Source organism: Anomaloglossus baeobatrachus, chromosome 3 (genome assembly GCF_048569485.1).
Source record: "Anomaloglossus baeobatrachus isolate aAnoBae1 chromosome 3, aAnoBae1.hap1, whole genome shotgun sequence".
In the NCBI taxonomy this organism is placed as follows: domain Eukaryota; kingdom Metazoa; phylum Chordata; class Amphibia; order Anura; family Aromobatidae; genus Anomaloglossus; species Anomaloglossus baeobatrachus.
Genome location: NC_134355.1, coordinates 558,538,294 through 558,809,440, shown reverse-complemented (window position 1 = coordinate 558,809,440; position 271,147 = coordinate 558,538,294). Strand labels below are relative to the sequence as shown.

The 271,147-nt window shown below is 47.5% G+C and overlaps 2 protein-coding genes across 3 annotated transcripts in view; both read left to right on the top strand.

Moving 5' to 3' along the window:
• The first annotated feature begins 34,436 nt into the window (after nt 1–34,436).
• DGKD (diacylglycerol kinase delta) lies at nt 34,437–214,732 on the top strand. 2 transcript variants are annotated; one of them, XM_075340844.1, is made up of 30 exons: nt 34,437–34,692; nt 59,601–59,711; nt 100,801–100,881; nt 112,436–112,540; nt 118,208–118,340; nt 130,522–130,628; nt 131,828–131,953; nt 133,197–133,299; nt 133,389–133,551; nt 133,889–133,997; nt 137,826–137,965; nt 138,074–138,158; nt 138,369–138,463; nt 141,087–141,186; nt 142,428–142,683; nt 142,896–143,042; nt 158,180–158,278; nt 158,365–158,461; nt 166,871–166,981; nt 167,076–167,172; nt 192,265–192,372; nt 192,456–192,569; nt 192,875–193,009; nt 193,637–193,803; nt 196,353–196,458; nt 197,591–197,683; nt 198,921–199,037; nt 206,651–206,765; nt 211,262–211,392; nt 213,513–214,732. In XM_075340844.1, the coding sequence occupies exons 1-30, from the start codon at nt 34,567–34,569 to the stop codon at nt 213,597–213,599; spliced, it is 3,564 nt and encodes a 1,187-aa protein (XP_075196959.1). In that variant the 5' UTR covers nt 34,437–34,566; the 3' UTR covers nt 213,600–214,732. The 2 variants fall into 2 exon arrangements, with proteins under 2 accessions (XP_075196959.1, XP_075196960.1); XM_075340845.1 differs by lacking the exon at nt 211,262–211,392.
• Nucleotides 214,733–236,309: 21,577 nt separating this feature from the next.
• The window catches only part of PROC (protein C, inactivator of coagulation factors Va and VIIIa), a 115,417-nt gene continuing 80,579 nt past the window's right edge, over nt 236,310–271,147 (top strand). The window contains exon 1 of the mRNA XM_075338638.1: nt 236,310–236,380. Coding sequence (XP_075194753.1) covers nt 236,374–236,380 — 7 coding nt within the window. The 5' untranslated portion in view covers nt 236,310–236,373. The remainder of the gene's footprint in view (nt 236,381–271,147) is intronic.

Genomic DNA, 271,147 nt, shown 5'->3' with positions numbered 1-271,147 from the left:
TACTGCCTCCGGAGGCCACACAAAGTACTACACTTAAAAGTGTAAGGCCCCTCCCCTTCTGGCTATACACCCCCCCGTGGGATCACGGGCTCCTCAGTTTTATGCTTTGTGCGAAGGAGGCCAGACATCCACGCATAGCTCCACTGTTTAGTCAGCAGCAGCTGCTGACTATGTCGGATGGAAGAAAAGAGGGCCCATACGAGGGCCCCCAGCATGCTCCCTTCTCACCCCACTTTCTGTCGGCGGTGTTTGTTAAGGTTGAGGTACCCATTGCGGGTACGGAGGCTGGAGCCCACATGCTGATTACTTCCCCATCCCCATTAGGGCTCTGGGTGAAGTGGGACTTTACCGGTCTCCGGGCACTGAGGCCGTGCTCCATCCACAGCCCCTGGAGGATCTGCTGGATACGGAGCGGAGTTTCCTCAGGGACAGGACCCTGCTCCATCAAGGTACTCCGTGTCCCCGTGCTTATCGCACGCACACTGCAGCATTGCTGGGTGTGTTAGTGCGCCGGGGTAAACAGCGCTGCTGCGCTTGTGCCGTTACTCACTACAGCTCTGCTGAGTGAGGTGACTTAGTACGATCGGCCGATCCGGTCGCGGGGGTCAGTTTTTACTGCGTCGCGGCTGGGATTTGTGGTGCGCCGGGGACTTCCGCGCTGGCCGTGCATATATGACGGCCGCGCTAGATTACTACAGTCCCCGGCTTTTGCGGCCTAGTTCGTATCGTTCCCGCCCCCAGACCTGCCAGTCAGGAGGAGGGCGGGACGCTGTACAGACCAGCAGCGCTAAGAGCTGGAGTCTGTTTTTACATACTCCAGCCCTCACACTAGGCACAGTGGGACGCAGTTTCCCGCACTTTTGTTTGTGACGCCCACGGTCCGCCCCTCTTCACAGGACGCCGGCAGCCATTCCTGCCTGCACGCTGAGCTGCAGAGGGGAGACGGGGAGACTCAGACAAGGGATTCTACGACCTCACACCCGCTTTCAGCGGGCGGTAAGCAGCCCTCAAGGGCTCTCCCCCACTTGTGCCATAGTGTACTTTGTATTTGTGCTGGCAATACTTTGCACTGTACAGTCGCTGGTGATTTTCTGCTATATACCCTCCTTAGATTTCTCAAGGAGACAACAGCATGTCGTCCGCAAAAAGCAAAAGTGCCAAGGCACAGACTTTATATGCTGCTTGTACCGCATGTGGGGCTACTCTACCGGCAGGTTCCACTGACCCCCATTGTGTGCAGTGCTCGGCCCCTGTGGCAATTGCTCAGCCGGTGCCGCTGCTAGAGGTGACCCAGGGAGAACCACCTGTGAATGCTGTCCAGGTGACAGGGACGGAGTTTGCAGCTTTAGACTATGTCTAAAATTCTTGAAACATTGCAGTCTAGACCAGTAACTCAGACCATGGGCACTGTTGATTCATTGCCACCTTGTCCCCCTCAGCTGGACCACTTCCTAGCTCCGGGGGTGTCACATGCACCCCAGGGTGACGGCTCTGACTCGGACGACAGTCCCAGACAACCTAAGCGGGCTCGCTATGAGCGACCCTCAACCTCATCACACTGGTCAGGGTCCCAGCGGGACGACTCTCTGTGTGATGAGGCGGATGTAACTGATCAGGAGTCTGATGCTGGGGCCGCTCTCAATCTAGATACCCCGGATGGTGACGCCATAGTGAATGATCTTATAGCGTCCATCAATAAGATGTTAGATATTTCTCCACCAGCTCCTCCTGCGGAGGAGGCAGCTTCACAGCAGGAGAAATTCCATTTCAGGTATCCCAAGCGTAAATTAAGCACTTTTCTGGACCACTCTGACTTTAGAGACGCAATCCAGAAACACCACGCTTATCCAGATAAGCGTTTTTCCAAACGGCTTAAAGATACACGCTATCCTTTTCCCCCTGGCGTGGTCAAGGGCTGGACACAGTGTCCCAAGGTGGACCCTCCAATCTCCAGGCTTGCAGCCAGATCTCTAGTTGCAGTGGAAGATGGGGCGGCACTTAAAGATGCCATTGACAGACAGATGGAGCTCTGGTTAAAATCCATCTATGAAGCGATTGGAGCGTCGTTGGCGCCAGCATTCGCAGCCGTATGGGCACTCCAGGCTATTTCAGCTGGGCTTACACAGGTCGACACGGTCACACGTACATCTGCTCCGCAGGTGGCACCCTTGACCTCTCAAATGTCTGCATTCGCGTCTTACGCGATTAATGCTGTCCTAGACTCTACGAGCCGTACGGCGGTGGCGTCAGCCAACTCTGTGGTTTTACGCAGAGCCCTGTGGTTGAGAGAATGGAAGGCAGATTCTTCTTCCAAGAAGTGCTTAACCAGTTTGCCTTTTTCTCGTGACCGATTGTTTGGTGAGCGTTTGGATGAAATCATTAAACACTCCAAGGGTAAGGATTCATCCTTACCTCAGCCCAGACAAAACAAACCCCAACAGAGGAGGGGACAGTCTGGTTTTCGGTCCTTTCGAGGCTCAGGCAGGTCCCAATTCTACTCGTCCAAAAGGACTCAAAAGGTTCAGAGGGGCTCAGATTCTTGGCGGACTCAATCACGCCCAAAAAAGCCAGCCGGAAGAACCGTTACCAAGACGGCTTCCTCATGACTCTCAGCCTCCTCTCTCCGCATCCTTGGTCGGTGGCAGGCTCTCCCGCTTTGGCGACATTTGGCTGTCACAGGTCAAAGACCGTTGGGTGAGAGACATTCTGTCTCACGGGTACAGGATAGAGTTCAGCTCTCGTCCTCCAACTCGCTTCTTCAGAACTTCTCCACCGCCCGACCGAGCCGATGCTCTGCTACAAGCGGTGTCCGCTCTAAAGGCGGAAGGAGTGGTGACTTCTGTTCCTCTTCAGGAACAAGGTCACGGTTTTTACTCCAATTTGTTTGTGGTGCCAAAGAAAGACGGGTCGTTCCGTCCCGTCCTGGATCTAAAGCTGCTCAACAAACACGTAAAAACCAGGAGGTTCCGGATGGAATCTCTCCGCTCCGTTATCGCCTCAATGTCTCAAGGAGATTTCCTAGCATCAATAGACATCAAGGATGCTTATCTCCACGTGCCAATGGCGCCAGAGCATCAGCGTTTTCTACGCTTCGTTATAGGAAGCGAACACCTGCAGTTCGTAGCTCTACCTTTCGGGCTGGCGACAGCCCCTCGGGTCTTCACCAAGGTCATGGCAGCAGTAGTAGCAGTCCTGCACTCGCAAGGTCACTCCGTGATCCCGTATTTGGACGATCTACTTATCAAGGCACCCTCTCAAGAGGCATGCCAACACAGCCTGAACGTGGCACTGAAGACTCTCCAGAGTTTCGGGTGGATTATCAACTTTTCAAAGTCAAATCTAACCCCGACCCAATCACTAACATATCTTGGCATGGAGTTTCATACTCTCTCAGCGATAGTGAAACTTCCACTGGACAAACAGTGCTCGCTTCAGATAGGGGTGCAATCTCTCCTTCAGGGCCAGTCGCACCCCTTGAGACGCCTCATGCACTTCCTAGGGAAGATGGTAGCAGCAATGGAAGCAGTTCCTTTTGCGCAGTTTCATCTGCGTCCACTACAATGGGACATTCTCCGCCAATGGGACGGGAAGTCGACGTCCCTCGACAGGGAGGTCTCCCTCTCTCAGGCAGCCAAGGAATCTCTCCGGTGGTGGCTTCTTCCCACCTCATTGTCAAAAGGAAAGTCGTTCCTACCCCCATCCTGGGCGGTGGTCACGACAGATGCGAGTCTATCAGGGTGGGGAGCAGTGTTTCTCCACCACAGGGCTCAAGGTACGTGGACTCGGAAAGAGTCCACCCTTCAGATCAATGTTCTGGAGATCAGAGCAGTCTATCTTGCCCTACAAGCCTTCCAACAGTGGCTGGAAGGCAAGCAGATCCGAATTCAGTCGGACAACTCCACAGCGGTGGCATACATCAACCACCAAGGGGGAACACGCAGTCGGCAAGCCTTCCAGGAAGTCCGGCGGATTCTGACGTGGGTGGAAGACACGGCATCCACCATATCCGCAGTTCACATCCCAGGCGTAGAAAACTGGGAAGCAGACTTTCTCAGTCGCCAGGGCATGGACGCAGGGGAATGGTCTCTTCACCCGGACGTGTTTAAGGAGATCTGTCGCCGCTGGGGGATGCCGGACGTCGACCTGATGGCGTCACGGCACAACAACAAGGTCCCGGTTTTCATGGCACGGTCTCACGATCACCGAGCTCTGGCGGCAGACGCCTTAGTTCAAGATTGGTCGCAGTTCCGGCTACCGTATGTGTTCCCACCTCTGGCATTGTTGCCCAGAGTGCTCCGAAAAATCAGGTCCGACTGCCGCCGCGCCATTCTCGTCGCTCCAGACTGGCCAAGGAGGTCGTGGTACCCGGATCTGTGGCACCTCACGGTAGGCCATCCGTGGGCACTACCAGACCGTCCAGACTTGCTGTCTCAAGGGCCGTTTTTCCATCTGAATTCTGCGGCCCTGAACCTGACTGTGTGGCCATTGAGTCCTGGATCCTAGCGGCCTCAGGTTTATCTCATGAAGTGGTTGCCACCATGAGACAGGCTAGGAAGCCATCCTCCGCCAAGATCTACCACAGGACGTGGAGGATATTCCTATCTTGGTGCTCTGCTCAGGGAGTTTCTCCCTGGCCTTTTGCATTGCCTACTTTTCTTTCCTTCCTGCAGTCTGGGTTGGAAAAAGGTTTGTCGCTTGGCTCCCTTAAGGGTCAAGTCTCCGCGCTATCCGTATTTTTTCAGAAACGCCTGGCGCGACTTCCTCAGGTACGCACGTTCCTGCAAGGGGTTTGTCATATCGTCCCCCCTTACAAGCGGCCGTTGGAGCCCTGGGACCTGAACAAGGTTTTAATTGCTCTCCAGAAGCCGCCTTTCGAGCCTATGAAGGAGGTTTCCCTTTCTCGTCTTTCACAGAAAGTGGCCTTTCTAGTGGCGGTCACGTCTCTTCGGAGAGTGTCCGAGCTGGCGGCGTTATCATGCAGATCTCCATTCCTGGTGTTTCACCAGGACAAGGTAGTTCTGCGTCCAATTCCTGAATTTCTTCCCAAGGTGGTATCTTCCTTTCATCTCAATCAAGATATCACTTTACCGTCTTTGTGTCCGCATCCAGTTCACCAATTTGAAAAAGGTTTGCATTTATTGGATCTGGTGAGAGCACTCAGGATCTACATTTCCCGCACGGCGCCTCTGCGCCGCTCGGATGCACTCTTTGTCCTTGTCGCTGGTCAGCGTAAAGGGTCGCAAGCTTCCAAATCCACCCTTGCGCGTTGGATCAAGGAACCAATTCTTCACACCTACCGTTCTGCTGGGCTTCCGATTCCATCAGGACTGAAGGCCCATTCTACCAGAGCCGTGGGTGCGTCCTGGGCATTACGGCACCAGGCTACGGCTCAGCAGGTGTGCCAGGCGGCTACCTGGTCGAGTCTGCACACTTTTACCAAGCATTATCAGGTGCATACCTACGCTTCGGCGGATGCCGGCCTAGGTAGACAAGTCCTTCAGGCGGCGGTGGCTCACCTGTAGGAAAGGGCTGTTTGACGGCCCTATCACGAGGTATTCTTTTACCCACCCAGGGACTGCTTTTGGACGTCCCAATTGTCTGGGTCTCCCAATTAGGAGCGACAAAGAAGAAGGGAATTTTGTTTACTTACCGTAAATTCCTTTTCTTCTAGCTCCAATTGGGAGACCCAGCACCCGCCCTGTTTTTCTTAGGAAGTTTGTTTTTTTTTTTTTTCGGGTGCACATGTTGTTCATGTTGAACAGTTCAGTTCTCCGAGGTTGTTTCTCGGGTTGAATTTGTATTTAAAACAGTTATTGGCTTTCCTCCTTCTTGCTTTTGCACTAAAACTGAGGAGCCCGTGATCCCACGGGGGGGTGTATAGCCAGAAGGGGAGGGGCCTTACACTTTTAAGTGTAGTACTTTGTGTGGCCTCCGGAGGCAGTAGCTATACACCCAATTGTCTGGGTCTCCCAATTGGAGCTAGAAGAAAAGGAATTTACGGTAAGTAAACAAAATTCCCTTCTTTCCATACGATGAATGCTGTAAAAACAGATCTTTAAAAAAACAGGAGTGGAATTGTATTTTTACTTTTTTAATTTTTTTTTTTTTTACTGTGAATTGAATATCCTGAAAAAAAATCAGCAAAACTGATGAATTCTAATTTTCTAAATATTTAATTTTCATTCCCTAATGGTACTTTTCTAAAAAGCTGGTAATAAAGGTAATAAAAGAATTCTATTTGGAACTGTAAGGCTGAGTTAATACTAGAGATGAGCGAACCGGTCCCGGTTCGGCTCGAGGCGGTTCGCCGAACGGGGGGTCTGGCTCGAGTTCGGCTCGTCGAACGTTCGACGAACCGAACTCGAGCCCATAGGAAACAATGGCAGGCAATCACAAACACAGTAAAACACCTAGAAAACACCCTCAAAGGTGTCCAAAAGGTGACAAACAACTCACAACACAACACAAACACATGGGAAAGTGACAAGGACATGTACTCATGCGAAAACAAAACAGCTGGACAAGGAAAAAGAGGAGGACACACAGATATAGGCATGGCACGCCCTTCTAAAGTCATGTAAAACACCGCAAGGTGACTCCAAGCGGAGTCTCCCTTTTTTCCAAAAATTGGGCCCCACACACCCACCCCTTCAGTGGCAGCAGTTGTGCCCCAGTTGTACACTTCACAGCTAGATTTGCATCAAGCACATTCAAAAATACGCCATTCTTATCCGTCCCCAGGATGACACCGGGGTAGGTAGCAAAGTCTTTCCTGATCCCAGCTCTGTTCATCTTGGCTTCTTTTAAAAACACAGCAAGCAAGGGTTACTCCAAGCGGAGTCTCCCTTTTTTCCAAAAATTGGGCCCCACACACACCCACCCCTTCAGTGGCAGCAGTTGTGCCCCAGTTGTACACTTCACAGCTAGATTTGCATCAAGCACATTCAAAAATACGCTATTCTTAACCGTCCCCAGGATGACACCGGGGTAGGTAGCAAAGTCTTTCCTGATCCCAGCTCTGTTCATCTTGGCTTCTTTTAAAAACACAGCAAGCAAGGGTTACTCCAAGCGGAGTCTCCCTTTTTTCCAAAAATTGGGCCACACAGACACCCACCCCATCAGTGGCAGCACTTGGGCCCTAGTTGCAAACAGGATGTTTTGATTTGCATCAAGCACATTCAAAAATACGCTATTCTTAGCCGTCCACAGGATGACACCGGGGTAGGTAGCAAAGTCTTTCCTGATCCCAGCTCTGTTCATCTTGGCTTCTTTTAAAAACACAGCAAGCAAGGGTTACTCCAAGCGGAGTCTCCCTTTTTTCCAAAAATTGGGCCACACAGACACCCACCCCATCAGTGGCAGCACTTGGGCCCTAGTTGCAAACAGGATGTTTTGATTTGCATCAAGCACATTCAAAAATACGCTATTCTTAGCCGTCCCCAGGATGACACTGGGGTAGGTAGCAAAGTCTTTGCTGACCCATGACTTGTTCATCTTGGCTTCTTTTAAAAACAATGTAAGCAAGGGTTACTCCAAGCGGAGTCTCCCCTTTTTTCCAAAAATTGGGCCCCACACACACCCACCCATTCAGTGGCAGCAGTTGTGCCCCAGTTGTACACTTCACAGCTAGATTTGCATCAAGCACATTCAAAAATACGCCATTCTTATCCGTCCCCAGGATGACACCGGGGTAGGTAGCAAAGTCTTTCCTGATCCCAGCTCTGTTCATCTTGGCTTCTTTTAAAAACACAGCAAGCAAGGGTTACTCCAAGCGGAGTCTCCCTTTTTTCCAAAAATTGGGCCACACAGACACCCACCACATCAGTGGCAGCACTTGGGCCCTAGTTGCAAACAGGATGTTTTGATTTGCATCAAGCACATTCAAAAATACGCTATTCTTAGCCGTCCCCAGGATGACACCGGGGTAGGTAGCAAAGTCTTTGCTGACCCATGACTTGTTCATCTTGGCTTCTTTTAAAAACAATGTAAGCAAGGGTTACTCCAAGCGGAGTCTCCCTTTTTTCCAAAAATTGGGCCACACAGACACCCACCCCATCAGTGGCAGCACTTGGGCCCTAGTTGCAAACAGGATGTTTTGATTTGCATCAAGCACATTCAAAAATACGCTATTCTTAGCCGTCCCCAGGATGACACCGGGGTAGGTAGCAAAGTCTTTCCTGATCCCAGCTCTGTTCATCTTGGCTTCTTTTAAAAACACAGCAAGCAAGGGTTACTCCAAGCGGAGTCTCCCTTTTTTCCAAAAATTGGGCCACACAGACACCCACCCCATCAGTGGCAGCACTTGGGCCCTAGTTGCAAACAGGATGTTTTGATTTGCATCAAGCACATTCAAAAATACGCTATTCTTAGCCGTCCCCAGGATGACACCGGGGTAGGTAGCAAAGTCTTTCCTGATCCCAGCTCTGTTCATCTTGGCTTCTTTTAAAAACACAGCAAGCAAGGGTTACTCCAAGCGGAGTCTCCCTTTTTTCCAAAAATTGGGCCACACAGACACCCACCCCATCAGTGGCAGCACTTGGGCCCTAGTTGCAAACAGGATGTTTTGATTTGCATCAAGCACATTCAAAAATACGCTATTCTTAGCCGTCCCCAGGATGACACCGGGGTAGGTAGCAAAGTCTTTCCTGATCCCAGCTCTGTTCATCTTGGCTTCTTTTAAAAACACAGCAAGCAAGGGTTACTCCAAGCGGAGTCTCCCTTTTTTCCAAAAATTGGGCCACACAGACACCCACCCCATCAGTGGCAGCACTTGGGCCCTAGTTGCAAACAGGATGTTTTGATTTGCATCAAGCACATTCAAAAATACGCTATTCTTAGCCGTCCACAGGATGACACCGGGGTAGGTAGCAAAGTCTTTCCTGATCCCAGCTCTGTTCATCTTGGCTTCTTTTAAAAACACAGCAAGCAAGGGTTACTCCAAGCGGAGTCTCCCTTTTTTCCAAAAATTGGGCCACACAGACACCCACCCCATCAGTGGCAGCACTTGGGCCCTAGTTGCAAACAGGATGTTTTGATTTGCATCAAGCACATTCAAAAATACGCTATTCTTAGCCGTCCCCAGGATGACACCGGGGTAGGTAGCAAAGTCTTTCCTGATCCCAGCTCTGTTCATCTTGGCTTCTTTTAAAAACACAGCAAGCAAGGGTTACTCCAAGCGGAGTCTCCCTTTTTTCCAAAAATTGGGCCACACAGACACCCACCCCATCAGTGGCAGCACTTGGGCCCTAGTTGCAAACAGGATGTTTTGATTTGCATCAAGCACATTCAAAAATACGCTATTCTTAGCCGTCCCCAGGATGACACCGGGGTAGGTAGCAAAGTCTTTCCTGATCCCAGCTCTGTTCATCTTGGCTTCTTTTAAAAACACAGCAAGCAAGGGTTACTCCAAGCGGAGTCTCCCTTTTTTCCAAAAATTGGGCCACACAGACACCCACCCCATCAGTGGCAGCACTTGGGCCCTAGTTGCAAACAGGATGTTTTGATTTGCATCAAGCACATTCAAAAATACGCTATTCTTAGCCGTCCCCAGGATGACACTGGGGTAGGTAGCAAAGTCTTTGCTGACCCATGACTTGTTCATCTTGGCTTCTTTTAAAAACAATGTAAGCAAGGGTTACTCCAAGCGGAGTCTCCCCTTTTTTCCAAAAATTGGGCCCCACACACACCCACCCATTCAGTGGCAGCAGTTGTGCCCCAGTTGTACACTTCACAGCTAGATTTGCATCAAGCACATTCAAAAATACGCCATTCTTATCCGTCCCCAGGATGACACCGGGGTAGGTAGCAAAGTCTTTCCTGATCCCAGCTCTGTTCATCTTGGCTTCTTTTAAAAACACAGCAAGCAAGGGTTACTCCAAGCGGAGTCTCCCTTTTTTCCAAAAATTGGGCCACACAGACACCCACCACATCAGTGGCAGCACTTGGGCCCTAGTTGCAAACAGGATGTTTTGATTTGCATCAAGCACATTCAAAAATACGCTATTCTTAGCCGTCCCCAGGATGACACCGGGGTAGGTAGCAAAGTCTTTGCTGACCCATGACTTGTTCATCTTGGCTTCTTTTAAAAACAATGTAAGCAAGGGTTACTCCAAGCGGAGTCTCCCTTTTTTCCAAAAATTGGGCCACACAGACACCCACCCCATCAGTGGCAGCACTTGGGCCCTAGTTGCAAACAGGATGTTTTGATTTGCATCAAGCACATTCAAAAATACGCTATTCTTAGCCGTCCCCAGGATGACACCGGGGTAGGTAGCAAAGTCTTTCCTGATCCCAGCTCTGTTCATCTTGGCTTCTTTTAAAAACACAGCAAGCAAGGGTTACTCCAAGCGGAGTCTCCCTTTTTTCCAAAAATTGGGCCACACAGACACCCACCCCATCAGTGGCAGCACTTGGGCCCTAGTTGCAAACAGGATGTTTTGATTTGCATCAAGCACATTCCAAATCCACAAGCATTTACTCTCCCCAGGATGACACAGGGGTAGTAAATTCCTTCTGGATCCATGACTTGTTCATTTTGATGAACGTCAGTCTGTCCACATTGTCACTGGACAGACGCGTGCGCTTATCTGTCAGCACACACCCAGCAGCACTGAATACACGTTCAGAGACAACGCTGGCAGCTGGACACGACAAAATCTCCAAGGCGTAAGTTGCGAGCTCTGGCCATTTTTGTAGGTTTGAAGCCCAAAAGGAGCAAGGCTCCAGTTGCACAGTCATGGCATCGATGTTCATTTGGAGATACTCCTGTATCATCCTCTCCAGCCGTTGACTATGTGTCAGACTTGTTGTCTCTGGTGGCCTTGCAAAAGAGGGTCTAAAAAAATTATGAAAAGATTCCATAAAATTGCTGTTACCGGCACCAGAAAAGGTCCTACTGGTACGGGTAGACTGTTGAAGATGACGAGACCGTCCCATGTTTGTCAAGTTACAACTGGGAGATTCACTCCCTGCACCTGCACGGTTGTTTGGTGGAAAAGCCGAGCTAAGATCTAGTAACAGCTTCTGCTGATACTCCTGCATACGTGCGTCCCTTTCTATGGCTGGAATTATGTCACAAAATTTGGACTTGTACCGGGGATCTAATAGTGTGGCAATCCAGTAGTCATCATCACTTCTAATTTTGACAATACGACTGTCATGTTGGAGGTAGTGCAACAAAAAGGCACTCATGTGTCTTGCGCAGCCATGCGGACCAAGTCCATGCTGTGTTTGTGGCATAGAGGTGCTACCCGTTCTTTCTTCCTCTGACATCTGACCCCAACCTCTTTCAACTGAAATTTGACCAAGGTCTCCCTCATCCGCTGAGTCTTCCATGTCCATGGACAGTTCGTCCTCCATTTCTTCATGTTCTCCTGCACCTTGCTCAACATTTCGCCTGCTACTATGCGCCCTTGTCGATCCCTGTCCCCCATGGTCCCATGCCTGCTGCGTTGGTGATGATGAACGTCTGGACCTTCGTGATGTTGTTGTCCCTTGCGCATATGAATCCTCCTGTAGTTCCTCCCCTTCATGTTGTCCCACCCCCTGACTCCGAATAGTGTTTAGCGTGTGCTCCAGCATGTAAATGACTGGAATCGTCATGCTGATAATGGCATTGTCAGAGCTAAACATATTCGTCGCCATGTCGAAACTGTGCAGAAGGGTGCATAGGTCCTTGATCTGAGACCACTCCATCAGGGTGATCTGCCCCACCTCTGCATCTCGTTGGCCCAGGCTATACGTCATGACGTATTGCACCAGGGCTCTGCGGTGCTGCCACAGTCGCTGTAACATGTGGAGAGTTGAATTCCAGCGTGTCGCCACATCGCATTTCAGGCGATGAACCGGCAGGCCGAAAGACTTCTGGAGCGATGCAAGTCGCTCTGCTGCGGCGCTTGAACGGCGGAAGTGAGCTGACAGTTTTCGTGCCCTGTTCAGAAGGCCATCTAGGCCGGGATAGTGTGTTAAAAATTGCTGCACGACAAGGTTCAACACGTGAGCCATACAAGGTACGTGTGTCACCTTGCCCAGGCGAAGTGCCGCACCCAGGTTTGCAGCATTGTCGCACACGGCCTTACCAGGCTGCAGTTTGAGTGGAGACAACCATTTATTAAACTCGGACCGCAAAGCTGACCACAACTCCTCAGCTGTGTGACTCTTATTACCAAGACATGTCAAGCTAAAGACCGCCTGATGCCGTTGCGCTCTGCTGCCAGCATAGTAATGAGGGGTGCGTGATTCCTTCTGCGCAGTGAGAACGCTGGTGGCCTGACCAGGCAGGCTTGGGGCGGAGGTGGAGGACCCAGATGAGGTGGAGGATGCAGAAGCAGTGGCGGAACTTGGACAGACAGAGGATTGACACACAAGTCGTGGGGACGGCAAGACTTGTGCAGCAGACCCTTCACCATCTATCACCATAGTTACCCAGTGCCCAGTCAGCGACATGTAACGTCCCTGTCCATGCTTACTGGTCCAAGTATCGGTGGTGAAATGCACCCGTTCACACACAGAGTTTCTCAAGGAAGCGGTGATGTTGTGTGCGACATGCTGGTGTAGCGCGGGCACACCTTTCTTAGAGAAGTAGTGGCGACTAGGCATCTGGTACTGGGGCACAGCGACAGACATAAGGTCTCTAAAATCCTGTGTGTCCACTAGGCGGAAAGGCAGCATTTCGGTAGCCAACAGCTTACAGAGGGATAGAGTCAACCTCTTAGCTTTGTCATGGGTCGGAGGAAGTGGCCTTTTATTTGACCACATCTGAGGGACAGAGATCTGGCTGCTGTGTGTAGACGGTGTTGAGTAGGGTGTCCCTGGAAAAATGCAGGTTTGTGAGGAAAGTGCAGGCGGAGACATGATGTTGCCTTCATCCAACGTTGGTGCTATCGATGTCTGAGAGAGCTGTACACACTCACTTGTTTCCCCTTCCAAACCAACTGACGACCTTACAAGCAAACTGCCTGTTGCGGTTACAGTGGTGGAAGTTTTGCGTGGAAAAACAGGTGTGGCAGCTGTCCCCACAGTCCTAGAAGATGAAGAGCGCGCGGATGCAGTGGAAGGGGCGGGCGGTGGATGGTTCGCTCCGCTAGGCCGCATTGCAGCACGGTGAGCTTCCCACCGGGACTTATGATATTTATTCATGTGACGATTCATGGAAGAAGTTGTCAAACTGCTGAGCTTTTGACCTCTACTAAGAGAATCATGACAAATGTTACATATCACATGAGTTGGGCGATCTTTTTCGATGTGAAAAAAGGACCAGGCTAGGCAAGGCTTAGAGGCCATGCGACCTGTTGATCCACCCCGAATAATGCTCATAGGCAGAGTGGTGGCTGAGGATGCAGTTGTAGACGTGCTACCAGTGCTCCGACTCTGTCCAGGAAGGCGCAAGGTAACTTCGTCGTCGGTTGCATCCTCCTCCACCGCCTCTGTTGACCTCCTCGAGTGCCTGACTGGGGGTTGACAGTAGGTGGGATCTAGAACGTCATCATCAATTGTTGTGTTTGCACTCCCCTCCCCCTCAGACCGAGCCTCTTCTTGCCCTGACGGAATATTTAAGTTGTCATCCCAATCGGGTATCTGCGTCTCATCTTCATCAGTATGTTCCTCATTGTCTATAACCACAGGTGTTACAGTTTGTGACAAAGGGTCAACATTATGCTCAGAAACTTGGTCCTCACGGCCTGAATCTGAGTCACAAAGGTTCTGGGCATCACTGCAGACCATTTCCTGTTCTGTACTCACTGTAGCTTGGGAGCAGACCTCTGATTCCCAGGCTATAGTGTGACTGAACAGCTCTGCAGACTCAGCCATCTCAGTTCCACCATACTGTGCAGGGCTGATGGAGACTTCAGAGCTGGGAGAAATCAAGTGTGATTGGGATGACAACTCAGAGGACTGGTGTTTTTTGGATGCGGTACTTGAAGTGGCTGAGAGGGCACTTGTTGGACCACTTGAGATCCATTCAAGCATTTTCCTTTTTTGCCCATCATCTACCTTTCTTCCTGTTGTTCGTGTCCGTAAAAAAGGGAGCACATCGGATTGTCCACGGTAAGTAGTAGACATCTTACTTTTGCTGGTAGATGGTCTATCTTCAGCAGATGATAATGGAGCTTTGCCACCTTCCCCACGGACAAAACCTTTTTTGCCTTTTCCACCACGCCTCTTCCCCTTTCCACCAGCATCTGTCATTTTGCCACTCATGTTGATTGCGACAAGATTGTGGACTGAAAATGTGGTAGTAAAAATTGAGAGGTGGTGAAGATTGCAGTGGTGGTCTAGCTTTATTAACAGCAGAATAATAAAGAATAAATATCCCTGACAATGCAACTTAGTTATAATTAGTTGGAGTGTGCAACGCAGGCAGACGCGCTCTGCAAATGTCTTTGCACTAGTGGGACTATAGCAAAGTCCAATAGCCACGTATAGGATGCCACTAGGTACACTGAGTGTTTGCTAGTATAATGGCTTGGTTAGAATGAGTTGTAGTGTGCAACGCAGGCAGACGCGCTCTGCAAATGTCTTTGCACTAGTGGGACTATAGCAAAGTCCAATAGCCACGTATAGGATGCCACTAGGTACACTGATTGTTTGCTAGTATAATGGCTTGGTTAGAATGAGTTGTAGTGTGCAACGCAGGCAGACGCGCTCTGCAAATGTCTTTGCACTAGTGGGACTATAGCAAAGTCCAATAGCCACGTATAGGATGCCACTAGGTACACTGAGTGTTTGCTAGTATAATGGCTTGGTTAGAATGAGTTGTAGTGTGCAACGCAGGCAGACGCGCTCTGCAAATGTCTTTGCACTAGTGGGACTATAGCAAAGTCCAATAGCCACGTATAGGATGCCACTAGGTACACTGAGTGTTTGCTAGTATAATGGCTTGGTTAGAATGAGTTGTAGTGTGCAACGCAGGCAGACGCGCTCTGCAAATGTCTTTGCACTAGTGGGACTATAGCAAAGTCCAATAGCCACGTATAGGATGCCACTAGGTACACTGAGTGTTTGCTAGTATAATGGCTTGGTTAGAATGAGTTGTAGTGTGCAATGCAGGCAGACGCGCTCTGCAAATGTCTTTGCACTAGTGGGACTATAGCAAAGTCCAATAGCCACGTATAGGATGCCACTAGGTACACTGAGTGTTTGCTAGTATAATGGCTTAGTTATCAGTTGGAGTGTGCAGAGGACAAGAGGGTACAGTGGCAGGATTGTGGTGCTCTGGGTAGAGGAATGGAAGACTGCCTTTCTATTCCCTCCTAATGGTGAAATGCAGGTAGGAAATCCCTGACCTGGGCTACACAGACGCTGTTGCTGTTTGCAGGACCTGTCACCTATGGCTCTCTGACCCTGCCGGTTGGAGCCCTTAAAAGGACTGCTATAAAGTGCTCTCCCTAAGCTGTCTAACGCTGTGTATGCAGCGCATACAGCTGTATCGGCTATAGGACTCAGGAAGACGGAGCTGCGACAGTGATGTCTGACACCAAAGACGCAGAAGGCAGATAATGGCGTCCGTGAAGAAAATGTCCGGTTTTATAATGCAGGGACATGTGACATGCAGATCCTATCACACATGCCGTTGCTTCTCTGGCTCAAAGTCCACTTAGCTGTGTGTGTGTCTGGGATTGGCTGACATGCTGGCCCGCCCCACAAGACGCGCGCGCTTAGGGAAGGAAGACAAGAAAAAAAAAAAAAAAAAATGGCGATCGCCATTATAGAAACAGCAGTGATCTGAAGGCGCTGTTCACGCACACTATACACTGAAATGTGATAATAGTTTGATTCACAGAGTGACTTACACTATTACAGCAGAAACCAAGCTATGATTTAGCTGTTTTTTGGCTGCTAGAACCGTTCTCGAACGTTTCTAGAACTACCGAGCTTTTGCAAAAAGCTCGAGTTCTAGTTCGATCTAGAACATGCCCCAAAATCACTCGAGCCGCGAACTGGAGAACCACGAACCACGAACCGCGCTCAACTCTAGTTAATACATCTGTGGCAATTGGAGGACTTTGGTTAGTGCTGGGAATGGGGGTGATTGAGAGTAGAGCACCTCCTAGATCCACCCGTCCTGATATGGATCTGCTGACAAATGGCTGATTGCTGTGACAACCTAAACTTTCTGCCTTTTTTGAAGGAAGCTGTGGATGGCTGCACAATGAATGGAATCCATACAGTTAAAGTCAGTGTTTTAATTCAGCAGATAATAGACTGGATATCTGAAATTTCCATATGTCCGGTTAAGGCATGGGATAATGGCTGTCATATAGCAGTACGTGAGAGTAAAGTTGGCAGCGTGGTTCACAAGTTGCTTACGATAACTTACACTGTTCACACTTCTTTTCATGTAATGCAGAAATATGATGAGGTTGCGGAGTGCACACTCGGGCAGCTTTGCATCAGGTATGGCTCTTTATTTTACTCACTTATATAGCGCTATTAATTCCACAGCCCTATTCCCTATCTGTATGTCTTTGGAGCGTGGGAGAAAACCGGAGAACCTGGAGGAAACCCACACAAACACAGGGAGAAACTTGGTTGGATTGGAACCCAGGGAGATTGCAGTGCAAACCACTGAGGATGACCATTCCTGTGTTTTCTGTATGCTTCATGTAGACCTCTTTTTGTTACCAGGTTTTTGCTAGATCATCCTCTGTGACGCGCTCCCGCTGTGTCATCTTGGACATTCACGAGTTTAATCCAACAGTATGCTGGGCGAGGCGCAAACCTTTTAATAAATGTGTCTGTGTTCGTGTCGAAAACTAAGATCTGTCTGCTATGAGCAGATAATATAATTTATATAAATTATGCCAATTTGTATTATAAATATTAGTAAATCTGAGACCTCTTTCCTTCTGCTAAACCTCACTTATTTTCTTGATAAAAATTTGCAAACTATAGTACAGATATGGCAGGAGGTGATCTCTGTACATTTAACTAAACCCCTAAACTAATGACTAATTTAAAAAGTAACTTATTTCTTCATTAATAGGAGTATAAGTGGATACATACAAGTGCTTCCCAATAAATTAGAATATCATCTAAAAGTTAATTTATTTCAGTAATAAAATACAAAAAGGGAAACATATATTATATAGAGTCATTACACACAGAGGGATCTATTTCAAGTGTTTATTTCCGTTAATGTTGACGATTATGGCTTACAGCCAATGAAAACCCAAAAGTCATTATCTCAGAAAATTAGACTATTATATAAGACCAACTGATGATTATTATATAAGACCAAAAAAATTATTTTAAACTCAGATCATATACTCGTAGAATAAAAACCTGCATTGTCTCTAACTGAAAATCTCAATTGCGACATTTAGGTAATATCTTACACGCTGTTTAGAATAGATCTGAATAGAAGTCTTCTGTCTCTGTATGTATCAACTGATTAACGGATTGTATAAGGAGTATGCATAGGGATAATCACTGAATTAGCCATTAAAAGTATTCATTTTGCCTCCCCACCATGTTTCACCACACTGGTGTCATCAGGGCAATTCAGGTCACCGTACTTATTGTTTTTATTCTATTTGATCTATGTTATCTTATACAACTATCAACCCCTTCCCGGCCTGGGACGTATATGTACGTCCTAGGTCGCCTCGAAGTTTAGCTCATATCAGAGAAAAATTAATAATATTATGTAACAATAACAAAATAATTAGTAGTAAAAATTAAGATACTACAAAATACTAGCAGAGTAATATTTAGTGTTATAATATTGTAGTATTTGTATTGTATTTTTGCAGTGTATTTTTAGTGTTATACCAAGTACCGTATTTTTCGGTCTATAAGACACACTTTTTTTTTCCCCCCAAATGTTGGGAGGATGTGGGGGGTGCGTCTTATAGTCTGAATGTAGGGTTGCGGGGAATGAGTGTGCTGCGGTGGAGTGGGTCATTGGCGGCACGAGTAGACTGTAGCAGCGCCTGCCGTGACCACGTGGGCCCGCTCATTTCATATGCACGCCCATCCTCCCGCCCATAATCTCTCAGAGCTGAAGCCGGTGCTGATAGTTGGATGGGATGATGGGCGGGAGGTGCGCGCATAGTAAAGAGGCGGCCCACGTGATCACCCCTAGCAACTACAGCCTGGAGTGATCATGTGCGGTTGTATTCACTGCTCCCCAGGCATCATCATCATCAGCGCGGGGGGCAGTGAATAAGTTCGGTATACTCAGTTTCCCTTCAGCACCGCGATGTCCTCCTGTCTGCTGGCCAGCTGATCTGTGTAGAGAGCAGTGAGCACAGCGATGATGTCATCCCTGTGCGCACCACTAGTCTCCACACGCATCAGCGGCCGGCAGACAGGAGGACATCGCGATGCTGCAGGGGAATGGCTCCACACAGGTCAGCGGCGCTGCTGCTGACACAGAGAGGAAGATCGATGCTGCAGGGAGTGAGGAGAGGGGAGTATAAACGTTTACTCTAGGATGCAGGCCATATAACAGGATGGGGTATATAGCAGGATGAGGGCATATACCAGGATGGGGCTATATTATGAGCAGGATGGGTATATATGAGCAGAATGGAGGTATGTTGCAGGATGGGGGTATGTAGCAGGATGGGGGCTATACCAGGATGGGAGTATTTATCAGGATGAGGGACATATATACAAGGATGGGGATCATATACAAGGCAGGAGGATCATTACCAGGATGGGGTACCTTAGTAGAGAATTTGGGGACATTACCCCCATAAAAGTGCCAGCAGCAGATCCTTGCCCCATAAGTGTGTCATGACCACATTTTCTTTGTCGCTCCATTGGGAGACCCAGACAATTGGGTGTATAGCTTCTGCCTCTGGAGGCCACACAAAGTATTACACTTTAAAAAGTGTAACCCCTCCCCTCTGCCTATACACCCTCCCGTGGACCACGGGCTCCTCAGTTTTATGCTTTGTGTGGAAGGAGGCACACATCCACTCATGCATTCTCATACTTAGTTATGTCGGATGGAAGAAAAGAGGACCCCGATGGGGCCCCCGGCATGTTCCCTTCTCACCCCACTATGTCGGCGGTGTTGTTAAGGTTGAGGTACCCATTGCGGGTACGGAGGCTGGAGCCACATGCCGTCTCCTTCACCATCCCTTATGCGGCTCTGGGAGAAGTGGGATCCTGAGCGGTCATCCATTTGCTGGGACCGTGCTCCATCCGCAGCCCCTGGTGGAAACTGTCGGACCGGAGCCTCTTCAACCCCAGGGACCGGGCCCTGCAACTTAAAGGTACTCTGTGTCCCCATGGGGGGACTGTACAGGGAGCGCACCTTCTTCCCGGAAGCCGCGGTAGTTGTAAAACTAAGGAGCCCGGCGGACTTCCGCGCTGACCGTGTCAAATTTAGTCCCCGGCTTCGCCGCGGCCTAGTCGCAAAAATCCCGCCCCCGGGCCTGCTTGTCAGGGGTAAGGGCGGGATTAACGACATGACGTCGGATGTGAGGGCTGGAGCATCCTGCATGTCTCCCTCCCCCCTCATTGACCACTGTGGGGACCCCAGATTCCCGCTCTTTGCTGGCGCCGCCCTCGGCCCCACTCCTCCCCTGAGAGCTCCGGCGGCCATTTTTTGGCATTCTGCCGGTGGATGCTTCTCAGTGACACAGCTCTGCAGCTCCGGGGGATCCACGACAGGGAATCTGGAGGACACACTCCGCTCGTTAGCGGTCGGTAAGCCACACCGGTCACCCGCTGCTGGTCCCCCTAGGGTGCCGGAATAGATACATATATATATATATATATATATATATATATATATATATATATATATATATATAATAGATATATATATCTGTTCGGTCAGGCTGTATACCCTTTTCCCATATACCCTCAGTGGTCACTCTCCTAGGAGACAACAGCATGTCGTCCACAAGGAGCAAAGCTACTAAGGCACAGGTTTTTTTTCGCGGCCTGTACCTCTTGTGGGGCTATGTTGCCTGCGGGTTCCACCTACCCTCACTGTGAGCAATGCTCGACTCCTGCCACGCTTGCTCAGCCGGAGCCTCGGGCACTTGTGGGCCCCTCGGCTCATGTAGATCCCCCTGCTCCCCCTGAGCAGGCTGCAGGGACAGAGTCACCGGTGTTGGCCTCTTTCGCTGAGAAACTCTCTGTCACTTTCTCAATCCATTGCACAGTCTATGGACAAATGGTCATCTAAGCTCCTTGAGGCATTGCAGTCCAGACCGGACCCTTCACAGGCCCCGGCCCCGGTTAGCTTGTCTCCTCCAGGCCCCTCTCGGTCCGCGCCGCAGCGCGCTCCCATGTTAGCCCCTATGTCTCAGGCGGAGGACTCCTGCCCGGACCGCAGTTCCAGACCGGCTAAGCGGCCTCGCTGGGACTCTTCCCCGGCCTCCTCACGCTGCTCGGGATCCCAGCTTGAGGACTCTCAGGAAGACGAGGCGGACGTGGGAGCTCAGGGTTCTGACCCTGACTTCGCCCTTAACCTTGATACACCTGAGGGGGGCGCCTTAGTAAATGATCTTATCTCGTCCATCAACCAGGTGTTGGATCTCTCACCCCCGCCTCCTCCTGTAGAAGAGTCTGCTTCTCAGCAGGAGAAACACCAATTCCGGTTCCCCAAACGTACGCGCAATACGTTTTTTGATCACTCTAACTTCAGGGATGCTGTCCAGAAGCCCAGAGCGGTCCCGGACAAGCGCTTTGCTAAAAGGCACACTGACACGCGTTATCCCTTTCCATCTGAAGTCGTTAAGGGCTGGGCACACTCTCCCAAGGTGGATCCTCCAGTCTCCAGATTGGCTGCTAGGTCCGTTGTGTCTGTTGCCGATGGCTCATCCCTGAAGGATGCCACTGACAGACAGATAGAGCTCTTGGTGAAGTCCATCTATGAGGCCATGGGCGCGTCTTTCGCCCCAGCCTTTGCGGCTGTGTGGGCTCTCCAAGCAATCTCGGCTTGTCTGGCTGAGATTAATGCTGTCACACGGAATTCTGCTCCGCATGTTTCTTCTTTGACCTCTCAGGCATCAGCCTTTTCGTCCTACGCCATGAACGCCGTCCTGGACTCCACTAGCCGTACGGCTGTAGCATCTGCTAACTACGTGGCAGTCCGCAGGGCCATGTGGCTACGCGAATGGAAAGCAGACTCTGCTTCCAAAAGGTTCTTAACTGGTTTGCCTTTTTCTGGCGACCGTTTATTTGGCGAACGATTGGATGAGATTAAGGAATCCAAGGGAAAGGACTCCTCCTTACCCCAGTCCAAACCTAAGAGACCTCAGCAGAGAAAAATCCAATCGAGGTTTCGGTCCTTTCGTCCCTCCTCCAAGCCCCAATCCTCTTCGTCCAACAGGCCGGAGAAAGGCCAGAGGAACTCCTATGCGTGGCGGTCCAAGTCACGCCCCCAAAAGGCCGCAGGAGGCACTGCCTCCAAGACGGCCTCCTCATGACTCTCGGCCTCCCCTAGCCACATCCTCGGTCGGTGGCAGGCTCTCCCGCTTTGGCGACGCCTGGTGGCCACATGTTCAAGACCGATGGGTGAGAGACATTCTGTCTCATGGTTACAGGATAGAGTTCAGCTCTCGTCCCCCGACTCGTTTCTTCAGAACCTCTCCGCCCCCAGCACAGGCCGACGCACTTTTTCAGGCAGTGGACGCTCTGAAGATGGAAGGAGTTGTGATTCCCGTTCCCCTTCAGGAACGTGGTCGCGGATTTTACTCCAACTTGTTCGTGGTGCCAAAAAAGGACGGGTCATTCCGTCCCGTTCTGGACCTCAAGTTACTCAACAGACATGTGAGAACCAGACTGTTTCGGATGGAATCTCTCCGCTCGGTCATCGCCTCGATGTCACAAGGAGACTTCCTAGCATCGATCGACATCAAGGATGCTTTCTCCATGTGCCGATCGCACCCGAACATCAACGTTTCCTGCGTTTCGCCATCGGAGATGAACACCTCCAGTTCGTGGCATTGCCTTTTGGCCTGGCGACAGCCCCACAGGTTTTCACCAAAGTCATGGCATCCGTCGTGGCGGTCCTGCACTCTCAGGGCCACTCAGTGATCCCCTACTTAGACGATCTCCTAGTCAGGGCCCCTTCTCGGGTGGCGTGTCAACAAAGCCTTACCGTCGCTCTGGCGACTCTCCAGCAGTTCGGGTGGATCATCAATTTCCCGAAATCCAAGTTGACACCGACCCAATCACTGACTTACCTCGGGATGGAGTTTCATACCCAGCCAGCGTTAGTCAAGCTACCGCGGGACAAACAGCTTTCTCTGCAGGCGGGGGTGCAATCACTTCTTTGGAGACAGTCACACCCCTTAAGGCGCCTCATGCACTTCCTGGGGAAGATGGTTGCAGCTATGGAGGCAGTGCCGTTCGCGCAATTCCATCTACGGCCACTCCAATGGGACATTCTTCGCAAATGGGACAAGAGTGCGGCTTCCCTCGACAAGAACATCTCTCTTTCCCTTGCAACCAAAACATCACTTCAGTGGTGGCTCCTACCCACATCTCTGTCTCGGGGAAAATCCTTCCTACCCCCAACCTGGGCCGTGGTCACCACGGACGCGAGCCTGTCAGGTTGGGGAGCGGTTTTTCTCCACCATAGGGCTCAAGGAACCTGGACTCCAATAGAATCGTCCCTTCAGATCAATATCCTGGAGATAAGGGCAGTATATCTAGCCCTATTGACTTTCCATCGGTGGCTGGAGGGCAGGCAGATCCGAATACAGTCGGACAACGCCACTGCCGTCGCCTACATCAACCACCAAGGCGGCACTCGCAGTCGTCAAGCCTTCCAGGAAGTCCGGCGGATTCTGCAGTGGGTGGAAGCCACAGGCTCCACCATCTCCGCAGTTCACATCCCGGGCGTAGAAAACTGGGAAGCAGATTTTCTCAGTCGTCAGGGCATGGACGCGGGGGAATGGTCTCTGCACCCAGAAGTGTTTCGAGAGATCTGTCGCCGCTGGGGAACGCCGGAAGTCGATCTCATGGCGTCACGGCACAACAACAAGGTCCCGGCCTTCATGGCACGGTCTCAGGATCACAGAGCTCTGGCAGCGGACGCTTTAGTCCAGGATTGGTCGCAGTTTTGACTGCCTTATGTGTTTCCCCCTCTGGCGATGCTGCCCAGAGTACTACGCAAGATCAGGTCCGACTGCCGTCGCGCCATTCTCGTCGCTCCAGACTGGCCGAGGCGGTCGTGGTATCCGGATCTGTGGCATCTCACGGTAGGTCAACCGTGGGCACATCCAGACCGCCCAGACTTGCTGTCACAAGGCCCGTTTTTCCATCTGAATTCTGTGGCCCTCAACCTGACTGTGTGGCCATTGAGTCCTGGCTCCTAGCGTCTTCAGGGTTATCTCAGGATGTCATTGCTACCATGAGACAAGCCAGGAAGCCAACGTCCGCCAAGATCTATTACAGGTCTTGGCAAATCTTCCTATCCTGGTGCGCTGATAACGGTTTTCCTCCATGGCCGTTTGCCTTACCCACTTTTCTTTCATTCCTACAATCTGGAATGGACAAGGGTTTGTCCCTCGGCTCTCTCAAGGGCCAAGTATCGGCGCTCTCCGTGTTTTTTTTCAAAAGCGTCTAGCCAGGCTTCCGCAGGTCCGCACGTTCCTGCAGGGGGTCTGCCACATGGTCCCACCTTACAAACGTCCGTTGGAACCCTGGGATCTTAACAGGGTCCTGACGGCTCTTCAAAAACCACCTTTTGAGCCGCTGCGGGATGTCTCTCTCTCACGTCTTTCGCAGAAGGTGGCCTTCCTGGTGGCAGTCACATCACTTCGGAGAGTGTCTGAGCTTGCAGCGTTGTCATGCAAAGCCCCCTTCCTGGTTTTTCACCAGGATAAGGTGGTTCTGCGTCCTGTCCTGGAATTTCTCCCTAAGGTGGTATCCCCTTTTCATCTAAATCAGGATATCTCCTTGCCTTCCTTTTGCCCTAATCCAATTCACCAGTGTGAAAAGGATTTCCACTCTTTGGATCTAGTGAGAGCACTCCGGTTCTACGTGTCTCGCACGGCGCCCCTGCGCCGTTCAGATGCGCTCTTTGTCCTTGTCGCTGGCCAGCGTAAGGGCTCTCAGGCCTCCAAGTCAACCTTGGCTCGGTGGATCAAGGAACCGATTCTCGAGGCCTACCGTTCTTCCGGGCTTCCGCTCCCTTCAGGGCTGAAAGCCCATTCTACCAGAGCCTTAGGTGCGTCCTGGGCATTGCGGCACCGGGCGACGGCTCAGCAGGTGTGTCAGGCAGCTACATGGTCTAGTCTGCACACTTTCACGAAACACTATCAAGTGCATACCTATGCTTCGGCAGACGCCAGTCTAGGTAGGCGAGTCCTTCAGGCGGCGGTTGCCCACCTGTAAGAGGGGGCCGTTTTCGGCTCTTTTTGTTGAGGTATTCTTTTACCCACCCAGGGACTGCTCTTGGACGTCCCAATTGTCTGGGTCTTCCAATGGAGCGACAAAGAAAAAGGGAATTTTGTTTACTTACCGTAAATTCCTTTTCTTCTAGCTCCTATTGGGAGACCCAGCACCCGCCCCTGTGCCCTTTGGGCTGGTTGTTCTTTTGTGTACACATGTTGTTCATGTTGAATTGTTCTTTTGGTTCATGGTCTTCAGTTCTCCGAACATCCTTCGGATTGAATTTACCCTAGACCAATTTATAAGTTTTCTCCTTCCTGCTTTTGCACCAAAACTGAGGAGCCCGTGGTCCACGGGAGGGTGTATAGGCAGTGGGGAGGGGTTACACTTTTTAAAGTGTAATACTTTGTGTGGCCTCCAGAGGCAGAAGCTATACACCCAATTGTCTGGGTCTCCCAATAGGAGCTAGAAGAAAAGGAATTTACGGTAAGTAAACAAAATTCCCTTTTTTTGCTTAACATTTTATTTTCCTATTTTCCTCATCTAAAACCAGGGTGCGTCTTATAGACCGGTGCGTCTTATAGTCCGAAAAATACGGTAATCGTTTTGATCCAGGGTTATAGCAGAAGGAATAAGACAAGTGAGACTTTATCTTGTTCTGGATCAAAAGTTTGTGTTGGGGATCTCCTCTTCAATAATATTAATAGCAATAATTTGTTTGTCATAATTGTAATCATAGTTTAATATTAATAGTAATTTGATAGTGGCTTAGATTCGGAGTTCTCAAACTGATCGTCTTTTTCTGGGATCAAGAAGGATTTTTTCCTATACTGCATATTGGCTGAATATGTCCGAGGATCTTACAATCTTTTGGATTGACAGTTTTAGGGCTAGAGACATTTCAATAGGAAAGAGTATTTCTATAACAACAATAATAGTATAATGTTCATATGTTTTAAGTTAGAGTAGGGTCCCATCTGAAGAGGTCGCCTTGTCGTTGGCAGATTGACTCACACAGTTTTTATCAAAACATGCGCTGAGAACCCGATGTATATGTGTGTGATAGAGATCGATAGATCTATATACACACATGCTACACACTAATATACATATAAGTATATTTGTGTGTAGCACAGGGGTATACAACTTGTGAGCTGGGGGGCACATGCTGCCAACACTTCTATTCTGTGTGGCCTCTAGCCATTTGTAAACGGACCTGCTTGTCTGTCTAATGGCTGCTCAGATATTTCCATGTCGGAGAAAAGAATAGTTTAGGGAGTAAACTTCCTCCTTGTGTCAAATGCCAAGCTGGAGTAAAAAGACATAAAGCCAAGGGAATTCTCCCTAGTGGCATTGCGTGTTGAAGCAAAAAATGTGCAAGTACTAATGGTCTACTCTGGTCACATGGAAAGAATGGAGTCCCTTTGCCCCTATTTACCTCTCCAGGAGGGAGTAACCAGAGTTCAACCAAATAGGGTGATAATTATAGTATTATCTCAGCAATATACAGTGCCTTGCAAAAGTATTCGGCCCCCTTGCATTTTTCAACCTTTTCCCACATTTCAGGCTTCAAACATAAAGATAAAAATGTTAATGTTATGGTGAAGAATCAACAACAAGTGGGACACCATGGTGAAGGTGAACAAATGTATTGCTTATTTTAAACTTTTTTAAAAAAAATGAATAACTGAACATTGTGGCGTGCAATATTATTCGGCTCCTTTACTTTCAGTGCAGTAAACTCACTCCAGAAGTTCATTGAGGATCTCTGAATGATCCAATGTTGTCCTAAATGACTGATGATGATAAATATAATCCACCTGTGTGTAATCAAGTCTCCGTATAAATGCACCTGCTCTGTGATAGTCTGTGTTCTGTTTAAAGCACAGATAGCATCATGAAGACCAAGGAACACAACAGGCAGGTCCATGATACTGTTCTGGAGAAGTTTAAAGCCGGATTTGGTTACAAAAAGATTTCCACAACTGTAAACATCCCAAGGAGCACTGTATAAGCGATGATATTGAAATGGAAGAAGTATTATACCACTGCAAATCTACCAAGACCCGGCCGTCCCTCAAAACTTTTAACCTCAAACGAGAAGACTGATCAGAGATGCAGTCAAGAGGCCCATGATCAAATCCAATTTGACACTGACAAGAGCAACGCGGTATTCCCTGATTTGGTGGATGACAGAGGCCAATCTTAACACAGGCAAACAGTGGAATATTCATCCTACCAATGTCGTGACAATAGACATTGGGGGTGGGGGGCTCATTTGGGGGACAATATACCACAGGGTCTCTGGTCTCGCCAGGAAATAGACACTTCCTCCAACTTCAAGAAACATCTGGCAGTCAAACAGGCACTGGTGGCCTTCTTTCTCCCCTCCAGCAGACTTATGTTCAAGTCCTTTCCGACAATCGGACAATAGTCTCATATATAAACCACCAAGGGGGAACACTGTCTTCTTCTCTCATGACAAAGGCTGCTAGGGTGTTGGATCTTGCCGAGCAACACCTTCTGCCTCTCTCGCCCTTCATATCCGAGGGGTGGACGACAGAGCGGATTTTCTCAGCCACCACACTCTCCATCAAGGGGAATGGAAATTGAACCCAGAAGTGTTTCTCCAGATTGTTCACTCATGGGGCTGTCCGGTGATTGATTTGTTTGCCACCAAGGAGAACAAACAAGTGGAGCAATTCGGTTCTCTAAACAAAGCAGACACCCAGACAGTTCTGGATGCCCTTCGAATTCCCTGGACTTTCAGCCTGGCATACGCCTTTCCCCCAATGATTCTGCTCCTGGCGGTTATCAGGAAGATCAGAGCAGAACGGGCAAGAGTCATTTTAATAGCACCCTCTTGGCCCAGATGCCCTTGGTTCTCCCTTCTCACAGGCATGTCAATTACAGACCCCCTGGGTTCTCCTGTCTAGACTGGATCTGCTGTTCCAAGGGCCTTTCCATCATCCATCCGTCAAGGGCCTGAACTTGACGGCGTGGAATTTGAAAGGGAGTTGTTAGCCGCAAATGGGTTTTCACATCAATTAATTAATACCCTTCTTCACAGTAGGAAACCTGTGACGACTAAACAGTATAGTCGAGTCTGGAACAATTTTCTTGAATTTGCACCTAATTCCTCTCCAGGGGTAGTTCCTATATCGTCTATTCTGGAGTTTCTCCAGTCTGGTCGAGACATGGATCTTTTACTAAACACACTCAAAGTCCATATATCAGCCCTAGGGGCCCTCTACAATTCTAATATAGCTGGTAATTGCTGGATCATACGCTTCTTTTAAAGCGTGTGAATGCAGCCAACCGATTCATATTGCCAATCCTCCCCCTTGGGATCTCAATTTAGTGTTAGACGCCCTGACAGACGCTCCGTTTCAACCTTTTGTAGTCCGCTTCAGATAAACTGATTTAATTAAAAACCTGCCTGCTGGTAGCCTTAACCTCTGCTCATCGCATTAGCGATATCCAGGCACTCTCCCCTGACCCTCCGAATATGCAAATCTTTCCTGACAAAATTATTCTTAAAACAGACCCTGCTTCCTTGCCTAAAGTAGCCTCCCATTTTCATAGGAGTCAGGAGATTATTTTACCTTTTTTTGTTAATCCAGTCACACCTAAGGAATGTAGATACCATACCTTAGATGTACAAGAAGTCTTGCTTGAGTACATTGCTAGAACGACCTCCGGGAGACGCCATAGGTCTTTGTTTGTATTTTTTCAAGGAGCTAGAAAGGGACCTCAGGTATCCAAAAGCACACTAGCGAGATGGGTGAGGGAGGCAATTTCTCTGGCATATACAGCTAAAGAAGAGCCACTGCCACATAGCGTACGGGCTCATTCTACTCGAGCTATGGCATCATCCTGGGCAGAGAAGGCGGATGTCTCCATCACTCACATATGTAAGGCTGCTACTTGGTCCTTGCCTTCCACCTTCTATAATCACTATAGATTGGACCTATCCTCTGCTTCAGACCTTCCCTTCGGGAGATCAGTACTGCAAGCGGTGGTTTCTCCCTAGGTGGCAGTGTCTCTGAAAGTTTCTGTGGGTGCTGTTGTGGCGATAGGGAAAGACTATTACCGGTAATGGAATTTTCCAGAGTGCGCGACAGCACCCCCACACCCCTACCCTTACAAAAACTTCTCACTCATTTGGTGGATATGGTATTTCTTCTGGTTCTTTTGTTTCTTTGTGTCATACTAATCCATTGCGGTTCCTCTCAAATGCTCTGAAATCCAACTGATGAGGGAGAGGGACTGCCCTTTTTATCTATAGGTTTCCTGTCCTGAAGGGACGGATCCCTCTCTCAGTGGCTGCTGTCGTGGACTCCGGAAAACTCATTACCGGTAAGTAATTTTAGTCTTTTTTTTTTTTCCAGTTAGAGTCTATTATATTTAATACTTAAGTATTACAATATTTAATACAAGTGATCGGTTCAAGTCACCTATGGTAGGTGAAAAAATAAAATAAAAAAAATATAAAGATTTTAATCTACACCCTCTTTTACCTATCTAAAAAATAAGATATTTAAAATAACAAAACTGAAAGATGAGCATGTTCAGTATTGCTAGGACTACAAAACTCTGATGTATCAAAATATAGGATAATTTAACCCATACGGTAAACACTATAAAATTTTAAAAAATTAAAAAATAAAAAACCGACTTATGTGCCCCAAAAGTGTACAAATAAAAATAGTAGCTTGAGATTGAAGTCATGGAAAATGATGAAACAAATTCTTATTTCTTATTGTAGATCTGAATTTTTTCAAGCCACTGAAATAATATAATAAAAAAATCTATACAAACTTGACATTGCAGTAATCATATTGACCTGGAGAATTATCTGTCAGATTATTACCATGTAGTGAACAAAAAAAATAGCAGAATTGTGCTTAAAAAACCCACAAACCATATATATCATATATAATCATCTATGTATGTGTTCACTAAAGTTCAAAAGTTTGGGGTCACCCAGACAATTTTGTCTTTTCTATGAAAAAACATACTTTTATTTATCACATGAGTTGTGTAATGAATAGAAAATATAGTCCAGACATTGACGAGGTTAGAAATAATGATTTTTACTTGAAAGAATAATTTTATCCTTCAAATTTTGCTTTTGTCACAGAATGCTCCTATGCAGCAATTCCAGCTTTGCAGACCTTTGGCATTGGCATTCTAGCTGTTAATTTGCTGCGGTTATTTGAAGATATTTCACCCCATGCTTCCAGAAGCCCCTCCCACAAGTTGGCTTGGCTTGATGGGCACTTTTTGCGTACCATACGGTCAAGCTGGTCCCACAACAGCTCAAAAGGGTTGAGATCTGGTGACTGGGCTGGCCACTCCATTACAGATAGAATACCAGCTGCCAGCTTCTTCCCTAAATAGTTCATGCTTAATTTGGAGGTGTGCTTTGGGTCATTGTCCAGTTGTAGGATGAAACTGGCTCCAATCAAGCGCTGTCCACAGGATATGGCATGGCGTTGCAAAATGGAGTGATAGCCTTCCTTATTCAAATTCCCATTTACCTTGTACAAATCTCCCACTTTACCAGCACCAAAGCAACCCCAGACCATCACATTACCTCCACCATGCTTGACAGATGGCGTCAGGCACTCTTCCAGGATCTTTTCAGTTGTTCTGGGTCTCACAAATGTTCTTCTGTGTGATCCAAAAACCTCAAACTTCGATTCGCCTGTCCATAACACTTTTTTCCAATCTTCCTCTGTCCAATGTCTGTGTTCTTATGCCCATATTAATCTTTTCCTTTTATTAGCCAGTCTCAGATTTGGCTTTTTCTTTGCACTCTTCCCTGAAGGCCAGCTGGGGTCGCCTCTTCACTGTAGACGTTGACACTGGCGTTTTGCGGGTACTATTTTTAATGAAGCTGCCAGTTGAAGAGCTGTGAGGCGTCGATTTCTCAAACTAGAGACTCTAATGTACTTATCTTTTTGCTCAGTTGTGCAGCGGGGCCTCCCACTTCTCTTTCTACTCTGGTTAGAGCCTGTTTGTGCTCTCCTCCGAAGGGAGTAGTACACACCATTGTAGGAAATCTTCAGTTTCTTGGCAATTTCTCGCATGGAATATCCTTCATTTCTAAGAACAAGAATAGACTGTTGAGTTTCAAATGAAAATTCTCTTTTTCTGGCCATTTTGAGAGTTTCATGGAACCCACAAATTTAATACTCCAGATTCTCAACTAGCTCAAGTGAAGGTCAGTTTTATAGCTTCTCTAACCAGCAAAACTGTTTTCAGCTGTGCTTACATAAATGCACAAGGGTTTTCAAGGGATTTCTAACCATTAGCCTTCTAACACAGTTAGCAAACACAATGTACCATTAGAACACTGGAGTGGTGATTGTTGGAAATGGGCCTCTATACATCTATGTAGATATTGTATTCAAAACCAGATGTTTGCAGCTAGAATAGTCATTTACCACATTAAGGCTGTGTGTCTTTGCGTAATTTCATGCGTTTACGCTGCGTATTGCACTACAGTGTAAGTGCATGCGTCCTGCATCCCCAGTACAATCTTTGAAGATTGCATAATCCATCCGCATGTTGCGTTTGAGAGTGCAGCGATTTTGATCCAAATCGCTGCGCTCAAAAAAGCAACATGTCACTTATTTTGTGCGCTTTGGATGCTGCTCCCACTCTGTCTAAGGGAGAGACAGCATCCAGAGCAGGGGTCTCAAACTCGGCTGGGTGTATGGGCCGCACAGAGGAAACAAAATAATTTGGGGGGCTGCATTCTTTGCAGGACAAAGTGACATTTTTTATTGGTACCATATATAATATATATATTTTATTTTTTTTTTACACACCTTGGGATCACTGATTTTGAACATTTTCACTTGTTCATTATAGCAAACGTGCACATTCTTTGTTTAAATATAAACATAAACTTTTTTTTTTTTTTTTACATTTTATTCCTTTCTTGTAACTAATAGTCTTACAATTAGCACTATATAGAAATTTTGACCAACATCTTTTAGTAATGTTCCCCATATTGTTCTAACGTGCCCATCCTTGTCCCCTTGTAGTATTGTGCCCCATCCTAGTCCCCATCCCACAGTAATGTGCTCATCCTTGTCCCCATCCTAAAGTAATGTTCCCCATCCTTGTCCCCATTTTGTAGTAATGTGTTCATCCTTGTCCCCATCCTATAGTAATGTCCCCAATCTATGGTAATGTGTCCATCCTTGTCCCCCATCTTATAGTAATGTTCCCCATCCTTGTCCCCTTGTAGCAATGTCCCCATCCTATAGTACTGTCCCCATCCTTTAGTAATGTCCCTATCCTTTAGTAATGTGCCAACCTTGTCCCCACCCTATAGTAATGTCCCCAGCATTATCCCTATTCTATAGTAATGTTTCCCATCCTTGTCCCTTTGTAGTAATGTCCCTATCCTACAGTAATGTGCCCACCTTGTACCCATCATGTAGTAATGTCCCCATCCTATAGTATTGTGCCCATCCTTGTCCCCATCCTATAGTATTGTGCCCATCCTTGTCCCCATCCTATAGTATTGTGCCCATCCTTGTCCCCATCCTATAGTATTGTGCCCATCCTTGTCCCCATCCTATAGTATTGTGCCCATCCTTGTCCCCATCCTATAGTATTGTGCCCATCCTTGTCCCCATCCTATAGTATTGTGCTCATCCTTGTCCCCATCCTATAGTAATGTCCCCAGCCTTGTCCCCATTCTATAGTAATGTCCCCAGCCTTGTCCCCATTCTATAGTAATGTCCCCAGCCTTGTCCCCATTCTATAGTCATGTGCCCATCCTAGTCCCTATCCTATAGTAATGTGCCCATCCTAGGCCCTATCCTACAGTAATGTCCCCATACTATAGTAATAATGTCCCCATCCAATAGTATTGTGCCCATCCTTGAAATGTCCCCATCCTGTAGTAATGTCCCCAGCCTGTAGTAATGGGTCAGTATCTCCCCTCAGCTTCCACAGACGCCGGAGTGAAGCTGAGGGGAGTGGTCTATGGCCCAGATCCACAGTGATTGGAGAGATCGGTAACAAGGCCGGTCTCTCCAATCAGAGCTGGGGGCGGGTGAAACACAGGTCACCCAGCTCCAGCCAATGATCAGGGCTACAGCTGCCCTGATCTTGGCTGGATTTCAATGTTTCAGCGATTTTCAATGGCTGAAACATTAGTGGCTGTGATTAGCTGACGAACGCTGCTCAGCCAATCACAGCTTCCGTAAGTCCGGGGAGAAGACACCACCCCTCCTGAGGTCCCCTCCTCCCCGAATCTAAGGTATTTGCAGCGATCGCAGCTGCGATTTCGCCATGACGTACTGGGTACGTCATGGGTCCTTAAGTACCAGGGAGCCATAACGTACCCAGTACGTCATAGGTCGCTAAGGGGTTAACGTCACACACAAACCATTCTCCCCTGTCCCGCGCTCCCTCCGCTGCCTCATCTCTGCTTCGTGCGGCCCCCAGGCCCGTGCCCCTGGTCACTATCGCGGCAGGTGCAGTGTCACTGTCAGTGATTTATGTGAGATGATTGTGTTGCCGGCGCGAGAGCGCAGAGTCTGCAAAACATTCATCTGACATAAAGCGCAGACAGTCGCTGCGGCCCCTGCACCTGCCGCGATAGTGAACAGGGGCACGAGCCCGGGGGCCGCACGAACTAACCTGAGGGGCCGCATGCGGCCCGCGGGCCTGAGACTCCTGATCTAGAGCGCATGAAATCGGCATTTATTCTGCAGACACACTGCATCCATTACGCAGTGTTTTTCTGCAGCGATTTGAAGCGCATATGCACTGCCAAATCGCTGCAGAATATTTGTCACGGCAGTACGCAACGTGCGCACATAGCCTAACAATGTGGAGTGTATTTCTGTTTTAATTTAATGTTGGCTTCATTGAAAAAAAGTGCTTTTCTTTCAAAAATAAGGAAATATCTAAGTGAAACCTTCGAACTGTAGAGTGTGTGTGTGTGTGTGTGTGTGTGTGTGTGTGTATATATTATATATATAATATATATATATATATGTGTGTGTGTATACATATATATGTGTGCATACATATATATGTGTGTGTGTGTGTATACATATATATGTGTACATATGTGTGTGTGTACATATATATGTGTGTGTATATATATATATAGATATATAGATATATATATATATATATATATATATATATATATATATATATATATATATATATATATATATATATATATAGATATATATATAATGTGTGTGTATACACATATATATGTGTGTGTGTGCGTATATATAATATATATATATATATATATATATATATATATATATATATATATATACGCACACACACACATATATATGTGTATACACACACATTATATATATCTATATATATATATATTTATTATTATTATTATTATTATTATTATTATTATTATTATTATTTATATATATATATATATATATATATATATATATATATATATATATCTATATCCACACACGTATTTTTTTTTTTTTTTAGCACAATAACAATAGCGGAACTAATTAAATATTTCTTTATTTCTGCTATTGTTATTTTCTGCGTCTTGCAGTAATCCTAATCCGGTAAGATTATATATATTTTTACCATTTCTCTGCACTTGGAAGATTTCTCCATTTTTCAACAACACTGTAATTATTTGGTAAAACAGCTTGTTCCGCAATCTAAAGAAAAAATAATGTTCTGTCTCTTGGGAGAAAAATAAGTAAGACTTAGCAGAAATGAAAATATGCTGAGTTAGTAAGGGGTTAACAGACTTCTTTACTTGTCCATTCTGTGGTGCTGCAGCTTTGTACATTAGGGGCCGCCTGGTCAGTTTCCCCAGGGGCTGAGTGCTGCTCTGAAGCATTTACCTTCCATAAATGCCCCAGTGCTAAGGCATAAGCGACTTCTGTATTGCTGCCCTCCACGCATGCGCATAGGCACAGCTTCCAGTACTTTCACTATACATTTGCTGCGGGTCACCTGTATATTACAGACATACACAGCGCTCGCTTCAATAAACTTTATTTATAAAGTACAGAGATGCGGCTGGACAGGGAAGATACCCACAGCCGCCCAGGGCATCATGGGAGCGTTGATTCTTTCTTTCCTGCTGACACTGAGTGACCGGCAGGTGGCGCTGGTGCGGAGCTGCAGCTGCCGCCAGATGTCGCTGCTTCCCATCGTGATCCCGGTCCCCTGGAGCTGGCCCTGTGTCCATGTCCCCGGCATTTGGTAGTGATGGCGGCCTCCCTGGCTGCGACGGCTGCCGATGTCCCTGCAGAGGATTCCTCGGATAGCGAACCGGAGCCCGAGCCACAGAAACTGCGCCGGAAAGTGTCTACATCGGGCCAGATCAGGAGGAAGGTGAGAGGCGGCGGCTGGGACAGACAGCAGTGACTGGCTGCAGACATCAGGGGACACGGGCAGCACAGAGGCCATGGAGAGCTGCGGGCGGGGAGGCCACTGCTGCCCAGCCGGGCTAGGACTACAACTCCCAGCATGCTCTGACAGATGCACGCAGCCTGGCATCCTGGGAGTTGTAGTGGCACAGGTGGCAGTCAGATCCTGCCAGTGACAGCTGTGTGCCCTCTGTGGCCATAGACAACTGATCTTCAGAATTAACCATTTCTAGACCTGGTCCTTGGACAGCAATCATTAATGTGGTCTATTTGATAGCGCTGTCGTCTGCTGTGGCTGCGTGTTCAGGAGATCTGCGACCGATGACAGCCACATGTAGCGTATTCCGCAGCACTGTTCATCCTGAGCCTCCTAGTTCACTGTTAGGCTGAGCTCATGATACCCACGATATGTCGTTTGTCTTTACACGTCAGCAGTGAATAAGGTTTACGAGACCAAATATTCCTATGTGAGAATCACAATGGATCCATACACCTGGGATCCTGTAATGACCCATCCGAGTCTGTGCTGTTTGGTCACCAGGTCGGTAGCACTGTTTTCCATTCCTGGGCTCCCATTCATTTCAATGCAGAGTGTCCATAGCAGGTTGTGCTCACATGGGACATTCACTCTTTTTATATTTTTATTTTTTTTATGAAATAAATGAATGGAAAATATGTGACCATTGCTGCATGTGTGCGCTCAGAGAGCGAGGACGGGACGCGTCAGAAGGGTCACTCTGGCGTGGTGTTCCCCGTCATCTGTGGGCATATTATAGGCGGCAGCACATACGCTGCACGTTTTTCTGCACCGTCCACTATAGAGATGTGCGATTTACACGTGGCCGCATCTATGACATCCACACACCTAGGCACTCACAAAGAATCAGAGTCCTCCAGCTCCAGAACCATAGTCCAATGTAAAAAGAGCATGGCACCACAAATGGGGAGGGGGAAAGGCTTTTTTTTTTATTTTAGCAATCCAAAATAATACATATGTTACCTGCGACCTTATAACACAGACCTTCATCAGACGTACGGATCTGGGGCCGCCTCGATCCCATCCCTGGACTGTGGCTACACCGTGACCTGCCACCAGCACATCTCAGACAAGACGCCACAAATACACTCACACGACTTATCTACTGGCCGTCATGCAACTATTTTATAGCTCTTATTTTGCTCTAAAAAAATACCCAAAACATCCAAATCGCAGACAAATTGTTGGATGCGGCTTTTGCATTGAAACTCCATGAGCACTCAGTGACAATCGGTGGCGGAAAATTGAACATATTAGATGAGGGCGAGACATTGAGACCGCAGGGCTGCAATGCTACATCGCATCCAATGGCGTCTTACGGTGTCACATTGTGACCTGCGACCTATCGAGACCAATAGGTAAATGCATCCAGATTTGTTGGATTTTCTGCCTCTAATGGGACTGAGCTGCCATAGACTTCAGTTAAAGTTGGATTATTTTTTTTTTTTACTGATTGCGACACTTTGCAGGTCACGATGCATCTCCTTTTACTTTTATTATGCTGCTATGTAGAAGTGGCACAGAGTAATGTTTGGTTTCACAACTTGTGATGAGCGAGCACTACCATGCTTTGGTCTTGTAACGAGCAGTTAATGCTCAGATGGGCACTTTGTTACGAGACCCGAGCATGGTAGTGCCCATCTGAGCATTAACTGTTCATTACGAGACCCGAGCATGGTAGTGCCCATCTGTGAATTTACGAGACCCGAGCATGGTAGTGCCCATCTGTGTATTTACGAGACCTGAGCATGGTAGTGCCCATCTGTGAATTTACGAGACCCGAGCATGGTAGTGCCCATCTGTGTATTTACGAGACCCGAGCATGGTAGTGCCCATCTGAGCATTAACTGTTCGTTACGAGACCCGAGCATGGAACAGTTAATGCTCAGATGGGCACTACCATGCTCGGGTCTCGTAAATAAACAGATGAGCACTACCATGCTCGGGTCTCGTAAATACACAGATGGGCACTACCATGCTCGGGTCTCGTAAATTCACAGATGGGCACTACCATGCTCGGGTCTCGTAATGAACAGTTAATGCTCAGATGGGCACTACCATGCTCGGGTCTTGTAAATGCACAGATGAGCACTACCATGCTCGGGTCTCATAAAGGCTCCAATGGGCACTACCATGCTCGGGTCTCGTTAAGAGCAGTCGGATGTTCAGATGGGGGCGACTCAAGTGCCTGAGTATAATGGAAGTCGATGGGAAACTTGAGCATTTTTCCAAGAAATCTGCCAGAAAAATGCTCACGTTCCCCATTAACTTCCATTATACTCAGTACACGAGTTGCACCTATCCGAACATCCGACTGCTCTTAACGAGACCTGAGCATGGTAGTGCCCATCTGAGCATTAACTACTCTTTATGAGATCTGAGCATGGCAGTGCTCCCTCATCACTACTCAAAGTTTCTGTGCGGCCTTAGCCCAGGATGTGACCACTGATTGTTAAAACAGGCGGGTAGACTGGCTCAATTCAAGCTAAACCTGCCCCTTATTTTTCATGGCTGATGCATTAATAGCCTAAGCCTAGGACAACATGGTGACTAAGAGATCATGCAGATAATGCTTTCCAGTAGTTTGCATTGTAGCCTGTCATTCCACATGTTCTGGGATTTTTTGTGGCTGGTCACAACCACGTGCGGTTAACCTACCATAAAAAAATAAATCTTTATTTTTATATAGCGCTAACATATTCCGCAGCGCTTTACATTCATCAGGGACACTGTCCCCATTGGGGCTCACAGTCTAAATTCCCTATCAGTATGTCTGGAGTGTGGGAGGAAACCGGAGTACCCGGAGGAAACCCACGCAAACACAGGGAGAACATACAAAGTCTTTGCTGCCTCTCTGTGATTTGGCAGTTTTTGTTTTTTTGTACAGTAAAATCATATCTCTAAAATAATTGCAGAACTGCGGTTTGCAGACAAATGACTAAAAACGTTTTTGGTCCCTCGATTTGTCTGGGAGCTGTCACTTGACTGATGTCACACTGTGTCGGTGTCAGGGTCACTCAGTGCGGCACTGTACAGAATGCTTAGGCTGCTTTCACACCTCCGTTTTTTCCTGTGCGGCACAATCCAGCGCTTTGCAGAAAAACCGCAACCGGTTTTTTTGCCGCCGGTTGCAGGTTTTTTTGCATAGACTTTAATAATTAGTGCCGGATTGTGCCGCATGGTCTTGCACTCGGTCCGGTTTTTGCCGCATGCGGCAGATTTAGCCCATGCGGCGGCCGGATGGAACGCTGCCTGGTTCGTTTTTTTATCCGGCAAAAAAAAACCGCATCCGGCCGATGCGGCGCGATTTGCAATGCATGCCTAGGGACGCCTCATGCGGTTTTTTCCACTGCGCATGCTCGGTAGCGTGCCGCAAGCGGCAAAAACCGGACGGGCCGCATATCAAAAAACGTATGCAAAGGATACGGTTTTGTCGCCGCATCAGTTGCATAGGTTTTAGAGCCGGCTCTGCTAAAACCGGAGGCGTGAAAGCAGCCTTAGATGCAGTGTGCACTGCAATTCTAGCCTTTTAAGGGATTATTCATCTAGAAAAATATCCTCCGATAATCTGTATAATTTACTTATTCACTGGAATTATGTGTTACACAGGCTCATTTGCCTATTTTTAATAGGCTTGGCTAGAAATGATCCAGTCAACCAGCCGCGTTCATACACATCAGTCCTGGTCCAACCCAAGCTTGGAAGTGGAACTGTCAGGTCCATAGGCTGGAGCTGAAATCTTGAGGTCAGGGCACTTTTCTTAATTCGGGTATATTAGTAAGATGCTTGTATTTTATATCAACCAAATGTGAAGATATTAATTTTAGCTGGCCAACCCCGTGGCGATGAGCACCACATGGGTACTTTGCCCGGGTTTATTGATTGGGCTCAGGAGCTGAGCTTGCCTAATTCCTGGCAGATGATGGCTGTGTAATTCATCCATCATCTGCCTCTTAACAGCCTCAGAGGGAGCTGCGCTTTGCCACTGTCCGTCACTGACAGCAGCACTTACAGTGCGCGGACATGAGGATGGCGCCGTTCTAAGCATCCATCCCCACTCCGCACTATACAATCGCGAGGCACCTATAGGTTGCTATAGGAGCCGGGGGTCTGTTAGAGATTTTTGGGCCAGCCATGATGGTGCTCCTATAAAGACCAGCCTGTGGCTGGCATTCATAGGAAAGTGTGATTTTTCACTTACAGTATATAGTGTAGGCTACTGGATAATCCCAGGTCCAAGTTCCCTAAAGGAACTAAACAATAAAGTAAAAGAAAGTTTTAAAAAATATTTTTTTTCCTAAAACCCTAAATTAAAATTTGCCTCATTTCCACCATTTAAAAGTAGATATTGAAAAAAAAAAAAAGGAAATATGCTTGCTATCACTGCTTGTATAAAAGTCTGATCTATCCAAATATTAAATTAATTAAACCCGATCAGTAAACATCATAAAGAAGGAAAATCTAAACGCCAGAATTACTTTATTTTTTTATCGCCGTAAAAAAAATGAGCCAATCAAAACCTCCTATCTAGCTAAAAATAGGATCAATAAAACGGTCAGCTCAGAGAGCAAATAGCAAACCCTCACACCGCTCCATCGAGCAAACAATAAAAATATGACAGCCGGGCTTGGATCATGGGAACACAAGCAAAAAAAAAAAGTTTCACTTTATAAATCTCTATTTTGCTACTTAAATCTCCACTTCAGCATTTTATTTCATTTCAGCGCTGGAGTGCTGCTTTAAATCTAAGTCAATACAAGTCTATGAGAGCCTCGCTCTGGCTTTCATAGAGATGCATTGAGCACTTGTTACTTTAAATTCTGATGCCAATCAAAAGTTATAGGCACAAGATGGCGACACGGGACTGGAGTGGCTGCAAAAAATGATGAAGCCACTGGTGAGTAAGTATGACAGGGAGGTTACAATTAAAGTGCCACGCCAGCACTGAAAAAAAAAAACCCAAAACAATGTTGAAGTGGTGCTGTAAATAATAAAAAAAAACATGTTTGGCATCTCATTAATCGTATTGACCTGAAGAATCTTGATACCAGGCAATTTGTACCAAACCAGGAAAGTCTTAAAAAGAGATCCCCCCCTCCCCCCCTAAAAAAAAAAATCAGAATTGTGTTTTTTGCTTTTTTTCTGGTACACTCTAGGGTGAAATGAATGGTGTAATATAAAACTACAGCTCATCCAGCAAAAAACAAGCTCCTATTTGGCTATGTTGATGAAGAAAAAAAAAAACAAAATGCAAAGTTCCTTAGTCCTTATGGGGTTAAAGAGGACCTTGGGGAAAAGAAAAAAAAAGATATCAGGTGCGCATATGCAGTATGACTCACTGCTGCTGTGACCTGTATAACAGTACATGATGTAGCTTATGTACAGGTCGCAGCAGCTGCTCGGCAGTTAAGAAGGCGGTGTGGACTGCAGTCTGAGCAGCCTCTTCTTACCTCAGCACCTCTGGTATGTCCAGTATTAGATTAGATAGGCAGGGTGGACAGCAGTCTGAGCAGCTTCTTCTTACCTCTTGAATCTCTTGTAGTAGATCAGATGGACAACAGTGTGAGCAGCCTCTTCTTACCTCCTCACCTCTGGTATCTCCAGTATTAGATTAGATAGACAGGGTGAACACCAGTGTCAGCAGCCTTTTCTTACCTTCTCACCCCTGGCATCTCAAGTATTAGATCAGATAAACCTGGCCTACACATAAAAAAAACCAAAACTATCAGTAAGGATAAGCCTCATGTCACTAATTTCCACTTCTGCACACAAAAAACAATGGATTAGCCACACAATAAATAAGCACTATTGAATGGGGTCCTGTGAATCTTCAGTCCTGTAATTCACATCTGCAACACAATTTCAGTTTTGGCCACTGCTGTGGGTCCAGATTTGGCTTGTGTGAAAACTCCCTTTTATACTACAGGCATAGCACAGCCGGATGAAGGCTCACCCTGCAAAATTAGCTCTTGCATGATCGCAGACGGTCACGGCCGAAAGTGTTGGCACCCTTGAAATTGTTCCAGGAAAAGATGTATTTCTCCCAGAGAATGATTGCAATTAGACATGTTTTGTTATACACGTTTATTTCCTTTGTATGTATTGGAGCAACAAAAAAAAACAAGCAACAAAAAAAAACAAACAAAAAACTGTAAAGAAAGTCAAATTGGACATAATCTCACGTAAAACTTCAAAATTGGGCTGAACAAAATTGATGACCCCTTCAGCTTAATATTTGGTTGCTCACCCTTTGGAATAAATAACTGCAATCAATCGCATCCTATAGCCATGAACAAGCTTCTTTCACCTCTCACCTGGAATTTTGGACTCTTTTGCAAACTTCTCCAGGTCTCATATGTGCAGGCGTCTTCTCCTAACAGCAATTTTAAGATCTCTCCACAGGTGTTCAATGGGATTTAGATGTGGACTCATTGCTGGACACTTCAGAACTCTCCAGCACTTTGTTTCCATCCATTTCTGGGGTCTTCTTGAAGTATGTAAGGCCGGTTTCACATATCCGGCATTTCGCCGTATCCGGCACGCATGCCGTACAGTACATTCATTTACAGTGGAAGCGCGACACCATGCGGACAAATGCGGTTGGGCATGAAGCTCACAACTGCATGGTGTCTCGCTTCCACTGTAAATGAATGTACTGTACTGCATGCGTGCCGGATCCGGCGAAATGCCGGATGTTTTGAAACCGGCCTAATAAAAGAGAAAATCCAGCTCCACAAGCAGGTTCTTCTTTAATTGAGTAATTTAAAAAACAGAACAATAGATGATTAGTAAAAAAATGTTACAGTACAGCCCACATCTACGGGGGTAAACTCCAGTTTCATCTAATTTTTCCCCTCTTTATTAGTTGTTTATCCAGGCTTTGGCAGAGCCAATACCTGAGCTCCGAATAGCAGGGGTTTACAAGAGTGGAGAGCTGAAGTTCGCAATATTGCTTCTTGAACTATGTTTGGGGTCATTGTCCTGCTGGAAGGCCCATGATGTAGAACACAAACCCAGATTTTTGACACTGGGCACTACATTGTGACTGAAAATCCTATGGTAATCTTCAGATTTCATTAAATAGTCAAGACCCCCAATGCCAGCGGCAGCTAAACAACCCCAAAACATCTTTGAACCTCCTCCATATTTAACTGTAGGTACTGTTATTTTCTTTGTAGGCCTCATTCCGTTTTCGGTAAACAGTAGAATGATGTGCTTTACTAAAAGCTTTCTCTTGGTCTCATTTGTCCACAAGACGCATTCCCAGAAGGATTTTTACTTACTCATGTATATTTTGTCAAACTGCAGTATAACTTTTTTTATGTCTCTGTGTCAGCAGTGGGGTGCTCCTGGGTCAACTGCCTTAGCATTTTATTTCATAAAAATGTTGATGGATAGTTTGCGCTGACTTTCTATGAAACTTGATTGGGGCTGCTTTTCCACTTTCCAGACTATCCTGCATTGCAATCTCTCATCAATTATTCTCTGCCGTTCACGTCCAGGGAGATTAGTTACAGTGTCATGGATTGTAATTTTTTTTTTATTATGTTGCACACCGTGGACAAAGGAACGTCAACATCGCTGGAGATTGTCGATATTTTTTCAACAATGTTGGCTCTCAAGTTCTCAGACAGTTCTCTTCTCTTTCTGTGCTCCATGCACACAGGCACACAATGAGTCAACTTCTCCCCTTTTTATCTGGTTTCAGGTGGGATTTTTATATTGCCCACACCTGTTACTTGCCACAGGTAACTTTGAACGAGCATCACATGCTTGGAACAAAACTGTTTACCCACAATTTTATTAATATTGTCTGTTCCATTTTTAGGGTTTTGTATGAATTTATGTCCAATTTTCCTTTTTTTTTTTTTTTTTTTGTGGTGTTCCCATGCACACAAAGGAAATAAACGTGTATAACAAAACGTGTGATTGTAATAATTTTCTGGAATAAATACTTAATTTTCTGGAACAATTTCAAAGGGGCCAGCACTTCCGACCATGACTGTATAATGTATTAGATCATATTATTATTGATTACACCTTTTAATGATTGCAGCAAATAATGGACTGTTCTGCGCTCACAATACCCATTGTCACTGACTTGTTCTAATTATTGGTCACCTTCCACGTCTTATACTTATTAGGTAATTTTGTAGATTAGGTGTTTGTACGGTGACACTCCTCATCAGTCACTCCAGATCGAAATGCAGGATTAATTAATTTACTGCACAGATGGACGAGCGCAGTCTGTATTCTGTGCTATTCATATACTATACTTCTGAATAAGACGGGGTTATGCTACTTATATAATGTCAGGGAAATGCAACATTCCCAAATATATAGGATAATATTCCCCCTACTGTAAATAATATAATATAATATTTATTCATTTATATAGTGCTGTTAATTCAACAGCGCTTTACATACAATGGTAACTCTGTCCCCATTGGGGCTCACAATCTAGGTTCCCTATCAGTATGTTTTTGGAGTGTGGGAGGAAACCGGAGATCCCGGAGGAAAACCACGCAAACACGGGGAGAACATACAAACGCCTTTCAGATAGTGTCCTTGGTGGGACTTGAACCCAGGACCCCAGCGCTGCAAGGCTGCAGTGCTAACCACTGAGCCACCGTGCCGTATATACTTATATATAAGTATATTACAAGTCACAGGCTCCGTGGTCATATAACGACACGAGGGGTTGGTTATCAGCAGAAGCAAGCCTATGTGTAGCCATGCCAGCCATCATTTGCTGATCACATATTTTACGGGTGCCTAACAATGATTGTTGGTTGCAGCATCCCTCCTATATAAGTGTATATGTGAAGTACCGGCCGATGATTTCCCCATGTGAGCAGTGCTGATTAGCGCTCTTTACCTGCCCCAGTAAAAGGACTGTTGGAGTTTGTACACACAGGACATATCATGCAGATTTCGGTGCAAAAATGCGGACAATTTTCTCCCGATTTCACCATGTGCAATGAGTAGCCACAGCATGAATTGATGTGCTGCAGGTCGATTCACAGCATGTGGGTAAGATTTTGGTAAAAATAAACGAATAACTCTGCTACTGAAATAAAGTGCATATGTATTGCCTGCAGAATCTGGAGAGATTCACTGCCTTCTTACACTTACTGATACAGATTAAGGCCTCCTTCACACATCCGTGTCTCTCGTACGTCTGACGTCCATTTTCACACCGGAGACACGGACACACGTAAACCCATTAAAATCAATGTGTCTACGCCCACGACCGTGTTTTCACAAGGACAGTGTAGCTGTGTGGAGCACATGCGTGTCCATGTTTTCCATATGGTGACATGTCCAGCAGCACGGTTGTCACACGGACCACACACTGATGTGATCTGTGTGACATCAATGTGACACATACCAGAGAAAACACAGGTCACATAAAAATAAGAATTTTTATACTTGCCTGTCTCCGGTGCTGCTGTCTCTACCTCTGCTGTTGATTCCGAGCCCGCTCATTATGCTCTTGAATATTTACTACACGGATCACAGACCCAGAAGTAACAGCACCGCCGGAGCCAGGTAAGTATACCAGCTCATGCTGTCCGGGTGCTATCCGGATATCACACAGATAGCACAGGGACAGCAAACTGTTATGATTCAGGGACCAAGGAGGATCAAAAAAATGTAACCAGAGTGGCTGGAACCTTAACGGACTGCAGACCTAATCCTGACACAACTAGAAGTAGCCATGGGACGAGCCTACGATGACCTAGTCGTATCGACACAGCCGGAGAACTAAATATTCTTACAGATAAAAATATAAGAAAAGCTAATCTGCCTAGGAGCAATCCCCAAAGATATAGAGAGCCCCCCACATGTAAAGACTACGGTGATATAGGAAAACACAATACAAAGCTAGAAAACAGATTCAGCAAAGATGAGGCCCAAACTATCTTTATAGGAAAGGATAGGAAGGAGCACTGTCTGTAGCCGTAAAAACACTAAAAATATCTCAGCACGCCTGATATGGAAAAACCCTGAGCCCTCACAGACTCTCCCCCACTATATCAGTACTCTGATGTTACTGGGATCCAAAAACACTAATATAGATGAGGGACTGAATTTAATACCAAGCATGACAAAACACAATGCATTGCAGAATCATGGAGCTAAGTATACAGACACTCTCAGCTGGGAATGATCCAATTCCACCAGGAACTCCACACAGGCAAAATAGGAATCAAGCATTAGTATCAAAGCAGAAAAACAACAAGAAAGTGGAAACAATAAGCAGAGGTACAAAGACCAACTTATCTGAGAGGAGGTCTGGTAGAGAGCAGGGCTGGTTTCAGAATGTCCTTAACACACAGGATATCTATTGAGCACCGGCAACTAACAGGAGACAACTACTCGGTTATATAGCCCAATCTGAAAGACCTGATTGCCAGTCCTCCACAGGTGTGCGGCTCTCATTTCACAAGTCAACTGCACCGCCAGCACTGACCACAAGAGGGAGCCCCAAACTGGAAAATGTATTCACAACAGCAAACATAACATGCACGCGCACACACCTTCACCACGGACCGTGCAAAACATGAACGTTTTGCACGGATGTGTGAAGGAGGCCTTAGGCTAAGCTCACATGTCCTGTAATCATTCATTAGAACAAATCCAGCAGCAATACATTGGGAAAAAAAAAAGTTGTGCAGACACAACTTTTTTTTTTATCCATTTTTAACTGATTTCAGCAGGATCTCTTTTTTTAACATTGGAGTCTATGGAAAACAAAACAGATCCATTACCTGATTGCTATTTAGCCATCCAATTTTCTTCATTTGTAAAGGATCCATTGTTTTATTACTGGATTAGTTTCAAATGGAAGCTAAATAGCTATCGGTTCCGTTGATGATCCGTTTTCCATAGGCTTCGTTCTTATGATTGCTGGACATGTGAACTCAGCCTAATATGGATCAGATGTGCACTATGTGCCGGGTGTAACACCTAAGGAATTAATTTATGCTAAAGTCTTTTTTTCATAGACTTTTATGGCTTGTCATTAAAGGGAATCTGTCTGCAGGTTTTTGCTAACTAATCTGATAGCAGCTTGCTGTAGGGGAAGACACCTTGATTCTAGCTTTGTGTTTCTTATCAGCTGCTTTGGGTAGTTTTGATAAAATCCTCATTTTATCAGCAGGAGATTATCACTAGAGGACATGTAAACCTGTTATTACAGTCCAACCATATTCATGAGCTCTGTATAACCCCGCCCCCCACTGATCGGCATTTTTCTGTGTACACTGGGCAAAAAGCTGAAGGGGTTATACAGAGCTCAGCATTCAGAGAACTGCTAGATCTGCAGCAGAGAAAGGAGGGATCATATAAAAACTGCAACCTAGTAAGTGACACATCGCTGGAATCAGGATCTGTCTCTACATTATGCTGCTCTCAGATGAGGTAGCAAAAACCCGGTGACAGATTCCCTTTAAGAAATTGGCCATCATCATTCTGAAAATTATGGCAAACCCAGTCCATGTTCTTGCTAGAGAAATGCCTGACGTGCCCCCTGAACTGTATATATGCACAAGCATTTCTGCCCTCTGAATGATCTTACAGGACTGTAGTGCTGACTGTCCTGAACCTCGCAGAGAACAGTCTGGCTTTCTCAACAAGTCTTAGGGGCACTTCGCACACTACAACATCGCAGGTGCGATGTGGGTGGGGTCAAATCGAAAGTGACACACATCCGGCATCGCTCTCGACATCGTAGTGTGTAAAGCATTTTTGATACGATTAACGAGCACAAAAGCGTCGTAATCGTATCATTGGTGTAGCGTCGGTCATTTCCCGATGTTACGATGTTGTTCCTCGCTCCTGCGGCAGCATACATTGCTGTGTGTGAAGCCGCAGGAGCGAGGAACATCTACCTGCGTCCCGGTCGGCTATGCGGAAGGAAGGAGGTGGGCGGGATGTTTACGTCCCGCTCAGCTCCACCCCTCCGCTTCTATTGGCCATCTGCCGTGTGACGTCGCTATGACGCCGCACGACCCGCCCCATTAGGAAGGAGGCGGTTCGCCAGCCAGAGCGACGTCACAGGGCAGGTGAGTGCATGTGAAGCTGCCGTAGCGATAATGTTCGCTACGGCAGCTATCACCAGGATATCGCATGTGCGACGGGGGCGGGGACTATCGCGCTCGGCATCGCAGCATCTGCTTGCAATGTCGTAGTGTGCAAAGTGCCCCTTAGGGCCTAGTGCTACATAACGACGTGTTGTGCGACACTGAAATCACACCAATATATTTCCATAATAGATGTAGTGATCTCGCGACCTGCGCCATACTGCCACACACCGTCCCAAAGGTTTCCCGTTTTGTTGATGTCTACCCGCTGGTTACAAGTCATTCACGACACTGTTGCCTTACATTCCAGTATGGGTGACTGCAGTGCCACTTCCCTGCGGTGAGCTTGTGCCGCCAATGAGAGACATGTCCCATTTAGATCTGTTTTTTTTTTTAATGTAGATCAATAGTAAATAAAAAAAAAAACAACCTGTGACTAGCCCAATAGCTTATAATGTGTCAGTGATGGTTTCAATGGCAGTAATGCCATTCCAAAAGTCCTATGTTAAGTGTTTGCATGTTATAGCATTTCAGAGTGCAGCTGTATATATTTATTTACCTGATTCATTACGAGACATGTACTTCTTAATGACTCTGAGTGTTTGACTCCAGCTCACCAACACATCAAGGCCAGCATGAAAACCACCAGTCTTGTCGAATCGGGGGCCATGTTCTTTTTTTCGGTAGGAACTGAGCTGCAGTACCTTAGAATGCCCACTACAGAGTGAACGGAGCTGTAGCGGTCTGGCTCCCCAGATCAAACAGTCGCAGGATGCAATAATAGCTGATCGGCAGAGGCGCTGATCTCCCCCAGGTCATCAAGATTTTAGTCTTTGACCTCCACTTTTATCATACTTAAGGGAAATTATGCTAATTGTGCTTATGTTGACCAGACAGATCTCACCGTGAGGACAGAATATCTTAAAGCACACTCCAGTGTTTGTTTGTTTTTTTTATTTCCTCGCTAGACTTGTACATTTAATCTGGGTCCCCTGTATTATACTCACTTTCTGGCGTCTTCGGCTTCTATCAGCTGAGCTCCAGTTGGTCTTTTGCAGTTTGTGACCTGCCGGCAGCTCCAGTGTTTCATGGAGCGCACTGGAGGTCACAACTCAATAAAAGTCTATGAGAGCCTCATAGAGATGCATTGGGAGCTTGTGACGTAACTTCTGACATCTACCAGTAAGAAGTTACAGTCACAAGATGGCGCCGTCGCAAGATAGCGCCGTGGGACCGGCGAGCCAGTAAAAGGTGAAGACGCCGGAGGGTATGTCGAAGAATGGGGGCAGGAGACTTAGATAAAAAGCACAATTGCAGCAGGGATAAAAAAAAATTGCTAGAGTGCTGCTTTAAAACACCCTTTGTCCCATCCATAAATAATCCACAAGCAGTGATATCAGAAAGCAAATCACTAAACTCCCCCCACAAAGCAGAAAACAAAAAACAGACAAACATATAAAATAGACTTCAAAAAAGGTGAAAATAGAATAATGAATTGGGGGCAAAAAAGCACAAAAACAGGCACAAAGGCAGTAATGAATCAGGCCATAGTCTTCAATTATATACTTATTCACATTGTTTAGGGCTATAGTCAATGTGGGTTTTTTTTTGTTTTTTTTTAATTTCCAAAATTTTCTAAAAATGTGGCTAATTCCAAGTGTTTTCTGAAAATTGCAGTAAAAAAATATATTGGAGAACACGTCGTGTAAACACAACCTTAGCACTTAATCCATCTCTTGATGAAAAGGAAAGCCCCGATGGCACCAGTAAAGTACTTTTGGCCGCTCCTACAACAGAGACATGGATTTCAATCACACATATTTCATACCACTATGTGAAAACTGTGTTTTGGTTTGTTTTTATTAAAGTCAATGGTGAACAATGCTGCAAATCCACTTTAACCCTTTAGTGACGGAGCTAATTTTCACCTTAATGACCAGACCAAATTTTGCAATTCTGACCAGTGTCACTTCATGAGGTTATAACTCTGGAACGCTTCAACGGATCCCGGTGATTCTGAGATTGTTTTTTCGTCACATATTGGACTTCATGTTAGTACCAAATTTAGGACAATATTTTTTGTGTTTATTTATGAAAAAAATTGAATATTGGCAAAAATTTTGAAAATTTAGCAATTTTCAACTTTTGAATTTTTATACCGTTAAACCAGAGATTTCTGTGACACAAAATAGTTAATAAATAACATTTCCCACATGTCTACTTTACATCAGCACAATTTTGGAAACAAAATTTTTTTTTGTTAGGAAGTTAGAGGGGTTCAAAGTTTATCAGCAATTTCTCATTTTTACATCAAAATTTACAAAACCAGTTTTTTAGGGACCACATCACATTTGAAGTGACTTCAATAGGCCTAGATGACAGAAAATACCCAAAAGTGACACCATTCTAAAAACTGCACCCCCCAAAGTACTCAAAACCACATTCAAGAAGTTTATTAACCCTTCAGGTGCTTCACATGAACAAAAGCAATGTGGAATGAAAAAAAGCAAAAATTAAATTTTACCTAAAAATGTTGCTCTAACCCAAATTTATTCACTTTTAGAAGAAATAACACAACAAAATGGACCTCAAAACTTGTTCCCCACTTTCTTATGAGCGCGCCGATACCCCACATGTGGTCAGAAACCTCTGTTTGGACAAATGGGAGGGCTCGGAACAGAAGGAGCAATATTTGAATTTTGGAAAGCAAATTTGGCTGAAATAGATTGCGGGCACCATGTTGCATTTACAGGTCCGCTAAGGTACCTAAACAGAAGAAATCCCTCACAAGTGACACCATTTTGGAAACTAGACCCCTCAAGGCTTCTATCTAGGGGTATAGTGAGCATTTTAGATCCACAGGTACTTCACAGATTTTGTTAACGTTACGTTGTCATATTGAAAATTTTAATAATTTTCTCAAAAATGTTGCTTTAGCATCAATTTTCTCACTTTTTCAAGAGGTAATTCCAAAAATTTGACCTCAAGGTTTGTTAACCACTTTTTTATGAGCGCGGTGATACCTCACATGTGGTCTGAAACCTTTGTTTGGACAAATGGGAGGGCTTGGAACGAAAGGAGCAATATTTGAATTTTAGAAAGGAAATTTGGCTGAAAAAGATTGCGGGCACCATGTCGCATTTGGAGGTCCCCTAAGGTACCTAAACAGCAGAAACCCCGCACAAGTGGCCCCATTTTGGAAACTAGGCCCCTCAAGGAATTTATCTAGATGTTTGGCGAGTACCCTGAACCCTCAGGTGCTTCACAGAATTTTATAACGTTGAGCCATGAAAAAAAAAAAATAAAATTTTACCACAAAATTGTTATTTCAACCAGGTAGCTTTTTTTTTTACAAGAGTAAAAGGAAAAAATTCAGCATAACATTTATTGTGCAATTTCTCCTGAGTTTGGCGATACCTTATATGTGGTGGAAATCAACTGTTTGGGCGCATGGCAGGGCTCGGAAGGGAAGGAGTGCCATTTGACTGCAAAATTGGCTGGAATCAATAGCGGACGCCAGGTTGCATTTGGAGAGCCCCTAAGGTGCCTAAACAGTGGCGGTCCCCCACAAGTGACTTCATTCTGGAAACAAGACACCTCAAGGCTTTTATCAAGGTGTATAGTGAGCAGTTTGAATCCACGAGTACTTCACAGAATTTGATAAGCTTAGGTTGCCATATTGAAAATTTTCATTTTTTTCACAAAACTGTTGCTTTAGCATCAAATTTCTCACTTTTTCAAGAGACAACAACAAACCGTGGACCCCACAGGTTGTTATCCTATGTCTTATGAGCACAGGGATACCCCACATGTGGCCAAAAACCTCTGTTTGGATAAATGGGAGGGCTTGGAATGGAGGGAGCACCATTTGAATTCTGGAAAAGTTGAAATAAATTGCGCGCACCATGTCACATTAGCAGGGCCCCTTGGGTACCTATACATCAGAAAACCCCCACAAGTGACCCCATTTTGGAAACTGGATTTTATTCAGGAGTATAGTAAGCATTTTGAATCCACAGGTACTTCACAAAAATGTTGCTGTAGCAACAAATGTCTCACTGTTAGGCTCTGTGGCCATGATCCAGCGACACGGCATCTAGTACACAGTGTCAGCCTCCTGCAGAGATGTGAGTGTTGTCCACGGGAGAACGCAGCTGCCCAAGCCCACGATTTGGGTTCAGGCCGCTGTGGAGCTCTATGCTACCTGCAGAGAACACTCATCTCCGCAGCATAAATTGACATGCTGAGGCTCGGGAAGCTGCGCCACAGGTCGGTTTATGCTGCGGAGAAAAGAAGCACATTGGGCATGGGATTTCTAAAAATCCTTCCACTGTGCTTCTACTGCACAACGCAGCATTATGGACACAGGGAAAACACTCTGCGCCCAAAACGCTGCAAACCCTGATTGTGGGCACACAGCGTAAAATGCTACAATGGATGAATGGATAGATGTCAAACAAATATAACGTCCCATTCCCCTGCATATTCTAAGCTGGCGCCCTTTAGTGCCTTTCATGTGGCACTAAAGGGTGCCTAGCCTTGTATTTAGCCCCCCAAAAAATTAATAATTAAAATAAACGACGTGGGGTCCCCCCTATTTTTGATAGCCAGCTAGGGTAAAGCAGACAGCTGTAGCCTGCAAACCACAGCTGACAGCTTCACCTTGGCTGGTGATCAATTTGGAGGGCTCCCCAGGCGTTTTTTAAAAAAAAACAAAAACGTGGGGTCCCCCCCAAATTAGATCACCAGCCAAGGTGAAGCGGACAGCTGGGGTCTGGTATTCTCAGGGTGGGAAGAGCCATGGTTATTGGACTCTTCCCAGCCTAAAAATAGCAGGCCGCAGCCGCCCCAGAAGTGGCGCATCCATTAGATGCGCCAATCCTGGCGCTTCGCCCCAGCTCATCCCGCGCCCTGGTGCGGTGGCAGACGGGGTAATATATGGGGTTGATACCAGCTGTAATGTCACCTGGCATCAAGCCCTGGGGTTAGTGATGTCACGGCATCTGAACAGATACCCGACATCACTAACCCAGTCAGTAATAGAAAAAAAAAAGACAAAAAAAAAATTTATTTGAAAAAACACTCCCCGAAACATTCCTCTTTTACCAATTTATTGAAAATAAAGAAATTCCGGTCGCTGTAATCCATTTTGGAGGTCCCACGCCGACTCTGGATCTTCTAGAATATGGGGGGCACGTTCAGGGAACGTATCCCCCATTTTCTGGAAGAGCAAGCTCTCCATGAGCAGTGTGGGTGCAGTAATCTGAGAATACTGCACTCACACTGCCCCGGTCCAACCTAGGGCAGAGTGACCTGCAGTAACCTCATTCCAGAATATGAGGGGCACGCTCACAGAACGTACCCCCCATTTTCTGGAACAGCAGCCTCTCCATGTGAGGAGTGTGGCTGCAGATCACTGCACTCACCCTCCCCCGGTCCACAGTGGAGCCTGTGCATCAGCGACGTCAGCAGGATCCCTGCTTGCAGGGATCCAGCTGACAGCCGCTGTCTGCGCATGCGCCGCCAGCATTGAAGAAGGAGGCGGCGATCGCGGGCCCGGAGCGGCAGACAGGTAACGTATAACCGGGGGCTTGGGGGGGGGGGGGTGACGGGGGGTGACCTAGTGGGACCTGGGGACACCTTTCTGCCGCATGTGACATGTCACATGCGGCAGAAAGAGCAGAATGAAGGCGGCCGCGCGCTGTGCGCCGCCATCTTCCACGCTCCGGAGGGGGGAGGGGGGTGGTGGCTCTGGAGAACCGGAGGGGGCTCCGGTGACCAGAGGGCTCCGGTGGACCGGAGGAGGGGTCAGGGGGAGGACATTTCCCTCCGATCTGAAATGTTTGATCATTTCAGATCGGAGGGAAATGACTGCAGAGCCGGCGCCGGCGGCAGTTTTCTGTGCGCTTCGGCGCCATTTTGGATGTCCGGTGGGGGTAGGGGTGGGGGTGGGGGGACTCTCCGGTACCGGGGGCTTTGGGGGCTCTAGGGGGTTAGATTTCTTTCTCATCTGACATGTTTGATCATGTCAGATGAAAAAGAAATCAGTTTTACCGGCCATTTCTTTTTTTTTCATGTGTTCGTCGGTATACAGTGTATACCGCCGATCACATGATCGGGGTCCAAAAAAAACACCCCGATTCATAATCTGGGGGGTCTCAGCTACCCCCGGTAGCTGAAACCCCCGAGATTTTCGGTCGCTGGGGGGCGCTACAGGGTTTTTTCGGGCCGCCGCTTTAAAGCGGCGGAACAGAATAAGTACCCTGTTTTGCCGCCGCTTTAAGTCGTACGGCCGTCGTTATGAGGTTAAAACTGTGATGGGTAAATGGTTCTCCTCCAGATTATGTAATGGGGACTTATCATTCACTGTTAGGCTATGTGCCCACGGGACTCTGTACCTGCGGATGTTGCCGCAGAAAACTGTGATTTATCTGGATTTTCTAGATATATCCGCAGGTTTTAGCAAGTACAGACTCCCCATGTTATCCTATGGGACATGGGGAGTGCTGTGTCCATGCTGCGGTATATGTGCGGCTGCGGAATATGCTGCGGATGTCCCGCAGCCGCACATAACTGCATGTCCAATATTCATGCGGCATAACCAGCAGAATTCCCGCCTCTCCACTATGGAGATACAGGCCGAGACTTCCGCAGGTAAGCTGTACGAATGTCCACAGGTTTACCGCAGATATTTCCCTGGAATCCCGCAGCAATGGATAGCTTCGGATTCCAGGGATCTGCTTCGGGAAACCTGCCGACGTACCTGCGGATATATTTACTGGTACATAGTCCCGTGGGCACATAGCCTTATAGCAGATCTGGTATCGGGTTCTTCAGTGGTCAAATCAATAAATTATTTAGTAAATGTGAACCTTCACTAATGTGACTTCTAAATTTTACAATATGAATAAAGTTCACATCCAAGAATTTTGTCCTGGATTTTTCAATGCATGATTAAAAGTTTATTAATCTGGTTTAATTATAATTAAATAATTATTGGGCAGAACGGAGGCTTAGTGGTTAGTACTGATACTGTGCTGCGCTGGGGTCCTGGGTAGTGATGGGCGAACCCAAACTGCGAAGTTGAATACAGACTTCTCATGGAAGACGTCTAAGGCTCTGTGCCCACGTTGCGTATTTGCATGCAGTTACGGTGCGTATTGTACTGCAGCGTAACTGCATTCGTCCTGGGTCCCCTACACAATCTATGGAGATTGTGCATAATCCAGGCGCACGTTGCGTTTTAGTACACAGCGATTTGCACGCTGCCAAATCGCTGCGTTCTAAAAAGCAACATGTCACTTCTTTCGTGCGCTCTGCATGCCGTCTCCATTCTGTCTATAGGGAGAGGCAGCAGCCGTAGCACACGAATTCTACAGTCACCAAAGTTTCAGAACGGAGCTTTTCAGCTGCGCTCTGAAGCAGACATGCAGTGACTTTACGCTGCGGTGCAGCGCGCACACACGTGGGCACATAGCCTTATTGTTCAGGTTCGACAACTGAATAAAAAAAGGAAGCAAAATGGGGATTAAAGTAGGACAGTTAGGCTTGTGCCCACTATCGGCGTTCACAGCGATTTGGACGCAATGAATTTTTGCTGCGTTGTACAGTACAAGCACAGTGGATGGGATCTCTAGAAATATTCTGCCCTCTGTGCTTGTTTTTCCCGCAGCGTAAACTGAACTGCAGTGCAGCTTCCCAAGCCGCAGCATGTCAATTTATTGCTGTGGAGCCACAAGTGTTCTCCGCAGGGAGAACAGAGAGAGAAGCTGCAGTGGAGAACACTCACGGCCTCGCAGGAGAGGACATGTGTCCAGGATGCACCATGTCTGGATCATGGGCACGTAGTCTTATTCTTACCAAGTTTCTGTGCTGCTGTCACACTGTTGCGGGTCTGCTCATTAACTTCATGAATATTCACTGCTTCCCCCACCCACCCTCTATGACAGCATCTGTGATTGGTGAATATGATGACGCTGTAAGAAAGTATAATACATTTAGTTAATCTGAAAATATTTTTTTTGGATTTCTAATTTAGAAGCCAGGGAAAGTGGAAAAACTCCTGGAGGGGCTGTAATTGTGTTATAGCTGATCACCCAGTTTTCCTTCTGTGTGCTGTATCTGGCTATGTGCACATGTTCAGTATTTGCAGCATAAAAATCTTCAGCAAATCTGCTGCAAATACTGATTTGTTTGCAGGAAAAAAAACATGGCTTCAAATGTGTTTTTGATGCATTTTTCCCCATTCATTAGTATGTATAAAATCTGCACCAAATCTGCAAGGAGAAAATAAGCAATGTGTGCATGACATGTCAGGATTCTCATTCACTTTGCTGCCATCTGGAAACCATTCAGGTTTTGTGACAAATCTGCACTGAAAAAATGCGACAAAAGCGTGCAAAATGCAGTGTGTGCACACAGCCTTATGAAGACATCATAGCAGCTGATCTCCACCCACTAGATCAGAGAGAATTGAATATTAGAGAATGTCTGCAGATGGGAAAAATGGTGAAAAATACAGAATAAAACCAAATAATTGCCAAAAAAAAAATATTCTTATTACACACAGAGGATTGCTTATTCAGAAAATACAACCTGAAACAAACAACCCTGGAAATGAGTGTATAATTCACATAGAATATATCACTCACTGCAGGATCTTGGAGCAATGTTGTCTTTCTGTAGACAGAGCAGAGGGGGGAGGCTCCTGCTGCAGGAAGGTGCATTACAGCCACATGGAGGACAGTGAGCAGGAGGAGGGGGACACAACCGATGATTGGAGACAAACGTTTTTCATTGTATTGCGAGACTAAGGGTGCGCTCACACGAGCGTGAAAATTGGACAAGTGTAATGCGAGAAAATCTCACAGTGCACTCTGACCACTGTTAGTCAATGAGGGAGAGCAGTTGGTCAGCTTTTCTCGCATACAGATTCTGGATGCGAGAAAATCTGCAACATGCTGCGATTTTCTCCTAGAGCTGTGTCACTCGCACCCATTCAAGTGAATGGGTGTGAGAGATACATCAGACTGCGATATACGCACAGGCTGACAATGGAGGAGATGGGGGTTTTAACCCCTCCCTCTCCTCCGCAGCGCACGTCCTCCGCTTCACAGCTGTGACCTGATCGCAGGATCGGGTCACAGTCGCATGACACTCGGCTCACGCTCGCAGCAGAGCCTGAGCGGGGGGTCATTAGCATCTCGCATCCGATGCCATACGCTCGTCTGAGTCCAGCCTAAATAAGATAAAAGCAAAGGAGTCAATGGAGGAGGATGGCTTGGGTATATTCTTGTGCAGTTCCTGTTCCTTTTTTTGGTGGTTTTGTCCTCCGTCTGTACCAGTTGGGTCTGGGTGTGTGCAGTGTTTAGCGTGATGGACTGGAGTAACCCCAGTAAGTATGTAAAAGGCCATTGTGCTCCATACATTGGGGCTGGAGTGTGTAATGCAGAACTCGTGTGCGAACTCTAAGATTTGTCTAAATAGAGGAAGGAACATGCGAGGAGGACACAGGCCGGCGTCAATGTCATTAGTTTATAATATATCATGGGAAATGTACTGCGGGATGTGCATTGCTTCATGTCATATCAAGATGGAATACAGAGGCGTTCGGGGGCAGGGAGGAACGACGGGGAATATAGGGGAGAGGAAGGAATAGGCGAACACTAAGACAAGAGCAGCTCTGTGACAGGCGCTGCTCGGATCAGCCAGGTGGATGGGGACGCTCAGCATGGCGCGGGGATTGGCAGTGACAGATCGTGAGTGGGTGTTATCAGGAACAGCCGAGAATGAATCCTTACAGGAAAAGCTCTGAAGAAAGTGTTGTCAGGAGCAGGCAGTGAGTGGGTGTTGTCAGGCAGAGGAGGCTTGCTGTTGGGGCATTTAGGACATGATTGTTTGCTGTCATTGTCATCGCATGGACCATGTTTGTTGTCATCGCCGGACAGATGACAGCGTTTATTACTGGGGACATCCGGGCAAAGCTTCTGCCTTGGACCGCCAACTATTATCCGTCTGTGCTAGATGGCACATATGAGTATCGTACAAAATAAGTCTCCTTCATGTTTTATGCCTTAAAATGTCAGATTTATTTATTTTACTTAAATAGCGCCATTAATTCCACATCTATCACAAACCTCATCACTGTCCCCATTGGGGCTCACAGTCTAATCTACCTATCAGTATCTTATCTATCTATCTTTCTATCTATCTATCCATGTATCTATCCATGTATCTATCTATTTATCTATTCACACACACTGTACATACCAGCTTGTCTCCTCTTCAGCTTTAGACTCCTGCAATTAAGAGACCTTTGGTCACATGACATAACGTCACAAAATTCCTGAAGCAGTCTTATCATCTGGATTTAAACACTGGGGCCCCTATGGGGGCCCTGTAAATTGACCCAGTTTGACCTCACTTCCCCCTAAGGCCAATCTTGCATACAAGCCTGTCTCCTGTTCAGTTCTTTTAGACTCCTGCAATTAAGAGACATTTGATTACATCATGTCACATGACTATGAAGTTATCAAAGGTCCTTAAAGAAAGCCTGTCACCAGTTTTTTCAGAATTGAACCAAAAGTATCACGTTCTGCTGCTCCTGGGCTGCATTCTATGAAAGTGAACCTTGTTCCTGACTCCCCTTGCAGACCCTAGAAATCTAATATATAAAGCTGAGAGTGTGTGTGTGTGTGTGTGTGTGTGTGTGTGTGTGTGTGTGTGTGTGTCTGCTAAAGGAATCCGCACAGTCACATTTACAATCCCGAAATTTTGCACAGACACCCCATGTGACTCAGAGAACGTCATAGGCTATGTTTGGATGGGAAAATTTAAATCCACACTTTACAGTTACTCTCCAAAAAGCTACCTCCATTAAAGTCAATGGAGCTGCGAGCTATTAGGTTATTAATCGGAGCTGTAATTGGTTGCTATAAGAACTAAATAAATTGTTAGTATAAGAAGCCAATGTGTGAGGTAATAAGATGTTGGTGGGGAGACGTATAGAGAGAGACAGTCAAAGAGACAGAGGCAGACCGGGAAAGAGAGAGACAGACAGGGAAAGAGACAGGCAGATAGGGAAACACACAGACAGAGACAGACAGGGAAAGGAACAGAGGCAGACTGGGGACAGAGGCAGACTGGGGACAGAGGCAGAGGCAGACTGGGGGCAGAGGCAGACTGGGGGCAGAGGCAGACTGGGGGCAGAGGCAGACTGGGGGCAGAGGCAGACTGGGGGCAGAGGCAGACTGGGGGCAGAGGCAGACTGGGGGCAGAGGCAGACTGGGGACAGAGGCAGACTGGGGACAGAGGCAGACTGGGGACAGAGGCAAGTAAAGGGACTGACATACGGAGAGAGAGATACACAGATAGAGACACAGAGATAGAGACAGACACAGAGATAGAGATACAGATAGACTGATACAGAGACAGACACACACACAGAGACTGGGAGAGAGACGGCAACGCCCGGGTACTACAGCTAGTACCTTTTATATATCTGCCGCCATGTATGTAAATTAACCGTTCTGGTCGGATAGGCGTCCTTTTCTCAGTCGGTTGGGCGTCCTTTTTTTCGGCTACTGTCCCTACTTCTGCCATTGTTTGCTGTCCTCCTTTCATGATTGATGTGGGTGACGCCTCCCTCATCATCCAAGTTGCTCTGCAAAATTTCGCGCCTGTACAGAGTTATTCCCAGCTGACGCAGGCGCAGTTCTCTCTGCCCCATTTCGGGCAGAGGCGAAAACATATGTGCACTTGTGCAAGCCGGTGAGGTCTTTCCGCAGGCGCGAGATTTTGGTCGGCGATGTGGATGATGTCACTTACGTCATCCTCATACCTGAAATAATTCTCGTGCATGCGCAAAGACCTCATCGGCTTGCGCAAGCGCACCTATGTTTTTGGCTCTGCCCAAAATGAGGCAGAGAGAACTGCGCCTGCGTCAGCCGGGAATAACTCTGTACAGGCGCGAGATTTTTCAGAGCAACTTGGATGATGAGAGAGGCGTCACCCACGTCAATCATGAAAGGAGGACAGCGAACAATGGCAGAAGGAGGGACAGAAGCCAAAGAAAAGGACGCCCATCCGACTAGAATGGTTAATTTACATACATGGCAGCAGATTTTATAACGTTATTTCTGGGGTCTGCAAAGGGAGTCGGGGAACAATAGAATGCAGCCCAGGAGCTGCAGAAGGTGATACTTTTGGTTCAATTCTGAAACACTGGTGACAGGTTCCCTTTAAACGATCTGAACCTCGGACTACAATTGCTGGGGGAGTGGGGGCCCTGAGAAAATGTGCAGTATGACTCCGCCCCCTAACACTGACTGACTGTGACTAGGGCTTATTTTCTGTAAAATCATGCTAGTGCTTATTTTTGGGGTAAATCTTATTTTCGAGGAAACACCGGTGTCAAGCTAAAAATGCACCATAATTCTGGTGTAATTTGCACTAAAAAAATGGTCTTTCATGATTTAAAATTGGGTGTGTTGTGCCAGAAATGAGCGTGACATGTGCTATTATTGCATTAGCCTAAAATGTGTACAAATATTTGCACAACTTTCTGACACAAAATAATCTAGCTAATTGGCTGTGTAAAGTTCGGTTAGTCAGTCTTAAAATATGCCAGATTAATTAAACCGGACGAGTCATCGCATTTTAAGACTGTCTAACCTCAGTTTACACTAAGAATTCGACAGCAGTAATAAATCTGCCTCTTGGTTCTTACCTTGTCTCATTGTCTTTTAGGCTATTGTGAAAGAAGGTCACCTACAAAAGCAGACAAGTTCCTTCCAGCGATGGAGAAGGCGCTACTTCAAGTTGCGAGGCCGAACGCTCTACTATGCCAAGACCGCAAAGGTGACGAGGGTGTAGGAAGAAAGGCTGGGATACACTGCCGACATATCTACTGTTGTGACATAAAGGCCATTACAACCTAAAACGACTTAATTTCAGCTTTACTCAATAAGTTACAGATAGGATCAAAGTGATTCCACCTCGATTGGCAATTAGATTTTATAGCAAAATTTACCAACTTTCTGTGTTTGCAATAAACCAATGAAAAAGAACCGTTTTGTATAGCTCAACACAAGTAATATTACAAGTGATGTCTACAGAAAATGGCACTATAACTGATTCCTGCAGTCTAGGAATTATTCACCCTTTCATGACCAACCTTTTTGGCTGTTATAACCTGCTTCAAACATGATGTATAGCCAAACACTAGCTTCTGACAGTGCACCAAAAAAACCTTAGCTCACTCCTCGTGGACAGTGACCTTGTATAAGGGGACCATTTTCAAGCTCAATACGCCACAATGATGTAATTTTTGTACAAAAAAAAGAAACAAAACAACAATTTTGCATGATTTCCGCCATTTTTATTATATGTTTTAGATAACGTATTTTTCGGACTATAAGACGCACTTTTTTTCCTCCAAATTTGGGAGGAAAGTGTGGGGTGCGTCTTATGGTCTGAAGCTGCGGGGTAGGGAGCTGTGGGGAGTCAGCGCTGTGGAGTGGGATCACAGGAGGCAGGGAGGGTCGCTGCTGCAAGATGCCGGCTGCTGGAGAAACCACGTGTGCCCGCTGCTTAAAGTCAGTGAATATTCATTAGCTGCTCCCCGCCCACCTCTCTCTGCAGTCAGCGGGGGTGAGGAGCAGCTAATGAATACTTGTTTAATGTAAACAGCGGACACACATGGGAGCTCCAGACGCCGGCTTCCTGCAGCGGCTGGGGAGACTGTTGGGGAGACTGTGTCCGCTGTTTAGGAGGCAGGAGCAGGGTGCTGCTGCACTCATGTCTCGCCCGGAGGATGTGCAGATCACTGCAGTGTCCGGGCCAGAGCACGGCATACCTTCACAGCACAGCCGCAGTCTCTGTGCTGAGGGCTCAATTACTTTCACTTTGCTCCTGCTGCCTCTGCTCAGTTTCCCGTAGCTGACAAGGACCTACAGTGATGTAATGCAGAGGGGTGGCCAGAGCAGCACAGTGCCCTGCCTCTTCATTACATCACTGCAGGTCCTCTTCAGATATGGCAGACTTTGTAATGCCGGGATCAAACTGAAGCATGGTGATCAGCACATCAGTAAAAGTAAGGCAATAAATAATATAGTATAAGCATTACTGTACACCTGGATGAGGTTGGATTATATATATATATATATATAGATAGATAGATAGAGATAGATAGATATAGAGATAGATAGATATAGAGATAGATAGATATAGAGATAGATATAGATAGATAGATATATATATAGATAGATAGATATAGAGATAGATATAGATAGATAGATATAGAGATAGATATAGATAGATAGATATAGATAGATAGATAGATATAAGATATATATATATATATATATATATATATAATATGTATCTCTATCACACACACACTATATAACTATATACACACACAAACACACACAACCACACACGCACAGTATATAACTATATATATATATATATATAGATATAGATATAGATATATATAGATATATATACATACACACACACTATATACACACAACCACACACACACAGTATATAACTCTATATATATATATATATATATATATATACAGTTAGGTCCAGAAATATTTGGACAGTGACACAAGTTTTGTTATTTTAGCTGTTTACAAAAACATGTTCAGAACTACAATTATATATATAATATGGGCTGAAAGTGCACACTCCCAGCTGCAATATGAGAGTTTTCACATCCAAATCGGAGAAAGGGTTTAGGAATCCTAGCTCTGTAATGCATAGCCTCCTCTTTTTAAAGGGACCAAAAATAATTGGACAAGGGACTCTAAGGGCTGCAATTAACTCTGAAGGCGTTTCCCTTATTAACCTGTAATCAATGAAGTAGTTAAAAGGTCTGGGGTTGATTACAGGTGTGTGGTTTTGCATTTGGAAGCTGTTGCTGTGACCAGACAACATGCGGTCTAAGGAACTCTCAATTGAGGTGAAGCAGAACATCCTGAGGCTGAAAAAAAAGAAAAAATCCATCAGAGAGATAGCAGACATGCTTGGAGTAGCAAAATCAACAGTTGGGTACATTCTGAGAAAAAAGGAATTGACTGGTGAGCTTGGGAACTTAAAAAGGCCTGGGCGTCCACAAATGACAACAGTGGTGGATGATCGCCGCATACTTTATTTGGTGAAGAAGAACCCGTTCACAACATCAACTGAAGTCCAGAACACTCTCAGTGAAGTAGGTGTATCTGTCTCTAAGTCAACAGTAAAGAGAAGACTCCATGAAAGTAAATACAAAGGGTTCACATCTAGATGCAAACCATTCATCAATTCCAAAAATAGACAGGCCAGAGTTAAATTTGCTGAAAAACACCTCATGAAGCCAGCTCAGTTCTGGAAAAGTATTCTATGGACAGATGAGACAAAGATCAACCTGTACCAAAATGATGGGAAGAAAAAAGTTTGGAGAAGAAAGGGAACGGCACATGAACCAAGGCACACCACATCCTCTGTAAAACATGGTGGAGGCAACGTGATGGCATGGGCATGCATGGCTTTCAATGGCACTGGGTCACTTGTGTTTATTGATGACATAACAGCAGACAAGAGTAGCCGGATGAATTCTGAAGTGTACCGGGATATACTTTCAGCCCAGATTCAGCCACACACACACTATAACTATACACACACACACACACACACACATCAGATTGGAGGATCACACATATAATGATGGGGAACATACATATTCCACAATAGGGGCCATATATACCTGGAAGGTACCCAGAATGGGGGATATGAGGACAGAATTTGGGGATATTATTACCTCAGTAACACTGTCAGCAGTAAAATAACAGTGTGTCATGACCACATTCTTTTACTTTAATTTTATTTTTTTTTCTATTTTTTCCTCCTCTAAAACAAGGGTGCGTCTTATAGTCCGGTGCGTCTTATAGTCCGAAAAATACGGTACTTTGTCTCTGATATTTCATTATGAGTGGAGCATGGACAAGTCATGGCTAAGCCCAAAATTTCATGACAAGCTGTGCCACTTTTTAGGCTTAACTTACAACAGAAATCTACTGGAGTCTCTGACTGCAGGGCATGCCTGCCAGACGGCCACGGCACTTGTAAAATGCGCCTAATTCATTAACCCCTTCAGCCCCCAGCCTGTTTTCACCTTAAAGACCCGGCCATTTTTTGCAATTTTGACCAGTGTCACTTTGACAGGTTATAACTCTGGAACACTTCAACGGATCCTGGCGATTCTGAGATTGTTTTTTCGTGACATATTGTGCTTCATGTCAGTAGTAAATTTAGGCCGATATGTTTTGCGTTAATTTGTGAAAATTTCGGAAATTTGGCGAAAATTTTGAAAATTTCGCAATTTTCAAAATTTGAAATTTTATGCCCATAAATCTGAGAGATAGGTCACACAAAATAGTTACTAAATAACATTTCCCACTTGTCTGCTTTACACCAGCGCAATTTTTGAAAAAAAAAAAAATTCCGTTAGGAAGTTAGAAGGGTTCAAAGTTCATCAGCAATTTCTCATTTTTCCAACAAAATTTACATAAAAAAAATTTTTAGGTACCACATCACATTTGGAGTGATTTGAGAAACCTAGGCGACAGAAAATACCCAAAAGTGACCCCATTCTAAAATCTGCACCCCTCACTCTGCTCAAAACCACATCCAAGAAGTTTATTAACCCTTTAGGAGCTTCACAGCAACCAAAGCAATGTAGACGAAAAAATGAAAATTTTACTTTTTTAACACAAAAATGTTACTTTAGCCATAAAAATTAGTATTTTCACAAGGGTATCAGGAAAAATGCATCATAAAATGTATTGTGCATTTTCTCCTGAGTACGCAGATACCTCATATGTGGTGGAAATCAAATGTTTGGGCACACGGCAGGACTCGGAAGGCAAGGAGCACCATTTGAATTTTTGAACGCAAAATTAGCTGCACTCATTAGCGGACGCCATGTCGGGTTTGAAGACTCCCTGAGGTGCCTAAACAATGTAGCTCCCCCACAAGTGACCCCATTTTGGAAACTAGACCCCTCAAATATTTTTTCTAGATGTTTGATGTGCACTTTGAACCCCTGGGGGCTTCACAGAAGTTTATAACGTTGAGCCGTGAAAAGAAAAAAAATTTTTTTTACCACAAAACTGTTGCTTCAACCAGGTAGCTTTTTTTATCACAACGGTATCAGGAAAAAATGCACCATAAAATGTATTGTGCATTTTCTCCTGAGTACGCAGATACGCCATATGTGGTGGAAATCAAATGTTTGGGCACACGGCAGGACTCGGAAGGCAAGGAGCGCCATTTGAATTTTTGAGTGCAAAATTAGCTGCACTCATTAGCGGACGCCATGTCGGGTTTGAAGACTCCCTGAGGTGCCTAAACAATGGACCTCCCCCACAAGTGACCCCATTTTGGAAACTAGACCCCTCAAATATTTTTTCTAGATGTTTGATGTGCACTTTGATCCCCTGGGGGCTTCACAGAAGTTTATAACGTTGAGCCGTGAAAAGAAAAAAAATTTTTTTTACCACAAAACTGTTGCTTCAACCAGGTAGCTTTTTTTATCACAACGGTATCAGGAAAAAATGCACCATAAAATGTATTGTGCATTTTCTCCTGAGTACGCAGATACCCCATATGTGGTGGAAATCAAATGTTTGGGCACACAGCAGGACTCGGCAGGCAAGGAGCGCCATTTCACAGCAAAATTGGTTGGAATTATTAGCGGACGCCATGTTGCATTTGGAGACCCCCCTGAAGTGCCTAAACAATGGAGCTCCCCCACATGTGATCCCATTTTGGAAACTAGACCCCTCATGGAATTTATCTAGCTATTTAGTGAGCACTTTGAACCCCTGGAGGCTTCACAAACGTTTGTAATGTTCAGCCGTGAAAATATTTTATTATTTTTTTTACCACAAAATTGTTTTTTCAAACAGGTAGCTTTTTTTTCACAAGGGTATCAGGAAAAAATGCACCATAAAATGTATTGTGCAATTTCTCCTGAGTACACAGGTACCTCATATGTGGTGGAAATCAATTGTTTGGGCATACGGCGGGGCTCAGAAGAGAAGGAGCGCCATTTCACAGTAAAATTGGTTGGAATTATTAGCAGACGCCATGTTGCATTTGGAGACCCCCTGAGGTGCCTAAACAATGGAGCTCCCCCACATGTGATCCCATTTTGGAAACTAGACCCCCCCCCCCCCATACAAAAAAATTAGTTTGGCGAAATAAAAAATACAGACATCAGTAAAAAAAAAAAAAAAAAATATGAGCGCCTGCCACTAAGACCAGTGCCAAACGTGAGAGCAATGCACGAGTCTCGCATCGCATCATCCACTCCAGTCTGGAAGCAAGCAACTGCGCTGGATAATGCGATGCGAGAGGGCGGGGCGGCAGATGAGAAAGGGCGCAGCGGATGGAAGATGGGAAAGTGCGCAGCGGATGGAGGAGCGGCAGAGGATGGGAAAGGGCGCAGCGGATGGAAGATGGAAAATGGCGCAGCGGATGGAGGAGCGGCAGAGGATGGGAAAGGGCGCAACGGATGGATGATGGGAAATGGCGCAGCGGGTGGAGGAGCGGCAGAGGATGGGGGGGGGGGAGGTGAGATGGGGATACCTACCTTACAGGATGGATCTAGGCAGCAGGATCACAGCAGACAGAAGAGGCAGCAGATGAAGGAGGCAACAGATTGAGGAGGGTGAGAGGGGGCAGTAGATGAAGAGGATGGGAGAGAGCAGGCAGCAGATCGGGGAGGGGGGCAGAGTCTGATGGGAGAGAGAGATGGCTCATGGAGGAGGGGGGGCCCCAGAACATGGAGGGGGGAGGGGGGAGGGTGGCTTGCAGCACATGTGGGGGGGGGAGGGTGGCTTGCAGCACATGTGGGGGGGGGAGGGTGGCTTGCAGCACATGTGGGGGGAGGGTGGCTTGCAGCACTGCAAGCCACCCTCCCCCCCCACATGTGCTGCAAGCCACCCTCCCCCCCCCACATGTGCTGCAAGCCACCCTCCCCCCCACATGTGGAGCACTGCAAGCCACCCTCCCCCCCACATGTGGAGCACTGCAAGCCATCCTCCCCCCACATGTGGAGCACTGCAAGCCATCCTCCCCCCACATGTGGAGCACTGCAAGCCACCCTCCCCCCACATGTGGAGCACTGCAAGCCACCCTCCCCCCACATGTGCTGCAAGCCACCCTCCCCCCCCACATGTGCTGCAAGCCACCCTCCCCCCCACATGTGGAGCACTGCAAGCCACCCTCCCCCCACATGTGGAGCACTGCAAGCCACCCTCCCCCCCACATGTGGAGCACTGCAAGCCACCCTCCCCCCACATGTGGAGCACTGCAAGCCACCCTCCCCCCACATGTGGAGCACTGCAAGCCACCCTCCCCCACACATGTGGAGCACTGCAAGCCACCCTCCCCCCACATGTGGATCGGAGCGGCGGCCGGGACAGCGGTGGATCGGAGCGGCGGCCGGGACAGCGGTGGATCGGAGCGGCGGCCGGGACAGCGGTGGATCGGAGCGGCGGCCGGGACAGCGGTGGATCGGAGCGGCGGCCGGGACAGCGGTGGATCGGAGCGGCGGCCGGGACAGCGGTGGATCGGAGCGGCGGCAGGGACAGCGGTGGATCGGAGCGGCGGCAGGGACAGCGGTGGATCGGAGCGGCGGCAGGGACAGCGGTGGATCGGAGCGGCGGCCGGGACAGCGGTGGATCGGAGCGGCGGCGGGGACAGCGGTGGATCGGAGCGGCGGCGGGGACAGCGGTGGATCGGAGCGGCGGCCGGGACAGCGGTGGATCGGAGCGGCGGCCGGGACAGCGGTGGATCGGAGCGGCGGCCGGGACAGCGGTGGATCGGAGCGGCGGCCGGGACAGCGGTGGATCGGAGCGGCGGCCGGGACAGCGGTGGATCGGAGCGGCGGCCGGGACAGCGGTGGATCGGAGCGGCGGCGGGGACAGCGGTGGATCGGAGCGGCGGCGGGGACAGCGGTGGATCGGAGCGGCGGCCGGGACAGCGGTGGATCGGAGCGGCGGCCGGGACAGCGGTGGATCGGAGCGGCGGCCGGGACAGCGGTGGATCGGAGCGGCGGCCGGGACAGCGGTGGATCGGAGCGGCGGCGGGGACAGCGGTAAATCGAGCGTGGCGGCGGGGCGATCGGAGACAGGGGCGGGCGAGCGGCTGGGACAGGGGCGGGCGAGCGGCTGGGACAGGGGCGGGCGGGCGAGCGGCTGGGACAGGGGCGGGCGAGCGGCTGGGACAGGGGCGGGCGAGCGGCTGGGACAGGGGCGGGCGGGCGGGCGAGCGGCTGGGACAGGGGCGGGCGAGCGGGGGCAGCAACTTACCGATGGGCACCCGCAGAGCTTCGGCTTCCAGGGACGGTCACAGGCCGCAGATCCACATTGATTGGAGAGAGCGGTCACAAGACCGGTCTCTCCAATCAGAGCTGGGGGCGGGTGAAGCATCGATCACCCAGCTCCAGCCAATGGCCAGTGCTACAGCAGCACTGATCAGGGCTGGATTTCAATGTTCCAGCCATTTTCAATGGCTGGAACATTACAGTGGCTGTAATTGGCTGAGCGGCGTTCGTCAGCCAATCACAGCCTCTGTAGGTTCGGGGAGGAGGCACCACCCCTCCTGACGTCAGGCAGAGGTCCCCTCCTTCCCGAATCCACCGTTTAAGTAAATAAATTTCACTCCCCGGGGCTCCGGGACCGCGATTTCGCCAGGACGTACTGAGTACGTCATGGGTCCTTTAGCACCATGTCACCATGACGTACTCAGTACGTCCAAGGTCGTTAAGGGGTTAAAGGGGTTGTCTACTACTCAGTCCCTTCTCAATTAGTATGTTTTCCCTAAGTAAAATAGTAACACTTATAATCACCTCGGGATCCCCGCCATTAATCTGTTTCAACACTGGTTTTCACAATGTTATGTCACACAATCCCTGCGGTGGTCAATCAGCGACTACTTAACTTTCCCCTCATTCAAATGTAATTAAATCCATAGGAAGTGAGAGCTGCGACTTCTCTCTTGCTTCCTCCAGATGTCTGATTTGTCTAAAGGAGGGGAGAATGAATTGGATGCAGGGATCTCGTGACATAAAAATGTCACCTAAGCCTCAGGAGAGTCAGTGCCGGACACCAGTTGAACGGCTCTGGCACAGGAAGTGAATATAGGTGTTATTATTTTACTTGGCGTGGAAACATTCCAAGTAGTGGACAACTCCTTTAAATGGCGTGTCTCTTATTGCGTTACGCACATCTTACTCCAATGGTCCCATTCGTTAAGACCAAGGCCAGGACAAGATATTTTAGTGCCCTAGGCAGATGAGGCAGATGGTGCCCCCCATGAACCTTCAGCCCCCATATAAAGTAAAAGTCATGAGTCCGAGACCTCTCCTCCTTTGACCACTTCCACTAGAATTGTTACCTTTCTTCAGCGCTCTATTGGGAGACCCAGACGATTGGGTGTATAGCACTGCCTCCGGAGGCCACACAAAGCAATTACACTAAAAAGTGTAAGGCCCCTCCCCTTCTGGCTATACACCCCCAGTGGGATCACTGGCTCACCAGTTTTCTGCTTTGTGCGAAGGAGGTCAGACATCCACGCATAGCTCCACTGTTTGTAGTCAGCAGTAGCTGCTGGCTATATCGGATGGAAGAAAAGAGGGCCCATATGGGGCCCCCAGCATGCTCCCTTCTCACCCGTGGTGGTGCTTGTAAGGTTGAGGTACCTATTGCTGGTACGGAGGCTGGAGCCCACATGCTGTTTTCCTTCCACATCCCCTGGAGGGCTCTGTGGAAGTGGGATCTTACCGGCCTCCAAGCCCTGAGGCCGGGCTCCATCCACAGACCCAGAGAACCTGCTGGATTTGGAGCGGGAGTGCCGTTCAGGGACAAGGCCCTGCAACTTTCAGGTACTCTGTGTCCCCGGCAGGCACGGACACTCTCAAGGCTTGCTGAGCGTTATAGTGCGCCGGGGACAGTAGCGCTGTGCGCTGGGGTTAGGTCACTGCAGCTTTGCTGAGTGACGTTACATGTTGGGAACTACTGCGCCGACCGCTACTGGAGCGGCGGCGCAGCTGCGACTTGTGGTGCGCCGGGGACTTTGCGCCGACCGCGCTTTTACGGCGGCGGCGCTTCTAACTTTAGCCCCCGGCTTCTGCGGCCTAGCGCCGCTTCGTTCCCGCCCCTACCCTGTCAATCAGGGTAGGGGAGAGACGCTGCTCAATTGGCAGCGCCGAGGGCTGGAGCTTATTTACATGCTCCAGCCCTCTCACTAGGCACAGTGGGAAGCAGGCTTCCCGCTCTTCGTCTGTATACGCCCAGGGCCCGCCCCCCCTCTCCACAAGGACGCCGGCAGCCATTACACATGCGGTCTGGCTGGGGAGAGGCAGCAGGCTCTGGGAGACCCAGACTAAAGGGAATTCGGCGACCACACACCCGCTCCTAAGCGGGCGGTAAGCTGCACTTTAGTGCTGGCCCCACTAGTGCCTCAGTGTTATATTAGTGTACTTTTTTCTTAGTACCATATATATATATATAGTTGCACTGTAAGGTCGCTTCTTGGCTGGACACCCTGTACTGCTCTGAGGAGGCAGCAACATGTCATCCGCAAAACGCAAGGGTGCCAAGGCACAGGCTGTGTACACTGTTTGTACTGCATGTGGGGGCTGATCTACCGGCAGGCTCCAAAGACTCACATTGTATGCAATGTTCAGTCCCAGTGGCACTTCGTCAGCCAGAGCCTAATGTGGTGGTAGCCCAGGCAGAGACGCCTGTGAACCCTGCCCCGGTGACGGGGACAGACTTTGCAGTTTTTGCTGATAAAATGTCTGTGACTATGTCAAAAATCCTGGAGACCTTGCAGTCCAGGCCAGTTACTCAGACCATGGACACTGCTGTGTCTCTGCTCTCCGGTCCCCCTCAGTTGGAACTAATCCGTACTTCAAGGGGGTCTCAAGCATCACAGGCTGAAGTCTCTGACTCAGATGACAGTCCCAGGCAGCCTAAGCGAGCTCGCTGGGAAAGACCCTCAACGTCATCACACTGCTCAGGGTCTCAGCGAGAAGAGTCTCTCTGTGATGAGACTGAGGACGGTGATCAGGATTCTAATCCTGAGGCTCCGTTCAATCTGGATGCCCCTGATGGTGACGCCATGGTTAATGACCTTATATCGGCAATTAATAGACTGTTGGATATTTCTCCCCCAGCCCCTTCTGCAGAGGAGGCAGCGGCACAGCAGGAGAAGTTCCATTTCCTGTATCCCAAGCGTAAATTAAGTGCTTTTTTGGACCACTCTGACTTCAGAGAATCGATCCAGAAACACGACGCTCATCCAGACAAGCGTTTCTCTAAACGTTCTAAGGATACCCGTTATCCTTTTCCCTCTGAGGTGGCCAAACGCTGGACCCAGTGTCCAAAGGTGGATCCCCCAATTTCCAAGCTTGCGGCTAGATCCATAGTCGCAGTAGAGGATGGCGCTTCACTTAAGGATGCCAACGACAGACAGATGGACCTTTGGTTGAAATCTGTCTATGAAGCTATCGGCGCGTCGTTTGCTCCAGCATTCGCGGCCGTGTGGGCACTCCAAGCTATTTCAGCTGGTCTAGCACAGGTGGATGCTATCATACATCCAGCGGTGCCGCAGGTGGCGTCCCTAACTTCGCAAATGTCTGCGTTTGCGACCTATGCTATCAATGCTGTCCTAGAATCTACGAGCCGTACCGCTATGGCGTCCGCCAATTCTGTGGTTTTGCGCAGAGCCTTGTGGTTAAAGGACTGGAAAGCAGATGCTGGTTCCAAAAAATGCTTAACCAGCTTGCCATTATCTAGAGACAGACTGTTTGGTGAGCCATTGGCTGAAATCATAAAACAGTCCAAGGGTAAGGACTCTTCCTTACCACAGCCCAGAGCAAGTAAACCTCAACAGAAAAGGTGGCAGTCGAGGTTTCGGTCCTTTCGAGGCTCGGGCAAGGCCCAATTCTCCTCGTCCAAAAGGACTCAGAAAGAACAAGGGAGCTCAGATTCCTGGCGGGCTCACTCACGCCCCAGGAAAGCAAATGGAGGAACCGCTTCCAAAGCGGCTACCTCATGACTTTCGGCCTCCTCCCTCCGCATCCTCGGTCGGTGGCAGGCTCTCCCGCTTTTGCGACATTTGGCTGTCACAGGTCAAGGACCGGTGGGTAACAGACATTTTGTCTCGCGGGTACAGAATCGAGTTCAGTTCTCGACCTCCACTTCGGTTCTTCAGAACCTCCCCACACCCCAACCGAGCAGATGCCCTGCTGCAGGCGGTGGACTCTCTAAGAGCAGAAGGAGTCGTGATCCCTGTCCCCCCTCAGGAACGGGGGCGAGGATTTTACTCCAATCTCTTTGTGGTTCCAAAAAAGGACGGCTCCTTCCGTCCTGTTCTGGACCTAAAGCTGCTCAACAAGCATGTGAACGCCAGGCGGTTCCGGATGGAATCCCTCCGCTCAGTCATTGCCTCAATGTCTCAAGGAGATTTCATAGCATCAATAGACATCAAAGATGCTTATCTCCACGTGCCTATTGCTACAGAGCACCAACGCTTTCTACGCTTCGTGATAGGAGACGACCATCTTCAGTTCGTAGCTCTGCCATTTGGTCTGGCGACAGCCCCTCGGGTGTTCACCAAGATCATGGCGGCAGTGGTAGCAGTCTTGCACTCTCACGGACACTCTGTGATCCCTTACTGGGACGATCTACTGGTCAAGGCACCCTCTCAAGAGGCATGCCAACTCAGCCTGAATGTTGCACTGGAGACTCTCCAGGCGTTCGGGTGGATCATCAACTTCCCAAAGTCAAATCTGTCACCGACCCAATCACTAACGTATCTTGGCATGGAGTTTCATACTCTCTCAGCGATAGTGAAGCTTCCGCTGGCCAAGCAGCGGTCTCTACAGACTGGGGTGCAGGCTCTCCTTCAAAGTCAGTCGCACTCCTTAAGACGCCTCATGCACTTCCTCGGGAAGATGGTGGCGGCAATAGAGGCGGTTCCGTTTGCGCAGTTTCATCTGCGTCCACTTCAATGGGACATTCTCCGCCAATGGGACGGGAAGTCAACATCCCTGGACAGGAAAGTCTCCCTTTCCCAGACGGCCAAAGACTCCCTGCAGTGGTGGCTTCTTCCCACCTCATTATCACAGGGAAGATCATTCCTGCCCCCATCCTGGGCAGTGGTCACGACAGACGCGAGTCTGTCAGGGTGGGGAGCAGTGTTTCTCCACCACAGGGCTCAGGGTACGTGGACTCAGCAGGAGTCCACCCTTCAGATCAATGTTTTGGAAATCAGAGCAGTGTATCTTGCCCTACTAGCCTTCCAGCAGTGGCTGGAAGGAAGGCAGATCCGAATTCAGTCGGACAACTCCACAGCGGTGGCATACATCAACCACCAAGGGGGGACACGCAGTCGGCAAGCCTTCCAGGAAGTCCGGCGGATTCTGATGTGGGTGGAAGCCACAGCCTCCACCATATCCGCAGTTCACATCCCCGGCGTAGAAAACTGGGAAGCAGACTTCCTCAGTCGCCAGGGCATGGACGCAGGGGAATGGTCCCTTCACCCAGACGTGTTTCAGGAAATCTGTCGCCGCTGGGGGGTGCCGGACGTCGACCTAATGGCGTCACGGCACAACAACAAGGTCCCAACCTTCATGGCACGGTCTCGCGATCAAAGAGCACTGGCGGCAGACGCCCTAGTGCAAGATTGGTCGCAGTTCCGGCTCCCTTATGTGTTTCCACCTCTGGCACTCTTGCCCAGAGTGCTACGCAAGATCAGATCCGATTGCAGCCGCGTCATACTTGTCGCCCCAGACTGGCCGAGGAGGGCGTGGTATCCGGATCTGTGGCAGCTCACGGTCGGCCAACCGTGGGCACTCCCAGACCGACCAGACTTACTGTCCCAAGGGCCGTTTTTCCATCGGAATTCTGCGGCCCTGAACCTGACTGTGTGGCCATTGAGTCCTGGATCCTAGCGTCTTCAGGATTGTCCCAAGGGGTCGTTGCCACCATGAGACAGGCTAGGAAGCCCACGTCCGCTAAGATCTACCACAGAACGTGGAGGATATTCTTATCCTGGTCCTCTGCTCAGGGAGTGTCTCCCTGGCCATTTGCATTGCCTACCTTTCTTTCTTTCCTGCAATCTGGGTTAGAAAAAGGTTTGTCGCTCAGCTCCCTTAAAGGTCAGGTCTCGGCGCTATCCGTCTTTTTTCAGAGGCGTTTGGCACGCCTTCCTAAGGTGCGCACGTTCCTACAGGGGGTTTGCCATATCGTACCCCCGTACAAGCGGCCGTTAGATCCATGGGATCTGAACAGGGTACTAGTTGCCCTCCAGAAGCCGCCCTTCGAGCCTCTGAGGGAGGTTTCACTTTCTAGACGATCACAGAAAGTGGCTTTTCTGGTAGCGATCACATCTCTTCGGAGAGTGTCTGAGCTGGCAGCACTATCATCCAAGGCTCCCTTCCTGGTCTTCCACCAGGACAAGGTTGTGCTGCGCCCCATTCAGGAGTTTCTCCCGAAGGTGGTATCCTCTTTTCATCTTAATCAGGATATCTCTTTGCCTTCGTTTTGTCCTCATGCAGTTCATCGGTATGAGAAAGATTTACATTTGTTAGATCTGGTGAGAGCACTCAGAATCTACATCTCCCGCACGGCGCCCTTGCGCCGTTCGGATGCACTTTTTGTCCTTGTCGCTGGTCAGCGCAAAGGGTCGCAGGCTTCTAAGGCCACCCTGGCTCGATGGATCAAAGAACCAATTCTTGAAGCCTACCGTTCTGCTGGGCTTCCGGTTCCATCAGGGCTGAAGGCCCATTCTACCAGAGCCGTGGGTGCATCCTGGGCATTACGACACCAGGCTACGGCTCAACAGGTGTGCCAGGCAGCTACCTGGTCGACTTTGCACACTTTCACCAAACATTATCAGGTGCATACCTATGCTTCGGCGGACGCCAGCCTAGGTAGCAGAGTCCTGCAGGCGGCAGTTACCTCCCCATAGGGGAGGGCTGTCTTGCAGCTCTAACATGAGGTATTTCTTTACCCACCCAGGGACAGCTTTTGGACGTCCCAATCGTCTGGGTCTCCCAATAGAGCGCTGAAGAAGAAGGGAATTTTGTTACTTACCGTAAATTCCTTTTCTTCTAGCTCTTATTGGGAGACCCAGCACCCGCCCTGTTGTCCTTCGGGATTTTTGGTTTGTTTGCGGGTACACATGTTGTTCATGTTGAACGGTTTTCAGTTCTCCGAGGTTACTCGGAGAGGATTTGTTTAAACCAGTTATTGGCTTTCCTCCTTCTTGCTTTTGCACTAAAACTGGTGAGCCAGTGATCCCACTGGGGGTGTATAGCCAGAAGGGGAGGGGCCTTACACTTTTTAGTGTAATTGCTTTGTGTGGCCTCCGGAGGCAGTGCTATACACCCAATCGTCTGGGTCTCCCAATAAGAGCTAGAAGAAAAGGAATTTACGGTAAGTAACAAAATTCCCTTCGTTTCTCCAGAAAATATAAGTAAAAGTAAAAAAAAAAGTGGTTTACTTTAGGAGTGAGGCTCAACAGGGAGTGTGTTTTCATATAGAGCAAAGGGTCAGCTCACCTGTCTAGTGCACGGTTGAAAGGCTCCAATAAATCCAGGAAAAGTAGAAAAGGTATGACCAGCAATTATGATGTCATCCAAAATTAAACATCTATTTATTTGAATCCAGTTAAAAAGTTTCTGAAGTATCCAACCAAGTGGTACAAAGCATAAAATATAAAATGTACGACAATGCATTTCTGACCTGGGGTGGTCTTTAGTCACTGTGTTGCAAATAAATGGATTTTAATTTTGGATGACATATGTGCTGGTCGTACCTCTTCTACTTTTAGAATTATTCATTGCTTGAAGACCATTTACACAATACCAGGGAAAAATTGCGATATTCATCCCTGACATCCTATATTTTAAATGTCAAACCCAAGGACAGTCGTGGAAACTAATATGACTTTACTATAATCAGGCCATTTAGTTTCAATTAAGGTGTGCAGCATTTGGTGGCTACCCCAATGAAAGCTAAACAGACCCCATTATAAAGGGATAATTATCATGAGTTTTATATTTGTCATGCAACAAATACACTTTGCAACAACATTGATGGTGGTTCTGGTGCAATTTTCCTGTATGGCTAGTGGTTCTTAGATGTATCCATGTACTGATGGTGGTTGTGGTCTCGTATTACTCTACTGATGATGGTTGTGGGGAAATATTCATGTAGTGATGGTTGTTCTGATGCTTTAGTCATGTACTATTGATTGCTCTTGTGATTCATTGATGTTGTGATGATATTTCTGGTGCTGTATTCATCACCAGAGCCATCATGGCTACATGAATATGAAACCAAAATCATCATCCGTACATGAATAAATTACCAGAGACATCTACAGTACATAAAAATGTTATCATCAGTAAATTAATAGGTCACTAGAACCCCCATCTGTACATAAATGCATCACCAGAACCACTATGAGTACATTAATGTATCAACAGAACCTCCATCAGTACATGAAAACATCACAAAAACCACTGTCAATAAATAAATACAACACCAGTACTATCATCAGTGTATGAATACATCACCAGAACCACCATTAGAACATGAGTACTGCACCAGAATCACTATCAGTACATGAATACGTCGCCGAGCTTAGTACAGCAATCAAATGTAATGTTTAGTCTGGCCTATATACATTTGTATCTCATGAAACTACAACTCCCAGTATGTCCTTAACAATAGTAAGGAGATGCTGGGAGTTATTAGTCATTGTGACTGTAGACCATACAGGAACCATAGTGCTGATGAGACCTACCGTATTTTTCGGACTATAAGAGGCACTTTTCTTTATCGTTCCTATGGGAGACCCAGACAATGGGTGTATAGCTTCTGCCTCCGGAGGACACACAAAGTACTACACTCAAACATGTAGCTCCTCCCTCTGAGCCTATACACCCCCTGGAGAACCAGATCTAGCCAGTTTATCGCTTTGTGTTCAGGAGGCATACATCCACACATGCATTCTCATCTGATTTTTCATTTTTGGAAAGCGTTTGAAGAAAAGCGGGTCCAAGTCTGGACCCCCGGCATGTCCCTTCTCACCCCACTGTGTCGGAGGTGCTGTTAAGGTTGATTCCAAGGCTGGAGCCTTACATGCCGTGCTCCTTCACCATCCCTCCTGGGCTCTGGCTTGAAGTGGGAGCCAGCACGGTTCTCCATGCTTAGCAGGAGACCGGTCTCCATCCGCAGCCCTTCAGGATCCTGCTGGACCGGAGCACTCATCCCCAGGGACTTGGAACCCTGCGTCTCAGGAAGCTAAGTACCTGAGACGTTTTTAATTGGGGGTCCCTGTACTTTATTGTTGTGGGAGAGTATGCTGAGTGATTTTTATGACATTTCCGGTGGGTTCTCTGGCTGTCGCCTGAGAACTGCGCCGAGGGTGCCTGCGCGCCGGCCGCACTGCTCAAATTTAGGCTCCGGCTTCGCCGGAGGCCTACTTTTGGTTTCACTGCCCTCGCATGTCATTCATGCAGAGGGACAGCGCGGCTCCGCCCAGCGGCCGTTCTGCATAGGGGAGAGACACTCCTCACTGAGTACATGTCTCCTACCCTGTAAGTCTCTATGGTCCTCCAGATCCCGCTCCCAGAGTAAGCCCCGCCCCCTCTCTTCGCTCCGGCGGCCATTTTCTCAGCGTTTTTCCCTGCGATCAGCACTGGTCTGCAGCATCCCTGCTGAGGTGCTTGGAGGTCCGGGCTTCGGGATCTGGAGGGCACACAACTCCGCTCCAGCGGTCTGGTAAGCCACAACCTCTGGTTGTGGACCTCTGTTTATACTCCCTGGTGGTCATTCTGGCAGAGCCCCCACTCCAGCAGCATGTCTCACACGAGGAGCAAGGCTCCAAAGCTGTATTCAGTATGCACTGCATGTAAGCTCCTACTGCATGAACCGAGCACCTATCCACATTGTGATGCCTGCTCTAACCTGACGATGCCTCAGCCTGGAATCGCACCCCCAGTGGTCTCTCCGGCTGCTCCGACTCCTGTGGCTGAACCCCCAGCTTGGGTAGAATCCTTATCTAGGTCTATCTCCCAATTTTTTGCCGACTCCATGGGACAGCTGTCCAGGACTTTGCTGAACATGCATCAGCCCCCTTCACAGGGTGCCTCTGCTGCTAGGGCTCTCTCAGGAACGGAGCTCACAGAGGATTCATCATCTGGTCCCAGACCCCGTCCTCCTAAGAAGAGACGCAGGGCTCATTCTCCTTCCTCGTCCCGCAGCTCTGTTTCAGAAGCTGACTCGCAGGATGAGGAGGATGCCTTTACAGGGGGCTCGGAGGCTAACTCCATGTGCCCCATTGATCTGTCCGAAAGTGACTAAGATGTTAGTGATTTGATTGCGTCCATTAATTCTGTACTGGATCTCAATCCGCCAATATCAGAGGAACAACCCTCTCTGGCAGAAAAGCACCAGTTTACCTCGCCTAAGAGAGCAAAGAGTGTGTTCTTTAACCACTCCAGTTTTCAGGCCGCTGTGACCAAGCCCAGGGCCTGTCCTGACAAACGCTTCCCAAAGCGTGGTTCTGATGAGTTTTCCCTTTCCACCTGAGGTGGTCAAGGAGTGGGCTCATTCACCAAAGGTAGACCCCCCGGTGTCTAGACTCTCAGCCCGGACCGTTGTATCAGTGGCTGATGGCACCTCGCTTAAGGATTCCACTGACCGTCAGGTTGACCTTCTGGCCAAATCTGTATTTGAGGCGGCAGGGGCCTCGTTCTCCCCGACTTTTGCAGCAGTGTGGGCTCTCAAAGCCATCTCTGCTTCCTTGGAGGAGATGCATTCCCTCGCCAGGGAATCTGTGCCCGAAAATGGTTACCTTAACTTCCCAACCTTCAGCTTTTTAATCCTATGCCATGTCTGCCATGCTGGAGGCTTCTCACCGCACTGCGGTGGCTTCGGCTAGTTCCCTCGCTATCCGCAGGATCTTGTGGCTTCGAGAGTGGAAGGCGGATGCTTCTTCAAAGAAGTACCTTGCTGGACTCCCTTTTGCTGGGTCCCGGCTGTTCGGTGAACAGCTGGATGAAATTATTAAGGAAGCTACTGGTGGGAAGAGTACTTCCATGCCACAAACCAAAACCAGGAAACCTGTCCAGGGTAGGAATCAGTCGAGGTTTTGTTCCTTACGTTCCTCCAACTGGTCGTCCTCTAAGCCCTCGGCCTCGTCCACTAACTCAGCCAAGGACCAAAAGTCCAACTGGCGCACAAAAGCGCGTCCACAGAAGACCGCAGGAGCTGCTGCTACTAAGGCAGCCTCCTCTTGACTATCTGTCCGCGCCAGCAACGTCCTTAGTCGGTGGCAGGCTCTCCCACTTTGGCGACGCGTGGTTTCAACACGTCTCCGATCAGTGGGTGCGGGATATCATCTCCCACGGCTACAGGATAGAATTCTCTTCCAGCCCGCCAAACAGATTTTTTCTGTCAACTCCCCCCTGCTCCAAGGCCGCCGCCTTCTCTCAGGCCGTGGCATCCTTGCAGGCCAACGGAGTAATTGTACCGGTTCCCGCCCGGGAACGGTTCAGAGGTTTCTACTCAAATCTCTTCCTAGTCCCCAAAAAGGACGGTTCCTTCCGGCCCATCTTGGATCTCAAGCTTCTCAAAAAGCATGTTCAGGTGCGGCATTTTCGCATGGAGTCCCTGCGGTCAGTCATTGCCTCAATGACCCAAGGGGATTTCCTGGCATCCATCGACATCAGAGATGCCTATCTGCATGTGCCAATTGCAGTTTCACACCAGCGTTGGCTACGTTTTGCAATCGGAGAGGAACATTTCCAATTCGTGGCTCTTCCCTTCGGGTTAGCCACGGCCCCTCAGGTATTCACCAAGGTCATGGCAGCAGTGGTTGCGGTTCTGCACCTCCAGGGGTTGGCCTGGACGACCTTCTAGTCAAGGCTTCATCCAGCGCAGACTGTCAGCGGAGTGTCTCGCTCACTCTTGCCACTCTAGCCCAATTCGGGTGGCTTGTCAATCTACCCAAATACACTCTGACTCCGACCCAGAGGCTCACGTACCTAGGGATGCAGTTCGAGACTCTGCCGGCACTTGTGAAGTTGCCCTTAATCAAACAGCAGTCCCTCCAATTGGCGGTGCGCTCTCTGCTGAGGCCCCGCCGTTATTCCATCAGGCACCTGATGCAGGTGCTGGGTCAGATGGTGGCGTCAATGGAGGCTGTTCCCTTTGCCCAGTTCCATCTGCGTCCACTGCAGCTGGACATTCTCCGCTGTTGGGACAAGCGGCCTTCCTCCTTGCACAGGTTAGTGGCTCTGTTGCCACAGACCAGGAGCTCTCTTCAGTGGTGGCTTCGGCCCCTCTCTCTGTTTCAGGGACGCTCCTTCCTGGCCCCGTCCTGGGTGATCCTCACCACGGATGCCAGTCTATCCGGCTGGGGAGCGGTATATCTCCACCACCGAGCACAGGGCACTTGGACTCCATCCAAGTCAGTCCTCTCGATCAATGTGCTGGAAACCAGAGCCGTGCTTCTGGCTCTCCTAGCTTTTCACCACCTATTGGCGGGCAAGCATATCCGAGTCCAGTCAGACAACGCGACAGCGGTTGCCTACATCAATCACCAAGGCGGGACACGCAGCCGCCTGGCAATGTTGGAGGTACAACGCATCCTTCAATGGGCGGAGGACTCCAAGTACACCATATCCGCAGTCCACATCCCAGGCGTGGAAAACTGGGAGGCAGATTATCTCAGCCGTCAAACCGTGGACAGTGGCGAGTGGTCCCTGCATGCGGCAGTGTTTCAGTCAATCTGCCGCAAGTGGGGCACTCCGGACGTGGACCTAATGGCATCCCGTCACAACAACAAGGTTCCGGTTTACGTGGCTCGCTCCCACGATCCTCAGGCATTCGCCGCGGACGCTCTGGTTCAAGACTGGTCCCAGTTTCGTCTGTCCTACGTGTTTCCCCCTCTAGCTCTCTTGCCCAGAGTTCTGCGCAAGATCAGAATGGAGGGCCGTCGAGTCATCCTCATTGCTCCGGACTGGCCCAGGCGAGCTTGGTACCCAGACCTGCTCCATCTGTCCGTAGAGGTGCCGTGGCATCTTCCGGACCGTCCAGACCTTCTCTCACAAGGTCCGTTTTTCCGCCAGAATTCTGCGGCTCTCAGATTGACGGCGTGGCTCTTGAGTCCTGGATCTTGACGGCTTCTGGTATCCCCCCCTGAAGTCATCTCCACTATGACTCGGGCCCGTAAGTCTTCCTCTGCCAAGATCTATCACAGGACTTGGAAAATTTTCCTGTCCTGGTGCCGCTCTTCCGGCCATCCTCCTTGGCCTTTTTCCTTGCCGACCCTTCTGTCCTTTCTACAGTCCGGTCTGCAGCTGGGACTGTCCCTCAACTCTCTCAAGGGACAGGTCTCTGCTCTGTCAGTACTGTTCCAGCGGCGTATCGCCCGGCTGGCTCAGGTCCGCGTCTTCATGCAAGGCGCCTCTCACATTATTCCGCCTTACCGGCGGCCCTTGGATCCCTGGGATCTCAATTTGGTTCTCACGGATTTGCAGAAACCCCCCTTTGAGCCTCTTAGGGAGGTTTCTTTGTTTCGTCTTTCACAGAAAGTAGTCTTTCTAGTGGCCATTACTTCCCTCAGGAGAGTCTCTGATTTGGCTGCGCTCTCTTCGGAGTCACCTTTTTTGGTTTTTCATCAAGACAAGGTGGTTCTCCGTCCGACTCCGGACTTTCTTCCTAAGGTGGTCTCTCCTTTCCACCTTAACCAGGACATTACCCTACCTTCCTTTTGTCCGGCTCCTGTTCATCGCTTTGAAAAAGCGTTGCATACTCTGGATCTGGTGCGTGCTCTCCGGATCTGTGTCTCGCACCGCTGTTCTTAGGCGGTGCACCTCTCTTTTTGTGCTAACCACAGGTCGGCGTAAGGGCCTCTCTGCTTCTAAGCCGACCTTAGCCCGTTGGATTAGGTCGACCATTTCGGATGCCTACCAGAGTACTCAGGTGCCTCCCCCGCCGGGGATCAAAGCACACTCGACCAGAGCTGTCGGTGCCTCTTGGGCTTTCAGGCACCAGGCTACGGCTCAGCAAGTCTGTCAGGCTGCCACTTGGACTAGCGTGCATACCTTTTCAAAGCACTACCAAGTGCATGCTCATGCGTCGGCAGATGCGAGCTTGGGCAGACGCATCCTTCAGGCGGCTGTCGCCCATTTGTGAAGTTAGGCTCCGCCTACTTCTTAGTTTTTCTGTTTTTTCCCACCCATGGACTGTTTTGAGACGTCCCATTGTCTGGGTCTCCCATAGGAACGATAAAGAAAAAGAGAATTTTGTTTACTTACCGTAAATTCTTTTTCTTATAGTTCCGTAATGGGAGACCAAGCACCATCCCTGTTGCCTGTTGGCAATTTTCTTGTTCCGCGTGTTATCACCGGCTGTTGTCGTGGACAGAGTCTCCGGTTGTTCCGGTTCTTGCTCTGTTTTTACTTGTGGGTGGCTATTCTCCTTCAGCTTTTGCACTAAACTGGCTAGATCTGGTTCTCCAGGGGGTGTATATGCTCAGAGGGAGCAGCTACACTTTTTAGTGTAGTACTTTGTGTGTCCTCCGGAGGCAGAAGCTATACACCCATTGTCTGGGTCTCCCATTACGGAACTATAAGAAAAAGAATTTACGGTAAGTAAACAAAATTCTCTTTTTTTCCACCAAATGTTGGGGGAAAGTGAGGGTGCGTCTTATAGTTCGAATGTATGCTAAAGGGAATGAGGGTGGTGCGGGTCATCGGTGGCATGAGCAGCGCCTACCGTGACCACGTCGTCCCGCTCATTATCCTCTTTTTATTTGCACTGCATCCTCCCTCCCATCACTTCTCAGCGCTGAAGCCGGCGCTGACAGGTGGGAGGGATGATGGGCGGGGGATGCGCACATAATTAACAGCCGTCCCACGTGATCATCTCTGGCAACTACAGCCTGGCGTGATCATGTGTGACTATATTCACTGCCACCCGCGAATCATCATCAGCGCGGGGAGCAGAGAATAAGTATACTCACCGGCCACCGATCCCTGCAGCATCGTGATGTCCTCCTGTCTGCTGGCCGTTTATGTTTGTGGCAAGCGGTGCACACAGCGATGACATCATTTCTGTGCACACGGCTCCACACAGGTCAGTGGCACTGCTGCTGGCACAGACAGGAAGACGAGCGATGCTGTGTGGAGTGAGGAAAGGTGAGTATAAACGTTTATTTTTTTTTTGTGTGCCACAGGATGCGGGCCATATACCAGGATGGGGGTATATCGCAGGATGGGGGCACATATCAGGATGTGGGCATATACCTGGATGGGGGCATATATGCTACTTGGATGTGGGCACATAGCAGGATGGTTGACATATATACAAGGATGGGGATCATATACAAGGCAGGAGGATCATTACCAGGATAGGGTACCTTAGTAGAGAATTTGGGGACATTAACCCCATAACCGTGTCAGCAGCAGATCCTCGCCCCATAACAGTGTGCCATGACAACATTTTTTGCTTAAAATTTTTTTTTCCTATTTTCCTCTTCTAAAACCAGGGTGCGTCTTATAGTCCGAAAAATACGGTAGTTAGTATCAACAAGTGAACATTTACCTCCAGGTACCTTATAGATGACATTTTCTCTGATTGAGTAGTTTCTTTCTTTTCGTCGCCATCTTACCTAGATGACACGATGACTTTTCATATTTACTGCTCTTCTCTACTGACTTCTCTCTTTTGCGGTCTTCTATAACACATCCTGACACAGTGCCCTTAAAAATAAGAGTGTTATTAAAATGCACATGGCATAAAAATATCTGTCCATATAATGGCCTAAAGAAGCCTTCCATGGTGTATGGCCTCCACACTGTCTGCCCTTATGAGCTACATCCCCCACAGTGTCTGCCTTAAAGAGGTATAACCTCCCCACTGACTGCCATTATCAGCTATAACCGCCACACCATCTGCTGCTATTAACCACGGCATGTATCATAGCTATCTGCTCTCCACTGGTTTCCCTTACATTCTCCATAGCTCCACACTGTCCATCCACCATGCTAACCGTTTTTCATACTGTGCCCCCATTTCATGCTGCCCCCCTCCATATTCTTACTGTGCCTTCTTTCACACTATATCCTTATCCCGCCCACTACGATGTCCTCTAAACTATAACCCCTCCTCACACTGCCCCCCACACAGTATGATGGTTACCACAGCCATCTATACAGTATTTTATGCACAACAACCCCCAATATACACTGTGAATGTCCATCACAGCCTGCCGTGCAGTATGATGTCCACCACAGTCCCCCATTATAAGGTATAATGTCCCCCACAGCACCTCACGCAGTATAATATCTACCACAGCCCCCTAATATACAGTATGATATCCCACACAGCCCTCTATACAGTATAGTCACCACAGACCCCAATATAAGGTCTCACAGACCCCTATTCAGCAATGATATTTATTTCTCTGAAATGCACCCTCCTCAGATAGGCAGAAGGTAGCACCCTAGGCAAGTACATACCCTGCCTACCCCTCGTCTCGGTCCTGGTTAAGACCGGCGTGGACATTGTCCAACAACTGGTGTGGCCTCAGTGAAAAGAGGCATGTATTGACAGAAATTGGCGTAACCTCATGCCACATCATACTCCAAAAATGTGCCACAGTGCCGGAAGATTCTGGAATCCCCTTCACAATTGCCTGACCTGAACCCACTATAATCCCAGATTATTAGGGGTATTTCTCACATAGCGAGATCGCTGCTGAGTCACGGTTTTTGTGACGTACTAGTGACCTCATTAGCGATCTCGCTATGTGTGACACTGAGCAGCAATCTGGCCCCTGCTGTGAAATCGCTGCTCGTTACACACAGTGCTGGTTCATTTTTTGCTCGTTGCTCTCCCGCTGTGAAGCACACATTGCTGTGTGTGTGACAGCGAGAGAGCAACAATCTGAATGTGCATGGAGCAGGGAGCCGGTTTCTGGCAGCCTGCGGTAAGCTGTAACCAAGGTAAATATCGGGTAACCAAGCGAAGCCTTTTGCTTGGTTACCCGATATTTACCTTGATTACTAGCGTCCTCCGTTCTCAGGCTGCCAGTGTCGGCTCCCTGCACACGTAGCCAGAGTACAGATCTGGTAAATAAGCAAAGCGGTTTGCTTATTAACTCGATGTGTACTCTGGCTAGGAGTACAGGGAGCCAGCGCTAAGCGGTGTGCGCTGGTAACCAAGGTAAATATCGGGTAACCAAGCGATGTGCTTTGCTTGGTTACCCAATATTTACCTTAATTACCAAGCGCAGCATCGCTTCCACGCGTCGCTGGTGGCTGGAGGCTGGTCGCTGGTGAGATCTGCCTGTTTGACAGCTCACCAGTGACCATGTAGCGACGCACCAGCGATCCTGACCAGGTCAGATCGCTGGTGGGATCGCTGGAGCGTCGCTAAAGTGTGACGGTACCCTTAGTGAACAGGAGGCCATTGCCCATGAGGACTGGGCTTATACTCCTCGGGACTCAGGTCATAACGGCCAAAGGGGCCGTATAAGTGCTAAAGACAAGTGTTAAGAATAGGACTCCTAAATCTGCGTCTCCACTACTCAATAAGGCTGTGTGCACACAGTGCATTTTTATCACTTTTTTTATGCGTTTTTTACAAACCATCCTTATGGTAGCAAAGTCACTGAGAATCCTGAAGTGTAACTGTGGTACCCTCGTGTGGTGCACGCTAGAGTCTGATGGTGGTAATAGTTGTTGTTGTTAATCTTTAATCATAAAACAACCATGCTTTGGTAATGAACAGTCTCTTTACTGGTGATAACAATATAGATAACTATGTACAGATGATAGCCGGTCAGTGTTTTCCACACGTAATACAGGCAGACCCCTGAGGGGAAACTTTTCATATTAGATCAGGTCACTGTCTCCCTGGTGACTCTCACTCAGTTTTCCTTATTTTGGGCTGAGCTGTGCTTCACCTCTAAGGTAACTTTTCTTCTAGCGATGCGTTAGAAATCCTCTCAAAATGGCCGTCTCTTTCCTCTCAACTGCCATCTCCCAACTGACTCTAGACTTCACTGCGTAGCCGGAGTTAGGTCCTCCCACTCACATGTGATTCATACAGCTGCAATCATTGGCTGACTGCACATGGGAAGTTTAACCCTCTGAGTGCTGCCTGTCAGCAGGTTTTGACAGTATATGCTACAGTATAGAATATACAGTGGAATCTTGGATTAAGAGTAACTTGGCTTGAGAGCGTTTAGCAAGACAAGCAAAGCTTTCTAAAAATTTGTAACTTGGTTTAAGAGCAATGATTTGCAATAAGAGCAAATACTCACCGTGCACACTTCTGATTCCGTCCTTTCACCGCATTCTGACCCACTATAGAGGTAAATTTCTGTACATATGTACTGTATACTGTATACCATTGTACAGTATATACTATATTGCATATCTATCAATTTGCATTTGTGGATGCAGTATTGCACTTTCTTATTGATAACCATTTGTTGTACTGTACCTCCAACACACCAACAATTCTATTGTAAGGCTAGGTTCACACTTCCGTTGTTTTGCATCAGTCACAATCCGTCGCCTTGAGGAATTACGGTATCCTGCAAAATATTTTGCAGGAATCCAGTTTTTCCCCATAGACTTCTATTAGTAACAGATTGCGACTGATGATGCTGCGTTGCATCCGCTGTGTCATTTTTTAACTGACCGCCGGGCGGAAGCAACGCAGCCTGTAACGTTTTTTGAGCAGCGCAATCCGTAGGATTTCTCTGTGCATGCTCTCTCTGGCTCCCTGCACATGTAACCAGGATACACATCGGGTAACCAAGCAATGCACTTTGGTTAGTTACCCGATATTTACAGTGGTTACCTGTGCAGGGAGCCAGCGCTAAGCGGTGTACGCTGGTATCCAAGATAAATATCGGGTAACCAAGCAAAAAGTGCTTTGCTTTTAGTTACCCGATATTTACCCTGGATACATGTGCAAGGAGGCCGACACTTCCCCACTCAGCTCCGCCCCCTCCCGCACTCCGCATGTGTACACACACACACACTCACTTCTCCCCAGCCCTGCAGTCCCCGTGGCACTGACGTCCTCAACACCACGGCCCCGCTCAGCTCCGCCCCCCGCACACAACGGAGTCTGACAATGATTTCTGTTCTTTGTCATCCGTTTTACAACGCATCAGTCACATGCGTCAAGCAACGCATGTGACTGATGCAAAACAACTGAAATGTGAACCTAGCCTAAGCTAAAGTGCAGTTTAATTTGTTTTATTTGCTTTTACTGTACAGTATTTTGTATTAGTGTACAGTAATAATTTTATATGAATACAGTACATTATATTGTATTACTGTAATAAGTTTGTATAAATACAGTAAATACAGTAAATATTTTTGGGTTGTGGAACGAATTGTCTGCGTTTCAATTATTTCCTATGGGAAAATTTGCTTTGATATAAGAGTAACTTGGTTTAAGAGCACACTCCCGGAACCAATTATGCTCGTAATCAAAGGTTCCACTGTACATAGAAACTACAGCATTTGTGTGAAATACTCTCCAATTCTTGTATCCCATGGAGATGGCCACTTTGTGGGATACCACATAACGCACACGTTGAGTATTTTCTCCTTGCAGATTTGGTGCAGAAACTAATTCGCAGCATGTCAATTATTTTAGTATGTTTGCCTGCGTTTTTCACCCATGGAATGAAATGGAAAAATACGGCAAAAACCAAGAAAGAATGCGTGTTTTTGCTCTGCAGTTTTCCTAACAGATACAGAAATGGTGCAGAAATTTTTGCAACCAAATACTCAACGTGCGCACACACCATAAAAGTGTCATTTTGCGGTGAATTTGGAGAAACCGCTTGTTATATTAGTTGAGCTTTATAAATTGCTCACGTTTCTTTGGTTTATGGCAAACATCAGAAATGTAGGATATTTTACTAATATTCACATTGAAAAGAGCAGATGAATAATGTAATTTGCAAGGGTACATACTTACTGCTAAAGTAGCAACTGGAAGAAAATAGGGATAAGTTTCTGCTTTGAGATCATGGTTGCATTTGTCTTGTAGTTTATAATTATTATTATTTATTATTATAGCGCCATTTATTCCATGGCGCTTTACATGTGAAAGAGGGGATACGTACAACAATTATTAACAGTACAAAACAGACAGGTACAGGAGGAGAGAGGACCCTGCCCGCGAGGGCTCACAGTCTACAGGGAATGGGTGATGGTACAATAGGTGAGGACAGAGCTGGTTGCGCAGTGGTCTACTGGACTGAGGGCTATTGTAGGTTGTAGGCTTGTTGGAAGAGGTGGGTCTTGAGGTTCCTCTTGAAGCTTTCCACGGTAGGGGAGAGTCTGATGTGCTGAGGTAGAGCGTTCCAGAGTATGGGGATGCACGGGAGAAATCTTGTACGCGATTGTGGGAAGATGAGATAAGAGAGGAGCAGAGAAGGAGATCTTGTGAGGATCTGAGGTTGCGTGCAGGTAGGTACCGGGAGACTAGGTCACAGATGTAGGGAGGAGACAAGTTGTGCATGGCTTTGTATGTCATGGTTAATGTTTTGAACTGGAGTCGTTGGGTGATGGGAAGCCAGTGAAGGGATTGGCAGAGTGGCGAGGCTGGGGAGTAGCGAGGGGAGAGGTGGAGTTTATAACTTTTAACCCATTCCTGCTTGCACTGTAATAGCAGGGTCAGGAGATAGAGAAAGGTGGGACCCAGCACCGATTCCAAGGGTAAAAACCAGAAACTTTATTTATCTTCTTAAAAATTCATCATAGTGCAGAAAGTTCCATGGGGTACGTCATTAGGTTGACGCGTTTCGGACAAAAAAACAGGTAAAAACAGTCCTTAATCATAAGCGTTGTAATAGCAGGCCATGGTTCACAGGTCAGTCCTGTAAAACTCCAATACAAATAATCTGCGGTCAATAATAACTGCAGCACCTAAAGACTTTAACAGGGGAAGAGGGTCGCCTCTGTCAGCTCATCCGTGCCCCCGCTGTGGCATTCAGAAACCTAACATGGCCTAAGAAATGATATGTCATTATAGAGACTATTGAAACCCCCTCCCACGCACCCCAAAAAAAAGAATAAATAACCCCTTATTACATGCTACAGACACTTATGATCTCATAAAATCTACGACACCCAGGTTATTGACATCTAGGAAAAATAGCAAGAGCGTAGAATCAGCCATCAGAGAGCGTGAATGATATCTCCTGCTGCAGGGCATGGGCAGAATTGGATTTGGGCAATGGTAGTAATCAATAAGGGCAAAACACAGTGAAGTGGCATCAATTTTACCAGCTAAACCCATCAAAGAAGCAAAGTGCATTACACAGAAAGGTCACCAGGGACATGTGAAGACTCCGCAGATGAAAGAGTGAATGATGAAGGCCACAGTGAGCACAATTATAGCATCGTGTGCAGAAAGCAATCTAATGAGAGGCAGCGCAGAGCGGCAGATGTAGCGTCTGGAGCCAGTTTCTGTACCCGCTGGGCGGCCGTGTTTTACATCGGTGTGCGTGGGTGGGATGATTTGCACAGCATTTCTTTGTTCTGGGTGATGGATGGATGAGGGAAGTCAATGTGTTTATTGCTTTGCGTATTTTCTGGAAATCCTTCTCCCCTGTCTGTGAATGCAGTGCGCCCATTGCACCATGTTTATATGGAGCTGCAGGGACTTTAAGGTCACTTTTCTTTTCCAAGCACTCTTTGAAGGACTAGGGCTGATAGATGACCAACATACGACAATGACATAGTTGATAACCGGCAACAATGGATTACATTAACGTTATAGCAAAACCATACCTTATTAGTGATCTTATTGCATATGTTACAGATAGGTGTTGCTTGCTTAGATGAGGCTTTACTTGTCAGGACGTTATCATCGCTTCCTCTGGCTCCTGATGCCTCTGGCTCTTTTACTTACGTGGCTGATTCTCACAAGGCAGGTAACAAAGGACTGCAAAATAATCCCTGATATGTGTACAAGCTCGTTTTTGTGACGCACCGATCGCTCCTTTCTGTAAGATAGAAGCCTGCTTTGAAATCTCAGAGGTCCGTTCTTAGGACTTCCATCTGTCTGGAGGTGAGATCTTCACCTATTTGCTGGTCAAGGTGTCTGTCACCCCCAAACCTCAAATTGGTCCATTTATACTTTGCTATAGGGATCTTTGCCCCTATAGAAATTATACTTGTTCTGTAATTTTTACTTTTACTTAAAAAAAAAAAAAGTTTTATTAGATATATAAATGGGGTCGCTTTGGTGCATCCTTGGTGTGGCCAAGAGCTCAGTGCATTGTCCCTCCCCCCCAAATCACCATTCTCCGCACCTCCTGTTATGTTGGTTGACAGAGCTCATTTTGGAGTGCTGTATGAATTGAATCCTCAGCTCTGCGCTCACTGACACTGGTGGAGCTGAGCACACTCAGTGTCAGTGTGTACATGCAGGATCATATACTACTGCTGATAGGAGAGCGATGAGAGAGCGCACGCACTGACTCTACATGAAGCCCAGTGAGTGTAGGCATACACTGTCAATGCACGCTATCAGCCGCTATTGTGTGATCCTGTCTGCGGCTGTCGCGGTATGAGATCGCCAATGCCCACACGGATTCTGCGTATGCTCTCGGCTCCTGCAGTGTTAGTGCGTCCTCCATCCTCCAAGAGCAACTTCTCCTACAATACAGGAGCAGTTTAATGTTGAACTATTCTGTTTCCAGCATGATGGAGAACATGTCACAAGGTAAAGAGAAGTGGCTCAATGAACAAAACATTGAAATTTTAGGTCCATGACCAGGAAACTCCCCAGATCTCATTCCCAGTGGGAACCTGTGGTCGATCTTCAAAAAGCAAGTGGAGGAAAAAAATCTAGAAATTGTGATAAACTACAAGCACTGATTAGAAAAGAACGAGTTTCTTTGTCGCTCCATTGGGAGACCCAGACAATTGGGTGTATAGCTTCTGCCTCCGGAGGCCACACAAAGTATTACACTCAAAAGTGTAACCCCTCCCCTCTGCCTATACACCCTCCCGTGCCTCACGGGCTCCTCAGTTTTATGCTTTGTGTAGAAGGAGGCACACATCCACTCACACATCTCCATTTTAGTCAGCAGCAGCTGCTGATTGTATCGGTTGGAAGAAAAGAGGGCCCCCACAGGGCCCCCGGCATGCTCCCTTCTCACCCCACTAAGTCGGCGGTGTTGTTAAGGTTGAGGTACCCATTGCGGGTACGACGGCCGGAGCCTCATGCCGTGTTTCCTTCTCCATCCCTGAGGGCTCTGGTAGAAGTGGGATCCGAAGCGGTCATCCAGGTTCTGGGACCGTGCTCCCTCCGCAGCCCCTGAGGGAATCTGCTGGACAGGAGCTTATCTATCTTCAGGGACAGGGCCCTGCATCCACGAGGTACTCTGTGTCCCCATGGGGACTGTGTATGGAGCGCCTGGTTCCCGGACGCCGCAACTGACTGCTGAATTGTGAAGACCGGGGACTACCGCGCCGACCGCGCCTGCTTGTCGGCCGCGGTATTAAATTTAGTCCCCGGCTTCATCGCGGCCTAGTGGCAAACTCCCGCCCCCGGGCTTGTCTATCAGAGATAGGGGCGGGACAGCCGACCTGACGTCGGATGTGAGGGCCATCCTGTGTGCTCCCTCCCCCCTCACTGATCACTGTGGGGACCCCAGATTCCCGCAACTTTTCCTGCGCCGCCCACCCCTCCCCTGAGAGCTCCGGCAGCCATCTTTAGGACATTCTGCCGGTGGAGAATCACACAGAACAGCTCTGCAGCTCTGGGAGACCAGGCAGGGAATCTGGAGCGCACACACCCCGCTTTTTAGCGGTCGGTAAGCCGCACCGGTCACTCGGTGTTGGTCCCCTTGGGTGCCGGTATAGATACGTATATATATACCTTTCTGTTCGGCCGGGCTGTATACCCTTTTTTCTGTATACCCTCAGTGATCACGCTCCTAGGACACAACAGCATGTCGGTCACAAGGAGCAAGGGCACTAAAGCACAGGGTTTTTTTGCGACATGTACCTCTTGTAGGGCCATGTTACCTGCGGGTTCCACCTACCCTCACTGTGAGCAATGCTCGTCCCCTGTTACGCTTGCTCAGCCGGAGCCTCGGTCACTAGTGGGCCCCTCGGCTCAGGCAGACCCCCCTGTTTCTACTGTCCAGGTGGCAGCGACAGAGTTTGCAGTTTTTGCTGACAAGCTCTCAGAGTCACTCTCACAATCCATGGCTCAGTCTATGGACAAATGGTCTGCCAAGTTGCTGGAAGCCCTGCAGTCCAGACCGGTCCTTACACAGGCCCCGGACCCGGTTAGATCGGCACCTCCAGGTCCCTCTGGGTACACCCCAGCAGGGGTGGGCCCTAGGTCTCACGTGGAGGACTCCTCCACGGACCACAGTCCCAGACCAGCTAAGCGGGCTCGCTTGGAATCTTCCCCGACTTCCTCACGCTGCTCGGGTTCCCAGCTTGCGGACTCTCTGGAGGACGAGGCGGAGGTCGCAGCTCAGGGCTCGGACCCTGATGTTGCTCTCAATCTTGATACACCTGAAGGGGACGCCTTAGTAAATGATCTTATCTCGTCCATCAATCAGGTGTTGGATTTATCTCCGCCGCCTCCACCTATAGAGGAGTCGGCCTCTCAGCAGGAGAAACACCAGTTTCGGTTTCCCAAACGTACACGGAGTGCATTTTTCGATCACTCTAACTTCAGAGATGCTGTCCAGAAGCCCAGAGCGGTTCCGGACAAACGCTTTACTAAGCGCCTTACTGACACACGTTACCCCTTGCCCGCTGACGTAGTTAAGGGTTGGGCTCAATGTCCTAAGGTAGATCCCCCAGTCTCCAGATTGGCGGCTAGATCCGTGGTTTTGGTTGCAGATGGCTCATCACTAAAAGATGCCACTGACAGGCAGATAGAACTCCTGGTGAAATCCATCTATGAGGCCACGGGAGCGTCTTTTGCCCCGGCTTTTGCAGCCGTGTGGGCACTCCAAGCTATCTCAGCTTGTCTGGCTGAGATTAATGCGGTCACACGTACGTCTGCTCCGCAAGTTGCATCTTTAACCTCTCAGGCGTCGGCGTTTTCTTCCTACGCCATGAATGCAGTCCTAGACTCTGCTAGCCGTACAGCGGTGGCATCCGCTAATTCTGTGGCAGTCCGCAGAGCCATGTGGCTGCGCGAATGGAAGGCAGACTCGGCTTCCAAGAGGTTCTTAACCGGTTTGCCGTTTTCTGGCGAGAGATTGTTTGGCGAAAGATTGGATAAGATTATTAAGGAATCCAAGGGAAAGGACTCCTCCTTGCCCCAGTCCAAACCTAAGAGACCTCAGCAACGAAAAATACAATCGAGGTTTCGGTCCTTTCGTCCCTCCGCCAAGCCACAGTCCTCTCCGTCCAATAGACAGGACAAAGACCAGAGGAACTCCTATGCGTGGCGGTCTAAGTCACGCCCCCCAAAAGACCGCCGGAGGCACTGCTTCCAAGACGGCCTCCTCATGACTCACGGCATCCCCGAACCGCATCCTCGGTCGGTGGCAGGCTCTCCCGCTTTCGCGACGCCTGGTGGCCACATGTTCAAGACCGATGGGTGAGAGACATCCTGTCTCACGGTTACAGGATAGAGTTCAGCTCTCGTCCTCCGACTCGTTTCTTCAGAACCTCCCCGCCCCCCGCGCGAGCAGACGCACTTTTTCAAGCAGTGGACGCTCTGAAAAAAGAAGGCGTCGTGACCCCCGTTCCCACTCAGGAACAGGGTCGCGGTTTTTACTCCAACTTATTCGTGGTACCAAAGAAAGACGGATCATTCCGTCCCGTTCTGGACCTCAAATTGCTCAACAAACACGTGAGCACCAGACGATTCCGGATGGAATCTCTCCGCTCGGTCATCGCCTCGATGTCACAAGGAGACTTCCTCGCATCGATCGACATCAAGGATGCCTATCTCCATGTGCCGATCGCACCAGAACATCAACGCTTTTTGCGTTTCGCCATAGGGGACGAACACCTTCAGTTCGTGGCATTGCCCTTCGGCCTGGCGACAGCCCCACGGGTTTTCACCAAAGTCATGGCATCCGTTGTGGCGGTCCTGCATTCTCAGGGGCACTCGGTGATTCCCTACTTGGACGATCTCCTAGTCAGGGCACCTTCTCGGGCGGCGTGTCAACACAGCCTTACCGTCGCTCTGGAGACCCTCCAGCAGTTCGGGTGGCTCATCAACTTCCCAAAATCCAAGTTGACACCGACCCAATCTCTGACCTATCTAGGGATGGAGTTTCATACACAGTCAGCGGTAGTCAAGCTACCACTAGACAAACAGCTGTCACTGCAGGCAGGGGTGCAATCTCTGATTCAGACTCAGTCTCACCCCTTGAGACGCCTCATGCACTTCCTGGGGAAGATGGTAGCAGCGATGGAGGCAGTGACCTTCGCGCAATTCCATCTGCGGCCACTCCAGTGGGACATTCTCCGCAAATGGGACAGGAGGTCGAACTCTCTCGACAGGAACGTCTCTCTTTCCCTTGCAACAAAGACGTCCCTTCAGTGGTGGCTTCTTCCCACTTCTCTATCACAGGGAAAATCCTTCCTGCCCCCAACCTGGGCTGTGGTCACCACGGACGCGAGCCTGTCAGGGTGGGGAGCGGTGTTCCTCCATCACAGGGCTCAGGGAACCTGGACTCCGATAGAGTCTTCCCTTCAGATCAATATCCTGGAGATAAGGGCAGTGTATCTGGCCCTACTGGCTTTCCAGCAGTTGCTGGAGGGCAGGCAGATCCGTATCCAGTCGGACAACGCCACTGCCGTCGCATACATCAACCACCAAGGCGGCACGCGGAGTCGTCAAGCCTTCCAAGAAGTCCGGCGAATTCTGCAGTGGGTGGAAGCTACAGCATCCACCATCTCCGCAGTTCACATACCGGGCGTAGAAAACTGGGAAGCAGATTTTCTCAGTCGTCAGGGCATGGATGCGGGGGAATGGTCCCTGCACCCAGAGGTGTTTCGAGAGATCTGTCGCCGCTGGGGAACGCCGGACGTCTATCTCATGGCGTCGCGGCACAACAACAAGGTCCCGGCCTTCATGGCACGATCTCAAGATCACAGAGCTCTGTCGGCGGACGCATTAGTCCAGGATTGGTCGCAGTTTCGACTGCCTTATGTATTTCCTCCTCTGGCAATGCTGCCCAGAGTACTACGCAAGATCAGGTCCGACTGCCGTCGCGCCATTCTCGTCGCTCCAGACTGGCCGAGGCGGTCATGGTACCCGGATCTGTGGCATCTCACGGTGGGTCAGCCGTGGGCGCTGCCAGACCGCCCAGACTTGCTGTCGCAAGGGCCGTTTTTCCATCTGAATTCTGCGGCCCTCAACCTGACTGTGTAGCCATTGAGTCCTGGCTCCTAGCGTCTTCAGGGCTGTCTCAGGATGTCATTGCCACTATGAGACGGCCAGGAAACCGACGTCTGCCAAGATCTATCACAGGACTTGGCGGATTTTCTTGTCCTGGTGTTCTGATAAAGGTTTTACTCCCTGGCCTTTTGCCTTACCCACTTTTCTTTCCTTCCTTCAATCCGGAATGTATAAGGGGTTGTCACTTAGTTCTCTCAAAGGGCAAGTATCGGCACTCTCAATATTCTTTCAAAAGCGCCTGGCCAAGCTTCCGCAGGTCCGCACGTTCCTGCAGGGAGTTTGCCACATAGTCCCACCTTACAAGCGCCCGCTTGAACCCTGGGACCTTAACAGGGTGCTAACGGCTCTTCAGAAACCGCCTTTTGAACCGCTGCGTGATATCTCCTTATCACGTCTTTCGCAGAAGGTGGCATTTCTAGTAGCAGTTACTTCATTCCGTAGAGTGTCGGAGCTTGCAGCACTGTCATGCAAAAGCCCCTTCCTGGTTTTTCACCAGGATAAGGTGGTTCTCCGTCCTGTTCCGGAATTTCTCCCTAAGGTGGTATCGCCTTTTCATCTCAATCAGGATATCACCTTACCTTCATTTTGCCCTAATCCAATTCACCGCTTTGAAAAGGATTTGCACTCATTAGATTTAGTGAGAGCACTCCGTTTCTACGTGTCTCGCACAGCGCCCCTGCGTTGTTCAGATGCACTTTTTGTCCTTGTGGCTGGTCAGCGTAAGGGTTCGCAAGCTTCTAGGTCAACCTTGGCTCGGTGGATCAAGGAACCGATTCTTGAAGCTTACCGTTCTTCGGGGCTTCCGATTCCTTCCGGGCTTAAAGCCCATTCTACCAGAGCCGTAGGGGCGTCCTGGGCATTGCGGCATCGGGCGACGGCTCAGCAGGTGTGTCAGGCAGCTACCTGGTCTAATTAATTAACACATTAGTCCCAACTTCAAATAAGAAGCATCACTCAATTTAGACAGCAACAACTTTGTCTCCAGATTTTAACTCAGGAGACACTAAGAGTGTATATATGCATATCAATAAATTCAATAAGCTTTTTTTAGGATAAAAACCCAAACTTTATTAAACAGTCAAAAATACAAATATTAAAATAAACAGGGAGACACACCATGTTGAAGGACGAATATAAGCCCCTATTCTATACACACATCAGAATTGTTCATCAGATATAAAGTCATGATCACTAATTTTTTATTTTATTAATATATCCAGTAATTTACTGTTGATAAAAGATCAATATTATTACCTAGGTACTAGTGCTTATACCACTACAATAAAATGCTAATCTTATTTCGGCTATATGCAATGCTCCAACAGAGATATTACCTAATTACGATAAGTGATCAAAAGCCATCATATACCTCAAAATAATTCCATTTGCCTGACAGCATAAAATGTCATAGCATGCACATAAACAGAGGCACAGATGGTAGCGCATCAAAGAGATTTTTTCATTATACCTATACAGACACTGCGTTATCACTGCGTCTAGATCAGGTGCACAAGATTCACCTATTGTATTTATTTAGACGCATGGATAAATCAGTTGTTATATATATCATTCCATTAGACTTATTTTCAAATCGGTGCACTATCATCGGTGCACTCGCACCATGTGCATCTATCGCCCTAATAATTGCAGAAGTATGTAAGGGTATTACAGAAAAAACTTATATCGCATCGTGGACGTGCATATTTGGATACTGGTACATATGTATATTTATAGATATTTTTTAAACATATTTAGTATATTAATTTATATTTTTATTATATCTTAATGTCCTCAGAGTCTTACAGGGTTTTAATAAATTAGAAAACATATGTCCAGTTGTAGTCACACAATTGCAGCCCACCTGCATATAGTTTATATTTCCAATGCACATCCACGTTGCTTGATCACTAGTAAATTTGTAACCTACATATAGTCTCAAACCTAGCCAATGCTACCATGAACAAAGCTAGCTGCTGTTGCATTCAATTAGAATATGCCGAATACATCGGTTCACAGTCAATAAACATACACATATATCTAGTGGTACAACTTAATTTCAACACATGTGCCTGTGGTGAAAGCCACACTTGTTAAATAGCAACGATGTGTAATTTATTGAGCACATATACCAAAAGGCAAACTGACATGATTTTATTTACCTGAGTGTGGGGCAGCCCGTCCTTCCACCTTTCAAAGTGACATTTTATGCTGTCAGGCAAATGGAATTATTTTGAGGTATATGATGGCTTTTGATCACTTATCGTAATTAGGTAATATCTCTGTTGGAGCATTGCATATAGCCGAAATAAGATTAGCATTTTATTGTAGTGGTATAAGCACTAGTACCTAGGTAATAATATTGATCTTTTATCAACAGTAAATTACTGGATATATTAATAAAATAAAAAATTAGTGATCATGACTTTATATCTGATGAACAATTCTGATGTGTGTATAGAATAGGGGCTTATATTCGTCCTTCAACATGGTGTGTCTCCCTGTTTATTTTAATATTTGTATTTTTGACTGTTTAATAAAGTTTGGGTTTTTATCCTAAAAAAAGCTTATTGAATTTATTGATATGCATATATACACTCTTAGTGTCTCCTGAGTTAAAATCTGGAGACAAAGTTGTTGCTAGCTACCTGGTCTAGTCTGCACACTTTCACAAAGCACTATCAAGTGCATGCCTATGCTTCGGCAGATGCCAGTCTAGGTAGGCAGGTCCTTCAGGCGGCGGTGGCCCACCTGTAGGAGGGAGTCGTGTCGGCTCTTGTTATCGAGGTATTCTTTTACCCACCCAGGGACTGCTTTTGGACGTCCTAATTGTCTGGGTCTCCCAATGGAGCGACAAAGAAGAAGGGAATTTTGTTTACTTACCGTAAATTCCTTTTCTTCTAGCTCCTATTGGGAGACCCAGCACCCGCCCCTGTTCCCTTCGGGCTGGTTGTTCTTTTGTGTACACATGTTGTTCATGTTCAATTGTTTCATGGTTTTCAGTTCTCCGAACATCCTTCGGATTGAATTTACCTTTAACCAATTTATAAGTTTCCTCCTTCCTGCTTTTGCACCAAAACTGAGGAGCCCGTGAGGCACGGGAGGGTGTATAGGCAGAGGGGAGGGGTTACACTTTTGAGTGTAATACTTTGTGTGGCCTCCGGAGGCAGAAGCTATACACCCAATTGTCTGGGTCTCCCAATAGGAGCTAGAAGAAAAGGAATTTACTGTAAGTAAACAAAATTCCCTTCTTTCATCAGTCAGGATTTGACCAGAAGCTGATATTTTTTATGTCAGGGTGTATATTAATGGTCAACACTGTAAATATTGAGTCTTTACATCAACTTCAAGTTCTTTCTAAAAACGTATTACATTCTTTTAATTGGACTTCAGCAATTATATAAATATCTGCCTAAAATGTCTAAAAACACCGAAGAGGCAAATTTTATGAAATCCAAAATTGGTGTCAGTCTCAAAACTTTTGGCTACGACCGTGTCAGTTTAGAGTTTTGGGGGTGCCAGACTTTCTTTAATGGCGGCGGGATAAATTACTGTAAAACATTGCAACAGTTAAAGGGAACTTGTCACCACTTTTTTGGCGTATAAGCTGTGGCCACCACCAGTGGGCTCTTATATACATTCATTCTAGCATGCTGTATATAAGAGCCCAAGCCGCTGTGTAGAACATAAAAAAAGACTTTATAATACTTACCTAACGGTCGCGCGGTTGGCCATATGGGCATCTCTGTTGTCCGGTGTCGGCGCCTCCTCTTTCGGCCATCTTCGTCCTCTTTTCTGAAGCCTGTGTGCATGACGCGTCTATGTCATACACACTCGCCGGTCCTGCGCAGGCGCACTACAATACTTTGATCTGCCCTACTCAGGGCAGATCAAAGTGCGCCTGCTCAGGACATGAATGCCGGCGAGTGTGTATGACAAGGAGAACAAAGATGGCCAACAGAGCACCGGACAACAGAGACGCCCATATGGCCAACCGCGCGACCGTTAGGTAAGTATTATAAAGTGTTTTTATGTTCTCACAGCGGCCTGGGCTCTTATATACAGCATGTTAGAATGCTACTGTATATACAGTGCTGGCCAAAAGTATTGGCACCCCTGCAATTCTGTAATAATAACTAAATCACACTTGCAGCCAGTTGACATGGATTAAAGTTGACTCAACCGCTGTCCTGTGTCCTTGTGTGTACCACATTGAGCATGGAGAAAAGAAAGGAGACCAAAGAACTGTCTGAGTACTTAAGAATCCAAATTGTGAGGAAGCATGAGCAATCTCAAGGCTACAAGTCCATCTCCAAAGACCTGAAAGTTCCTGTCTCTACGGTGCGCAGTGTCATCAAGAAGTTTAAAGCCCATGGCACTGTGGCTAACCTCCCTAGATATGGAAGGAAAAGAAAAATTGACGAGAGATTTCAACGCAAGATTGTGCGGATGGACTAACATCCAAACAAGTTCAAGCTGCCCTGCAGTCCGAGGGTACAACAGTGTCAACCCGTACTATCCGTGAGCGTCTGAATGAAAAGGGACTGTATGGTAGGATACCCAGGAAGACCCCACTTCTTACCCTGAGACATAAAAAAGCCAGGCTGGAGTTTGCCAAAACTTACCTGAGAAAGTCTAAAACGTTTTGGAAGAATGTTCTCTGGTCAGATGAGACAAAAGTAGAGCTTTTTGGGAAAAGCCATCAACATAGAGTTTACAGGAAAAAAAGAGAGGCATTCAAAGAAAAGAACACGGTCCCTACAGTCAAACATGGTGGAGGTTCCCTGATGTTTTGGGGTGGCTTTGCTGCCTCTGGCACTGGACTGCTTGACCGTGTGCATGGCATTATGAAGTCTGAAGACTACCAACAAATTTTGCAGCATAATGTAGGGCCCAGTTTGAGAAAGCTGGGTCTCCCTCAGAGGTCATGGGTCTTCCAGCAGGACAATGACCCAAAACACACTTCAAAAAGCACTAGAAAATGGTTAAATGGTTTGAGAGAAAGCACTGGAGACTACTAAAGTGGCCAGCAATGAGTCCAGACCTGAACGCTATGGACAGATTTCAAAATGGCAGTTTGGAGAAGGCCACCTTCAAATCTCAGGGACCTGGAGCAGTTTGTCAAAGAAGAATGGTCTAAAATTCCAGCAGAGCATTGTAAGAAACTCATTGATGCTTACCGGAAGCGGTTGTTCGCAGTTATTTTGGCTAAAGGTTGTGCAACCAAGTATTAGGGCGGCTTTGCACGTTGCAACATCGCACGTGCATTGTCGGTGGGGTCAAATCGAAAGTGACGCACATTCGGCGTCACTTTCGACATCGTAGTGTGTAAATCCTAGATGATATGATTACGAGCGCAAAAGCATCGTTATCGTATCATCGGTGTAGGCTCAGACTTTTTCATAATTACGCTGCCGCGACAGGTACGATGTTGTTCCTGCGGCAGCACACATCGCTGTGTGTGAAGCCGCAGGAGCGAGGAACATCACCTTACCTGCCGCCGGCGGCTATACGGAAGGAAGGAGGTGGGCGGGATGTTTACGTCCCGCTCATCTCTGCCCCTCCGATTTGATTGGCCGCCTGCCATGTGACGTCGCTCTGGCGTTGTACAACTCGCCCCCTTAGGAAGGAGGCGGGACGCCGGCCAGAGCGACGTTGCAGGACAGGTGAGTGCATGTGAAGCTGGCGTAGGGATAATGTTCGCTACGCCAGGAATCACAAGATATCGCTGCTGCGACGGGGGCGGGGACTATCGCGTGCGACATCGCAGCATCGGCTTGCGATGTCGCAACGTGCAAAGCCCGCCTTAGGCTAAGGGTGCCAATATTTTTGTCTGGCCCATTTTTGGAGTTTTGTGTGAAATGATCAATGATTTGATTTTTGTTTCATTCTCTTTTGTGTTTTTTCATTGCAAGCAAAATAAATGAAGAAAACAATATCAAAGAATTTGTGATTGCAATCATTTTCAAGAAGAAACTGAGCATTATCTGACAGAATTGCAGGGTTGCCAATACTTTTGACCAGCACTGTAAGAGCCCGGTGGTGGTGGCCGCAGCTTATACGCCAAAAATCTGGTGACAGGTTCCCTTTAACATTCAGTCGATTACTGCACTGAACTACACAGTAGCACAATTTCAGACACATCGCATGTGAGCCCAGCGTGACAATGTAGGATAGAAATGCCTCATTCTATAGACCCCAGTAGCCGCAGCCTCATTCCCCCACCTTTGTTTGTCATACATACTGTAGATGATAAGTTAGGTGCATAATTGTCAGGCACTTGACTAGTGAGCCGCACTTGTATTGACGGTTTGCTTGGGCTACCTATAAGAGCAGTCTGCTACAGAGCAATGGATGGAGTGAGGGTAGGTACCATTAGGAATAAGTAGTAACGTGGCTTCTGAATCTGTTCTTTTGCTCTATTGCAGTCAATTATATTCGAGGAGATTGACATAACGGATGCCAGTGTTGCAGAGTCAAGCACCAAAAACCTCAACAACAGTTTCACAGTAAGTGTCTCCTTCTTTAAAGCGTCACCATGTATCATATCAAACAAAAAGGGAAGCCGGCCAGCGTACTGTTTGTAGTCTTCTCCGGAGTATAGCACTTATAGCCACTCGGCGTTGGACCACAGGGCGAGCACTCCGCACATGGGAGCAGGAGAAAGGGGAAGAAAAAGGTTCAGCGACTCCGCAATCCTTAAGTATAAAATTCATCTATCCTTTGACCAAAATAAAGAGTAAAAACAGGAGTGTAACTGCACTCCGGAGTACTTCAAGGCATCATTTCATTGCACGGTCTGAAAAATTCATTTTTCTGACACCGCGATGAAATGACACCTTTAAATACTCCGGAGTGCAGTTACACTCCTGTTTTTACTCTTTGACCAAAATAAAGGATATATGAATTTTATACTTAAGGATTGCAGAGTCGCTGAACCTTTTTCTTCCCCTTTCTCCTGCTCCCATGTATCATGCCAGTACATGCGTATCGGTCCTAATATTTTAGGATAACATAACTTTTGAATGTCACCAACCTCTTGGACATCTTCTAGCTCTGATGTTTAGAGATGAGTGGACCCGCGGATGTTCGGGTTTGGCTGGACTTTAGTTATAGGTTCGTTTCAGGACCCAGACTCAACCTGAACTTGTTTCCAGACCCAGAACCCCATATAAGTCCACGGGGACCCGAACTAACGGGCTCGACTCCAGTAACGAGTATAATGGAAGTTCGGGTCTCTGCTAACATACAGCCAGCGATAAGCATTTCCAGTGGAGAGAGGGCAGGGGTTTTTTTTTTGGACACACAGCATCTGAAAATGTTGTTTGACCCCCAGTGAGAGCCATTCAGAGACCGCAAGCGGCTCTCACTGGGCCGAGCACTGAGCGTACCCGAGCACCCTGATGCTTGATCCATTGATTAGCATACGAACAGCACCCGAACTCAGACACAGACTTTTCTTTAAAATGCCATGGTCATGTTCGAGCCCGGACATCCAGTGTTCAGTACAAACCCCGACCTTTACAGTGTGGGTTTGCTCAGCTCTACTGATAATGAAGAGACTGCAGTCTGAATTTTGTACTTTGAGCCTTCACAGCCATTCCCGTATTTTCCTGGACCCCTGGCCATACAGGGAACTGTATCCACGACGGGTCAGGTAAATGAGGGCACTATATCTGGGTGGCCGAGAACATCTATGTGCAGTAAATATCAGAGAAGAGGCCACATCACTGAATCAGGATAGCTGCACCAACAGTCGCCCAGGGAGCTTGGCACCCACCAATCAAAAACGTTTCTATTATAATGCCATCACTGTACATAACGGAAATACCTCTTTAGACCTCTCACACATCCATGCATTAAGCGCACATGTGTGATGGTCCGTGGCGAAGGTATGCAAGACCATCCCTGTGTGTGTGTGTTCTACATGTGCTATTCGTGTGACATCCGGATAGCACACGGACAGCATGAACATGTGTATTTACCTGTCTCCGGCGCTGCTATTACTTCCGGGTCTCTGCTTTGAATATGCATGAGGATAATGAGCGGGCCCGGAAGTAAGTGACAGCAGTACCGCAGACAGTAAATATAAAAATATTTTTTTTTAAGTGACGTGTTTTCTCTGGTACGTGTCACACTGATGTCACATGGAGCACATCAGTGTTCGGTCCGTGTGACACTCGTGCTGCCGCAGAAAACAGACATGTCGCCATGTGGAGCACACGGACGCACATGTCCTCCAAATGGACACATGATCCATAGGAAAACACAGAGGTGTGCGCAGATTCATTGAATTTAATAGGTCTGCATGTGTCCATGTTTCCGGTACATGTGGAAATGGACACCAGACGTACCGGAAACATGGACATGTGAAGGAGGCCTTAACTACACCACATTACCACATTGATTTTGTTGGCAGACCCCTCCAGCTTATGTCCACCGGACATGCTATATTTTATAGGCTTCCTTTTTTTTTTGTCGTCATGTCCCCCCTTCCAAAACCACCATCAACATAGGTGACCCTCCCATATTAGATATAGCTCGGTTTTCAGCATGCCGGCCAGTCAGGCATAGTAATATATATCCTAAAATAGCACTGAATAGAACTTATATAACCGCGATTGTACTTTTTATGTATTAGTAGCAGTGAAGGAACGTCAGGGCGCGGCTTTATTGCTATTTTTAAAGCTCGTCTGCGCACACCTTCTGTATATCACTCGGCATGTGGTTAGCAGAGCAATGCTCGAGAGGGCAGGATGTGGGTTAATAGCTACGTTGTAGCAGGACTATGTAACAGGGCATTCTTCACAAGCTTGTGGCCTATAAATGTTAGGGTAATTGCAGAACGTTTTACAAGCTCGGCTGCAATTACACTTAAGTATATATTTAATATGTAATCTTTGGAGATTTCTATTGCAGGAATATTGTGACTGTGGAGTAGGACATTGAGGCCGTGCGTTACATAGTTGCAAAGTTAATACATTTGAAAAAAAAATAAACAAATGTTCTTCAAGTTCTATTCAGAGAAAAAAAGGGAAGGGATATACCGTATGTAATATCACAAAGCCTGATCCCCCCACAACAGGTTATCTTTCCCTCCGTCATCCCAATCAAAACATTCAGAGAAGGACTTTCCACATTTGCATAATTATTTCTGTAATATTGTTCTAAAAAGAAAGCACCCTGTTTCCCAAAAATAACCCCTAGTAGGTAGCAATTAAAATGCTGTAATGTCTGGTGACCAGTCCATCCACTAGCAGGTGCTGATGAGGGGGACAAGTGTTCACATTGTGGTACAATCACCCAATAGTGATGAAATTCACCTGCCCTGGCCCTCTATTAGAGCGATGTGATTGATGCCATTATGTGACCTATTGGCAGAATAGCCATGTCCAGGATGTGTGCCCATAATGTTTTATGATATAGCGCCATCTCCTAAACCTCGCTGTTGTCCCATATGGCAGTGACGTGACAGCTGCTCGTAAAACAAACCTCGCCTACAGCAGTTATGGTCACATTTCAAGCATGCCTAAAGATCCAGAGAAAAAAAGAAACATTCCAGGGAGCTGCTAGAGAAATACCTTGAAGATCGTCATAAAGTAATAATTGGGCAGCATTGGGGTCTAAGGGTATGTGCCCACGGTCAGGAATCACTGCGTCCTGGATGCAGCGAGTCCTGACCTGCGGGGCCGCGATTTTCCTCCGCAGGAGACCGCAGCTGCCCGTACCCATGATCAGGGTTCAGTGCGCTTCGGTCTCTCGCTTGTGTTCTCCCTACGGAGGACACATGCAAATCCGCAGCAAACACTGACCTGCGGTCCAGACCACAGCTTGTCAATTGTTTGCTGTGGAAAAAGCACAGTGGGCAGTAGATTTCTAGAAATCCCCTCCTCTGCTTGTACTGTAGAACGCAGCATTTTGGACGCAGCTGACGCATGCTGTGTCCAAAACTCTGCAAACACTGATCGGGTACGCAGCCTAATGGTTAGCATTGTTACCCTGCAGCATGGGGGTCTTAACCAGTGATGAGCGAGCACTACCATGCTCAGGTGCTTGGTACTCAAATCAAGCAGGTCGGACACTTGACTCGAGTACCAAGTATAATAGAAGATCTTCCATAAAAAATGCTTGCGTTCCCCATTGACTTCCATTACACTCAGTACACGAGTTGTGCCCATCCGAGCGTCTGACTGCTAGTCACGAGTACCGAGCCCCCGAGCATGGTAGTGCTCGCTCATCACTACTCTTCACTCCATCCAACATTTTGGTTCTCTATTTTTGTTTTGTTTTTATCCTCCTCCTTATTCCAAGAGCCATAACATATTTATTTTTCGCCAAAGGAACCCTACGATGGCCGTTTTTTTTTTTTTGCAGGACAAGTTGTAGTTACGAATGACACCATTAATTTTTCTGGAAAATAGGAAAAAAATTTCAAGTGCAGCAAAATTGTATAAAAATCCCCTGCAATTGTTTTTTGCGTTTTTATTTTTATTGTATTTATTATGCTATAAACTATTTTGGCTGCATTAAAGATGATGTCCTCTACTTGGACAACCCCTACTCATTCCCATTGTTCGCTCCCAGAAAAATAAATAAGCCTAAACTCACCTCCGGTGTGGCCGCGGTTCCAGTGATATCTGAAGTTGTGTTCCCAGGGCCCACATGACATTGTTATGAGACCCGTGACCATTCAGCGCCCCACGTCTGTCTCCTCGCCTTCAGACATTTGAGCACTATGTGAGTGCTGCGCTGACCTCCTGCTCAAACGGTGAAAGATGCCGGGCGCTGGGTCGCATTGCTCCCGTGTCATAACAATGTCATGTGGGCCCTGGGAACGCAACTTCAGACATTGCTGGAACCGCACCGGAGGTGAGTATAGGCTCATTTATTTTTATGGGGGCTAACAAGGGGAATGAGTAAGGGTTGTCCAAGTAGTCATCCTCTTTAATAGTGATGCACCCATGCTAGTGGGTTGAGCTAAAGATGCTCTCTGATCCTGGCCCTCAGCCTGACTTTAGCTTAAATTGGCGCCATTTTAAAATATATTTTAAGTGGCTTCTACTCCCACCCTGATACTAGTGTTTATCCTGATGAAGGGGCGGTCTGGTCCCATAACACAGATTTTCTATACCACTTATTTATTAATAAAAGAACTTCATATAGATTTTACTAACAAACTAACACTCTCCGTTTTTTTTCTGATGGTATGGCCGGTCTCTTGTAACAGAGCACCTATAATCGGAGGGACATATTGCTTGCTTCGCACTTGTGGAATACACTCCTCTTCCTCAGCCCACAAAAATAGACGTGTAACACCTGACTTTAGTAGGAGTAGTTTTTGGGTCAAGGGTTGAACGTTCTAAAAATGCAGTCTAATCTGCGGACATATTATAAATGGGGGAGTCTGACCTGTGTTTTAATCACTAAACCTATGTTCTTACTAAAGGCTGCTTTACACGGGACGACCGATCGTGCGATTTCACGATCGATCATACCCGCCCCCGTCGTTTGTGTGTCACGGGCAATTGATTGCCCGTGGCGCACAAACTTGTAACCCCCCGTCACACGTAATTACCTCCCGGGCGACGTCGCTGAGGGCGGTGAACATCCACTTCCTGAAGTGGGAGGGATGTTCGGCGTCACAGCGACGTCACCCGGCAGCTGGCCAATAGAAGCGGAGGGGCGGAGATGAGTGGGACGTAAACAACCCGCCCACCTCCTTCCTTCCGCATAGCTGGCGGGAGCCACGGGACGCAGGTAAGCGATGTTCATCGTTCCCGTGGTGTCACACGGAGCAACATGCGCTGCCACGGGAACGATGAACAACCGGCGCCATGTTTCATAAACGATTTTATGAAACCTAGTGACGAGTACACGACTCACGATTTGTGAGCGATACTTCGTCGCTAGGAGGTGTCACACAGGCCGACATCGCAAGTGACACCGGATGTGCGTCACAAAAACCGTGACACTGACGATCTATCGCACGATAGATCATCTTTATGTAAAGCACCCTTAAGAGTTTCGGTACATTGTGCGGCGCAATCAGTGACTGACAGCTAGCTCTGTATCCTCACTTATATAGAGAAAGCTATCAGTCACTGATAGGACCCGCCATTGGACTAAAAATCCCAGAAATCACGAAGGTTTAACTGATTAAGGCACAGGTTATACGGAATATTTTCTCACAAAAATATATATCAATCTACTCTGCTCCCCCTGCTCTATAGAGAAAGATATACCAGAAAGATATACAGAAGAGAAACACCCAGTATATTTTAATTAAATGATGCTGTTGCATCATTTAATTAAAATATACTGGGTGTTTCTCTTCTGTTATCTTTCTGGTCACTGCCTGTTATCAAGTGTAATCTGAATCTAGCAGCAGGGAAGACCAGACGGATCACATTAAGGGGGGGCACATTTCATATAGGCAAGAGAGGCGGCCTTTCAGATTGGGGAAGGTAAGCCATTGGGCGATCACAGGAGCAATGCATGCTGAGGAATGAGTGAAAGGAAATTCCAGTACCTATAGTGCTGACAAAATGCTGATGAAGCGGAACCTCCCATTCAACAAGAGTGGATGGCAAGTTACAGAGCATGAGAATCGGGACCATTGCTGGACATAGGAGACTGATATGTGCTCTGAAAGCAGTTTTAACCTATTGTTGGAGCTGAAGGCAGCAATTACAGGAAAGTATCTCACTGGCCTGCTCACCTTTGTGGCTAGCAAGTTACATGTTTTCTTGGGAATTGGTTGTGGTCTTGACCCATGTATTCCATCACTGCTCTGTTCACACTAATGTCATGGAGTACTTTTTTAAAGGGAACCAATCACCAGGATTTTCATATATAACCTAAAGCCAGGGCTATACTGGCACTATCAGGCTGATTCTCTACATACCTGTAGTGGTCAGCTAGGATGTTTAGGTTTTGAAATCCAAGAAAGTAAAGTTTATAGCAGCTTGTTGAGTGACAGTTGCACTGGAGCAGATCATATATTCATAGTTATCCCCTCCCTCTGTTAGAATTAGCATAAGTATTATACAAACTATTCACTTTGTCTAGCAGGACCTGTGTGAGGTCATACCCATGTGACCAGAAGGGACGGGGCCTCAGCCACCAAAGCTGGATACCAGGTCACATGGGTGTGACCTCACACAGGTCCTGCTAGACAAAGTGAATAGTTTGTATAATACTTATGCTAATTCTAACAAGGGGAGGATATAACTATGAATATATGATCTGCTCCAGTGCAACTGTCACTCAACATGCAGCTAATTTTATAAACTTTACTTTCTTGGATTTCAAAACCTAAACATCCGAGCTGACCACTACAGGTATGTATAGAATCAGCCTGATAGTGCCAGGATAGCACTGGCTTTAGGTTATATACGAAAATCCTGGCGATTGGTTCCCTTTAATTATGATGATTTGTCAAATTCATCATACAACGGGTCCAGACTGCAGCCATCGCCCCCCATTGTCCAGTAACTGGGTGCATTGGGGTCCTGTTGAGGTTGTTTCTGCCTTGCTTTCAGACCCACCGGACAGTAGCGCCAGGTTGATTTGGAAGTGTGCACCCTGCATGCTGCGGACACAAAGCTGAGCTGCTTTTTATATTCTTCTAAGTGACAATTACTGGGAAAGGTTCCCACTGGGCATACTGTCTCCTTTGTGTAATAAGACATAAGTAAATACTTCTTGTAAATCCTGTGTGTTTGGTGCTATATTTAGAGGTTGGGAAGCAAGGAGCTCATTGTTAGAACTACAAGTCCTTCAGTATTGCTAGATTTAGACACATTTTCTCTCCTGCCCTTTTGCAGTAATATGATTAAATACACTATAATACATCAAGTGTCTTCTGGTCAATGCTTTTCTCTTAGGGTTTACTGTCTACAAACCCTCCCATATGTTGCATCCATTTATAGGGAATCTGTCAGCAGGATTTCATCCACAAACTATTTATATGTGCATGTAGCTATTCAAAAAACAAATCCAGTAATACCTTTATCTGGCCTGTCCATTCCTCCATTACTGAGAAAGCAGAGCTTGAATTTCTATGCAAATGAGGCTGTATGTTACACTAGCGAGTCTGGACCCACTGCGCCACGGACCGGAGGGGCGTGACTAAATGACTACCGGGTCAATAGAGTCTTGAATGGTGAGGATAGACTGGGCTTCTGGTTGACACCGGGTACCACTCTAGGGCAGTCCTCGGTACCACAGCATCTGACCCAAACTTCAAGGACGCAGGTACGGAGGGCATGCAAGACGGAGTGGGTAGAAGAGGCTGACAGGACAAAGTACGCTCAGGAGACAGGCTTTTCAGACAGGTACTGGAGTCAGGCAGGTCAGGTTCGGGTACATGGACAGGCTGGATATGTACAGGTACTGGAGACAGACTGACGTGACAGGTTCTGGTTCAAGAGACAGGCAGGACAGATTCAGGTAGACGGACAACGGGCAGAAAACAGACTGGAGTACTAACAGAATCAGACTAACCAGGATCCTAATTTCTCTGACCCCTCCCTACAGGGGAAGGTGCCTTAAATACCCAGTACCTCCCAGCCATAGGCTGTTGAATACTTTTTGAGTGCGCACATGGCCCCTTTAAGAGGCGGGAAGCACGCGCCTGCACTAAGGACGTTGCCAAAAGACCTGTGCGATTTGCGAGTAGGCCAGATGCGGTGGTGAGTACGTCAGCATCCCTGCCAAGAAGAGGAGACAATGCAGGTCTGCCTGCGTTACACTGTAGATCTGAAGCCTCTGTCACTCCAACTCTATACCCTGTCCAACGCCACCTCCTCATGCTTGACTGACAGAGTCTATGCAGTGTGACTTCAGTTAACAGAGCCATCAGTCAAACAGGAGGAGACAAGGAATAGAGCTGGAGTGACCGAGACTTCAGATCTACAATAGCTCCACAGCCTCATTTGCATATCAATTCAAATGCTTATTTCTCAGTAATTGAGGAACAGCCCGGCCATGTAAAGGTATTGCAGCACGGTGGCTCAGTGGTTAGCACTGCAGCCTTGCAGCGCTGGGGTCCTGGGTTCAAATCCCACCAAGGACACCATCTGCAAGGAGTTTGTATGTTCTCCCCGTGTTTGCGTGGGTTTCCTCCGGGTACTCCAGTTTCCTCCCACACTCCAAAGACATACTGATAGGGACTTTAGATTGTGAGCTCCAATGGGGACAGTGTTCCTGATGTATGTAAAGCGCTGCGGAATATGTTAGCGCTATATAAAAAATAAAGATTTGATTTGATTTGATTGCTTAACTTAGTGAGGGAGTTGTTACCCAAATTGGGCTGGCAATTGTCTAGAGTTGTATGGGCTCCTTTAATGGGAACATGTAAGGTCAGATAACGCTATTAACCTGCAAATATAGGGTTAATCTGCAGGTTAATAGTTTTATGAAGCTGTCGGCAGCAGTTCTGAAGGTGCAGCCCCTGAGAAAAAATTAACTTTATTTGTCTTGGATGCCGCCAGCTTTCAGTCATGCAGAAGTGGCGGTGTGGCTACACATATCACTCACTATACTTTGAGTGGCAGAGGTAAGCACGCCTTGGCACTTTGACTTACTGTAAGCTCAGCAGTCCATCAATGAGCACGGGCTGACAGTCTAAGTATTGGGTTTACAGCCGCCACGCTCAATGTTGTGAGTAGTGACTGAAGCCACGGACTTGCATGACTGAAAGTCTGCAGCTCCAAATAGAAGTGAAGGTCATGTTCTCCTAGCTGCCTCATTTTCAGTACAGCAGCCAGTCACTTTCAGAATGCTATTAACCTGCAGATACCTACATCGAGAGGTAAATAACGTTATCTGACCTGGCAGGTTTCCTATAGCCTCTTTATAACTGACTTCCAGTAGTTTCTTGCTTTGATGGATTTGGGTATTACATCACTGACCAATCTGAATTGCTGGTATGTAAAGACTGCTACTTTTCCGAGTATAGTCATCTGTTTACCATAACGGACAACCCTTTTTACAAGTATGGTACAGTATATACACGTTTCCCTTATATAGATATATGGTAGACATTATAGCTTCCCAGAAAGTTGACACTTTGTCAAGACTTCTGAATTCTTTCTGAAGGTGTTTCCTCCTTAGGCCGAGTTCTGATATTCATATAACGTGGTCATTGTATGGACCTTGACGTGTAGATTGGCTGTGAGTCTCCTCACCTGAATTTGTCATCCTTAGCTATTCCTATAAGGCTGTGAGGTGTGGGAGACCCTTGACCGGTTCGTGCATCACAGGCTGTATTTTTTTACCATTTCAATGAATGAGTTTAATCGCCTACAAGACTTCTCCCGTGCCTCCCCCATATTCTGGAATGCTATACCCCAGCATATCAGACACTCTCCTACCGTGGAAAGCGTCAAGAGGAAGCTGAAGACCCACCTCTTCCGACAAGCCTACAACCTACAATAACCCTCAGTCCAGTTGACCACTGCGCAACCAGCTCTGTCCTCACCTATTGTACCCTCACCCATTCCCTGTAGACTGTGAGCTCTCGCGGGCAGGGTCCTCTCTCCTCCTATACCAGTCTGTTTGTATTTTTAATGATTGTTGTACTTGTTTTTATGTATACCCTTTTCACTTGTAAAGCGCCATGGAATAAATGGCGCTATCATAAATAATAATAATACTGTCTTCTGTAATATGCCATATGTCGCTCCACACCAGGCAGATGCCAGTGGTGCTACCTGGCCCATTCTGCCTATACCCTCATTGACCAAAGATTGCTCCAATCACTGCAGTTTAACCAATTAAATACCGCTGCATAGCTGTGTCTACGGCATTTAAATGATAATTTTAACATTTTAACAAAAATATATTCAATAAATAAGTATTTTAATCCTCCTATTGTATGAATCTCTTGTGTACCCATTAGTCAATGGATGCTTGTGGGTTTGTTGTCAGCTCTAAAGGGCCATTTACACGCTGCGACATCGCTAACGATATATCGTTGGGGTCACGGTGTTTGTGACGCACATCTGGCACCGTTAGCGACATCGCAGCGTGTAACACGTATGAACGACCTTAAAGATCGCAAAAGAGGTAAAAATCGTTGGTATGTGAGACGTCGTTCACTTACCAAAAATCGTTACCTATTCAGTAGCAAGGTTGTTTTTCGTACCTGCGGCAGCACACGTCGCTATGTGTGACACCGCAGGAACGAGCAACAACCTCGTACCTGCGGCCGCCCGCAATGAGGAAGGAAGGAGGTGGGCTGGATGTTACGTCCCACTCATCTCCGCCCCTCCGCTTCTATTGGACGGCTGCCGTGTGACGTCACTGTGACACCGCACGGACCGCCCCCTTAGAAAGGAGGTTGTTCGCCGGCCACAGCGACGTCGCAGGGAAGGTAAGTCCGTGTGACGGGTGTAAGCGATGTTGTGCGCCACGGGCAGCGATTAGCCCGTGACGCACAACCGACGGGGGCGGGTGCGCTCGCTAGTGATATCACTTGCGATATCGCAGCGTGTAAAGTACCCTTTAGTGTCATACACATCCCATTTGGAGTTTTTATTCCTGTTTTTTTTTTAATTCATTATGAAGTAAAATGAGTGATTTCAACAAAACTGTAACTGTGTCTATGTGGATGTAAAAATGAAGAGTTATGGCTATTGGAACAAGGGGAATACAAAAATGAAAGCACAGAAAATAAAAAATGTCCAACTCCTTAAAGGGTTCAGATTAAGGTGTTCTGGTGCATTACCAAGAAACCATTTTCCGTTACTATTTTCATGTGTGTGTTTATGAGTCGGAAGTTAAATGCAGGATGCACAACAAGTAGTAACATGTAGAGTGTAGAAAGTGTGAGTGCGGCAGTGAGCGGCACACTAGTGCGCACACACACTCTGCATCTGAGGCTTATAGACAAGCCCTTGTTTGTGTTTCCAGTGCCACTATGCACATTGGGCTTCCATGCCCTGAGCAAACAGCGGCTTCAAATGAAATCTCTCCTTGCTGCCTCCTCCTTCCTTTCTTTGCGCTCTTTGCATTTACCTGCCTTCACCCTATTATCCTCCCTTCTCTTCTATTTCTCAGGTATTCACTCCCTTTCGTAAGCTGATACTGAGCGCAGACAACAGAAAAGACATGGAGGAATGGATGGCGGCGCTGAAATCTGTGCAAAACCGGGAACTTTTTGAGGTACTGACAATGGCGTAACTTGAAGCTTTTGGGCCCCAGTGTAAAACCTCTAACAGGGTCCCTAATTATTGCAGATCTTTAATAGTAATGGTCGTTTCATATGGGCCTACATGACCATTTGGGCCCCCTAAGCTTCATCGCCCGTGTGCGATTGTAACCTCTGCACCTATCATAAGTACACCCCTAGGTGCTGGCTTGTCTGCAGCTTTTTAAAGGCTGGAGCTATACGGCGACTTTGGCCAGGACACCTGTCACGTGACCAAAGTTCACTAGTTGAAGCTGCTTCATCGCTGTGGAGTACAATCACATGAGGTGCGTTGCTATCCCAAGGATACTGCGACGAGCAGGAAGTTCTAGCTTATATATCAAAAATACTGACTCTCATATCCAACAGGTGTGAACAGGTGCCAGCTGAAAACACATTATAACTACAAAAACACATACAGCTGCACACTAAAATGCACTCGAGTGCAGCTGTATGCATTTTTGTAGGAAGTACTAGCTTGGCAGATTTTTCGTGACTTGCTTTTCACAGTCTCAATACCCTTGGGGGTTGTGATGCAACCCAATTCACTTGTTTTTTGCTGTGATGTAGCTGCAACACTTAGCAAACTTTGGTCGCAGTAGAGGTGTCGTGGCCATTTTTGCCATGTAGGCCCAGCTTAAAGCACCACTACAGCAGCTTTTTTTTTTTCTGCGCTGGAGTAACTCTTTAAATACAACCCTCCTGCCCCTATCATGTACTCACTTGCTGGCGTCTTCACCTTTTACCAATACCTCTGTGGTCCCCAATCGCCATCTTGTGACCACCACTGCTGACTGGCTCCGGCCAGAAGTCATAAGTTATGTCACAAGCTCCCAATGCACCTCTATGAGGCCAGAACAAGGCTCTCATAGACTTGTATTGAAGAGTGACCAATGGCGTGCTCCATGAAACATTGGAGCTGCTGGCAGGTCACAAATGGAAGGTGAAGCCACCGGAAGGTGAGTATAAGATGGGGGCAGGAGGTTTACATTTAAAGCACCAATGCAGTAGTGAAATAAAAAAAACCAAAAAAAAAAACCTGGAATGGTGCTTTAAGAGATCTGAGCATTGCACTAAAGCCTGCTTTACACGTTGCAATTTCGCATATCATATGCGATTTGCAACGCCCCCATCGTATGTGAGGCACGTTCAATTTGTTGAATGTGCCGCACAAACGATTAACCCCTGTCACACGTACTTACCTTCCATATGACCTCGATGTGGGCGGCGGACGTCCACTTCCTGGAGTGGGAGGGACGTTCGACGTCACGCGGCAGCCGGCCAATAGAAGCGGAGGGGCGGAGCTGAGCGGGACGTAAACATCCCGCCCACCTCCTTCCTTCCGCATTGTGGGCCGGGAGCCGCAGGACGCAGGTAAGATCTGTTCATCGTTCCCGGGGTGTCACACACTGCAATGTGCGCTACCCCGGGTACGATGAACAATCTGACGTGCAATTCTAGAGACAGGTTCGATGTGTATGCGATGAACGTTTTACCGTTCAATCGCAATCGCACGTACCTGTCACACACTGCAATGTACCTTACGATGCCGGATGTGCGTCACTTACGACGTGACCCCGCCGACACATCGTAAGATACATTGCAGCGTGTAAAGCGGGCTTTAGATATGCGGTGAATCTGGGCTGTTCACCTGCCTGGGACACACAGTCATTATTGTAATTCAGCAGTGATCATAAACCGATAAGAGACAAATCGTGCACAGTTTTGTCATGCATCACACTGGAAGTTTTTTGTCAGTTTGCCAAAACTTTCCTTAGATGTTTTTAGTTACCTCTGTTTCTGGGAAAGCTGGATGATAACTAATATTGCTACTTTTATAACTGTAATGGCGTTTGTCACCAAAGTTATTAGGCTCCTAAATGACAGCTCTGCATAATTTTCTGTGTACATTTGTTTCCCATATCTTTTAACACCTACTGAGATTTAAAGGGAATCTGTCACCAGGTTTTGTCGCCTAATCTGAGAGCAGCATAACGTAAGGGCAGAGATCCTGATTCCAGCGATATGTCACTTACTGCTGCTTAGTGTAGTTTTGATAAAATCACTGATTAATCATCAGTAGAGTAGTAGTATCATTAGAGGACTACTTGGTGTGCTGCAGGTAGTCCAACATATTCATGAGCTCTGTATAACTGTGAGATCTGCAGCAGAGAAAACATTGATTTTGAAAATGACAGCGAACAGTTCAGTAAGTGACACATCGCTGGAATCAGGATCTCTGTCTCTACGTTATACTGCTCTCAGATGGGGGAGCAAAAACCTGGTGACCGATTCCGTTTAAAAGTTTGTTGGCTGTTTAAGCCATAATAGTGGCCAATTTTCTCAAGTATGATCAACCTCTGATGTGTAGATTGTGTCCTCTCCTACAACAGATGTTAAGAAAAAGAACGATCGGGTAGGTAAATTCCAAAATGCCATATACTTTATTTCTGAGGAGATAAGCCGCTGCCAAAGGTGTTTGACGGCCGCTCATTCCCCTCTTCCTATTGAGAACACAAATATGAGTTGAGCATGCATGTGTATGTGGGAGTACACATCAATTTTTAGCTGGGCTGAAATTTTTCTGTTTTAAGTGGTGAAAAAGGGAGTTATTTGCTGTCAGACACCTCTGGTGGCCGCTTATCTCTTATAAGAAGAAAAATACATTTTACCTGCCTAATATTTTGCGCAATATCTGTTGGGGAGAGTCAGGAGGAAAATCAGGTGGTTGGGCAGGTTTGCAACTTTTATCTGTATGGAGACCTTAAAGGGAACCTGTCAGGTGCAATATGCACCCAGAACCACAGGCGGTTCTGGGTATATATTGCTAATCCCTGCCTAACCGTCCCTGTATACACTAACATAGATAAAGAGATCTTTAGAAGAAGTATTCCTAAAGATCACTTATTATATGCTAATGAGGCCAGGGACTAGTCGAAAGGGGCGTGAGTTCCATTGGCTAGTCATCCCCCTTAGCATGTTAGCACGTTCCTGTGGGTATACTAACATGCTATTAAATGCGCAGTGACGCCGCACATACCGCCGTCTTCATGGCGGCCTGTGGAGGATGGATGCGCGCTGGGCATGATCCGGAGTACCTGAGGCTTCCGATCATGCGCACTAAATTGATGCAAGCTTCCCTGCTTCAGTGCAGTATAGTGCGCATGAACGGAAATGCTGGTACTCCCGATCATACCCAGTGCGCATCCATCCTCTGCCGGCCGCCATGAAAAGTGAGGTATGTGCGGCGTCGCTGCGCGTTCATTAGCATGTTAGTACACCCACAGGGGTATGCTACCATTCTATATGGGCCGACTAGCCAAGGGAAGTCACGCCCTTGTGACTAGTCCCTGGCCTCATTAGCATATAATAAGCGATATTTAGAAATACTTTTTCTAAAGATCTCTTTATCTATGCTAGTGTATACAGGGACGGTTAGACAGGGAATAGCAATATGTACCCAGAACTGCTCTTGGTTCCGGCTGCATATTGCACCTGACAGGTTCCCTTTAAGAGGGTTGTCCAGTTTGTTTTCGCATATATTGTGGACATGATTTAGTGGCATTTACCAATAAATACGTATTACAGTTTCTCTACTGTGTATTAGTACAGCCTTCCTCACAGCCTGCACAAAGACACACAGAATGGCTGCTAATGGGGGATCGTGTCACCGGACCTGTCCATCAGTCTCCTCTAATTAGAAAACATTGCGGATGGGAGAGCTCACGTGCTCCTCCATTAGCAGCCATTCTCAGAAGAGGAGGGCCGTGCAGTCTGTGAGGAAGGCTGAGAAAAAAAACATTGAGTAGGCACCACCTGTGGATGGAGAGCTGCGCAAAATTTGTGGAAAACATACCCAATTCAGGACCGAGGAAGGACACGTACAAAGGGTCAGTCACACTTCCCACATAATATCAATCTTTAATATGTAGCACAACCAAAAGAAGAAATAGATTTATAGATGGACACACAGTGGCAGGACTTGATTCCTAGGCCAATATCTGGTTCTGGGACACAACCCATATGATCAGTATAATAACCAATAGAGCCATGTACAGTAATAATAGAAGATATCTGCAGTAGCTATACATAGACACTACCCTGAAGTGATGTGAGGGAGCATTCAGTGATGACGAGATGTGCAAATAGTACATTATGTAGGATCAATAAAATATAAAAATGGTCAGCAGTAACACTTCAATAAAGAGCCCCCGGCATAGTGGCCAAGGAGAACAGGCTCATAGGAAAAGCATCATATTGGAGTGAAGATCCTACAGGTATCGCCACGGGAGGGGCTTATTCAGAGGTTTGTGAGTGAGGACCCCTCAGTATCTCCACAGTAGGCAGCTTCTTCAGAGATTTGTGAGGACCCCTCAGTTATCTCCACAGGAGGGGGCTTATTCAGGGATTTGTGAGTGAGGACCCCTCAGGTATCTCCACATGAGGGGGCGTCTTCAGAGGTTTGTGAATGACAACCCTTCGTGTATCTCCACAGGAGGGGGCTTCTTCAGGGATTTGTGAGTGAGGACCCCTCAGGTATCTCCACATTAGGTGGCTTCTTCATAAATTTGTGAGGACCCCTCGGGTATCTCCACAAGAGGGAGCGTCTTCAGAGGTTTGTGAGTGAGGACCCCAGGTATCTCCACACGAGGGGGCTTTTTCAGAGGTTTGTGAATGAGGACCCCTTGGGTATCTCCACAGGAGGGGGCTTCTTTAGGGATTTGTGAGTGAGGACCCCTCAGGTATCTCCACACGAGGGGGCTTCTTCAGAGGTTTGTGAGTGAGGACCCTTCAGGTATCTCCACAGGAGGGTGCTTCTTCAGAGGTTTGTGAGGACCCCTCAGGTATCTCCGCAGGAGGGGGCTTCTTCAGGGGTTTGTGAAGAAGGCTGTCTGAACAAAAAGGAGGACCTGTTATATGTTTTAGTTAGTAAGTGCCACCAAATCATGTTAAAATGGACATCCCTGTTAAAGAAAATCTGTCACCAGGTCTTTGCCACCTAATCTCACAACCGCATAATGTAGGAATGTAGAAACAGAGACTTTGATTCCAGCAATGTGTCACTTACTGGGTCACTTGTAGTATTTTGATAAAATCACTGTTTGGCAGCTTTCTGCCTATGCACAGTGTACATAGAAAGCTGCCAATCAGTGGTGTGGGTGTAGATATCAGAGCTCAGTATTCAGGGAACGGGTAGATCTGCAGCAGATTTTATCAAAACTGCATCACCCAATAAATTAAGTGATACATCTCCAGATTTAGGGTTTCTGCCCCCAAATCATGCTGCTCCCAGATGACGTAGCAAAAACCTGACGGCAGATTTCCCGGAAGGTGTATGGCCACATTTAGCGGTCACTAAGATTTTTCAGAAACAGATACAATTATCAATCACGACATCTCAGGAATTTATATGTTTTAGAAGAGAAATCCTACTTCAGTATTGTGCCTGTTTGTCTCTGATCTGTTCTTCTACATTTTTCTTCTGCAAAAGTCAGGAACCGTCTTTCCCACTAGGTAGTATTACGTGTAATTTGCATAACAATCCTATGGGCAGGCCTGCCCCGGGCACTGATCTGACCTGCCGTACCTGCCTGTGCACACTGCCTGCAGGATCATCTGCTCTTTATATTTCATGCTTCCAGTCTGCGCAGTACAGTATGGACCATTTCTCCGGAATGCACAACTGGTACGCTTGTTCCCATGCCCGACCGACGTACTGCAACGTGTGCCGTGAAGCCCTGTCTGGGGTCACTTCCCATGGACTTTCCTGTGAAGGTATGTCAGCCTTTAATCCCTTCTGTAATGTTGATTTGTCTGTTACAAAGTGTCAGCTCTTCGGTGTCGGCTGGGAGGTGTCGCTGGCCGTCATGCTTTTAGCATATTAACTTTCTAAAATAGTCTTCTTAGTAATTATCGAGGGTGATTGCGTAGTTATAACGAGCCCTGTTTATTTAGCACTGTGTAATTAGCTGGGATTACTATGTCTGTACCTGGCGTAGTCACCTATACTCGCACTGCCACAGGCCAGGGATGGGGAACGCAGCAGAAATGTCACATTGCAGAGACTACAGGAATAATATGCTAACTATAGGCTGCACCATAATCCACGGCAGTGATTGCCACAATGAGAAGCTAAAATAATAACCCATATAAAAAAATTACTAAAATTAGCAATACACTTCACATAGCTGTCAACCAAATAAACCGGCTATTAGTCCGAACACACATACTCCACTCGGCAGCATGTCTGATATTTCAGTACAGGTAAGGGAGATAAGTGACTGCCAGACACATGGCGCCTCTTATCGCTGGAGAAAACAAAGAATGGCCCAGATTACAATTCTCCTTGTTTAGTTGCCCGTATTCACAAGTCCAGGGCTCCACAAAACTGATGATTTTAACCAAAATAACTGTTCATTGGGTGAATGATCAGCTCCTCCATGCGTTCAAACCATCGCTCCTGCGTAGGAGAATACATAGTTACAGCGTCTTGGAACAACTGTTCCAGCTGCTTGTATAGGTGGTTAGTAATGACCCCATACTTTTTAGATAGGTATCAGCCAAATGATGGTTGGGCCGGTAGCTGTCTTGCTCGACCAACTCCTTTACTCAGGAACACTCGCTCTTCGAAGTGCTCCTCTGTTCTCTTGCTCTTCCGAGTGCTCCTCTGTTCTCTTGCTCTTCCGAGTGCTCCTCTGTTCTCTTGCTCTTCCGAGCGCTCCTTTTTTCTCTTGCTCTTCTGTGCGCTCCTGTGTTCTCTTGCTCTTCCGAGCGCTCCTCTGTTCTCTTGCTCTTCCGAGCGCTCCTCTGTTCTCTTGCTCTTCCGAGCGCTTCTTTGTTCTCTTGCTCTTCCGAGCGCTCCTTTGTTCTCTTGCTCTTCCGAGCGCTCCTCTGTTCTCTTGCTCTTCCGAGTGCTTCTCTGTTCTCTTGCTCTTCCGAGCGCTCCTTTTTGTTCTCTTGTTCTTCCAAGCGCCTCTCTGTTCTCTTGCTCTTCCGAGCGCTCCTTTGTTCTCTTGCTCTTCCGAGCACTTCTCTGTTCTCTTGCTCTTCCGAACGCTCCTTTGTTCTCTTGCTCTTCCGAGCACTCCCTTGTTCTCTTTGGGGGACAGGCATTTCTGGCAGAGGATTATCTTGTAGAGAACAAAAGCATCAGCAGTTCGAAGTGGGCCATGCTGATCCTTATTTCCCCTCACATCATCTCTCAGGGACTTCCATGGACAGCAGACTGTTGATCAACCCCATTAATGTCAGCAGGTTTTAGAAACGTTAGTATAATGTGTGGGGGCCTTAAGAGTATATATAGATTGAGGCATGTGATTTGGGAAAAATTAGGCATAACTTCCCCCATCACTTGATGGCGTTTCGTAGTACCTGGTCTCTTGTGAGGACCCAGTACACATAAGGTAGTCGTTCAGTTCCTCTGGATTCAGCAGGTTTGGTCGGCTTTGCTGTATTGTGTATGGGAATTTCACACATAATGGGACTGATTGTTCCTCAGAAGTAGATCTAAGGTTGTATTATAAAATACAATAATCCCCACTACCATGGGAGCCGCGCTGATGTCTCTAGCTGCTATCAATACGGATGTTACTTGCCCGCCGTTGCTAAGATAAGCTCTCGTTTTCACAGCTATTTGAGGTGTGTCTGTCATAAAGGACTATGTACTTTAAGGCTATGTGTCCACGGTAGAATGTCCCTGCGGATTTTTCTGCCTGAAAATCCGCGACTTTCGCGGCAAATCTGCACCCGCGGATTTGCCGCGAATTTACCGCGGATTTGCCGCGGATTTTGATGCGGATTTCATTTTTTTTATTTTCCCCCATTCAAAACCAAAAATCCGGACCAAATCTGCACCAAACAATTGACATGCTGCAGATTTTTCCGCATCAAAATCCGCGGCAAATCCGCAGCGGAAAAATCCGCAGCATGGACACAGCATTTCCAAAATGCCATTGAAATGGCTTGGAAGTGCCGCTGCTGCAGATTTTCGGGAAATCCGCGGCAAATCCGCGGCAAAATCCGCGGTAAATCCGCAGCGTGGGCACATAGCCTAAGGCAATGACTTTGTGCAGTGTGGCCCATTTACGCTGCAAGATTATCATGAATAAGCGTTTGTTTCCTGACTATCATGCTTTCTAAACAGGTTACCAACTGCCCAACTAACAAGCAAAACACTCATTCATCAGGCTATTAAACGACCACTGATTAAAGAGGTGGTTCGAAGGTTAAATACATTTTCAGCCAAATACCTTTCTTTCTAGAATTGGAATCTATATTAAACTAAAGATGCTTGCATTAAAATGTTTCTATGCTTCCTTAACTACACTAACTGCTCTTGTATTTTTTCCCCTACTTCCTTTCTAATGACGCTTTGTTTCAGAATGCCACTACATGCTGGGATACTCAAAAAACGCGTCATCAGGGGGCAGAGGTTGTGGTCACTGTCACAGCCTCTGCCCACTGCCTGAAATGTGGCTCCATTAGTGACGCTTGTTTCGGGGGCTAAGTTAGTTCTTGCGCTCCGTGCAATGTGCACAATGACCGTGCCCCCTCTGCTGCCTGCCCAGATCAGTAGTAACGAGACAAGAACAGAGCAGAGGGCACTGTGAGTGGGCACTGGCAGAATACCCAGTGGGCAGAGACTAGTAACGTCACTAATTTCTGCCAGCCGGGTATTCTGCCAATGCACACTCACAGGTATATGATTTGTCCTGAGGAAGAAGCCATAAGGCTTTGAAACGCGTTGACAAATAAAATAATTTCTACTACATGGATCTCCTTTTCTATTGCAGCGCAGACTTTAAACCCTTTTCACTCCAACTTTGAAATGCACACTAACAGTGCACTCTGCTCTGTTGTCATCTCGTTACTACTGATCTGAGCCGAAAACAGAGAGCACACTGTCTTTGTACACATCACACCGTACACAGCGCTGGGACAGAACAAGGAATAGCCCAGCCGACAATATAAGCGTCACCGATGACGCTTCTTTTTAGGGAGTGGACAGCATGCGCTGCGATTCTCAAAAAAGTAGGGTGAAATAGGAAAGCAATTACAGTAGTTACGGAAAGGTAGGCAATTTTTATTGCAAGTATATTAGAAATTAGTTTAGATTACACCACATAAATAGGGATGTAAATGAAAATTACTTTAGCCTTCAGACCTCCCCCGCCAGTTGCTGACCGGCCGTTGTTTAGTGCTACTGGTTGAATCGCATGAACAAATTGTTCCTGCTTTGAGTATACAATGAATTTGACAAATTATTGTATATTTTTCCCAGACACATTCGAGCAAAGTCATCTGAACTTCCATCAGGAATGGCCACCCATCTAATCGAATGTGTATGGGAGGGATGGTGTCCTGACTCTCTTCTAACAGCAGATATCTGGGAGTGAAGGATTGGATGTGTTGGATTTTAACATGCCCAATGCTATGTTCCCAGGAGATATACACTGCAGCAAGAAGAGTGTGTCGGCGGCTCATACTCATGTGTATGAAGATGTTAGGAGGTATAGCTGTCAGCCAAACAAGCATTCTGCAACAGATATCCAAGATGCATGGGCAACCTAACTATCGAAGACCACAAGAAACAGAAATATCGGAGACTAAAACTGTGCAGCCATTAACAATAATCATACAATTTGATTTCTAATGCAGCTGCTTTATAAGTCCACACCAAACACTACATAGGCCCCCATAACAGATAGATAGATAGATGGTGTTGGCACCCTTGAAATTATTCCAGAAACAATAAGTATTTCTTCGGCGCTCTATTGGGAGACCCAGACGATTGGGTGTATAGCACTGCCTCCGGAGGCCACACAAAGCAATTACACTAAAAAGTGTAAGGCCCCTCCCCTTCTGGCTATACACCCCCAGTGGGATCACTGGCTCACCAGTTTTCTGCTTTGTGCGAAGGAGGTCAGACATCCACGCATAGCTCCACTGTTTGTAGTCAGCAGTAGCTGCTGGCTATATCGGATGGAAGAAAAGAGGGCCCATATGGGGTCCCCAGCATGCTCCCTTCTCACCCGCGGTGGTGCTTGTAAGGTTGAGGTACCTATTGCTGGTACAGAGGCTGGAGCCCACATGCTGTTTTCCTTCCACATCCCCTGGAGGGCTCTGTGGAAGTGGGATCTTGCCGGCCCCCAAGCCCTGGGGCCGGGCTCCATCCACAGACCCAGAGAACCTGCTGGATTTGGAGCGGGAGTGCCGTTCAGGGACAAGGCCCTGCAACTTTCAGGTACTCTGTGTCCCCGGCAGGCACGGACACTCTCAAGGCTTGCTGAGCGTTATAGTGCGCCGGGGACAGTAGCGCTGTGCGCTGGGGTTAGGTCACTGCAGCTTTGCTGAGTGACGTTACATGTTGGGAACTACTGCGCCGACCGCTACTGGAGCGGCGGCGCAGCTGCGACTTGTGGTGCGCCGGGGACTTTGCGCCGACCGCGCTTTTACGGCGGCGGCGCTTCTAACTTTAGCCCCCGGCTTCTGCGGCCTAGCGCCGCTTCGTTCCCGCCCCCACCCTGTCACTCAGGGTAGGGGAGAGACGCTGCTCAATAGGCAGCGCCGAGGGCTGGAGCTTTATTTACATGCTCCAGCCCTCTCACTAGGCACAGTGGGAAGCAGGCTTCCAGCTTTTCGTCTGTATACGCCCAGGGCCCGCCCCCCCTCTCCACAAGGACGCCGGCAGCCATTACACATGCGGTCTGGCTGGGGAAAGGCAGCAGGCTCTGGGAGACCCAGACTAAAGGGATTTCGGCGACCACACACCCGCTCCTAAGCGGGCGGTAAGCTGCACTTTAGTGCTGGCCCCACTTGTGCCTCAGTGTTATATTAGTGTACTTTTTTCTTGGTACCATATACATATATATTTGCACTGTAAGGTCGCTTCTTGGCTGGACACCCTGTACTGCTCTGAGGAGGCAGCAACATGTCATCCGCAAAACGCAAGGGTGCCAAGGCACAGGCTGTGTACACTGTTTGTACTGCATGTGGGGCTGATCTACCGGCAGGCTCCAAAGACTCACATTGTATGCAATGTTCAGTCCCAGTGGCACTTCGTCAGCCAGAGCCTAATGTGGTGGTAGCCCAGGCTGAGACGCCTGTGAACCCTGCCCCGGTGACGGGGACAGACTTTGCAGTTTTTGCTGATAAAATGTCTGTGACTATGGCAAAAATCCTGGAGACCTTGCAGTCCAGGCCAGTTGCTCAGGCCATGGACACTGCTGTGTCTATGCTCTCCGGTCCCCCTCAGTTGGAACTAATCCGTACTTCAGGGGGGTCTCAAGCATCACAGGCTGAAGTCTCTGACTCAGATGACAGTCCCAGGCAGCCTAAGCGAGCTCGCTGGGAAAGACCCTCCACGTCTTCACACTGTTCAGGGTCTCAGCGACAAGAGTCTCTCTGTGATGAGACTGAGGACGGTGACCAGGATTCTAATCCTGAGGCCCCTCTCAATCTGGATGCCCCTGATGGTGACGCCATGGTTAATGACCTTATATCGGCAATTAATAGGCTGTTGGATATTTCTCCCCCAGCCCCTTCTGCAGAGGAGGCAGCTGCACAGCAGGAGAAGTTCCATTTCCTATATCCCAAGCGTAAATTAAGTGCTTTTTTGGACCACTCTGATTTCAGAGAATCGATCCAGAAACACGACGCTCATCCAGACAAGCGTTTCTCTAAACGTTCTAAGGATACCCGTTATCCTTTTCCCTCTGAGGTGGCCAAACGCTGGACCCAGTGTCCAAAGGTGGATCCCCCAATTTCCAAGCTTGCGGCTAGATCCATAGTCGCAGTAGAGGATGGCGCTTCACTTAAAGATGCCAACGACAGACAGATGGACCTTTGGTTGAAATCTGTCTATGAATCTATCGGCGCGTCGTTTGCTCCAGCATTCGCGGCCGTGTGGGCACTCCAAGCTATTTCAGCTGGTTTAGCACAGGTGGATGCTTTCATACATCCAGCAGTGCCGCAAGTGGCGTCCCTAACTTCGCAAATGTCTGCGTTTGCGACCTATGCTATCAATGCTGTCCTGGAATCTACGAGCCGTACCGCTATGGCGTCCGCCAATTCTGTGGTTTTGCGCAGAGCCTTGTGGTTAAAGGACTGGAAAGCAGATGCTGGTTCCAAAAAATGCTTAACCAGCTTGCCATTATCTAGAGACAGACTGTTTGGTGAGCCATTGGCTGAAATCATAAAACAGTCCAAGGGTAAGGACTCTTCCTTACCACAGCCCAGAGCAAGTAAACCTCAACAGAAAAAGTGGCAGTCGAAGTTTCGGTCCTTTCGAGGCTCGGGCAAGGCCCAATTCTCCTCGTCCAAAAGGACTCAGAAAGAACAAGGGAGCTCAGATTCCTGGCGGGCTCACTCACGCCCCAGGAAAGCAAATGGAGGAACCGCTTCCAAAGCGGCTACCTCATGACTTTCGGCCTCCTCCCTCCGCATCCTCGGTCGGTGGCAGGCTCTCCCGCTTTTGCGACATTTGGCTGTCACAGGTCAAAGACCGGTGGGTAACAGACATTCTGTCTCGCGGGTACAGAATCGAGTTCAGTTCTCGGCCTCCACTTCGGTTCTTCAGAACCTCCCCACACCCCAACCGAGCAGATGCCCTGCTGCAGGCGGTGGACTCTCTAAGAGCAGAAGGAGTCGTGATCCCTGTCCCCCCTCTCGAACGGGGGCGAGGATTTTACTCCAATCTCTTTGTGGTTCCAAAAAAGGACGGCTCCTTCCGTCCTGTTCTGGACCTAAAACTGCTCAACAAGCATGTGAACGCCAGGCGGTTCCGGATGGAATCCCTCCGCTCAGTCATTGCCTCTATGTCTCAAGGAGATTTCCTAGCATCAATAGACATCAAAGATGCTTATCTCCACGTGCCGATTGCTACAGAGCACCAATGCTTTCTACGCTTCGTGATAGGAGACGACCATCTTCAGTTCGTAGCTCTGCCATTTGGTCTGGCGACAGCCCCTCGGGTGTTCACCAAGATCATGGCGGCAGTGGTAGCAGTCTTGCACTCTCACGGACACTCTGTGATCCCTTACTTGGACGATCTACTGGTCAAGGCACCCTCTCAGGAGGCATGCCGACTCAGCCTGAATGTTGCACTGGAGACTCTCCAGGCGTTCGGGTGGATCATCAACTTCCCAAAGTCAAATCTGTCACCGACCCAATCACTAACGTATCTTGGCATGGAGTTTCATACTCTCTCAGCGATAGTGAAGCTTCCGCTGGACAAGCAGCGGTCTCTACAGACTGGGGTGCAGGCTCTCCTTCAAAGTCAGCCGCACTCCTTAAGACGCCTCATGCACTTCCTCGGGAAGATGGTGGCGGCAATAGAGGCAGTTCCGTTTGCGCAGTTTCATCTGCGTCCACTTCAATGGGACATTCTCCGCCAATGGGACGGGAAGTCAACATCCCTGGACAGGAAGGTATCCCTTTCCCAGACGGCCAAGGACTCTCTGCAGTGGTGGCTTCTTCCCACCTCATTATCACAGGGAAGATCCTTCCTACCACCGTCTTGGGCGGTGGTCACGACAGATGCGAGTCTGTCAGGGTGGGGAGCAGTCTTTCTCCACCACAGGGCTCAGGGTACGTGGTCTCAGCAGGAGTCCACCCTTCAGATCAATGTTCTGGAAATCAGAGCAGTGTATCTTGCCCTACTAGCCTTCCAGCAGTGGCTGGAAGGAAGGCAGATCCGAATTCAGTCGGACAACTCCACAGCGGTGGCATACATCAACCACCAAGGGGGGACACGCAGTCGGCAAGCCTTCCAGGAAGTCCGGCGGATTCTGATGTGGGTGGAAGCCACAGCCTCCACCATATCCGCGGTTCACATCCCCGGCGTAGAAAACTGGGAAGCAGACTTCCTCAGTCGCCAGGGCATGGACGCAGGGGAATGGTCCCTTCACCCAGACGTGTTTCAGGAAATCTGTTGCCGCTGGGGGGTGCCGGACGTCGACCTAATGGCGTCACGGCACAACAACAAGGTCCCGACCTTCATGGCACGGTCTCGCGATCAAAGAGCGCTGGCGGCAGACGCCCTAGTGCAAGATTGGTCGCAGTTCCGGCTCCCTTATGTGTTTCCACCTCTGGCACTCCTGCCCAGAGTGCTACGCAAGATCAGATCCGATTGCAGCCGCGTCATACTTGTCGCCCCAGACTGGCCGAGGAGGGCGTGGTATCCGGATCTGTGGCAGCTCACGGTCGGCCAACCGTGGGCACTCCCAGACCGACCAGACTTACTGTCCCAAGGGCCGTTTTTCCATCGGAATTCTGCGGCCCTGAACCTGACTGTGTGGCCATTGAGTCCTGGATCCTAACGTCTTCAGGATTGTCCCAAGGGGTCGTTGCCACCATGAGACAGGCTAGGAAGCCCACGTCTGCTAAGATCTACCACAGAACGTGGAGGATATTTTTATCCTGGTGCTCTGCTCAGGGAGTGTCTCCCTGGCCATTTGCATTGCCTACCTTTCTTTCTTTCCTGCAATCTGGGTTAGAAAAAGGTTTGTCGCTCGGCTCCCTTAAAGGTCAGGTCTCGGCGCTATCCGTCTTTTTTCAGAGGCGTTTGGCACGCCTTCCTAAGGTGCGCACGTTCCTACAGGGGGTTTGCCATATCGTACCCCCGTACAAGCGGCCGTTAGATCCATGGGATCTGAACAGGGTACTAGTTGCCCTCCAGAAGCCGCCCTTCGAGCCTCTGAAGGAGGTTTCACTTTCTAGACTATCACAGAAAGTGGTTTTTCTGGTAGCGATCACATCTCTTCGGAGAGTGTCTGAGCTGGCAGCACTATCATCCAAGGCTCCCTTCCTGGTCTTCCACCAGGACAAGGTTGTGCTGCGTCCTATTCAGGAGTTTCTCCCGAAGGTGGTATCCTCTTTTCATCTTAATCAGGATATCTCTTTGCCTTCGTTTTGTCCTCATGCAGTTCATCGGTATGAGAAGGATTTACATTTGTTAGATCTGGTGAGAGCACTCAGAATCTACATTTCCCGCACGGCGCCCTTGCGCCGTTCGGATGCACTCTTTGTCCTTGTCGCTGGTAAGCGCAAAGGGTCGCAGGCTTCTAAAGCCACCCTGGCTAGATGGATCAAAGAACCAATTCTTGAAGCCTACCGTTCTGCTGGGCTTCCGGTTCCATCAGGGCTGAAGGCCCATTCTACCAGAGCCGTGGGTGCATCCTGGGCATTACGACACCAGGCTACGGCTCAACAGGTATGCCAGGCAGCTACCTGGTCGAGTCTGCACACTTTCACCAAACATTACCAGGTGCATACCTATGCTTCGGCGGACGCCAGCCTAGGTAGAAGAGTCCTGCAGGCGGCAGTTGCCTCCCCGTAGGGGAGGGCTGTCTTGCAGCTCTAACATGAGGTATTTCTTTACCCACCCAGGGACAGCTTTTGGACGTCCCAATCGTCTGGGTCTCCCAATAGAGCGCCGAAGAAGAAGGGAATTTTGTTACTTACCGTAAATTCCTTTTCTTCTAGCTCTTATTGGGAGACCCAGCACCCGCCCTGTTGTCCTTCGGGATTGTTGGTTTGTTTGCGGGTACACATGTTGTTCATGTTGAACGGTTTTCAGTTCTCCGATGTTACTCGGAGAGAATTTGTTTAAACCAGTTATTGGCTTTCCTCCTTCTTGCTTTTGCACTAAAACTGGTGAGCCAGTGATCCCACTGGGGGTGTATAGCCAGAAGGGGAGGGGCCTTACACTTTTTAGTGTAATTGCTTTGTGTGGCCTCCGGAGGCAGTGCTATACACCCAATCGTCTGGGTCTCCCAATAAGAGCTAGAAGAAAAGGAATTTACGGTAAGTAACAAAATTCCCTTCTTCTCCCAGAAAATTATTGCAATTACAGTTGGTCTGTTATTTACAGGCTTGTTTTCTTTGTGTGTATTGGAACAACACAAAAAAAGGCAAATTGTACATAATTTCACACAAATGCCCAAAAATGCGTTAGACAAAATTCTTGGCACCTTTCCAAAATTATAGGTAGACAACTTGTTTCAAGCATGTGATGCTCATTTAAAGTCACTTGTGGCAAGTAACAGGAGTGGGCAATATGAAAATCACACCTGAAACCAGATAAAATGGGAAGAGGTTGACTCAATCTTTGCACTGTATGTCTGTGTGTACCACACTAAGCATGGAGAATAGAAAGAGGAGAAGAGACCTGAGGACTTGAGAACTAACATTGTTGAAAAATATTAACAATCTGAAGGTTACAAGCCCTTCTCCAGATGTTGATGTTCCTTTGTCCATGGTATGCAACATAAGATGTTTTTAAACCTTGGAACTGAAGCTAATCTCTCTGGACTTGGATAGCAGAGAAAAAATGATAAAAGGTTGCAATGCAGGATAGCTTGGATGGTAAAAAGCAGCCCCAATCAAGTTTCAAAGAAATTCAAGCTGTCCTGCAGCCTCACGTTGCATCAGTCTCAGCACGAGCTATCTATTGACATTTTAATTAAATCAAACATTATGGCGGGAGACCCAGGAGGACCCCACTGCTGTCACAAAAACATAACAAAGCTAGACTGCACTTTGCCAAAATGTTGGTGAGTAAGTCAAAAGCCTTCTGGAAAAGTGTTTTGTAAACAGATGAGACCGAGTTAGAGCTTTTTGGTAAAGCACATAATTCTTCTGTTTACCGAAAATGGAATGAGGCCTGAAAAGAAAACAATACCTACAGTCAAATAAGGTGGAGGTTCAAAGTAGTTTTGGGGTTGTTTTGCTGCCTCTGTCACTGGGTGCATTGACTGTGTGCAAGGCATCATGAAATTTGAAGACTACCATAGGATTTTGAGTCGCAATGTAGTGTCTATTGTCAAAAAGCTGGGTTTGAGTCGTAGATCACGGGTCTTCCAGGAGCACAATGACCCCTTACATACATCAAGAAGCCACCAGAAATGGATGGAAACAAAGAGCTGGCAAATTCTGAAGTGGCAGCAATGAGTCCGGATTTAAATCACATCAAATATCAAAAACCTGGAGCAGTTTGCAAAAGAAGAGTGGTCCAAAATTCCAGGTGAGAGGTGTAAGAAGCTTGTTGATGGTTATAGGAAGTGATTGATTACAGTTATTTGTTCAGAGGGCATACAGTAATGATTGCCAAATATGCTCGGTACCTCGATCTAGCATCGGTGTACTCTGGTACTTGTCCTGCTCTGCCAAGTATCGTGGGTGCTCGGATGTGTCGTTTGTGAAACAGCGAACAAAGCACAGGCTTGCTTCAGTGAATGATGTGATGCGGCTCCCCAGTGAGAGCCATTTGCAGTCTCTAGCTCTCACTGGGGTTAAAACAACGCATTTGGATGTACTATGTCCAAAAAGAAATAAATAAACCAAAACGCTCGGAAATGTTCTGCTTATGACTGGCTATATGTACGTGGAGAGCTGACCTGCCCAATCATTGACTTCCATTATGCTCGCTACTCAAATTGAGCCCATCCGAGCGTCTGACCTGCTCAACTCGAGTAATGCGCTCCTGAGCATTTTAGTGCTTGCCCATCATTAGTGTGCAACCAAATATTAAGCTGAGGGTAGCCAACAATTTTGCCAGGCCCATTCTTGGAGTTTTGTGTGAAATAATGCATACTTTGCCTTTTTTTTCTGTAACAAGGGCACCAATATTATATACTGTGTGTGTGTGTGTGTGTGTGTATATATATATATGTATATGTATATATATATATATATATATATATATATATATATATATATATATATATATATATATATATATATATATATGTGTATATGTGTATATATATGTATATGTATATGTGTATATATATATATATAGATATATATATATATATATATATATATATATATATATATATATATACATATATATAGATATATATATGTGTGTGTGTGTATAATACTATAAAGCATGTGAACTGGTGGTTTTACCTATTATTTAATCTGTTTTTATCTTTTTTATTTACGTGATCAGTCTGCAAGTTTAAGTCTCACCGACGCTGTGCCGTGAGGGCCACCAATAATTGCAAATGGACCACCTTGGCTTCTATTGGAAAGGACATTATCGAGGATGAAGATGGGGTTAGTATCATTTGCTTTGCCTAGAAGCCACATTTGCCCAGTTATTTCAGAACCCCCATAAAAGTGATTGCACAGAACTGTGTCTGCCTACTGTCACCCGTACTTTCATAATGGGGCGAGATGGGGACCCGCTCATACAATAGATTGAGTCGCAGAGGTGGGTTAGCAGACATCTTTTGGCTATCTCCTTTAACAGGACATCGATCAGCAGAACGGTAAGTGTTTGTTCCCCATCATTGCACAGGGTAAATAGGCAAAGTGATAAGACGACAAAGTGCTAGTTTGTAAAGGTACCGTCACACATAACGAGATCGCTAGCGAGATCGCTGCTGAGTCACGGTTTGTGTGACGCAGTAGTGATCCCGTTAGCGATCTCGTTATGTGTGACATCTACCAGCGATCAGGCCCCTGCTGTGAGATCTCTAGTCGTTGCTGAATGGTCCAGGCCATTTTCTTCAAAGGCGATGTCCTGCTGGGCAGGACCCATCGCTGTGTTTGACGCTGTGTGACAGGGTCACAGTGACTGCTGAGATCGTTATACGGGTCGCTACTGCGACCTGTATTGTTCCTGCATCGCTGGTAAGATCTGACTGTGTGACATCTCACCTGCGACCTCCCAGCGACTTACCTGCGATCCATATCAGGTCGCATCGTTCGAGATCGCTGGTAAGTCGTTGTGTGTGACTGGGCCTTTAGTGATCACATTTTTTATGTAAACCTAAAACATTTTGCTGGTCAGCCGCACCTCCCTCTTCTCCCTACGCCTCTCATGTATACAGGGCATAGGCTGCAAAGATTATTGGAAACCACAAACAACAAATGATCGCTTGTTCCAAACCCGTGTCGTATTGTGATAAGAACTATGTATAGGTTGTTCATCTGCTTGTGAAGAAGGACCCATATACATGTCTTTAAGACTGACAGAAGGACAAACAGATCACAGGGTAGTGAAACGTTATACCGAGTAAGATTTTTTTCACAAGAAACCTACAGGACTCGTAATAAAAGATTAATACTCTTATGTCTACATCTTTCTTCTATGACCTATATACATTAGGTCCACACTTGTTCTGCCCCCTCTTTTCAGAATACAGAGTATGTAGTATATGGATAAAATGGCTGTAATTACGTAAATGGGTGTAAGGAGTTGTGTTTTTGTACAGCATTAATGACTGATCATGCTGCTATCATTCCTGTAGGTATCAATGCCCCATCAGTGGCTCGAGGGTAATTTACCTGTCAGTGCAAAATGCACCGTATGTGAGAAGACATGTGGCAGTGTCCTCCGTCTGCAAGACTGGCAATGCCTGTGGTGCAAGGCAGCGGTGAGTCTTTCTTTACATGAGGCTGAATATCTTTATTTACTCCTGTGTGGAGTTTCAATGAGAAAAAAATGTGTTTGGGGGCATTGAGATACAAATATTTCTGTCGGCGGCTATCTCATAGAGGGCACAGCAGCGCTGGGCTGAATGAGCACTCCTGTGTTTGAGAGAGACAGTCAAGGTAGCAGTGGCCCGAACAAGTGGCCAAAGCATTGTCTGGCCTACAGCAATCTAGTGTGTTAAGGGGACTTTACCTGTCATGTTTTTTTTAAAGGGAACCAACCATCAGGATTTTTATATATAAAGTAAAGCCAGTTCTATACTGTTGCTAGGATGCTGTATGTAAACATACCATTTGTTCTGAGATTGGATGTTTTATTTTAGAAATATGTGCAAGTAAAGTTACAGCAATGCACTGCTATTTGATTGACAGGTGCAACAGGAAGGGAATATGTGGGTTTATTTCTGAAATAAAACATCCAGTCTCAGAACAAAAGCTAGGATTACAATCAGCATCCTAGCACCAGTATAGCACCAGCTTTACTTTATATATGAATATCCTGGTGGTTGTTGCCCTTTAAGGGCCTAGGATAGTGTTTATGTCACAGTTGAGTTAGTTACAGATAATGGTTTGGTGGGCAGTGACTTGGCTACACAATCAAAGTGGCTATGTGAGCAAGGGTTTTCGATGCCGCAGGGGTGGGGCTTCCTTTGAGTGGTGATGCTGCCATCTTGGCTTCAGGAAGAGAATCATTGTCTTGCTGTTGGATCTGTTCATGACCTGGCTAAGCTACTTGTCGACATAGGCACAGTGACAGCACAATAGGCACCGTTAATGACGTGCCTGATGTTTTCCCTTTTTAGCTTTAAAATGATGAATAATATCACAGATGGGAGCATGGTGGTGGGAGGTCTCAGAGGTACCTGAACTATAAATTTAGCTTGTACACAGCAGTCGGGAACCAGCGGCAGCTGTCTTATTTCTATGAGTACCTCTTTTTTTTATGCATACAAGCTTAAAGGGGTATTCCTATCTCCAAGATCCTATCCCAAAATATAGTAGGGGAAATAAGAATATTAGTAATTAGTAAATATCTCCAATTAGAAATGTAGTATAGTGCTCCTGATTCACGATGTTGCTTACCTCATGTTCAAGGCATTGAAGGACCTTAGGTATCCATGGTTATGAACATCCTATTGATTGACCTGACGTTTCACAGTTATTTTCATTTTTTATATGTGATAGGTACACTCCACGTGTAAAGAACTTCTGCCAAAAAAGTGTCCGCTTGGACAGTGCAAAGTGTCAGTAATTCCACCGACGGCTCTCAACAGCATCGACTCTGATGGTACGTGTGTGCTCCACCTTGTGCACTGGATTGGGGATCATATCTATCATGTCACTGTAAAGCATGCCCTTTCCTATTGTCGTCTCCAGGGTTCTGGAAGGCCACTTGTCCCCTGTCCTGCACTAGTCCTTTGCTTGTTTTTGTAAATTCAAAGAGTGGAGATAACCAAGGCGTGAAATTCCTACGACGGTTCAAACAGCTGCTCAACCCGGCTCAAGTGTTTGACCTGATGAATGGAGGGCCTCATCTAGGGTGAGACTACACTTTACATAGCTGTCTGCCGAGCGATGATGCAACCAACCGCTTGGCTGACTGCTCTCTCCCCCGACTCTCTCATATCCTCTTTTTTTTGGAGATCAAAAGGATCAGCAGTCTGAAATGGGACTTGTGGGATCCTTCTGTCCTCCGACATAGTCAGTTGGGGGGAGAGTTTGGGGCCGCCATACACATTAGATTGTTGATATCAGTTGATATGATATCAGTGTGTTTGGCCAATGTTCGTCTAGTAAGTAGCTATTCAACACTTTCCAACACTTTTTTTTTTAATTAATGGTAATTAACACGCTAATTTTTTTTTTTCCCTTTTTAGTTTACGCTTGTTTCAAAAGTTTGACACCTTCAGAATATTGGTTTGTGGCGGCGATGGTAGCGTGGGCTGGGTCCTTTCTGAAATAGATACCCTTAATCTTCACAAACAGGTATACAAAGATGATAAAGGTTAAAGGCGTTTTCCAAGATAAGAAAAAATGTGCTCATATTCAGGAATAACGGCAAAATAATAAGAAGCTGTTCTCACCATTTTAATTCCCCTGGACCTCCATTCCTCTTAACAATCTTTTGTTTACATGGCTGCAATAAGTCTATCCTGTGTACTCCATGTAAAGGCTGAAGTCAGTGATTGGTTGCAGCGGTCACATGCAGTGTATGGAATGTCACTGCCACAACTAAGTAAATGAAGACCAGTAGCAGGACAGAGTACTGAAGGGGTAGGGGGAACAAATTGGTAAATGCAGGTTCTTGTGTTATTTTTTTGTTTTTTCCTGGCTATTAGTATGTCTTTTAATATCTTTGAAAACCCTTTTTATCTTCAGACACATTTCATTGCTCATATACAGTGTGTCCACCCATATCCTGTCCACCGCCATTAACTTGAGAACGGCGGCAGCTATAGGCATAGAAGTGGTGTTATAAACAACATATACATGGCTTGATTCGGTAATCACTGGGGGAAACACAACCTGGAGTTCCCACAGGGGAGGGTGCCTACTTCAAAGAGCATTTTGAACAAAGAGGGAAGAAGAGATATGGCACCAAAATTATATGCAAAAATATTAAATTTTATTCACATAAAATAGATGAAGATACAACTTTTTTTCATAAGAATAAATAGTACAGTATCAAATTAGAACACAAATTAGAAAGAATGAGGCAACCCAGGGATGAGGATGCAAGTGTGGGTAGAACACAAAAAGGGGGGGGGGGGGGGGGGCGTGAGAGGTGTGAAGTCCTAATCATTGCCAGTAACGAAACCCTGGGGGGGTGGTATATAACTAGAGTGTATTGGTCCCAAAATTGGACCCCAGCCCCCCAAGGTGGTGAATGAACCAAATGACCCTCCACAGGGGATGTATGGTCAAGGGTTGGAGTGCATAACCAAAAAACAGGTAGGCAAAGATGGTTAGAAAAAGTATAAAGAAACAATCTCCACCAGAGTAGTCGTGGGGCAATGCAGAGGAGGCTGAAATATTGTGTGTAAAAAATTCTAGTCGTGGAGCCGAGAGGTGCCAGTTAGCACATAAACGGCTAATAAAAATTACACAATACTCACACACAGTCAGGTCCTTTGTGCCCGGGCTAGTCGTGGGGCTGGAGAGGAAGGAAAATGCACACACACAATCAGAGCATAAATGCCCTGACTAGTCGTGGAGCTGGAGAGGAAGAGAAAGAATGTGAAAGGTCCCATAAAGGGCATAGAGAAAGCAGGTAAAAACAGTTAGAGGGGTGTGCAGCCCAGCTCAAGAAGTGGACTAGTCATGTGGCAGAGAAAGGAAACAAGTGGGTGCAAAGCAGGGAAAGTACACGTGGGGCCGGGCCGTACAGTACAGCATAATAACGGCCAAAAACAGGGAGAGAGAGGAATAGCGAGTTTCTAGACCCACAATGGTTATGTGAGTCAGAGGGGAGTAGGAAAGAGGAAAAGTAAGAAAAATGAGGACTACCTGTGCAAGTGGAGGGGGGTCACGGCAGGAGGACGAACCCAACAGCTGTTTCGCCTAAGCGCTTTTTCGAGGGAAGTGGAGAAGAGAGTGGGGCTGGCCGCTATATATAGGGGCAGCACAGTTGTTTACAATCAAAATAAAGATGGTGTCCGAAGAATGCGCATGCGCACTACCCTCGGCGGTCTCGGCTCGCTCCGCCCGCTGGCCTCGACTTCCGGCGCATGCGCATTCTTCGGACACCATCTTTATTTTGATTGTAAACAACTGTGCTGCCCCTATATATAGCGGCCAGCCCCACTCTCTTCTCCACTTCCCTCGAAAAAGCGCTTAGGCGAAACAGCTGTTGGGTTCGTCCTCCTGCCGTGACCCCCCTCCACTTGCACAGGTAGTCCTCATTTTTCTTACTTTTCCTCTTTCCTACTCCCCTCTGACTCACATAACCATTGTGGGTCTAGAAACTCGCTATTCCTCTCTCTCCCTGTTTTTGGCCGTTATTATGCTGTACTGTACGGCCCGGCCCCACGTGTACTTTCCCTGCTTTGCACCCACTTGTTTCCTTTCTCTGCCACATGACTAGTCCACTTCTTGAGCTGGGCTGCACACCCCTCTAACTGTTTTTACCTGCTTTCTCTATGCCCTTTATGGGACCTTTCACATTCTTTCTCTTCCTCTCCAGCTCCACGACTAGTCAGGGCATTTATGCTCTGATTGTGTGTGTGCATTTTCCTTCCTCTCCAGCCCCACGACTAGCCCGGGCACAAAGGACCTGACTGTGTGTGAGTATTGTGTAATTTTTATTAGCCGTTTATGTGCTAACTGGCACCTCTCGGCTCCACGACTAGAATTTTTTACACACAATATTTCAGCCTCCTCTGCATTGCCCCACGACTACTCTGGTGGAGATTGTTTCTTTATACTTTTTCTAACCATCTTTGCCTACCTGTTTTTTGGTTATGCACTCCAACCCTTGACCATACATCCCCTGTGGAGGGTCATTTGGTTCATTCACCACCTTGGGGGGCTGGGGTCCAATTTTGGGACCAATACACTCTAGTTATATACCACCCCCCCAGGGTTTCGTTACTGGCAATGATTAGGACTTCACACCTCTCCCCCCCCCCCCCCCCCCCCCTTTTTGTGTTCTACCCACACTTGCATCCTCATCCCTGGGTTGCCTCATTCTTTCTAATTTGTGTTCTAATTTGATACTGTACTATTTATTCTTATGAAAAAAAGTTGTATCTTCATCTATTTTATGTGAATAAAATTTAATATTTTTGCATATAATTTTGGTGCCATATCTCTTCTTCCCTCTTTGTTCAAAATAGAAGTGGTGTCTAGGTATAGTAAAGTATCCATGCGCTACGCAGTGAAACCACCTATAGCGCCACCTGGTGGAAAACAGCGGAGTTAGCATTTTTATCTCGAAAATGGAACGAGATAGAGAAAAAAAGTGAATTACAAAGTTGTAGGGTATCCTCAATTCAATATGAATCGACACCTTGCATACAGAAATGCTATGATTAGAACGTGTAAAACTCACAAGGCTGCGGACGTGAAGCGATACCTCATGGAGACCTTCCTACAAGTCATTGGGTATGGTGGCTGCATGGAGTGGCCTCCACGCTCACCTGACCTGACCCCATTGGACTTCTTTCTGTGAGGTCACATCAAACAGCTATGCGACCCCTCCACCAACATTGCAGGACCTACGACGACGTATTACAGATGCTTGTGCAAACGTGTCACCTACCATATTGCACAATGTGCAGAAAGGTACAGTATGCTGTCCAGAGTCCAGATGTGCATTGCAGCTGACGTTGGCCACTTTGAGCATCAAAGTTAAATCAACGCCATATGCGTGACCAGAATTTAATGGTTTTGGAGGGGTGGGGGGTCATGGGTTTCATATCATAGCATTTATGTATGCAAGGTGTCGATTCGTATTGAATTCATGATGATGCCCTACAATTCCCTTTTTTTCTCTATCTCGTTCCGTTTTTGAGATAAAAATGCTAACTCCGTTGTTTTCCACCAGGTGGTGCTATAGGTGGTTTCATTGTGTAGCGCATGGCTACTTTACTATACCTAGATACCACTTCTATGCCTATAGCTGCCGCCGTTCTCAAGCTAATGGTGGTGGACAGGATATGGGTGGACACACTGTATATTTATAAAAATGTACATCTCCATTTTGTTGTTACAAAAAAATTGCCACAATTACATAGTCCTAATTGCTCCCACAATACCATTTACACGTATCATAAGGTGTGATAACATTGTTAATGTGCTCTCTTTACTTTTTAGTGTCAGCTTGGAGTCTTGCCTTTAGGCACTGGTAATGACTTGGCCCGTGTCCTTGGCTGGGGCTCTGCATGTGATGATGACACTCAACTCCCCCAGATTCTGGAAAAACTTGAAAGAGCTGGCACTAAAATGCTGGATAGGTGAGCTTCTGGAATTTAATTGTTATTGTACAGTGTTTTTGTTTTGTTTTCTCTTTTATACCTTGGTTTTCCCAATTTGTAACACATTGATGATTTTGCACTTTGTAGGTGGAGCATCATGGTGTATGAGACAAAGCTTCCATCTCGGGCCACAGATCCTTGCACAACCACAGAGCCCAGTGAGGACTGTGAAGTAAGTGTTCCCTGTCTTCCATGATTTTCATACCTAGTTAGGCACCAGTGCGGTACAGAAACGCGTTGGTATTGATAAAAAAACCTATTTGGAATCCCAAGGTTCTTTCCCACAGTGCAGCCCTCCTAAACCTGACAGTTTCCATTGTCCTGTGTAATACATTCCTTATATTCTGGTATATTGGATTTCTTTTTCATTTACGCTATCCAGGTGCAGCAAATCTTGGGCTATGAAGACTCTGTAGCTGCTCATTTATCACAGATTCTCAGCTCAGATCAGCACTCGGTGGTGATTTCATCAGCCAAGTAAGCTTCAGTCTCATGAATTGTGTCTCCAGATTGTCATGTTTAAAGGGAACCTGTCATCAGAAATTTTGCACTAAACCTAAAAGATTCCCCCTCTGCAGCTCCTGGGCTGCATTCTAGCAATGTTCCTGTTGTTTATGTGCCCCCTCTCTGACCAAAATAAAGACTTTGTAAAGTGGTACCTTTTTGTATTCAGATCTTGATAATGGTACACGGGGGCAGGCTCTCTGGTGTCCGTTAGTCTGCCTCCCTGTCACTTTAAGCCGTCACCATCGCGCAATTTCAAAACGGTGACGTGAGGTAAGCTGGCCAGCGCTTGCGCAGAACGGTGGAGGCGGCGGTGGAGGCGCGAGCACGAGATTATGGGCGGGTACTTGCTGATGAAAGTCACAGCGCCGCCCATAATCTCGCGCATGCGCAACACGTCACCAGCAGTCACACTGTGCACATTGCACAGTCCCGCGAGAGTGGCACGGCGCATGCGCGAGATTATGGGCGGCGCTGTTATTTTCATCAGCAAGTACCCGCCCATAATCTCGTGCTCGCGCCTCCACCGCCGCCTCCACCGTTCTGCGCAAACGCTGGCCAGCTTACCTCACGTCACCGCTTTGAAATTGCGCGATGGGGACGGCTTAAAGCGACAGGGAGGCCGACTAATGGACACCAGAGAGCCCGCCCCCGTGTACCATTATCAAGATCTGAATACAAAAAGGTACCACTTTACAAAGTCTTTATTTTGGTCAGAAAGGGGGCACATAAACAACAGGAACATTGCTAGAATGCAGCCCAGGAGCTGCAGAGGGGGAATCTTTTAGATTTAGTGCAAAATTTCTGATGACAGGTTCCCTTTAAGAGCTGACATGTTCATAAGTCAGGCCTTTATGACCACAATATGCTTAACCATTGGGCGATATTAGAGAGTATCATCATAATGAACCATTACTTTTGGCCATACACATAAGATAACTGTTGGGCATACGTTGTTTCAGCAGATGGTTAGTTCTCCTGACTCTCTCTTACACATGAGCACTTGGCTCTGCCCAGAATTCAAAAAAGAAAAGTTGCCTTGAAAACAAAAAGGTCAGCGTTTGAAATTCTTGTAGCTGATCCTTCTCTCCCCCTATATCATCTATCGATGAAAAGGGGGAACATCGGGAAGACTCCAAGCACATCAGATAGTCTGCTGGTAGCGCCAAAATTTGTAAGTTTGGCCGACTGTCATCTAAAGAGTATGGGGGTCTTAATTTGGCCAGATTTACACATTGATTTAAAATGAATGTCTGTGGTTCTAGAAAATCACACGATCAATGTCAACTGAAATACAATTACAATAAGTGTATTAGTCTCAGCCTTAAATCAGGTGTATTCTTTCATTCAGGAGCCCAATCAACGACCAATACATTGTTAAAGAGGTTGTGCCCTACTTTTACATTAATGGCCTATCCTTAGGAAAGGACATCAATGTGAGATCCTCTATGGTCTGACCCCTGCCGATCAGCTGTTCTCGGTGCCGGCGGTAGCAAGCAGCTGGAAATGCTCAGTTGCAGAGCTGCTCTGTCTTCTGATAGTGGCCGCGGCCAGGAACTGCACATCCGCCTCCTATTGATCTGAATAGGAGGTGGATGTAGAGTACCCAGCCATAGCCGCTATCAGAAGACGGAGCAGCTCCGGAACTGCCTGCTACCGCCAACACCGAGAACAGCTGACCGCCGGGGGTGCTGGGTGTCGGACCCTGGCCGATCTTACATTGATGATTTAGCCAAAGGATAGGCCATCAATCTAAAAGTAGTGGACAACCCCTTAAATGACCGTTGGATTTTTTAGGGATACAGTAGAAAGCATTCATACTTATAGCAAAAGGTTTGATTCAAGTAGTAAATTGCATTGGACCTCATTCAAGATATGCAAAGGTCATGCATAGTTGTTAAATCTGTACATACACATAAAAATGTTCGTAAAATCTCAAAATTCTGTTTCTAGGCTGAAAATTATAACACATGAATGATTGCATCGCCGAGCATTCACTGTGTAGGGAGATCTGGCAGGGGCTGCAGCACAAAGGGATTGTGTTTAAAAAATAAAAAATAAATCTAAAGTTGGGTGACTCTTCATTCACACTAGAAATTGTCAGGTTGGATGGCTTGTATCTATTATATGGTCTCTTAAAGGGGTTTTCCGATTGAAAAGAAAAGTTTGCTGTTACTCTGTGTGACTGCAGACTGCTGAATCGTGACATTGTGCAATACACACACAGTCAGGATTCCTATGTGTTCACCGCACGAGTTGACTTGTATGCGATTTGTATACATAATGGTCACATGTTGACTAGATTCTCCTGCTTCTAAATGCTCTATTGAGAGACGTGCAGGAGCACAAGTATGTAAATCTCGTATATGCAGTCCATAGCCACAAGGCTTAGAAACAAAGCCATATTGCACACACGAACATTGGCTACTGAAGTGCTTCTCTGTCAAGATATGTAAAATATGTTCTCGACCAGGAAATTTCACGTTTTTCTTTAGTATGAAGTTCACTGGAAACGCTTTAGCTAATTCTTTCTTACAAGTGGCAGCCGTGGTGTTTACTGGTAGAATTATTATGCTCAATTCATTTGTTTTCTTAGAGTCCTGTGTGAAACGGTAAAAGATTTTGTTGCACGTGTCGGGAAAGCCTATGAGAGAATGACCGAGAGTTGTGAAGAATCGGAAACCATGGCGGGAAAGGTACGTCTTTGTTCCACCATAAGACCCAGCCATCCTATAATGTTACTGACTAGAGAAAATGGAGTTTGGTGATCGCCGACAGTCTGACCTTGTAGCTTTCCTATTCAGTGACCAGCCAGTCATTTGGTTTTCTGTAAGCAGTTCCTGCTATCTCACCCATCATTTTTCATCCAGGTCACTCGTCAGTGCCATCTGTCGTGGCTGTGTGTCTCTGACCAACAGTTGTTACCCTAATGTTGGCACCATATAAATAAAAATGTGGCCATTATTAGAGGCCATGTCCACTACTTGGACAACCCCTACTCATTCCCATTGTTCGCCCTGTAAAAATAAATAAGCCTAAACTCACCTCCGGTGCGGCCGCGATTCCAACGATATCTGAAGTCACGTTCCCAGGGCCCATGTGACATTGTTATGACACGCGAGCCCCTCAACCAATCGGCAGCCGGCCTCTGTCTCCCATCCCTTGGACATTTGAGCTTGATATGAGTGATGCGCTTTCTGCTCAAATGTCTGAAGGCACTGATAATGAAGCCAGCACTGATCGGTCGTGGGCCCGCTTGTCATAACATGTCATCTCGGCCCCGGGAACGTGATTTCAGGCATTGCTGGAACCGCGGCCGCACCAGAGGTGAGTATAGGCTTATTTATTTTTACAGGGGGGGAAAAAGTAGAATGAGAAGCGGTGTTGTCCAAGTAGTGGACAACCCCTTTAATAAAGAAAAGGCAAACATGGAAAAGGAAACTTGTTATTTTATTACTAAAGACTAGTGATGAGTGAACACTAAAATGCTCGTTACTAGATTCGAGCTGGTCAGATGCTCTGGTGAGCTCAAAGCGAGTAACGAGAATTATGGAGAGTCAATAATTGACCTGTTCCGGTCTCCGGCTACATACAGCCAGCCATGAACAGAGTATTTCCGGCGGGAGGGACGGCAAGGTTTTTTTTTTTTGGATCACACTACATCCGAGAGCGTTGCTTTATCTGTCGGTAGAGCCATTCAGAGACTGCGACTGGCTCTCCCTCCCTTTACTCACATCATGTAGTAAAGCAAACCTGTACTTTATGGTCATTGTTTCATGGACAAAATATCAGAGCACCTGCTATACTTGGCCAAGCACCTCGAGTACCTGAGTACCCCGATGCTAGATCAAGTAATGAGCAGTGCCGAGCTCGCTCACTCATCACTACTCATCACTACTAAAGACGTCTGTTCAAAAGCATTTCCTTTTTTCTGCAGTGCAATCTTCTGAGGGAAAAGCTAGACTCTCTTCTGAACACCTTAAATGAAGAGTCGCAGGCTACATCAGTTCTACCACAGCCCCCACCAACAATTACTGAAGAGGTAGAAGAGTCCTCCGAAACTGTGGCATGCCTGACCGCTATCTCTCCTTCCCCTGGGCGACAACAGAGTTTTCGACCACGTGAGCAGCTTATGCTAAGAGCTAACAGCCTTAAGAAAGCGATCAGACAGATCATAGAGCAGGCAGAGAAAGGTACGTCAGAAAAATCCATACACACAGAGTTGTGTTCTGGTCACTGTATTTTGTCTGTAGCAATAATATGTACGTTCTATGAGGGAATGTGGTGCAGCAGATAATGGTTTCTCTGTTTCAGGCACTTTAGATGTTTATCCTTGTGTAGTCAGATCCTTGTGCTATTTCTTTTCGGAGGCTGTCACTCATGGTGTTGGATACTTTGCTTTCAGCTGTTGATGAACAGAATGCACAGACTCCAAGTAGTGAAGATTTTCTTTTGCCTTTTGCTACTGAGGACGGCAAAGAACACATCATTACAAGTACTGTGATCATGCATACTGGGAACGCATTGCCAAGGATAAGAGGATCAAGTAGAGGTATTTCCTATGCTTGGTTATTGTTTTTTGCACTGGCAATTTTAATTAAATTAAAATTTAATTGAATTAAACACCACTCTGGTATTTTTGATTTCTTTGTCGCTCCATTGGGAGACCCAGACAATTGGGTGTATAGCTATTGCCTCTGGAGGCCACACAAAGTATTACACTTAAAAGTGTAAGGCCCCTCCCCTTCTGGCTATACACCCCCAGTGGGATCACTGGCTCACCAGTTTTGTGCTTTGTGCGAAGGAGGCAACACATCCACGCATAGCTCCACTTTTTAGTCAGCAGCAGCTGCTGACTATGTCGGATGGAAGAAAAGAGGACACATATAGTGTCCCCAGCATGCTCCCTTCTCACCCCACTGTATGTCGGAGGTGTTTGTAAGGTTGAGGTACCCATTGCGGGTACGGCGGCAGGAGCCCACATGCTGATTCCTTCCCCATCCCTTTTTACAGGGCTCTGGGTGAAGTGGGATTTACCGGTCTCCAGGCACTGAGACCGTGCTCCATCTACAGCCCCTGGAGAAGATGCTGGATGGAGCGGAGTACATCAGGGACATGGCCCTGCTTCCTCAAGGTACTCTGTGTCCCCGTGCATTTGGCGCTCACACCGCAGCATGCTGGGTGTTGTAGTGCGCCGGGGGACATCAGCGCTGCGGCGCCTGTGCCATGGCCTCATTCAGCTTTGCTGAAGCAGGCTCACTTATGGGAATTGGTCGCGCCGGCCGCTGGGACTGCGGCGCGGCTGGCACTTGTAGTGCGCCGGGGACTTCAGCGCGGCCTGCGCTTTTACGGCGGCCGCGCTGATAACTAGAGTCCCCGGCTTTTGCGGCCTGCTTCCGTTCGTTCCCGCCCCCAGACCTGCCAGTCAGGAGAGGGGCGGGACGCTGGCCACTTCCAGGAATCGCTCGCGCCGGCCGCTGGCAGCGGCGCGGCTGGCACTTGTGGTGCGCCGGGGACTTCAGCGCGGCCCGCGCTTTTACGGCGGCCGCGCTGATAACTAGAGTCCCCGGCTTTTGCGGCCTGCTTCCGTTCGTTCCCGCCCCCAGACCTGCCAGTCAGGAGAGGGGCGGGACGCTGGCCACTTCTATGAATCGGTCGCGCCGGCCGCTGGAACTGCGGCGCGGCTGGCACTTGTGGTGCGCCGGGGACTTCAGCGCGGCCCGCGTTTTTACGGCGGCCGCGCTGTTAACTCGAGTCCCCGGCTTCTGGGCCTAGTCTCCCTTCGTTACCGCCCACAGCCCTGACAGTCAGGGTAGGGGCGTGACGCTGCATAGAGCAGAGCTGAGAGCTGGAGTATGTTTTGCATACTCCACCCCTCTCACTGTGTGCACGGTGAATCCGGATTCCCGCACTTTCTCAGGCACGCCCACGGCTTCCTTCTCTACAAGGACACCGGCAGCCATTAGTGTCAGTTTCTGTACGATACAGAGACAAGTGTGGAAGACCCTGGCATTCTGATAGTCACACAATCGCTGTGACAGGCGTTAAGCAGCACCTGTGGTGCTAACCCCACTAGTGCAGAAGTGCACTTATAGATATGCTTGTACTATATACATTGCACTGTTTGGTCGCACGTTGTATATACCCTCCTGGATTATGCGGAGGAGTTATCAGCATATTCTCTGTGTAAAACAAAGGTGCAGAACCACATGTTTTTCTATACAGCTGGTACAGCATGTACGGCTATACGGCCGGCAGGTACATAGACTCCCATTGTATGCACTAATGGCCAGGGGATGAGGACGGTGTCTGCAGTATTTACTGACAGTTTTTCTGAGACTATGGCTATGATACTAGAAGCCTAGCAGTCCGGACATGTCTCTCACAATATGGGCACTGTTGAATCATTGATCCATGGCCCCCCTCAGTGTGAATAACTAACAGCTCCGGGAATGTCACACGCATCCCAGAGTCACGGCTCTGCACGGACGTCAGTCCCAGACAGCCTAAGTGGGCTCGCTATGAGCGGCCTCGGTTTCATCAGGGTCCTAACAGAAGGACTCGCTGTGTAATGAGGCGGAAGTAGCGGCTCAGGATTCTGATCCTGAGACCGCTCTCAATCTGGATACACCTGATTGTGACGCCATAGTAAATAATCTTATAGCGTCCATCTATAGAATGTGGGTTATTTCTCACAGCTCCTCCAGTGGAGGAGTCAGCTTCACGTATTTTTCTGGACCACTCTGCCTTCAGAGAGGCAGTCCAGGAACACCACGCTTATCCAGATATGCGCTTCTCCAAACGGCTTAGGATACACGTTATCCCTGTCCCCTGACTTGGTCAAGGACTGGACCCAATGTCCCGAGCGGCATCCTCCAATCTCCAGGCTTGTAGCTAGATCCATAGTTGCAGTGGGAGATGGAACTGCAAACTCAAAGATGCCACTGACAGACAGATGGATCTCTGGTCGAAAGCCATCTATGAGGCTGTCGGCGCACCGTTGACTCCGGCATTCTCTCCCTTGGGGCACTCCAAGCTATTTCAGCTTGTCTTACACAGATTGACACGGTTACACGTACATCTGTGCCGCAGGTGGCATCCTTAACCTCTCAAATGTCTGCATTTGTTTCTTACGCGATTCAGGTTGTCCTGGACTCTGCGAACCGTGCGGCGGTAGCCTCCGCTACTCCGTGTTTTTAAGCAGAGCCTGGTCTGATCGTTAAGTGAATGGAAGGCAGATTCTGCTTCCAAAAAAGGTTGCCTAACCAGTTGCCTTTTTCTGCTGACCGACTGTTTGGTGAGCGTTGGATGTAACCATCAAACAGTCCAGGGGTAAGGATTCATCCTTTCCTCAGCCCGGACACAACAAACCCCAACAGAGCAAGAGGCAGTCGGGGTTTTCGGCCTTTTCGAGGCTCGGGCAGGTCCCATTTTTCCTCGTCCAATGTGGACTCAAAAGGATCAGAGGAGCTAAGATTCTTAGCGGGCTCAGTCTCGCCCAAAAAAGCGACAGTCTGAAAACCCGCTTCCAAGGCGGCTTCCTCATGACTTGCGGCCTCGGTCGGTAGCAGGCTCTCCCGCCTTGGCGATATTTAGCTGCCATAGGTCAATGACCATTGAGTGTGAGACATTCTGTCTCACGGGTACAGGATAGAGCTCACTTCTCGTCCTCCAACTCGATTCTTCAGAATTTCTCCACCTCCCGGCCGGGCCGCTGCTCTTCTGCAAACAGGGTGCACTCTATAGGCAGAAAGAGTGATGACCCCCGTTCCTCTTCAGGAACAAGGTCACGGTTTTTACCCCAAATTCTTTGCGGTACCTATAACAACGGGCCGTTCCGTCCCGTTCTGGATCTAAAAATGCTCAGCAAGCTCGTGGACACCAGGCGGTTCCGGATGGAATCCCTCCGCCATGTCATCGCCTCAAGGTCCCAAGGATATTTCCTAGCATCATTAGGCATCAAGGATGCTTATCCACACGTGCCGATTGATCCAGAGCACTAGCGTTTCTACGCTTCGTTATAGGAGACGAACACCCTCTGTTCGTAGCTCTACCTTCCGGCTAGCGACAGTCCAACTGGTCTTCGCCAAGGTCAGGGCAGCAGTAGTCACAGTCCTGCACTCTCAGGGTCACTCTGTGGTCCCGTATTTAGACGATCTACTTGTCAAGGCACTCTCTTAGGAAACATGCCAACACTGCCCGAACGTTGCGCTGGAGACTCTCTAGAGTTTTGGGTGGATCATCAACTTTTTAAAGTCAGATCCGACCGCGACCCTATCGATAACATATCTAGGCATAGAGTTTCTTACTCTCTCAGCGATAGTGAAGCTGCCGCTAGACAAACAGCATTCACTACGGGCTGCAAGCTCTTCTTTAAGAACCAGTCGCACACATTGAGACGCCTCATGCACTTCCTAACGTAAGATGGTAGCATTGGAGGCAGTTCCTTTCGCGCAGTTTTACTGCGTCCACTACAATGGGACATTCTCCGCCAATGGGACGAGGAGTCGACGTCCCTCAACAGAGTCGTCGTTCTTTCTCAGGCGGCCAAGGAATCTCTACGGTGGTGGCTTCTTCTCACCTCTTGGTCAAAAAGAAGGTCCTTCCTATCCCCGTCCTGGGCGATAGACTCGCGTCTGTCGTAACTATCAGGGTGGGGAGCAGTTTTTCTCCACTACAGCGCTCAGGGTACGTGGACTCAGCAAGAGTCCACTCTTCAGATCAATGTTCTTGAACACAGAGCAGTGTATCTTGCCCTACAATCCTTCCAACAGCGGCTGGAAAGCAAGCATATCCGACTTCAGTCGGACAGCTCCACAGCGGTGGCATACATCAACCACCAAGGTAGAACGCGCAACCGGCAAGCCTTCCAGGAAGTCCGGCAGGTTCTGATGTGGGTGGAAGACACGGCATCCACCATATCCACAATTCACATCCCAAGTGTGGAAACTAGGAAGCTGACTTCCTAAGTCGCTGAGGTGTGGCCGAAAGAGTATGGTCTCCTCACCCGGACGGGTTTCAGGAGATCTGGCGCCGCTGACAGAGGCCGGACGTCGATCTAATGGCGTCACGGCACAACAACAATGTGCCAGCTTCATGGCACGGTTTCACAATCATCGAGCTCTGGCGGCAAACGCCTTAGTTCAGCATTGGTCGCAGTTCCAGCTACCTTAGGTGCCACCTCTGGCATTGTTGCCCAGAGTACTGCGCTAGATCAAGACCGACTGCGGCCGCGCCATCCTCGTCGCTACAAATTGGCCGAGGATGTTGTGGTACTCGGTTCTGTGGTGCCTCACGGTAGGGAACCTAGTGTCGTCAGGATTACCTCAGGACGTGGTTGCCACCATGAGACAGGCTAGCATACCAACGTCCGCCAAGATTGACCACAGGACGTGGAAGATGTTCTTATCTCGGTGCTCGGCGCAGGGTGTTTCTCCCTGGCCGGTTGCATCGTCTATGTTTCCTTCCTTCCTGCAATCTAGGTAGGAAAATGGGTTGTCGCTCAGTTCCCTTTAGGGACAAGTCTCAGCGCTATCTGTATTTTTTCAGAAACGACGACTTCCTCAGGTACGCACGTTCCTACGGGGAGTTTGTCTTCTCAGCACTCCGTACAAGCGGCCGTTAGAGCCCTGAGATCTGAACAAGGTTCTAATTGCTCTCCAGATGCCGCCTTTCGAGCCTTTGAAGGATGTCTCCCTTCCCGTTTTTCACGGGAAGTGGCCTTCTAGTAACGGTCTCGTCTCTTAGGAGAGTTTCCGAGCTAGCAACGCTCTCATACAAACTCCCTTCCTGGTCCTTCACCAGGACAGGGTAGTTCTGCGTCCGGTTCCGGAATTTCTCCCTAAGGTGGTATCCCATTTTCATATCAATCAGGATATCACCTCACCTTCTTTGTGTCCTCGTCCAGTCCATCAATTTCAGAAAGATTTGCATCTGTTGGTTCTGGTGAGAGCACTCAGGTTCTACTTCCCGCATGGCGCTCCTGCGCCACCCGGATGCACTCTTTGTCCTTGTCGCTGGTCGGCGTAAACAGTCGCAAGCTTCCAGATCCACCCTTGCTCGGGGGCTCGAGGAACCAATTCTTGAAACCTACAGTTCTACTGGGCTTCTGGTTCTCTCAAGGCCGAAGGCCCATTCTACCAGAGCCGTGGGTGCATCCTGGGCATTACGGCACCAGGCTACGGCTCAGCAGGTGTGTCAGGCACCCACCTGGTCGAGTCTACTTACTTTTACCAAGCATTATCAGATGCATACCTACGCTTCGGCAGACGCCAGCCTAGGTAGATAAGTCATTCAGGCGGCGGTTGGCCACCTGTAGGAGAGGGCCGTTTGACGGCCCTGTCATGAGGTATTCTTTTACCCACCCAGGGATTGCTTTTGGACATCCCAATTGTCTGGGTCTCCCAATGGAGCGACAAAGAAGAAGGGAATTTTGTTTACTTACCGTAAATTCCTTTTCTTCTAGCTCCAATTGGGAGACCCAGCACCCGCCCTGTTTTCTCGGGGTTTTTCTGTTTTTTTCGGGTACACATGTTGTTCATGTGGTATGGTTCAGTTCTCCGATGTTTCCTCGGATTGAATTGGTCTTTAAACCAGTTATTGGCTTTCCTCCTTCTTGCTTTGGCACTAAAACTGGTGAGCCAGTGATCCCACTGGGGGTGTATAGCCAGAAGGGGAGGGGCCTTACACTTTTAAGTGTAATACTTTGTGTGGCCTCCAGAGGCAATAGCTATACACCCAATTGTCTGGGTCTCCCAATTGGAGCTAGAAGAAAAGGAATTTACGGTAAGTAAACAAAATTCCCTTCTTCACCACCGGAATAGTATCACTGATATATAATCTTTGACTGTAGTAAAGTAATTACAGGTCGCTTGTCATGGGTGTATCCTGCTCTGGAGGGATCTCTGGCGATTTTGGGACCAGAAGGTCACATCGCCTTATTATACACAGGCTGTGCATAATTAACATATACATATGTATGTGTATGTATGTATATGTGTGTGTGTGTGTGTGTGTGTGTGTGTGTGTGTGTGTATATATATATATATATATATATATATATATATATATATATATATATATATAAATATATGTTTAAAAGTATTTGCTTTCCTTTGGTGCAGTAGGACTCTTTCCTATCTAACTATCCTTGGGAAGCCTTTATCTCAGGTGCAGCTGTTTTGTGACCATTCCCTTCGCTATTAAAAGTTTCATGTCTTAAAGGGAACCTGTCACCAGATTTGGGGCCTATAAGCTGCGGCCACCACCAGTGGGCTCTTGTGCACAGCATTCTAACATGCTGTATATAAGAGCCCAGGCCGCTGTGTAGAACATAAAAATGACTTTATAATACTCACCTAGGACGTCACTCCGGTGCAGATTGGTCAAATGGGTGTCTCCGTTCTCCGGAACCAGCGCCACCTCTTTTGGCCATCTTTGTCTTCCTTCTTCTGAAGCCGGCGTGCATGACGCATCCTACGTCATACACTTTCGCCGACACTGAGGTCCTGCGCACTTTGATCTGCCCTGCTCAGGACAGATCAAAGTATTGTAGTGCACCTCCACAGGACCTCAGTACTTGCCTGTGTGCATGATGTAGGATGCATCATGCATGCCAGCTTCAGAAGAAGAAGGACCAAGATGGCTGAAAGTCGAGGCGCTGGTCCGGAGAACGGCGCCACCCATTTGACTAGCCTGCATCGGAGCGACCTCCTAGGTCTTATATTATATAAGGTATTATAAAGTGATTTTCTTTGTCGCTCCATTGGGAGACCCAGACAATTGGGTGTATAGCTTCTGCCTCCGGAGGCCACACAAAGTATTACACTTAAAAGTGTAAAGCCCCTCCCCTTCTGCCTATACACCCCCCGTGCATCACGGGCTTCTCAGTTTTTATGCTTTGTGCGAAGGAGGCTGACATCCACGCATAGCTCCACATCTTAGTCAGCAGCAGCTGCTGACTATGTCGGATGGAAGAAAAGAGGGCCCATAACAGGGCCCCCAGCATGCTCCCTTCTCACCCCACTCTAGTCGGCGGTGTTGTTAAGGTTGAGGTACCCATTGCGGGTACATAGGCAGGAGCCACATGCTGTTTTCCTTCCCCATCCCTTAATGGGCTCTGGGTGAAGTGGGATCCTAATCGGTCTCTAGGCACAGGGGACCGTGCTCCCTCCGCAGCCCCTGGGGAATCTGCTGGACAGGAGCCGGGCATCGTCAGGGACAAGGCCCTGCTACTTTGAGGTACTCTGTGTCCCCCGTGGGGACCGCGCATGGAGCGCTTGTGCCATATACACTGCAGCACTGCTGGGTGTGTTAGTGCGCCGGGGACTACCGCGCCGGCCGCGCTTATATGCCGGCTGCGCTTATAACTTTAGTCCCCGGCTTTTGCGGCCTAGTATCGCATATTCCCGCCCCCAGGCCTGTCAGTCAGGGGAAGGGCGGGACGCTGCACAGGACGTCAGCGCTGAGGGCTGGAGCATACTCTGTATCCTCCTCCCCCCTCATTCAGCACAGTGGGGCTCCAGATTCCCGCACTTTCTAGGGCACGCCCACGGCCCCCTCCTCCCCACAGAACGCCGGCAGCCATTCCTGTCAGCACTTCTAACGCTGGAGAGGAGAGACAACAGGCTCTGGGAGGCTCAGGCAGGGAATCTGGTGATCACACAACCGCTTTTTAGCGGTCGGTAAGCAGCACCTGAGGTGCTGGCCCCACTGAGTGCCGGAGTGTACATATATATATATCCACAATGTAGAGATGAATGGGTCGCACTCCAGTAGTCAAATAAAGAAATTCTGTTTATTCCACGGTCACATCAAGGGTACAGGTAGTGAGGGAGGATGAGGGTGTGCCACGTCGGACGACGGCGGCCGTTTCGCAAGTAGTCTTGCTTCTACGGGTCCAGTGCCTGATTAAGACCTATTCAGGTTGAAACGCGTAGGAAACAGCTCCTCTGTCTTGCCTCTCTATTTTTGTCTTGCTTGGATGGAATATTAATATTTTTATTACCAATAAAGAAACTGTTTTTTAAGAAAATTCTACTTTCTCCTGAAGTTGCTGGAATTTCTTCCTTTCTGCCCGGTATCCTTCACTCAGACATATATATATATGCTTATATGCTATACATTTACACTGTACGGTCGCACTGTTGATTTTTGGCTATATACCCTCCTGGATTGTACTCAGAGGAGACAACAGCATGTCGTCCGCAAAAAGCAAGGGTGCCAAAGCACAGGCTTACTTTGCAACCTGTACTTCATGTGCGGCTATACTACCGGCAGGTTCCACTGACCCTCATTGTGTGCAATGCTCGGCCCCTGTGGCACTTACTCAGCCGGAGCCTCTGCTACTGGTGGCCCAGGTGGAACCACCTGCTCCCACTGTCCAGGTGACAGGGACGGAGTTTGCAATATTTGCTGACAAACTGTCTGAGAGTATGGATAAATGGTCTGCTAGGATACTTGAAGCCTTACAGTCCAGACCGGTGACTCAGGCCCCGGGCACTGTTCAATCATTGACCTCAGGCCCCCCTCAATTGGAGCAGCAAAGTGCTCCTGGGGTGACCCATGGATCCCGGGGTGAGGTCTCTGACATGGACCGCAGTCCCAGGCCGCCTAAGCGGGCTCGCTGGGAAATTCACTCGACTTCATCACACTATTCAGGGTCTCAGCAGGAGGACTCTCTGGATGATGAAGCGGAGGTAGCAGATCAGGATTCTGATCCTGAGACCGCTCTCAACCTGGATACACCTGATGGTGACGCCATAGTGAATGACCTTATAGCAACCATCAATCAGGTGTTGGATATTTCTCCACCAGCTCCTACAATTGAGGAGTCAGCTTCTCAGCAGGAGAAATTCCGTTTCAGGTCTCCCAAGCGTACATTGAGTATGTTTCTGGATCACTCTGACTTCAGAGAGGCAGTCCAGAAACACCGAGCTTGTCCAGATAAGCGTTTTTCCAAGCGCCTTAAGGATACACGTTATCCCTTCCCCCCTGACGTTGTCAAGGGCTGGGCTCAGTGTCCTAAGGTGGATCCTCCTGTCTCCAGACTGGCGGCTAGATCCATAGTTGCAGTGGAAGATGGGGCTTCACTCAAGGATGCCACTGACAGACAGATGGAGCTATGGTTGAAATCCATCTATGAAGCTATCGGCGCGTCTTTTGCTCCAGCATTCGCAGCCGTCTGGGCACTCCAAGCTATCTCAGCTTGTCATGCGCAGATTAATGCAGTCACACGTACATCTGCTCCGCAAGTGGTGTCCTTAACCTCTCAGGCGTCGGCGTTTGCGTCCTACGCCATTAATGCTATCCTGGACTCTACGAGCCGTACGGCGGTAGCATCCGCCAATTCAGTGGCAGTCCGCAGGGCCATGTGGCTACGTGAATGGAAGGCAGACTCCGCTTCCAAAAAGTTCTTAACCGGTTTGCCATTTTCTGGCGACCGCCTGTTTGGTGAGCGATTGGATGAAATCATTAAACAATCCAAGGGAAAGGACTCATCCTTACCCCAGTCCAAACCAAACAGACCTCAACCACGGAAGGTACAATCGAGGTTTCGGTCCTTTCGGCCCGCGGGAAGGTCTCAGTTCTCCTCGTCCAAAAGGCCTCAAAAGGATCAGAGGAACTCCGATTCATGGCGGTCTAAGTCACGTCCTAAAAAGACCGCCGGAGGAACCGCTCCCAAGGCGGCCTCCTCATGACTCTCGGCTTCCTCACACCGCATCCTCGGTCGGTGGCAGGCTTTCCCGCTTTTGCGACGCCTGGCTGCCACAGGTAAAAGACCGATGGGTGAGAGACATTCTATCCCACGGTTACAGGTAAGAGTTCTGCTCTCGTCCTCCGACTCGATTTTTCAGAACATCTCCGCCCCCCGAGAGAGCCGATGCTCTTCTTCAGGCAGTGTACACTCTGAAGGCGGAAGGAGTGGTGATCACTTTTCCTCTTCAGCAACAGGGTCAGGGTTTTTACTCCAACTTGTTTGTGGTACCGAAAAAGGACGGATCCTTCCGTCCTGTTCTGGACCTAAAACTGCTCAACAAACACGTAAAAACCAGGCGGTTCCGGATGGAATCGCTCCGCTCCGTCATCGCCTCAATGTCCCAAGGAGACTTCCTGGCATCAATCGACATCAAAGATGCTTATCTCCACGTACCGATTGCACCAGAGCATCAGCGCTTCCTGCGTTTCGCCATAGGAGACGAACACCTTCAGTTCGTGGCACTGCCTTTCGGCCTGGCGACAGCCCCACGGGTCTTCACCAAGGTCATGGCAGCAGTGGTAGCAGTCCTACACTCTCAGGGACACTCGGTGATCCCTTACTTAGACGATCTGCTGGTCAAGGCACCCTCTCAAGTGGCATGCCAACACAGCCTGAACATTGCGCTGGAGACTCTCCAGAGTTTCGGGTGGATCATCAATTTTCCAAAGTCAAATCTGACACCGTCCCAATCACTGACATATCTTGGCATGGAGTTTCATACTCTCTCAGCGATAGTGAAGCTTCCGCTGGACAAACAGCGTTCACTACAGACAGGGGTGCAATCTCTCCTTCAAGGTCAGTCACACCCCCTGAGGCGCCTCATGCACTTCCTAGGGAAGATGGTAGCAGCAATGGAGGCAGTTCCTTTTGCGCAGTTTCATCTGCGTCCACTTCAATGGGACATTCTCCGCAAATGGGACAGGAAGTCGACGTCCCTCGACAGGAACGTCTCCCTTTCACGGGCAGCCAAGGCTTCCCTTCAGTGGTGGCTTCTCCCCAATTCTCTGTCGAAGGGGAAATCCTTCCTTCCCCCATCATGGGCTGTGGTCACGACGGACGCGAGCCTGTCAGGGTGGGGAGCGGTCTTTCTCCACCACAGGGCTCAGGGAACCTGGACTCCGACAGAGTCCTCCCTTCAGATCAATGTTCTGGAGATAAGGGCAGTGTATCTTGCCCTAAAGGCGTTCCAGCCGTGGCTGGAAGGCAAGCAGATCCGAATTCAGTCGGACAACTCCACAGCGGTGGCATACATCAACCACCAAGGGGGAACACGCAGTCGGCAAGCCTTCCAGGAAGTCCGGCGGATTCTGATGTGGGTGGAAGCCACGGCCTCCACCATATCCGCAGTTCACATCCCGGGCGTAGAAAACTGGGAAGCAGACTTTCTCAGTCGCCAGGGCATGGACGCAGGGGAATGGTCCCTTCACCCGGACGTGTTTCAGGAGATCTGTTGCCGCTGGGGGATGCCGGACGTCGACCTAATGGCGTCCCGGCACAACAACAAGGTCCCAACATTCATGGCACGGTCTCAAGATCACAGAGCTCTGGCGGCAGACGCCTTAGTTCAGGATTGGTCGCAGTTTCAACTCCCTTATGTGTTTCCTCCTCTGGCACTGTTGCCCAGAGTGTTACGCAAGATCAGGTCCGACTGCCGCCGCGCCATACTCGTCGCTCCAGACTAGCCGAGGAGGTCGTGGTACCCGGATCTGTGGCATCTCACGGTGGGCCAACCGTGGGCACTACCAGACCGACCAGACTTGCTGTCTCAAGGGCCGTTTTTCCATCTGAATTCTGCGGCCCTCAACCTGACTGTGTGGCCATTGAGTCCTGGATCCTAGCGTCTTCAGGGTTATCTCAAGAGGTCATTGCCACTATGAGACAGGCTAGGAAACCAACGTCCGCCAAGATCTACCACAGGACGTGGAGGATATTCCTATCTTGGTGCTCTGATCAGGGTTTTTCTCCCTGGCCATTTGCCTTGCCCACTTTTCTTTCCTTCCTTCAATCCGGATTGAAAAAAGGGTTGTCGCTCGGCTCTCTTAAGGGACAAGTCTCAGCGCTCTCTGTGTTTTTTCAGAAGCGCCTGGCCAGACTTCCAAAGGTACGCACGTTCCTGCAGGGGGTTTGTCACATAGTCCCTCCTTACAAGCGGCCGTTAGAACCCTGGGATCTGAACAGGGTGCTGATGGCTCTTCAGAAACCACCTTTCGAGCCAATGAGGGATATTTCTCTCTCACGCCTTTTGCAGAAAGTGGTCTTCCTGGTAGCAGTCACATCACTTCGGAGAGTGTCTGAGCTAGCGGCGCTGTCATGCAAAGCCCCTTTCCTGGTGTTTCACCAGGACAAGGTGGTTCTGCGTCCGGTTCCGGAATTTCTCCCTAAGGTGGTATCCCCCTTTCATCTCAATCAGGATATCTCCTTACCCTCTTTTTGTCCTCATCCAGTTCACCAGTGTGAAAAGGACTTGCACTTGTTAGATCTGGTGAGAGCACTCAGACTCTACATTTCTCGTACGGCGCCCCTGCGCCGCTCGGATGCACTCTTTGTCCTTGTCGCTGGCCAGCGTAAAGGGTCACAGGCTTCCAAATCAACCCTGGCTCGGTGGATCAAGGAACCAATTCTCGAAGCTTACCTATCTTCTGGGCTTCCGGTTCCCTCAGGGCTGAAAGCCCATTCTACCAGAGCCGTGGGTGCGTCCTGGGCTTTGCGGCACCAGGCTACGGCTCAGCAGGTGTGTCAGGCGGCTACCTGGTCGAGCCTGCACACTTTCACGAAACACTATCAGGTGCATACCTATGCTTCGGCGGATGCCAGCCTAGGTAGGCAAGTCCTTCAGGCGGCGGTTGCCCACCTGTAGGAAAGGGCCGTTTTACGGCTCTATTACGAGGTATTATTTTACCCACCCAGGGACTGCATTTGGACGTCCCAATTGTCTGGGTCTCCCAATGGAGCGACAAAGAAGAAGGGAATTTTGTTTACTTACCGTAAATTCCTTTTCTTCTAGCTCCAATTGGGAGACCCAGCACCCGCCCCTGTTACCTTCGGGCTGTTGTTCTTTGTGTACACATGTTGTTCATGTTGAATGGTTTCAGTTCTCCGAAATTCCTTCGGATTGAATTTACTTTAAACCAATTTATAACTTTTCCTCCTTCTTGCTTTTGCACCAAAACTGAGAAGCCCGTGATGCACGGGGGGTGTATAGGCAGAAGGGGAGGGGCTTTACACTTTTAAGTGTAATACTTTGTGTGGCCTCCGGAGGCAGAAGCTATACACCCAATTGTCTGGGTCTCCCAATTGGAGCTAGAAGAAAAGGAATTTACGGTAAGTAAACAAAATTCCCTTCTTTATGTTCTACACATAGCATGTTAGATGCTGTATATAAGAGCCCACTGGTGGTGGCCGCAGCTTATAGGCCCCAAATCTGGTGACAGGTTCCCTTTAACATCTTATGTTAAGACAAGTGACTACAAAGTCACTGAATGGCTGGACCGGGGTAATGCCGTGGATATAGTATACCTTGACTTCAGTAAGGCATTTGATAAAGTATTTCATAACATCCTAACTGAAAAAATTATCAAGTACGATATCGACAAAAAATCAGTTTGATGGATTCAGTACTGGCTTAATGATCGGGCACAACAAATAATAATAATAGGGTGTACAGATCAAACTGGAGGAACATCAAAAGCGGGGTGCCGTAAGGCTCTGTCCTGGGCCCAGGACTGTTTAATATCTTTTAGAAAATGATCTGGAGAACGGAATTACTGGAAAGGAAAGAGAGCGTATTGGGCCGAGGCAAGCAAAATCTTGTTAAACAGGAACAAATGCAAAGCCCTACATCGGAGTAAAAGAAATATAAAAAGCATATATAGTATAGGAGGAATAGAACTTGGTGATAGCACCAAGGAAAAGGAGTTGGGTATAATAGTAGATCCCAGAGTCAACATGAGCCAACAATGCGAGGCTACAGCTAAAAAGGCCAACAAAATTCTGGGATGTATCAAGACAAGCATTGAATCTAGATCAAGAGAGGTAATTATTCCCCTATCCTCTGCCCTGGTCAGACCCCACCTTGAATACTGTGTACAATTCTGGGCGCCCTAATTCAAGAAAGACATCAATATATTGGAGCAAGTCCAGAGAAGAGCAACCAAGATGATAAAAGGTCTGCAAACCATGTCATATGAAGACGGCTAAAAGAAGTAAGAATGTTTAGTTTGCAAAAAAGAGAAAGCTGAGAGGAGACTTAATAGCGGTCTACAAATATCTGAAAGGTAGTCACAGTGCAGAGGGAACTACCCTATTCTCATTAGCACAAGGAAGTACAAGAAACAATGGAATGACACTAAAAGGAAGAAGATTCAGATTAGACATTAGGAAAAACTTTCTGACAGTGAGTGCAGTCAGAGTGGAACAGGCTACCACAGGAGGTGGTGAGCTCTCCATCAATGGAAATCTTCAAGCGGAGCTAGATAAACATATATCTTGGATGATTTAGGAAAGCCTGCACTCGCAGGAGGTTGGACCCGATGGCCCTTGAGATTGCTTGTTTTTTTTTTTCCTTTTTGTGTCTGTTTTCCCCTTTCTGTCTTCCTTCCCTTGTGTTGGATTATTGCAGTGGGGAGACTAGCGCTGTCGCCAGCCTTCGCCATGGCGGGTTCAGGGCAAGCGTGGGCCTAGGCCCATGATCAGTAGCTGGGGGGGGGGGACCATTCATTCAAAGATGGTTGGTAAAGACCCATCCTATTCACTGGGATTTTCTTGAAATATTTAACTGGCTATTTTCTATTGAAAAGTATATAAATATGTAAACTTCAAACAGGAGCTAGGAAAAGGATCTGTACTATGGAAAATGTTCATATTGTGAAAATAAAAGATGTTTCCGGTCTTCTTTTTTTAGTGCTGATGCAATATTTTGGGTGTCGTTTCAGGTTCCAAGCCAGAAAAAAATTCCAGCAAAGTCAGTCTGTCCGCAGGAGCCACCGCATCGCTGCCTAATGCCAACTCTCAGGGGGACCATATATACCCCAGTAAGACCTTTACTAGAAATGTATTGGGAGTCTTTTCTGGCCAGAGAGTATACCAGTAGTCACAGGGCTTCTTCTATTATTTGCAGGTATAAGACCGGGAATGACGACATCTTTACCAGTGAACTCTCTCGTGAACCGTCTCCTGATTAATGCAGATTCCTTTAGCGCCGAACCTGATAACTTGTAAGTGCAGCTGATAAGAACATCAGAAGGGTGATAATGGCTCAGTCAAGTAGAAATGACTCTCCTGATCCATTTACAAGCTCTTGCCGCAATATCCGCCTTCGGCTAGGTCATGACGCTGAGCCTCAAGAGATTAGATAAATTATACCAGTGCTGCGTGTGCAGATAAATCCCCACATTAAGAGGAAGCTTTTATTTCATTTATTCTGCCTTGTTATCTTTAATCTGTCATTTGTGATAACTTCTCACCTTATAACGGTAGCAAACGCCACATGGTCCTAGGTGTTTGCTGCTGGATGGGACAAATGTTCCTATCCGTCCTCCTTTTATCGTAGCTTTTCACACTCTTGCTTCAATATTACACATTCATTGAAAGGCTTAGGTCATGAGAATTGTATTCACTTGCTTCATATGCCATGTAAAGCTACCAGTGATTGTCGAATTAACTGTAAAAGGAAACTGTCAGCATGTTATTACATTCGGATGTAGTGGAAGGCTGTATAGGTGCTTTTCCCCCCACTAAAAATTATCCTTTTATTTCTTTATCGTTCCTTATGGGAGACCCAAACCATGGGTGTATAGCTTCTGCCTCCGGAGGACACACAAAGTACTACACTGAAATGTGTAGCTCCTCCCTCCGGGCTATATACACCCCCTGGATGACAATCTATCCAGTTCAATGCTTTGTGTTTCAGGAGGTACACACACTTGCATTCTCTGATATTTTTTTATTTTAATTTTAAAGATTTGGAAGAAAAGCGGGTCCAGTCTGGACTCCCGGCATGTCCCTTCACACCCCACTCTGTCGGGTGCTGTTAAGGTTGACTTTATAAGGCTGGAGCCTTCACATGCCGCGCTCCTTCACACCCTCTGTCGAGGCTCTGTTTGAAGTGGGAGCCTCCACGGTCCTCTCTGCTTGCAGAAGACCGGTCTCCATCCGCAGCCCTGTCTGGTTCCTGCTGGAAGGAGCATTTCCCCCCTCTCCAGGGACATGGCCCTGCGTCTCAAAAAGCTAAGTATTGAGACGTTTTTCAGGGGTCCCGGGTACTTTTATTAGGGGGACAGTATGTGTTTTAGCGTTACTGTAAATTCCGGCCGGTTCTGGGGGTTTCCCCGGAGAACCGCGCCGAAGGTGCCTGCTCGTCGGCCGCATTTTAAAATCTAGGCCCCGGCTTCAGTTTGGGCCTAGTTTCGGTTTTGGCTTCTCTGCATGTTTTGCATACAGCGCCGCCCACCGCCCGACCAGCAGAGGGGAGGGCACTCCTCTCTGGGGAGATGTTCCCTCCCCTGTATTTCTTCCTGTATCTCTCTGCCCTCCGTTTTTCCCGCTCGTGGGCTTATACACGCCCCCTCTCTTTCTCCCAGCGCCATTTTCTCAGCGTTCTTACACTGGAGGGCGCTGGATGCTGCAGCTGCATACTGTTTGGAAGGCTGACGCTTCATAGGAGAGCGGTGGAATCCGGAGGGCACACAGAGAGCACGGGCTGGTAAGCCACAACCTCTGGTTGTGCACTTTTATTACACTCTCAGGCATTCTACAGGAGTGTATTCTGGCTGCAGAGCTTCCACCTCAGCAGCATGTCTGTCACTAGGAGCAAGGCTGCAAACATGTATGCTATATGCACTGCGTGTAAGCTCATTCTGCCAGAGCCAAGCACATACCCACATTGTGATGCCTGTGCTAACATGTTTGTGTCTCAGCCTGGAGCCGCCTCAGGGGTCCCTCTGGCTGCTCCGGCCCAGGTGGCTGAACCCCCGGCTTGGGTAGCTTCCTTTTCACAAGCTATTTCCCAGTCTTTTCCCGACTCCATGGGGCAGCTGTCCCGGACACTGCTGTCCATGCATCAGCCCCCCTCTCAGGGTGTCTCTGCGGCTCCTAGCTCTGCAGAGCCCTCAGAGCATGTCCTAGGACCCCGTCCCCCTAAACGGAGACGCAGGGAACCTTCTCCTTCCTCGTCCCACGGCTCTGATTCACAGGCCGAGGTGCAGGGCGAGGAAGATTCGTTTACTGTGGGCTCAGACGCTGCCTCTATGTACCCCATTGACTTGTCTGAGGGTGATGCGGATGTTAGTGACTTGATTGCGTCCATTAACTCCGTACTGAACCTCAACCCACAAGAGTCAGAGGAACAACCCTCTCTGGTAGAGGTACACCAGTTTACCTCTCCTAAGAAACCTAGGAGTATGTTTTTTAACCACTCCAGCTTTCAGACCACTGTTAACAAGCCCAGGGCCTGTCCTGACAAACGATTTCTGAAGCGTAGTTCAGATGACCGTTTTCCTTTTCCACCGGAGGTGGTTAAGGACTGGGCCCAGTCCCCAAAGGTAGACCCTCCGGTGTCCAGAATCTCAGCCCGCACAGTCGTAGCTGTGGCTGATGGCAGGCAATTCTCTTAAGGATCCCACTGACCGCCAGGTTGACCTTCTGGCCAAGTCTGTATATGAGGCGGCAGGAGCCTCGTTCTCCCCGTCTTTTGCGGCAGTGTGGGCTCTTAAGGCAGTCTCTGCCTCTCTGGCGGAGATTCATTCCCTCTCCAGGGACTCTATTCCTGAGACGGATGCCTTAACTTCTCAAGCTTCGGCTTTTGCATCCTACGCCATGTCTGCCATCCTGGAGGCTTCTCACCGCACTGCGGTGGCCTCCGCTAACTCCCTCGCGATCCGCAGGATCTTGTGGCTTCGAGAGTGGAAAGCAGACGCTTCCTCTAAGAAGTACCTTGCGAGTCTCCCTTTTGCTGGGTCCCGGCTGTTTGGGGAACAGCTGGATGACATAATTAAGGAAGCTACTGGCGGGAAGAGTACTTCCCTGCCACAAGCTAAACCCAAGAAACCTGTCCAGGGCAGGAACCAATCGAGGTTTCGTTCCTTTCGTTCCTCTAACTGGTCGTCCTCTAAGCCCTCGGCCTCGTCCACTACCGCAGCCAAGGATCGTAAATCCAACTGGCGCGCAAAGCCGCGTCCTCAAAAGACCGGAGGAGCCGCTGCCACTAAGGCAGCTTCCTCGTGACTATCTAGCCGCGCCAGCAACGTCCTTGGTCGGTGGCAGGCTCTCCCACTTTGGAGACGTGTCGTTGCAACACGTCTCCGATCAGTGGGTGCGGGATATCATCTCCCACGGCTACAGGATACAATTTTCTTCCAGCCCGCCAAACAGATTTTTTCTGTCCACCCCCCCCTGCTCCAAAGCCGCCGCCTTCTCTCAGGCCGTGGCATCCCTGCAGGCCAACGGTGTAATTGTTCCGGTTCCCGCCCGGGAACGGTTCAGCGGTTTCTACTCAAACCTCTTTCTAGTCCCCAAAAAGGACGGTTCCTTCCGACCCATCCTGGATCTCAAGCTTCTCAACAAGCATGTTCAGGTGCGGCACTTTCGCATGGAATCTCTGAGATCGGTCATTGCCTCAATGACCCAAGGAGATTTTCTGGCATCCATCGACATCAGAGATGCCTATCTGCATGTGCCTATTGCGGTTTCACACCAGCGTTGGCTACGCTTTGCGATCGGAGAGGAACATTTCCAATTCGTGGCTCTCCCCTTCGGCTTAGCCACGGCCCCTCGAGTATTCACCAAGGTCATGGCAGCAGTGGTTGCGGTCCTGCACCTCCAGGGGTTGGCAGTGATTCCTTACCTGGACGACCTTCTAGTCAAGGCCTCATCCAGTGCAGACTGCCAGCGGAGTGTCTCTCTCACTCTCGCCACGCTAGTTCAGTTCGGGTGGCTTGTCAACCTGCCCAAGTCCACTCTGATCCCGACCCAGGTGCTTTTGTACCTAGGGATGCAATTCGAGACTCTGCCGGCACTTGTCAAGTTGCCCTTAGTCAAACAGCAGTCCCTTCGTCTGGCGGTGCGCTCTCTGCTGAGGCACCGCTGTCATTCCATCAGACACCTCATGCAGGTGCTGGGTCAGATGGTGGCGTCCATGGAAGCGGTTCCCTTTGCTCAGTTCCATCTGCGTCCCCTGCAGCTGGACATTCTCCGCTGTTGGGACAAGCGGATCTTTTCCTTGCACAGGCAGGTGGCTCTGTCGTCACACACCAGGAGCTCCCTTCAGTAGTGGCTTCGGCCCCTCTCTCTGTCTCAGGGACGCTCCTTCCTGACTCCGTCCTGGGTGATCCTCACCACGGATGCCAGCCTCTCCGGTTGGGGAGCAGTATTTCTCCATCACCGAGCACAGGGCACTTGGACTCCGTCCGAATCAGCCCTCTCGATCAATGTGCTGGAGATCAGAGCTGTGTTTCTAGCTCTCCTAGCCTTTCACCACCTGTTGGCGGGCAAGCACATTCGAGTTCAGTCGGACAACGCGACAGCGGTTGTCTACATCAATCACCAGGGCGGGACTCACAGCCGTCTGGCGATGTTGGAGGTTCAACGAATCCTCCAGTGGACGGAGGACTCAAAGTCCACCATGTCTGCAGTCCACATCCCAGGCGTGGAAAACTGGGAGGCCGATTACCTCAGCCGTCAAACCGTGGACAGCGGCGAGTGGGCCCTGCACCCGTCAGTGTTCAGATCAATCTGCCGCAAGTGGGGCACTCCGGAAGTGGACCTAATGGCATCACGGCACAACAACAAGATTCCGGTTTACGTGGCTCGCTCCCACGATCCTCAAGCCTTCGCAGCAGACGCACTGGTTCAAGATTAGTCTCAGTTCCGTCTGGCCTATGTGTTTCCCCCTCTAGCGCTCTTGCCCAGGGTTCTGCGCAAGATCAGAATGGAGGGCCGTCGAGTCATACTCATTGCTCCGGACTGGCCCAGGCGAGCTTGGTACCCAGACCTGCTCCGTCTGTCCGTAGAGGTGCCGTGGCATCTCCCGGACCGCCCAGACCTTCTCTCTCAAGGTCCGTTCTTCCGCCAGAATTCTGCGGCTCTCAGATTGACGGCGTGGCTCTTGAGTCCTGGATCCTAACGGCTTCAGGCATTCCCTCTGAGGTCCTCTCCACCAAGACTCAGGCTCGGAAGTCTTCCTCGGCCAAGATTTACCACAGGACTTGGAGGATTTTCCTGTCCTGGTGTCGCTCTTCCGACCATGCTCCTTGGCCGTTCTCCCTGCCGACCATCCTGTCTTTTCTACAGTCCGGTCTACAGCTAGGACTGTCCCTCAATTCCCTCAAGGGACAGGTGTCGGCTCTGTCGGTATTGTTCCAGCGGCGTATCGCCCGACTGGCTCAGGTGCGCACTTTCATGCAGGGCGCATCTCACATCATTCCTCCTTACCGGCGGCCCTTGGATCCCTGGGACCTTAATCTGGTCCTCACGGCCTTACAGAAACCCCCCTTTGAGCCCCTCAGGGAGGTTCCCTTGTTTCGACTTTCACAAAGTTGTTTTTCTAGTAGCCATAACTTCTCTCAGGAGAGTCTCTGATTTGGCTGCGCTCTCTTCGGAATCCCCCTTTTTGGTGTTTCACCAAGACAAGGTGGTTCTTCGTCCGTCTCCGGACTTTCTCCCTAAGGTGGTGTCTCCTTTCCACCTTAACCAGGACATTTCATTGCCTTCTCTTTGTCCGGCCCCTGTGCATCGCTTTGAAAAGGCGTTGCATACCTTGGATTTGGTGCGGGCGCTCCGAATCTATGTGTCACGCACCGCCGTTTTTAGGCGGTGCACCTCACTTTTTGTGCTAACCACTGGTCAGCGCAAGGGTCTCGCTGCTTCTAAACCGACCCTAGCTCGTTGGATCAGGTCGGCTATCACCGATGCCTACCAGTGTTCTCAGGTGCCTCCCCCGCCAGGGATTAAGGCGCACTCGACCAGAGCTGTCGGTGCCTCCTGGGCTTTCAGGCACCAGGCTACGGCTCAGCAGGTTTGTCAGGCTGCCACGTGGTCCAGTCTGCACACTTTTTCGAAGCACTACCAAGTGCATGCTCATGCTTCGGCAGATGCGAGCTTGGGCAGACGCATTCTTCAGGCGGCTGTCGCCCATTTGTGAAGTTAGGTTTCGCCTACTTCTCAGTTGGTTTATTCCCACCCATGGACTGCTTTGGAACGTCCCATGGTTTGGGTCTCCCATAAGGAACGATAAAGAAAAAGAGAATTTTGTTTACTTACCGTAAATTCTTTTTCTTATAGTTCCGACATGGGAGACCCAGCACCCTCCCTGTTGCCTGTTGGCAGTTTTTTTGTTCCGTGTGTTTCACCGGCTGTTGTTAGTAGTCAGAGTTACGGTTATTCCGAGTTTACTCTATCTCTACTTATGGGTGGATGTCCTCCTTCAGCTTTTGCACTGAACTGGGTAGATTGTCATCCAGGGGGTGTATATAGCCCGGAGGGAGGAGCTACACATTTGAGTGTAGTACTTTGTGTGTCCTCCGGAGGCAGAAGCTATACACCCATGGTTTGGGTCTCCCATGTCGGAACTATAAGAAAAAGAATTTACGGTAAGTAAACAAAATTCTCTTTTTTGTAGAGATCCAGTGCCAACCATGAGAAATATATGCAAATCAGGCTGGAAAACACTAGGGGTCAGTGCACTTGAAAAAAGGCAGTTAAAGGGAACCTGCGACCAGATTTGGGGCCTATAAGCTGCGGCCACCACCAGTGGGTTCTTATATATAGCATCTAACATGCTGTACATAAGAGCCCAGGCCGCTGTGTAGAACATAAAAAACACTTTATAATACTTAGGAGGTCACTCCGGTGCAGACTGGTCGATTGGTTGTCTCCGTTCTCCGGGACCAACGCCTCTTCTTTTGGCCATCTTTGTTTTCCTTCTTCTGAAGCCAGGGTGCATGACGCATCCTACGTCATCCACACTCACCGGCCATGAGGTCCTGCGCAGGCGCACTTTGATCTTCCCTGCTCAGGGCAACTCAAAGTATTGTAGTGCTAGATTGCTTTATATAAGAGCCCACTGGTGGTGGCCGCAGCTTATAGGCCCCAAATCTGGAGACAGGTTCTTTGACACTCCCCCAGTGCACTTTAAGCCTGATTTGTATATGGTTGCTACTGGCATATTGGATCTCTATAAAAATTGTACCATTTTTATAAGGGAAAAAGCTCCTGTACAGTGATACCACTATTTGCCTTTATCTGTAGCTTATGTGTGAAGACAGTGCCAGGCCGCTCAGTCGCTACGCCTCTATTCTTAGGGATACCTGTGTGTGTGTGTGTGTGTGTGTGTGTGTGTGTGTGTATGACTCTGGGGTGCTTGGCACTCACTTGCTTTCCTAGGGCTCCATTCACCTTCCTGCGTGCTGACGCAGAGACCACTGTGAAGAAACCATGCCACAGCAGGGTTTTCTTAACCACCCTAGCTGAGGGAATTGTCTTTCTGTCTTCTCCTAAGGCTGGAGTCACACTAGCGTATCGCTTCTGATGCGAGAGCATCGGATGTGATTTGCTAATGACCCTCAACTCCCGCTCTGCTGCGAGCATGAGCAGAGTGTCATACGACTATGGTCCATTCCTGAGATCTGATCACAGCTCCAGAGGAGAGGGTGGGATTAATCTCCCTATCTCCTCCATTGTCAGCCTGTGCGTATATTGCACTGCACTTGGATGACATCGGAGTGCAGTCCAATATTTCTCTCGCACCCATACACTTGTATGGGTGCAAGTGACATGGCTCTCACAGACAATCGCAGCATGATGCTCCCTAATCGGACTGAGGAAAAACTTGCAGATCTGAGCTGCAGCATTGTCTTATATGGGGCCGAGTGCAATGCGAGATTTTCTCACTGCACTTGTGCGAGTCATACGCAAGTGTGACTCTACCTTAACCCTCCCAATATGGGTATAGCGACCACTGCCTGGTATTCTCTGTCAGTTTCCCTCACCGTTCTGACGTATTCCTTATTGCCTTGGGACCGTCTCCTTGTCCCTCTTTCCATTCCTTGCCCATTTCACCCTTGGAAGACTTGTCTGAGCCCGCCAGGGTGAGCCGTGGGCTCCAGATCTTAAGAGCTGGGCTCTCGTTCCAGCACTAGCACCCGGCCCTAGGCCCACGTTCTCTCCTGTTCCAATCCACTCTACCTCTCGACCCTAAAATGGCCGGATTAATACTCATTCCCCTCCTCTCATTATCATTAACCCTATCTTATCGAAAAATCATACCTACAACCTTAATGCGCTGTGTGCTGCGTTTTGCATTACCTAAAATAGCCACTAGATGGCAACATTTCTTATTATAAAATCCATTCTAAACTCCACTTCATGTAAAACCTGTCTTCTTCCCTAAAATCTATCACATATAATTTATACATAAATTCACATTGCTTTATCACACAAACATAAAATACAAGACAATACCATTATTTACGTTGCTGGGGCTCGGCCACCTACTACACATCTAGCAAAATTGACATTTGCTCTGGGACTTCCACCCTAGTTTGTGGGACTGTGGAATATATTAGGACTATATAGGCAATCAGAAATAAGTTAATGATATGGGTGATGTTTCATGCTTTTCTGTTCCTCAGGGATTGCTATACAGAAAAGTGCGTGATGAATAATTACTTTGGGATTGGTCTGGACGCAAAAATCTCCCTGGATTTTAACAATAAAAGGGATGAGCACCCGAAGAAGTGTAGGTGAGGAATGGCTATAAGGGGACATTGCTGCACTGCAGAGACCCTTGAAATGGATTGTGTGTTCCATTAATTTAATGTGTTTTGTCATTGACAGAAGTCGTACAAAGAATATGATGTGGTATGGAGTGCTGGGGACTAAAGAGTTAGTGCAGAGGACGTACAAGAACCTGGAGCAGAGGGTTCTCCTGGAGGTTCGTATGTGGACGCTCGTCCTAACCCGTCGGTCTCCTCTTCTCTGTCCCTATTCTCTTTCCGATTCTGTGACCTTTGCACTATTGAGTTGTTTGTGTGTGACGTGGCCAAAATGTAGATAATCTATCCCAATTTTTTTTTCGCTATTAATGAGTTTTATTTATATTTATGTTAATATGTATATTTTAAACTTTAAAACATTATTAGGCGTGATATTTTATTTTTTATTTTTCATATGGCAGACATAGGACATAATATCAGACTGACCCTATCTCAAATGCCTTGGCCTCATTGGCCATAAACTGTGCACAGCCCCTGTCATGCACAGTTCACAGCTGTGGGGAGACCCAAGTGCCATTATATTGATAACCAGCAATGCGCGCTGATCTGTAATTCCCCTTTGTCACTGCTTCTTATATTGTTCAGCAGTGAGCGGTGACAGCAGGTCCAGGTACCAGGGCAGTGGCAGTGAGGACAGGTCAGGGAACCTGGCATTGCACTACTAATGACATGCTGCTGAGCTATTCTCACTGCTGGAAAAAGTCACAACCGCAGCACTGAAGCCTGTAACTGCTATCACCACTTACAGCAGAATTCAGAGTGCAACAGTCAAATCATCACCGGCAACTACACTCTGATTGTAAGTTGCGATGTACTGCAGAACAGGGCTGTGGATTGATATACCGCAATAGGTGACTGAGGAGGGTTGTACTGCAGGAGCGGGCTGGGGTGTAATGTTCTGCAGTAGGGGGATGTTGGGCGTTGTATTGGAGGAGAGGGCTGTGGAGTGATGTAATTATTTTGGGGTAGCTAAGCAGCAATGTACTACAGAAGGGGGCTGTTGAACAATGTACTGCAAGAAGGAGTGAGGATTGATGTATTGCAGGAGGTGGCTGAGGAGTGATGTACTGTGGGAGAAGGCTGAGGAGTGATGTACTGCGAGAGGGGGCTGAGGAGTGATGTACTGCGAGAGGGAGCTGAGGAGTGATATACTGCAAAAGGTGGCTAAGGAGCGATGTACTGCATATGAGAGCTGATAAGCGATGTACTGCATGAGGGTCCTGAAGAGAGATGTACTGCATGAGAGCCTGAGGAGCGATGTACTACATGAGGGTGCTGAAGAGCGATGTATTGCACGAGGAGCCTGAGCAGCAATGTACTGCATGAGAGGGCTGAGGAGGAATGTACTGCATGAGAGGCCTGAGGAGCGATGTACTGCATGAGAGGCCTGAGGAGCGATGTACTGCATGAGAGGCCTGAGGAGCGATGTACTGCTTGAAGGGCCTGAGGAGCGATGTACTGCATGAGAGGGCAGAGGAGCAATGTACTGCATGAAGGGGCTATTAAAATACAAAAGTAATTAAAATCTTTGGTAAATAAAATAAACGGAAAAACAGAATACCAGTATTGCACTTTCTTTGTCGCTCCATTGGGAGACCCAGACAATCGGGTGTATAGCTTCTGCCTCCGGAGGCCACACAAAGTATTACACTTTAAAAAGTGTAACCCCTCCCCTCTGCCTATACACCCTCCCGTGCATCACGGGCTCCTCAGTTTTATGCTTTGTGTGGAAGGAGGCACACATCCACTCATGCATTCTCATATTAGTTATATCGGTTGGAAGAAAAGTGGGCCCCCACGGGGCTCCCGGCATGTTCCCTTCTCACCCCACTACGTCGGCGGTGCTGTTAAGGTTGAAGTACCCATTGCGGGTACAAAGGCCGGAGCCTCATGCCGTCTCCTTCACCATCCCTTAGCGGCTCTGGGAGAAGTGGGATCCTGAGCGGTCATCCATTCACTGGGACCGTGCTCCCTCCGCAGCCCCTGTGGGAATCTGTCGAACAGGAGTCTATTTATCCTCAGGGACCGGGCCCTGCATCACTAAGGTACTCTGTGTCCCCATGGGGGATGTGCACGGAGCGCCTTCATCCCGGACGCTGCAGCAGCTGCTTATTTGTGACGGCCGGCGGACTTCCGCGCCTGCTTGTCGGCCGCGGTCTTAAATTTAGTCCCCGGCTTCAATTGCGGCCTAGTAGCAAAACTCCCGCCCCCGGGCCGGTCTACCAGGGGTAAGGGCGGGACTGCCGACCTGACGTCGGATGTGAGGGCCGGAGCATCCTGTATGTTTCCTCCCCCCTCACTGATCACTGTGGGGACTCCAGATTCCCGCACTTTTCTAGCGCCGCCCACGGCCCCACTCCTCCCCAGAGAGCTCCGGCAGCCATTTTTTTGGCATTCTGCCGGTGGAGGATTTCCATGAAAGAGCTCTGCAACGCTGGGAGACCTAAGGCAGGGAATCTGGAGGACACACGCTCCGCTTTTTAGCGGTCGGTAAGCCACACCGGTCACCCGGTGCTGGTCCCCTTAGGGTGCCGGAATAGATACTATATATATATATATATATTTCTGTTCGGTCGGGCTATATACCTTTTCCCATATACCCTCAGTGATCACTCTCCTAGGAGACAACAGCATGTCGTCCACAAGGAGCAAGGGTGCCAAGGCACAGGGTTATTTTGCGACCTGTACCTCTTGTGCGGCTAAGTTACCTGCGGGTTCCACCTACCCTCACTGTGAGCAATGCTCAACCCCTGTTTTGCTTGCTCAGCCGGAGCCTAGGTCACTAGTGGGCCCCTCGGCTCAGGTAGACCTCCCTGCTCCCCCTGTCCAGGCGGCAGGGACAGAGTTTGCCGTTTTTGCTGAAAAACTCTCTGAGTCACTCTCACAATCCATGGCTCAGTCTATGGACAAATGGTCTGCCAAGCTGCTTGAAGCTTTGCAGTCCAGACCGGTCCTTACACAGGCCCCGGGCCCTGTTGGATCGTCGCCTCCAGGCCCCTCTCTGTCCGCGCCGCAGCGCGTTCCCAGGGGGGGCCCTAGGTCTCACGTGGAGGACTTCTGCCCGGACCACAGTCCCAGACCGGCTAAGCGGGCCCGCTGGGAATCTTCCCCGACTTCTTCACGCTGCTCGGGTTCCCAGCTTGAGGACTCTCTGGAGGACGAGGCGGACGTCGCAGCTCAGGGCTCTGACCCTGACATTGCTCTCAATCTTGATACACCTGAAGGGGACGCCATAGTAAATGACCTTATCTCGTCCATCAACCAGGTGTTAGATATATCTCCCCCGCCGCCACCTGTAGAGGAGTCGACTTCTCAGCAGGAGAAACACCAGTTTCGGTTCCCTAAACGTACACGAAGTGCGTTTTTCGATCACTCTAACTTCAGAGATGCTGTCCAGAAGCCCAGAGCGGTTCCGGACAAGCGCTTTACTAAGCGCCTTACTGACACACGTTACCCCTTCCCCTCTGACGTAGTTAAGGGTTGGGCTCAATGTCCCAAGGTGGATCCCCCAGTCTCTAGATTGGCGGCTAGATCTGTGGTATCGGTTGCAGATGGCTCATCGCTAAAGGATGCCACTGACAGGCAGATAGAGCTCCTGGTGAAATCCATCTATGAAGCCACGGGCGCGTCTTTTGCCCCGGCTTTTGCAGCCGTGTGGGCACTCCAAGCTATCTCAGCTTGTCTGGCTGAGATTAATGCGGTGACACGTAATTCTGCTCCGCAGGTTGCGTCTTTGACTTCTCAGGCGTCAGCTTTTTCTTCCTACGCCATGAACGCAGTTCTAGACTCTGCTAGCCGTACAGCGGTGGCATCCGCTAACTCTGTGGCAGTCCGCAGGGCCATGTGGCTGCGCGAATGGAAGGCAGACTCAGCTCTCGTCCCCCGACTCGTTTCTTCAGAACCTCTCCGCCCCCCGAGCGGGCCGATGCACTTTTTCAGGCGGTGAACGCTCTGAAGGCAGAAGGAGTTGTGATCCCTGTTCCCCCCCAGGAACATGGTCGCGGCTTTTACTCCAACTTGTTTGTGGTGCCAAAGAAGGACGGCTCGTTCCGTCCCGTTCTGGACCTCAAACTGCTCAACAGACATGTGAGCACCAGACGGTTTCGGATGGAATCTCTCTGCTCGGTCATCGCTTCGATGTCACAAGGAGACTTCCTAGCATCGATCGACATCAAGGATGCTTATCTCCATGTGCCGATCGCATCCGAACATCAACGCTTTTTGCGTTTCGCCATCGGGGACGAACACCTTCAGTTCGTGGCATTGCCTTTCGGCCTGGCGACAGCCCCACGGGTGTTCACCAAGGTCATGGCATCTGTTGTGGCGGTCCTACACTCTCAGGGCCACTCGGTGATTCCCTACTTAGACGATCTTCTGGTCAGGGCACCCTCTCAGATGGCGTGTCAAAACAGCCTTTCTGTCGCTCTGGCGACTCTCCAGCAGTTCGGGTGGATCATCAACTTCCCAAAATCCAAGTTGACACCGACCCAATCACTGACGTACCTTGGGATGGAGTTTCATACTCAGTCAGCGGTAGTCATGCTACCGCTGGACAAACAGCTTTCGCTGCAGGCAGGGGTGCAATCTCTTCTTCGGGGTCAGTCACACCCCTTGAGGCGCCTCATGCACTTCTTGGGGAAGATGGTGGCAGCGATGGAGGCAGTGCCCTTCGCGCAATTCCATCTGCGGCCACTCCAGTGGGACATTCTCCGCAAATGGGACAGGAGGTCGACTTCCCTCGACAGGAACGTCTCTCTTTCCCTTGCAACCAAGATGTCACTTCAGTGGTGGCTCCTTCCCAACTCTCTGTCGCAGGGAAAATCCTTCCTACCCCCAACCTGGGCTGTGGTCACCACGGGCGCGAGCCTGTCAGGGTGGGGGGCGGTTTTTTCTCCACCACAGGGCTCAGGGAACCTGGACTCCGATAGTCATCCCTTCAGATCAATATTCTGGAGATAAGGGCAGTGTATCTAGCCCTATTGGCCTTTCATCGGTGGCTGGAGGGCAGGCAGATCCGGATCCAGTCGGACAACGCCACTGCCGTCGCATACATCAACCACCAAGGCGGAACTCGCAGTCGTCAAGCCTTCCAGGAAGTCCGACGGATTCTGCAGTGGGTGGAAGCCACAGCTTCCACCATCTCCGCAGTTCACATCCCGGGCGTAGAAAACTGGGAAGCAGATTTTCTCAGTCGTCAGGGCATGGACGCGGGGGAATGGTCTCTTCACCCAGACGTGTTTCGAGAGATCTGTCGCCGCTGGGGAACGCCGGACGTCGATCTCATGGCGTCACGGCACAACAACAAAGTCCCGGCATTCATGGCCCGGTCTTAAGATCACAGAGCTCTGGCGGCGGACGCATTAGTTCAGGATTGGTCGCAGTTTCGACTGCCTTATGTATTTCCTCCTCTGGCGATGCTGCCCAGAGTGCTGCGCAAAATCAGGTCAGACTGTCGTCGCGCCATTCTAGTCGCTCCAGATTGGCCGAGGCGGTCGTGGTACCCGGATCTGTGGCATCTCACGGTGGGTCAACCGTGGGTGCTCCCAGACCGCCCAGACTTGCTGTCACAAGGGACGTTTTTCCACCTGAATTCTGTGGCCCTCAACCTGACTGTGTGGCCATTGAGTCCTGGCTCATAGCGTCCTCAGGGTTATCTCAAGATGTCATTGCCACCATGAGACAGGCCAGGAAACCAACGTCCGCCAAGATCTATCACAGGTCTTGGAGGATCTTCTTATCCTGGTGCTCTGATAAGGGTTTTACTCCCTGGCCTTTTGCCTTACCCACTTTTCTTTCATTCCTTCAATCCGGAATGGACAAGGGGTTGTCTCTCGGCTCTCTCAAGGGCCAAGTATCGGCGCTATCCGTATTTTTTCAAAAGCGTCTAGCCAGGCTTCCGCAGGTCCGCACGTTCCTGCAGGGAGTTTGCCACATAGTCCCACCTTACAAGCGTCCGCTGGAACCCTGGGACCTTAACAGGGTGCTAACGGCTCTTCAGAAACCACCTTTCGAGCCGCTGCGGGATGTCTCTTTATCACGTCTTTCGCAGAAGGTGGCATTTCTAGTGGCAGTTACATCGCTCCGTAGAGTGTCGGAGCTGGCAGCGCTGTCATGCAAAGCCCCCTTCCTGGTTTTTCACCAGGATAAGGTGGTTCTGCGTCCTGTTCCAGAATTTCTCCCTAAGGTGGTATCTCCTTTTCATCTCAATCAGGATATCTCCTTACCTTCATTTTGCCCTAATCCAATTCACCAATGTGAAAAGGATTTGCACTCATTAGATCTGGTGAGAGCACTCCGGCTCTACGTGTCTCGCACGGCGCCCCTGCGCCGTTCAGATGCGCTTTTTGTCCTTGTCGCTGGCCAGCGTAAGGGTTCGCAGGCTTCCAAGTCAACCTTGGCTCGGTGGATCAAGGAACCAATTCTTGAAGCCTACCGTTCTTCTGGGCTTCCGCTTCCTTTGGGGCTGAACGCCCATTCTACCAGAGCCGTGGGTGCGTCCTGGGCATTGCGGCACCGGGCTACGGCTCAGCAGTTGTGTCAGGCAGCTACGTGGTCTAGTCTGCACACTTTCACGAAACACTATCAGGTGCATACCTATGCTTCGGCAGACGCCAGTCTAGGTAGGCGAGTACTTCAGGCGGCGGTTGCCCACCTGTAAGAGGGGGTCGTTTTCGTCTCTTTTTATCGATGTATTCTTTTACCCACCCAGGGACTGCTTTTGGACGTCCCAATTGTCTGGGTCTCCCAATGGAGCGACAAAGAAGAAGGGAATTTTGTTTACTTACCGTAAATTCCTTTTCTTCTAGCTCCTATTGGGAGACCCAGCACCCGCCCCTGTTCCCTTCGGCTGTTTGTTCTTTTGTGTACACATGTTGTTCATGTTGAATGGTTCATGGTTTTCAGTTCTCCGAACATCCTTCGGATTGAATTTACCTTAGACCAATTTATAAGTTTCCTCCTTCCTGCTTTTGCACCAAAACTGAGGAGCCCGTGATGCACGGGAGGGTGTATAGGCAGAGGGGAGGGGTTACACTTTTTAAAGTGTAATACTTTGTGTGGCCTCCGGAGGCAGAAGCTATACACCCGATTGTCTGGGTCTCCCAATAGGAGCTAGAAGAAAAGGAATTTACGGTAAGTAAACAAAATTCCCTTCTTTTTAGTCACTTCAACTTCCTCCAAAATGCAATAAAAAATGATTAAACCATTACATAGTGCCCCAAATTGGAATCAATTAAAAGAATACTGCAGCATGTGTACCGCCCCGCGGGCTCGGCTGCGACTGCCGAGCCGCTCGGATCCGTACTCGTATGGTGGGTGGCTCGAGCTCCTCACGGACCCGGGGTCACGTCGCTCTGCAAGGGGGTTGGCGCTACACACAGGGACTTCGGTGGGGAGTTCCACGGCCGGAGCCGCAGTGTGTGACGCCACCCACGGGTTGTGGTGAATGGCTGGACACCACCGCTTTCGTTAACTAGGCCCCCCAGGGACGGTGTTGCGCAGCTTGGTGTTGACCCCTCCGTGGGTAGGGGAGTGATGGTCCCGGGGGCCCGAGGGAAATGCTGAGGCGTGGGGACAGGCGCATGCTGGTGCGGCGCGGTGCGCGGCCCGAAGGCACTGGTGTACTCACTATGACACAATACACTGGAGTCTCTGGTAAACCAAATGGGATGATGAACGGGGCCCGCAGCCGGCTGCAGCTGCTCCCTTAACAGGTTGGTGGTTTCCGCCTTTCTCCTGCACCTCTTTGTGTGAATGTTTGACTCCTATGCCTAAGCAACGGTAGTCCGCTCCCCGGCTTGCTGGGTGTCGGAAGAGCCCTGTTTGCCCGCAGACACTGGCCTCTTGGGTCTCTATACCTTGGCGGTGGCTTTACCCTGTATGGTTGGGCTGTTGTCTTCTAACGGGTCTTGTGTGGGAAAGGTCCTTAAGTCCAGTACTCAATCAGTTGATTTGACTCGGCCCTGTCGGTTCGGGGCTTCGTACTGGGTCTGAGTACCCCTCCTGGTGCTCCGGTTTCCAATCGGTTCCCCGGTTCGGTACCGGCGGGCTACCGCCCGACCCCGGTCCCTACGGTTCTATTGGCTGTAATCCCAGCTCCTGCAGGCGGCCACCACCGTCTGCCTCCTTGCCAGAGGTGACTGGGCTCCGACCCAGACACCTGAGTAGACTATTGGCAGGCCTGGACACAGGTCTGCCTTGAACTCGACCTCTCTCCTTTACTGTCAAGACTAGACTACTACACACTGAACTTGTGTCTTTTTCCCGCCTCCAGGCCTGTGAACTCCTCGGTGGGCGGAGCCAACCGCCTTGCTCCGCCCCCCTGGTGTGGACATCAAACCTGGAGGGTGGTGACAAGGTGTTGAAGTTTGGCTGATGTCAACTTTTTAGGGAGGGGGTGTGTGTGCATGGGACTACCTGGGACAACCTGACTAGTCCAGGGCGTCACACATGCAAAAAAGCCCAAACATATCGCCATCAATTGAAAAATCAAAAAGTTATGGGTCCTGAAAAATGCTGGCAGAGACCAAATTTTCCTTTTTCCTTTTTTTTTTTAATTTTAATAAATACACATAATAAGTAAAACTCAACACATCAGTATCACATTGCAGTCACCAACAAAATGGTGACATCAGACACATCAACAGATCCTGCTGGCATTTACTGCAGTTGTAGTGCGAGCGAGCTGTACATTTGTCATGTCTTATGTGAACAACTGCTCCCCCTAGTGTCAAAACAGTGAAGTGTCAAAACTTATAAAATCATACTTCATATTTTATAGATATGCGGCATTTTGATTGGCAGTCAGGACTATTTGTCTTGAGTAGCTAGTTCAAGGCAGGTCTCCTGCAGCCAGCTTCTCTTTGACTGACAAGTCTGTAAATACATAGGGAGAGGGAGAGACAGGTCCCCTTCAATGATATTTTTGAACAGAACATTTTGTTGAGAATTAATGGAATGTGTCATAAGAAGAAGGTTTTAAGCCAAACACATACTGTATGTATGCATGTGTGTGTGTATATACCGTGTGTGTGTATGTGTGTGTGTGTGTGTATATATATATAATATATATATATATATATATATATATATATTGTGAGGTAGCACGGTCGGCTGCGCAGCAGAAGACACGGGATCCAGGCATTAAGGTTCACGGCACACGGTTTTAATGTCCAAAACAAAAGTCCACACCAATATACATGTGCCTCTCCAGTAGAGAACTCAGGGAGTTGTGTTCACTCCCTCACACCCGGCACACCTGCCCTTGTTCCTGTTTGCATTTAACCCTTCCTTCAGCCTGTAAGGAAACAGCATTAACCCTAGAGTGGATGTACTTTCTATCATGGAGTGAGCACAACCGGGGCGAGACATACCGGCCGTCATGGACAACCCCGGTCACAGTCTCACATACCCCCCCCTCAGTTCAAGCGTGCGGGGTTGAACTCCCGCCATCAAACACGGGCCGCGGGACAAGGCATCGGCGTTGCCCTGCAACCTACCGGCCCTATGTTCAACCGTAAACCGGAAGTTCTGCAGAGAAAGGAACCACCGGGTAACCCGGGCATTCCGTTCCTTGGCGGACCTCATCCAGACCAGTGGAGAGTGATCCGTCACCAAGCGAAACTGCCGTCCCAGCAGGTAATAGCGTAGGGACTCCAAGGCCCACTTGATCGCCAGGCACTCCTTCTCCACTACGCTATAATACCGCTCGGGAGGGGTGAGCTTCCTACTTAAGAAGGTGACGGGGTGTTCCTCCCCCTGAACCACCTGAGACAACACTGCCCCCAGGCCGACCTCTGAGGCGTCAGTCTGTACTATGAACTCCTTCCGGAAATCAGGGTGTACGAGAACGGGCTGTCCGCACAGGACCCCCTTCAGGGCCCGGAAGGAGTCCTCGGCCTGCGGAGTCCAGCGCACCATGACGGACTTCTTGCCTTTGAGAAGGTCCGTCAAGGGGGCTGATAGTCCCGCAAAATCCTTTACAAACCTCCTGTAGTACCCCACGATACCCAGGAAGGCCCTAACCTGCTTCGTGGTCAGGGGTCTAGGCCACTTCTGGATCGCCTCAACCTTGTTAATTTGGGGCTTAATCACTCCTTGGCCTATCACGTAGCCCAAGTAGCGAGCTTCCGTGAGTCCCAACGCACATTTCTTGGGATTGGCTGTCAATCCGGCTGTTCGAAGCGCGTCCACCACCGCTTGTACCTGTTCCAAGTGGGTCTGCCAATCGGAGCTGTAAATAATGATGTCATCAAGGTACGCTGATGCATACGCCTGGTGGGGTTCCAGCACTAAGTTCATCAACCTCTGGAACATGGCCGGAGCGCCATGTAACCCAAAAGGCAAGACAACATAGTGGAAGAGACCCTCCAGCGTAACAAAAGCGGTTTTCTCCTTGGCGGACTCCGTCAGTGGCACCTGCCAGTACCCCTTGGTCAGGTCGAGCGTGGTAAAATACCGCGCCTGTCCCAGCCTATCAATCAGCTCATCCACCCTGGGCATGGGGTAGAGATCGAACTTGGATATTTCGTTCAATCTCCTAAAGTCATTGCAGAACCTTAAGGAGCCATCGGGTTTTGGTATTAGGACAATCGGGCTAGCCCATTCACTCCGGGATTTTTCGATGACCCCCAGGCGTAACATTGTTTTTACTTCCTCCGATATGGCTTGTCGTCGAGCCTCCGGTACCCGGTATGACTTCAGGCGTACCTTCAGGTGGGGCTCGGTGACAATGTCATGTCGTATCAGACTGGTCCTACCGGGCAGCTCGGAGAAGACATCGGGGTTCTGCTGAACCAACCGTCTGGCCTCTCGTCTCTGAGTCTTGGTGAGGGCTTCTCCAATCCTTCCGGTTCGTCCTCTCCGGAGGTCGCTGGAGCCGGAGGTGAACGACCCGAAGAGGAGGGAGATGGGGAAAAAACAGCCATCAGGTTTTCCCGTTCCTGCCAAGGTTTTAATAGGTTGACATGGTATATTTGTTCAGGTTTCCGCCTACCGGGCTGCAATACTTTATAGTTAACCACCCCGACTCTTTCCTTTATCTCGTAGGAGCCTTGCCACTGAGCCAGGAATTTACTCTCCGCCGTGGGGATTAATACCAACACCCGATCCCCGGGTTTAAAGGTCCGCACGGTGGCTTGTCTATTGTAGCGGCCGCTTTGCGCGGCCTGAGCCTCCTGTAAATGCTCCTTCACAATGGGCATGACCGCGCTTATGCGGTTCTGCATACCCAAAATGTGTTCAATCACACTTTTATGGGGGGTGGGCTCTTGCTCCCATGTTTCCTTACCAGGTCCAACAATCCCCGGGGATGTCGCCCGTATAACAATTCAAAAGGCGAAAACCCCGTGGATGCCTGTGGCACCTCACGGATGGCAAACATCAAATAGGGAAGCATCATATCCCAGTCTTTCCCGTCTTTTGAAATTACCCTTTTGAGCATGGTTTTCAGGGTTTTATTGAAACGCTCGACTAAACCGTCCGTTTGAGGATGATACACAGACGTACGCAACTGCTTGATCTGGAGTAGCCGGCATAGCTCTTTGGTCACTTTAGACATGAATGGGGTCCCCTGATCCGTAAGGATCTCCTTGGGCAACCCCACCCGGCAGAACACAGCAAACAATTCCCGAGCTATAAGCTTTGCTGCAGTATGTCTGAGAGGTATCGCCTCGGGATACCGGGTGGCATAGTCAACGATCACTAGGATGTGTTGGTGCCCTCGCGCGGACTTTACGAGGGGCCCCACCAGATCCATCCCTATCCGTTCAAAAGGGACTTCTATAATGGGTAACGGTACCAACGGACTGCGAAAATGGGTCAGGGGTGCGGTAAGCTGACACTCCGGGCAGGTTTCGCAGAACCGTTTTACCTCCCCAAAGACTCCGGGCCAATAGAACCTTTGCAATATTCGCTCCTGCGTTTTCTTGACCCCTAGGTGGCCACTCATCAGGTGTTTATGAGCCACGTCGAGGACCCGCCGACGATGCGGCTGGGGTACCACCAACTGCTCTACCCCCACGCCCCGTATTTCATCTACCCGGTAGAGTAAATCCTGCTTAAGAGCGAAATGGGGGTACCTTACCTGGGCACCGGGCAGCTGTGCCACCCCGTCAATTACTGTCACCCGACTCCGGGCATGTATTAATGTAGGGTCCTGGAGTTGGGCAGTCCCAAACGTATCCGGGGACGCCTCCAACTCCGGGATGGGTTCGACCGTCTCAGCCTCTCCTGCCAATACCTCTAGGGGCGACCTATCGGGTTCACATTCTGTCCCTATCATGGGGACCCCTACGGCAGGTGTCCCGGATTCAGGATTGTAGGGCTCAGGTCCCGGACTGACCAATATCTGAGGAGACTTAGGGGGTCCCTTCCATAAAGTCCAAAAATAGGGTAGATCCCTTCCTAGGATCACGTCATAGGGAAGAGTGTTAAGAAGTCCCACCTCATGTTGCACCTGACCGCAAGGTGCTGTGATGGTGACAATCCCCGTGGGATAGTCTCGGCGGTCCCCATGTATGCAAACCACCCCCACGGTACGTCCTGTGGCCTTTACTTTAGCCCTCAAGGTGGATCGCACAAGGGTCACTAAGCTTCCGGAATCCAACAATCCTGTAACCGGACATCCATTCACCTGTATTTGGCACAAGTGGGGCTCCGTCTCTGGGGAGACCAGGTCAGCGGTACCCACCACCTGAGCATACATTGAACCCCGCCGGGTAACCCCACAATCCATGGGCTCCCTGGTGAGTGGACACTGGGCTTCCATATGTCCCACCCGCTGGCATCGCCAACATCTAATGGGGACGGAAACCCCCTTGACGGGTTGTCGTTTAGGGTACAGAACCTTCCGGAATTCAGGAATGGCGGCCGTGGCCTCAGACCGGACGGTAGGGGACTCCTGCACCGGTGTCGGCGGTGGGTCCTTGGCCCTAGGCTTGGAGGGGCCGGACCGACGGGCGGTACGCAAAGTCTCAGTGTCCCGTATCAAGTCCTGCGTAGCCACATGCCGCTCTACCAGGGACACTAATTGGTCCAGGGTACTCGGGTCACCCTGTCCTACCCACCGTTGAACGGTGACGGGTAAAGTGCGCACAAAACGATCCACTACTACCCTTTCCACCATCTGCGCCGGGCTCAGAGTGTCAGGCTGTAACCACTTTTTTACAAGATGCAACAAGTCATAGGCCTGTGAGCGTACGGGTTTGACTTCCTCATAGAACCACTGATTTACCCGCTGAGCCCGTACATAGGTATTCACCCCCAACCGTGCCAGTATTTCGGCTTTTAGGGTCACATAGTCAATGGCGTCCTCGGTACAGAGGTCCAGGTACGCTTTTTGGGGTTCCCCCGTCAGATAGGGCGACAATACCTCAGCCCACTGGGGGGTCGGTAGCTTTTCCCGCTCGGCCACCCGCTCAAACACCGCCAGGAACGCTTCCACATCATCCCCCGGGGTCATCTTTTGCAACGCTTGTCTCACCGCTTTCCGGACGCTGCCGTCGTCACCCGGTCCCGGGGTTGTTGCTGCCGGTCCAGCACGGATCGACTTGGCCAGGAGAACCATCTGTTCTTGATGTCTTTGTTCCTGCAATTGTAAGGCTTGCTGCTGACGTGCATTGGCCTGAACCAGCAGTTCTTGGTGTCTTTGGTCCTGCGATTTCAAGGATTGGAGCAGGTGTGCATTGATCTGTTGCTGCTGCTTTAGTATTTCCTCCATGGTGTCGCTGGGTTTGGGCCGTAGTATAGCCGCTTGAATCCAGGACATGTGCTACCGGGTCACCAGAAAAGGAAGCTACACCTCACTGGCTGGGATGCCCGCCGATTCTCCACCATATGTGAGGTAGCACGGTCGGCTGCGCAGCAGAAGACACGGGATCCAGGCATTAAGGTTCACAGCACACGGTTTTAATGTCCAAAACAAAAGTCCACACCAATATACATGTGCCTCTCCAGCAGAGAACTCAGGGAGTTGTGTTCACTCCCTCACACCCGGCACACCTGCCCTTGTTCCTGTTTGCATTTAACCCTTCCTTCAGCCTGTAAGGAAACAGCATTAACCCTAGAGTGGATGTACTTTCTATCATGGAGTGAGACATACCGGCCGTCATAGACAACCCCGGTCACAGTCTCACAATATATATATATATATATATATATATATATATATATATATATATATATATATATATATATATATAAAAATTTATTTATTTATATTTTTTTTTTGTCAAAAAGAACAGCAAATCCCAGTCAAAAAAAATTAAAAAAAAGGGCTACGTCCCCATACCTGGCCACAATACCAAGATATTGCAAGAAACAGTCAAGTAATTTTTGTTTTTTCACCATTTTTGGTGATGTTCTTCTTATTTTTATTTGTCATTATTTATATTAAAACAATTCTGAGACCTTGCAGTCTTAATATACTGTATGCACATATACCGTATTTTTCGCTTTATAAGACGCACTTTTGTTCCCCCAAATTTTGGGGGAAAGTAGGGGATGCGTCTTAAAATCCGAATATACGGATTATATACTGCAGGGTCCAGGGGAGGTGGGGGCAGCTCTGGAGCGGTGCTGGAGGCTGGTAGAGGCTGGTGAGCTGGTGAAGGCTGCAGCGGGAGATCTCCTGCTCCCGCTCATATAATATGCAATGCCGCTGTCCATCACCGTGGTGCTGAAACTGCACCGCGGTGACGGGCTGGGGGATCGGCGCATATTATATGTGGCTGTGCTCCCCTTTGATCACACATGCCCCCCTGTTTTAGATATGGCCCCCATGCTGCTGCCCATAGTAAAATAAAAAACTCTTTACTTACTTCCTCCAGCGTGTCTCCCTGGTCTCCCTCCTGCCGCTGTGATCATGCACGCAGAGATGTCACTCTGCTGTGCCGATCACATGACCGGCACCAAGAACCAGGAAGTGCAGGAGGATCTCAACCGCACGGAGGGAGACACGAGAGAGGACAGTGCTGGAGAAGGTAAGGAAAGAGTTTATTTTAATAAAAGCAGCAGTCTGGGGTCCATGTCAAACACAGGGTGATGTGTGCCATCCACAGGGGGGCCATGGGCAGCAATAGGGGCCGTGTGCCAGCCACAGGGGGCCATGGGCAGCAATAGGGGCCGTGTGCCAGCCACAGGAGGCCATGGAAAGCAATAGAGGCTGTGTGCAAGCCACAGGGGGTCATGGGCAGCAATAGGGCCCGTGTGCCAGCCACAGGAGGCCATGGAAAGCAATAGGGGCCGTGTGCCAGCCACAGGGGGCCATGGGCAGCAATAGGGGCCGTGTGCCAGCCACTGGGGGCCATGGGCAGCAATAGGGGCCGTGTGCCAGCCACAGGGGGCCATGGGCAGCAATAGGGGCCGTGTGCCAGCCACAGGGGGCCATGGGCAGCAATAGGGGCTGTGTGCCAGCCACAGGGGCTGTGTGCCAGACATAGAGGACATGTGCCAGCAATAGGGGACATGTGGCATCACTGGGGGACGTGTGCCAGCATAAGGGGACTATATTCAATATAAGGGGGCCATATCCAGATTAAGGGGGCTATGAGGGACATAAACCCTATATGATTTGTTAGACGGACACTGGCATTATAAGACAGACCCCATTTATTAAAAAAAAAATTTCTTTTCCTTCACCAAATTTGCAGGTGCGTCTTATAAAGCGAAAAATACGGTAGTTACAATGGTCAATGTGGCTGCTGAAAAGCATGTCTCTAAACTGCTGTAAAGTTAAAATACATAGAAATAGAATAAAAATAAATAAATTTAGAAAATGAAAAAAGTTTAGAAAATAATGTTTCAGTATCTGATTAAGGCTTTTTTCACACTTCAGTCGTTTCAAATCCATCAGGTCAGTCGTTGCGACGGAACGACGGATCCGTAGTTTTTTAGCTGTCAACTGACGCAACGGATGTGTTATTTCACAGGATTCCGTTCACAGGAATCCTGTGAAATAACTGATCCGTCGCATCCGTTACATCCGTTGTGCATCCGTTTTACGACGGATCCGTCATGATCCATTTGTGACAGCCCAATGGGAGTGCCAGACATTTTGGTGACCTATTACTGTGTTTTCATAGGCTATCTGTGAGAGTTTGTAGAGAAAGGGGCAGAATAAATTGTTTTTATAGCTAAAATTGTGTGTGCATTATTCCTGTCTGGAGCCTTGGAATGTTATTGTGTACATACTGGGCATGCTCAGTAGCAAATCACGGAATCCAGCACTGGAGTCTGTCATGTGACGGATTACAGCGGAATCCTGCACTATAGACAACCAGAATGAAAGTTTAAGAAAAAAGGGACTTAGAGTGCCAAGTAATGTAATAAATAGAGCCCAAATCATATTTCATGCATATAAAATAGTTTTATTACAAACAAGAAATACACAAGGGTCACAAGGTGATATGTAAAATTATCTGTAAATATCATGGGATCAGAGAAAAAGGTAATGAGGAGAAGAAAAGGCACAGAAAATTCCCTTTCAAGTTGGTAAAAAATAGTACTTACACTATAAAGGTGGCTTTACACGCTACGAGATCGCTAAAGCGATCTCTTTGGGGTCACGGAATTTGTGGCGCACATCCGGCCGCGTTAGCGATGTCGTTGCGTGTGACCCCTATTAACGATTTTGAATCGTCACAGAAACTCTCAGAATCGCTAATCGGTGACATGCCCCCCTCTTCCCAATTACCGTTGCTGCTGCAGTAGCGATGTTGTTCCTCGTTCCTGCGGCCGCACACATCGCTACGTGTGACGCCGCAGGAACGAGGAACCTCTCCTTACTTGCATCCCGCCAGCAATGAGGAAGGAAGGAGGTGGGCGAGATGTTCGTCCCGCTCATCTCCGCCCCTCCACTTTGATTGGACGGCCGCTTAGTGACGTCGCTGTGACGCTGAACGAACCACCCCCCCTCTTAGAAAGGAGGCGGTTCGCCGGTCACTGCGACGTCGCAGAGCAGGTATGTGTGTGTGACGGTGCCGTAGCGATAATGTTCGCTACGGCAGCGATCACCACATATCGGTCGTACGATGGGGGCGGGTGCTATCACGCTTGACATCGCTATCATCGGCTAGTGATGTTGCAGCGTGTAAAGCCCGATAAGGTCCCTTTTTTCTTAAGCTTTCATTCCTATTGTGTGGGGCGTGCCAATACCAGAGAGCTGTTTCTGTGTCCTTTCCCTTACGGATTTGTTTATCACTATAGACAACTATTATACATCTTGACGGATTGCGACGGAGTCTTGTACAGTGAGTTTTTTTAACGCTCCAAGAAACGTTAGTGTCAGCTCCTTCCGCCTGACGGTCAGTCATTCCACGACTGATCCGTCGCGTGGTGGATGCAACGCAAGGCTATCAGTTGCAATCCGTTGTTAATACAAGTCTATGGGGAAAAAACTGAATCCTGCAAAATATTGTGCAGGATACCGTATTTTCTCCCAGGCAACGGATTGTGACTGATGCAAAAAGACTGAAGTGTGAAAGTAGCCTATTTTGTAATGAAATATAGGGGATTCCCTTTAACCCCTTCAGCCCTGGGGCACTTTCCGTTTTTGCGTTTTGTTTTTTGCTCCCCTTCTGCCGAGAGCCGTAACTTTTTTATTTTCCCGTCAATCCTGCCATATGAGGGCTTGTTTTTTGCGGGACAAGTTGTACTTTTAAATGAAACCATAAGTTTTACCATATGGTGTACTGGAAAACAGCAAAAAAATTCCAAATGCGGAAAAATTGCAAAAAAAGTGTGATGGCACAATAGTTTTTGGGATGTTTTATTCACGGTGTTCACTATATGGTAAAACTAATGTGTGGGTGTGATGCCTGAGGTCGGTGCGAGTTTGTAGACACCAAACATGTATAGGTTTACTTGTATCTAAGGGGCTAAAAAAAATTCACAAGTTTGTCCAATTAAAGTGGTGCACGTTTTGCGCCATATTCCGAAACCCGTAGCGTTCTTATTTCTTTATCTTTCCTTATGGGAGACCCAAACCATGGGTGTATAGCTACTGCCTCCGGAGGACACACAAAGTACTACACTAAAAGTGTAGCTCCTCCCTCCGAGCATATACACTCCCCGGATGACAAATCCAACCCAGTTTCATGCTTTGTGTTCAGGAGGTCACACACACACATGCATCCTCTTTTGATTTTTCATTTTTTTAAAGATTTGGAAGAAAAGCGGGTCCACTGGACTCCCGGCATGTCCCTTCTCACCCCCCTGGCGGCGGTGCTGTTAAGGTTGACTTCAGGGCAGGAGCCCTTCATGCCGCGCTCCTTCACCATCCCTTAGGGGCTCTGGCTTGAAGTTAGAGCCAACACGGTTCTCACTGCCTTGCAGGAGACCGGCCTCCATCCGCAGCCCTTTTGCAGGACCCTGCTGGACGGAGCACTGAACCCCCACCCCACCCAGGGACTGGGCCCTGCGTCTCAAAGCTAAGTATAGAGACGTTATTCAGAGGGTCCTTCTGCAATGTGGGGCACTTTTATTGGGGGGGACAGTGATTTACTTTAATAATGCTGCTTTTTACTGTGTTTCCGGCCGGTTCCACGGTTTTTACTGAGAACGGCGCCGATGATGCCTGATTGTCGGCCGCATGCATAACTCTAGGCCCCGGCTTCAGCCGCGGCCTAGTTTCGTTTCGTTCCCCTGCATGTCAGTCATGCAGGGGGACACTGCAGCGCCGCCCACCGGCCGCTCTGCACAGGGGAGGACACTCCTCTCTGAGGAGATGATTCCCTCCCCTGTACATCTCCTTAGCCCTCCGATTCCCGCTCCTGGGTTAACCCCCGCCCCCCCCCCCCCTCACTCTGGCGCCATTTTCTCAGCGTTCTTAGTACACTGGTCGGCGCTGGTTGCTCTGCAGAAGGAGTGAATATCTGGCTGGGGGTCCAGGCTTGGAATCCAGATTCCACACATAATAGCGGTCTGATAAGTCACAACCTCTGGTTGTGCACTTTTATACACTTTCAGGGCATTCTGAAGGAGTTAATTCTTTATTATAGAACCTCCTCCTCAGCAGCATGTCTCACACTAGGAGCAGGCTCCAAGGCTCTACATACCCTGCATGCAAGCTCGTATTGCAGACCCACACTGTAATGCCTGTTCTAATGTGGTGGTGCCTCAGCCTGGAGTCTCCCCAGGCTGCACCCCCGGCTTGGGTAGCATCTTTTTCCAATGCTATTTCCCAGTCCTTTGCAGACTCCATTGGACAGTTGTCTCGGACGCTGCTAAGCATGCATCAGCCCCCTTCTCAGGGTGCCTCTGCTGCTCCAGCTCGCTCTGCAGAGCTCACAGAGTCTGTTTCACCTAATCCCAGACCCCGTCCTCCTAAACGGAGACGCAGGGACTCCTCTCCTTCCTCGTCCCACGGCTCTGCCTCACGGGCCGAGTCACAAGGCGAGGAGGATGCCCTTATTGTGGGCTCAGACGCTTCGTCTATGTACCCCATTGATACCGATGGTGATGCAGATGTTAGCGTTTTGATAGCGTCCATTAACTCCGTTCTGGACCTTAACCCTCCAGTGTCAGAAGAACAGGCCTCTCGGGTAGAAAAACACCAGTTTATCTCACCTAAGGGAGCAGGCCACTGTGACTAAACCCAGGGCCTGTCCTGACAAACGCTTTAAGCGTACTTCTGACTTACTGGGGGCTCGGACGCTCTCCATGTACCCTTTTGATCTGTCCGAAAGTGACGCAGATGCTAATGATTGATTGCGTCCATTATATTTGTCCTGGACCTCAATCCGCCTGTATCAAGGGAGCACCCCTCTTTGGCAGAAAAGCATCAGTATACCTTGCTAAGAGAACAAGGAGTGTGTTCCTTATCCACTCCAACATTCAGGTCACTGTGACCAAGCCCAGAGCCTGTCCTGACAGACGCTTCCCAGAGCGTGGTTCTGATGACTGTTTCCCCTTTCCACCAATGGTGGTCAAGGAGTGGGCTCATTCACCAAGGGTGGACCCTCCGGGGTCTAGACTTTCAGCCCGGACAGTTGTATCAGTGGCTGACGGCTCCTCTCTGAGGATCCCACTGTCCGCCAGGTTGTCCTTCTGGCCAAATGTATATATGAGGCGGCAGGGGCCTCATTCTCCCCATCTTTTGCAGCAGTGCGGGCTCTCAAAGCCATCTCTGCTTCTCGGGAGGAGATGCATTCCCTCACCAGGGCCTTTATGCCCGAATTGGTTGCCTTAACTTCCAGGCTTCAGTCTTTTCATCCTATAGCTGGAGACTGTCACCGCACTGCGGTGGCCTCGGCTACTTCCCTCGCTATCCGCAGGTTCCTGTGGCTTCGAGAGTGGAAGGCAGATGCTTCTTAAGAAGTTCCTTGCTGGACTCCCTTTTGCTGGGACCAGTCTATTCGGTGAACAACTGGATGAAATTATTAAGGAAGCTTTTGGCAGGAAGAGTACTTCCATGCCACAACCCAGGAAACCTTCCAGGGCAGGAACCAGTCGAGGTTTCGTTCACTTCGTTTCCTCTAACTGGTCATCCTCTAAGCCCTCGGCCTCGTCCACTAACTCAGCCAAGGTCCGTAAACCAACTGGCGCATGATGCCGTGTCCTAAGTCGGCAGGAGCTGCTGCCACCAGGGCAGCCTCCTCTTGATTATCTGGCCGCGCCAGTAACGTACTTGGTCGGTGGCAGGCTCTCCCTCTTGGGCGACGTGTGGTTGCGACACGTCTTCGATCAGTGGGTGTGGGTTACCCTCTCCCACGGCTACAAAACAGATTTTTTTCTGACAACTCCCCCCTGCTCCAAGGCCGCCGCCTTCTCACAGGCCGTGGCATTCTTGCAGGCCAATGGAGTAATTGTACCAGTTCCCGACTGGGAACGGTTCTGAGATTTCTACTCAAATCTCTTCCTAGTCCCCGAAAAGGACGGTGCTTTCCGACCTGGATCTCAAAGCTTCTCAACAAGCATGTTCAGGTGCGGCAATTTTGCAGAAATCTCTGCGATCAGTCAATGACCCAAGGAGATTTCTTAGCATCCATCGACATCAGAGATGTCTCTCTGCATGTGCCATTCGCAGTTTCCCACCAGCGTTGGCTACGTTTTGTAATCGGAGAGGAACATTTTCAATCGTGGCTCCCCCCTTGGGTTAGCCTCGGCCCCTCGTGTATTCACCACTTGCGGTTCTGCTCCTCCAGGGGTTGGTAGTGATTCCTTACCTGGACGCCCTTCTAGTCAGGGCTTCATCCAGTGCAGACTGTCAGCGCTCACTCTCAGCGGAGTGTCTCGCTCACTCTCAGCGGAGTGTCTCGCTCACTCTCAGCGGAGTGTCTCGCTCACTCTCAGCGGAGTGTCTCGCTCACTCTCAGCGGAGTGTCTCGCTCGCCACGCTTGCAAGTCCACTCTCTCCCCGACCCAGGAATTTACGTACCTGGGGATGCAATTCGAGACTCTGCTGGCACTTGTGAAGCTGCCCTTAGTCAAACAGCAGTCTCTTCATCTGGCGGTCCGCTCTCTGCTGAGGCTCCGCCGTCATTCCATCAGGCACCTCATGTAGGTGCTGGGTCAGACGGTGGCGTCAATAGAAGCGGTTCCCCTTGCCAGTTCCATCTGCGTCCCCTGCAGCTGGACATTTTCCGCTGTTGGGGCAAGGGACTTCTTCCTTGCACAGACTGGTGGCTCTGTCGCCACAGACCAGGAGCTCTCTTTAAGTGGTGGCTTCGGCCCCTCTCTCTGTACCAGGGACGCTCCTTTCTGGCCCCGTCCTGGGTGATTCTCACCACGGATGCCAGTCTATCCGGCTGGGGAGCAGTTTCTCCACCACCGAGCACAGGGCACTTGGACTCCGTCCGAATCAGCCCTCTCGATCAATGTGCTAGAAATCAGGGCTGTAGTCCTTGGACTCGCAGCCGCCTAGCAATGTTGGAAGTTCAACATATCCTTCAGTGGACGGAGGACTCCAAGTCCACCATATCCGCAGTCCACATCCCAGGCGCAGAAAACTGGGAGGCAGATTATCTCAGCCGTCAAACCGTGGACAGCGGCGGGTGAGCCCTGCATCCGGCAGTGTTCCGGTCAATTTAGCAGGCAGGGCACTCCGGAAGGGGATCTAATGGCATCCCGGCACAACCACAAGGTCCTGGTTTCCGTGGCTCGCTCCCACGATCCTCAGGCCTTGGCAGCGGACGCGCTGGTTCCAGATTGGTCCCAGTTCCGTCTGGCCTACGTGTTTCCCCCTCTAGCTCTCTTGCCCAGAGTCCTGCGCAAGATCAAAATGGAGGGCCGTCGGGTCGTACTCATCGCCCCAGGCCCAGGCGAGCTTGGTTCCCAGACCTGCTCCGTCTGTTCGTAAAGGTGCTGTGGCATCTCCCGGACCGGCCAGACGTTCTCTCAGAGGGTCCGTTTTCCACAACAATTCTGCGGCTCTCAGATTGACGGCGTGGCTCTTGAGCCCTGAATCCTTACGGCTTCAGGCATTCCTTCCGAAGTCATCTTCACTATGACTCAGGCTCGGAAGTCTTCCTCGGCCAGGATTTACCTCAGGACTTGGAGAATTTTCCTGTCCTGGTGTCGTTCTTCCGGCCATGCTCCTTGGCCGTTTTTTCCTTGCCGACCATCCTGTCCTTTCTACAGTCCGGCCTGCAGCTAGGTCTGTCCCTCATTTCCTCAAGGGACAGGTCTCGGCTCTGTCAGCATTGTTCCAGCGGCATATCGCCCGACTGGCCCAGGTGCGCACCTTCATGCAGGGCGCATCTCACATCATTCCGCCTTACCGGCGGTCTCTGGATCCCTGAGACCTTACTCTGGTCCTCATGGCCTTACAGAAACCCCCCTTTGAGCCTCTTAGGGAGGTTTCGTTGTTTAGTCTTTCACAGAAAGTGGTCTTTCTGGTGGCCATAATTTCTCTCAGGAGAGTCTCTTATTTGACTGTGCTCTCTTCGGAGTCACCCTTTTTGGTTTTTTTCACCAAGACAAGGTGGTTCTCCGTCCAACTCCGGGCCTTCTCCCTAAGGTGGTGTCTCCTTTCCACCTTAACCAGGACATTTCATTGTCTTCCCTTTGTTCGGCCCCTATGCATCGCTTTGAGAAAGCGTTGCATGCTTTAGATTTGGTGCGGATGCTCCGGATCTATGTGTCACGCACCGCTGTTTCTTAGGCGGTGCACCTCTCTTTGTGTGCTGACCACACGTCAGCGCAAGGGTCTCTCGGCTTCTAAACCGACCCTAGCTCATTGAATAGGTCGGCCATATCCGATGCCTACCAATGTTCTGAGATGCCTCCCCCGCCGGGGATTAAGGCGCACTCGACCAGAGCCGTCGGTGCCTCTTGGGCTACGGCTCAGCAGGTCTGTCAGACTGCCACTTGGTCTAGTCTGCACTCTCTTTCGAAGCACTACCAAGTGCATGCTCATGCTTCGGCAGATGCGAGCTTGGGCAGACGCATCCTTCGGACGGCTGTCGCCCATTTGTGAAGTTAGGTTTTGCCTACTTCTCGGTTTCTGTTTATTTCCCACCCATGGACTGCTTTGAGACGTCCCATGGTTTGGGTCTCCCATAAAGAACGATAAAGAAAAAGAGAATTTTGTTACTTACCGTAAATTCTTTTTCTTATAGTTCCGACATGGGAGACCCAGCACCCTCGCTGTTGCCTGTTGGCAGCTTTCTTGTTCCGTGTGTTTTCACCGGCTGTTGTTGTAGACAGAAGTTCCGGTTGTTCCGGGTTTTTCTCTATCTCTACTTATGGGTGGATGTCCTCCTTCAGCTTTGGCACTAAACTGGGTTGGATTTGTCATCCAGGGAGTGTATATGCTCGGAGGGAGGAGCTACACTTTTAGTGTAGTACTTTGTGTGTCCTCCGGAGGCAGTAGCTATACACCCATGGTTTGGGTCTCCCATGTCGGAACTATAAGAAAAAGAATTTACGGTAAGTAACAAAATTCTCTTTTTTTTGGGATCTATGGCTCAGTGATGGCTTATTGCTTGCGTCTCGAGCTGACGTTTCTAATGGTACTATTTTTGCGCAGATGCTACTTTTTGATCGCCTGTTATTGCATTTTGCGTAAAACTTGCGGCGACCAAAACACGTAATTTTGGCGTTTGGAATTTTTTTGCCGCTACGCCATTTACCAATCAGATTAATTGATTTTATATTTTTATAGATCGGGCATTTCTGAACTCGGCGATACCAAATATGTGTATATTTATTTATTTTTTAACCCTTTAATTTTCAATGGGGGGAAAGGGGGGGTGATTTGTACTTTTAGGTTTGTTTTTTTTTATTTTTTAAAACTTTTTTTTTACTTTTTTTTTTTTTTTTATTTTACTAGTCCCCCTAGGGGGCTATAGCGATCAGCAATCCGATCGCTGATCGCTATCTGCTGATCACAGCTATACAGCTGTAAACAGCAGAAATAGTCACTTTCTTTTTCCCTCTGTTCCCAGCCGAGGAAAAACGAAAGTGAAACTTTGTAGCTGCAGGTGTCATCACATGACCCTGTGCTACGATGGCAACCACCGATAGTCACGTGATCACGCACGTGACTTCCGGTGGGGTCGGCGGTAAGTAAAAAACATGGCCGCGCGCATTTAGATCTTGCTGCCAGACTTTGGCAGCAAGATTTAAGGGGTTAATGGCCGCGGGTGGAAGCGATTCCACTCGCGGCTAGCAGGCACACATGTCAGCTGTTGAAAACAGCTGATATGTGAGCCGACCGCCGCCGCCTGCAGGGGGCGGGGCTTAACGGGACACGCTCCATGACGGATATATCCGTCCATGGTCGTGAAGGGGTTAAAAGGATTGTGTAGCCAGAAATAAGGGCTGATTTTTTTCCAGTTACAGGGAGCACCACCTTTACGTGTAGTGTGGCTTTGTAGCTAACCTCTATTCCTGTCAATGGGAATTTTCCAAAATGCAACACTGTTAACACAAGCAAGTGTGTTATTGATTCTTCACCCCACCAATCCCTTCTGAGATCTTCGCACAGCGATGAAGGACCACATGACCACTCTCATTGATATCACGTCGCTGTACTTTGACTTTCTCCCCCTTACATATTGTAGCTGTACAGCAGCAGGCAGAGCTGACGGGCAGGTGTATCCCCTTTGACACGTCTTGTATACGCTGCATGTCTGTGTTTGCACCTTGGTTTATGTTGTTTGGCTCCTCGTTAGCAATGTGTATCTTCATCTTGCATGTCTCTGTCTGTCCCTAACACTGGTTGTGTCTGTCTCTCTTCTTTTAGATGTCTGTCTCTTTCTTTCTCAGTGGATGTGCGTGTCTACCTCCACTTACCCCAATGTCCCCCGCAGTGTGATGGGGTCCCCATTCCCCTGCCCAGCTTGCAAGGAATCGCCGTCCTGAACATTCCCAGTTATGCTGGAGGCACCAACTTCTGGGGAGGCAACAAGGAAGATGATGTAAGTTTCATGTGTGAGGCCGAGGGGTCAGGATTGGGACTTGTCGTTTCAGTAAATCACTCTATTTTTCTTCTTGATTGTAGACATTTGCTGCTCCGTCTTTTGATGATAAGATCCTGGAGGTTGTGGCTGTGTTTGGTAGTATGCAGATGGCAGTGTCAAGGGTTATCAAACTGCAGCATCATCGCATTGCACAGGTAACAGGGCAAGGAATATTGATACTGACAGAAATTCTACCTGCCGTCATGGCTGAATCGTTTGGGCATCTTCTATCTGTAGCCGCTGCTCCAGTAAGGCAGCCAGATGTGCCAATCTGTGCAATAATTAGCACGTGACCTCCTATCCTATGAACTGGTGATAATTTACAGAGTTAGGAATAACCCTTTAGAAGGTTACAGTCTATTTCACAGTTTACCAGATTGTCTTGATTTTGGTGTGAAAGATCATTAAAAATACATCATGTACCTTTGTTGTGGACTTACTTTTTCATGTTGCCCACTAGTGTCGGACAGTAAAAATCTCAGTTCTCGGAGATGAAGGCATTCCTGTGCAAGTGGATGGAGAGGCGTGGATCCAGCCCCCCGGTTATATCCGTATAGCACATAAGAACAGAACTCAGACCCTCACCAGAGACAGGGTAAAATCTCAGCCTAGATTACTGTGTGATGATCACATCATATATTTTATCATGATTTGTCTATTTTTTTTTTAAAAAAAGGAACAAATTAAATATATAGCAATCCAAACAGCAAAAGTACAAATTTGTCTAAAGATTGGAAGACCATTTTTACCATTTGAAGTCTCCTCTTCACCCACCATCACTCCCATCATACTCATCATGAATAGCAGCTGTAATGTATAAGCTAGCAGGACTAAGCTAGGAGACTAAACAAGAGGAATCACCCTCCCTCCCACTCCTCCAGCCTGGATGAAGAAAAAAATTGGGGTATTACCTGTGAGCCGCTCTTCATATTCCAGTTCACAGTTGTGCAGCGCCTATCTCGTGGCCACAGGTTGCGTTGTGATAAATTTCTCCCAAACAGCAAAAAAGTGTTTGGTTTTTCTTTCTTTGTCTACTAAAGTCTCAATCCAGTCCATCGTAAAGAGGAATTCATTTTTAGTTTTGATAATGAGGGAGGAATTTTGTATGGCCAGTGATGTAGGATACTTTGGCAAGTGTTTGCTGCCCATATATATCATGTTAATTATTTATTTTATACTGCTAGCTGCTTTATCTATGTCCCTCACATCTATTTCCTGCCAGGCCTTTGAAAGTACGTTAAAATCTTGGGAAGATAAACAGAAGTGTGAACTGTTGCGACAGACGTCCACTGCGCTGTCCCCAACCTCTTTACGCCCTGAAGCTGTTTCTGAAGAGGAGGCCGCCCAGGTCTCACGGTTCGGCCAGGCTGCTGGGGCCCTAATTCACAGGTAAAGCCAATGAATGTACTGTAAATACAGCAATACTTTTTTTTTTAGGTGAAGAACGACATTCTTGAAGTCTTAGCGCTACAAAATAATGGAAAGAACAACATCAACAAGGGGTTCTTTACAGTTAGAGCAGTCAGACTGTGGAATGCCCTACCACAAGAGGTAGTAATGGCAGATACTATAACCGCTTATAAAAAAAGGGCTGGATGATTTCCTCAGTACACAAAACATTGTTGGTTATAAATGACTTAGTGACCAAGTGTAGAGCTGGTGGAGGAAGGGTGAACTAGATGGACCTAGGTCTTTTTTCAACCTAAGTAACTATGTAACTATGTAACAATGGATATTGTAAAGCATCTATAAAGTAGAAAAATATTACTCACTATAAGACTTAGGCTATTCAGAGACTTTCTGGCAATCATAGTAACATAACAAAGTGAATATGGGCGCTCTGAGAACACCAACTCACCATGACTGTAACTCGTAAGTTACAAGAAATACAGCCCTGTTGGTTTTCTTGAGCATTATGTGTCATGGTAATGACTTGTGGGTCTCAACTCATAACCACATTCGCATCCATTATGTTGTGATGTATCATCAACATACTGTGATCTTCGGCCACAGGAAGTTTCGTTCAGCCACAATTTACACACAGTTCGCGCCTAAAGCAGCATTTAGACAAAATCCAGTAATAAATGTGATCATAAGAATGTTTGTTTGCAGTTATTGGCCCATGTAAACATGCCGATGATCACCCTATGGCCGGGATTGTACAAGCGCATTTCATGGTCTGTATACAAACCGCAATATCCGGTCTTGAAGCAGGTCTTCCTATCAAATTTACTGCCTCTTATGGGTCTAAAAAGCTGTACGTTCGAATCAGGAGACCCATGGTCAGTCTGGGCATTTGAGTCCTTGCACGAACCGTGAAATGCACTCGTGTGATCCAGGCTTATGAATAAGCAAAACACTCATTCATCAGGTGATTGGATCTTATTAATGGTCGCTCTGCTGCTATCGGTACCGGTACTGTGGCACTCGTTTCAAGAGTACAGTCGACTTGTATGTAGTTGATTAGCACTCACTAGCCAAGATTAGCCCATCTGAATGTACCTTAAAGGAGTATTCCCATCTCCAAGATCCTATCCCAATATGTAGCAGGTACAATAATAATAATATTAGCAAATACCTCCAATTAGAAATGTAGTATTCTTTCTTCTGATTCACTATGTCGCTTATCTCATATGAAGGGCATTGCATAACATTAGGTATCCATAGGTATGACCACACATATATTGACAGTTGCTGGTGGTCCTAACCATGGATACCTAAGGTTCTGCAATGCCCTGCACATGAGGTAAGATACACAGTGAATCAGAAAAACTACATTTCTAATTATAGGTATTTGGTAATATTATTTTTGTTACACTTATTACATATTAGGATAGGATCTTGGAGATGGGAATAACCCTTTAACTCTCAAGTCCTTAGTTCTGAAGCACACCTTTACCAGTGATATCAATTTTCTGTGATATTAGGCCAGGATAGTTTGGATAAGAAAAAACTATTGGGAAATCCAGGATTTTCATGCTCTCAGTGAATATTATCATAAATTATATATAACCACAGTAAAACCAGGTTTAGAATTGAATAAGTTCTTCTCTATCTCATATTTGTAATCAGCCATTGAAGCGGTGAGACTATCTGAGCTGTCAGAGATCTGGACGTAAGCCTCCTTCTCTGCAGACCTATAGTGCCATAGGGTATCGGCAGGTGGCGTCATATTGGATACACTGTTTCTTCCAGCGTGCCTTTTCTGGAGTGTCTTGCTTAAAACACCAGTCAGTGAAGGAGTCTCACCTGTGTGTGGGGCACCAGTGATACCTTAGAGGAGCTCCCTAATGTGTGTCTGCTTAGGCTACTTTCACACATCCGGTTTGAGCCCTGCGGCTCAATCCGGCTGTGAAAACTATGCAATGGATGCGGCGAAAACACCGCATCCTTTGCATAAGTTTTTACATGCGGCCCGTCCGTTTTTTTCCGGTTGCGGCATGCTACTGAGCATGCGCAGTGGAAAAAACCGCATGCGGCGACCGGATGCGTTTTTTTTCGCATCGCGCCGCATCCGGCCTCCATAGGTATGCATTGAAAAATGTGCCGCAGCGGCCGGATGCGGCGCGATGCGGTGTTTTTTGCCGGAGCAAAAAACGTTGCAGGGGACGTTCGATCCGGCCGCCGCATCGGCTAAATCTGCCGCATGCGGCCAAAACCGGACCGAACGCAAGCCCCTGCGGCACAATACGGCACTAATGTAAGTCTATGGAAAAAAAAACGCAACCGGCGTTACAAAAGCCGGTTGCGGTTTTTCTGCAGAACGCCGTATTGTGCCGCAGAGCAAAAATCCGGATGTGTGAAAGCACCCTTACTTGCCAATTTAGGTAACGAGTCCCAAATCGAAGTTTATACTGAATCAGAACTATTACATATAATTTACAAAGCAGTTTATCATAATATTAGAAGAAGAAACAAACTTGTATCTATTATTGTAGCATTAAAGAAATAGCTGTTTCTCATGAAAGTATGGAGCAAGAGCTGGCCCATGCCGTGAATGCAAGCTCCAAGTCCATGGAAAAGGTCTACAGCAAGAACTCTGAGGTAAACTGCTCATCGACCGCATGATCTTATCATCAGCCCAATACTTCTTTCATGAATCATAGGCCATTCCTGCCGCAATCATGTTAGCCAGGTTAATTGGGTCTGTTTGTTGGTCCAAAGTCAAGGCCCAAAGTTATATGTTGACATATAATGCAATGTCCTGATCGGCTGTATTAAAGCGAACTGTCAATGTCCCCATATTCTGGTATGTATAACATTTGGAGTTGAAAGTCTACTTTTCTTGAGGTCTATTAAAAAGGATGTATCTTATCATACTTGGTTTGAGAGAAACCTTTTAGAAGAAATCTCACTTCCAACCAGCTTTTAGGCCTCGTGCATATGTTTGGTGTGTGAGGAATTTCTTTATCTCACTATTTGTAAGGCCACGTGCACACATTGAGTATTTGGTGATTTTTTTTTTACCTCAGTATTTGTAAGGCCACGTCCACTTGTTGAGTATTTGGTGAGGTTTGTTTTACCTCAGTATTTGTAGTCAAAACCAAAAGAGAAACAATCAGAGGAAAAGTCTAATAGAAACACGTCACCACTTCTGGATGTTTTTCCCCACTCCTAGTTTTGGTTTACAAATACTGAGGTAAAAACTCACCAAATACTCAGGGTGTACACATGGCCTTACAAATACTAAGGTAAAAACTCACCAAATACTTAATGTGTGCATATGGCCTGAGGGCTTATAGAGACAAGTGTATAATTGGTCCATGTGATGTCTTCATGTGTACGGACAGCACACTGACCAATCCAAATCAATGTAATTGTTCACAAAAATGGACTGATGGTCTGTGTGTAAAAAAAAAAAAAATGCAGCATGCACCATTTTGATCGTTATTGTGGAAGATTTGTGGAAAAAACAAATCACATATGTGTTGCCATTCGTATGTTATGCATTTTCCACGGATTCATTACTCATTTACGTGATAAAACTTGCATTTGACCCTTAGAATTTATTATCTAGCACGGTGGTATAAGTCACGGTAATAAAAAGCCCCTTTTTGCTCCTCCTGGTATTGTAGAAAAATAATAATCAACAACATGCAGAAAATTATTATTATGATCATTATTTGCCATAATATTCATCTATTTCCTCGTGGTTTCATGTGCTGTGTTGTTTCAGGGCCTCAGTTGCACACATGTGATGGAAATGGTTACTAATGTCCGAGCTTTACTGAATGAGACAGATCTCCTGCTTACTGGAAAGATGGCTTTGGTGAGTAGGGGACTGAAGTGTCCACATTTTGTTCATTTGACTCAATTGAAGTATTCATCTTCCCTGATTTTAGGGCTCTTCCTGCACTTATGGAATACTTCTCATAAGGCTAGGGCTACCTGGTGATATGTACTGCCATGACATTAAAGTGAACTTGTCAGGTGTAATATGCAGCCATAACCACGAGCAGTTCTGGGTGTATATAGCTAATCCCTGCCTAACCGTCCCTGTATACACTAGCATAGATAAAGAGATCTTTAGAAAATGTATTTCTAAAGCTCTTTTATGATCTGCTAATGAGGCCAGCGACTAGTCCCAAGGGCATTTCTGCCCTTAGTTAGTCGGCCCACATAGCATGCTGGCACGCCCTTGTGGGTGTACTAACATACTGATGAATGCGCAGCATTGTTCATGGCAGCCAGCAGAAGATGTATGCGCAGTGTGCATGATCCGGAGTCCTCAGCACTTCCGGTCATGCGCACTATACCGCACTGAAGCCGGGAAGCTTACACCCAGCATCAGTTTAGTGTACATGATTGGAAGCCTCAGGTACTCCAGATCATGTGCACTGCGCATCCATCCTCTTCTCGCCGCCATGAACAGTGAGGTATGTGCAGCGTCACTGCGTATTCATTAGCATGTTAGTACACCCACAGGGGCGTGCCAGCATGCTATGTGGACCGACTAGCAAAGGGGAAAAACGCCCTAAGGACTAGTCCCCACACTCATTAACATATGATATAAGATCTTTAGAAATACTTTTTCTAAAGATCTATTTATCTATGCTAGTGTATACAGGGACGGTTAGGCAGGGATTAGCAATATGTACCCAGAACTGCTTATGGTCCTGGATGCGTATTGCACCTGACAGGTTCCCTTTAAAGTTATAATTTTGCATTTTGATATAACATCTACTGATTGTTGGTGGGGTTGCAGTGCATAGCTTGCAATAACCCCCAAACCTGTTGCAGGGCATATGATGCATGCGACCGTGGCCCCCCTAGGGCTCAGTTTCAGGCGTGTGCATCTGTGACTTGCATGTGACCTGTCTGCAGTTTAGCTTTCTTTTTTTGCGCAAAATTGCAGCCCTAAATTAGCCGCAGGATAGCAAGATGCACAAATGTTACGTGACTTATCTGAGACTTGCTGTTGCGCCACACATTACTACCTATCCCCATTCTACAATATATTCTTTGACAATTGCCAAGTGTAATGTTGGTTTCTTTGTGCCTTGAAGCTGTTGGATCCCCCTCAGAAGGAGCAGCTGACGACGTCCCTCAGTAATACAGAACAGGAGCTGCAGAAACTTGCTGACATCCCATGGCTGAGCCAGAACACAGAGCCTGGAGAAGAAGTGAGCATTGTCATTTTGCACTTTATGATTTTTCTTCCAAACAGAACTGTCATTGTAGATATCCAATTAAAAAAAGTTATCACTTATCCACAGGATTCAAAGGGTTATTCCCATCTCCAAGATCCTATCCCAATATCTAGTAGGTATAATAATAATATTAGCAAATACCTCCAATTAGAAATGTGGTATAATTCTCCTGATTACCTATGTTGCTTACCTCATCTACAGGGTATTGCAGTTGCTTAGGTTTCAATGGTTACGACCACTAGCAACTAACTGTCACTATCTGCGTGGTAGTAACCATGAATACCTAAGCTGCAATGGCCTGCACATGAGGTAAGAGATAGTTGATCAGGAGAACTATACTACATTTCTAATTGGAGGTATTTGCTAGTATTATTATTATTACACCTAATACATATTGAGATAGGATCTTTTAGTTGGGAATACCCCTTTAGGCGCTGGGACCCTCACTAAAGCGGGCTTTACACGCTGCGACATCGCTAGCCGATGCTAGCAATGGCGAGCGTGATAGCACCCGCCCCTATCGTTATGCCGATATGTGGAGATCGCTGTCGTAGCGAACATTATCGCTACGGCAGCGTCACACGTGCTTACCTGCTTGGCGACGTCGCTATGACCGGCGAACCGCCTCCTTTCTAAGGGGGGCGGTTCGCTCGGCGTCACAGCGACGTCACTAAGCGGCCGCCCAATAAAAGCGGAGGGGCGGAGATGAGCGGGACGAACGTCCCGCCCACCTCCTTCCTTCCGCATTGCCGGCGTGTGGCAGGTAAGGAGAGGTTCCTCGTTCCTGCGGCATCACACGTAGCGATGTATGCTGCCGCAGGGACGAGGATCAACTTCGCCCAAGCGACAGCAGCGATAATTGGGAGAGGACCCCCATGTCAACGAGGAGCGATTTTGGCCGTTTTTGCAACGATCCAAAATCGCTCCTAGGAGTCACACACAACGAGATCGCTACAGCGGCCGGATGTGCGTCACAAAATCCGTGACCCCAACGAGATCGCTGTAGCGAAATCGTAGCGTGTAAAGCCACCATAATTGGCAGAACTGGTACTTTTATCCCCATTGGGGCATTTTTATGAGTTTGGGATGCAACGGCAATGTACATGTTGTACCGTTGCTCTCTTCATTCTTATGGGGCTCCTGAGTGCTGCTCCCAGTTGTTTCTGGCTGCTCAATTTAGTGCATCTGACCTGCTATACCATTTTGTCACTGGAATAAAAATTGAAAGATCTGCCGACTGGTACTGGTCCCAGCAGTGGGGTCGCATCGATAAATAAGTTAGCACTTATCCTGTTAAAAGGTGATAACTTGCTTCAGCCGGACATTCTCTGTAGGTTCTTAAAGTCTATTTACATTACTGAGTTGCAGTATATTATTCTTCACTTTTTCCTTGCTGTCTCATTCATGAGTTGGAGACATTTACATTTGTCTATCGGTTCATTGGGGGACACAGGACCATGGGACACAGGACCATGGGTTATGCTGCTGTCACTAGGAGGCTGACACTAAGTAAACATAAAAAGTTAGCTCCTCCCTAGCAGTATACACCCCGAGCCGGAGGCGGGCTCAGATCAGTTTTAGCTTAGTGTCGTAGGAGGCTGATGTGGGCCGTCTCGGCCCCCCTCAGCCATTTGTGTTTTTGCGCTTTTTTCTTTTATTTCGGCGCCGCTCATCGCTCTCATACCTGTCTTCTTTTTCTCTGCAGGTATTCTCTTCACTCATCCTCCGCAGCCCTGTGGGTACCACTCCCCAGGGTCGCAGGGGCTTGAGATTTCGGGCCCTCTCCCCCGTCCATCCCCGTGGTACCACTCCCGGGGTTGCGCGCGTGGGCAGGTTGTTGTGGGCACCCCTGATTCGCCCTGCGGTATCACCCCAACGGGCGTACAGGGGAGTACAGCAGGGATGGGACCTCCGCAGCGCGTGTGTAATCGATGGGGCCCTGTCACGCTGCCTTCACCTGCAGGGGGGCTGCTTCCCCCGTCATGATGTCCACTTCCCTGCCTCAGCACGCTCTCCCCCGAAGTCCTCAGTCTTCCTGGTTGAGGGCACTGCGCATAGGCAAGGGCAGGGCGCCCTGCCTGCACCGCATCCATCGCTGGGCCGGCGCCGCCGAGAACAGGTAGGACCGCTCCTCTCCTTCACTTTCCCCCGGCCCTCTCCAAAATTTAGGCCCCGGTCTCGGCCTAGTCGCTCTGCGTCCTAGCCACGCCCCCGCTGCAGCGCTATTGGCCGCCGGTCGTCTGGCCCAGTCTCCTCCCACCGCTCAGCCTCCTGGCTTATGGTGGGGGCTGTGGATCCTCCGGTTTTTCGCGCCGGAATGCTGTTCCTCCCCCAGCGTCCCCTCGCCATTTTAGCCTGTCTCTGGTCCCCTGAGGCTGCAGCGCGCCGGCGTTCTCTCTCTCTCTGGCCAGCTCACTCCTGGACTCCCTCTTCTGGACTGGTGGGCAGCACGCAGGACCTGGGTAAGCTCTGCTCCTAAGGAGTAGCCCTCACTAGGTATCGTTCTCTGAGTTTAGGGACGAGTTAACCCTCTCCTGTCTCCTTCCTAGCAGCCACCAGGGAGAGTACTTGTTTTCACCATGCCTAATGCTAAGTCCACCCGACCCAAGCAGGCCCCCTTTGCCTTATTTTTTGCATGCTCCTCCTGCAAGACCAAATTTTCCCAGGGCCAGGACACCCCACTATGCTCCGTCTGTTCTACAGACGCGCAGCCTCCGCAGGACTCCGCGGCCGACGCTTCTGATACCGCAGATGCCACAGCGCCAGATGCTAAAGGGCCCTGCGTCCCGCCCCCCCCGACTGGCTAGCGTCCCTGTCCCAGTCCGTAGATGAGGCTTCTCGGACCATCGCGCAAGCACTGCGCCTGCTGCCGTCGCTCGCCCAGATTTCCGCAGACCCGACGCAATCGCCTCCGGAGCAGGTGAGCCCCGTCGCAGGGACCTCCTCTGCTGCTCAGAAGCGGACCCGCCAGGTCTCGTCTTCAGCCTCTTCCCAGGTTTCACCTTCATCCCCAGGTCCAGACCATCATTCCTCCAGGGAGTCTTCTGACAGCTCCGATGATGATTCCGATGCAGCACCCCTGCTGGACTCAGAGCAGGCGGCCGATATTCGGCGCATGGTGAATAGCCTGATAGAAGCAGTTAAACCAGACCCTAAAGGTACAGGTGGACCCCGTCTCCTCCCAGAGCACCCAGGTCTCGTTTAAGCGGATGAAGCGGGCCCAGAGCGCATTCAGCGGACATCCAGAATTCGCTGAGTTACTGCGCAGCCACAGGCAACAGCCGGACAAGGTATTTACCAGCGGTAAGTCCATTGATTTGCATTATCCCTTTCCTGAGGGTCTTCGAAAGGATTGGGCAGGCTCCCCTGTGGTCGACCCCCCCCAATCTCCCGCCTGTCTTCTCACACAGTCCTTCCACTCACTAACAGTACGTCTCTCAAGGACCCCACGGACCGTACTATTGACAGGTTGGCCCGTTCCGCCTTCGAGGCAGCGGGCACATCCCTCTCACCGGCCTTTGCCTCGGTTTGGGTTGCGAAGGGTCTGATGTCCTGGGCGGACACGCTACGCTGCGGTCTCCGCGCCATTGCTGCCAATCCGGACCTGGTCCTCATCGCCTCGCAGATTTCCCTCGCGGGTGAGTACCTGCTCAATGCAGCCCTGGCGTCTGCAAATTGCGCGGCCCAGGCCGCCAGCAACAATGTGGCCATCCGTCGAGCCCTCTGGCTCCGGTCCTGGAATGCGGATGCGGCCTCTAAGAAGTCACTAACTTCCCTGCCCTTCCTAGGGGAACGTCTTTTCGGAGATAAGCTGGACCAGTTGATCTCCGATGCAACAGGAGGAAAGACTACATCTCTCCCCCAATTGCGCCCCAAGCGCTTCCAGAATCGGCGCCCCACCGCTCGTTTCCGGCCCTTTCGCAGCTTCAACTCCACTCCCCAGCCGCGAAAAAGCCGCTCTCCTCCGAGAGACAGGAGGACCCCGTTATTCAAGACCAATCCCGCCTGGCGTTCACGTCCCCGCCAGTCCACGAAATCCTCTTCCGGTTACCGCCGACGTTCCTCCAAGTGACTCGCGGTCGGCGCGCAACAGCGCCAGACTCGTGGGAGGGCGTCTGTCTCGTTTCCAGCATGTGTGGATCCCCCTGACCGCCGATGCCTGGCTCAGAGAGATCATCACATCAGGCTACAAAATAGAATTCGAGTCAAAGCCACCGAGACGTTTTTTCCTATCTCGCCCTCCCGAGTCTCCCGCGCGGGCTCGCGCGTTCTTTCACTCCATAGACTCCCTCCTCCGAGCCGGAGTCGTGGTACCAGTCCCTCCCGCAGAACGTTTCAAGGGGTTCTATTCCAACCTTTTCGTGGTCCCCAAGAAGGACGTCTCTGTCCGCCCCGTCCTCGACCTAAAGCTTCTAAACAGGTCGGTGAGGCCTCGGCCGTTTCGAATGGAGTCACTCCGGTCCGTGATCGCGTCCATGGAGGTCGGCGAATTCCTGACATCGCTGGATATTCAAGACGCCGATCTTCACGTCCCTATAGCCACCTCTCACCAACAGTTCTTCCGCTTTGCGATAGCGGAAGATCACTTCCAGTTCACGGCTCTTCCTTTCGGCCTCGCATCCGCCCCCAGGGTCTTTACGAAGATCATGGCGGCTGCCATGTCCGTCCTACATTCCAGGGGTGTTATGGTCATCCCGTACTTGGACGATATGTTGATAAAAGGTTCTTCTTTCGAGGACTGTCGTCTTGGGGTTCAGGTCACGATCGACACCCTTTCACGGTTAGGGTGGCTGATCAATCGGAAGAAGTCCTCTCTGACCCCGGCCCGTCGAATCACCTTTTTAGGCATGGTATTCGATACCACCCAAGGGCGAGTTTTCCTCACACAGGAGAAGATGTCCTCCCTGCAACGAGGCCTCCGCGCTCTCCGGCGTCAGCGCCAAGTTTCCATCAGGTTCGGCATGCGAGTCCTCGGTCGTATGGTGGCGGCGATGGAAGCGGTACCCTTTGCACAGTTCCACCTCCGGCCCCTCCAGCTGGCCTTGCTGAAGAAGTGGGACAGATCTCCCTTTTCTCTGGACCGCAGGGTTCATCTTTCGCCGGAGACCCGCCACTCCCTCCGTTGGTGGCTCAATCAACGCAACCTCGCGTCAGGAAGGTCATTCCTCCCGCTCCACTGGAAAATAGTGACCACCGACGCCAGTCTCCAGGGCTGGGGGGCAGTGTTTCGGCATCACACAGCGCAAGGCCGATGGACACCGCGGGAGACTTGTCTCCCGATCAACATTCTGGAGATAAGAGCCATCCGCCTAGCCTTGCAGCAGTTTCAGCACCTAGTACAGGGTTGCCCGGTCAGGATCCAGTCGGACAATGCGACGGCGGTGGCGTACATCAACCACCAAGGCGGCACAAGAAGTGTCGGGGCGATGCGAGAAGTCAAGAAGATTTTGCACTGGGCCGAGTGTCATCACTCCCTGATCTCAGCGGTACACATCCCAGGCGTGGACAATTGGGCGGCGGACTTCCTCAGCAGGGAAGGCCTCGCCTCCGGAGAATGGTCCCTCAACCGGGAAGTCTTCAACCAGATCTGCGACAGATGGGGAGTTCCGGATGTGGACCTAATGACCTCCCGGTTCAACTGTCAGGTTCCGCAATTTGTAGCGCGGTGCCGCGACCGCTTGGCTTTAGGAGTCGACGCCCTCACCCTGTCATGGAGCCAGTTCAGTCTCCCGTACATCTTCCCTCTGCTCCCTCTGATCCCGAGGGTCCTCAAGAAGATCAAGGCAGAAGGAATACCAGTCATCCTAGTGGCTCCGGACTGGCCCAGGCGAGCATGGTTCGCGGAACTCACTCAGCTCCTCGCAGACGCTCCGTGGCGTCTTCCAGACCGTCCAGATCTCCTGCAGCAGGGACCTCTTTTCCATCAGAACTCACAGGTCCTAAATTTGACGGCCTGGCCATTGAATCCTGGGTTCTAGCTCAGGCTGGTTTTTCTTCAAGAGTGATACAGACAATGATTAGGGCCAGGAAGCCATCTTCATCAAGAATATACTACCGCACGTGGAAGGTCTTCTTCAGGTGATGTGAAGAGCACAGTATTTCTTCTCCTCTCGCCTTCTCCCTTCCTTCCCTATTGGCATTCTTGCAGTCAGGCCTAGATGCGGGTCTCTCGCTCGCAACACTAAAGGGCCAGGTATCGGCGTTGTCAATCCTGTTTCAGAAGCCACTGGCCTCTCGTCCACAGGTTAAGACCTTCATCCAGGGAGTGGCCCACCTGGCCCCGCCGTATCGTCGGCCTCTAGAACCGTGGGACCTTAATCTAGTCCTAGGGTCGCTTCAGGGTCCCCCATTCGAGCCCTTGCGGGATTCTTCCCTTTCTCACCTGTCTTGGAAGGTGGTGTTCCTTGTTGCCATCACTTCTATTCGCAGGACGTCAGAGCTGGCAGCTCTCTCTTGTCGTGCTCCCTTTTTGATTTTTCACCAGGACAAAGCGGTTCTCCGGCCAGATCCCGCCTTTCTCCCAAAGGTGGTCTCCCCGTTCCATCTTAACGAGGGAATCGTTCTTCCGTCCTTCTATCCTGGCCCCTCTCACAGCTTGGAGAGGTCCTTGCACACCCTGGACCTGGTGCGCGCCCTTAGAATTTATGTCTCCAGAACCGCGCCGTTCCGTAAGTCGGATGGACTGTTTGTCCTTCCTTCTGGTCCCAAGAGGGGTGAATCGGCATCCAAAGCCACAATTGCCAGATGGATCCGTTCCGCCATATCAGAGGCCTATCGGATTCGGGACAAGTCTCCGCCGCGGGGGGTAAGGGCGCACTCTACCCGTGCAGTGGGAGCCTCTTGGGCGATTAGGCATCAGGCGTCGGCCGACCAGGTCTGCAAGGCCGCCACCTGGTCTAGCCTGCATACCTTTACTAGGTTCTACCAGGTTCACACCCAAGCATCGGCAGATGCTAGTTTTGGGAGAAAGGTCTTGCAGGCAGCAGTTGCACACCTGTAATAGGGTGACAGCATTCAATTATAGTACAAGCCCGCCGAGGGAGGTTGTTGTTTTCTTCCTATCTGCGGGCTTCGGTATTCCCACCCAGGGACTGCTTTTGGACGTCCCATGGTCCTGTGTCCCCCAATGAAACGATAGAGAAAGTAGGATTTTTGTGTACTCACCGTAAAATCTCTTTCTCTGAGTCTTCATTGGGGGACACAGCACCCACCCTGCTTGGTTTTTTTGTTGTTTAATTGCATTTGCCTGCTATTTTCAGCGGTCTTATGTTCATAGACCTCTTGTTCGCACGGCTGCATTATTTTAGTTATAACTTGTTTTATGTATGGTGATTCTGGTACTCCTCCTACTTCTTGTGCACCAAACTGATCTGAGCCCGCCTCCGGCTCGGGGTGTATACTGCTAGGGAGGAGCTAACTTTTTATGTTTACTTAGTGTCAGCCTCCTAGTGACAGCAGCATAACCCATGGTCCTGTGTCCCCCAATGAAGACTCAGAGAAAGAGATTTTACGGTGAGTACACAAAAATCCTACTTTTCTACAATGTTTTCTTTTGCTTATAGTTGACGGTTGTGATGTCTCTTTAGGGTGCTCTTGATTACTCCAAATTAAGACGAAGCAGTCGGTTTAGATTGGTGAACAAGTTCAAGAAGGAGAAAAACACTAGGAACAAAGAGACCCGGAGCAGCACAGTACCAGCTGGTAAATGTGTAATTTCCAGGGGACATAAATGCCTACAGAATGCATTCACAGTAAAGGATGCCACACTGAGATTTTATTTCACAAAGGTCTGGCAATAGTTTCTTAAAACACTGAACAAAAATAAAAATGCAACACTTGTTTTTGCTCTAATTTTTCATGACCTGAACTTAATGGTCTAAGACATTTTCTATGTTCACAAAAGACTTTTTTCTCTCAAATATTGTTCACAAATTTGTCTAAATCTGTGTTAAGCTAGGGTCACACGTAGCGATGCAGCAGCGATCACAATGGACGACCTGACCTTATCAGGATCGCTGCTGCGTCGTTACATGGTCGCTGGTGAGCTGTCAAACAGGCAGATCTCACCAGCGACCAGTGACCAGCCCCCAGCTAGCAGCGACGCATGGAAGCGATGCTGCACTTGGTAACTAAGGTAAATATCGGGTAACCAAGCAAAATGCTTCGCTGGTTACCCGATATTTACCTTGGTTACCAGCACACACCGCTTAGCGCTGGCTCCCTGCACTCCTAGCCAGAGTACACATCGGGTTAATAAGCAAACCTTTGCTTATTTACCCGATGTGTACTCTGGCTACGCGAGCAGGGAGCCGGCACTGGCAGCGTGAGAGCGGCGGATGCTGGTAACAAAGGTAAATATCGGGTAACCAAGGAAAGGGCTTCCCTTGGTTACCCGATGTTTACCTTGGTTAGAGCTTACCGCAGGCTGCCAGAAGCCGTCTCCCTGCTCCCTCCTCGCTTCAGTTTGTTGCTCTCTCGCTGTCACACACAGCGATGTGTGCTTCACAGCAGGAGAGCAACGTCCAAAAAATGAAGCAGGACATTCAGCAACAACCGGCGACCTCACAGCAGGGGCCAGGTCGTTGCTGGATGTTACACACAGCGACGGGACGTCGCTGCTACGTCACAGAAAATGGTGACTTAGCAGCGACGTCGTTGTCGTCGTCGCTGTATGTGACACCACCTTTAGTGAGCATTTCTCATTTGCTTAGATAATCTATCCACCTCACAGGTGTGTCATATCAAGATGCTGATTAGCCAACATGATTATTGCACAGGTGTGCCTTAGGCAGGCCACACTAAAATGTGCAGTTTTATTTCAGAGCACAATACCACAGATGTCGCAAGTTTTGAGGGAGCGTGTAATTTGCATGCTGACTGCAGGAATGTCCACCAGAGCTGTTGTACAACCAACCTCACAACTGCAGACCACATGTCAACACACCAGCGCAGGAGCTCAATATCCAGCATCTTCACCTCTAAGGCCGGTTTTACACATCCGGCTTTTTGCCGTTTTGCCGGATCCGGCGCTCTCCCGTACAGTTAATACAGTACAATGACAGAGCAACAAGCGCCGGTCACATGCTGTCATGTGACCGGCGCATGTGACCCGGAAGTTACAGCGCTGTCGTTGTACTGTATTATCTGTACGGGAGAGCGCCGGATCCGGTAAAACGGCAAAAAGCCGGATGTGTGAAACCGGCCTAAGATTGTCTGTCTGAGACCTGCCACCCAAATAGTTGCTGCAACAATTTGTTTGCATAATCAAAGAATTTTTGCACAAACTGTCAGAAACTGTCTCAGGGAAACTCATCTGCTGCTCGTTGCCCTTATTGTGGTCTCCACCTGACTGCAGTTCATCCTCGTAACCAACTAGAGTGGGCAAATGCTCATATTCAGTGGTGTCTGGCACATTGGAGAGATGTTCTCTTCATGGAGGAATCCCAGTTTTCCTGTACAGGGCAGATGGCAGACTTGCAAATGGTGGTCACACCAGATACTGACTGGTTTTCTGACCTTGCCAGACCTTTCATCCCGAATCTTGTAAAACTGCATATTTTCTTTTATTGTGGCTAACCTAAGGCACACCTGTGCAATAATCCTGCTGTTTAATCAGCGTTTTGACATTCCACACCTGTGAGGTGGATGGATTATCTTGGTAAAGGAGAAGTGCTCACTAACAGGTTTAGACAAATTTGTGAACTAAAGGCCTTTTGTTCACATAGAAAAAGTCTTAGATGTTTGAGTTCAGCTCATGAAAAATGGGAGCAAAAACAAAAGTGTTTATATTTTTGTTCAGTGTATATCACAGACTATAAAACGTTGCTAGAAATTATAACGCTTTATGGCCATAACACCAACTAAAACCTCATATTTTTTTGTACAGGATACAGCCAGGTCCCTTTTTGTTAGGCCTTGCATATTCGGGTTTCTGTCCCTATATGATGCGCAGATGGAGTACGGCTTTTCAGCCCGCCTTATCTAATAGTATGGGCTTCGCCTAATAGGCTGCGGGTTTGTGACTGTGCATCTACAAGTGTGAACAGTGCTCTATGCAAGCCATCAGTGTGCAGTTTTACCATCCAGCAATCGCCCCCTCCATGTTTGGAAGTGTGTGTGCTTTGCTCCTCCTGCACCTGTGATGCCTCCACCTAGCGGGGGCTTAGCTGTATCCTGCTGGAGTAGTAGTTTTTGGCCTAGGTAATATACAGCTGCAGTTCCATCTTTGCTGTAAGTAATGATATTTATTCCCCTTTTTTGTTGCTTTTTTATATTACATATTGTTTCAAAAGAATTTCAAAAGCAATAAATACAGGGAAGTTTGTGTTAGAAGCAGTTTATACCATTACATTCATGTTAGGCTATATTCAGACAAGCGCCTTATTTTTCGTCTCATTTTTAACCTGGCTTTTGTTCTGAAGACCCATGTCTTCCTTCCATATGTCCAATATTGACATCCACAATGAAAAAATAAAAGGCCAAATTCAGTTTCTGCCTTCAATGAGTGCCTGCATGGAGCAGACTTAGGAGCGGAGTCCATATCTTTCTCAGCAGTTGATGGCTGTGTCATTCAGCCATCATCTGACTCTATGGTGCGGAGTGTCGCATGCTACTGTTATTCTGTGAATGACAGCAGCATTTACAATGAGCGGGCCCGGCGTTGTGCCGTTCTAAGTGCCCGCAACCACCACAACGTGATTGTGAAGTGCCGATGGGTTGCCATGGTGGTCTGGTTGTCTGCTGCAGACCACCATGCCTGCCAAAATGGTGCTTCTATGAATTCCAGCCTGGTCAAAAAGTTGTATCAACACTAAAATCGCATCAATAAAAATACTTGCCACACAAAATACAAGCCATCAGGCAGCTCCATCGACTGGAAAATAAAAAAGTTATGGCTGTTGGAAAATGGCTACACAAGCATTTTTTTTTTTTTTTTTTTAAATTATTTTTAATACTTAAAAAAAAAAAAAAATGCAAATTTGAAATCACTTCTTTGAATATAATGGCCAGAGCCTCATCTATTCATGTGAACTAGCAAAAAAATTACCATTGGGTCCATGTGTGATCTTTTTCTAACATGAAGTGAAATAAAAACATTTGCGTGAATGGGTCTTAAAGGAGATATCCACTACTCGAACCACCCCTTCTCAATTACAATATACCCACACAATAGACTAAAAGCAGCCTATACTCAACTCCTGTGCCATTCCAGCCAGTCATCTGCAGCTTCACTCACAGTTCCTTTGGACGAAACAGACACACGGAAGAGGTGAGAGCCGCCGCTGCTCCCGGACTCCTTGAGGACATCAGTTATGTCTGCAGGAAGTGAGAGTAAAGCGGCTGATTGGTGGTTGGGCTCACGTGAGCGGCGGGAGAGCAGCACCGACATCGCTGGAACAGAGGCGAATATAGGGTGTTTATATTCTACGTGGGGGAATGTTATAATTCAGAAGAGGTCACCTGAATAGGGTACAACCCCATTAACACGAATATGCTTATAATCTTTATATCAAGCAATCTTTCTTCCTAGACTATAGCTCATTATAGAGGACCCATTACCAGGTCACAAGTGATCAGAATTTGCTCTTGTTTTATTTTCGCTTCTCCCCTGAGTTTTCTACTTTTTATCTATTTATCAATTTATTTTTTAAATCCACTATACCATTCCCGAGCCTTTATTTTTAGAGCTAACTTTTATGTATTTTTATTTTATGGTTGTTTCCAAGGAGGCGTGGCTCATAGGATTCTCTAGGGGCGTGCCTGTAGGCTGTCCTGAATAATGAGCCTAAGAACACTAAATATAAAGGCCCATATCTCTGGAACTGTCTGGTGGATTAAAAAAAAGATAAAAAGTAGAATACTCAGAGCAGCAGGAATAAAATAAGAGCAAACACTGGACTCATTTGACCCGCTGACAGGTCCTCTTTAAGACCATCTATTGATCCAAAACTGGGTGGCTCCATTTGTGTAATTTGCAAATAATAACTTAATGGAGAAAGAACCGGTTTTGTGCCACTGCATTATTTTGCTCAATACCTCATCTACAATCATGAATATAGAAGTTGTATAGGATGTGTGGTGTGCGTTATTCCATGATCATTGTGCCTCTGCTCTGAACTGTGGGTTATCTGTATCTTGGGAAGTGGTTTTTCTTCGCTTTGGTATGTGGTGTCTTACTAAGGGACTCTTTCTGACAGCTCATCTTTGGGGGACGGAGGAGGTGTCTCTTTGGTTGGAGCGTCTCAGTCTGTCTGAGTACAAGGAGGTCTTTACTCGCCATGACATCCGAGGCTGTGAGCTCCTACATCTGGAGCGCCGAGACCTCAAGGTATCTCTCACAGATGTCAGACCCAAAGTGGAGTCCGTACCTCTCGCCATCTCGGTCTGTCTGTTGCATGCTGCACCCATCCCCTGCATGTCCTGCCTGAGTGCTGTACCTTCTCCCAGCCGCTTATATCCTGCCATCAACCTCAACTTGTTCCATATATTCATTTCTTTCACATTCTGCTGTCTGCAGTCCTCCAGTGCTTTACCTGCCCGTTCACTCCCCCGACTAACAGACCTGTGTGACCTTTCTCCTTTTGTCATCCCTGTTGATCATTGTAAGCTCATGACATCAAATGTTAACATTACACAATCCATTATGGCACATCATTCCTACGTCCTGTATGTTAATGACAATGTTACCAGTATTCCACACTTTTTTTCTCATTGCTATGCTGCATGCACACAGTCACGTGTTTTGTACCAGAAAGCTGATTATTGTCTGTCTGTTCTGTTATCGTCTAGCCTATGTATAATAGTATTTCTATAGGATTACCTTCAATTTGTTGCAAAAGCATAACATTTTGAGTAGTAAAACTTTTTAAGTTTACTCTAGTTCCTGCAATTTCAGGAGTCACATCAAATTACCCTTAGAGCATCTATTAAAGGGAACTGGTCACCACTTTTTTGGTGTATAAGCTGCAGCCACCACCATCGGGCTCTTGTATACAACATTCTAACATGCTGTATAAAAGAGCCCAGGCCGCTGTGAGAACATAAAAAACACTTTATAATACTTCCCTAACAGTCGCCCGGTTGGCCATATGGGCGTCTCCGTTCTCTGGTACCGGCGCCACCTCTTTTGGCCATCTTTGTTATCCTTCTTCTTTAGCCGCGGTGCATGAGGCGTCCGACGTCATTCACACTCGCCGGCATTCAGGTCCTGAGCAGGCGCACTTTGATCTGCTCTCAGCAGGGTAGATCAAAGTATTGTAGTGCGCCTGCGCAGGACCGGCGAGTGTGTATGACGTAGACGCGTCATGCACCCTGGCTTCAGAAAGAGGACGAAGATGGCCGAAAGAGGCGGCGCCGGCACCGGAGAACGGAGACGCCCATATGGCCAACCGCGCAACCGTTAGGTAAGTATTATAAAGTTTTTTTTATGTTCTCACAGCGGCCTGGGCTCTTATATACAGCATGCTAGAATGCTGTATATAAGAGCCCGGTGGTGCTGCCCGCAGCTTATACGCCAAAAAAGTGGTGACAGGTTCCCTTTAAAGGGGTAGCCCACTTTTGGTGACTTTTTTTTTACTTCAATTCATGTTTTGGGGTATAAAATAATTTTTGCAATTGGTTTCATTAAAAATGTTGCGATGTTTGTCTCCTATGACCTTTGTGTTGCACTGTCTATTATTATTATTATTATTATTGCTGGCTGTAGAATGAGTTATCTGGGAATCCATCAGTTAGTTCACTATGACTGTCTAAGGAGGAAATCTGTAACTTTTATCTGTCCTTTTCTGATCTCCTCTCAGCTGATTTATGACTACAGACCACATCAAAGTTGAATGTACAAGGAAACAAAAAGCTCATAATTGCCAAATGGTGCAAAATGTTTAAAGAAACCCAATTGCAAAAATGTTAGCTCTAAAAACATACATTTAAGTAGTAATAATATACATATCTCCCCAAAGATGGACAGCCCCTTTAAACTTTGAGTAGTTTATTTCACTCCAGTTTTATGTTTCAAGGTCATACACAGTCCCTGTTAACATCTCTGCTTATCATGAAAGCCAAGTAAATCTCCCAACACTCTAAGCATATCCATGGGGAACAATTTACCTTTTGGCCTCTATCGGGTTAATATACATCGCTATACCTTTTTTTACATGATTCCATACAAAGGTATAGAGTATAAAAAGAAAAAATCATATCACTCAGTTAGTTAATTATTTTATTTATTTATTTTTTTTACAATGGGTCACCTGTTCTTCTGTCTACATTGGGATACATCCCAGCCTTCCATCGAAGATATTCTTTAGGAGCTACAAAATTGTTGTTGTGCTTTGCAGCTATTTGAAAGATGTGCCCCTCTCCGCTACATTTTGTTCTTTTTTTGCATTGAAACATCTCCTGACGTTACATCTGAGATAATAACTTCTGTGGGTTCTTGCTTTTTTGCAGGAGTTGGGTGTGACAAAAGTGGGCCACATGAAGAGAATACTCCATGCCATCCGAGAGCTGAACCCCCCTCCTGTCAGTGTGGACTAGGATCTGTCTTCACGGCCTGTGTGGCCCAGTCGGGGTGACCCTAGATTACCATGTTGCACAGGCTTTTAGGGTTACTGGAGCACAGTGCTCTGTAATAGCAGCTAATCTCAGAAGTCGTCTGAGCTTCGTGGCCACCTATGAAGCTTGTTATCCATTCCCGGCAGTCAATTATCCCACCATCCAGTCGTAAAATGAGCCCTGGCAATTACTGCTGCAAGTCATAGACCGGATATATCAATGTCTTGAATGAGCCAAGGGCTTGAATCATTTTTTCTTACTGGATACTTTTGAAACCAGATGTTTTTCTAGCTGCTGCAAAAGCCGATTGTGACTGTAGAAGTCCTTCTCATTGACGTGCTACCTCGTGTGGATTGGGACAGGCACTGTACGGCTGCCAGACAGTGAGCGCAGTAAATACCTTCAGCGGGCTTACCCACTCTCTATTGCCTAAAGACTTTCAGATCTTGGTAATTGATTTGGGGCTCAACCTGTTCCTGGCACAGATATTGATCATGTCAGACGACTGTGGAGTTTTGTACTATGTGTTAATATGAATGCTTTTTTTCTCAGGCTTAGTGTGTACATTTTTAGATGTGTATAGAGTATTTTTGGTGTAGCGTAGAGCTGTTGTAATCGGTGGTTTTATTGGACTGTTTGTAAAATCCAGAGGTGAGGTGAGATCTTGGCAACTTCCCACTCTGGCATAGGATCAAACAATTGTTTACATTTCTATAGGTACATTAATAAATCGGGAAGCAGCCTCTGCCCTGTAATGTTTCCCGTGAGGAGCACAAGAAGCCACTCTCTGTCAGTGTGAGATGATGCATTGAAGTACTGTTTGGATTGTGTTGAGCTGTGATATGAGTTGTCCACATCTATTTCTCCATCTGTCCAACCTCTTACAATTCTTTTTCTTGGGCAGGTCCCCTGTTTCTTGCTTTGTATTATTTATGAGGATTAAATGAAAGCCTTGGAACCCTCATACGAAGTCTGGCTGTCCCACCCCATGCGTATTTATTGTCCCGTGCCTTATTGCAGACCCAGCTTATTTTCCAAAGTGATGTTATTGCTTGTAAATAGCGGTATTGTAAAATAATTGCTTGGTTCTAACAGTAAAAGATCTCTTAATGATATTGCTTTTTTCAAAGTCTTTTTTTTTTTATTTAGCACTTGGGTCTTCACATGCGACAAGACTCACACCAGTGGCCATACACATTTAATAGTTTTCAGACCAATGTTTTGTGACTACACATGCACATTCGCGTTTATATAATCATGCATTTCTCCTGTGGGGGGCTTAAAACCAGGTCTCTCCGGATGACTGGAATGAAATGTCCTAACCAGACGCTGCCAGTGAACCAAGTACTGTAAAGAACGAAGAACAACACAAGAATCTAAAATTTTTGATACCTGAAACTCCAAAGATTCATCAACTAAGGCCAGAGGTGGAGGTGCAGATTTCTTTAACAAAGATTTGTGAAAAACTTTAAGGTTTTTATATGATGCTCGTAAGTCCAGGCGGAAAGCCAGAGGATTGATGACATCAGTGATTCCGAATGCACCAATGAACCGAGACCTAACTTAAAGCAAGGCATTTTAAGCTTAATGGTTTTTGTGGACAAGCAACCAGATCACCCACACATAGGTCTGGACCAGGCACAGACACACGCTTATACTTAGAGCCCGTGTTATGCAAATGTTGCTGAACCTTCTCTCGTGTAGACGATAGTGTTGAGACTAATTGATCCTCCCCAGGTACCCTAGATGAGAGCCGCTCCTGATTTATCTGCGACAAAACAGTACAAATACTGCTCCAAATCCTGATTCATGCAGTCCATTTGTCCATTAGACTGCAGATGGAATATCAGTGAATGTGATAGTTTAATCCCTAACCAAGAGAAGAAAGTCCTCCAAAAGTTGGCAATAAATTGAGTTCCTCTATCAGAAACAATATTGGACGTGACTCCATTGAATATGATGATCTCACGTATGAATACCTGAGGTAAAGTTTTAGCATTGTATAAGGACGGTAGGGCAATAAAATGTGTCATTTTCAAAAATCAATCCACCACAACAAAAAATGACCGTAGTACCAGCAGCGGAAGTAAGTAAGAAGTAAGTCCATGGAAATGTCCATCCAAGGTTGGCTAGGGACACGCAAAGACTGCAGGCAACCTGAGGGACGAGAGTGCGATGCCTTTGAGCTCGCACAGGTGGCACACGCAGACACATAGGACACCACATCCCTCCTGATTCTGGGCCACCAAAAGCGACGCAATATGAGATCCAGAGTACCCTTCAGCCCAGGGTGACCAGTAAGGACAGACTCATGATGCTCCACCACTCCCTTCTGAAGGATGGGGTCAACCTCCTCATAAGGTCCCCGTCGGAAAACTCCTGGATAATGCCTTAGCTTTAGTGTTCTTAGACCCCGGAAGATAAGTTACGAAAAAGTTAAACCTATTAAAAAATAATGACCAGTGAGCTTGTCTTGGTGTAAGATGTTTAAATGACTCAAGGTAAAGGAGATTTTTTTATGGTCAGTAATTACAGTAACAGGATAGATAGCTTACTCTAGAAACTGTTACCACTCCACGAACGTTAATTTTATAGTGAGTATTTCCCTATTACACATATTGTAATTGCATTCAGCTGGTGATAACTTCTTAGAAAAGAAGGAACATGGATGCAGTTTACCAATAGATGGACCTTGAGGCAACACAGCTCTCACCCCCACCCCTGATTCGTCAACCTCCACCGTGAAGGGTACTAATACGGATGCCAACGTGAAGCATTTTGTTAGACAGTCAAATGTGTACAAAGCACCCTCAGACCAATTAGAAAAGTCCATACCTTTTTTCGTCATGTCAGTTAGAGGTCTTCTATGGCAGAGAAATTTTTTATAAACTTCCTGTAATAATTTGCAAACCCCAAGAAATGTTGCAGCGCCTTAAGGTTCTCGGGCTGGTCCCATTTTAATATAGCCTGTAGCTTAGAGGAGTCCATTCTAAAACCAGAAGCGGAAATTATGGAATCCAAAATCGGAAATTCCCGAACAGCGAATACTCACTTTTCTAATTTTGCTTACAACTTATTCTCTTTTGAGAATTTTCAAAACCTGTTTAATATGTTTCATATAAGACACAAAATCCTGTAACTATATGAGAATGTCATCCAGATAAATGATAAGAAATTACCCCAATAGGTGAGAAAATACATCATTAACAAAGTGCTGAAAAAGTACAGGCGCCTTAGTCAGACCAAACGGCTTCACCAAATTTTCAAAGTGACCCTCTGGCGTATTGAATGCCGTCTTCGACTCATCCCCCTGTCAGACCTGAATCAGATTATATGCCCCCTAAGATTGAGTTTGGAAAACCATTTAGCACCAGCAATATGATTAAATCAGTCCGTAATGAGCTGCATAGGATACAGGTCACGAACCGTCATCTGGTTGAGCTCATGGAAATCCACACGCAGTCCACTATCCTTCTTTTTGACAAAAAAGAAACCCACAGCCACAGGGGACGAAGATGGCCGAATGTATCAATTAGCCAAACTCTCCATTATATACTGTTTTAGAGCTAGTCTCTCAGGGCCGGAGATATTATACAGTCTGCACTTGGACAACTTGGCCCATGGCTTCAACCTTATGGTGCAGTAGTAAAGTCTGTGCGGCAACAACTCCTGACAACCCTTTTGAGCTAACGCATCACCAAAATCTGAGCGTGGATCCAGAAGACTAGTGGTTATCGCTGAGTTACAGGCCCCTAGATAGTGTTCATTACAGTAAGAGCTCCATTTAATTATGTCCTGGATTTTCCAGTGAACAATAGGGTTATGTAATACAAACCAAGGGAAGCCTAACATTATTTGTGCAGGAAGGTCTTTGAGTACATAACAGGATATGAGCTCTGAATGGAGCACCCCCTATGAGGAATTTTAGACCCTGTACACACTCCATAAAGACTTCTTGGGAGCGAGGTGATGAGTCAATGGCAAATTTTCGGACCAAATTAGATAATGCACTTTTTTTTGCAATCTTTCCACATTTGGAAAATGTTTTGACGATTTCTGGTACACTATCTGGCAAAACTAATGGTTTAATTTAAAACTACAACTCTTTCCGCAAAAACAAGTCCTCACATGGCAAGATTGACTGAAAAATAAAAAAAAAGTTACGTCTCTTGGAAGAGGGGTGGCGAAAAAAAAAAACGAAAAGCACAAAATTGGCTGGTTGTGAAGGAGTTAATCCTGAAGAGCGAGCAAACTGTTTGTCAATTATGTTTACCCCAGAACCACTATCTAAAAAAACCTTAATAGGGATGTCCTGGCCGCCTTTTTTAATCCTGGCAGGTATTATACACTGAGACACCATGATGGAGAAAATATGTAGACCCAGGTTGGAATCCCCCACCTGACCTTGATCAAAGGGGTTTTTTTTTCAACTGTTGTATTCCCTTGGGCACAGAGGGGCAGACAACAATAAAGTGACCCATTTTGCCACAGCAAAATCAAGCTCCTCCTCTTTTTGCTGAGGAAAAGCCTATCCTCCCATGGAATGTCCCTCCAAGCTGCAAAGGCTCAAGTGAGGCGTCCGAAGGTAAAGACGATACAGATACTCCCTTCCAGAGAGTCCTGGTATTATGAGACCTTTTCCTGAAATGGCGATCAATCCGGATAACTAGTGACATGACACACTCAAGGGTCAGAGGACTTTCATTCATGACCAGTGCCTCTTTCATCCTCTCAGGTACACCCTAAAAAAATTGGCTGTCAAGCGCTGGTATTGTTTCATTGAGTGACCACTGATCAGCCCCCCAAATTTGGCATAATAATTTGCTCAGGTGGACTCCCCTGTTGCAGTGAACAGATCTTTGTCTCGGCTAAAGATGTTTTATCTGGATAAATGAGTGCACGTGTCGAAAAAATCTATCCACTGTAAGAAAACGGGAGTCAGAAGGTAGAAAAAAAGGCCCATGCTTGTGGGTCACCACTCAAAAATGAGACAATATTTCCCACCCCCAGAGGAGTGGGGACATAACCAAAAATACCACTAATATGCCTCCCTAAAAGCAACAAACCGGCTGCGCTCCTCCGCAGATTGCTCAGGTGTGACGGGCTGAGCATGCTGCTGTACTTGGCTACCTTAATTCAGCCACCTGAAGAGACTTGGTCTGCAATCGTCTTGCTAGTACAGCAACCGGGTCCATGCTAGAATAAAAAGGTTGGGCCAACTATAATGTCACGCTGTGACTATGGGTATAGCAGGGAATCGGGGCTCCTAGACTGACCCTCAGGCTAACAGGGGCTCTGGCTATATATGATCTCAGAGATACACCTGAAGGTGGAGATGTCTGAACCGCCTTTCTGGCCCCCTTCTGATTTAGCCCCGATCTTATACCCCCATTCCACCTATCCTGAGGGGGGTTGGTTGGGACAGGAGTGTGATTAAACCAACAGAGATAGACAGACAGGGGAAATCTATACTCACAGTATTTTGCGTATTTCACAACATGCTCACACAAAGCAAAAAGAGAATATGCGATTAAGCGTCCATAAATTATAATATCTATTAGTAGAAAAGGAACAAAGTGGAAGGACATAAAAATCAGTGGTGGAAAGAGAAGGCTGTTCACCTGCATGATTTAAATATACCACCGATATTCATACATGCACAAATAGATGACAAAAAACTGATATCAACCAGACAATGCAATATCAAATAGATATAACGCTCGCATAGAAAGATGCATATTATTAGTGCAGTATACATAAAGGGGGTAAAAAGGAGTGTGTGTGTGTGTGTGTGTGTGTGTGTGTGTGTGTGTGTGTGTGTGTGTGTGTGTGTGTGTGTATGTATGTATGTATGTATGTATGTATGTATGTATGTACATATATATAATTTTTTATATATATATAAATGCCACTTTGACCAGGAGACTAATGATGAAAAGTCATAAAGGTCTATATGACTGCAAGATGTAGGTGCAAAAAAAAAGCGGGATTGCACGAATATATAGCCAACAATAAAGGTCCGGGTTGCTCAATATCAAATAATTGCCGACAATGAGAGAAATTCGTAGCGATATCACAACCAACATGCAGTCAATAGGTCACCTGGGAGCTCAAGCGGAAGATAGCAGGGTGGCAGCCGGCAGCCCGACGACCGTTTTGGTTAGAGACCTTCGTCAGGGTCTGGTCACACAAAGGCATAAGACAATAAGAGGTTAGGGGGAAAATGAGAGCAGGGAGGAAACAACAAGACAATGAAAGAATTCCACAACAACTCCAGCACCACGCAATATAATCACCCGCTGAACTGGGACACACCTGCACACAGACCCACACAGCAGTAAGCTATAGTCGGCATGGAAAGACCGATTCCACCATCTTAAAAAGGCGATGAGTAAATGTGATAGGTTTCAAACAACATGTGATTCTAGATGTAATCAGCATGCTAGCAGAGATTAGCTCTTCTAGCCTGACCATTAATGAGCACACAGCTGGTCGATGCCCGAGCAGCCTGTGTAACTCAGAAGCACCAGAGAAACCATAGTGTGGCGTGTCAGAATCTGTGGTGTGAACAGCGTCTGATGCTGCCATGACACTGCGATTTTTGAACAAAACTGTGTACCACACTAACTGAGGAGGCTTGGTGCTAGCAGGCAAGGTATAGTCTGCTGGGGAGGAGACAATTTTTCTTGCTAGGATGTATTGTTAGTTTCAGCCTCCGCAGACTAAGCCATGGTTCCTCTTCTCACAATGAGGATTATGAGAAAGAGATTTAACTGTGAGTACCAAAAATCTTCATTTATTTCCTTGTGCTTCATTAGAAGAAAACAAGCCTAATCTGATCCAGATAAGTAGATTTTTATATTTTCCACAGCAATGCATAATCCAAACAAGGGGAGTGTTTAGGCGGCAGCCATACAAACATTCCGGTCCTCCCGGATCTTGTTCACCACAATAAGAATAATCTTTTATATTAGTGGCACAAATTCACATGTGCCTATAGCGCTTTGATTCTCCATGCTGTCACTTTTTCTGTAAAGGATTTCATGTTGTCTTCTGGACAAGTATTACCATATTAACCAATAACCTCACACTCCAGATGTAGTAGTAGGAATATACATCAAAGTGGCGCTATCAACTCGACAGACAAGTAGCCTAGCTGCACATATCTCCTGACATGCACTTATTTGTGGGCATACAAGGCTGGTTTAACTCACTGGCGGACACAGACAAAGAAGGGCCCCTGTGCAAGAACAGTATATGGGCCCTTTTCAGTTCAATAACTCATCAAAATGCACAATTCTTTCTGCTTTGGAGGTAGTAATGGCCCCCTTTACCTCTTGGGCCCCTGTGTGGCTGCACAGGTTGCATCAATGATATGTCTGCCCCTAGTTTAACTAAAGGGGGCTTTACCTGCTGCGACATCGCTAATGCGGAGTCATTGGGGTCACGGAATTTGTGACGCACATCCGGCCGCATTAGCGATGTTGCTGAGTGTGACACCGATGAGCGATTTTGCATCGTTGCAAAAACGTGCAAAATCGCTCATCGGTGACATGGGGGTCCATTCTCGATTATCGTTACTGCAGCAGTAACGATGTAGTTTGTCGCTCCTGCGGCAGCACACATCGCTCCGTGTGACGCGCGCAGGAACGAGGAAGCTCTCCTTACCTGCCTCCCGGCCGCTATGAGGAAAGAAGGAGGTGGGCGGGATGTTCGTCCCGCTCATCTCCGCCCCTCCGCTTCTATTGGGCGGCAGTTCAGTGACGCTGCTGTGACGTCGCGGTGACGCTGAACGAACCGCCCCCTTAGAAAGGAGGCGGTTCGCCGGTCACAGCGACGTCGCCGGGCAGGTAAGTATGTGTGACGGGTTTGGGCGATGTTGTGCGGCACGGGCAGCAATTTGCCCGTGTCGCACAACAGATGGGAGCGGGTACCCACACTAGCGATATCGGGACCGATATCGCAGTGTGTATAGCGGCCTTAACTCTTTTTAATGGAAATTTTCCAATCATGAGCATTCAGTAGTTTCCAGTGTATGGCGCTATTCTTTCATGAAGCTGCCCAAACTGCACCATGTTTGATCAACATAAATCTTGGTATGCAAATTGGGATTGCGGCTCATGGACTTATGCCAATAGCGGAGTGTGAATTAGAGGCTAATTTGGGCAGCTTACACCTCCATAGGATTTAATAGCTGTGATCAACCAGACTGCACTGGGGTGTTAAACAACACTGAACCTAGAAATGAATGAGGAATGTAAACCATAAGGTTGTGTCCGCACTTTGCGTCGTCCTACTTGCAGTTCCAAACGCACCCTCTGGCAGTAATTGATTTTGCCCAAAGTTGCTTTTGACCACAAAATAGCGCTAAAAACGCATGCGTATTTACCGCGTTTTAGGTGCGTTTTTAGCGCTTTTTACATGCTTTTCAATAGCATTTTGACAGATGCGTTTTGAACATAAAGACACTGCTAAATAAAGTTTAAACAGTCAAACATAATGAAAAAAGAGAAAAAAAAGGGCCACATATATAATTTATGAAAAAATAAAACAGTTATTTCATATAATTATAGTGGTTTTATACTATTTAGCGGTAAAATAGCAATAAATTAATATTTTTCATTAATTTAATTGTCGGACTATGTGTGTGTGTGTGTGTAAAGGGACATATCAAATCTTTATTTTGAGGTCCAAAAAGCATGCATTTAGTTAGTCCAAAACGCATGTTTTCTGCACCTAAAAAGCAGGTAAAAAGCAGGAATTTTGATGTTTGTTGCGTTTTGATGCTTCTCATTGACTTCAATGTTATCAAAACGCAGCAGAAATGGCAAAAACAATTGACATGCTGCTTCTTTGAACGCATCGTTTTTTGCCACAAAATATGCAAATTAAACGCAGCGTTTTGAAACGTAAAGTGGGGACAGAAAATCATCATTTTCCATAGACTATTATGGAAAATCAAAACGCATGCTTTTTGGCATGAAAACGCTGCAGATCAAAACGGACCTAAAAAGCACCTGAAACGCAAAGTGCGGACACAGCCTAAGAATGGCCCCACTATTGGTAGGAGTTACTTAAAGCGGTGCTATGTCGCTACGATTAGGCTATGTGCCCACGTTGCGTATTTGCATGCAGTTACGGTGCGTATTGCACTGCAGCGTAACTGCATGCGTCCTGCGTCCCCTGCCCATGTGGCGTATTAGAACGCAGCGATTTGCATGCTGCCAAATCGCTGCGTTCTAAAAAGCAACATGTCACTTCTTGCATGCTGTCTCCATTCTGTCTATAGGGAGAGGCAGCATCCAGAGTGCACAAATTCTGCAGTCACCAAAGTTTCAGAACGGAGCTTTTCAGCTGCGCTCTGAAGCGGACATGCAGTGACGGCACAGCGCACACACGTGGGCACATAGCCTTATACTGTTATCGGTGCTTCTGCTGTCGGTCTCCAGCAATATGTGACCTTTTGGCTTCTCCAGTGTTTTATGGCGCGAATCGGAAGTCATTCTTTAATATAAGTCTGTGAGAGCCTTGTTCTGGTTATCATAGACTTGCTTTGAGAGCTAGTGACGTAACTTCTGACCAAAAAATTGAAAAAAATCCAGCACTCAAAGCATTCAACTGAAATTGTTTTATATTTTATTCATTGATCTGTGTAATTATTAAAGACGTTTCGGTCATCCGACCTTCATCAGTTTACACTACAATAAAAAGATACATAAAAGATTTTTAAGTATACAGAAATAATGGCATTATACAATCATGGTAACAAAAAAAGGCAGAAATATTCACCACATTGTAATGCATGAATCATGAACTATGATATACAAAAAATGTCAACAAAAAGACAAAAGTGAAGAATCTGTCAGTTGAGCCGCTTCACTAGCAGATATAATGTCCACCTAAAGATATAATTGAAATACAGATAAAATGTAGCATAATAGAACCATTATACAACAAAAGGGGAACCAAACAGGAAACCCAAAACTTTATCCAAAAATGTGTATCTTGCTAATATAGAAGGACAAAGAGCCTAAGCACCAGCACTGAGACACTATTCTACTCTAATAAAACAGACAATACACAGAAATACCAAGCAATGGACACTCACCAGAAAGGGTTCTGTAGAAATGTATGAAAAAGCTGGACCAGAGGAAAAAGCTGCCCGTCCGGGTCTGCAGTCAATGTAATCTGACAGTCCAATGTCCAGATTTAAATAGACCGCTCAATTAGCTCATTAACAAGTTACAGAGCGTCACTTCCGGTCCGGAGACCGGAAGTGACGTCACAGAGCGTCACTTCCGGTCCGAAAACCGGAAGTGACGTCACCGGCTGGCAATGTGTAAATCCTGATGGTTGGCAACTGTAGACATACACAGACAGCCACTCCTCACCGCGGAACGTTACTTTCGGTCCGCAAACCGGAAGTGACGATCCTGGTTGGCAATATGTAAACCAGATGATTGGCAAGCGCTAAAATTGCGCTGACTGGCAATGTCCCCTTATGCAATAACCATGAAATGAGGGTAATTAAGCCCAAAATAGTGTAATGAATAAGAGACTCTATGGGTAACATTATTTGAAGACAAATTACCTAAAAGGTCAAATAAAAGAAGAAATAGAAGAAATAAAATGAGAGGACTAAGGGAATGGTGTATTTATTCGAAATCAATTTAATAATTTTTTAATTATTTTTTAATTTTTTATCAACTATAATCAACCCTAGTAAAAAAAACAGGAAAAAAGAAAAAAAGAAAAGAGAAAAGCTAAGGGGAATGTACATAAGAAAATGGAGAGAGGGGGGGGGGTGGGGGGGGGAAAGGGAAAGGAAAGGGGTGGGGATTGGCAGGGGGGGGGAGGGGGGGAGGGGAATAGGGGGGGAGGGGGAAGGGGGAGGGAAGGGGAAGGAAAGACTATGGAAGAAAGGGATCAAGGGAAAATTAGTAATGTGTAAAGAAAACTAAAACTAGGGAAAAAGCAGGAAAGAGGATTATGTTAAGAAAGAAACAGAAAGAAAATTATAGGAAAATACCTAAAGGGACCGGCCATCATCAAGTCAGTGATCAACTCCTCTGAAAAAGATAATAATAAGTAGGCATAAATGAATGTAAAGCTATAAAAAACTAGAAGTATCGAAATCACGATTAAGGCCTTTGGGCTCCAAAGTCTGAAGAGTAAAAATCCAATACGCCTCCCTTTGTTTCAATTTTTTAACCCTATCACCTCCTCTTCTATTTGGCAAGACCTGCTCCAACACCTGGAACCGTAATTGACTAACGCTATGTCCCTGTTTATGAAAATGAGATGGAAGAGGTAAAGTCAATCTCTCGCACCTGATGGTGGATTTATGTTGTGATATACGTTCCTTAACAGTCTGGGTGGTTTCGCCTACATAGAGTAGGCCACAAGGACACTTCACTACATATACAACATAAGATGTCTCACAGGTGAAAAAACCTCTAATTGGATAACCCCGACCACTGTAGGGATGCAAAACTCTATCACCTTTCAACACATTACTGCATTGGGCACAATTTAAACATGGGAAAGTACCACGTCTCTGGGTATAAAGATGAGTTTGAACGGGTCCAGTCACACTGGCGCCCACATCAGCTCTCACCAATTTATTACTGAGATTGGACGGTCGTCTAAAACAAGGAAGAAAAGGTGATTTAAATTCTTCCACCTCAGGGTACCCTTTACGCAAGATGTTCCAATGACTTCTGATGAATTTATGAATTTTGTAAGAGAAGGGATGGTAAGTATGAACGAAAGCCAAACGTTTATCTCTAGCCTTACCAATAGAAGATTCGGTATTCACACTAGCACTATTCAAAACCTCCTGTGGATAACCCCTCGCCAGAAACTTAGTCCTCATCTCCTGTAATCTGGTATCTTTAATTTCTTGTTGGTTAACAATCCTATGTACCCTAAGAAACTGGGACTTAGGTATAGAATTCTTCATGGCCTTGGGATGACAACTATCATATGCGAGTAAGTTATTCCTGTCCGTCGACTTTATGTACAAATCAGTTTGTAAATGTCCATTCTCTAATTTCGTAACAGTGACATCTAAAAAATTGATATGATGTAAATCATATTGTATAACAAATTGAAGTTCAGACCAAATGCTGTTAATGTAATTATGGAACTCCATGATGGAATCCAACGGGCCAACCCATATGCAAAAAACGTCGTCAATAAATCGCTTCCAACACTTGCAGTGCTCTTGGAATCCCTTATGTGGATATATGAATGTATCTTCAAAGTAAGACATGTACGTATTTGCATACGGGGGCGCTACGTTGGACCCCATCGCGGTCCCCTGTTTTTGAATATAATAGATGTCCTGAAACAAAAAGAAATTTTCAGTTAACACTATTTGTAATAAGTCCAGACAGAAATCACTTGTATCACTCGAAAAGTTATGTTGTAACAATAACTCACGAACTGCTGACATGCCCTTCTGATGTACAATAGACGTATATAAACTTGTCACATCCCAAGTCACGAGAAAACCATCAAATGGAATGATATCAAGCCCACGAATCACCTCTAGGAAGTGACCAGTGTCCAACAGGAAAGAAGGAATGTTTTTAGTCAAAGGAGTAATAATCTTCTCAAGTAAGATAGCTAAAGGGGAAAGGATAGAATCTGTGCCCGCCACTATAGGTCTACCAGGAGGGTTCACCAAGGTCTTATGAATTTTGGGGAGTACATAAAAAACAGGAATGATTGGATTCTGCTTTTGTAAGAAATCAAATGTCTTCTGATCTATTACTCCCTTTTGTAGATAGTGGCCGGTCACAGATCTAATCCTATCTCGAATCCTATTCGTCGGGTTACTTGCCAATATTCCATAAACATTACTGTCCCCCAATTGTCTCAGTATTTCCTGTAAATACATGGATTTGTCCATAACTACCAAAGCTCCGCCTTTATCGGCTTGTTTGATAATTATGTCTTTATCCTGCATAAGAGATGCCAACGCATTTTTATCCTTATCTGAAAAATTGGAAGGACAGTATAATGATTTATTAGACACATCTTTGAAAAAAGACGTAATGTCATGTTCCAATAAGCCTATGAACGTTTCCACTGGAGGGTTATTTTTGGGAGGCATGAAAGTGCTCTTAGTTTTGAGTCCCAATCCTTGGATATTGATAGGAGCAATAGAAGTAGATTGTGTCGATGGTCTCAGACTTATATCAGATAATGATGAAAAATGGGCCTTAATACGTAAATTTCGATAAAATCTTAGTAAGTCCATTTGTAACTGGAATGTATTGAATTTGTAGGAAGGGCAAAAAGATAAACCCTTCTGAAGAAGACTAATTTGATCCGGTAACAAATTCTTAGAAGAAATGTTAACTACAATGGTATCCGGCGTACCTGGGATCTGGTGACCATCGTTGTTCTTGCAGGTTCGGTGGCGTTGTCCCCCCCGCCTAGGTTTCCTCTTTGACCTCTGCGGCTTCTTTGACCTAAAAAATGTGGTTTTGGTCGTCTGGTGAAGGAAAATTCCGAATCCGAAGCCGAATTATCACTAGAGGAATATTGGAAACGTCTTGGAAACACTCTGGAGGATGTATCCCGCCACCGATAAACTCGATTATTTTTATAGTCCTCAGTATCCCGTGAGAATTTTTCTCTTTTAATTTTTTGACTTTCAATTTTATGAATTTGTAAATCTCTTGTGACTTGATCTTTGATTTTCGCCAGATCCTTAGCCGAAGAGGTAGAATTTAATTGTTGCTCAATCACGACAATCTCTTCACGTTTAGTGATGATCGCTTGGTTTAAATAATCCAAAGTCAAAGTCATTAAATCAAAAGAGCATTTGTTAAGAATCTGTTCAAAACGATTACAAAAATCAGGGTTGTCACTGAAGATGGTCGGTCTTACACCAACCCGTAGTCCTCTTGGAATTCTTTGAACACGTACGTATTCTGCAATAGTGGCACAGTGCAATTCCAAATTTTGTAATTTTCTAGATTCCTTCTGAAAATCACGGGTTCGAAGCTCAGAAGTAGGAATATGCAAAAAATCACTCTGCACTGTGGTACGGCTCATAATATCTGCCATTTCATCCGCAGTATAAGAAAACGCCACATTGGCCATATTATAAGAAAAAATGAGGGTGCACACACTAAAGGATATACTATATAAAATATAGAAATGTGGCACTCCTTCTATAGTCGCTGGTGCTTGGATAGGGTCCCACCCCAGATCAAAAAATTGAAAAAAATCCAGCACTCAAAGCATTCAACTGAAATTGTTTTATATTTTATTCATTGATCTGTGTAATTATTAAAGACGTTTCGGTCATCCGACCTTCATCAGTTTACACTACGATAAAAAGATACATAAAAGATTTTTAAGTATACAGAAATAATGGCATTATACAATCATGGTAACAAAAAAAGGCAGAAATATTCACCACATTGTAATGCATGAATCATGAACTATGATATACAAAAAGACAAAAGTGAAGAATCTGTCAGTTGAGCCGCTTCACTAGCAGTATTTCAATTATATCTTTAGGTGGACATTATATCTGCTAGTGAAGCGGCTCAACTGACAGATTCTTCACTTTTGTCTTTTTGTTGACATTTTTTGTATATCATAGTTCATGATTCATGCATTACAATGTGGTGAATATTTCTGCCTTTTTTTGTTACCATGATTATATAATGCCATTATTTCTGTATACTTAAAAATCTTTTATGTATCTTTTTATTGTAGTGTAAACTGATGAAGGTCGGATGACCGAAACGTCTTTAATAATTACACAGATCAATGAATAAAATATAAAACAATTTCAGTTGAATGCTTTGAGTGCTGGATTTTTTCAATTTTTTGATCTGGGGTGGGACCCTATCCAAGCACCAGCGACTATAGAAGGAGTGCCACATTTCTATATTTTATGTAACTTCTGACCAATCAGAAGTTACTTCCCAAGATGTTGCTGTGGAACTGGAGCGGCATTTGTAAAAATTGAAGACGCCGTATATTACTAGGGACAGGGATCTTTAAAAAATGCTAGAGTAGTGCGTTAAATAAATGAGGATACTCACCTCCTGCACTGGTGCTGCTCCAGCGCTGTTGGTGCCAGGTTTCCAGTGCTTGTATGACAATGTTATGCTATGTGAGCGCTGCAGCTAATCTGCTAATGAGCTGTTTTGTTCGAAACTTTGATCAAAATTGGAATAGTGATCACTGTAGTCCATTATCGGCCGCTGAGTGGCTGCAGCGCTCACAAGGCATGGCGCTGGTGTTGGATGTATCAGTTATTTTTTTTTTATACTGGGGAATACTGTATTTAAGAAGGGGTTTTCAGAGTAGTGGACAACACCTGTAAACAGCCTTGAAATCCTTCAGACATACAGGGATTCATTTCATGATGACCTCACCCACTGTGCCTGGGTAACCATGCATGGGGCTGAGCTTAGCAAAGGGAGCTAAACATTTTTTTGTCTTCACAGAGCAGGGGGGAGGCTCCTGCTGCAGTCATTTATCTTACAGCCAGACACAGGATGTTGAGGATGAGGACATATTGTGACACAGAAAATTAAGTTATATAATTCTCACTTTCTTTATCGTTCCTTTGGGAGACCCAGACCATGGGTGTTTAGCTTCTGCCTCCGGAGGACACACAAAGTACTACACTAAAAAGTGTAGCTCCTCCCTCTGAGCTTATACACCCCCTGGTGAGCAGACCCAGCCAGTTTATCGCTTTGTGTTCAGGAGGCATACATCCACACATGCATTCTCATCTGATTTGTTTGAATTGGAGGTCCGGGCTTCGGGATCTGGAGGGCACACAACACCGCTTCAGCGGTCTGGTAAGCCACAACCTCTGGTTGTGGACCTCTGTATATACTCTCTGGGGTTCATTCTCTTGCAGAGCCCCCACTCCAGCAGCATGTCTCACACGAGGAGCAAGGCTCCAAAGCTTTATTCAGTATGCACTGCATGTAAGGTCCTGCTGCCTGATCCGAGCATCTATCCACATTGTGATGCCTGCTCTAACTTGGCGGTGCCACAGCCTGGAGTCTCACCCCCAGTGGTCTCTCAGGCTGCTCCTGCTCCTGTGGCTGAACCCCCGGCTTGGGTAGAATCCTTTTCTAGGTCTATCTCCCAGTCTTTTGCTGAGTCCATGGGACTTCTGTCCAGGACTTTGCTGAACATGCATCAGCCCCCTTCACAGGGTGCCTCTGCTGCTAGGGGTCTCTCAGGACCGGAGCTCACAGAGGATTCATCATCTGGTCCCAGACCCCGTCCTCCTAAAAGGAGACGCAGGGTTCCTTCTCCCTCCTCGTCCCGCGGCTCTGACTCAGGAGCTGACTCGCAGGATGAGGAGGATGCCTTTACAGGGGGCTCGGAGGCTAACTCCATGTACCCCATTGATCTGTCCGAAAGTGACTTGATTGCTTCCATTAATTCTGTACTGGATCTTAATCCGCCAGTATCAGAGGAGCAACCCTCTCTGGCAGAAAAGCACCAGTTTACCTCGCCTAAGAGAGCAAAGAGTGTGTTCTTTAACCACTCCAGTTTTCAGGCCGCTGTGACCAAGCCCAGGGCCTGTCCTGACAAACGTTTCCCAAAGCGTGGTTCTGATGACCGTTTCCCCTTTCCACCTGAGGTGGTCAAGGAGTGGGCTCATTCCCCAAAGGTAGACCCCCCCGGTGTCTAGGCTCTCAGCCCGGACCGTTGTGTCGGTGGCTGATGGCACCTCCCTTAAGGATTCCACTGACCGCCAGATTGACCTTCTGGCCAAATCCGTATATGAAGCGGCGGGGGCCTCGTTTTCCCCGACTTTTGCAGCAGTGTGGGCTCTCAAAGCCATCTCTGCTTCTCTAGAGGAGATGCATTCCCTCGCCAGGGAATCTATGCCCGAGATGGTTGCCTTAACTTCCCAAGCTTCAGCTTTTTCATCCTATGCCATGTCTGCCATGCTGGAGGCTTCTCACCGCACTGCGGTGGCTTCGGCTAATTCCCTCGCTATCCGCAGGATCTTGTGGCTTCGAGAGTGGAAGGCAGATGCTTCTTCAAAGAAGTACCTTGCTGGGCTCCCTTTTGCTGGGTCCCGGCTGTTCGGAGAACAGCTGGATGAAATTATTAAGGAAGCTACTGGCGGGAAGAGTACTTCCATGCCACAAACCAAAACCAGGAAACCTGCCCAGGGTAGGAATCAGTCGAGGTTTCGCTCCTTTCGTTCCTCCAACTGGTCGTCCTCTAAACCCTCGGCCTCGTCCACTAACTCAGCCAAGGACCAGAAATCCAACTGGCGCACAAAAGCGCGTCCACAGAAGACCGCAGGAGGTGCTGCCGCTAAGGCAGCCTCCTCGTGACTATCTGTCCGCGCCAGCAACGTCCTTAGTCGGTGGCAGGCTCTCCCACTTTGGCGACGCGTGGTTTCAACACGTCTCCGATCAGTGGGTGAGGGATATCATCTCCCACGGCTACAGGATAGAATTCTCTTCCAGCCCGCCAAACAGATTTTTTCTCTCAACTCTCCCCTGCTCCAAGGCCGCCGCTTTCTCACAGGCCGTGGCATCCTTGCAGGCCAACGGAGTAATTGTACCAGTTCCCGCCCGGGAACGGTTCAGAGGTTTCTACTCAAATCTCTTCCTAGTCCCCAAAAAGGACGGTACCTTCCGGCCCATCCTGGATCTCAAGCTTCTCAAAAAGCATGTTCAGGTGCGGCACTTTCGCATGGAGTCTCTGCGATCAGTCATTGCCTCAATGACCCAAGGGGATTTCCTGGCGTCCATCGACATCAGAGATGCCTATCTGCATGTGCCAATTGCAGTTTCACACCAGCGTTGGCTACGTTTTGCAATCGGAGAAGATCATTTCCAATTCGTGGATCTCCCCTTCGGGTTGGCCACAGCTCCTCGGGTATTCACCAAGGTCATGGCAGCAGTGATTGCGGTCCTGCACCTACAGGGGTTGGCAGTGATTCCTTACCTGGACGACCTTCTAGTCAAGGCTTCATCCAGCGCGGACTGTCAGCGGAGTGTCTCGCTCACTCTCGCCACTCTAGCCCAATTCGGGTGGCTTGTCAATCTTCCCAAATCCACTCTGACTCCGACCCAGAGTCTCACGTACCTAGGGATGCAGTTCGAGACTTTGCCGGCACTTGTGAAGTTGCCCTTAGTCAAACAGCAGTCCCTCCAACTGGCGGTGCGCTCTCTGCTGAGGCCCCGCCGTTATACCCTCAGGCGCCTGATGCAGGTGCTGGGTCAAATGGTGGCGTCAATGGAGGCTGTTCCCTTTGCCCAGTTCCATCTGCGTCCCCTGCAGCTGGACATTCTCCGCTGTTGGGACAAGCGGCCTTCCTCCTTACACAGGTTAGTGGCTCTGTCGCCACGGACCAGGAGCTCTCTTCAGTAGTGGCTTCGGCCCCTCTCCCTGTCCCAGGGGCGCTCCTTCCTGGCCCCGTCCTGGGTGATCCTCACCACGGATGCCAGCCTATCCGGCTGGGGAGCGGTATGTCTCCACCACAGAGCGCAGGGCACTTGGACTCCGTCCGAGTCAGCCCTTTCGATCAATGTGCTGGAAACCAGAGCCGTGCTTCTAGCTCTCCTAGCTTTTCACCACCTGTTGGCGGGCAGGCACATCCAAGTCCAGTCAGACAACGTGACAGCGGTTGCCTACATCAATCACCAAGGCGGGACACGCAGCCGCCTGGCAATGTTGGAGGTAAAACGCATCCTTCAATGGGCGGAGGACTCAGTTCACCATATCCGCAGTCCACATCCCAGGCGTGGAAAACTGGGAGGCAGATTATCTCAGCCGTCAAACCGTGGACGGTGGCGAGTGGTCCCGGCAGTGTTTCAGTCAATCTGCCGCAAATGGGGCACTCCGGACGTGGCCCTAATGGCATCCCGTCACAACAACAAAGTTCCTGTTTACGTGGCTCGCTCCCACGATCCTCAGGCATTCACCGCGGACGCTCTGGTTCAAGACTGGTCCCAGTTTCGGCTGTCCTACGTGTTTCCCCCTCTAGCTCTCTTGCCCAGAGTCCTGCGCAAGATCAGAATGGAGGGCCGTCGAGTCATCCTCATTGCACCGGACTGGCCCAGGCGACCTTGGTACCCAGACCTGCTCCATCTGTCCGTAGAGATGCCGTGGCATCTCCCGGACCGTCCAGACCTTCTCTCGCAAGGTCCGTTTTTCCGCCTGAATTCTGCGGCTCTCAAATTGACAACGTGGCTCTTGAGTCCTGGATCTTGACGGCTTCTGGTATTCCTCCTGAAGTCATCTCCACTATGACTCGGGCCCGTAAGTCTTCCTCCGCTAAGATCTATCACAGGACTTGGAGAAATTTCCTGTCCTGGTGTCGCTCTACCGACCATCCTCCTTGGCCATTCTCCTTGCCGACCCTTCTGTCCTTTCTACAGTCCAGTCTGCAGCTAGGACTGTCCCTGAACTCTCTTAAGGGACAAGTCTCAGCTCTGTCAGTGCTGTTCCAGCGGCGTCTCGCTCGGCTGGCTCAGGTCCGCACCTTCATGCAGGGCGCGTCTCACATCATTCCGCCTTACCGGCGGCCCTTGGATCCCTGGGACCTTAATTTGGTTCTCACGGTTTTGCAGAAACCCCCCTTTGAGCCTCTTAGGGAGGTTTCTTTGTTTCGTCTTTCACAGAAAGTGGCCTTTCTGGTGGCCATAACTTCCCTCAGGAGAGTCTCTGATTTGGCTGCGCTCTCTTCGGAGTCACCTTTTTTGGTTTTTCATCAAGACAAGGTGGTTCTCCGTCCGACTCTGGACTTTCTTCCTAAGGTGGTCTCTCCTTTCCACCTTAGCCAGGACATTACCCTACCTTCCTTTTGTCCGGCTCCTGTTCATCGCTTTGAAAAAGCGCTGCATACTCTGGATCTGGTGCGTGCTCTCCGGATCTATGTGTCTCGCACCGCTGCTCTTAGGCGGTGCACTTCTCTCTTTGTGCTAACCACAGGTCGGCGCAAGGGCCTCTCTGCTTCTAAGCCGACCTTAGCCCGTTGGATTAGGTCGACCATTTCGGACGCCTACCAGTGTACTCAGGTGCCTCCCCCGCCAGGGATCAAGGCACATTCGACCAGAGCTGTCGGTGCCTCTTGGGCTTTCAGGCACCAGGCTACGGCTCAACAAGTCTGTCAGGCTGCCACTTGGACTAGCCTGCATACCTTTTCAAAGCACTGCCAAGTGCATGCTCATGCTTCGGCAGATGCGAGTTTGGGCAGACGCATCCTTCAGGTGGCTGTCGCCCATTTGAGAAGTTAGGTTCTGCCTACTTCTTAGTTTTTCTGTTTATTTCCCACCCAAGGACTGCTTTGAGACGTCCCATGGTCTGGGTCTCCCATAGGAACGATAAAGAAAAAGAGAATTTTGTTTACTTACCGTAAATTCTTTTTCTTATAGTTCCGTATTGGGAGACCCAGCTCCCTCCCTGTTGCCTGTTGGCAATTTCTTGTTCCGCGTGTTATCACCGGCTGTTGTCGTGGACAGAGTCTCCGGTTGTTCCGGCTCTTGCTCTGTTTTTACTTGTGGGTGGCTATTCTCCTTCAGCTTTTGCACTAAACTGGCTGGGTCTGCTCATCAGGGAGTGTATAAGCTCAGAGGGAGGAGCTACACTTTTAAGTGTAGTACTTTGTGTGTCCTCCGGAGGCAGAAGCTAAACACCCATGGTCTGGGTCTCCCAATACGGAACTATAAGAAAAAGAATTTACGGTAAGTAAACAAAATTCTCTTTTTTAATTGTAATTAAAAAAAAACAAAATACAATAAAATCAAAGTAAAGGATAAGATTAAAGAAAGAAATGAGACATTTCTTATTTTTTTGTGCATTTTCTGTTCCCGTAAGGGTAAAGCTATGTTCACATGCTGCATCTTTTTGTCAGTGCATCTTGAGTGCATGAAAAATGCACCAAAAACGCAATAAAATGCACTACCTCATTTTTACCACGTTTTTCCCAATGCGTTTTTGATTGGAAGGGCTCCAAAACGCTGGAAAAAAACACAAAAAGAATTGACGTCATCTTCAAAAACGCAGCCAAGATGCAGCCAATAAAAGATGCCCAGTGTGGACAGCAAGATAGAAGTCTCATAGACTTTGCATTTTGGTGCATCTTTGTGACTTCAAAAACACACCAAAAATGTAGCAAAATATGCCCTGTGTGAACTCAGCCTAAAAGCTTACGTTTATTGAATTTGCCTGTCTAGTTATCCTTTAGCCGGCCTTAAGGCCGCTTTACACACTGCGACATCGCTCAAGCGATCTCGTTGGGGTCACGGAATTTGTGACGCACATCCGGCCGCTTTAGCGATGTCGTTGCGTGTGACACCTATGAGCGATTTTGAATCGTCGCAAAAACGTGAAAAATCACTCATCGGTGACATCCCCCTATTCTCTATTATCGCTGCTGCTCGGTGTACGAAGTAGTTCGTCGCTCCTGCGGCAGCACACATCGCTATGTGTGACACCGCAGGAACGAGGAACCTCACCTTACCTGCGGCCGCCGGCAATGAGGAAGGAAGGAAGTGGGCGGGATGTTCATCCCGCTCATCTCCGCCCCTCCGCTTCTATTGGGCGGCGGTTCAGTGACGCTGGTGTGACGTCGCTGTGACGCTGATTGAACCGCCCCCTTAGAAAGGAGGCGGTTCGCCGGTCACAGCGACGTCGCAGGGAAGGTAAGTAGTGTGACGCTGCCGTAGCGATAATGTTCGCTACGGCAGTGATCACACGATATCGCATGTACGATGGGGGCGGGTGCATTAGCGCTCGACATCGCTAGCAATTGCTAGCGATGTTGTAGCGTGTAAAGCGGCCTTTAATCACATGTAAAAGGATATTGTCCCCAGGTTTTTATTTTCCCATTTGAGAACATCATGATGTAGGGGCAGAGATCCTGATTCCAGTGACTTGTCACTTACCGGGCTGCTTGCTGTAGTTTTGATAAAATCACTTATTGAGCTGCTTGCTGTTATTCTGACAATCAATCACTGTTTCTCTGCTGTAGGACTACCAGTTCTCTGAATGTTTAACTGCCCCCACCACTGACTGGCAGCTTTCTGTCCATGTACAGTGTTAAAAAAAAAAAAAAATGTGCCAATCAGTGCTGGGGGCGGGATTATACAGAGTTTATGAATATGTTTGACAACCTGGCAGCAGGTTTACTAGTTTTCTAATGATAATCTCCTGTTGATAAAACAGGGATTTTATCTAAACTGCAGCAAGCATCCCAGTAAGTGACAGATTCTCTCTCTACATTCTGCTGCAACAGATTTGGTGGAAAAAACCTGATACATGTAATTGATAGATTCCCTTTACATGTATCAGATACACAATGCTACATAGAGGCATGCAAATAACTAATAATGTAGAAATAACCTTGTATAACTACTATGCACAATAGCTGTCAGATTTTGATTGGTAAAGGGCATGGGTGTATTTTGGGGGTATATATTCAGGTTTATATTCCTCAGCCCCGTTTTACTTCTCTATTCACAACTATTTTGGGAAATCCAAGTAATTCTGTAAGTTTCTTTTTGATGGATACAGAATACTTTGACTCCGTTCTCTCCCACACAGACGAGCATTATTTGGACGTTAGCATTTTGTTTACACAGAGAGGGACAGGACACTGGGTCAATATTTCAGGTTATGGATTAACCAGAATGTGAGCCACCATTTATGGTTGAAAGCGAAAACCTGCAAATCCCAGGAATTCTTTTTACCTTCAGACTAAGAAGACGCCATCTATATTGATGTGGAGATGAAACGTAAGTTATACATGATGTGCATCGTGTGGATCAGTGAGAAATGTACAATGTACTCTGATGTGTTTGTTACATGTGCCACAGTGATACCATGGGTGAAACAATACATTCACTTCACAGATCAATTCCCATTTGATGCATTACAGAATATATATTATACTAGCTGTACTACCCGGCTTCGCCCGGGTTAATAACTGTTGTTAACAAAATAGAATGTATTAACTAAAATTTATTCTGCATACAATATCCGCTGCCCGGGATAGTAACTGTCTCTCTGTTTCTGTCCCATTCTCTGTCTGTCTCCCCCTCTGTATATATCTCTCTGTCTCTTTCTCTATCTCTTTCCCTGTCTGTCTCTGACTGTCTCTTTCCCTGTCTATTTATCTCTGTCACTGTCCCTGTGTGTCTCTTTCCCTATCTGTCTCTTTCCCTATCTGTCTCTTTCCCTATCTGTCTCTTTCCCGCTCTGTCTCTTTTCCTCTTTCCCTCTGTCTCTTTCCCTGTGTCTGTCTCTTTACCTGTCTGTCTGTCTCTTACCCTGTCTGTCTCTTTACCTCTCTTTCCCTGTCTGTCTGTTTCCCTGTGTCTCTCTCTTTGTCTGTCTCTATACCTATCTGTGTCTGTCTCTTAACCTGTCTCTCTCTTTCCCTGTCAGTCTGTCTCTTTGTCTGTGTATGTCTGTGTGTCTGTCTCTTACCCTGTCTATGTCTGTTTCTTACCCTGTCTGTGTCTGCCTGTTTCCCTGGCTGCATTGTGACACGTCAACATTCCATTTAAGGGCGTGGCTGCGCATTCTTCTGAAGTTCTGGCTGCACTGTGGCTCCCAGTTCCATTCGCTTTAATGGAGGCAGGTTTTTTGGTGAATAACTGTAAAGCGCGGGGTTAAAATTTCCCCTCAAAACATAGCCTATGACGCTCTCAGGGTCCAGAAGTGTGAGTGTGCAAAATTTTGTGGCTGTAGCTGCGACGGTGCAGATGCCAATCCCGGACATACATACACACATACAGTGCTGGACAAAAGTATTGGCACCCGTGCAATTCTGTCAGATAATACTCAGTTTATTCTTGAAAATGATTGCAATCACAAATTATTTGGTATTATTATCTTCATTTTATTTGTCTTCAATGAAAAAAAATTAAAAAAAATTGTCATAATGCCAAATTGGATATAATTTCACACCAAACATAAAAAGGGGGTGGACAAAAGTATTGGCACTGTTTGAAAAATCATGTGATGCTTCTCTAATTTGTGTAATTAACAGCACCTGTAACTTACCTGTGGCACCTAACAGGTGTTGGCAATAACTAAATCACACTTGCAGCCAGTTGACATGGATTAAAGTTGACCCAACCTCTGTCCTGTGTCCTTGTGTGTACCACATTGAGCATGGAGAAAAGAAAGAAGACCAAAGAACTGTCTGAGGACTTGAGAATCCAAATTGTGAGAAAGCATGAGCAATCTCAAGGCTACAAGTCCATCTCCAAAGACCTGAAAGTTCCTGTGTCTACGGTTCGCAGTGTCATCAAGAAGTTTAAAGCCCATGGCACTGTGGCTAACCTCCCTAGATGTGTAAGGAAAAGAAAAATTGGCGAGAGATTTCAACACAAGATTGTGCGGATGGTGAATAAAGAACCTCGACTAACATCCAAACAAGTTCAAGCTGCCCTGCAGCCCAACGGTACAACAGTGTCAACCCGTACTATCCGCTGGCGTCTGAATGAAAAGGGACTGTATGGTAGGATACCCAGTAAGACCCCACTTCTTACCCCGAGACATAAAAAAAGCCAGGCTGGTGTTTGCCAAAACTTACCTGAGAAAGCCTAAAATGTTTTGGAAGAATGTTCTCTGGTTAGATGAGACAAAAGTAGAGCTTTTTGGGAAAAGACCTCAACATAGAGTTTACAGGGAAAACAAAGAGGCATTCAAAGAAAAGAACACTATCCCTACAATCAAACATGGTGGAGGTTCGCTGATGTTTTGGGGTTACTTTGCTACATCTGATACTGGACTGTTTGACCGTGTGCATGGCATTATGATGTCTGAAGACTACCAACAAATTTTGCAGAATAATGTAGGGCCCAGTATGAGAAAGCTGGGTCTCCCTCAGAGGTCATGGGTCTTCCAGCAGGACAATGACCCAAAACACACTTCAAAAAGCACTAGAAAATGGTTTGAGAGAAAGCACTGGAGACTACTAAAGTGGCCAGCAATGAGTCCAGACCTGAATCCCATAGAACACCTGTGGAGAGATCTCAAAATGGCAGTTTGGAGAAGGCACCCTTCAAATCTGAGGGACCTGGAGCAGTTTGCCAAAGAAGAATGGTCTAAAATTGCAGCAGAGCATTGTAAGAAACTCATTGATGGTTACCGGAAGCGGTTGTTCAGTTATTTTGGCTAAAGGTTGTGCAACCAAGTATTAGGCTAAGGGTGCCAATACTTTTGTCTGGCCCATTTTTGGAGTTTTGTGTGAAATGATCAATGATTTGATTTTTGTTTCATTTTCTTTTGTGTTTTTTCATTGCAAGCAAAATAAATGAAGATAATACCAAAGAATTTGTGATTGCAATAATTTTCAAGAAGAAACTGAGTATTATCTGACAGAATTGCAGGGGTGCCAATACTTTTGCCCAGCACTGTACATACATACCCACATTCAGCTTTATATATTAGATGAGAGGATCTCAACTTGCTAATTGAGAGGACACATAGGAAGAATGAAAACAAGCTATAAAGTATACAAAAATACTATATAAATATAACAAACAAGATTGCCATAAAACATAAGTGTTCATGTAGTTACTGTACCGAATGATTAATTTCCTTCATTTTAACTTCTTTTCTGTTGACTTTGAGAAGAGGCAGAGAATTGGGGGAGGGGAAGGGGACAAAAGGCACAAAGTATAATCTAATATATAAAGCTGAGAGTGTGTGTGTGTGTGTGTGTGTGTGTGTGTGTGTGTATGTCCGCTAACAGAATCTGCACCGTCGCATTTACAATCACGAAATTTTGCACAGGCGCCTCATGTGACCCAGAGAGCGTCATAGACTATGTTTTGACAGAAAAATTTAACCCCGTGCTTTACAGTTAGTCTCTAAAATCCTGCCGCCATTAAACTGAATGGAGGTGGTTGCTATAGGAACAAAATAAACTGTTGAAGCTTGATACGTGAGGTTATATGATGTCGGTGGAGAGATGGAGAGAGAGACAAAAAAAGACAGGCAGACGGGGAAAGAGACAGCCCTGGAAAGATGCAGACGGGCAAAGACACAGCCCTGGAAAGACACAGGCCTGGAAAGACACAGCCCTGGAAAGACACAGCCCTGGAAAGACACAGCCCTGGAAAGACACAGCCCTGGAAAGACACAGCCCTGGAAAGACACAGCCCTGGAAAGACACAGCCGGTGAAAGAGACAGCCGGTGAAAGAGACAGCCGGTCAAAGAGACAGACCTAGAAAGAGTCATTCGGGCAAAGAGACCGCCCTGGAAAGAGACCGCCCTGGAAAGAGACCGCCCTGGAAAGAGACCGCCCTGGAAAGAGACCGCCCTGGAAAGAGACCGCCCGGGAAAGAGACCGACGGGGAAAGAGACCGACGGGGAAAGAGACAGACCTGGAAAGAGACAGACCTGGAAAGAGACAGACCAAGACAGACGGAAAAGAGACAGACGGGGAAAGAGACAGACAGAGACACACCCACATAGAGACAGACAGACACAGAGATGGAGACCGATAGACTGATACAAATACAGACAGAGATAGAAATAGTCTGAGACAGACACAGACAGACAGACAGTGACACACAGACAGAGAGACAGTTACTATCCCGGGCAACGCCCAGGTACTACAGCTAGTATTAAAATAAAAAGGCATGATTGCAACACTTAAAAATCAAGTTCTGTATGGAGACAAAATTGATACAGTCCAGTTCTCCAAATGTCACACAAAGTATAGTTTTCTACTCTACTGTATATTACATTCGGTCTTTCGGTGCTGATAAGACAGCAGTTGTATTTCCGATGCTAAAATCAGATCTTCCATTGTATGTATAGGAGCAGCAAATCGCATACATACAGTGCCTTGCGAAAGTATTTGGCCCCTTTGAATTTTTCAACCTTTTCCCACAGTTCAGACTTCAAAACATAAAGATAAAAATTTTAATGTTCTGTTGAAGAATCAACAAGTGGACACAATTGTGAAGTTGAATGAAATGTATTACTTATTTTAAACTTTTGTAAAAAATAATAAACTGAAAATTGGGGCGTACAATATTATTCAGCCCCTTGAAGTTAATACTTTGTAGCACCGCCTTTTGCTGCGATTACAGCTGCAAGTCGCTTGGGGTATGTCTCTATCAGTTTTGCACATCGAGAGACTGAAATTCTTGCCCATTCTTCCTTTGCAAATAGCTGGAGCTGAGTGAGGTTGGATGGAGAGCGTTTGTGTGTTTTCAGCTCTTTCCACAGATTCTCGATTGGATTCAGGTCTGGACTTTGATTTGGCCATTCTAACACCTGGATACGTATATTTGTGAACCATTCCATTGTAGATTTTGCTTTGTTTTGGATCATTGTCTTGTTGGAAGACAAATCTCCGACCTAGTCTCAGGTCTTTTGCAGACTCCAACAGGTTTTCTTCAAGAATGGTCCTGTATTTGGCTCCATCTTCTCATCAATTTTAACCATCTTCCCTGTCCCTGCTAAAAAAAAAAAAAAAAGCAGGCCCAAACCATGATGCTGCCACCACCATGTTTGACAGTGGGGATGGTGTGTTCAGGGTGATGAGCTGTGTTGCTTTTACGCCAAACATATTGTTTGTCATTGTGCCCAAAAAGTTTGATTTTGGTTTCATCTGACCAGAGCACCTTCTTCCACATGTTTGGTGTGTCTCCCAGGTGGCTTGTGGCAAGCTTTAAACAACACTTTTTATGGATATCTTTGAGTAATGGCTTTCTCGTTGCCACTTTTCCATAAAGGCCAGATTTGTGCAGTGTACGACTGATTGTTGTCATATGGACAGACTCTCTCACCTCAGCTGTAGATCTGTCGTGCATCCAGAGTGATCATGGGCCTCTTGTCTGCATCTCTAATCAGTCTTCTCCTTGTTTGAGATGAAAGTTTGGATGGACTGCCGCCGGGTCTTGGTAGATTTGCAGTGGTATGATACTCCTTCCATTTCAATATGATCGCTTGCACAGTGCTTCTTGCGATGTTAAAAGTTGTGGAAATCTTTTTGTAACCAAATCCAGCTTTAAACTTCTCCAGAACAGTATCACTGACCTGCCTGTCTTATTCCTCGGTCTTCATGATGCTATCTGTGCTTTAAACAGAAGACTGCCAGGACCCAACTACCACCATTTTCCCCCCTAGAAAGACACGACACCGTTCTCTTATAAATTAAAATACTTTTATTTGAATTTTCCATTTTGGAGAGCGGCATGGGGAAAAAACCACTCTCATCTTTTGGCATAAAATTTGGTCGCAGCTTTTAACCAGGCATTAACTTGCCAACATCACGGGGTTCAGGTAAATGTACCGCCATCCGGCCGTCCGGCGCGGGTATTTCACCACCACTTTTCCTACCCCTTCCGCTGCTGCGACTTAAACACAGTAAACTCAATCAAAATTGGAAAACAAAAAGGGAGGGAGGGTGGGAAACAGGTCCGGGTCCTGCAGCAGAGAGGCCGGAAGCTTGGCAGCACAGTGATATGTATCCAGGAGGCGGGGCTTAGGCCAGTCACACCACAGGAGGCGGGGGCGGCAGGTCAGTATCTTTCTAGGGGGAGACCTCTATTTAAACATGCATAGGGGCCAGCAGTCAGGGGGCAGCATCTCAAGTTTCTGGCTGCAGTGCCCCTCAGACTGCCAGGACCCAACTACCACCATTTTCCCCCCTAGAAAGACACGACACCGTTCTCTTATAAATTAAAATACTTTTATTTGAATTTTCCATTTTGGAGAGCGGCATGGGGAAAAAACCACTCTCATCTTTATGCATAAAATTTGGTCGCAGCTTTTAACCAGGCATTAACTTGCCAACATCACGGGGTTCAGGTAAATGTACCGCCATCCGGCCGTCCGGCGCGGGTATTTCACCACCACTTTTCCTACCCCTTCCGCCAAGGAGCAGCACAGCGCCAGCAAGCTGCGACCCCCCCCAAAAACTGAAATACCTGAGCCGTCCCAGGCATTTCCGCAACCACCATATCCATAACATCATCATTTGGGATGTACCCATCCAAGCTTAAGGACAGCCAAATATTGCCTTCCAGCTGGCGGTGCCAGACCAACAACTTTTTTTTTTTTTTAAACACTTTAATAACAGCACAACTTGGGTAGGCCCTGATCGACCATGCGCCAGGAGAGGTCCTTATCACATTCTTCCTTAGCTCCATGCCCCTTGGGCCAGAGGGTTACCTTCGACCGGATCGTTTTAACACTCCGAACTAAAACAGGGAAACTTGTACCTCTCTGACCGGATAAGGGTAAGAGGCCTAGCTAGACGGCCTTGGACCAGATACTTGAAGCCTATGTGTATCACCAAGTCGGTTGGAGAAAAGAGAGCTCACGCAATCTTGATCGCCTCTGATAGACCCACAGCTGAGCCAAGCTCCGGCAACCTCCCCAATTACATCCACTGTAACGGGAACAAAGAACCGACCACCAAGGCGAAGATCCGCTCTCCTCGCAGCCAACATATATGGAAGTAACCTCGGACCCAGTCACTAGGCCGACTTGGATCTGAAAGGAAAAACACTGTCAGAACAGAGAATTCTCGTAACCATCGAACACCTCTTCTCTCCAAGGTGGTACTGGCAAAACCCACAAACTTTTTTTTTTTTTTTTTTTTTATAGATAAACAAATCACAATCATGTCATTTTACATTAGCCCTGTACGCTGTTCTGAATCTTCTTACGTGTCTAAGAAAAACCCGATTTCAAAAACCAACTCAGTCTTGACGTCCCTCATAATGCATTTCCATTGTAGTCACCTAATCCACTGAAACTGCGCTCATGTATGCTGGCCCCTGAAGCCTTGGAACACCCCGACTCTGGGAGAGTATGTGCCGGGTACCACGGCTTGCAAACACCAAAATAACGAGGAACCGTCGCAGTACCAACCAAAACCAGCCCACAAAATGAAGGACCAACTCCGTGACGCTAAAATGAAGGGCCGTCGTCGTGGGTAAAAACTGGTCCCATCACACCCGCTCGCCTAATAGACATAACCGACACAGTCGGGACACCCGCCGAGTGAGGGAAAAAAGATCCAAAATATCAATGTATAGATTTGCAATGGGGCGAACAATCCAAACCCCCCCCCTATTTTTTTTTTTTTTTTTTTTTTGAAACAATCTACGGCTAGAAAAGAATAGGCCTGCTGTGCTCCACTCGCTTACCATAATCATCCAACCCTTCAATACCCTACAAGACCCTCATCGCTTCAGTACCGTTCCACAATTTAAAAATGGGAAGACCGACCTCGTAACAGGTTGCTTGCAACCGAAAATGGTGCACATTCGCTGAATACTGCAGGGTGTGTATTACTAGAGGGTGGCTTGGAAAATCGTCACGCACATCAACCACCGGAGCAACACCCGCTGCATAACGTACCATAGAACTGTCAAGTCAATGCAAAATGGGGGCCCGGATCATAGGCCTAACTTCACCAAACACCCCACCATCTAGCTGAGAACTCCAAGCCTTGATCCTGCTGGTGGGTGGAGTTACCAAAATACCTGAGATTAGGATTGCAATAGGGTGAGCGATACTAACCCGGAAACCAGATGCCTGTTTTGCCTTCAACCCTGCGTTGACCCATAGGCATTCCAAGCCACAAAAAACCTAATCAGCCTGATTACTTATTTGAGAAGGGGGCTGTAGTTGGTTAAAGGCTTTTACCCACCGGCATCGTCGAACCACTGGTCATCCTCCTATTTCCCAGTCCACCCCCCCTTTTGTTTAGCTGGAACCTAAATAGGGGGAAAGGCGCAATCAAAGTTAGGTTACCGGACCATGCCCCCCGGGCCCAGCATAAGGAGCATTTTTTTTTTTTTTATATATAACTATATAAACACTTTGTATTGCAAATAATCCCAAACAGCTGGCCCTGCAACGCCGGAAATACTCCATCTACAAATCTGTCTGTTCCTGCTCTTGAAACTATTATGGCATGGCACGGTGGCTCAGTGGCTAGCTGCAGCCCTGCAGCGCTGGGGTCCTGGGCCCAAATCCCGCCAAGGACACCATCCGCAAGGAGCCTGCATGTTCTCCCCGTGACTGCGTGGGTCTACTCCGGGCACTCTGGCCTCCTCCCACACCCCAATAAACATACAGGTAGGGGATCCGGACCGTAAGCCCCACTGGGGACAGCGTCCCCAATCCATGCAAAGCACACAAAACTAAAAGTGAGTTTATACTTTTTAGAATATTTATGTGGAAGTAATTGTCCAGAAAATATTAGTGGGCATAATTATTATGCGAATAGCTAACATTGCCGGTTTTCCCATCTCACTTGTTTATTTTCGGTTCCTACGGTAAGGAAAACCAATTAAACATACGTAATTAACCAAAGAGGGAAAAATCTAGTAAAAAAGGCTGAAAATTACTTCACCAAAAAAGAGAAGCAATTTTAGAAAAACAATCAAGCCATGCAAATGCACAGAAATATACTTCTCACATTTCGTTAACTATCTGTGACCAATATAGATCCCTTCTTTCAATTACAGCATTAAATTAGGGTGTATAACAGGGGGGTTAGATCTCGTGATCCCATCGTATTGTCACTAATCTATAAATCACTTGAAGGGTCAGTTAACAGGTGGCCACAAGATTATTACCAGGAATGGAGGCCGCCTGTATTAAAATAAGGTTGAAAAAGTTAGATACGGTATGTTTAATTTAGGAAAGACGTCTCAGAGGAGATCTCATTTGTACCTCTTCCGACAAGCCTACAATCTGCCGTAACCCTCAGTCTGATACAGCGCCGCACAATCAGCTCTACCCTCATCTACTGTATCCTCACCTATCCCTTGTAGACTGTGAGCCCTCGCGGGCCGGGTCCTCTCTCCTCCTGTACCAGTCTGTGCCTTGTATGGTTTATGATTATTATACTGGTACGTATTATGTAAACCCCTTTCACATGTAAAGCGCCATGAATTATATGGCGCTATAATAAATAATAATAATTTGTATAAATACCCGTGTGGTCAATATAAATAAACTGGCACCAGACTTAATCCTCCGAAATAGGGAAGGCTTCTTTACAGTTAGAGCAGGTAGATTGTGGAATGCTGTCTACAAGGGGTAGGAATGCTAGATACCATCACAGCTTTTAACAGAAAAGGGGGAGGGCGATTCCCTCAGCACCAATAACATTGTTTGTTATAAATAACTTAGTGACAACATGTAGAGCTGGGCGGGAAGACTGTTACCTGTGACATCACGTTATCCTCCCTAGGGGCACTTATCCCACCCCGCACTCCCCATCAGGGTACTCACCTGGCCGCTGTCCAGACCAAAGCACACTCAGATGCTCCTCATCCCCCCATGGGACCTCACCAGAGCTTAGTCTGAAGGAGAAGGGGGGGGGGCACAAATGTGACGCCCACCCCCCTAGACGACTGGATCTAGCTCTACCCACGTAACGCCTGCTACGACGACGCTCACACCGATCCAAGGGTGAAGATGACAGACTCCGGACATGGTGGCTACCCATGCCATAGCTTGCTACCGTGGCCCCTGCACATGACTGTACATCGCGATGGTCTAACATGCTGAAACCCACTGTGTGACAACGGGGAGGGGCTGTTAACAGTCACCATTGCATAATGTCAAATGGGGTGTGTTTTGGCCTGGGAGGGGGCTTGGTGTAGGTGGGGTATCAGCAGGAGGGAAACATGCCACCTGCTGACTGTTGCTTCTTGCACATGTTCACTACCCGCCCCCCTCAATTTGAACATAGAAGTCCTAACAGTATCCCTTAACCCGCCCGCTCACTGGGAGACCCACATGGTCCCTGGTTCATTCCCAAGCTAGCCCCCTTGGCATTCTGGGGCATACAAACGGAGGGGAGGGGAGGTTCAGTGTGTGTGGGATGGGGCGTTTTGAACTCTTGCAGGTTAGTGCCTGCATACTACATTCCCCACTACAGTGCCTCCAACCTGCGCTGTGACAGAGACTGCACTGAGTCTGCACTTCAATTAGGCTGTGTGCGTAATTCATGCGTCCTGCGTCCCCTGCACAGTCTATGGAGACTGTGCAGGGGCCGTGCGCACGTGGCATATTAGAACGCAGCGATTCAGCTGCTGCCCGAATCGCTGTGTTCTAAGAAGTGACATGTCACTTCTTCCGTGCGCTCTGCCGGCAGCTCCTGCTCTGTCTATGGCAGGAGCTGCAGGCAGAGCGCACGTTCTCTGCCGGCGCCATGCGCCTCAGAACGGAGCTTTTCAGCTGCGCTCTGAAGCGCACCTTTTAGGTGCCGTGCAGAGCGCACACAGCCCTACCCTGCTCCTCCTCAGTACTGGCGGTGGTGGCTGGGCGGCGGTGGCTGGGCGGCGGGTGGGCGGGGCCAAAGACAAAGAGCGCGAAGCGCTCTTTTTCAAACTTAATGGCGGCTCAAGCTGACCGGCGAGCGGGTAGTTCCCTCAGAACGCCGCTCGCCGGCGCACATAGCTTGAGCCTCAGCAGGGAGGGAGCCGCTCACAACTAACAGCGCTGTGAGTAGGACGCTTCCCTCCCTGCTGATGGGGGTGACTGACAGCGAGCACAAGCTGACCGGCGGGCGGGTAGTTCCCTCAGAACGCCGCTCGTCGGCACATGTCGCTTGTGCCTCAGCAGGGAGGGAGCCGCTCACAGCTAAAGCACCGTGAGCAGGTCGCATCCCTCCCTGCTGATACCTCTCTTACCGCCTCCTGAAGCGGGTCCCTGTGTCCGGCTGCCCAAACAGGTCCGGGTCCTGCAGCAGAGAGGCCGGAAGCTGGGCAGCACAGTGATATGTATCCAGGAGGCGGGGCTTAGGCCAGTCACACCACAGGAGGCGGGGGCGGCAGGTCAGTATCTTTCTAGGGGGAGACCTCTATTTAAACATGCATAGGGGCCAGCAGTCAGGGGGCAGCATCTCAAGTTTCTGGCTGCAGTGCCCCTCACACTGAGACTATCACAGAGCAGGTGCATTTATACGGAGACTTGATTAAACACAGGTGGCTTATATTTATCATCATCAGTCATTTAGGACAACATTGGATCATTCAGAGATCCATAATGAACTTCTGGAGTGAGTTTGCTGCACTGAATGTAAAGGGGCCGAATAATATTGCACGCCCCAATTTTCAGTTTATTCTTTTTTACAAAAGTTTAAAATAAGCAATATATTTCGTTCAACTTCACAATTGTGTTCCACTTGTTAATTCTTCACCATAACATTAAAATTGTTATCTTTATGTTTGAAGCCTGAAATGTGAGAAAAGGTTAAAAAATTCAAGGGGGCCGAATACTTTCGCAAGGCACTGTAATTCTCTAATATACATCTGTTATAGGCATTATTCTATTTTATGAACACCTAATGATCCCATAATAAAACATTAGTAGCAATACCAACACAGAATTGTTCCCTACATACCACAGCAAGTTGTGTCTGCCTGTTGGTCTATAGGCAAGATACAGGCTGACATGATCAGCTGCCTGTATAGTGCTGTCATGAAGGGAAATTTAATCTCCTGGTGGCACTGGTCTCCTCTGTGATCAAGTTTATAACCATTTACTAAACATAATTATTTCCATCTCATAAAGTTATCACCCAGTGGCACTTCCACTTATCCTCTGTCCTGGGAATGTAGCCAGCTCCATTCTGCTTCCTCATGCCAAAGACTGCTCAGACAATATTAAGATCAATCTTCAGGAGCGCACTACTCCTCTACCTCCCTGACTTCCTGATTGCGCGGGGTTAGTACACTACTGAGGAATAACAATTCAGGACGGTGGCATGACTAAAGCGGGCTTTACACGCTTCGACATCGCTAGCAATTGCTAGCGATATTGAGCGTGTAAGCACCAACCCCCGTCGTGTGTGCGATATCGTGTGTATCACTACCGCAGCGTCACACGCACTTACATGGTCGTCGTCGTCGCTGTGACTGCCGAACAATCCCTCCCTCAAGGGGGAGGGACGTTCGGCATCACAGCGACGTCACTAAGCGGCCGGCCAATCAAAGCGGAGGGGCGGAGATGAGCGGGACGTAACATCCTGCCCACCTCCTTCCTTCCGCATTGTGGCCGGCGGCAGGTAAGGAGACGTTCCTCGCTCCTGCGGTGTCACACACAGCGATGTGTGCTGCCACAGGAGCGACGAACCACATCGATAATCAACCATTACCGATTTTTGGTTTTGGGACGACCTCTCCATGGTGAACGATTTTCACCATTTTTGAGGTCGCTTAAGGTTGCTGGTAAGTATCACACGCTGCGATATCGTTAATGACGCCGGATGTGCGTCACTAACAACGTGACCCCGACGATAAAACATTAACGATATCGTAGCGTGTAAAGCCCCCTTTAGCCACTTGTCCAAACTTTGCACTCTTCAATGTTGCAAGTAGAGGCACCTTTGCTCCTGTAGCATCAGAGGAGTGCAGGGACAATTAAGTTGACATGGATCCGGCAAGCTTTAGAGCTGGAACAGAGCTTGCTAAAGTGGCGCTGATTGCCAAGGAGACTGGCCACCTTTGATAGTGGCTGGTGACCATTACTTTATGCAATGAGAAAGGAGATAAATTGAAAAGTTGCCTTTTTTTAAAATCACTTTGAAATTTTAACCTTTTATCATGTTAAGACAACACCTTTTATTATCAAGCAGCCTTGGTTTTCTTTTGGGTTTTTTTCTAAGGCTAAGTTCACACATCCTGTGTTTTCAATCCGTCAGGTCCGTCAGCAACGGATCAGTCATTTTCAAGATGTCAACTGATGCAACTGATGTGTTTTTCACAGGATTCCTTTCACAGGAATCCTGTGAAAAAACGGATCAGTTGCGTCCGTTACATCCGCTGTGCGTCCGTTTTTTGACGGATCAGTCATGATCCGTCTGTGTTTGGGACAGCCCAGTGGGCGTGCCAAGCATGCTGGGCATGCTCAGTAGAGCATGACGGAATCCTGCGCTGGATTCCGTTGTAAGACGGATTACGACGGAATCCAGCACCATAGACATGCATTACAAGCTTGACGGATGGCGACGGATTCCTGCGCGGCGCGTTAATTTTGACGGCCCGAAAAACGTTACATTCTGCGTTGCTCCCCGCTCGGCGGTCAGTCAAAAACGACGGACCGCGACGCAGCGGATGCAACGCGGGGTCATCAGTCGCAATCCGTCGCTAATAGAAGTCTATGGGGAAATACAGGATTCCTGCAAAATATTTTGCAGGTTACCGTAATTCCCCAAGGCGACGGATTGTGACTGATGCAAAACACAGGATGTGTGAACTTAGCCTAAGCCTAAACCCCGACTTGGTTGATACTTTTTAAGTATGATTAGACATAGACAAAATAAAGCTATGTAATTCCCAGGGGGTCACAGTGTGATTATATATGCAATTAAAGTGAAGAAGTCCATGAATTTTTAATAAAGAAAGTAACAGCGTGTTACAGAACTTGTTCAAAGACATACAGATGAAAAAAATTAGATAGCGAGCCCCCGGTATTGTGTGTCTCTTATACCAGGAAACTGTTGGCCTACCACTGGCTGGATTTGGCTCCTCCGGCTATCGGGGATCTTAGGGTAAGAGTAAACGCTATACTTTGGCTGGAGAGGGGAGTATACCTTTAAAGAAACGCATTAAATAAGCTCTATAAGCTTTGGGGGGTGTGGTTGGATACTCCGGGTCTTCTCTCCTCGGCACTGCTGAAAGATAGTGCAGACGACCAGGCCCTTCTCTTATCCGGACGATAAATCTACTGGAGTGGGGGGATTTGTGTGCTGCTGGAGCGCATATGGTTACTAACAACATTGGGTTAATCTGTTATGGGTAGCGCATTGAAAATTAATACATACTTTGTGTCTTAAAACTTTGTAGGGCATGTACTATGGGTGCACTGTTATATAATCTGTGTGTTGTTTATGTTTCTGACTGTAATTTGGTTGGTAAATAAAATTTAACCTGTTTTTAAAAATTAATTGCGAGCCCCATTGTTGACAGTGATGATGTCTGTAAAAACGTTGAGGAATAAGATACTGCTATATAATCAAGTATATAAACAAGCATAATAACTTGTCTAGTAATAGTTATGTTTTACAGGGTATTTGTTGTCTGAATTGTGTATTGTTTGTCTCTATTGTGTGTTTAATGTCTGTATTGTTTGTGATGTCTGTACTGTGTATTTTGTCTGAATTGTGTATTTGCTGTGTATTTATTATGTGTATTTGATGTGTTATTGCATAGTTAATGTCTGAATTTATTTCATGTCTATATTGTGTACTTGATGTATGTATTGTGTATTTAATGTCTGTATTGTGTATTTGATGTGTGTATTGTGGATTTGTTAAGCAAATTGTGTATTTGAGTGCGTTATATATCGAATGTCTATATTTTGTATTTTCTGTTTGCATTGGGTATTGGTTTGTATTATTTGATGTCCAAATTGTGCATTTGTTGTGTATATTGTGCATTTGACACTTTTTTTTTGTTGTTGTCTGTATTGTGTATTTGATGCCTAAATTATGTATTTGATGTTTTTGCCACCATGGACACCCCAGGGGCTCAGGTTTCAACTGAGGTACCAAACTAAGCATACTGCTCAGTGCCTGCATCTGCAGCACGATATTGCACAATGAGGTGGTTTGTATTGACAACATACAACTCTGATTCAGTGTAGCTCCTTCATGGGAGCCACATTGCTACGCGGAAGAAAGGCCTGGCAATCTTGCTTCCGTATTATGCCAAGAACAGTTGATGGAGAGTACAACTAAAGGAATTTGATATGGTACTGGAAAATGAACCCCTAGGTTGAAGGCACTCAATAAGCCACTGGGGAAAAGCCAATGGTCGCCGTGAGTATGATCAAGTCTCATGACGCTCCAGGATCAAAGCCGCAAGGACATCTTGGTGCTGATATCGCTTGGTTGAAAGGGAAGATTGAAAGCTGCAAAGATATAATAAGATTCAGAATTTGGAATGTATGAACCATGAACCAATGCTAACTCGACATCATGAAAGCTGAAATGGACAGAACAAGACTCAAATTACTCGGATTTAGCGAAATGACATGGACACAATCTGGACATTTCCAGTTAAACGAACATTGGGTTTATTATTCTGGCAGTGATAACCAAGAACAAATTGTGTCGCTTTTAGACTCAAATAAAAATTGGCCATCACTGTCCTGAAGTACCGTGCAGTCAGTAATAGTCATCTCGATACAACTACAAGGAATGACAATCCATGCCACAGTTACACAAGTCTACATACCAACAACAGATGCAGAGGAGAAGGACATTGAACTATTCTACAATCAAGTTGAAAAAGAAATCGACAAAACAAGACTTAAGGCCCAGTCACACTAAACAACTTACCAGCGATCCCAACAACGATCCAACCTGATAGGGATCGCTGGTAAGTTGCTAGGAGGTTGCTGGTGAGCAACCTGACCTGGCAGGGATCGCTGGAGCGTCGCTACACGAGTTGCTGGTGAGCTCACCAGCAACCAGCGACCAGCCCCCAGCCAGCAGCGCCGCGTGGAAGATGCTGCGCTTGGTAACTAAGGTAAATATCGGGTAACCAACCCGATATTTACCTTGGTTACCAGCGCACGCAGCTACACGTGCAGGGAGCAGCGTACACCGCTTAGCGCTGGCTCCCTGCTCTCCTAGTTACAGCACACATCGGGTTAATTACCCGATGTGTGCTGCAGCTACATGTGCACAGAGCAGGGAGCAGTGCACACTGCTTACCGCTGGCTCCCTGCTCTCCTAGCTACAGCACACATTGGGTTAATTACCCGATGTGTGCTGCAGCTACATGTGCAGAGAGCAGGGAGCCGCGCACACTGCTTAGTGCTGTCTCTCTGCTCTCCTAGCTACAGTACACATGGGGTTAATTACCCGATGTGTACTCTGCTACACGTGCAAGGAGCAGGAGCCGGCACTGACAGTGAGAGCGGAGGAGGCTGGTAACGAAGGTAAATATCGGGTAACCAAGGACAGGGCTTCTTGGTTACCCGCTGTTTACCGTGGTTACCAGCCTCCGCAGAAGCCGGCTCCTGCTGCCTGCACATTTAGTTGTTGCTGTCTCGCTGTCACACACAGCGATCTGTGCTTCACAGCGGGACAGCAACAACTAAAAAATGGCCCAGGCCATTCAGCAACAACCAACAACCTCACAGCAGGGACCAGGTTGTTGCTGGATGTCACACACAGCAACATCGCTAGCAACATCGCTGTTACGTCACAAAAGTTGTTCGTTAGCAGCGATGTTGCTAGCGATGTTGCTTAGTGTGACGGGGCCTTTACCCTCTATAATGGGAGACTTGAATGCAAAAGTAGGCCACATAACATGGAATCCTTGTTGGAAACTTTAGACTGAAGCTGGGTTTACACACTGAGACTTTCTAGCGATCCAACCTGCGATCTCAACCTAGCCGGGATCGCTACAAAGTCTCTGGTGAGCTGTCAAACAGGCAGACCTGGCCAACGACCTAACAGCGATCCGGAACTGCAGAGCGATTAGCTGGTCGTTGGGGACGTGTCAAAAAAGCAGGTGAACTTCACCCGACTTCATTTAATGCCGCGCGGCTCTGTCTGTGTGCCGTGTAAATAAATAAATAATTAAAAAATCCGGCGTGCGGTCCCCCCCTATTTTAACACCAGCCAGATAAAGCCATACGGCTGCAGGCTGGTATTCTCAGGATGGGGAGCCCCACGTTATGGGGAGCTCCCCAGCCTAACAATATCAGTCAGCAGACGCCCAGAATTGCCGCATACATTAGATGCGACAGTTCTGGGACTGTACCCGGCTCTTCCCGATTTGCCCTGGTGCATTGGCAAATCGGGGTAATAAGGAGCCCATAGCTGACAATAAGTCCTAGATTAATCATGTCAGGCGTCACCCCGAGATACCTTCCATGATTAATCTGTAAATTACAGTTAAAAAACACACACCTGAAAAATCCTTTATTAGAAATAAAAAACACTAACAAATTCCCTCATTACCAATTTATTACCCACAACAAAGCCCTCCATGTCCGGCGTAATCCACGGTCCTCCAACGTCTCATCCAGCTCTGCTGCATGCAGGTGACAGGAGCAGCAGAAGACACAGCCGCTCACCTTTATTTATTTTACTGCACAGTATAGACACGCCCACCGGCTGCTGTGATTGGGTGCAGTGACACAGCTGTCACTCAGCCTGTGGGCGTGTCTCACTGCAACCAATCATATTTGCCGGTGGGCGGGGAAAAGCAGGGAATACGAGATTGTTTAATGAGCAGCCGGCTTTTTCAAAAAAGGAAAAGCCGCTGGAGCAGTGTGAACGCCGTGCAGCGCCGGTGATCGGGGATCGGTGAGTATGAGAGAGGAGGGGACACTTCAGTCACTCGGGGGATTAGCGGTCACCGGTGAATCCTTCAGCTAATCAGGACGCTACACAGACAGAGCCGCGGAGTCGCTGTAAAGTCCCCTTTACACACTGAGATTTTCTAGCGATCATGCTGCACAGCGGGAAACAAAAGACCAAAGAATGGTCCTGAACGATTTGTAGCGATCACAACTTCACAGCAGGGGCCAGGTCGCTGATGTGTTTCACACACTGCAATGTCGCTGGGGAGGTCGCTGTAACGTCACAAAACCGGTGACCTTACAGCGATGTCGTTTGCGATGTTGCAGTGTGTAAAGCCACCTTTAGTGAACGAATTGACTTTTGTACAACAAATCAACTGTCCACAATGAACACCTTTTTTAAAACCACAAATGGAGACTTTACACATGAACATCACAAAATGGGACCTATAATAAACAGATTAACTACATATGTGTTTGACAAAGATGGAGGTCATCAATCATTACTGTGAAAACAAAGCCAGGAGCTGACTGTGGAAGTTATCATGAACTTTTGACAGCAAAGATTAAAGTCAAGCTGCGCAACAGGACTAGACAACAGGTTGTCCAACTTTGATTTGACCAACATACCTGAAGTATTTTGGAAAAGGTCTGCAAATCAATTTATATCTCTTGACATGGAAGAAACAAAATCTGAGGAATTATGGAGACATACAAAACACTTAGCACTGACGAAGCTAGAAAGACAATAAACAAGAAAAAGAGACCCTAAAGATCATTGAACAAAAACAAACCTCAAAATCAAAATTATAACAAGCATGACGCAGACAAAGACAAATGGCAAAAGCAAAATATAACAAGCAGGATGCAGACAACATCAGTGAAAGACTAAAGAGAGCAGAGAAAGTACTTTTATAGCAATCAAACAAAGGCGGAGAAGTGTAAATAAAACTTCACATTTATTTTAAGAATATTATTATTCTTAAAATAAATGTGAAGTTTTATTTACACTTCTGAATTTTTCTATGGACGTCTTGTGCTGGGGATCCGACTTTGTTTGATTACCTTCAGTCTTCGCTATCCAGCGAGCACTGTCCTTGTTCTCCTCTTGGAATTTACCCTATGGTGGTGAGCTGAAACACACTTTTTTCATTACTTTTACAGCAAAGTATTTTATTACCAAACGACATGTACACAGAAAACAAACATCTGAATGACCAGATCAGAAAGGCATACTGAAAGATCAAAGACATACAAAGACCATTTTAATGTTGATAGACGCCAATGGGAACAAACTGAGCCAGAACAGATCAAGGAAAGATGGAAAGAATACAAGGATCACCTCTACAAAAATGACTCAGTGATATGAGAAGAAACAGAGACTAGAAATGATAGCGAACTGAACATCTTAAATTACTAAGTCATTGCTGCGTAAAGGTTCTGTACAAAAAAAACCAAAGCACCTGGATGTGGCCATATTCCAATAGAACTAAGAAAGTCTTCTGAAGCAGCTTTTGATGTCATCACACCTTTGTCAACACATATGAACAACTGGTAAATGACCTAAGGACTTGACATGGTGAGTGTTTCTTGTTATTTTATTTTGTATTCTAAAAGTTACTATATCAATTTTTTTTAGGGACCACATCACAATTGAATGACTGACGGTCTATGTGACAGAAAATACCTAAAAGTGACAAGATTCTAAAAACTGCACCCCTCAACTGCTCAAAACCACATCCAAGAAGTTTATTAACCTTTTTAGGTGCTTCACAGTAACTAAAGCAATGTGGAAGGAAAAAATGTAAATTTTACTTTTTCCAACAAAAATATTGCTTTAGCTTCAAATTTTTCATTTCCAAAAGGGGAACAGGAGAAAATGCATCATACAATTGGTTGTGCAATTACTCCTGATACCCCATAAGTGGTGGAAAATTATTGTTTGGATGCACATCTGTCACAGGAGTGTCAGGGTAAGTGAAGCAAGCAGGGACTTCTAAGCTGGCCCTCAGACTAGGGATCCTGCGCTGTGCCTCATTCCAGAGGCACGCTTAATGATAGCAAGGTGTGGACTACCAGCATAACCCTAACTCCTGTCCGAATGCTGATCTTACACCTCTTCTCCCGTACCCCAGGAGAGGGCTGGAGCCAGAGTAGTAAAACCCACAAATACCACACACAGGGGAAACAAACCAAACTCATACACACTACAATTAGTCACAGGGGAAAGATAATATGTGCCCAGGAAGAAATAAACATAGGGAGGAAATAAATTGACAGCAGGGTTATTTCCACACCACAAAGAAAAGCACACAAAATATCAACAGGCTTTGGATCACCACGAAAGGACTAGTATCGCTGAAGCAAAGCTGAGCTATATTCGACGACGAGAAACCGGATCCAGCACCTTATAGAGTGAATACGGCTGTGAATGGACATTAGCAGCTTGAGCTCCTAGCAGCAGTTCACAATCCAGCAGGAATTAACTCCTGCTAGACTGAAGAGCAGTGAACCTAAAACAGCTGACGCCTGACTCAGGCTGAACAACTAGGAGACCTCAGGTTGCTTGTCAAACTGTGCAGTGTGAACAGAGTCTGAAGTCGCCATGACACCCAAGTCACCATGACACCCATGTCGCCAAGTACAAAGCAGGAACACAGCATGACAGTGGCATGGCTCAGGAGGAAAGTAGCGCAATTTCACTTTTGAAGCTCAAAATTGGCTGGAATAGATAGCTGACACCAAGTCACATTAGCAGAGGCCCCTGATGTGCTTAAACAGTGGAAACCCCCCACAAGTGACCCCATTTTGGAAGCTACTCCTCTCAAATACATTGTTTAGATGTATGATGAGTGCCTTGCCTTGAATCCAAACGTACTTCACAGAATTTGAAAATTAAAAAAAAAAAATTTCATGAAAATGTACGTCTAGCCCCAATTTTTCATTTTTACAAGGATATCTGTAGAAAATGAACTATATAAAAATTGTCACAATTTTTTTTCAGCACATCGATTTCCCATATGTGCTGGAAAATTACTGTTTGGGCACACGGCAAGGCTCAAAGGGATGTAGCTCCATTTGACTGTTGGAATGGATAGTGGGCGCCATGTCGCATTTGCAGAGCACCTGATGTGCCTAAACAGTGGCCCCATTTCTGAATCTACACTCCTCAATTAATTTATTTAGCGGTATAGGGAGGACCTTAAACCCACAATTGCTTCACAGAATTTTATAATGTTAAAGAGTGAAGATTAAAAAATGAATTTTTCTCACAAAAAAGTACCTTTAGCCCCAAACGTTTAATTTTTACAAGGGCAACTGGTAGTGATGAGCGATCACTACCATGTTCTGGTGCTCAGTACTCGTAATTATTATTATTATTATTATTATTTATTATTATAGCGCCATTTATTCCATGGCGCTTTACAGTGAAAGAGGGTATACGTACCACAATCATTAACAGTACAAAACAGACTGGTGGTGGAGGAGAGAGGACCCTGCCCGCGAGGGCTCACAGTGTATAGGGAATGGGTGATGGTACAATAGGTAAGGACAGAGCTGGTTGCACAGTGGTGTACTGGACTGAGGATTATTGTAGGTTGTAGGCTTGTTGGAAGAGATGGGTCTTGAGGTTCCTCTTGAAGCTTTCCACGGTAGGGGAGAGTCTGATATGCTGAGGTAGAGCGTTCCAGAGTATGGGGGAGGCACGGGAGAAATCTTGTACGCGATTGTGGGAAGAGGAGATAAGAAAGGAGTAGAGAAGGAGATCTTGTGAGGATCTGAGGTTGCGTGCAAGTAGGTACCGGGAGACTAGATCCCAGATGTAAGGAGGAGACAGGTTGTGGATGGCTTTGTATGTCATGGTTAATGTTTTGAACGAGTCGTTGGGCGATGGGAAGCCAGTGAAGGGATTGGCAGAGTGGCGAGGCTGGGGAATAGCTTCGTAATGAGTAGTTAATGCTTGGAAGGGCGCTACTTGAGTACTGAAGTAGTATAGAAGTCAATGGGGAATTCAAGCATTTTCAGGACGATTTTCAAGAACAATGTTTGGGTTCACCATTGACTTCTATTATACTCGAATAAATGAGTCTCGCCCATCTGAGTATTAAGCGCTTGCTACAAGTACCAAGCACACGAGCATGGTAAGGCTCGCCCACCCCTAGTTACTGTAGAAAATGGACCATACAATGTTGTGTAATTTCTCCTCAGTATGTCAATACTCCACATGTGGTTGAAAACTATTTTTGAGGCTCAGTGCAAAGCTCATAAGGGAAGGAGTGCCTTATTTTGCTGTTATGGTTTGTGGATGCCATGTCACATTCGCAGAGCCCCTGAGGAGCCAGAACAGCAGGACCCCTAACATGTGACCCAATTTTACAAACTACACCTCATGATTAATTCATCTAGGGGTGCACTGATCATATTAACCCCACAGATGTGCCAGATAACTTTATACTATTAGATGATGAAGAAAAAATAATTACATTTTTACTACAAAAAATTTGGTTTTAGCGCCAGATTTTACATTTTTACATGGGTAAATAGATAAAAGTGGCACCTAAATTTGACACACAATTTCTGCTTATATGATAACCATCCTTGGAGTCATCAAAATCTATAAACTAAAAACCAATACTTTAATCTAAAAAATAACCTTTAATAAAGCATCTAAAAATTACAATTCAGTGATATTAAAGTATTTAAATGTAGAATGTGCAATCATGGCGCAGAGGATTATACACATATGTATATATCAAGATGTATGGTGATTAATACACATAAGCTTACGTCTCCATAGAAAATCCCTAAGTCAGGATACCTTGCTGTCAGCGGAGGTGACCCTAGGTTTCTTTTTGCCCCCCTGCTTGAACGGCGGCTGACATTAATCTCGCCCTATTAAGCCCTGTATACCTAACCCACGTGAAAGTTTTGAAGAGATTTAGTTGTCGACTAGTCGGTTTCCCCAAGTCAAGACAGGAGAAGTTTAAAAAATCTCAAGCTATCAGTCAGGGTCAAATTGTCATATAATGTCTGTAGTCTAGAAATTATAAGTATAGGTTGTCAGACTTCTATGAACATTCAATGACAGGTTCACTGCTCCACATTTAAAGCAACAGAGGAACCATGTCCCTCAAGTAGTTTTGCTAAATAGGTGAGGTTAGAAAAAACACAGGGTGAGATGTTATATATACATAAATAGCCACAGATAATATATAGCCCCATTCATATTTCCTTCAAATACAAGGAGCCACTTTGGGGTCAGAAAAGACAATCCGCTATAAATGTCCAGAGATGTTACTTACAAACTGGGATATCTAGGAGGCATCAGGAGTAATGATGGGTGAACCCGAACTGTAAAGTTCGGGGTTCGTACCAGACACATGGTGTTCATCCACGCGATCCCGAGCTTTCTGGGAAGTTTATGTTACAGTTCGAGTCCAGTTCAGTCCAAGGGCTGTAAAAAAAAAAAAAAGCACGTTAAAAAACATTATGATTATACTTACAGGTCCCGCAACATGTCCTGCAGACTCTGTCTCCCGGCCGCTTCTGCTTCCACGTCCGATCATTGCTGTGCCCTCCCGTTAACTGGCACTGACTTACAGTGTCAAGGTATAAATTTAGGTGAAGATAGCTAACGGTCTCTTCGTTCAGGATATCCAGAGTCCGGTGCCGAATTAGCTGTATGTACAGATATTAATGAATCAGACAAGGATCACACAAAAAGTGTTCGCTGTATGAGTCAATGTCATAGACTGAACTCATGTATTAGAAAAAACTCAGTTATACAGAATACATCATTGACCTGAATCAACAGGGAGTAGGGAGTATTTCACTCCCCAGTTTTTCCCAGTATGCTGTAAAATACATCTGTTCATTAATTATACATTCTTTCTATGTGAAACTACTGATAAGACTTTTGCTCATCATTATGAAGACTTTCATTGTTTGTACATCTGTTCACTCATCCTTGGTAACCCCTTCATGACTATACAGCTTAGAATCATATTATGGGTCTGCGTGATTGCTATATAGACACACAGATAATTATGCAACTACATCTACAATTTGATTATTTACATACACAGATATTCTTATTACATTTGAACAAACAATTTATAGCTTAGGCTACCTTCATAACAGGACCTGCCATGACGTCATAGCCATGTGACCACGCTGGTGTGAATGTTGTACAGACATTAGGTTAGACTGGTCACATGGCTATGATGTCATGGCAGGTCCTGTTAACTTTCAGGGGTATGCACTGCACTGCTCATCACTCGGCAGTCTTCGGCCATGTTCGCGGTGACCTCAGGGTTCACCCGAGTCTATGGCTCATGTACTCAATTGCACTTTGACTGTCACTGTGCGAGTCTCGCATTGCATCACCCAGTACAGCCGCACACTGTCCAGCTGCACACAGGAGTGGGTCGGCTGCATGTGTTTCAATGCAGCTGAGGCTCTCCTGTCCGGAGAGTGTCAGGCCATAACGGCTGATAACGATGCGAGACGCAAGTGTAATCATACACTCACTGTCAGTCTGCTTCTCGGTCTGTACAGAGTGATGGAGCAGAGCTGACAATGCTCTCCTTGCTTCTCTCTGTAGAGACACTTATCTGTACAGAATGATGAAGCAGAGTTGACATAGCTCTCCCTGTGGACTACGTCGGACTAAGGATTTTTTTTATAATAAAGATGGAGTCTCTAAATGTTTTGGGTTTTTTTTAATTCTAATAAAAACAAAATTTCTGTGTTGTTTTGTTTTTTTACTGTTTACAAGAAATTCATGGTGGTCATGTCTAATTTGGCATGATACCATGAATTTCAAGCTTAGTACCATCTGAGAATACTAAGCTGGTATTACGCCCTTTATTACCCAGCATGCCATCGTCATTGGGGCCACTGGGCTAGAAAGGTAAAGAGGCTGGAAATGGCGCTAAGAAACAAAGCACCATTTCCAGGGGCGGCTGCGGAGAATCCCAGTCCCAAGCTGCCTGGTTTTACCTGACTGGCCATGAAAATATGGCGGGATCCCACTAATTTTTTTTAAAATTGTTTTAAATAATTAAAAAAAAAAACTTAACGGGCTTTTCTGTATTTTGATTGCCAGCCAAGGTAAAGCCAGGCAGATGGGGGTGGCAGCCCGTAGCTGTCCGCTTTATCTGCGCTGAGAATCAAAAATACCGCAGAGCACTACGTCATTTTTTTTAAATGATTTATTTTTATACAACTATATATTGTGTACACACACACATAGATATATATATATATATATATATATATATATATATATATATATATATATATATATATATATTTATGTATATATATATATATATACAGCTCTGGCAAAAATTAAGAGACCACGTCCAAATTTTCAGTTTTTCTGATTTTTATCTTTATAGGTATATTATTGAGTAAACTGTAAATTGTTTTTATTCTATAACTTACTGACATGTCTCTGAATTTCCAAGCAAACAATTTTGTATTTATTTTCTGAAAATAATAGTTTATAGAATAAAACAACAATTTACATTTTACTCAAAAATATACCTATTAAGAGAAAAATCAGAAAAACTAAAAATTTTGCAATGGTTTTTAATTTTTGCTGGAGCTGTGTAAATATGTACAGTATATACAGTATATGTGTACACAATATATAGTATATAGTTGTATAAAAATAAATAATTTAAAAAAATTACATAGCGCACCGTGGTATTTTTGATTCTCAGGGCAGATAAACTGGACAGCTACGGGCTGCCATCCCCATCTGCTTGGCTTTACCTTGGCTGGCAATCAAAATACAGGGAAGCCCATTATTTTATTTTTTTTAACTATTTAAAAAGAATAATTAAAAAAAAATGCGTGGACTCCCACCGTATTTTGATCGCCAGTCAGGTAAAACCAGGCAGCTGGGGGCTGGGATTCTTGGCAGCCTGCAGCCGCCCCTGGAATTGGCGCATTGTTTCTTAGCGCCATTTCCATGCGTTTTACTCGGCTCGTCCAGCAGCCCTGATGGTGGTGGCACGCTGGGTAATAAAGGGGTTAATACATACCAGCTTTGTATTCTCCGATGATACGAAGCCCGAAATTCATAGTGTCATGCCAAATTAGACATGACCACCATGAATTTCTAGGGAACAGTAAAAAAAAACCACAGAAAAAATATTTTTATTAGAAATAAAACAAAAAAAACATTTAGAGACTCCATCTTTAGTCTAAAAAAAAATCTTTAGTCTGATTTAGTCCACAGGGAGAGCCTTGTCAACTCTACTTCATCTCTCTGTACAGAACGAGAAGCAGGCAGACAGTGAGGGCATGATTCCACTTGCGTCTCATATTAGTATCAGCAGGAACAGCCTGAAACTCTCTGGACAGGAGCGCCTCAGCTGCATGGAAATACATGCAGCTGACCGCTCCTGTCAAGATAGTGTGCAGCCGTACTGGGTAATGCCGATGCGACACTCGCACAGTGACAGTGAAAGTTCAGTTAACAGGACCTTCCGTGACGTCATAGCCATGTGACAAGTCTGTAACCATACAGCATTCACACCTGACTGGTCACATGGCTATGACGTCATGGAAGGTCCTTTAGTTAGTGCTGGTTACCGGGAGGGCACAGTAATGATTGGATGCGGAAGCAGAAGCAGCCGGGAGTCAGTGATTGCTATATGTATGATAGGTTTATTCTGGCCATATACATTTTTAGCAAAAATATTTTTGATAGCTATTTATTATTTTTTTTCTATGCTTTAATACCTGTGCTTGCACATTTGTATTTATATTGTTATATTTTCATTAACATGAAATTATAGACTGGTATTGTGTCCCTCCTTTTTGAAGCACCATTATATACTGTTTTTTTTACAATGTTTTTAATATTTCTTAATAAAAATCTAATTTTTACATTTTAAACTCATTGCTTTTTGTTGGATTTATTCCTACTCCAACAGGTGTTGTTCAATATTCTATAAGTAGTGAGCTACCTATTCAGACCTATTGTTCCTAGTCTCTATTGTAGTGTATACTGACCCTAGGCATACTGACTTAGGCATTACATAACTACATAGTCTTTGGCATTAGAACCTTGGATTTGTTAAACCCTTTAGGCTATGTGCGCACTTACCGGATTTTGCCGCGGATTTTCCGCGGATTTGCTGCATGTTTCGCTGCAGAAAATGTTCATAACATCTCTGCAGTGAATCACCAGCAAATCCTATGGAGAAAAAAAATCCTGTGCGCACTAGGCGGAATTTGACAGCTGCATGTTTTGCTGCGGGAATCCCGCAGCAAAAACAAGTGCATGTCACTTCTTTTCCACACATCGCTGCGGGATTTCACTCCATTGACTCAATGTTAATCATGAAATCCCGCAGGGAATAACGCAGGCAGCAAATTCTGTGCGGTTCACTGCGTTTTCCTGCGTTATTCCCTGCGGTATTTTGCGGTTTACCTCCGGTAATGTGCATCACTTGCTTGCGGTTTTGCAGGGAAGTGATGTCATTACAGGAAGAGGAAGCCGTGCAGAGAGTAAACACACACATCACAGACACAGAACACATCACAGACATAGAACACAGACACAGACACATAGAACACACATAGAAAGAAAACGGAAATATAGGAAAAAAAGAACGTGGGCTCCGCTGCATATTTACCATCCAGCCGAGGTAAGCACACAGCGGCGGCCCGGTATTCTCAGGCTGGGGAGGGAGAGGGGCAGGGGTAATGTCCCCCGCCTCACTCCCCCTCCGGCAGCCGAGAATATCAGCCGCAGCTGCCCCGGCACTGTCGCATACATTATGCGGCAATACCGGCGTGTCCTCGGCTCTTCTTGCCGCCGTGTAGCAGTGGTGGCAAGGTAATACAAGGGGTTAATGATGGTGGGGGACCACCGCCATTAACCCCAGGCTTGATCATGGCAGCGTCTATGTGACAGCTGACATGATCAACCCGTAAGTAAAGTGAAAAAAAACACAGACACCGAAAAATCCTTTATTTTAAATAAAACCAACAAGCCTCGTTCACCATTTTATTAACCCCCCCCAAACAAAGCTCCGGCGTAATCCACAGCTCCGACATCCACAGCTCCGGCTCCTGCGTCCTGCACTGCTGACATCCAGCCGCGACTGTCACAGACACAGGCTGAATGCAGCAGACAGCAGAGGTAATTACCGGTCATTTCCCACGGCCGGTAATGTGAACTCACTGCCGACCGTGGGAAATGCAGCGATCTGTCCTCTATCTATCCCTCTATCTATCTGTCTGTCTATCTATCTATCCCTCTATCTATTCTTCTGTCTATCTACTATCAGAATTAAATGTATTTTTTTTTTTTTTTTTTTCCTTCAATGTGCTTTATTGCATTGAATGCAATAAAGCACATCCCAACCCGCACGCGGCAAAACCGCGGCAATACCGCGAATAATACCGCGGTAAAACCGCAGCAAACCGCGGCAAACCGCATGCGGTTTTCGGGTGCGGTTTCCCGCGGTTTTTTACCGCGGGTGCGGTAATCTTTGAGGGCATGCGGAATTTTCTCAAGAAAATTCCATTTCCCAGTGCGCACAGAGCCTTAGACTATGTGTGCACTAGAAAGTGACTTTTTCTTAAGGAAAATCCGGACCCTCTTAAAGAATCCCACACCCGCGGTAAAAAAAATGCACCAAAACCGCAGCGAAATCCGCATGGGGAATGACTGCAGCAATGTTAGACACATTTTTTTGCGGCAAATCTGCAGCGTGCGCACTTACTCTGACCAGCAATAAAACTGTGTATTTGTGCATTTTTCCGGTGCATTTATTGGATAAGGTTAATCTACAATTTTGATATCTATATATTATTTTCGTTGCAGTCTGTTTTCTTTGATATTTTGTATTTGTGCTAGCAATACTAAAAATACTCAATAGGCGCAATAATATATAATAGAAATCTGTACTTGCATGAGTATATATTTTTTTGTGACTATATCCTGCTTATTTCAGTAGTATTTTTTTTTTTTCGCGTTGACATGTTTTTATTACGCATACCTCTGTATCTATTGTGCCTTCTTTGATCTTTTGAATATTTTAACAAAGATTCAATAAACGTATTTTATTTTTTAGAATTTCTTGGTTTACTTTTGTGCCGGTCTTTTTCAGAAAAAAATTCTGTAGGGAACACTGATGCCTTTTTTATGCTAAACTGTGGGATAATCACGTATTTTATTTTTTTTTTCCAAACAATTTTTATTGATTTTACAAATTCTATACAATATGGTATCATAAGAAGTATGATTTTCAGGTTACATTGACATAAAATAAATAAAAATTATAAAATCCGAACATAACATCATGAAACAAACCCTTGAGCCCCTGTGCCATTCTTTAATATTTCTAATGTTGATGCCATGCCTTGATCATGCCATACCATCTTCCTTTGCCCTTCACCTTAGTCCCCGCTAAGTAATCCTCAACTTTCCCAAGCTGCCCTGGATTTCATTCAGAAGGTACCACTCCGTATGCCTAAAAGGTGCCACTAAATGGTTTATTTCTTCCTGTTTGAAATAAACTTCAATAAAAGTTTTCCATCTCCCAAAAAACTTGGTAGTCTTATTGTCTTTGTCCCTTTCTGCTTCTAGTTTCTCCATCCTCAAAAGATTATGTAGTTCACCTATGACTTCCCCTGTGGATGGAGCCTCCTCCTGTATCCAGTGCCTTAGAATGCACCTTTTAGCTATCATGGCTATGTCATGTATGATTGCAAATGTCTTTTTGTCCTGAGGATTCAGTCCCCCTCTAACTCCACCCTCAAATAAGTGAAAAATCCACACCATTAACTCTGATTTGCAGGAAATTCTCCATGTTGTCTGGGCTAGTGCTCCGACTTGATTCCAGAACCTCTTTATCGTCCTGCATTCCCACAGGCCATGTAACATGTCTGTTTTTTCTTTGTGGCACTTAGGGCACCGTGCCTCTCTGCCCGGTATGTTGAAACCCAAAACCGCCCTGTGTAATATCCTAAATTGGGTGTCTCTCCAGCTCTCATTGGTGATTTGTTTCCGCATCTGAACCCATCCTTTCAGTATGACCTCCACCACTTCTTGCCCTTTCAGTTGTTTTTTCCATGCTAAAAGTGTACGACTATCTTCCCGGGATATTAGCACACCTATAAATGTTCGGTATATTCGAGAGACATTTAAATTTGTTACATTGCCTTCCATAAGCTCGTCAATCATACTCTTGTTCAGTTCCCTTCCAATCTCACCCAGCCCTCTGATTATTCCATGTTTCAATTGTTCGTACTGAATAATGTGGAAGCCATTGAGGTTGTATTTATCAAGCACTTCCCGACCTGTCATCCACCTTCTCTCTTCCACATTCATAACATCTATCATTCTTCTAATGCCCTTCTCTCTCCATTTGAGAAATAGTTTATTCTCTCTCCCCTGGGGGAAGTTTGGTGATGCCCAAGGATTTAGGTATTTTGATACCTTCCATGAAAGTCCCAATTTCCGTCTTACCAATCTCCAGGTCAACATGGTGTCTCGGAATATAACAGAGTTTCTTATGTGACCTTCAACCTTGGACAATGGGGAGTGAAGAATAGACGTCAGATCCCATGGTTCTACGTACTTGAGTTCCGTACCATAATCCAAGTGTCTACTCGTTCCTCTCAGCCAATCAATCACGTGTCTCATGATGCACACAACGTTATACCCTCTGACGTCCGGAAAATTTATCCCTCCCTCCTCCACAGACTTCATCAGCGTACGTAGCTTTATTCTGGGTTTCCTTCCCCTCCAAATAAAATCTGCATACGCGGAGTTGAGTCTGTTGACATCCTTTAGTGTCAACAATAATGGAATAGTTTGGAAGGGGTACAGAAGCCTAGGGAAGCTCATCATTTTTATGAGGTGGCATCTTGCCAATAATGGCAGGGGTAGTCCCTTCCAGCCCTTCAATTGATTTATGATTTTTCTGACCAGTGGACCATAGTTCAGTTTATAAATTGATTGCACCGTCCTTCCTATACGTACTCCCAGGTATTTGAGTGATGATTGTGCTACCGGAATTCCATTCACATGCCCCTCACGTAAGATACCCCCAGCTGGCCCTTGATCCCCGCTCAGGAATAGCAGCTCACATTTCTTTTTATTTAATTTAAAACCTGAAAAGGCGCCAAATTTTTCTATCATGCTAAGTGTCCGGGGCAGGTCCGCACCAGGGTCCTCCATAAATAGAATCACGTCATCAGCAAAGAGCGCTATCTTCATTTCTGCTCCCCTCATGTTGATCCCTTTGAAACTATTATGACCCTGCAGCACTCTTGATAGGGGTTCAATTGCCAGGTTAAATAATAGGGGGGATAGCGGGCATCCCTGTCTCGTCCCTTTCATCAGGGGGAACACGTCGGACAAAAAACTCGGGGTGTGGATCCTTGCCCCTGAGTTGGCATATAGGCTGTTAATATAGAGTCTCATCTTGCCCAAGATCCCTGCGGCCTCCATCACCTTGTCTAACCAGCTCCAGTTAACATTGTCGAACGCTTTCTCAGCATAGAGTGTGACTAATGCAGGACTTGCCCCCCCCTTCGTGCGCCCCAATCTAACTGCGTCAACCACTAAAATCGTCTTCCTAATGTTGGTCACCGCATTTCTCCCTTTTATAAACCCTACCTGATGTTCTGAAATTAACCTAGGTAAGACCGTGGCCAACCTATCAGCCATGATTTTAGACATTATTTTTAAATCCTGGTTGATGAGCGAGATGGGCCGATAGCTCGAAGGGTCGTCCAGGTCCTTGGTTCCCTTGGGTATTAATTTAATGTATGCTATATTGGCATTTTTAGGGATTTCTGTTCCCCCCTGAATCGCATTAAAGACTGAAGTTAGGTCCGGTGAGATTAGATCCTTGAGGGCTTTATAGAATTCGCTGTTGGAAACCATCGGGCCCTGGAGCCTTATTAGTACTAAGTTCCCCAATTGTTTTTGAAACCTCCTCCTCTGTAATATCTGCGTTTAAGGCTTCCAGTTCCTTCTCCGTTAAGCTGGGTATTTGGGCTTGTCTTAGCCACTCCGCCTCATCAGTCATGTCGTTATGTCCTGGTCCGTACAACTTTCTGTAATATTCTCCCAGCACCCTATTAATTTCCTTGGGATCCGATGTCACCCCTCCACCCTTTGTTTTCATTGTAGAGATTACCGTCATCTTTCTGTTGCCCCTTGCTAAATTTGCCAGCATCCTCCCCGCCTTATTCCCAAATCTATGAAGATCAGCCTCTTTATGTGACCAAAATAATTGTTCCTTTTTTTTTGCCCAGTCGTCAAAGTCTCTCTTGGCCGCCAACCACCTATCTTTTGCTGTGATAGATCTGTCTGCCAAATAATTAGTATACGCTAGTCGCACTGCCTCGCTGTGAGAGTTGTATTTCACGTTCGTCTTTCGTTTGACCATGACCGCATACCCCACCAAACGCCCTCTCAAGACCGCTTTCGCCGTTTCCCAGAATAATACTGGGGTCGCCCTATGCTCCTTATTATTTTCTGAGAACTCTTCCCACCATTCCTTTATTATCTTGTGAAAATTGTCCTGTCTGAGGAGAAACAACGGGAATCTCCATATAATGTCTGATCCTCTCTTGAATTTCTCTCTAAGGCCCACTCTCACCGGGCTGTGGTCTGAGATCACCATACTCTCAATCATGCAGTTCTGCACACCATTTGCCAGTTCCAAAGACAACCAAATCTGATCTATACGAGACCAACTGTTATGTGGATGAGAGAAGTGCGTATACTCTCTGTCATGTGGGTGAGTTAGTCTCCAAATGTCTTTTAGTCCTACATCCTCCAATGAAACCTCTCTATGGGCTGAGCCCTAGTCCCCGTGTCCCAACTCACCCTCTCCCTTGCTTCTGTACTCCGCTGAGTCTGGCACTGCATTGAAGTCCCCCGCCACTATGATGTTAGGTTCCTTGTCTGAGAGAATTATGGTTTTTATGGTGTCATGGAACTGATTCTGTTTCGAGTTTGGACCATAAACATTATATATACTGAGCGTTCCCGCTGGACTGGTAATTGTTAAATGCTGCCATCTTCCTTGATCATCCTCTTCCTGAGCCACCACTTCATGACTAAGCTGTTTGTTTATCAAAATCATTGTGCCCGCCTTCCTTCCCTGTGCCTCTGCCCCATATACTGAACCCACCCAGTATTTTTTCATGCGGAAGAAATCTTCCCTCCCTAAATGGGTTTCTTGTAGTAGAGCAATATCATTTTTTAGTCTTTTCAAGTGTCTTAGTATCATTGCTCGCTTGTTAGGCGATCTTAGGCCCTTAACATTCCAAGTTGTTAGTTGCACCATGTTTGTCTAAATGGTTTGCTCTTGTCGATACTGCCCTTCAAGGCCTCGACTGTAAGAGAGACACAACTGTCAACAATGCCCTCACAAGTGGTTCCTCCAGAATGACATTTCTTTTCCCCAACTCGTAAATAAACCCCTATACAACATATGAAAAATAAAAATCCTATAACGACAGAACAGGTTTTCCCTTTATAGGGACTTTCGGCTCTTTTTGCCATGTTAGTGACTTCCCTTCTTCCTGGACAAAATATGAGTCTCCCTAATCAACCCCCTGATAAACAAATTCTATGTTTTTTCCCCCGAGTAAAACACCACAACCTTAAGTATTATGCAAGGATTAAAACAATATATCGTATATAGTCGAACCTTAGCGAGAGTTCATCTGCTGGCTTAGTCCTTTTTTTGTGGGACCTTCCTTTCAACCCGTTCGGATCCACTGTATTTAGATCTGAAAGACAATCCAGAGAGAGAGAAGCAGAGCAGAGAAAATGGAGAAGAAGAAGAGAGAGAGGAGGAAAAAGAGAGAGGAGAGGAAGAAAAGAGAGAAGAAGAAGAAGAGAGCAGAAGAGGAGAGAGAGCAGAAGAAAAAGAGGGGAGAAGAAGAAGAAAAGAAGGCAGAAGAAGAAAAAGAGAGAGGAGAAAAAGGAGAGAGAGAAGGAGAAAAAGAGAGAGGAGAAGAAGAAGAGGAGAGAAGAGAAGAAGAAAAAGAGAGGAGAAGAAGAAGAAGAGAGGGGAGAAGAAGAAGATAGGGGAGAAGAAGAAGAGAGGGGAGAAGAAGAGAGAGAAGAAGAAGAGAGAGGAAAGGGAAAAAAAAAAAGAGAGGGAGGAGGAGAAGGAGGGGGAGGAGAAGAAGCAGAAGGAGAAAGAGAAGCAGCAGGAGAAGAAGAAAGAAGAAGACGAAGGAGAAGAAGAAGAAAAAGGAGAAGATGGAGAAGAAAAAGAGGAAGCAGAAGAAGAACCTCTCATCCTCTCTTCTCCCCCGCCACCGAAAGTAGGAAAAACGTTTGGGTCCCTCTTCGTCCCCCTCACACCGGCCCCTCCCTCTCGGCCCGCTCTCCCTCTTTGGTCAAGGGGAACAGAGAAGAACCATTAAAAGTCAGTTCAAGAGTCATCACGTGTCTTGGTGGCTCTCAAGAGTGATGCTCCCTGAAGCCCGGTCTGGGGCTGGGTTGCTGAGCTGGACTCCGATTCCCCTCTCCGTTGGTCTCAGGTTGTGTTTGCCTGCTGTGTTGTCCACCCTCTCTTCCTGAACCTGTAGGGGAGCCTTTTCTGTAATTTCCTCCTTCATTAGATCTCCTCTCCTGAGCCTCTGCCCGGCTTCTGTCGTGTTCTGACATAAGGATGTTTTCCGCTTCCTTGTGGTCTTTATAATATGAGAATGATCAATTGGAGTTCCTAACCTTTAGTATGGCTGGATAAAGTAGTTGGCATTTTACTCTTTTACTGTACAGAAATGTGCACAGTTTGCTGAAGTCCTTCCTCCGCTTGGATACATCAACCGAATAGTCCCCAAAGATCAGCAGTCTATTTCCTTGGTATTGTAGGGGCCATTTACGTTCTCTAAAAGCCTTCAATATTTCTTTTTTGTGCTTGTAGTCGAGGTACTTGACTATCACCTGTCTGGCTCTTGGCGGGGATTTATTGCTTGGGCTTTGTCCTTCTTTGTTCATCTCTTGCTGTCTCAATGGTCCCACTCTGTGGGCCCTTTCCACTCTAAATTTCGCTTTTATACCCAACGCCTGTGGTAGTTCCACCTCACAAATACTGTCTAGCTGCCCCAGTGATACCGATTCTGGCAGCCCCACAATACGAAGATTGTTTCGTCTCGACCTGTTTTCTAGATCCTCTGCCTTGTCCTTCAGGTATTCATTAGATTTTATTAAAGTTGCTATTTGTTC

Excerpts from the sequence above, each read along its gene's own strand:
- DGKD (XM_075340844.1), top strand. The coding sequence starts at position 34,567 with ATGGCGGCCTCCCTGGCTGCGACGGCTGCCGATGTCCCTGCAGAGGAT. Across the intron at positions 141,187-142,427 it reads CGGAAACCATGGCGGGAAAG|TGCAATCTTCTGAGGGAAAA; the intron begins GTACGTCTTTGT and ends TTTTTTCTGCAG. Across the intron at positions 158,462-166,870 it reads AGCGCCGAACCTGATAACTT|GGATTGCTATACAGAAAAGT; the intron begins GTAAGTGCAGCT and ends TCTGTTCCTCAG.